General features: G+C 42.2%; 3 protein-coding genes, 1 long non-coding RNA gene and 2 pseudogenes across 6 annotated transcripts; 2 read left to right on the top strand and 4 right to left on the bottom strand.

Annotated features, from left to right (window-relative positions):
- Window positions 1-47561: 47561 nt before the first annotated feature.
- Window positions 47562-48203, top strand: LOC129151100 (protein S100-A10). Its single transcript, XM_054724907.1, has one exon. It carries the CDS (start codon window positions 47671-47673, stop codon window positions 47962-47964), a length of 294 nt encoding a protein of 97 aa, XP_054580882.1. The 5' UTR covers window positions 47562-47670; the 3' UTR covers window positions 47965-48203.
- Window positions 48204-78769: 30566 nt separating this feature from the next.
- Window positions 78770-127619, bottom strand: RAB38 (RAB38, member RAS oncogene family). Its single transcript, XM_008153620.3, has 3 exons — window positions 127354-127619; window positions 108322-108602; window positions 78770-79672 (listed from the first exon to the last, which is right to left on the bottom strand). The coding sequence occupies exons 1-3, from the start codon at window positions 127553-127555 to the stop codon at window positions 79520-79522; spliced, it is 636 nt and encodes a 211-aa protein (XP_008151842.1). The 5' UTR covers window positions 127556-127619; the 3' UTR covers window positions 78770-79519.
- A 4277-nt stretch (window positions 127620-131896) lies between these two features.
- LOC114227110 (uncharacterized) lies at window positions 131897-199001 on the bottom strand. Its single transcript, XR_003613190.2, has 6 exons — window positions 198900-199001; window positions 196350-196479; window positions 183539-183721; window positions 180205-180302; window positions 177982-178083; window positions 131897-132006 (listed from the first exon to the last, which is right to left on the bottom strand). It is a non-coding gene; the product is annotated as an uncharacterized LOC114227110 (long non-coding RNA).
- A 7536-nt stretch (window positions 199002-206537) lies between these two features.
- CTSC (cathepsin C) lies at window positions 206538-249684 on the bottom strand. Of its 3 annotated transcripts, XM_008153618.3 has the most exons (7): window positions 249419-249654; window positions 247486-247631; window positions 226728-226894; window positions 219890-220045; window positions 214303-214418; window positions 208544-208675; window positions 206538-207398 (listed from the first exon to the last, which is right to left on the bottom strand). In XM_008153618.3, the coding sequence occupies exons 1-7, from the start codon at window positions 249588-249590 to the stop codon at window positions 206896-206898; spliced, it is 1392 nt and encodes a 463-aa protein (XP_008151840.2). In that variant the 5' UTR covers window positions 249591-249654; the 3' UTR covers window positions 206538-206895. The 3 variants fall into 3 exon arrangements, with proteins under 3 accessions (XP_008151840.2, XP_027984259.2, XP_054580615.1); XM_028128458.2 differs by lacking the exons at window positions 206538-207398; window positions 208544-208675; window positions 214303-214418; window positions 219890-220045; window positions 226728-226894 and adding exons at window positions 236094-239718; window positions 241324-241408 and having other exon boundaries at window positions 249419-249682; XM_054724640.1 differs by lacking the exons at window positions 206538-207398; window positions 208544-208675; window positions 214303-214418; window positions 219890-220045; window positions 226728-226894 and adding exons at window positions 240542-240600; window positions 241324-241408 and having other exon boundaries at window positions 249419-249684.
- A 22181-nt stretch (window positions 249685-271865) lies between these two features.
- Window positions 271866-276756, bottom strand: LOC103296995 (dnaJ homolog subfamily C member 7-like; annotated as a pseudogene).
- Window positions 276757-283839: 7083 nt separating this feature from the next.
- Window positions 283840-285074, top strand: LOC103296994 (dnaJ homolog subfamily A member 2-like; annotated as a pseudogene).
- Window positions 285075-288358: the final 3284 nt, after the last annotated feature.

Below are 288358 nucleotides of genomic sequence, written 5' to 3'. Positions count from 1 at the left end.
TAGCCAGTTTGGCTCAGTGGATAGAGCGAACTGAAAGGTCCCAGTTCAATTCTGGTCAAGGGCACATGCCCGGGCTGTGGGCTCGATCCCCAGTGGGGGACTTGCAGGAGGCAGCTGATCCATGATTCTCTTTCATCATGGATGTTTCTATCTCTCTCTCCCTCTTCCTTCCTCTCTTAAATAAATTAAAATATATATATATATATATTTATATATATATATTTTTTTTTTTTTAATAAATATATAAAATAAATAAATAAATAAAAGTAGCACTGTTTTAAAGTGTTCTAGGGACTGGAGATATAGCGGACAAGACCGATAAAGTCTCTCTCCTTGTGGAACTAACATTGTCTGGGGATGACAATGGTAAACAAGCAAAGGTGTGTATGTGTGTGTGTGTGTGTGTGTGTGTGTGTGTGTGTTGAACAGTTTTATTAACCACCTGTATTTCCTTGCTTTTGAATTACCTATTCACATTCTCATATAAATCTGTAGCATTTCGACAGGTAAATACAGAGGAAAGATATTTTGGTAAGAGGACATGATATCAGCAGTAATGGGACCTCATTAGTGTATTGGGGAATGCTGACCGAATTGGAACATGTGGGAGTGGTTAGACTGGTGTGTAGGGTCAGGCAAGCTGAGAGGCAGAGGAACACGGGTGATTCTGATCTGAAATGTGGTGCCTTGTGTGTAGTGGTAGACCGGCAGCACTGCTGACTGTTAAATAGTCTGGATCCCCTTCCTTTAACTCCCACCCGGTGAGAGGACTATACAGGCTCTTCTTTCAGCCTGTGTCTCTGGATGAAGGTGGCTAACTGGTCTTTAAGGCATTTATGTGCTGTGCAGTCACAGAATGCTAGAAAACAATCTCAAACCTATTCAAGTCTCAAGACGTTATGTGTTGGAGAAAAGACAGTATAAGTGCATTCTTAAGAAGCAGCATCCTTGGGAGAAGTTTCTGTGCCTTTAACTGAAACCCTCCCTGAGTTTACCCTGAGCACTCAGAGTCATCGCTAGGTTTCAGAGAGTGGCCACTGGCCATAAAAAAGAGTGGCCGCTGGAGAAGGCTGGGCCATATGAGGAACAGAGACATTTCGGGAAGTAGAGACTTCACCCATTGTAGCAGGAAGAAATGAATTCGGGGTATTGCAGTGGCCGAGGAAATGTGTAGCTAACATGTACTGAGGAGCTACAGTGCAACATACATTAAATCGTTGAAGCCTCACAAGTCTCATCTGAGGTGGAAAGCATTATCGTATGTTTGCAGAAGAGAAAATCAAAGTGTGTATCAGCTATATCTCACCCACCTAAAGTCAATTAATAGGCAGCAAACAAGGCTACATTTCTGCTCCACCGGAATAAATGGCATATGCAAATCCTGTTTGCTGTCCCCTTTTTAGAAAACCTGCTTGTTTGCTTTTATATTTTTATTTCTGTAAATTGATTAGACAAGAAGTTGTTTGTTTATAAGACAATAGAGAATTGTAATTATATTTCACCACCGGCCCATGATTTCTGCCTTGGAGTTTATAATAAAAAGATGGAAACACCCCCCTCCTCCTTTGGCACTGAGAGCTGTGCTTTAGAATGTTGGCAAGATGCCCCACCAACCATCAACTGGGCCTTAGAATTAAGATTCTTTTGCTCAGGCTGAGGGCCAAAAGCTGTACAATAATTACAGCATGTTGCATGAAGTTGTGTTTGATGAGGAATTAATGACATGTGAAATATTCTAACTAATTTTGAATCTCTCCTGTCTCATTGTGATTAAAAGAATCAAAAGGCATTCTGACCTAGGATTGGAAGTAGCCTAAAAACACGACTGAGGTACGGTTATATAATTCCTATTTTAGAAAATCTGGAAATTGAATCTCAAAGCAAAAATAATCTTCCTAAGGTCACACACTATGTCGGTAGCAGAACTTGCATCCATGCTCATGTATGACTCATCAACACCATGCTATCTCATTTAACAGGAGTCTTTGTGAAGGGCTCATTATGTGGTGGGTGTTCTGCTACACATTTCCAGGAGCATATAGTTAGAATCAGAACACCCACTGCTTCTGAATTGTCCAGGTACCTTGTCACCCAGTTCATAGACACATTCCCAAGCTTTCCTCTGGTGTGGCCAAATGTCCAGGTTCTCATCAAGGGAATATGAGCAGTAATAATATATACAACTTTTACATCATTTCTTTGGAAGAAAACTGCTGATCCTCTACTTTCATCCTCTCCCATCAGGCAAGAAGCCGGACACACTGTCACTGAGCCCGTCAACCACACAGACAAAACAACATTGCAGGAGGGGGCAGAAAATTAAGACAGAAGGATTCCGAGTCCTTAGATGACCTGGTTGAAAGGAGGCACCAACTCACTCTGGACCAGTCTCCAATTTCTGGGCTATTATGCAGGGAGAAATACATGGATCTATTATACAAACCACTATAGCTTTGGGGCCTCTTCAGTGATGTAGTTTATAATCTATAACCTGAATAATAAAACTCCAAGGAACTCTGTATACATTATCAAAGAAAACTTTCCAAAGTTCATATAGCTAGTAAGTGGCAGACCCAAGATTTAAACCCAAACCTTATCTCCATTTTCAGGGCTTTTTCATCAAACTGTATAATTGACTTAGAAAAGTGCTCCTCAACGTTTAGCAGGAATTAGAACCTCCTGAATAGCTTATTACAATGCAGATTCCTTTCCCAGGCATTTGAATCAAGGAGGTCTTAGCCCAGACTAAGAATTTTTAATTTTACCTAGCTCACATATGATGCTGTAATTGCTAGTCTAGGGCCCATGGTTTGAGTAGCACTGACAGCCCACTTCTTAAACAGAGATGGTAATCAGAAAAAGTTAACTCTATTTAGGATACTAGGGTATTTAAATTCAAAAGGCAGAAGCCCTGGGCATGACTGAAAGAAAGGGATAAAGAGCTGGATAATGATGTTGGTGATGCTGGTGATGACCACAGTGATGATGGTGATGACCATGGTGATGCTGGTGATGCTGGTGATGACCACAGTGATGATGGTGATGACCATGGTGATGTTGGTAAGATGGTGATGATAGTGATAACATGGTGATGACCATGGTGATGACCATGATGATGATGGTGATGACTATGGTAATGATGATGGTGATGACACGGTGATGATGGTGATGACCATGGTGATGATGGTGATGACCATGGTGATGATGGTGATGACCATGGTGATGATGGTGATGACCATGGTGATGATGGTGATGACCATGGTGATGATGGTGATGACCATGGTGATGCTGGTAAGATGGTGATGATAGTGGTAACATGGTGGTGACCATGGTGATGCTGGTGATGACCATGGTGATGCTGGTAATGATGGTGATGACTATGGTGATAACCATGATGATAAAAGCCAGAACTTATTGTATGCCAGGCACTGTTTTAAGTGTTATATGCATATCAGATTTGTTTTCTATATGTCCTCTATGAGGTAATTTAAAAATTGCCATATATATATATTTCTCCCTTTGCTTTCAGTCATGCCCAGGGCTTCTGCCATATATATATATATATGGAAACTGAGGCTTAAAGATATTAGTTCCTGTGATCATTTGTTTAGTATGTGTTTGAATTGAGAGCATGAACTTATATCTGCCTGACTTCCAAACTGTGGTTCTTTCTGCTTAATCTCTGTATATTACTATATCTGTATTTGTCATGGTGCCTAATTTCAGAATCACAGCTAGTTTTATAGTTGTTTAGTTTACTTTTGCCTGTTTTAACTAGGGCAGGTGCCATTTAGGCCTTAGGCAATTGTAAGCAGGATTGTGTGCATTATGAGATACCACACTTTAAGGCAGCTTTGGCCTGAGGCAAGTGGCTTATTTTTTTAATTCAGGCTAATGAATATGCTATGCCTTAAGGAAGTGTTGGCCTGCTTATTTCAAGCAAAGCCAAGTGCTCAGCAAAGGCACAAGTTGTGGACCTCAGGAAAGAGGTCAAACTTCTTAGGAAATATATGTTCCTCAGGCCCAGGAAAGGTACACAGTTACACAAAAATGGTTTCAGGTCGCAGGTTCGATAAAGACACAGGGTGAGGCACTGAGGTTTCCAGACATTACAATTAGCAAAGATATAGGCTACAGGGATTTGAACCAGATGATGGGGTCTCAGAAAATAGGAATCAAGATTGGTTCATTTTCTTTGAAACAAAACCCCTCTCCTCTCTAGGAGAAGCGTTTTTAGGCCTAAGCAATTTTATACCATGAGGCCACAGTGGACCACGTCAAAAAATAGCTGCATATAAGAATGTGTTGACTCTGCATCACTAGATATAATCCACACTCATTTCAGTACCACAGAGACAGAAACACGAGGCTCAAAAGGGAAAATGCAATGGAATTTTTTCCAATGCATCAGATGGAAGGAAGGCACCTCCTATATAACAGGGGTGGCAAAATATATATTTTTCTAAATTTGTAAGAGAGCAGCAATGCTTCAAGTGACACATATAAGAGAGAGATGGTTTGACTCATCACTTTTCACCCCCTCATGTAGTAAATCCTCTCTAATAAAAGAGTAATATGCAAATTAACCATCACTCTGCTACATAAGCCATGCCCACCAGTCAAGCCACGCCCACCAGCCAATCAGGGCGAGTATGCAAATTAATCCCAACCAAGATGGCTAGCAGAAGGGAGGCTTGGGTTTCCCCGGCAACAGAGGAAGCCAAGCTTTCCAAACACACTGGTGGACCCAGGCCTCCACTCAAGGATACAAAGTTTCAATTATAGAAGGTAAACAAATCCAAACAGAAATGGCGGCAGCCACAGATCGAGCAGAAGGCTTGGCTCAGCTCCAGGCTACAAAGTTTCAATTGTAGAAGGTAAATAAATTCCAGATACCAGGGCCTCTGCTTGGGTCGCAAGGGGCGTGGCTGGCCTATAAACCACCACAGGCCCCTCTCCCAGGCCTCTCCACACCCCAAGGGAACCCCACCCTGATCCAGGACACCCTTCAGGGCAAACCAGCTGGTCCCCACCCATGCACCAGGCCTCTATCCTATCTAATAAAAGAGTAATATGCAGATTGACCATCACTCCAACACACAAGATGGCTGCCCCCATGTGGTCAAAGATCCTGCCCCCATGTGGACACAGGATGGCCACCACAAGATGGCCAGCAGGGGAGGGCAGTGGGAGGCACCAGGCCTGCAAGGGAGGGCAGTTGAGAGGGACCAGGCCTGCAAGGGAGGGCAGTTGGAGGTGATCAACCTGCAGGGGAGGGCAGTTAGGGGTGACCAGGCTGGCAGAGGAAGGAAGTTGGGGGCAAACAGGCTGGCAGGGGAGCAGTTAGGCATCAATCAGGCTGGCAGTGGAGTGGTTAGGAGGTGATCAGGCTGGCAGGCAGAAGCAGTTAGGGGCAATCAGGAAGGCAGGCAGGCGAGCAGTTGGGAGCCAGCAGTCCTGCATTCTCAGAGGGATGTCTGGTGGGATCTGGCCTAAACGGGCAGTTGGACATCCCTCAAGGGGTCCCAGATTGGAGAGGGTGCAAACTGGGCTGAGGGACACACACACCCCCCGCCCCCGTGCACAAATTTTGTGCACCGGGCCTCTAGTTAATAATATCCGGATTAACCTCCCATGTAAGTTTATAAGACACAGGTCATAAGGCATTAACCTCCCATGTAAGTTTATAAGACACAGGTCATCCTATATAATAAAAGCCTAATATGCAAATCGACCAAACAGCGGAATGAACAGTTGCTATGATGTACACTGACCACCAGGGGGCAGACACTCAACGCAGGAGCTGACCCCAGACTGCAGGCCCCAGGCCGGCCAAGGCAGGTGCCAGTGGGGCCCCCACCCCCCGATCGCCCCCCTGGTCATCCCACAAAGGGAGGCGACTGGCGGTGGTGGTGGGGGATGGGGCAGGCAAGTGGGCAGCACCAGGCCGGCCAAGGTGGGTGCAAGCGGGGGTGGGGGGTGTCCCAATCACCCCGCCGGTCACCCCACTGATCTGCCCTGATTGCCAGCCAGGCCTAGGGACCCTACCTGTGCATGAATTTCATGCACCGGGCCTCTAGTAAGTTTATAAGACACAGATCATTGTCTCTAGAGCAAAACAAAACAAAACAAAAAAATGCTTTTCTCTATCTTCCTTCCTTCATTTAGATCCTACCTAGTCCCTGCTGTAAATCTTGGCAACATTAGGTACATAATTATGTGTGGGATAATTTCTCTAGGGGCTAGAACTGGATCATTTTCAAATTTTCTTGGGTGTGGGCCAGTGCTGTGATCACCATATGTGTCCTATTATCTCTTTGAATTTCTCAAAAGGGAGGTACATAAAAGATATGGTATTGAACAAAGTCAGCATCTAAGGTCCTGAAGGACCCATAGTGATTCCAGTAAAAGACCATCTGGGCTCAAGCTACTGAAGGAATCCTAGCTCCAGGCAGGCATGGGACATTCCTCTGGCTGAATAAGCCAAATAAGAACTTGGAGAAGAAATGATGAAGGCCAGATAATTTGATTTCCAAATTCAATTCCTTTGAACTTTAAAGCCATTAGAATTTATCCTGCAAATATATTTAGGCTGTAGAGTTCACCTTCTCCTCAGTATTGAGAAACACACACATACAAATTTGTGGTACTTCTATCTTGTTGTTAGAGTATTATAATGTGGTTATTCAATATCTTTGAAGAACCTATGGTTGACTACACTGGACAAAATGGCTAGGTAACTTAAAGTGGGAAATAATGGCCTTGAAATGAAACTAATGTGTTGTTTGCATCAATTTCACAACTTTATGGGTCAAAAGCTGCACTGTTCATGTTGGGTTTCAGGATTATATCCAAAGAAGTAATGGTTATTAATTTGAAATTATCCTCATGATAATGAAAATAAGACTATGCCAGACAGATGGCAGATCTGCATGCATGAGGAAGATAGACCACAGGTTGGTTATCAGCTTAACTGCTAAATCCAATGTAAAAAAGAAACAAAAGTTTGGGAACATGAGAAGGGAGGAATGCACCTTTTCCACTTCCGATTTCTCCTCCCAGGTGGAGGGAGCTCTGTTAGTGCAATGCTACCAACCTCCTCTGTGTCTGTCAGACCACCTTCTCCAGAGAAGAGGAGGCAATTCATCTATAAATATAAAAGCCTAATATGCAAAGTGTTCCCTCGGGAGTTCAACCAACCAGGAACTCCCTTTGCTTGCTATGATATGCACTGACCACCAAGGGTGGCACAGAATGAAGGAAGGCCCCAGCCAACAGCCGGCAGCCAGGGAAGGGAGGCCCAAGCTGGCATCCAGCAGCTGCTAGGGACCCTACCCTTGCATGAATTTCGTGCACTGGGCCTCTAGTTTCATTATAAAATTTGGGAAGAATAAAACAGGTGAGCTCAGCTAGCTTCTTTCTTTCCTTTTTTGGAATGATCTTACCCAGAGAGATCATGTGTTATTGATTGCTCTCAGTCTTTCAATGAGCATAACAGGAGAAGCCCTGCCAATGTGGGTGGGAGGAGTATGGATACCACCTTTACTAGTCCAGTCTTCCTGGATGATAACTCTTTTAATTCCATTTCTTTACTGGAAACACATTTCCTGTAAATGTAAACCACATTCTCTAGTAATAAAGTTGATATTTTGGTCTTTCATTTGATTAATCTGCATTATTTTTCAAATGGTTAAGAACTCAGTAGAGGGAAAACCAAGATGGCGGCATAGGTAAATACCTAAATTGCTGCCTCGCACAACAATTTCAAAACTACAACTAAAAGACAAAACAAACATCATCCAGAACCACAGGAAAGCTGGCTGAGTGGAAATTCTACAACTAGAAGGAAAGAGGAAAGCACACGGAGAATCAGAGGAGCTGCAAAAGGCTGAGGTACAGAGACACACGTGTGGGCGTCTGAGTGCCTGGCTGGCTTTCTCTAGCGGGAAGGAGACAAAAGCTCCCAACTGCGCTGAACCCCAGTTCTGACTGCACTGAACCCCAGTTCCGGGCGAGACCCTGGGGACCCAGGTTTATATGGGGGGAATCTGGACTGTCAGGCAGAAACTCAGGGGAGCCGCGAAAGGCAGAGGTCTGGAGGCTCGCACACGAGTGCACAAAGACAGGACTGACTGCTGAGTGCGCTGCTGGCTTTCTCTAGTGGGTGGGAAACGGAAGCTCCCCACTACGCTGAACTCCAGTTCCGGGTGAGAATCTGGGGACCCAGACTCATTCGGGGAGAAACTGGACTGTCTGGCAGCGGGTGAAACTCAAGGGCGGCTTACTCTTAGAGGTGCTTGCAGCGATTACCGAGAGACACTGAGACCCAGGGGCCTCATAGGGCAGGGCTGACGGGAAGCCAAGGCTGTCTGCTCAGCCCTGAGATTCCACCCCATCCAAGCTGAGCACAGAGGCTCTTGTAATTTTGCAAGTCTTGTCTCATAAGGCTGTCTCCAGCACAGAAGTTCTCCCGGTGTAGACACAGCTGATCCTCACAGCCAATTGGCCTGGAGGTCAATTCTTCCCAGAGATACCAACAACAATCAAGGCTTAACTACAACAAGGCTGTACACACAGTCCACAAAGGGGTGCACCAAAAGTGTCCACCTCAGGTAACTGGGGAGGCCGACCCACTGGCCCATATAGGACACCTGGCACACAAAGCTACCCTACCAACTCAGGGAAGCAGCGAAAATGCAGAGACAAAGAAACAGATCACAAATGAAAGAAATGGAGGAAAACAAATGACTGGATATAGAGTTCAAAACCACAGTTATAAGGTTTTTCAAGAATTTCCTAGAAAAGGCCGATAAATTTAGCAAGACCCTCGAGGATATGAAAAAGGACCAACTAGAAATTAAACATACACTGACTGAAATAAAAAAATATTATACAAAGACCCAACAGCAGACTAGAGGAACGCAAGAATCAAGTCAAATATTTGAAATACAAAGAAGCAAAAAAAACACTCAACCAGAAAAGAAAAAAGAAAAAAGAATCCAAAAATTTGAAGATAGTGTAAGAAGCCTCTGGGACAACTTCAAGCGTACCAACATCAGAATAATGGGGGTACCAGAAGAAGAGAGAGAGCAAGACACTGAAAACCTATTTGAAGAAATAATGACCGAAAACTTCCCCCACCTGGTGAAAGAAATAGACTTACAAGTCCAGGAAGTGCACAGAACCCCAAACAAAAGGAATCCAAAGAGGACCACACCAAGACACATCATAATTAAAATGCCAAGACCAAAAGACAAAGAGAGAATATTAAAAGCAGCAAGAGAAAAACAGTTAATTACCTACAAGGGAGCACCCATATGATTGTCAGCTGATTTCTCAACAGAAACTATGCAGGCCAGATGGGAATGGCAAGAAATATTCAAAGTGATCAATAGCAAGAACCTACAACCAAGATTACTCTACCCAGCAAAGTTATCATTCAGAATTGAAGGGCAGATAAAGAGCTTCACAGATAAGAAAAAGCTAAAGGAGTTCATCAACACCAAACCAGTATTATATGAAATGTTGAAAGGTATTCTTTAAGAAGAGGGAGAAGAAGAAAAAGGTAAAGATAAAAATTATGAATAACAAATACATATCTATCAACAAGTGAATCTAAAAATCAAGTGAATTAAAAATTGGATGAACAGAATAAACTGGTGAATATAATAGAATAAGGGGCATAGAAAGGGAGTGGACTAAAAATTCTCAGGGGGAAAGGGGTGTGGGGGGTGCAGGAAGAGACTGGACAAAAATCATATACCTGTGGATGAGGTCAGTGGTGGGGGGAGGCAAGGGCAGAGGGTGTGGTGGTAACCTGGTGGAGGGGAGCTATGGCAGGAAAAAAGAGGAACAATTATAATAATCTGAACAATAAAGATTTATTAAATTTTAAAAAATACCACAAAAATACTAAAAATAAGAAAACCTCAGTAGAATACAGTCAGGTGCTGTTTATTGTACCTCCTCAATTTCCCCAAAACTGATAGTGTTTTTGTCTTTGCCTTATAGTTTTTCTTTTTATGTTATAAATTTGGTTCCCAAATCCTTACTAGTTTTAGCCATTCCATGCCCCAACAGTAAGGGTGTAAAATGTGATATGGCAGACTGATAATTGGCCCCAATATCCATTTTCCTTTCTTCCTTTTAGTACTAGAATTTAAGGTTTGGCTGGGCAGATAGTTCCCAGCTAGGACTGTAGTTTCCAGTTTCCCTTTCTTCTAGATGTTGCTTTGTGACTAAGATATAGCCATAGAGATTTCTGTGTCAGAGACGAGGACACGGAAATAGTGGTCACGAGCCAGACAACGCATGAGGAGGACACAGACAACAATGGATTCCATCAGTGTGACTCAAAGTTGCAGTGCACAAAGAAATAAGAAACATACACCATAATGTAACTAAAATGCTGCTTTCTTTTTAAAAAATAAGTTTTTATTAATTTCAGAGAGGAAGGGAGGTGGAGAGAGAGAGAGAAATATCAATGATGAGAGAAAATCATTGATCGGCTGCCTCCTGCACACCACACACTGGGGATCAAGCCTGAAACCAGGACATTTGCCCTGACTGGGAATCGAACTGTGACCTCCTGGTTCATAGGTCGATGCTCAACCACTGAGCCAGGCCAGCTGGGCAATGCTGCTTCCTTTACTGAGAAAGTTTGGCTAAGAAAAAAAGTAGCTGAACCAAGTAGTGTGCTTAGTTATTTAGTTGTTTTGTACACTGGTACAATCTCCTTATCTCATTGCAAACCAGTAACAGAGTTGGATGGACCACATTTTTGAGTAGAACTGCCTAAGAAGATGGCATAGCAATGTGACTGAAGAAACCCTGGAAGAACATGTGAAACAGCCACCCTATCCCTGGAAAATATAGGCAGCTGGGTGCTTTTATGTGAGAGCAAAAGCAACCTTCTCTCTTATTTAAGCCTCTGTTTTTAGTCTCCATTAAAGTAGCTGCAGTAATATCCTAACCAATATCTTCTCTCAACTACTCCTCTCCCATTAGTCTTGTACTTTGTACTTTGTCCCTAGACAGGGCGCAACCTGGCCCTGTTTCATCTGTATCTTGAGGAAATCTGTAGAGTAGATTGATTGTTTGAATCCCTCTTTGACTTTTTCTTATGGACTTTGACAGAAGTCCTTGAGTAGAAAGGAGAAGAATAAAAGTTGATTCAGATCACATTAACAGTGCAAAGGCCTTTTCCTACTTGCCATTACTCATTTGCAATTGAAGATCCTCATTTCATGTGACCATCATCAGCCTTTGGCGTAGTTGGTCACTCTAAACACACACACACACACACACACACACACACACACGGGGATGGACACACACACACACACATACACATATGCTGCACAATGTGTGAAGGATGACTATCATACACAAGAATTCATAAGATTTGTTAAAATAGTAATAATCAAAATGAAGTCGGGCATAGGTTAACTATTTTAAAAACTGAGTCTTCAAATGCTCCACGGAACACAGGTAAATGATCCAAAGTTACACCAGGCATGAGGAAAAAGATCTAGGGCCTTGAGCAAAATGATTTCATAAGGTCCTTAATTTATAAGTTAACTATTATTATCCCATCATCAAAATTTTGGAGTACCCAAAAGGCAAGTCAAAATAATGCAACCTGCAGAGCAAAAAGATCAGAGATAGACCTCAGAGCTACAACTTACCACATCTGTGCTGGAAATCTGTTTTTATCCCAAGTAGACTAGAATGTTAGTGTATAGCAGATGCATCTCTAGCACACATTTTATTTTCCAAGTTTAGTTTTCTGTTCCTTTACCCTACCCCATTAGTTAACATAGTCCAGTAGAAAGCTGGCTGCTTTTAGTATTGGCAACTTTATTTTTACTTTTGTGGTGACACTACCATGGAGTCTGGAGATTCCAAGCTCATATGCAGCCATGAGCCCATGAGCAGAGAATCAGAAAGGGTCCAAGATCTGAGGAGGGCTGAGATTCAAGGAGGCAGTGTCAGTCCACATAGAAACCTGCACAAGCAAAGTCCAAACAGCAAGTAGTTCCGGGTTCAGTGGAAATAATGAAAGTTGCTGGACGAAGCAAGGCAGAATCAAGAGATTTAAAGGAGTGATGTCAGCAAGATGGTCAAATACGATGTCTATCACTGTATCTCCCCCGGCCCCCACCCATGCACACAACAAGAATTTGGCATCCATCCACAGACAAAAGTACCTCTGTGGGAGCTTTGGGATTTAGCACCATATGCCAAGGGACCTGAGGGGAGTCTTGCCCACCCATGTCAGGTAATAAGCAGACATTCCTTGGTCCTGGCTGTGGATCCCTAACTGCCTGTGGCCATTGTCGGCCATGGTCTGGGAGGCCCTGGAAAGCCTTGACTCAGACAATCACCCACCAATGAGAGGGTCTTTGTGGAAGTTCAAGAGTCTAGCAAAGACGGTCCAGCACCATTGTAGTAAAGATTTCTGATGCCGGATACACTGAATATGATAAGAGAAACAATTTAACTTTACCTGTATCACTCCTTACCCCAGGCAGCACAACACTTCCAGAAAGCCCTTCTTAGCCCGTAATTTCTCCCGCAGAGGAAAGTGAGAGTTTGTGAGTGAGCCCCTGGCATCCCCAGCTACGTGGGATGCTACCAAAGAGGCCCATTTCCGTCTTGCCCCACCCAGAGTCGTGAGCTGTGTGACAGGGAGGCAGTGAGTCACTAAGAGAACACAGCCAGGGCTAGGAATGTATAAAAGGGATGTGGATCCTACTATCCCCATCACGGACCACTATGCCACTGGGATGCCTTTCCCATGGATCCCCCAACTGGCTCCAGTGAGCCCCAGTGCTCTGAATGCTTCATCCATATAGCCCCCATCTCCATCCCATGGCTGGTCCCTATGCACACTCCCATTGGCGCCAGAATCTGTGGGCCTGGGAGAGACCACGGTGAGTATTTGACAACATCCTTGGGAAAGCAAAGCAGAGGCTGTCAGCACCCCGCGCAGTGTGCTGCAGGATCAAGAGAAGGCATTCAGGTTCATGAAAGACGCTGAACATCACTAATTATCAGGAAAATGCAAATTCAAAACCACAATGAGATATAACCTCACACCTGTCAGAATGGCGATTATCAAAAGGACAAGAGACAAGTTTTTGCAAGGATATGGAAAAAGGAAAATGATGGGATGTCAATTGGTGCAGCCACTCTGAAAAACAGTAGGGCAGTTCCTTGAAAAATTAAAAATAGAATGAGGTACCCTGAATTCCTAAGATTTGTTAAAATAGGAATATAATGCAGTAATCCTGTTTCTGGGTATATATCAAAGGAAGTGAAGTAAAATCAGGATCTCAAAGACATAACTGTACTCCCATGTTCATTGCAGCATTATTCACAAAAGCCAAGATATAGAAGCAACCTAAGTGTCTGTTAACAGATGAATGGGTAAAGAAGATGTGGGATATCTAAAATAATAAAAGTGTAATATGCTCATTAGACCAGATGTCCTTCTGGATGTCCTTCCGGACAACCTTCCAGACGAAGCTGGGCTGCAAGGGAAGCCTGGATCCCAGGTGCCAGAGGGAAGCTGGTGCTGGCAGCCGGGGAAAGGAAGGCCTACTCTTGCATGAATTTCATGCACCGGGCCTCTAGTATATAAATAAGACAGGGTCCAGCCCTATACTTGTACAGCCTTGCCTCACATTAGTCCTGACCCTGTCAGAACCCATCTTTATTTAAAATGCTGGTATTTTCCTCATCATGACATTGTTCACATTCATTTTGATTCTTAAAAATATTGCACTAAGACATTAGTTATCTTGATAATGAATTTATTGGTGCCCTCTGACATTTTCACACACTCACCTCACCCAAGTCCCAGCTCTGGACCAGGGGTCCAAATTCCTCCCTTAGCCAGAGCATACACTTGCTCTGTTATTCTACAAAAGTCATTTCTTACTTACTTAATCCTGTAAAATGGAAGACTCAGACTTGATGATTTTCAACATCTCTTCCGGCTCTGACGTTTTCCAGGTGGTCTGGGGTGGGACCTAGGAGAAGGAGCCTTAGGTAGCTGGGGCATTACACGTACACATATGGGCCATGGTCGGCAAACTGCAGCTCGCAAGCCACATGCGGCTCTTTGGCCCCTTGAGTGTGGCTCTTCCACAAAATACCACGGCCTGGGCGAGTCTATTTTGAAGAAGTGGCGTTAGAAGAAGTTTAAAAAATGTGGCTCTCAAAAGAAATTTCAATCGTTGTACTGTTGATATTTGGCTCTGTTGTCTAATGAGTTTGCTGACCACTGGTATAATCAGGCTGAGACTTGCAGGGGAAGCTGAACTGATGGGTGAGGAGGTAGGAAGCCAAAAGCTGGGAGCTGACTCCAGGTGTCACTGCTGAGTTCCCTACATGTATGGCTTTGATTTTCCTTTGCTTCGTGGATACTGTGACAAACATTTAAACAAGGCTGGCATGAGATAGCAAGGGACAGAATGAGCCCCCGAGCAGCAGCTAAATGTCACCCTGGAGCTCTGGCATTTGAAACAGAAACAACACCCAAGTGGAAAAGTCACAACTGTTCTCCAGTGGGTGCTGCAAAGGCTCATTTCACATCTAGGGCCACTTCCACCGGGGCAGTCTCCAGCGTTGCACGAAGTTCTTCAATCATGTTTCACTCCGGTGATGACTCCTGCCTGGTTTTCAGTTTGTTTTTTTCAGCTGACTAGATTTTGAGCTACTGAAAAGCAATAAGGGAGCGAGGACCAGGTTTCCCAGCTGAGCTGCAGGGAACTTAATTGGCAGTGAGATGCTCTGGCTGAGAAGGGGGACTGGCAGGGCAGCTGTGGACGCGGATGTATGGATGTGGCTGTAATGAGGCAGGAAGAACATTGCTTCAAGGGTGTTCCCTAATGGGTTTATTTGGTGGAAATGAAGTCAGCAAAGGCAGGCGAGAGCCCTGCAAGCAAATTGCGCTTTCGTGTTTGGCTAACCCTAATATGGCTGAGAATCAGAGGGAGCCCGGACGGACATGCAACTCACAATGTGCAACAACAACAACAAAAATACCCTCAGTTCCAAACAAACAACAACAAAAGGCAAAGATACAATAAATTCAGACAGCAGATTGGCGGTTGCCAAAGGGGTAGGGGGTCGGAGTGTGGCCAAATGAATGAAAGGGGTCAAATATATGGTAATGGAAGGAAACAAGACTTGTGCTGGTGAGCACACTGTAGTGTATGCAGATACCAAATTATGAAATGTCCAAAATGTTACTATCCAATATTAGTTCATTAAATAATAAATATCACATTGTACACCTTAAACTTACACAATGTTATATGTCAATTATAGCTCAATATTCAAGTTGAAACAAAAAAAGAATCTTAACCATAAAAAAAATGACCTCATTTCTTATCACTGCTGTTCCGTTTTTCTCTCTTGCTGCTTCCACTCTTGCCGGCATGACTATGGAACACAGACATGACGTGTCTGTCTGTTTGGAATCTAGTGGCTTCTTCCTGCTTCAGTTGTAGAGAGCTAGAATGAAAGGCAAGAGACACTGGAGCGAGATAGAGGGATATCCAGGTTCTAATGTGTGAACTGCACCTTTGCTACTGGGTGAGTGAGCTTAAACAAAAGTCTTAAAGGGCCAGTCTTTCATTATAACCTATTTGTCTATCCTTCACAGTCTTTTCAACTCAACTAAAAAACAACAATATTCTTGTTGAAGATAATAGTTTGAACATACGTGTTCATTGCCACTCCATCTTGAAATCCCATTAAAATGTCTATAAAGGGTTTTAAAAATATATTTTAGAAGGATGCAATAGCCCACTTGAATTGATCACACAATTTTGGAAAGATGGAAAGGAGATGCATGAAGCGTTATAACATCACAGTAGACAGAAGACTGAAAGTTTTCTCTATAGAAAGAACAGTCAGAAAGATATGTCTGAGCACTAGAGAGTGTATTATCCCAGATGACTGGGGAATGGAGTGAGCTGAAAGTAAAGGAATTGACTGAAAATACTGATAAGGTAACCCCTTCGCCAGTGCTCCTTCCTTAGCCCACAGAGACAGGTGACTGTACCTCCTCCACATGTGCTTCCATATGATAGAAGTTCGTGTTTCTTTTCACATTAACAGATTCAAGAAAATTCTCTCTGAGGTAACTAGCCAGCTTATAAAAGTAGACCCACATCCACTGACATCTGGAGGTCCCACAATAGCAGCCAGTTCCTCCCATCAGTCACTTTCTGATGTGTCACATCATTCAACAACTTTCACTCTTGCAAAGCAGTTCCCAAACAGTGTTTTGAATGGTTCTTTTTTTTATTGATTTTTTTACAGAGAGGAAGGGAGAGGGATAGAGAATTAGAAACATCGATGAGAGAGAAACATCGATCAGCTGCCTCCTGCACACTCCCCACTGGGGATGTGCCCGCAACCAAGGTACATACCCTTGATCGGAATCGAACCTGGGACCCTTCAGTCCGCAGGCCGACGCACTATCCACTGAGCCAAACCGGTCAGGGCTTGATTGGTTCTTACCTACACATTTGAAGTAACCTCTAATATGAGTCAGAGTCAAAATAAATATGAAAAAAGAAAAGAAAGAAAAAAGAGATACCAAAGAAAGAAAGAAAACATAGGGTGCTAAATAAATAAGCAAAAAATAAATAAAATAAATCACTAATACCAGAAGATACTTCATCCATTAAATAACAGGATACTACAATCATTATCAGAGAAAAAGAAAGAATGTTAGTTCTCTGGCTTCTGGCCATAGGAGAGTCACTGTATAAGATTTGCTCTCCTGTTGGAGACAGCTAGACTACTAGAAAAATTCATGAAGCTGCTGCATCCAGGAATGGGACCCCTAGCAATTCAGTGATGTGATCCATGAAATAAGAGAAACAGGGGAGGCCAGGTTTGCACAGGCTCTCAGTCTGGATCACATTCCTGTCCATGTGCCGGAAGGTGGAGACCAAGCCGGGTGTGGCAGTCTTGCTGGGCTGAGGAATCGGAGACTGGAGAAGAGACTTTCTGAAATGGTTGGAAATTGTGGGTAGGCTACCAAGGGGAGGCAGCTGCAGAGTGTAGGGTATGCAGAAGTCTGTGAGGTTCTTCCAACACAGACCTTATCGAAGACGGCTGCACGGGTGAACAGTGAGGCCCCGTGGGTCCAGAAGGAAGGAACTGGTGCAGGGCTGAGACCTAAGTGAAAACTCCAGAGGTCATGCAATGCTGGAATATACTGGAGTTCCAACCCAGGCTGCACAGAAGAAGCCCCGGTGAGAACCTTGCTCATTCATCTGAGACCTCAGAAATGCTCTGCCTTCGGAGTGAGGACCACGTCGTATGTTAAGGGGAGTGTCCTGGAACTAATAGGAAAATTAAAACAGATGCCCCCAAATGAAGACTATACCCAAGTCTAATATGATCACTAAAACCCAGCATTACTTAATGTGCCAAAGAAAAAAACAAGCAACACTCCTTTTAGGCAGACAATATAATTCAGTATTCCTACAGTGTATCATCAATATCCTACATGAAATAAGAATTCACCAGATAGTCAAAGAGGCAGTAAAATCAATCCATAATCAAGCAAAAATAAAAAAGGTAAACAGAAATAGATTTTAAGATGCCAAGTTATTAGAATTATCAGAAAAAAAAAACTTTAAAATATGCTGTTGTAAATATGTTCAAGAACGTAAAGGTTTATATAATGAGAACATATGCAGACACTCAGCAGAAAAAAATAAACACTTAAAAAATGGAATCAAATAGAAATTGTAGAGCTGAAAAACCATAGCTCTACAAGGAAATCTCATAGGTTGGGCTTGAGAGCATATTTGATACTGCAAAATAAAGGGGCGGGAACTTAAAACAGATTGGTAGAAATTATCCAATCTTAAAAACAGGAGGAAAATAGACAAAAATAAATGAGCCTAACCTCAGTGGAGAGAGCAGAATTCCATTTTCAGGGATAACTCCTTATTACGGGTCACTTTTATGCCCACTGTCTCATTTAATCCTCACAAGAACCCTCAGAGGTACCTGCATTCCTGTTTTATAAATGGGGAACCTGAGACTAAAAAGACCTGACTTGCCCAAGCTCCCAGGCAGGATTTAAGGCCGGGTATTCAGAACCTCCTCCTTCTTTCCTTCCTCACGGTTACTTCTTAGGTGTCAGGTCCCCATCCTTAGGCATCCCTTCCATGACCTGTTTACCTGCCTACACTCCCAAACATCAGGACCTACTGGTCCTATCTGGAGGTTTCTACAAACTCCACGATCAGCTACTAACCTTTTCCACCTCCATCTTCCCTGAAATTTACCTCCCTGGCATGTATTTATTAAGAATAAAGTTGTCAGAGCCACTTAAGGTGACATCTTGGTAACCTGATAGACTACTTCAGACTGATTTCTATTGCGAGACAGTATTACATGGCCTTGCGGTTCTGTTTCACCTTCATATATTTTAACTGGTGTTAAGACAGATGTAGCTCCCACTTAATATGTATAAGACTCTGTATTAAGAGCTTATATTGCATACATTATTAATTTTTCATTTGAGCACTAATTACATGGCAGGCACACTGCCAGGTGCAAGGAATACTACATTGTACAAGATAGGGCCGCTGCTTTCATTAAAATGTATAGTTTCATTCAATCCTCACTGTAGGCCCATCGTTATCAGATGTGTATATATTATTCCCATTTTACAGGTTCAAAAACTGAGCTTTGCAGAGGTGGATTGACCTGCTAAAAGTAATATAAGTAATAAATAAATGTTGTAGCCCGTATTCAAAGCCAGTTGTATCTAATACAAAATCATGTGCTTTTAAGAACTAAATCATTGTTGATTATTTCAAAAAGATGACTGAAATGGCAGAATTGCCAGGAAATTAAACAGGGTAAATAAGAGTAAGAATCCTGCAAGGCTCTTCTTGATATTAATAATTACCACCTTGGCTTGTGCGTAGTAGGTACTTTTCTAGGTCTCCTATATGCATTATGTCATCTAATTCTTCAAAATAACCTTGTAGGCATTATAGTCTCATCTATAAGTCAGAAAACCAAGGCTCAGAGGGGTTCAGCAATTTTTCTCAAAGTCAGACAGCAGGTAACTGACACAGCGGGCACTAAAGCACAGGCCTGTCCAACTCCAGATCTTTTGTTCTTAACTACTAAGAGGCACTGTCTCTTGAACAACAGCTTTTGCTTTGAAATTTTTGCCCCACTCATGCTCAGTCCTGCTTATCCAAGTCAGAAGGGCCACAGGGCACACTCTCTTCCTCCACCCCCTTTCCACACGCCCCTTTCTTATGGTGTCTCAAACGGTGTGGAATTCACCTGTGAGGTGGGATGGCACCAGCTCTGGAATCAGATTCCCACCCTAACCTAGCCCTGCCACAACTAAGTCAAGTAATGTTGCCTCTCTGTGCCTCATCACTTTCCAGTCTGGAAATCCAGTCCACCCAGAGGAATGGGGCAGATGAGGAGAAGTCTTTAGACTGAGGCCTACTGATCTATAAAGCTGGTTAGCATCCAGGAGCCTCTCACCCCTCACCTGGGGCACAAACAGAGTCCCGTATTGTTCGAATCTGTGAAAGGACACTCAGCATCTGTCACCAACCCCTGCACCTGAAGGGAAGAGCCTGGGACCAGGACTGTTGGTAACTAACAGGAAGGAAAACAGTGGCTTGTTTTTCCTGCGAAGGTTTCTGTTAAAAAAAAAAAAAATTTAAGCCTGAAGAGTTAACATATCTGGCAGCTTATTTCTCAGGGTTCCAGGTGGGAACTTGAGGCAAGAAGAATGAACAGGTCCCTCAAAGTAATCTGGGCCTTTTGTCATGTGGACCCAGGCCCGACACAGGAATCACACACACACACACACACACACACACACACACACACACACACACACGGCAAACCCCAACCAGCCAGCCAGGGAGGAAGCAGTAAGGCCCTGAAAGCTCCTTTATGACAAGGAAAGAGGTCTATTCCTCGTTTATATTTAGTAGAACTCCTCCACACTACTTCCTGCCCTTCCTCTGTGCCCCAGGGGGTGTTGGAAGAAGCAAGCTGAATTTGATCAAAGTCAGTGTTTCTCTACTATGTTACAGAAAGAATCTGATATTTTAAAAACTCAAAAGGGAACCTCTTCTTCAATATGCACAATTTAGAAATAATTTCAAAGGACCAAATGCACAGAGAGGCCAATAGTACGTTACAAGGAAGACCCCCTCTGGACTCCCAAAGCCCACACATCCTGAGGTTCTCAGGGCCTTGGTTTCCTCAGTTGTAAAGCGAGTTGGTTGCCCTAGAAAAATCTAATGCCTAACATTCTCTCTAGTTCTGACATTTTGTAAGTCTATTAATACGTTGGAGTTCATTTACCTCAGAACCCCTGTAGGTAATAAACTTTCACTAAGCACCAAAAAATAATCCAGAGGGGAATCTTAAATAGTTGTCTGATCTCAGGTAGCTTTGAGAATATCAATTATTCTCAAGGATAGAAAATTGGAACAAAGAAACAATACCCTTAATATTAATTGCCCTTTCTTATCTGTCTAAAGCAGGGCTGAGCAAAACTTAACTTTATTTGCTTTAGTCCCTCAATTTCTTTTGTTTAGAGTACGCACATGTTCAACAAAATAAAAATGGATACTGTTTATCTTCAACTAATAACATCCAAGGATGTGGCTTCCTGGTTGCTTTTATGTTTCTGTTCTTTTCCGGCGTTTGGAATGACTGGAACAAAAGAAAAGGAACAGCTTAAGAATAACTAACATCATGAAAAGCAATGCTGAGATTTTGTTCTGCCTGACTCAAATCCTGAAGATTTGGAGATTTATGCTTGCCTGCAAAATGCTGCAGTGAAACACTAAGAGCCCGGAACAGTTAGGATGGCGAGCTGTGAAATCTGTCAAAATAGGTGCTGGGGCCGAGACGGATGAGAAGATGCATGGCCAAGTCCTATTCTCCAAGAGCCTCCGGACCTTATGGTTTCCTAATGGCGGCCTCATGCGTTCACCCTGCCCTGCAAACTCCCTGGGCTGGAATGGAATAGCTAATTTCCAAGGTCATGCAATAAAAACTTGATAGAAAGCAGACATGTTGAGATTCAAATCAATGATGCAGGTAAAGTGCATAGCACAGTGGCCTTTACGGAAGCTGCAAAGTCAGTGCTCAATAAATTATACCAGAATAGCAGCAGCAGTAGCACTCGTAATACAAGTCGTCGTATCAGAAGTGGGGATTGTAGCAGTAGTTGCTATTGTCATGCTATCATTAAGTGGGAGGTGGAAGACAAGTGCACATCTGGGGGCAATCTCCTCCCACCTCGTGCTCTTTGGTACCCAGTCGTCAAAGATAATGGGAGTGCTAGCAGGAGAAATGAAGGAGTTTGAAATATGTATGCCAAGTCTTATGGCAGCTGCTTCTATACAATGTGTTATTTCCATATTCCATGTGGGGGATAGTTTCTACTCTGCATTACGGATGAGGAAATTGAGAAACACGAAGCTAAAATTTTTTTTCCTACAATTTAACACATTTGCTAAATTAGTTACATGTTAGTCGCAAATTAGGACACAAACCCAGATTGCCTGGGCCCATCCATTTGCCTCATAGTGCCCACTTCCCCATTCTGTACGTCCTAAAATGACAAGAACAGGCATGATCCAGTCTGTTACTCATTTTACCATTCATAACATTGCTACTAGGTAGATGTTATTATGTATTCCTATTTAGGAGACCAGAAATTGAAGTTCTGACTTCAAAGATCTCCTCCATTATCTTCACAGCATCCACACTCTTAATAGAACAGCAAACCTTCTGTGTTTTTGTGTGCATGTGAGTGTGCATGTGCATGTGCGTGTGTGTGTGTATGTGGTATGGGGGGGGGGCAAGTAGTCACCCAAAACCCACCCCCTTTAACCATCCTGTGACAACACCTGCTTTTTACCCTGACAACCCTGAGGTTTAGGGAGGATCTTTCCCAAACATTTTGCTTCCTACTGGACTTTATTACATGCAGAGCTCCTGGGGTGAGGGTGGAAGGGGACAATTCAGAGCCTCTGCTGCTCAGCGATGGAGCCAGGTGATATTAACCAGAACAACAAGAGGCACAACCTTCAAGGCCAACACTGGAAATGGTTATTGGAGCGAGCACGGGGTAGTACAGGACTACAGGACTTAGATGGGCACAGAGCCAGAAGGATATAGCAGCCTCTAGAAAGTTGTAAAGAACAACCTCCAGGATTCCTGAAAGTAAAATTGACAATCAAAGCAAATAGGTCAACCTTAACATCAAAGTACCAGGTTGTACCCAGTTGCCTAGATTTCTTCACAAATTCTCTCAGTTATAAATTCCCCGAGATGTTAAATAGCTGTTGGTGAGAATTTTAATTGACATTGTTTTCCTTAAGAAACACAGGGCTGGCTATGCTACCATTGTATTTAGCTAGCTAATATTAATTGTTAGCTAGAAAGAGAGCAAAGGGAAGACCAGACATTATAAGCATGGTCCTCTGGGCAGCTTCACCAGGAAGCTGCAACTTCACACTCCCCAGGGAACACCCTGTCCATTCCCTGCAAATCACTGGTGGGTGAGGTCCAACAAAGGGGAAGGTGGGCACATGCACAGTGAAGCCTGGGTGACGAAGGGAAGGTGCCTGCCTGTCAGTCTAGCCTGGGGAACAAAGGTCATTGGCTGGGAGAGCAGAGCCAATGCAAGCGTGCAAAATCCTGAACTGTTAATTGGTTAAGCTCCTAGTTATAGCCCCGAGACAAAGAGTTCTTGCTCTCCGGTTTCCCTTGCTTGCTTGCCCTTGTACTCTCTTGCTCCATGACCCACACTCGCCTGCCATGTGGCTTACGCAGCTGCATGGCCCATAGCTATGTGGACCCCAGAGGCAATGGACTGCAGCTGGGAACATAAGCTAAGCTAGCCAGTTGCTGGACGGGACTGTGCTTTGATGTGGAATGACGACTCTGGACAGTGGCTTTAATTCTAGCTCTGCTAAAGGCAAAATGGGACTTCTTCCATAACCTACCAGAGGTAGTTGGGACCTTGGAGGGGAACTCCCTTAATGTTACATCATCAATAAAGCTTTCCCCGATATGTCATCCTCCCATGGGGGCCTCAGAAGATTTTTATTCCTGTGGTATCCCAAGAGCTCCACTTCCACCAGTAACAGGTGGGGATACAGAGGGCACCCCACCAATAACAGCTGGACCATGGGCTATTTCTCAGCTATTTGACCAGCTGTACAGAGTAGGAAAGGGGAAGCTGTTCTCTTTCCTCTGGGGTCTCCGATGTGCTGAGTAAACTAAGGAAGCAACCCTGCAGGTGGGGACTCAGTCCCTCAGATACTGAGGATCAGGTATTTATATTTAGTCCTTCCGGCAGTGTAGTGTAAGGTCTAACTGTTCTCTTTCCATCCCAGCTCTGCCAACTACTCACTGTGACCTTAAAGCCAATTAAACAACAGAGCTTCTCTTCGCCAATGCAATATAATTGGCTGTGAGGATTAAATGAGATGATCATGCTGGTAAAGCACTGGGCACGTAATGAATGACCAACAGGTGTTAGCTATTATTTTGATCATTGCCTTCAGGATATGGAAATGTGTTCATCATGCCATGGTGGTGATTTGGATGTCGGAGGAAGGGAGGAGAGTAGGCTATGAAAACATCCATCAAATCAAAACTAATATTGCTTCTTTCCGTCAGTAAAAATTGGTGCCTGGTCCTTCTAAAAGGTTCCTATGGGCTGCTGCACACCCCCAAGCTGTTGGCTGGTTAAAGAATGCCTTGAGAAGAAGAAGATAAATGTTTCCAGCTGGAATTTGGAGCCTTTGTCTGAGGCCGTGGTCGGCAAACTGCGGCTCGAGAGCCACATGTGGCTCTTTGGCCCCTTGAGTGTGGCTCTTCCACAAAATAACCACAGCCTGGGCGAGTCTATTTTGAAGAAGTGGCGTTAGAAGAAGTTTAAGTTTAAAAAATCTGGCTCTCAAAAGAAATTTCAATCATTGTACTGTTGATATTTGGCTCTGTTGACTAATGAGTTTGCCGACCACTGGTCTGAGGCAGCCTGAAGATCTGTTCCCCTCTTCTCTGACCTTTGTTCAGTGTGGATAACGGCTGGATAACTGTGAGCTTGTGGATCAGAGAAAGAAATCCATGTACTTGTCAGCCATATTCCCTCCACCCGCCATGGTAGCCCATTTTTTTTCACATAATAAGTTGATCACTTGGAGTCCTAGGATAGAAGTCAACAGCAGGAAAATGGATCTTTGATTTCTGCACCTAAACTGTCAGCCAAGAATCAGCTTCTTTTGCCTATTTTGTAGCTAACATAATTTTGGCCACAGGGATGGCTAACTAGTTTTGTAGCACCCAAATTTTTATTGCCCAAATGGGCAGTGGGGTGGAAAGTGCATTACACAGAGGAGTTCAAAGACCAGGGTTCCAGGCTGTGCACCCTTAAGATAACTGTTTTAACTTCTGAATCTTGGTTTTTCTCATTGCAGAATTAGAATAAGAAAACTTGCTTCAATAGAGTTGTAGTGAGGACTTACATTAGATAATAGGAGATGAGAGTATCTGCCTAAAGCACCTACCCAAATGCCCATGAAATCTAATAAAAATGGTTGAGATAATTGATATGAAGATATTTTTTGCTCATGGTGAAAGAAAATGTCTTCTCATTAACTTCCTCCTGAGGGAACAGAGGTTGTGGGGTACAAGTTTGCACTCCCAGCTAATGCTCAATCTTGCTTCCTAAGAGGACCTCATGAATCCATGGCCACTTTCACCTCCAGAGATGCCACAAGGGGGAGCACTTATCCTTGTGGATGTGCACTGCAGCTCCATTTCCACCCTCCCACCATGGTCTCTTTTCTAAAAACAGACAGATCCTGGATAAGGAAGAATAAAGAGAGGCCTAAACTGAGGGGGGAAAAAAACTCCACCATGGTCTGCCTTGTACTAACTGCCACTAATTTCCTACCGTCTTCTAGATCTCATTTTTTCCTCATGTGTAAAATTCATTCATAACTTGCCAGGCACTAATCTAGGCAGTGATATGGATCAGAAATAAAAAGATTTTAGTCTCTGCCTTCGAAGAATCAACAGTATCATGGGTTAAATGAACTTGCAAACCAACAATTACAAAGCGAAGTGATTAATGCTACTATGGAATAATCGGGAGCTTAGAGGAAGGAGCCCTAGGGTTTGTTAAGAATCAGAAAACACTTCACACACAAGGTAAAGCTAAATTTTTAATATGAAGGAAAAGCAGCAATTCAGTAGGCAAAAAAAAAAAAAAAAAAGATGGGTACTGCAGGGAGAGAGGATAAAAATACACAAACACAGACACGGGAGAGGGAAAGTCAGATAGCTTAGGAGACATGAGGGGCAGCATCAGAATTCTTATCCTTTGGTCCATGAATACTTCTTCATGTATGATATTGTAATTATGTGCTTATTTCCATTTCTCTGTAGAGGAGATCCATTCCTTGATCTCATTATATTCTCAAATTGGTTGGTAATAAGGCATATAATACGTATATATTAGTGTGTGTGTGTGTGTGTGTGTGTGTGTGTGTGTGTGTGTGTGTGTGTATGGAGATTATATAATCTCTAAATTCATGTAATCAGGTCTGTCATTTTATGGTATGTATTTACAATAAAGAAAATGTGCATATAAAACCATACCGTGTCTGAAAGCCATTTATATCCAATTCTTTTCTTATTATACAAGGATTCTTAATCTACTGATTAACTATTAAACACCCTGGTCTCACACTGGCTCCTTTGAAATCTCCTCTAAAACCTGCATTTGTACAGGACCCCTGCTTTCAACAGCATTCAGTTCTTTTCTCTACATGCTACCCAGATGTGTGTTGTTGTTTTTCTTTAATTTTTTTTTCTATTTTAAAACTCAATTGAAGGATTAAGAAAAAGAAAACAGAAAAAATATATATGTATATACATGGATGCAGACAATGGTAAGGTGAGAGCCAGAGGGAAAGGGATGATAAATAGGGACAAAAAGAGACTTTATTTTGGGTGATGGGCACATGATACAGTGTGCAGATGATGGTCTATTGAGTTGTACACTTGAAACCTGTATAGTTTTGTTAACCAATATTACCTAATAAACTCAATAAAAATAAAATTTAAACTAAAAAATAATACACTTTTAAAAAAATTCAAAAATACTAAATTAGCCAGTAATTTAAAAAATATATTTAAACAGTGGAGAGGAAGGTGATTACAATTCCACATGATTTCCACTTTCTCAAATCTTCACCATCCTGTAAGATCTCATCCTTCTTAGCCAATAACCTTGTTACTTATTTCACTGAGAACATGGAAGCACTGAGAAGAGAACTTTCCTATCTTCCCTCCATACCATCCTCCAGTTCACCTTTGTATATACTCATTTACTCTATTAGCCCTCCTGTGACTATGTAAAGTCAACCCTCCACTTTAGCATCAAATCCCCTCCTTCTCACTTAAGGATATTTCTCTAGCATTGTCCATTCTTCTTCCTGCATGACCATTTTTTCTTTCTCTCGTGGATTTTTTTCCACTACCATTCAAACATAATGAAATATCTCCACGACCCAAGCCATTATGTTCAATTAACATTTGACAAAGGAGGCAAGAGCATACAATGGGGTCAAGACAGTCTCTTCAATAAATGGTGTTGGGAAAATTGGACAGATACATGCAAAAAAAAAAAGTGAAACTAGAACACCAACTTACACCATACACAAAAATAAACTCAAAATTCATAAAGGATTTAAACATAACACAGACAACCATATAAAACTTAGAAAAATTCATAGGCAGCAAAATATCAGACTTGTGTTGTATCAATATCTTTACCGATACAGCTCCGAGGGCAATGGAAACTAAGGAGAAAATAAACAAATGGGACTACATCAAAATAAAAAGCTTCTGCACAGCAGAAGAAACCATCAACAAAACAAGAAAGGTGCAGCCACTGTGGAAGATAGTATGGCGTTTCCTCAAAAAATTAAAAATGGAACTCCTATTTGACCCAGTTATCCCACTTCTAGGAATATATCCCAAGAAATCAGAAACACCAATCAGAAAGGATATTTGCACCCCTATGCTCATAACAGCACAATTCACCATAGCTAAGATTTGGAAACAGCCTAAGTGCCCATCAGCAGAGGAGTGGATTAGAAAACTGTGGTACATCTACACAATGGAATTGTTCCGCTATAAAAAAAGAAGAAATTCTTACCATTTGCAGCAGCATGGATGGAACTGGAGAGCATTATGCTAAGTGAAATAAGCCAGGTGGAGAAAGATAAATATCACATGATCTCACTCATATGTGGAATATAATGAACAACATAAACTGATGAAAAAAAAAATAGAGACAGAGAACATCGTACAGACCTTCCAAGGCAGGGGGAGAAGGGTGGGGAGAGATCAACCAAAGGACTTGTATGCATTCATATAAGCATAACCAATGGACACAGACAGTAGGGGGGGTGAGGGCATGTGCTGGGGGGTGGGAACGGCCAGGGAGAGGTCAATGAGAAGAAAAGGAGACATACGTGATACTTTAAACAATAAAGAATTTTTTTTTAAATGAAGTGTAAAATATATATATAGAGGCCCAGTGCATGATTGGATCATGCACGTGTAGATTCCCCTACACGCTTTCGCTTTTCGCGGTGGAGCTGGGTGCCTGTCCGCTGGTGCACCAGGCCTTTCAGAAGCCTCCAGCTTGGTGGAGGCTTCTGAAAGGCCTGGTGCCGGAGCAGTCAGGCACCCAGCTCCCCCACTTTTGATGGTCCGTGGCCGCTGAGGGGGGCTACCCTGTTGTTGAGAGGCACAGGGGGTGGGAGTCCCGCCCCCTGCGCCTCTCAACAGCAGGGTAGCCCCCCTCAGTGGCAGGGGATCCGTGCCTCTCAATGGCCGGATAGGCCACCCTGAGTCCCGCCCCCCAGCCTCCCGCCACCCAATCGTGGGCATAGCAGAGTGATGGTAATTTACATGTTACTCTATTATTAGATAGAATATATATATATATATATCTTAAAAGAAAGTTCTCCCTTTAACTTCACATCCCTCTTCCACAATCACCCAATTTCTGTTTCCCTTTAGAGCAAACATGTCAAACTCACAGCCAGTGGGCTGCATAAACGAGGCATGCGGCCCGCCAGCTGCAAGTTTGACATGCTTGCTTTAGAGCAAAACTCTTCAAAAGAGTTGTTGGTATTGTCTCCACTTCCTCATCTCTGTTTCTACTTGAACCTACTCCAGCCATGTCTCTGTCCCTCACAGACACCAACTATGTTCACAAATTCTCAGCCTTCATATTAATTCACTCAACAGCAACATTGTCATAATCATTCCCACTTCTTCCAACACTTCCTTCATTTTGGAGGGGACACTACATTTTGCCAGCTTTCCTCCTGCCTCATTGCCCATTCCTTTTCTATGTGTGTCACCTGACTGGTTTCATGCTCCCCACTTCTAACACATGGAGTGCCTCACATTTCATGCCTTGTTCCTCTTCTCTAATTACATTACACTCACTCCTGTGTGATTTCCGTATCATTGGAACACTTTCTATTCAGTAATGTTTCCAAATTTATATCAGTAGCTTAGACTTTTGCCTTTCAGAATCATGTGTCCAATTGCTTCTTGACACCTTGTATTGGATGACTAATAGTTATTTTGTTTGTTTTGTTTTTGTTTTTTGTTAATCCTCACCTGAGGATATTTTTTCATTGATTTTTAGAGAGAGTGGAAGGGAGGGGGAGAGAGAGAAACAGCAATGTGAGAGAGACACATCACTTGGTTGCCTTCCACACCTGCTCTGACCAGGGCCAGGGATCAAGCCTGCAACTGAGACACATGCCCTTGACTAGAATTGAACCCAAGACCCTTCAATCCACAGGCTGATGCTCTATCCACTGAATCCAACTGGCTAGGGAGACTAAGGGTTATTTTTAATTTTCCACCTACACCACCATTCACAAAACTGCTCCATGCCCAGTTTTCCTCATCCTTGTAAATGGTACCACCATTCCCCAAACATCTTAGTGTCATCAATTATTTTCATTTTCTTTCCCAGAAATCCACATCCAATCCATCATCACATCTTCTCAGCTTTTCCTTTGAAATATACCTAGAATCCAGTCTTTCATCTCCATCTCTACTAACACCACCCTGCTCTAAGACATAATGTCTCTCACCTGGACCCTAGCAATAGAGACGTCTAACTATTCCCTGTTTTCACTCTTTTCTCCCTAAGCTCAATCACCTAATGTAATGCTTAAAAAATGTAAGTCATACAAATAAATGAAAGCATATACCATATTCATGGATAGGAAATATTAACATTGTTAAGCTGTCCATACTACCCAAAGCAACCTATACATTTTATGCGATTTCTATTAAAATGCCAATACTATATTTCACAGAACTAGGCCAAATAATCCAAAAAAATATACAGAACCACAAAACACCCAAATAGCCACAGTAATCTTGAGAAAGAAGAGTAAAGTTGGAGGAATCATGCCATCATAATCAAAACAGTATAGTACTGTTATAAAAACAGACATACAGATCAGTGGAACAGAATAGAGAGCCCAGAAATAAACCTACACCTATATGGCCAATTAATATTTGATAAAGTAGGCAAGAAAATACAATGGGGTAACGTTATTCAGTAAATAGTGTTGGAAAAATTGGACAGATACATGCAAAAAAAAAAAGAAAGAAAGAAAAAGATACCCAACCACATTCTTACACCATATATAAGAATAAACTCAAAATGGATTAAATACTTAAATATAAGACTTTAAATCATAAAACTCATAGAAGAAAACATAGACAGTAAAATCTCAGACATTTCTTAGTAATATATTTTCTGATATATCTCTTCAGGCAAGGGAAACAAAAGAAAAAATAAATAAATGGAACTATATCAAACTAAAAAGTTTTTTTCACAGCAAAGGAAACCAACAAAATGAAAAGACAACTCACTGAATGGGAATACATAGTCACCAATGATACATCTGATAGGGTGTCAATATCCAAAATTTATAAGGAACTAATACAACTCAACATAAAAAAAATACATAACAAACCAATTAAAAAATGGGTAAAGGACCCGAAGAGACACTCCTCCATAGAGGACATACATATGGCCAATAGACATATGAGAAATCCTCAACGTCACTCATCATCAGAGAAATACAAATTAATTCTGCAGTGAGATATTACCTCACACCTGTCAAAATGGTTATCATCAAATAACAAACAAATGTTGGCGAGGGTGTGGAGAAAAGGGAACCCTCATGCACTGTTGGTGGGAATGCAGATTGGTGCAGCCACTGTGGAAACCAGTATGAAGGTTCCTCTAAAAATTAAAAATGAAACTGCCTTATGACCCAGTGATTCGCTTCTGGGTATATATCTGAAGAAACCCAAAATACTAATTTGCAAGAATATATGCAGCCCTGAGTTCATTGCAGCGTTACTTACAACAGCCAAGCTATGGAAGCAACTCAAGTGCCCATCAATAGACCAGTGAATAAAAAAGCTATGGTACATATATAAGGGTGGGGCAAAAGTAGGTTTACAATTGTTTGTATGGAAGATAATACAATAATTAATAAATAATAATACAAAAATAAACTCTGTGTTTTGCACACTAACAACTGTAAACCTTGTTGTACATTTGACTATTACTTGGCCATAAAAAAGAACAGAATCTTACCATTTGTGACAGTATGGATGGACCTAGAGGGTATTATACTAAGTAAAATAAGCCAGTCAGAGAAAGACAAATGCCATATGATTTCACTTATAAGGGGAATCTACAGAACAATATAAATGAACAAACAAAACAGTTAGATAATCATAGATACAGAGAACAGACTGATGGTTGCCAGAGGAGAGGTGGGTTGGGGGACTAGGTGAAAAAGGTGAATGAATTGACAGGTATAGATTGATAGTTACAAAACAGTCATGGGGATGTAAAGTATAGCATAGGGGATATAGTCAATAATATGATAACTACAAATGGTACCATTTAGGAAATATCAGGGGGAACACTTTGTAAAGTATATAATTGTCTACTCACAATGCTGTACACCTGAAAATAATACAAAATAATATTAAATATAAACTGTAATTGAAAATAATTTTTAAAGTAAAATAAAAAGTAAATCATATCATGCCATTCCCTGCTAATAATATTCAAAAGGCTTTCCATGTAAAGTCCTTGTAATGGTCTACAGAGAAACATTTAGTCCCTACATACTTCTCTGTACTCATATTCTACCACCCTCCCTAGCACTCATCCTATCCCTTAAATACTCCTGAATGCATTCCTGCCTCACTTTATTTTTTTGAGCATAACTGACATAATTTTTTTAATTTCTTTATTGATTAAGGTATCACATATTTGTCCTCATTCCCCCATTCCCATCCCAAACCCCTCCCCACGCATGCCCCCACCCCCCTGTTGTCCATGACCACTGGCTAGGCTCATATGCATGCACATAAGTCCTTTGGTTGATCTCTCCCCCTTATCCCCACCCTCCCCTACCTTCCCTCTGAGATCCGACAGTCTGATCTATGTTTCCTTGTCTCCGGGTCTGTTCTTGTTCATCAGTCTATGTTGTTCATCATTTCCCCTAGATGAGTGAGATCATGTGCTACTAGAAATACACTTATAAGAACCGAAAATGAGACAAGCAATAATGGTTATGCTGAGAGGCAAATGAATCAGTCTGTAGTGAGTTTCTTTCTGGGACAACAGTTCTTTTGAGTCCAATTTCAATGTCACACAGTTCCTTACGTGTACATGTCAGCAATGACATTTCAGTTCTGGATGGTGGACAAAATGGTGGTAATGCAGGTCCGACTCTCTCTGGTTTGGTCCTGGGTAACCTGCAGTGATGCACAGCTGCTGACTGCTAGTATGGCAAGGCGTCATCAGCGTCTTCCATCTTTGGACTGTTTCTCTTCTGTCTTCATGGCTGGAGTAGTCCTGTCAATTCCTCTCTGTTGCAGGAATCCACATGGTCTCGGAGTTGTTACCTCACTTTCTTTATGTTACAGCATTCTCTGCTAAGAATATTTTTCATCAAATATTTATGATACCCTTCTTCACTTCATTTGGTCTCTCCCCACTGTCACCTTCTCTGAGAGTTTCCTGTGACCTATCCAAAATGGCAGCCCAATATTTTTCTTTTTCCATCCTGGAATTATCCACACCTGATACCACAACATTTAATAGAAATGTATCTGTATGTCTGCCATCTGTCTCTTTCACACACACACAGCTCTTGGAGAGCAGAGACTGCCTTCTGATTCACCCGTGTATACTCACTCTTAGGACAGTGCCTGGTGCATGCTAGCACTTAGTAAGTATATAAGCAATAAAAAAGAGAAAGCAGATGTAAATGAGTCTTTGCAACAACTAGCACATAGCTCTTGTTCAAAAATGGTCTCCGATGGAAGCTACTGATAAGGACCACCTAACTTTTTTGGCCATTTGTTTCTAGGGTATGTAAAAATTTACACAGAGTATGCAGAATTTACATTGATGAATTGGGCAGAAAGTCAGTCTTTAAGCTTGGTGAAAGCAATTAATTCAATAAAAGTGGAACTTTGGTAAGGGTTTCTAACAACAGTATTTATAATGGTAATAGCTAATATTTACTGAATGATTATGTGTAAAGTGCATTTTAAGTGATTTACATATATGAATTTAGGTAATCCTCAAAATGCCACTATGAGGGAGATACATTTAATTTCCCCATTTTACAGGTGAAGAATTAGAGAGCAAGATATATTTTCACAGAACTAAGTTGCAAAAATAGGTTTGGACTCTAGGGATCTGTTTCTTAATTACTCCGATTCTTTTTCTTCTTCATGATGAAAACACAAAAATATTAGGATAATAAATATTCATTATTTAAGCTGCTTTATTGCTCATTATGAATCTGTCATCATTCACCTGCTACTACTTTTTTAAAAGGTTATAACTCAGAAACAGCCAGATTGAAGAGATGCATAGAGAAAGGTGTAAGGGAAGGGTAAGGAGCTCCCAAGCCCCACTCTCCTGAGTCTCCAAATGCTCACCAACCCAGAAGCTCACCTAACCTTGTCCTTTTGAGTTTTTGGAGGCTTTATTACATAAGCAAGATTAATTAAATCATTGGCCATTGGTAATTGAACATAATTTCGAGCTCCTCTCCCCACTAATTGTATTCTTCTATTAATAGATATTTCCATAATTTATATATATACTAGAAGCCCAGTGCACGAAATTCGTGCATGGCGGGGGGTTGTCCCTCAGCCCAGCCTGTACCCTCTCCAATCTGGGACTCCTGGAGGGATGTCCGACTGCCCGTTTAGGCCAGATCCCACCAGGATCAGGCCTAAACGGGCAGTCAGACATCCCTCTCACAATCCAGGACTGCTGGCTCCCAACTGCTTGCCTGCCTGCCTTCCTGATTGCCCCTAACCGCTTCTGCCTGCCAGCCTGATCACCCCCTAACCACTCCGCTGCCAGCCTGGTTGATGCTTAACTGCTCCCCTGCCAGCCTGTTTGCCCCCAACTTCCCTCCTCTGCCAGCCTGGTCACCCCTAACTGCCCTCTCCTGCAGGGTTGATCACCTCCAACTGCCCTCCCTTGCAGGCCTGGTCCCTCACAACTGCCCTCCCTTGCAGGCCGGGTGCCTCCCAACTGCCCTTTCCTGCTGGCCATCTTGTGTCCACATGGGGGCAGGATCTTTGACCACATGGGGGCAGCTATACTGTGTGTTGCAGTGATGATCAATCTGTATATTACTCTTTTATTAGATAGGATAGAGGCCTGGTACAGGGGTGGGGGCCAGCTGGTTTGCCCTGAAGGATGTCCCAGATCAGGGTGGGGTTCCCTTGGGGTGTGGGGCAGCCTGAGCGAGGGGCCTGTGGTGGTTTGCAGGCCAGCCACACACCCTGGCGACCCAAGCGGAGGCCCTGGTATCTGGAATTTATTTTCCTTCTACAATTGAAACTTTGTAGCCTGGAGTGGAGCCAAGCCTGCTGTTCCCTCCAGGGCGGCAGCCATTTCTGTGGCAGTTAATTCACCTTCTACAATTGAAACTTTGTAGCCTTAAGCAGGTGAGCCCGGCCAGGGTGTGCGGAAAGCTTTGCTTCCCCTGTTGCCACCGGCAACCTTGGCCTACTATCTCAAGCTCCATTCTGCCGCCATTTGTTTGAATTTGTTTACCTTCTATAATTGAAACTTTGTAGCTTGAGTGGAGGCTTAGGCCTGGCAAGGGCAGGCGGAAAGCTTGGCTTCCTCTGTTACCTAGGAAACCTTGCTCTCTGTGGCTGTAGCCATCTTGGATTGGGGTTAATTTGCATACTTGCCCTGATTGGCTGGTGGGTGTGGCTTGGCTGGTGGGCGTGGCTTATGTAGCGGAGTGATGGTTAATTTGCATATTACCATTTTATTAGAGAGGATATATATATTCATATAAAAGATAGATAGTTATATAGATAGATAAAATATATAGATAAATAGATAGATAATTGATAGAATGAAACAGAGGTAAAGAACAGAAGAGAGGAATGGAGTTGCATATACAATTAAGTATGTACCTATTATATAAGCCAGCAATTGTGCCCTTGGCTATATATCCTACAGAATTAAAACTTATGTTCCCACAAAAACCTACACATACTAGTAAATATTCCTAACAGCTATGTACAATAGCCAAAAAACTGAAAACAACTGATAATTGTCAATGGGCAAATGGCCAAATATACCATAGAATATTACTCAGGAATAAGAAAGAATAGATTATTGATACACTCAACTCATATGAATCTCAAGGACAATATGCTGAGTGAAAAAAAGCCAATTCCAAAAGGTTACATACTGTATTATTCCACTTCTATAACATTACAGAAAAGAAAATTATAGATATGAAGGACAGATTATTGGTTGCCCAGAATTAGAGGATGAGGAAGATAGATATGGTTATAAAAAGGTGACACTGTGCTTCAACCTGGATATTTCCCACTGACCTATTTTCTCATTTAATAATCCTCTCTTCTTTTACTTCTAACATGTTGCTAACTCTATTTCTTGCATTCTTTATATCAAACATTATAATTATCAGTTTTAGAATTTTCATTTGATTATTTTTCATAGGTTTGAGTAATCTCAGGAGCATATTAATTGCAATTTTTCAAGTGTTTTCTGGTAGCTCTGATATTTCACTCCTTCTGGACTGGTTTCTATAATCTATGTGATTTTCCTGGGCTTTGATGTTTTGGTTCTGTTCTCTTGCATGCCTGGTAGCTGCTGACAGAATGCCATACATGGTTTAAGAAAAAACTGAAGAGATTCTGGATGATATTATTTTTCTCCAGAGAAAATTTAAATTCCTTATGGTGAACAGAGTATGGTCATATGACCTTGATAAAATCAGAGATTAAAACATTATGTTTTAGGCATTGCTTTTACTGTTCTGCTTCTGTTTTGTGCTTACACCTGAAACTTGTCCTTTAGGGATCTCAAATGGAAGTTGGGTATTTTTCAGGGCTCCTCCTCCTTGGTGTGCCCTGAACTTCAATTTCTGTCTTCAAACCTGTGAGATTGTAGTTAAGATTAAAAGGAAGAGCTCCTGGCATTACTTTTGTAAGTATGATAGACAAACTTAAGAAAATAAATAAAGAATCAAAGAAATAGGAATCAATTTATTTGGGAGCACATGCCCGGGTTGCGCGCTCGGTCAAGGCACATGCCCATGTTGCGGGCTCGATCCCCAGTTTGGTGGGGAGGGGGCATGCAGGAGGCAGCCGATCAATGATTCTCTCTTATCATTGATGTTTCTCTCTCTATCTCCCTCTCCCTTCCTCTCTGAAATCAATGGGGAAAATTTTTTTCTTAATAAATCAGATCTATTCATTCTACAGAGACTTACTCAAGAGGTCCCTTAGGCAAATATTAATCAAATTGGCACCTATCACCCTAAATAAGCAGAATTGTGGTATGGGGGAAATGCAAAAAGATGTGCCCAGGGACTCAGGAACCTCTTGAGAGGAAAGGCTTAAGATCCAGGCCTTTTTTTTTTTTTTTTTTTTTTTTTGAAATATATTTTATTGATTTTTCACAGAGAGGAAGGGAGAGGAATAGAGAGCTAGAAACATCAATGAGAGAGAAACATCAATCAGCTGCCTCCTGCACACTCCCTACTGGGGATGTGCCCGCAACCAATGTACATGCCTTTGACCGGAATCGAACCTGGGACCTTCCAGTCCGCAGACCGACGCTCTATCCACTGAGCCAAACCGGTTTCGGCGGATCCAGGCCTTTTAAAAAATATATATATTTTTGAGGTGCAGTGCAATCTCATCCTACTCCTGAACTGATTAGGTCCCACAGAAGATCCACTGACAGAGGAAAGGGCCAGGAGGGAAGGTTCCAAGAGGGAAGGAGAACCTTGCCCCACCTAGGCTCACAGTCAGGCCTAAATGGAGGTGAAAATTGCAGTGTGGTTGATCATGGAAACCCTTCGTTATCCAAGAAGAAAACTTTAAACACAATGACAGAGTCTTCCATGTAAGCTGAAGAACTCTGACCTTGTATGTCCAACCTTGAGCAACTCTGGATGAAGAGGACACTCAGGGGAGTAGGATCCAGACCAGCAAAGATGTCTTGGTTTCTGTTGATCAGGAAACACTCCACAGTACAGCACCGGTCTCAGTTGTACTGCTTGGCAGCAAAAGAAACCAGGCAGTTAAAACACGAGCATCTGCCGAAACCGGTTTGGCTCCGTGGATAGAGCGTCGGTCTGTGGACTGAAAGGTCCCAGGTTCGATTCCGGACAAGGGCATGTACATTGGTTGCGGGCACATCCCCGGTAGGGGGTGTGCAGGAGGCAGCTGGTCGATGTTTCTCTCATCGATGTTTCTAGCTCTCTATCCCTCTCCCTTCCTCTCTTTAAAAAATCAATAAAATATATTTAAAAAAAAAAAAAAAAAAGCGAGCATCTGCCTGTGGCCACGCATGATTCTTCAGTTCTCTTTTAGCCAGGAAGAAGGACTGGCCGCTCTGGGCTGAGGAACTCCCCAGGATCCCTAGGCAACTACTGGATAATGAGAAAACCTTAGGAGACATATCCCAAAATCCTTGCTATATTGGTTTACTTGGACTGGCGAACAGAGTCCCGTAGACTGGATGACATCAATAGCATAGATTTAACTTCTCATAGGTCTGAGGCTAGAAGTCCGATAACAGTTGGTTTCCTCTGAGGCCTCTCTCCTTAGCTTGCAGATGCCACTTCTCTGTGTCTTCACGTGGTCTTCCCTCTGTGTGTATCTGTGTCCTATCTCCTCTTCTTAAAAGGATGCCAGTCATATTGGATTAGGGCCCATCCCAACGACCTCATTTTAACCTACTAACCTATTTAAGGAATCTATTACCACATATGGTCATGTTCTGAGATACTCAGGATTAGGACTTCAACATGTAAATTTTGGGGGTTAGGAGACACAATTTAGTATAATACTTGCCAAGCTGTACAACTGGAAATTTCAGTACATTTGAATGTTGAAAAGATATAACCCTTAGTCTATTTAAAAAATATTTTATTGTAAAATGATTACCCATCACCAATATTATCCTATATAACACAAGGATAATATGCAAATTGACCCTAACAGCAGAATGACTGGGAACGACTGGTCGTTATGACGTGCACTGACCACCAGGGGGAAGACGCTCAATGCAGGAGCTGCCCCCTGGTGGTCAATGCGCTTCCACAGTGGGAGAGCCGCTCAGCCAGAAGCCAGCTCATGGCTGGCCAGTGCAATAGTGGTGGCAGGATCCTCTTCTGCCTCCACAGCAGCACTTAGGATGTCCGACTAACGGCTTAGGCCCAGGTGGACATCCCCTGAGGGCTCCCAGCTGCCAGAGGGATGTCTGACTGCCAGCTTAGGCCTGATCCCCAGGGGCAGCAGGTGGACATCCCCTGAGAGCTACCGGACTGTGGAAAGGAAACCAGGACACAGGCTGGGCTGAGGACAATTTTCATGCACCAGGCCTCTAGTCATATATAGTGCTGAGCTAACTTGCTTCAGAACTTCTGTTAAAACAGTAAGTAAATATAGAAGACATGATAGGGGCTCCCTGAGAGTCTTTCTCCATCCTCCTTCATATCAGTCCCTCCATAGAATTGATCAATATTTACCCTAAATATATCTCTATGGATGCTTTTGTTCTTCCATTATAGCCTTATCTATAGTCTAAGCTGGTAAAGTAGATCATACCAGTTACATCTGCTTTTAATATTCTTATGTACATACCAACTTCAGAATACAATCCACACTTCCTAGCATGGTGTAGTCCTTAAAGATTTGTCCTTACTTGCCTTTCCTGTCCCACTCCCTGCCCTGCCCTACACCTCAGTGAGATGAACAAGTCATCTGCACTCATGGAGTCCTCTGCTCCTTTGCACGAGTTCTTCTCTTTGCCCGGAATGACCTGACCTCCTTCCATCTGGTTTCTTGTGCCTCATTTATACTCTGATTCACTGAATAATGCCTCTGTCAATACACATTATATTGGATTAAAAAGGTAAGTTTTCTTGCATGTTATACCCAAAGGATTCAGAGTGCCATTAACGAAAGGAATGAGCCTTTCCTAATTCAATGTCTAGAGCTTGGCACATAGAATATTATTAGGATTTCTCAAGTAAGATTTTTTTTTTAAAAAAAATAAATGATTAATTGAATGAATTGGTTGTTGATCATATGAGTGATAATGCTACCTGTTGGCACATGCTTGTACCAAGACATTGAGAAAAATTTTAGTTATTGAAGAAATCTGAAAATGATGTGTTTTGGAGTTCCTATTCCAACAGAAACAGCACTTAGATAAAAAAAAAAAAAAAGCTAAATGTATTTTCAAATGTATTTTCTAAAAATTGTTTCTCCTACCGAGACTTTCACAACGCGGATGCTTTCCTTCTGCGGTGTGTGTGTGTGTGTGTGTGTGTGTGTGTGTGTGTGTGTGTGTGTCTGAGAGGCTCCAGGGAGCTGAGCAGCCTCCACTTGACACCTGACAATGAGTCCCTCCTGATCCTGCTGGGAGCTGCCACAATCCATCCCGTGGCAGGAGCTCTTCTTCCTGCCTCATTAAAATGGAGAGCCAGATCCTGGAAACGGAAATCCACCAAAACCCGTAACTCCGAGAAGGGAGTGGGGTTTAGGGACACATGTAATAGCCCCATGCAAACACATTGGAAAGCTGGTCCGCATAAAATTTTAAAGGCCTTTTTATCCCATCTGTGTTCAATCCGTGTATTGAATCCGAGGTCATAGGCTTCCCAGCAGAAGGCAGCTTCTCCCCAGGCATCACGTTCTCCCATGCAGCCAGCCCGTATGGGAGCCAGCCCGACCCGCCCCTGCTAAACCGAGCAGCCATGCCTGCGCACAGCCCTGCTCCTCCACCGATGCCCAGTGTTAATTGCTTCCCTGGGCCATGCTGAGAAGCCAGGGTGGCAGTATCCTCAGGTGATTCCTGAGGGCTGTCTTCCTTCCTGGGCTCATTATCCACCCCTGACACGATCAGCCTTCAGGTTCCCTCAGAGCACCCAAGTCAGTCATGCCAGAGGATGGCATCATGGGACACACTCCCTCCTGAATGACATAACAGGAGGTTAATTCCCAGGCGCAGTGCCTGGGGAAGCCAGGGAGAGTACCGGGGAGACTGGGGATTCCCAGGGAGATCTGTGTCAGCTCTCTCACCCTAATTACTGGGAGCAGACGGAAGCTGTTAGGTTAGCAGACCTGCGGATATGCTGGCTGCCTACAGCGCCATCTCGACAAGAGAAGAGAGTCGAGACCTCCTGGGACTCTGCTGGGAATGAAGCAAGAGCTCAGTAAAACAGGGCAATCAGGTAGTCTTCTCTTGTGGCCCTGAGAATGCCTGACCCAGATCTCAGGACTTACTAAACAATGAGCTGTCTCCAGACTTGGCTCAGAGGCTATGAACAGAAATGTCTCCAAGAGGAAAACATAAGAAAATGCAACTTGATAAAGTAACAGCTACGTTTGGGGTAGCAACAACCTTTGAAACACAAGTAGCACATGCATTTTCAATAAAAGATCTCCCACCACACACCTCGCACCCTTAGCAATAAGTGAATTTCTGTCTTTGTTGTTGTTGTTAGAGAGGAAGAAGCCTGTGCAAAACTAAGTCTGGGAGCCACTGACTAAGTCTAAGGAGATCAGAAATGATCTAGAAGGACCATTTCTCTGAGTCATTGCCACACTGGAATGTGTATTGTTCCAGAATTGTTTCAACTCGTTCATGTGTCCATTCCTGTTTTTTGTTTTGTTTTGTTTTTTAATAGATGACAATGCTCCTAGCTAGATCAGTTTTATGTCATCCACTTTTGTATAGTCTACAATGTCTAAGAAAGTGACAGGCATAAAGAAGGTGCCAAGTCAGTGTTTCTGGAAAAGAAGAAAAAATGGGGAGAAAGGAGCAATGGCAGGATGGAGGCAGGAAAGGAGAGAGGGGGAAATAGATGAGGGAGGGACGTTTTGGGGTTTTCCAGAACTATACAGAAATCCACCCTCTGGGCCAAGATGTAGGTTAAAAAAATTTTTTTTTCATTGCAATGAGTATAAAATGTCCGGAGGCCATGAAGTTAAGCAGCAGTGGACAGATTTTGTATACAGTTCTTATTCTCCAAATTCGGTGATCAAGCACTACTGAAATACACCCTGCACTGCTTTTTCCAATCTTCTGCCTGAAGCTGGTCGTAATCAATAAACAAAACAGTCCTGGGCCAGGAGCAAACAAGCAGAAATCCTAAACAAAAGACTTCACACAGGGCATTTGAATATGGTTTTCTTTCTCCTTCAAGATAGACATGCACATAGCTAAAGGAAGGGCAGCACTGAGCTTGGCCCATCTTGCTTAAAACCAATGTCCACCCTTTCTGTGAAGTATTGTTTTTTCTTATAAATATGACAAATTACAACAAGGTCACAACTAGCAGATACTAGTACTGTACCCAGGGGAGAGGTGTGTCCTCTGGTAATTTCCCAGAACAGGAAGAAAGGAGGCAATCAAAACAGGGACTCAGAAATTATTAATCTTGCCCAGCCGGCGTAGCTCAGTGGTTGAACGTCAACCTCTGAACCAGGAGGTCACGGTTTGATTCCCGGTCAGGGTTGTGGACTCCATCTGGGGCGTGCAGGAGGCAGCCAATCAATGATTCTTTCTCATCATGGATGTTTCTGTCTCTCTCCCTCTCCCTACCTCTCTGAAATCAATAAAAAAATTATAAGTTCTTACTCTTAACATTTTCTCTTTCACTAATTTTGAGGGGAACATAGGGGAACCTCTATCTAAATATACAGCACCCTTGTCTAAGTCCTCCTCCTCCCCCGCCACCCATCTCTCTCTGTCTCTCTCTCTGAGGCATGAGGACAAAAAGTGAGTCCCAGGGAACTAGAAACTACCAAAGAGATCAGGACAGAAAGGATCTCAGGAAAATAATCCCACTGAAAATTGTTTATAAACTCTTAAGCTAACCCCAAAGCTGTGCACGCATACATCTGATTCTAAGCAGCAAAATGTTGGAGAGCTGAACCAAGATGCATCACCACTCAGGACACAGACTGGCCACTAGGTGGAGCACACACAAGACAGACAGAAGCAAAGGCTTTAAAACCCAGCAGACATTAGAATCCAGAAGGCAGGATTGACTTGCAGACTGAAGCTACATAAAACAAAATATAAAAATTTTCTATAATATTTAAATAGGATGCAGTTCTACAATTCAAAATTAGGCAGCATATGAAGAACAAAGAAAACCTCAACTCACATTGACAAAATCGACAAATGCCAAGGCTGAGGTGACAGAGATGTTGGAATTATCTGACAAAGTCTTTAAAATAAAGTCTTTGAAACAAAATGAAAATATAGAAAGTTTCAGCAAAGAATTGAAAGATGTATGGAAGGACCAAATGGACATCTTAGTGCTAAAAAAATACAATGACAGAAATAAAGACTTCACTAATTGGGCTCCATAGTGAAATGGAAATGAATAGAGAAGAAAAGAGAAAAAAAGTCAGAAAACTTTAAGATGAATACATAAAATTATACACTTTGAACAGTGAGAAAGGAGATTGAAAAAAAATAAGTCTCAGAGACCTTTAGGACAATAGAAAAGTTCTAATATTTGTGTTGTCAGAGTCCCAGAAAGTGATGAGAAAAAGTTTGATGCTGAAGAAAACAGTTGAAGAAAGAATGGATGAAAACTTCCTCTAAATTTTAATGAATGTTCTAAATTACATAACCGCTAAACCAAACAGGTAACCGTAGAACTGGATTTCAAACCAATGTCTCTTTTACTCAAAAGCTAATTTAGATCCTGTTCGCATGGTTCCACAGATCTGCATTTGAATTCTATCAAACAGATATTCTCTTTTTTTAAAGGTGAAGAGAAGGGTGCTGTTTGGCTCTCTAATTTCCTCTTTCCTCCAAGATTCCTGACACTGAACTCTCAATGCTGCATTGACAACCATGCTGTGGGCAGTTTTCCTCAAAGCTGTTTGTTTGTTTTTTATAGATGAAACTCACAGTGGCCTAAAAGAAATGAGGTCACCTTCGAAATCAGCATGGAGTGCTTTCAGTGCACGGGGCTCTTCCAGGCTTGGCCTTTGGAGGGCAAAAAAAGGGGTGGGGGTTAACGTGAATTTTATACACCTCCCACCACCGCCTATGGGAAAACCACAAACAAAGTGAAAGTCACCAGAAAGCTGTGTCCAGTGAGAAAGGCGCATTTATCAAAACCAGCAGGAACTTCACCCACACTGCTACAGAAAAGCAAGGTTAAAACCAAATGAGATCAGGAGGTTGGGGCCATGAGACCAGGCCAGAGAATTTAAATGAGTTTTATTAAAAGCCTTCATTACCCCAAGGTTTGCCAAAGACAAATAGCCACTTTAGTTCTCAGCCAGGTGCCCTGTTAGAGAAAAGGGTTTAAGCATGTTCTTCCCACAACAAAGCCACAGAGGAAAAATAATCTGAATAAATGACTGCGATGAGAAAGGCATTCTTAGTTATGTCATTGCTGCACATACAGCAAGAAAAGGCCATTGGGATAGTGGAAAGCAGACCCACTTTGAAATCAGAACTCCTTGTAAATTTCATATCTCCCATTGCACATGAACTTGGGCGAGTCATTTTAACTCTCTCTTGACCTCACTTTCATAAACTATGGAGACTGAAGATGTCACGCTGCCTCCCAAGATTGTTGTAAGAATTAGTGCATGTGCAGTGTCTGGCCCATAGCAGGCCACACCTCTAAACGGCTGGGTATGCTGAAGGAGGCACTTTTTCTTGTACATGGAATAGCAGTCACTCACATTAGAAAGGCCTTCCATTTCCACCTGGTTCTATGAGGGCCTGAAGAACCAAGGCTAGGATGATAAAAGGTCTCCTTGCGTTGCTACATCTCTGGGTAGTTTTCTGCATTCCATCAGCCCCAATTTTTACATATTATATAAATAAAACACATAATACGTCAACTTCCTGGCTTTAGCTGAAGCAGGTAGGTCACCTGAAATGTCAGTATAAATTTTAGAAAAAAAGCAAGACGGAAATAAATATCACCCAGGAATTCCTCAAATATGGTTTTAATGCTAAGAAACCTACTAATAGTTCAGCTCAACTAGGATTCACTGAGCAACTACTGGCTGTGACATGCTCTTTTCTGCCTAGCTGCCTCAAGCACACTCGGGGAGACAGAAATTTCACTAGACATTCCAGGTGATAAATCCGGTAATGGAGAGATATGCAAGGAGCTGAAGGACCATTAAGGAGGCACTAACTTCATCCAGGAGGACAGGTATGCTTCGCGGAGAGTGGTGTCTGAACACAAAGACAGGCAGGTTTCTCAGGGTGGAGGTGGGAGCAGGGTTTTCAGGCAGGAGGGACGATGTGTGCAAAGGCACAGAAATAAATGATGGCAGGAAATCATCAGGAGATCCCTTCAGACTACCATGCTCCAGAACAACACGGAGTGTTGTGGGGGAGTGGAAGGAGGGGAGGAAGAATCCTTTTTCCCAAAGTCAGGACTGTCTGGTTCTAAATGTCCCCCAAGTGGTACAATGGAAGAAATAATATGTAGACAAAGGACCTAGGCTGACCATTGCATTTGAACAAACCACTCTGAGCATTAGTTTCCTCGTCTATAAAATGGGTTAAAGATCATCACTACTTCCTAAGTCTGTTGTGAGGATTTGCTGATATGATAGTCTTTACATTGTAAATCTAAATGAATGGTAAATACTGTGTATATTTCTTAGCTTTGGTCATTTATAAATAACCCATATTAGGTTAATCTTCAATAGCTGTATTTATAAGCAACAAATACTCAGTTCTGTGAATAATATTAACATACTGGAGGCCCAGTGCATGATTAAATCATGCACGTGTAGGGTCCCCTAGGCCTAACCTGCCATCCAGGCCATATCCACTGCCCTGCAAAGCCTAGCACGCTCCGCGGACACTGCTAGCAGCCTGCTCCCCGCTTTTGATGGCAGGAGGTCCGCTGGTGCCAGAGCGGACACAAGCTCCCCGCTTTCAATCGCGGGGGAGCTGGGTGCCTGTCGGCTGGTGCACAACGGAGGCTTCTGAAAGGCCTGGTGCCGGAGCGGACAGGCACCCAGCTCCCCCGCTTTTGATGGTCCACAGTGGGACGTGGGCTCTCTACCCCAGAGGCCCCTTCTGTGTCGCAGTGCAGCCATGGCACAGACGCTGAGCTCGCGCCACCACTGGCGATGCGAGCTCAGCATCCCGCCAGCCCAATCGGCCACCCCGGCCACCCCGAGTCCCGCCCCCCCCGCGCCTCCTGGCTAATCATGGGCATAGCAAAGGTACGGTCAATTTGCATATTTGTCTATTATTAGGTAGGATAATACATAGCAACCACTAAAATGTCCTAGGAATTGAGATAGGTATAAAGAGATCTAGATATTTTCAAATCACTTTCAAAATGTTTAGTGACTAGGAAGAGAAACATCAATCATTTATATGATGACTTCCCGTAGGTTTTATGATAGAAAAAGTAAAATAGTGTAAAAAAGTAAGAAAACACTCACATAGATGGTTTATCTTTAAAAACGTGATAATTAGGATGAAAATATAAAGCAGTTTGCAAGTTGGGAAAACCTAGCCAAAGGATTATGAGGAATAAGAGATAAAAGCCATGTAGTTTCCTGGGGAGAATGAAGGAAAGTAGAGGATGAACAAAGCAGAAACCGGCCCCTCCCCACCCCCGCCCCGAGTGAGAAGTCTGACCCTTAGAGGGCAGCAGCTCAGAAGAGAAGGCACCAGAAATACTGAAAGAAGGAACTAGGGCAATGGGGGGAAAGGAGGAGGCTCCCAGGTGAGCTAATCCTGAATACTAACCTATTTGTGTTAGTTTTGCTTTGCTTTGCTTTTGAAAGCCCTCATTCTGCTTCTAAAGTGCCATCTTGGAACTTTTGTGATTCGTTTTCATCTCTGTGTGCGTGGAGGGGGAGGTTAGCTTGTGTGTATAAATTTCTTTAAGAGCAACCCAAAGTATTTTTTTAGCTTTTGTCTGGACTGTTAATTTTCTATAAAAAGCTTGTAAATCACCTGATATGATAATCAAAGAAAACTAATTCTTAGTTAATCAAACAATCCTACTTTATGCCAGGCACTTGGCTGGCACCATGAATACAAGGGTGACTGAGGGAGCCATAGCCTCTGCCTTTAGGATGCTTCCAGAGGAACTGGGAAGATGGTCAGGACAGCCCATCACTGCTCTGATAGAAGATATACAGAACTATAGTAATTGCCTGGTAGAAATTTTGTGTTTATTTTGGGATGGGCAAGAATTGGAGTTAGGTTTGTCAAGAAATCTTCCTAGATTAAATGGGATTTTTCTTCATTCAAAATATTTAATGAACCCAGCTGGTGTGACTCAGTAGTTGCGTATTGACCGATGAGCCAGGAGATCATGGTGCGATTCCAGGTTAGGGCACATGCCCAGGTTGCGGGCTCGATCTCCAGTGTGGGGTGTGCAGAAGGCAGCCTATCCATGATTCTCTCTCATCATTGATGTGTCTATCTCTTTCTCCTTCTCCCTCTCAGAAATCAATAAAAATATATTTTAAGAATATTTAATGACTACCTAAAATGTTGATGCTGATTTGGTGGACAGGGGGCCAGTAAGTCTAATACATTTATTTAATGATTCATGTGTTCACCCAGTGAATAGTTAATGAATATTGCTGCCTTTTATAGGCCAGGCACTGTGTGTGCAGGAAGAACAAGAGTGACCTGATTCTTTCCCTCACTGAGCTTCAGTGTAGCTGATCTAAACTCTTCAGTGTGCAGCTGGGAGGCAGTCACACCAACAGGAACATTGATCACCGTGCTCTGGGATGAGCATGCCCAGAGAATAAGCTGGGAAACACCCTGAAAACCATTCAGCCCATTCCTTTGCCCGCACAAAGGACACAAACATTCACCTGCATTCCTGGGTGGTACCTGCTGCCCTACTTCCCCAAACCAAACATAGAGACACATTCTCAATTCGAAGGCCTCATCAGGCCTGGGTAGCCCTAATGCATGAGGGAGAGATCATGGGGAAGACGCATCTAGGTGAAACCTCAGCCTCAGACATTGCACCTGTGTGGCCCTAAGTAAATGCCTGATTCCCTGGGCCTCACTTTCATCATCTACCTAAAAAGTGGGGAAAGGCAAAGCTGTCTTTTAAAGTTGTGGCGAGGATTCAATAAACTAACCTACCTAAAGAAGTGTATACAGTGTTCAATACATTTTGTGTCCTTTGGCTTTAAGATCCTGTCCAGTTGTCAGGTCCTGTAGTAAAATTCTTCATTTTCCGTGGCAGAATATGGGGTGCTCCTTCACGTTCCCAACGGAACTTGAATGCAACTTTTAAAAATTAAAGCTGCATGTTTTCCCACAAAGCCATGGACTCCTTGAGGGCGGGGAAATGTGTCCGCTGTGTCTGTGTAGCCCTGCCCTAGCCTAGTGCTTAAAACCTCTTACCCCACCTTCACCTCCACCCCCTGCTCTATTGCCAGGACTTTCCCCATGAACAGGATGTAGAAACAGCAGGAGGCCAGGGATTTCTTGGAGCATCCTCTCCGGCGGAAAACACTGCTTGGCAAATCTCTGCCTCGGTGGACACCTGCAGTGTAAGGTCCTATACATTTCCAGGTGAGTGGCCATACATTTTTGGCAGCCAAAACAAAGGAGGAAATGTGAGTATTTACATGATTTGATGTGAAAAGAGGAAGGCCAACCAAAGGCGTTAGGAAAAGCACAATTATCTCTGGTATTAAAAATCAAAGAATCAGGAGGGTGTGAGCGCGGCGCCCGGGGCGGTGGGGGGGCAGGAAGAGGCGGGAGGAGAGGGGCGGTGTGAGCCGATCCGACACCCGCCCCGGCTCCTCCTGCTCCCCCACCCCCACCTACTAAGGCTCCCTGCGCGCCGCGCTCCGCTCACTGGCCGCGCGTCCCAGCCGCCTCCCAGCAGCCGACGATCCTGCCGCGCCTCCCGCCAAGACCTCACCAAAATGCCGTCTCAAATGGAACACGCCATGGAAACCATGATGTTCACGTTTCACAAGTTTGCTGGGGATAAAGGCTACTTAACAAAGGAGGACCTAAGAGTACTCATGGAAAAGGAGTTCCCTGGGTTTTTGGAAAATCAAAAAGACCCTCTGGCTGTAGACAAAATAATGAAGGACCTGGACCAGTGCCGAGACGGCAGAGTGGGCTTCCAGAGCTTCTTTTCGCTAATTGCTGGGCTCACCATCGCATGCAATGACTATTTCGTAGTACACATGAAGCAGAAGGGAAGGAAGTGAGCAGTCCCTTTGTCCTGATAAGAGTTCTCCCAAGGGGTCCCTTAAGGAATATGTGCCCCACAGCTTCCCCCTGTATAAGAATTTCATGAGCAGATTCGGGACCCTTAAAAAAAAATGTACAAATAAAATCCCACCCCCACTGAACAAGAGAAAGAAAAGCCAATAAAGCCAGATAAGCTTTTGATTTTTATATTGCTTGTATCCTCTTGCCCCCCAATAAACAAGTTTCTTTTTTAGTTCCTAAAAAAAAAAAAAAAAAAATCAAAGAATCATTTCTCTGGGGCCTCACAGAGAGGACATTGTTTAATTTAATTAACAATGCCCACAAGAGCATCTTTGCTGTAAATACAGCGCACAGCAGAAAGGCCCTCACCACGAAACCTAGGGACATTCCTACTGGTCATTTGCAATCTAGAGACAGGTTTTATAGAATCTAGAGGAACAAACAGAGAGCATAATCTTCAGACAGCTCTGCATAACACACTGGTTTCTCGGAGCCAAATTGATATGCATGGAGCACCTGTGACCTTGAGAACCTGTGCCCTGAACAGTAGATCAGCAGCATTGCACAGTGGTTACGAATCCAGACTGGACTCATGCTGACTTAACGACTTACTCTTAATTCTGTGACCTTGGGAAAATCACTAAACCTCTCTGGGCCTCGATTTTCTCACCTATAGAATGGGAATAACAACAGGTCCTATATCATAAGGGTTGTTGTGAGGTTAAAATACAATGTGTGAGAAGTGCTTAGCTCGGTATATAGGACATGGTAAGCATTTTTAAAATGTCTGTTATTAACACATGCTTTGAAGGGGGAATTCATTAACTCTCCTAACTAGTTGTTTCCTTCCATTGAGTTTGGCTATTTTTCACTCTGACGTGTCATTTCTACTCCTCCCTAGTTGGGGTTCCCTTCGGTACTTGCGCTAACGTGAGGCATGGAATTCACTTGATTTTGCAGTTTTCCCTTTTATGGGAAGCCTAAGCCTCACTTCTTGGAGGATGTGTTATCCTTCAGGAATGTCCCTAACATGGTCCTGAGATTATGCAGCTCCAAAGCCTCCACACACCACCTGCCCCGCTTTGGAGGCGATTGCCTTGGTCTCTGCCCAGAGTGTTCCCCTCAGGGTTCCTGTCAAATGCTACCAAGCCCTCTCAGGAACATTCTGTTCCGGCGTTTCTGTGAGGTCTTTCAGGAATCAGCTATTAAGCAACTACCCTGTGCTAGGGACTGTGTTTGCTCCTGAGACTGTTCCAGTGAACAAGAAGGATCCGTGCTCACAGGGCCCAGGACGGCTCCTCAGCTCCTAAACTCCAAAAGCTCCAGCCCCCTGTGAACAGCCCATGGATTCCAAGAGCCCCGCCTAGCTCACTGCCAGCGTGGGCCCGGGGCCTTGAAGCGGGACCAGTGGGCTGCAGTGTGCACACGCGTGTGCCCCCTCACTGGGCCGTGCCCTGATTCTCTGGATGCTCACCATCTCCTTTGGAGATGCTAGCCTCACTATAACCATCTTGGTAAAAGTAAGCCTCTGTGATTCTATGAAATCAATTACACAAATAGTCAATTTTGTGGATGCTTACTGAGCTCAGGAAATGAGTGGAATCGACCTCTTTCTCTGTCCGTGCTCGGCAAGCTTCAGCTTCTCTTAAAGTGGTCTCTGTTTGGGAGGCAAAGGCCAAAGCAGGCTAGAGGAGAAACCTTAACATTTGTTTTCCTTCTCTCTCCACGAGCACACTTTTGATTAGGACTGTCCCTCTTTTGTTTCCAGAGACCAGACAGATCCCTGAGTCTTATTAAGACCCAAAGATTCCCTGGGTCTTATTAAGACAAGAATACCTGCTTTCATCGTTCTCTCTAGATCTAGTTTTATAATATTTTATGCCAGACAGAACTTTGGGAGTACAAGGAAAGTTCATGTTTGAGTACCTTCTATGGATCAAGCATTGAAATAAATGTTTTACAATTATTAGTTAATTTAGTTTCCAGAATAAAAGTAAATAATGCCGTCATCTTATGCATGCAGAAGCTAGGTGCATAGAAGTCAACCAACTTCTCCAAGATCACAAAGTATGTGAACAACTAAGTCAGGACTGGAAGCTGGATCTAACTCCAAGGCCATGTTTTCCACTAGAACAGGGAACATTCTGGACCAGATAACTCTTTGTTGTGTGTATGTCCTACATATTTTAGCAGCATCCTGGACCTATACCAACTAGCTGCCAATAGCACTCTCTATTTGTAACAGCAAACATTTCTCCAGAGTTAGCCAAATGCCTCTCCATTAAAAAAGACTGCCTTATAATAGACTAAGGGAAACCATTTATCCAACCTAAGTAAGCTGTCCTCCTGAAAAAGTATTGAAATATCAAATTACATAAGGCAATATGTTAAGGACTGAGGTAACGCAAGGGTGAATGAAATATCTTTAAGGAGCTTAATAAACAGGCTTTGGAATCAAGGAAAGAAAGTGGGGTTTGTGTGTGGGGACAATAACTTACTGTACTGTTCACTAACCTGACCAGCATTATCAATGCCCTATAATGATATGATGATAATGTGGACAGGAATAATCACAGCAGTGACAGTGAATTTGTGATATTGAGAGTTTCACTGATTTTCTAAGTGAGGAAACTGAGGCTGAGAGAAATTCAGTAGCCTGCCTCAGATCGTGCACTTGTGAAGCGGAAAGGCCAGGATGGGCATCCATTTCTATGTGGTTTCGACCAGCATTGAAGAGGATCACCAACAGTGAACAGTCACGGATGCTGTGACAAAAGACCCAAGTGCGAGTGGCTGGGAGAAGCCTCGGAAGTGAAGTGCGAACAGCAAATCTGGCATGAGTTGCAGAGGATGAGAACCAAATGAGAATATTTGTCATGCATATTTGGAAAAGACATTCCAAGTGTCTAGAGACATAAGCCTGTTTATATACCATAAATGAAGACATCCCTTCACTTAATGATCACTTAAGAATCAAACCACAATATGTATTTGCCTCAAAAAGAGGGTTGATTCTAACTAGTAACGTATTACACTAGAGCAAATTAGGAAGCAATGGGAAGAAACTTTTTTTTTGTTTGTTTTTACATAACCGTAATTGCCTACAGGAAAAGAAACTCAAATGAGAATATTTTATCTCAGCTTGTCCATAGATAGAACCCATTCTGGAGACTTTTCTGCTCTGTGTGCATATGGGAAATTGCCCGAGGCTCTAGAGACCTGCTCTGTATGAGTCAGCACAGGTGTGAGGTCGGACCTCCGCTCATGTGAGACGAAGCTCATGAGGAAGACCTGCCAATCCACTCTTCTGGGAGCCCACCTGGCACCATGCAGAGGTGGCACAGCGCGAGTAAACCTGCCAGGCGCACTTTGCTGTCCTCTTCATACGGCAGCAAGTCTTCAACTCAGGAAGCCTGGATCCAGTCCACTCGGAAACCGGGTCATTTTTATAATTTTGGTGAGGGAAAGGACTTTCTTATCCTTTAAACAGATGCCATACAAAGTGTTTGATGTACTAAGGGAAATGCCATGAAATGTATATAAAACAAATTTGAGAAATATTTCTAACACATGACAGAAAAGGACACAAGGTTTATCTATATATATAAAAGGCTAAGCAACCATCCTGCCAGTAGGTGTGACATGCACTGATCAACAGTGGGAAGACGCTCAATGCAGGAGCTGCCGAGCTGCAGTGACTTGTCAGCAGCAGTTCTCGGGAGATGGACCCTGGAACCAGAGAGGAGAAAGCCCGATTCCAGGGTGTGTCACCAGAGAACCGCCCTCTCACAATCCAGGATCCCTCGGGGGATGTCAGAGAGCTGGTTTCAGCCCAATCCCCACAGGCCAGGAGGAGGGACCCCACCTGCCAGAGGGACCCCACTCACTCGGGCTCACTCTGCAGATGCCCTTCAAGCCGCTAAGCCGCCCCAGGTGCAGCCGGTGGGAAGGAACCATGGGAGGTTGGCTCCAGGGCATGTGTCCACCCATCTTGCCCAGTCCCGCCCCACCGGCCACCTTCTAATTAATTTCTTTTCAAATGTGCATGAATCCATGCACTGGGACACTAGTAATACATAAAAAGCTTTCATAAACCTGGAAGACAAAAATGAATGAATAATTCAACAGAAACAAAACAGATTATACAAGAAAGAATTTCACATAAATTGGGGGGGAAAAAAGAAATGAAATTAGCCAAACAATATAAGAAAAACCTGTTCACCATCATAAATTTTACAAATTAAAGTGAGGTACATTTTCTACTCATTAGCTTGGTATAAATTTTATATGTAAAACTTTTTTCTCTTTAATATTCTCTTAAATTTTGCTATTCTAGAATAATGTTTTCATTTCAAGCTCCCACTTCCTTGGAATTGTCTGATAGACATATCCTCATATTTTTCCATTACTAAATATAATAGAAAAAAGGAGGAACATTCAATAAATAAAGAAAATTAAAGTAAAAATAAAGAAAGAAATAGATTTGGCAGTTAAATACTAACTTTACAGTGCTGTGATTTTGTCTGTTTACTTATTTAGTTAATTATTAAGTTACTAGAGGTCTGGTGCATGAAATTCGTGCATGTGGGGGGGTGTCCCTTAGCCCAGCCTGCACCCTCTCCAATCTGGGAGCCCTCAGGGGATGTCCTACTGATGGCTTAGGCCTGCTCCCCATGGTTCTCTGCTCTCTGCAGACCTGCCTGCTTGACGCCACCACAGGCCCTGGTGTCTGCTCTCTGTGGGGGCCTGCTTGCCCTTAGCCACTGGGGCCAGGGGCAAGCAGGGCCCTACTGTCTGCTCTCTGTGGGGGCCCTCCAGGGGACTGCTTGCCCCTCACGGCCATAGCCTGGGGCAAGCAGGGTCCTGCTGTCTGCTTGCTCACTGCAGGGGACTGCTTGCCCCTTGCTGCCACAGCGAGGGGCAAGCAGTCCCCTGCAGTCTGCTGTCTGCTCGCTCGCTGCGGAGGACATTCCCACCCCACCCTGGCCACTTGCACACACGCCAGTTCGGAGCACCTGGGTCCCAGGAATGTTCCCACCCTGCCCCCAGCTGCTCTGCGCCTGTGCACGTAGGTCCAGAGTGGCCGGGGGGTTGTTCTGGGACCCCAGCTGCTCCAAGCCTATGTGCGGGCCTACAGGCTGAGCAGCCTTGGTCCTGAGGACACTGGTCCCCAGGACACAGGCCACTTGGTGCCGGTGTGCGTGAAAGCTGCCACCCGCCCCAGCTGCTCCGCACCTGCTTATGCAAATTAACCAGCCATCTTTGTTGGTTTAATTTGCATACTCACTCCTGATTGGCTGTGGGCATTGTAGAGGTGCAGTCAATTTGCATATTTCTCTTTTATTAGTGTAGATTATCTCTATTTTATTTGTTTTGTTTTGTAAATCTCTTCTCTCCAGAAGTACCTCTACACTTCTTATGAAAGGTAGCACTTGTTTTCCCTAAAAAGTGATAAACATACAGTTGCTGCTTAATGGAATTGCCCTACTTAACCTTAGCAAGGAAAAAGACGAACTAGACTAAGACTCCAGAGACTCATAGAGTTGCCATAAGAGATTACACAAGGCATACTTATTGGCGATCACCCAAGGGTTTGCCTATGTCATATTCCTTCCAAAAAAAAAGTGAACTGGAATCTAACCAAACTTCTACATCTAATTACCAATTTTCAGACATACAGTTAGCAAGGGAACAATTAAACATCACGGTAAAGTTGTGAACAAGAAAACCCAAACTATAAAAAACTGTGCACCCACCTCGCCTGCACCCTCCCAGAGCCAGCAGTTGGTTCTCCACGTACCAACCCATCCAGTGAGATGGGTTGTGCATGGAAGGAGCGGATATGTTCAGAGTGATGATAGCCAGTCCCACTGGGGCTGCCTCTTCTTGCCCTGCTGCTACCAGCACAGATTTATTCAAATCAAACAACCTGCTAGTAACCCCTCACACAACACCTTGACCCCCCAAGTCCAGTGAAAGCCACCACCAAGGCAGTGGTGGTGTTCTGCAGTCAACAGCCAGTGCCCTCGTTCTCTCGTTCTCGTTTATACATCTCCCATGTTAAAAGACTTGGGCCAAGAAATGTCTACACAGAGATGTTAAGTAGCTTCCTAATATTACAAACTAATTAATAGGTGACAGGCCTGGGATTCAAGCCTCTGTCCAACTCTAGAGCTACACTCATTTTAATAGATCATGATGATCCCTATATTAAAAGACATATAAGGAGAAAGAAAAATAATATTAAGTCTTAAAATGGCAACATATTAAGATTAGTGCTTTTCATACAATAGCTCACCTAATCTTCAGAGAGGTTAGTTTTCTCCCCACTTTTCTTTTGAAGAATCATACTTAAAATCTAACTTCAAATAATATCTTTCCACTGTCTATCAAAAGCAGAAATACTTGGATTAAATATTTGGGCCCCAAATATCCCAAAACACTCCACAAAAGGGCCAACTGATATTTCGATATTTAGATTTGAGGTTTAAAATGTGGTCAAAGACTAAAGTTGGAAACATGGTATGACGTTAGATCTAGGAAGATATACCGTTATTTATTACAGATACATTTTAAACATGGGTGGGTTTACATAGGTGTTGTTAATTGAGTTCTATTTACTTTGGATTTATACTCTAAATTTTTGGAGCTATTTTTAAAATTCTGTTTGTTCTTTTATATATGAAGGTGTTGTCTGATCTTGAGATCTAGAAATATAGCAACGACTTATATAACTTTAAAAAAACTCATTTTAAAACAATAAATTTTAAGACTAGGATGCAAACTGGGATTGAAATAAAGGATTTAGAATTTCCACACCCTATCATTTTGTTTCAGGTATAATTTTTTTCCTTTTCATTTGACTAATATTTGACCAAAACCAAGTAAAGAGACACTTTATTTAAAAGTCAATATTTTTTGTAAAGCTATTACATAAAGATATGTACCCAAATCAGCATTTTATATTATTACTAGGGGCCTGGTGCACAAAATTCATGCACTCAGGGGAGAGGGGGTCCCCCAGCCTGGCCTGTGCCCTCTCACAGTGTGGAAGCCCCGCAATCAATCTCTCCAAAGAGGTAGGCCCTGCCCACCCATCCGGAGCTCCTCGATGGATTGCCCCAAAGAGGTAGGCCGGAGCTGCGGGACCAGCCTCCGTGCCACACACACAGCGTCAAGTCCCCACCCACGCAGCCCCTCCCACCCTTGCGCACCCGCTGCACACGCAGTCTCCTGGTGATGGATTGTTAAGGCGTGAGGGCATCACGGTGTGAGGGCATCACAGCGTGAGGGCATGACGACCACATAGGCTTTTATTAGTATAGACAAGCTTATATTTTCCCTAAAATGAAAAGTCAAACTTTTCAATCAGGCTGTGCTAAACAATGTATTGATATCTAAGCAAGAAATAAAAAAAATCAAGAAATTTGGGGGACCAACTGAAGTCAAAGGACCTTTAAACTCAGCTCCAATCCATTTTAATTTAATGAAAATAAATATAGTGAAGCAATTTTCTCAGTTCACGCAGAGCTATCTTGAGTAGGGCACTAGAAAGTAACATGGGCCTGACCTATTTTAAGAGCTTTCCCAGAAATCAGATATATGAATATCCTCTATATGACAGGTAATGTTTTCCTGAATATATATATATATATATATATATATATATATATATATATATAGAGAGAGAGAGAGAGAGAGAGAGAGAGAGAGAGAGAGCCTGAAGACTGAGGTCACTCTCTGGTTACCAGACATCAGAATATCAAAATGGAAGAAAATTCCACTTTTTACTCTAGATGGTGAAAGCTGAAAGATAATGTTGTTCCCATCAAAACAGCAAGAAAAGGAAAACAAGCAATCTATAAAATTATAACTTTTCTCATAGCCCATCAGATAGCTGAAATTGCAAGGCAGTAAGACCTGGATTGAATTTCAATGAGTGATAAGTTCCTCCAAGGAGAGGCAGAACACTTGAACTATGCCACTGTTTATAGAACAGGGAAGGAAAAGTGTCGGCCATAAAGTTAAGAAAACATCAGGTAAAACTGTAATGGATTTTTAAAGGACAAATGTGTGCTAGCATAAAAGTTTAACATAACTGGGAGCTGAAAAGACTCAGGAGGAGTTCACAAATACACACTCAAAAGCTCTTCTTCATGGGCCTTGACTAGATGCTCATAAGGAAGACTGTCGGTAGGGCAGGAGAGGGGAAACAGCCCTGCTAGGTGGTGCAAGCACACAGGTCATGATTGCTGCGGCTGGAGGATAAGCATAAAATGTCCCTGCACCTAAATAGACACTTTTCGAAAGAGGACATACAGAAGGCCAAGAGACAAATAAAAATATGCTCTAAGTCACTAGTCATCCAGTGATGCAAATCAAAATGACAATGAGGTTCCATCTCACACCTGTCAGAATGGCTATTATCAACAAATCAACAAATGACAAGTGCTGGCAAGGATGTGGAGAAAAAAGAACCCTCCTACACTGCTGGTGGGAATGCAGACTGGTGCAGCCATTGAGGAAGACAGTATGGAGTTTCCTCAAAAATTAAAAATGGAATTTCTATTTGACCCAGTAAACCCACTTCTAGGAATATATCCCAAGAAATCAGAAACACCAATCAGAAAGGACATATGCACCCCTATGTTCATAGCAGCACAATTTACGATAGCTAAAATTTGGAAACAGCCTAAGTGCCCATCAGCAGATGAGTGGATTAGAAAACTGTGGTATATCTACACAATGGAATACTATGTTGCTGTAAAAAAAGAATGAGTTCTTACCATTTGCAGCAGCATGGATGGAACTGGAGAGCATTATGCTAAGCGAAATAAGCCAGTCAGAGAAAGATAAATATCACATGATCTCACTCATTTGTGGAATATAATGAACAACATAAACTGATGAACAAAAACAGAACCAGAGTCATAGAAGCATCAAATGAACTGTCCAACCTATGAGGGAGGATGGGAGGGAGAGGGGCTAAGAGATCAACCAAAGGACTTGTATGCATGCATATGAGCATAACCAATGGACACAGAGAGTAGGGGGAGGTGAGGGCATGTGCTGGGGTTTGGGGGTGGCCATGGAGAGGTCAATGGGGGAAAAAGAAGACTTATGTAATACTTTAAACAATAAAGAATTAAAAAAAAAATCTCCCTGCCCTCCAAGATACTTCTCTCATAGAAGTCAAAGCTTTAATCCACTGGGAGAGGGGCAGGAAACTTTTCACACAGACACAAACATCTGTCTGGGCTTAGGCATAGATATACCACTTTAGAAGGTGAGACAGAAAGAAAACCCATCTCCTGTGGTGGATGGATTAAAAAACAAAACAAAAACTCTCACATGCACAAGGGCAAGCAAGATCTCTTGTTTCTCGGAGAGTGGCAGGAGCTAAAGCCATCTGACCTTGGTAAAGGAGCAGGGAATTCTCTAGGGTTTAGGATCCTGCACCAATTCAAAGCAGAGCTCTCCTACCACTGCAGGGGCAGCAGGAAAATCTTTGCCACCTGAGACACACTACAATTAAAGACAGTGCTTGCCATTTTGAAAGAGTGAGAAGATTGAGAAAGATCCATATCCTCACCTTGAGGTCCACAGGGTTACCTAAAACTGAGGTTGGACAAGGAGATTTGAAACTCTCCCCTCGATCCTGCCACAAGGAACAAGCAATGGCAGTCTATTGCTGAGAGGAACCAGAGCAAGGAGAAATAACCCTGAGGCACCGTGCAAATTCAGGGACTCCTGAAAGCTGGAGATAGATTGGGAATGCCAGGAATAAGCCCTCTGATACACCAGACCCTGCACTAAACACACAAGTGGGTGGATTGGAAGGCTTTGGTGCCCTGAGACTAATGTCAGCAACAACAAAACCCAAGCCAGCTCAATATCTGATTAGAATCACTCAACCTCTCATTTACAATCTCAGTGGGGAGACATGTCCAATGCAGGGCATAGATATAATTTGCCTATACTTCCCCTTTCATATATACACACTGTCCAAACTTCAATTAAAAAAATGACAGAACACACACAAACACAAGGAGAAAATATCCCATTGTCTAAGAGATAGTCTATATTATGAGAATCAGAGATCATTTATATGTTGGAACTACAAGACAGAAACTTTAACATAGTTTTAATAATGTTAAAGAAGCAATGGGGGAATTGTAGAAGAAATATGAAATGTATAGAAAGGAGTGAAATGGCATTGCTAGAAGTAATATACACAAAATCAGAGGTGAAGAATTCCTCACCATGTTCATCAGTACACAGGACACAGCGGATGAAACAATAATCATACTTGAAGATAGCTTAATAGTTACAGTGGGAAATAAACATAAACAAATAAAAAGAGGACAAGGCCTAACAGAGCTGTAAGACAATATCAATTGTCTTACATACATGTAATTGAAGTGCCAGAATAAGAAGAGAGAGAAACTGTGTCATAAAAATAAATATCCTGGATTTAATGGCTAAGAACTTCCAAAATTCATTACAAGCCAAATTCTAGGAACCTCTGAGAACCCTAAGCAGAATGACTAAATTTTAAATAAGAACAATCTATCAAGTAAACACACCTAGGTCCATCATATTCAAACTTGTGACAAAGATAAAAATAAATCTTTTTTATTAAAAAAAAAATAACCACAGGAAAAAAAGAAACATATTTCCTTTTCTATAACTGCAGTTCAGCAAGGTCTACCCACTTGTTTTCATGGCTAGAGAAGCAGTGGGATTTGGTACAAAGGCAACATCTTTCAATTTACATATACCCAGAACTGACTGTTGAATCTAACACTCAATAGCTCTGAGATCTGGACAAATTGCCTAATTTATTCGAGACTCTAGTTACTCTCATATGAAATGGGGCCATTTCATAGACTTTCATAGGATTAAATGCTTATCTCTTTCCCCATTGTCCTGTCTCTTCTTATTCGGAGGACTAAGTCTTCTCTCTTTCATAACCTTGCTTAAGTTACCCATCAGAAAATCCTTTCTTGGATCCTAGTTGTATCTTATGCTTAAGTCTATCTAGCCTAGAAGTTTAGCAATATGGTGTTCATAGGTTACAAATTCAGGTCTGAATAAAAATAACTATTCTTCTATACTTACTTACACTCTCTACCAAATTCCTATCCATCTTCTAACATAATCCTAATCTCTCAGTCTTTTCAGTAAAATCAGCATTTCTCATCCATCATCACCCCAAGTTTGTCTAACGTGACCATCGTGTGTGCATGTATGTGTGTATGTGTGTACGGGTAGAGGGTAGAGGGTTGTTTGGGACCCTGGTATGAGCATCTATCCATAAGTTAATTCAAAATATGTCTATTCCCACATCTGACGGTCATTCTGAACAAGACACACCAGCTCTGGACCAGGGGTAAAGCATTTGGCTCCGTTCAGTCTGAAAGGCTGTCTATGGCCCCTCGGCCCTGATTGTTCCACAGCTGTTTCTGCTCTACTTGCAGCTCCCGCACCACAACAAGAGTATAGTGAGCCTGAGGATTCCCTCACTGTACTCTGTTATAGAAACACAGGGCCCTGTGAACTAGAACCTTCCACCAGGCAGCAATGTTCAGAGCCCATCTTCCTGGAATGGCTAATCTCTGATGGACGCATTCCAGAAAAATGTGATCAACAACCTCTCCTCAGAGGCTTGCGTGTTAAGGTTTGAGTTTCAAAACAGAGCTTTTAGCCAATGTGACCAATCAACCACAAATGCCCCGAGGGCTATAACTTCAAGAGTGATTTTATATTACAGCACATGAATGAGTCCTAGGAAGTTTACTCCGTCATTGGGAGAGCAAGTGTGACACACACAACAGGCAGTTCATTGTAAAAGTGGTTCACGCGTGAGGTAGTTTGGCTTAGTGATTGAGAGAACATTCAGTCTCAAGCCTCTGCTTTCCTTCTCACTAGCTGTGTGACCTTTCTGTGTCTCAATAACCTCTTTGAAAAATGGGAATAATTGGCCCGCATCATAGTATTGATGAGAGGATTAAAAGAGATTGCGTATATAAAGTTCCTGAAACACTGCCAGGTATATAATAAATGTCAACAAAATGATAAATATTATTGTTAATATATATAAAAACAAAATATTGATTTATGGAAAAATGGGAAGTCACTAGACTTATCTTTTAAATCCTAAATCTCAGGCTCAGTTTTCTGCAAGTTTATTAATTGTAGACATTTTTCTTGTTGAACTTTTTACTTCACTGGATTAGAACTACGTTTCAGGGTGCAATGGATAGCTAATGGAGGGGCAATGTTCCTAGCAAGAGAAAACAGAAAAACACACACACTCACACACAATAAAATATATAAAATATCTGTTAGAAAGTAGCAGAAAGTTTCTGATGCCACTGGAAGTTAAGGGACTGACATTCTGGAAAGGAGAGCCTCAATCTCGTGGACTGACTCTTTTACTTCCTTTACCCTGCAGGATGTTTATTGATTTGGGGCATAGACAGGAGGCTGACAATTCAGGCTTTGAATCTGTGGGTGGGGGACAAAAGAGCTAGCAGGGTACTTGGAGGCGACTTGAGGGGCTTCAAACACACTACCAGCTTTCCCCTCAGGACCTGTGCAGAATACTGGGCCACATGGGCAGAAGGCTAAAGGGCAGGTGAAAAGCCTCTAAGGAGCTGGGCAGGGGCCCTGGCCAGTGCTACTCAGTGGTTAGAGCTTTGGCCCACACTGCAAGGTTGAGGGTTAGAGTTAGGGCATGTAACTGAGTTGCAAGTTCGCTCCCCTCCCCCATGGGGGTGCATGTGGGAGGCAACCAGTTGATCTCTCTCTCTCTCTCTCTCTCTCTCTCTCTCTCCTTCCTCCTTCCCTTCTACTTTCTCTGAAAATCAATGGAAAGAAATCTCCTCAGGTGAAGATTAACAACAAAAAAGGCAAAGAGCAGAGCAGGGGATTTTTGGTAGTCTCAAAAACAAAGATGACATTTCTGCACTTCTGAGGATAAGACAGTATATTAGACTCCCAGTTGAACAGTCTCAGAGGAGAGGGAGAACCAGGGATAAATGGAACCTCTTAGGGCTGCAACTCAGCCTTTACTCACAAGTGTCCATGACTGGAGTAAAGCTTCCACTCTAACGGCCTAGAAAGAGTCAAGATGGCATCATCTAGAGTCTCTATATTTTATTTTATTTTTTTAAATATATTTTATTGATTTTTTACAGAGAGGAAGGGAGAGGGATAGAGAGTTAGAAACATCGATGAGAGAGAAACATCGATCAGCTGCCTCCTGCACACCCCTGACTGGGGATGTGCCCGCAACCAAGGTACATGCCCTTGACCGGAATCGAACCTGGGACCCTTGAGTCCGCAGGCCGACGCTCTATCCACTGAGCCAAACCGGTTAGGGCTGGAGTCTCTATATTTTAAAGAGACAATAAAAAATTTTACAAAATTAATTATACCCGTAACATACAGACCACCTGACCACAAAACAACAGAAAATTAGAACAGACAGCAGAAACAGATCCACCAGTTATCTGTTGGAGTTAGGTAATGGGGACTTTAACTATGATTAACATGACAAGGTGAGGGACAGAGATAAGAAATGACAAAAAGATTTTTTAAATTAGCTAAAATTGGTTTATAAGACAAGTGAAAATTCTGGAACTGAAATACATAATATCTGAAATTAAATTAATTGAAGTTTTAAAAATAGAACTGATAAGACTCCTTTCTTTTCATTAAATTGTGCCACCAGTGAACCACATGCATCATGAATGATGATTCACTGTTCTTTTCCCCGATGAGTGTTCTTTCTCCCAGCTCTGTCTCTCAGGCTCCAATATTAATTCAACCACATACACAGCACTGAGTGCCATATACAAAGGGCCCAGGACGAGTGACTGCAGGTGGAAAGAGTAGCTGAGGGTTCAAGAGAAATGAATGGTAAGGCATGGTCAGTCCCCTCATAAAAATGAAGAAGCTCAGAGTACACATCAAAATGCAGGGGAGTGCCTTCTAGCCCCAGCTTCTCATGAACTAGCTGTGAGACCTGGGAACAGACGTTTTCCTCTGAACCAGGGGTCCTCAAACTTTTTAAACAGGGGCCAGTTCACTGTCCCTCAGACCGTTGGAGGGCCGGACTATAGGTTAAAAAAAACTATGAACAAATTCCTATGTACACTGCACATATCTTATTTTGAAGTAAAAAATCAAAACGGCAAAAACACCCGCATGTGGCCCGCGGGCCATAGTTTGAGGACGCCTGCTCTAAACCTCTTTTCATTCTGTGTAAAACAAGAGGGTGACCCCGATATCTATGCCTAAGATTTCTTCCAATTTTAAGATTTAAAGCAAACTGAGCTTTAATAAGACATAGTTCAGAAACCCCCCATAAACTTGTAAAAGCATCTACTCATGGTCCTCCAAAACATGTTTTAAAACTGGCTTTGTTGAAGTATAATTGACATCAAATACACTTCACCCATTTTAAGTATACTTTTCAGTACTCTTTGGCAAATATACGTATAGTTATGTAAGCACTACCACAATCAAGACAGAACACCTCCAACAATCCCCAAAGTCCTGTGTCTCTACAGTGAATCCCAGCCTCTGGTGATCACTGATCTGATTCATGTCAATGTAGTTTTGTATTTTCTAAAATGTCATACAAATAGAATCATTACAGCATGTAGTCTGGCTTTTCCCGTTTAACATAATGATTTTTAAATCTATCATGTTAATGCATTTATCAATAGTTGATTCATTTTGTGTGTTGCTGAGTAGTATGCCATCCTATAAATAAAACATGCTATGCTTATCAATTCATCAGTAGATGCATAATTGGGTTGTTTCCTGTTTGGGGCTATTATGCATAAAGTGGCTGTGAACATTCATGTACAGTTTATTATCTAGACCTGTTTTCATTAATTTGGAGGAAATACTTATAGGTAAGATATCTGATTCATATGACAGCTGTATGTTTAACTTTATAAAAAGTATATACAAACTGTTTTCCAAAGTAGCTGTACCATTTTGCAATTCAACCTGCAATGTCTGAGAGATCTGTTGCTTCACATTCTCTCCAACACACTTGTGTGGTTTTAATTAGGATTCTTCTAATAACTAACGATGCTAGCTAGCATGTACTTACTAGCTACATATCTTCTCATGTACTTACATATCATGTCTATATCTTTTGCGAAATAAATGTCTATTCAAATCCTTGGCTCAACTGTCTCATTTTTTAATTGAAATTTTTACTGAGATAATTATAGATTCACATGCAGGTTTAAGAAATAACATACATGGTACGGGAGGGGGGTAGAGAGCAACCAAAGGACTTATATGCATGCATATTAGCATAACCAATGGACACAGATACTGGGGCGGTGGGGGCTTGCCCGGGCTGGAAAGGGATGGGGGAGGGGGTCAATTGGGGAAAAAGGAGACATATGTAAAACTTTAGACAATAGCCGAAACCGGTTTGGCTCAGTGGATAGAGCGTCGGCCTGCGGACTCAGGGGTCCCAGGTTCGATTCCGGTCGGGGGCATGTACCTTGGTTGCGGGCGCATCCCCAGTGGGGGGTGTGCAGGGGGCAGCTGATTGATGTTTCTCTCTCATCGATGTTTCTAGCTCTCTGTCCCTCTCTCTTCCTCTCTGTAAAAAATCAATAAAATATATTTTAAAAAAAAAACTTTAGACAATAAAAAAAATAAATAATAATAATAATAATAATAATAAAAGCAATCCCTTGTAAAATTTTCTTAGTTTCTGACAGCTTGCAAAACTGTAGTATATCACAACTGGCATATTGACATTGGTATAGTCCAGTGGTCAGCAAACTCATTAGTCAGCAGAGCCAAATATCAACAGGACAACGACTGAAATTTCTTTTGAGAGCCAAATCTTTTAAACTTAAACTTCTTCTAACGCCACTTCTTCAAAATGGACTCGCCCAGGCCATGGTATTTTGTGGAAGAGCCACACTCAAGGGGCCAAAGAGCCGCATGTGGCTCGCAAGCCGCAGTTTGCCAACCACGGGTATCGTCCACCAATCTTATTCAGATTTTCCCAGTTTTATTTGTGTATGTGTGCTAAATTCTCTACAATTTTATCACCTTTGTAGGCTTGTGTTTCCACAGTCTCAGGATACTAAACAACTCTAGTATAACAAGGGTCCACCTGTGGCCCTTTTATAATCACTCCTACCTCTCCCACATTCACCTCCCTCATGTCCATCCCTAACCCCTGACAACCACTAATCTGTCCTCCATTTATAAAATTTTGTCAAAAAAAATTATGTAATTGAAATCATACAGTATGTATCCTTTTTATGATTGTATTTTTCACTCAGCATATTTCTTAAAGATTCATCCAAGGTCTGTGTTTCAATAGGATGTTCCTTTTTGTTGAATAGAATTCCATGGTATGGCTATAGTACACAGGTTGGTTAAAGACTTGCCTAAGAGACATTCAGGTTGATTCCAGTTTTTGGCAATTACAAATAAGGCTGCTGTGAACATCTGTGTACTTAGAGACACTGGTAGAAGGATTCCACTTTGCTCCTTTCCCACCAAGGCGTAGCAGGAGGCCCAGTCTGGTGAAATGCCTTCCACCTCCTCAGGCAGTCTCAGCAGGGTTTCTGTCATCTACAGCAACACATGTTAGTATTTTATTTTAATTGTTTGCTGCATCAAAGACTTTTTGTCACATGTTTGCTTTGCTTCCTCTGCACATTTGCCTCATACCCTTTGCAAAAATTATTTTGAATTAGATCCTAGGTCTAAAAACAGAAGCTAAAACTCTAAGTAAACATGGAAGAAAATCTCTACAAACTTGGATTATGCAAACATTTCTTAGGACACAAACACATGAGACATAAAAGAAAAAACAATATTTGGTCCTCAACTAAAATTAACAATTTTGGTCTTTCAAAAACACTAAAAATAATGTGAAAATGCAAGCCACATATGAGGAGAACATACTTGCAATTCATAAAAGTGATAAAGGTCCTGGTGGTCAGAATAGTTTAAGAATTTTACAACTCCAAAGTCAGAATGCAAACAAGACAAGTAAAAATTGGGCCAAACCAGGGCAGGCCAATGGAACAGTAAAAAGGGACTCAGTTAAATAAGGATCCAATCCAGGAAATTTCCAAGACTGTCCTCTCCTACTTAGAGAAATCTCCATCTTGGAAGGGATGGGTGATCACTGCGGCTTGGGTTTTGGTCCATTAGCTCCACTGATGTGTCCAGGTGGCATATGGTCATCTCAATGTTCATTTTCTCTCATATCCATCTATCTCCTGGGCTAACATATTCTGCACCACCTCCAACCAGGTGAAGGTAGGAAGCATGGAGAGTGTTTCTCAGGAACATGCCCCCTTTTCTATTTCTATTCAAATCTCCATTTCTATTCTTCCAACATTCCCCTGCAGCAGTAACAACATCCCCAGAGGCCATAAGAAGGGAGTTACTTCTGAGGGCAATGAGGCTGGCTACACAATGGGTCACAGCTCTAGAGGTCAGGGGTCAATGAGGGCTTAGTCTCTCAGTCAAAATCAGGTGCTAGTCTGAACTAGATACCCACAAGCAAAAAAAATGAAGTTGGACCCCTTTCTCAGGTAATAATCAAAAACTAACTCAAAAGGGATCATAAACATAAGAGCTAAAAGTTTTAAAACTCTTAGGGGAAAAAATAGGAATAAATTTTCAGGACCCCAGGTTAGGCAATACCTTCTTAGATATAACATCAACCACACAAGTCACCACAGAAACAATAGATAAATCAGGTATCATAAAAATAAAGTTTTTGTGCTCCAAAAGATGCCAACAAGAAAATGAACAAACAACTCATATATTGGGAGAAAAGATTTACAAAACATTATCTGACAAGGGATATTTCTATATAGATTATATAAATAATTTACAACTCGATAATAAAAAGACAAGGTGCAAAACTTACAATGGCAAATGATCTGATTAGATATTTTTTCAAGGAAGATATACAAATGGCCAATAAACACATTAAAGCATACTCAACACCCTTAGAAATCAGTTAAATGCAAATCAAAACCATAATGAGTTAATACTTCACATCCACTAGGATAGCTATTGTCAAAAAGAGACAATAACAAGTGTTGGTGAGCATGTGGAGAAATTGGCAGCCTCGTACATTGTTGGTGGGATACAGTCATTTTGAAAAAGAACTTGGCAGAACCTCAAATAGTCACTGCATAGAGTTACTGTATGAGCCAGAAATTGCACTCCTAGGTATATATCTAAGAGAACTGAAAACATTTGTCCGCAAGAATGCTAAGTGAAAGAAGCCAGTCACAAAAGACCACATATTGTACAATTCAATTTATATAAAATGTCCAGAATAGGCAAATCCATAGTAGAAAGAGGAAATTAGTGATTGGCCAGGGGATGGGGGTGGGTGGCAATTGAGAGTGACTGCTAATGGTTATGGGATTTCTTTCAGGAGTAAAACAATGTTCTAAAACGGACTGTCTTCATTCATCAGATAAGTTTGTAAACATAGTGAAAACATTTCATTATATTTAAAAAGTACCTGCTGCAACTTTATGCTCTCGAAGCTATTCCTCTTGTTGATTAAGGCGCTTACCAATTCTTACTTGGGTTATTATAACAGCATCCTAACTTGCTCCAACTCCAGTGCCTTCAGTCCACCTTTCGTACTACAGCCAGAGAAGCTTTCTAAAACCTAGAGCTCATGGTCTCTCCCCTGTTTAAAACCAATGGCGACTCCAGCTGCTTACAATATAAGCCATCCTTGCCATGGTTTCAACCTGAGCTTGACAGCTCCTATACTCCAGTACTCTCCCCATTATTCACTGGGGGTGCATTCCAAGGCCCCCAGTACATGCTCAAAAATGCAGATACTACCAAACCTTATATATACTATGCTGTTGTTTTTTTTCTATACATATAAAACTATGATAAAGTTTAATGTATAAATTGGGCACAGTAAGAGAGTAACTACTAATAAAATAGAACAATGATAACAATATACTGTAATGAAAGTTATGTGAACGTGGTCTCTCTCTCAAAATGTCCTATTGTAATGCACTCACCCTTCTTGGGAGAAGATGCCTCCGTGATGAGATGCAATGAGGCGCATGATCTAGGCAGGGGGACCTGGGGTTGGTTGGGCGACTCCTGGCCTCCTGACGATTTGTAGGGTCGTGAGCCGTGACAATGTCCTGTCTGTGACCCACAAATTCAGTGCCTTTTCCATAAGCTTTATCAGGACTGTGCCCGTAACTTCTGTAGTTTGAGGTACAACAGTAAAACCAGCGCGAACTTCTTTTTTCCTTCTTCACAATTTCACAGGCAGATCAGTTCTCGCCGTAGATCTCGCCATAGGATGTTTTTCATCGCCTGAGGGCCCTTTACTGATCCCCTTGGCATATCCGCATTGCCAGCACCGAGAGTCTTGCGTGAAGGTTCCTTGGAGCAAGTCGCTCTGCTAACCCAGCCGGCTGCCAAGCGGCTACAGGTGGGAGCATTCCGTGCGGATGCAGGTGCAGCGAGGAGACGGGAAAGAGGAGGAGTCCCGCAGGGACGAAGCAGGACATCGCGAGATTTCATCTCCGTACTCAGAGTGACAAACAACATATGAATTGTTTATTTGTGGAGCTTTTCACTTGATATTTTTGGACCACAGCTGGCGGAGAGTAACTGAAACTCTGGAAGGGGAGACTGCGATGAGGGGGACTACGGACTTACACAGGAAGCGCCTGAGCACCTGCCAATGAACTCCTCCCTCACCTTTCATTCATTTCCACGCATTCTCTGTCTCTGCCAGACGCCGTCCCCTCCTCGTCTCTATTGAAAGATATGCTTAGCTTTCCAAGGGCTCCTTGCTGCCATCCCCCGGGAAGGTTTCTCCAACTGCCAAATCCAACCAGCTGCTCCTGTACTGTGTTTCCATGGCCAGCTGATCACTTAAGATATAGCTTTGATGGTCTGTTTTATGTCTTTTTCCACTAGCCAGAAGCCCTGCGGAAGTAGGACCTGAGTTTTATACGTGTTGACATCTCCACTCCCCACACGTCTCTGAGTGAATGAGGGAAGAAATGAAGCCAGGTTTACCAATATAGCACCATGCTCTCCCATTCCAGGATAGACACAGAACTGGAATATTACCCAGCCCTAATCACAAGGAAATCCTATCATTTACAACAACATAGATAGAGGATATTATGCCAAGTGAAATAAGTCAGACCAAGAAAGAGAAATATCATATGACTTCACTTATATGTGGAATCAAAAATAATAATCCTATATAATAAAAGCCTAATATGCAAATCTACCAAACAGCGGAACAAGCAGTCGCTATGAAATGCACTGACCACCAGGGGGCAGACACTCAATGCAGGAGCTGCCGCCAGCCTCCAGGCCCCAGACCACCAGCCAAGGCAGGTTCCAGCGGGGACCCCCCAACCTCCCCGCTGATCGCCCCACAGATCGAACCTGATAGCTGTCCAGGGTTAGGGACCCTACCCATGCATGAATTTAATGCACCGGCCTGTAGTAAATAAATAAACCACCAAACTCAGAGAAAAGGACAGATTTGTGGTTACCAGATGTGGGTGGGGGGATTAAAGAAATGTGTTCAAAAGGCACAAACTTCCAGTTATAGATAAATAAGTCCTTTGGATGTGATGTACAACTTGATGGGAGCATTTGTTAAGGTTTGCCAGATGAGCTGCCCCCAATACTTGTAGTGCTTGACATTGTCTTAGGACAGAAGTTGGGATCTAATCTCTCTAAATTCTAAATCTAAACATATGGTCACTGCAGAACAGACCCTTGGCACATAGAGAACTTTTGCCTGTGATAAATTTTCATTCATATCAGAATAATGAAAGTTAACATTTCCTCAGTTCAAGATTCCAGGGACTCCTCTAAATGCTTCAAATTATTTATCTCATTTAGTTCAGTCAGCAATTTCATAATAATGAATTACGTTCTTACAGTTTTATCAAAGTGTTTAATCATGGGTGACTTCTGATGGCTTCCCTTAACAATAAATAAAACAACATACATACACACTGTAAAGTAAAAAGTAAAAAACCCACCTCATCCTCTTACCCAATCCCCAAGAATGAGGGTAGTACAATTTATGACAGATGTCATAAACTATGATTCAAGGTCAGTTAAGATAAATTGTAAAATATTTATGAAATGTCCATTTATAGGGGCCTAACGTTCTTCTAAAGGAACAAGAAAGAAAGAAAGAAAGAAAGAAAGAAAGAAAGAAAGAAAGAAAGAAGAAAGAAAGAAAGAAAGAAAGAAAGAAAGAAAGAAAGAAAGAAAGAAAGAGAAAGGAAGGAAGGAAGGAAGGAAGGAAGGAAGGAAGGAAGGGAGGAAGGAGGGAGGAAGGAGGGAAGGAAGGAAGGAAGGAAGGAAGGAAGGAAGGAAGGAAGGAAGAAAGGAAGAAAGAAAGAGAGAAGGAGGGGTGAGATGGTGTGTAACCTTAAAACAACAATAAATAGTAGTATAAGAAATTACTTTGTAACAGCATATTAAATTATAATCAATTGTCCAATTGTCCTTGATATTTTATATTCCACCAATCAAACATATTAAAGAACCCAGTTCCATTTTGAATTAAAAATAGAAAGCAATATTTCTGGAAGGAAATACCATGTCTGTATTTATCCTGTTATTAGAATTCTAGTTTATACAAAGTTACGGTGTAAACAACCTCAGTATTCATATTATTGCCATGAATTAAAACTACTAAGATAATTCTATCAGTAGTCATATTGTAGTAACACTGTTGGTGAAATAGATGTACTATAACACTAACTTTAAAACACAAAGACTTGAATTATTCATGTTAGGATTATTATGCACAACCAGGTTTTGCAAAGGCATCCAGGTTTCATCTTTCAAGTAGACAAATAATTCTTAAGAAACCCTATTTTCTCTTAAACTTATCTTTTATTTACTGCTATAGCACTTCTTTTCAACATAGAGAGCAAACTAATCTTTCCCAAGGGTACTACAAAGGAGAAAGAAAAAGAGACTGAACTCTGAATTTAGCCTGATCTCCGATTAAAAGTGACATTGCTGTAATCTAGCATCATGCTTTCAGTGTTTACAAAGCTTTCTATTCTCATACATTTACTACTGATTTACCCCCAAACACATACATTGGAAGACCTCTGTAGGAGATCTGCAATTTTTATGAATATTTGTAGGGGAGATGATCATAAATTGCCATGCTCTTTGGATATTATCAGACATCACTGATGACAGTATAAGTTGGTACAATCTTTCTGAAAGTAATTTTTGGATTGTTTTTAAATTTTGCATAATGTCTGATTCGATAACTTCACTACTGGGAATTTATTCTGAAGAATCAATCATAGATGTGCAAAAAAATTTTATCTTTGTAGCATTAGTTAAAGGAACACTATTGGCAACAATTTAAATGTCCAGCATTAGTTGTTTACTTGAAGACAACACATGATATATAGCAATACAACACAATTTTCATTCATCCTTAAAATGTATGCTCCATTTCCTAGTAGTAGAATATTTGAAGTCTCCAGTGCTATAAAAATCTCCCAATGAAGTGGGAGCTATTATCCTATATAATAAAAGGGCAAATCGACCAAACAGTGGAACGACCGGTCACTATGACACGCAATGACCACTAGGGGGCAGATACTCAACACAGGAGCTGCCCCCTGGTGGTCAGTACACTCCCACAGGGGGAGCACTGCTCAGCCACAAGCCGGGCTGATGGCTGGTGAGCGCAGCGGCTGCCTCCACGGCAGCACTAAGGATGTCCGACTGATGGCTTAGGCCCACGGGGAGCGGGCCTAAGCCATTAGTTGGACATCCCCCGAGGGCTCCCAGACTGCAAAAGGTTGCAGGCCGGGCTGAGGGGAACCCCCCTCCAGTGCACGAATGTCGTGCACCAGGCCTCTAGTTGTAAATAAACATAATGGCCAAGAACATGGACCTTGAGGACCATGTATACGGACAGACTGGGGGCAAGTCTAACCACACTGTTAATGACTGTGTGGACATGTTAATCAGGAGAATCTTAGTTACAAGTGGCAGAATATCAACTCAATATACCCTGAACAGATGAACAAAGAGCCCAAAGAGGAATTTATTGCCTCGTGTAACTGGAAAGTTAAAGGTTAAATCAAAACTCATACACAGCCGCATATAGGGACTCAGATGGGGTTTTTATTTCTCCTTGCTCTCTTTTCTCTCACTATTTGACTCATCATCTCTGTGTATTGGGATATGCTCACCTGTCACAGGTCACCTGGGATGAGAAAATGATGGCCATTTCCTATGATCCCCCTTCTTAAAGCTTGGATGGGGGCAGGGAAAGGCAAACTTAAAACTCTGAATGGTCCAATTGGCTCACAAGAACAACCCCAGATCTGTCACTTTATTTTATTTTTTTAATTGAAAATATTTTATTGATTTCAGAGAGGAAGGAAGATAGATAGAAACATCAACGATGAGAGAGAATCATTGATTGGCTGCCTCCTGCACCCCCCACATTGGGGGCCAAGCCCATACCCTGACTGGGAATTGAACCATGACCTCCTGGCCCATAGATCACTCCTCAACCACTGAGTCATGCTGGCCAGGCTAGATCTATCACTTTAGAAGGAATGGGATCCTCTGATGACAACAATAATATGTTGTGACCACCCACTGTGGTCAGAAGAGCAGAATCACTGTTTATTTTAGAAGCCCTGCCAGAATCACACGATGCATTTGGATACCCATTTTCTATCATCCTGTTTTCTTATCCCCTGAACCAAGTGATAACGATGATGAAATCACATGATGTTTGGAAAAGATGTGATAAAGGACCTAAGCAAAAAAAATAACTATTAACATTAATTACAATAATAAAAATGAAGAATGTTATGTAGTAGAAACAGAAACAACCGGCTTTTTTTGATCCATAAATGTTTTGCCTGTCTTGTTAACCCACTCCGTTTCCCCAAGGAGATAGCAAACTTAAAGAGCAGGCACCCATGACTGGTAGTCTTCATGTTTCCATGACAACAGCTATCACAGAGAAAGGAAAGAAACTAACGTATATTAAGCACTAGGCACTTTAGGAGAAACCTTGACATGTGATCTATTTCATGCACCAAACACAGCAACCTGCTCAGAGCAGTCACTTGATAACTGTTTGATTAAAAAGTTCAATGAATACAAATTGATGTTACACATTTGGCATAAGGTAACTTCAAGACAAAATAGAAAACATTATATTGTATTACACGTAATAGCAACTCACATTTGGAACAAAAACACTTTTATAAAGTCTCCTTAAACTCTTCTGAAAGAAAATTTTGTTCTAATAGAAAGTACAATCTGGTTCAGTTGGGATTTTGATTTTTGGAGTCTGATGTTTACCGCTATAGTTTAAGTGGGTACAATGAATGCACTTAGGGATATACTAAGGCCTCTGCCTAGGTATTAGTATCAATAATATTAATATTAATATCAATAATATTAATACTGATTCTGAAAGTCAAACAAATTGAACAAAATAAGTTGGTTTGTTGAAATAGGAAATGCCAGGCTCCTCACTGGCATAGGAAAGTCTCAGGCGTGCACACTTCCTAGGGGCCTTTGCCCTCATCTTTGAGAGTTACAGGCTTAGCCCATCAGTACTTCTGCCCTTTTTATCCAGATTTCTCAGGCTCCTTTCTCTTCCAATATTGGGGAGTTTTCTGGTGCTTGGGGAGCACATAAATCCAAGGACATTTTCATACAGAAACAGCACAGATGAAGTTGAATTTAAACACATGCGTTATTCTAGTTCCACTATCTGAGAGTCGTGAATTCGGAAATGATGACTAACCACGCAGATGACAGCAGTGGTAAAAAGTACCTCCTAAGACTCCTTCCTATGGAATAGCAGCAGGACCATATTCCATGGCAGGGCTAAATGATGCATTGGGGAAACAGGAAAAACCCATACTGATTTCTCCTGTGGCTCCATTTTTCTCTTGTCACAGCTTTATTATTATGTATTTACATACCATACATTTCACCCGTTTAAAATATGCCATTCAGTGGGTTTTAGTACACTCACAGTGTTGTGTGAGCGCCACTGCAATCAATTTTAGAACATTTTCATCACCCCTCAAAAGAAACTCATACCCTTTAGCAGTCATCCCAACCCCCGCAAGCCTAGGCAACCAGTCATCTTCCTGTCTCTAGCCTCGGACAGGTGGCTCAGTCGGTTGGAGCAGCATCCTGTACACCAAAAAGACTGCGTGCTCAATTCCCTGTCAGGGTACATTCCTAGGTTGTGGGTTTGATCCCCAGTCGGGGCACATATGAGAGGCAATCAATGTTTCTCTCATTTTTATCTTTTTCTTCTCTCTCTCTCTCTCTCTCTCTCTCTCTCTGTCTCTCTCTCATTTCCTCTCTCTCTAAAAATAAATAAACATATCCTTGGGTGAGGATTAAAAAGAAGAAAGAAAGAAAAAGAAAAACAAGCAAAAAATCATAGACACAGACAACAGTGTGGTGGTTACCAGAGGGAAAGGGGTGGGGGTTAATAAAGAATAAAGGGGGTCAAATATATGGTGACAGAAGATGATTTGACTTTGGGTGGTGGGCACACAATGCAATGTACAGAACATGTATCATAGAAATAGACACTTGAAAACTATATGATCTTATTAACCTATGTCACCCACACATTTAATTTAACCCTTTGCACTTGCTTGCTTTTTCTCGATTCCTGCTACCGATGCTAACCGTGTCGAGTCACACTTGACATCCGAGTGCAAAAGGTTAAAATTTTTAATTTTGTGTGTGTGTGTGTGTGTGTGTGTGTGTGTGTGTGTGTGTGAAATGAGCTGTGCGAGTGTGGGAAGTAATTTGAATTATTTACAGAGATGTAAAGACTGCAAGGCTGTGCCATTGTGCTGATCCTTGAAGAACGAATAGAATTTTCAGGCCAAAAAAAAGGGGGGAGGGTTATTGCAAACAGCAGGAAGAGGTAGCTGAACAAAAAGCCTAGTGTGGCCAGATCACAGTGTTGGGATGTCAGAAAGAAAATGGCAGGAACATATTCCATTTCCTTAAACATGATTGGAGCTGCAGTCTCTGCATCTAGAAACAAATTCTGTTTTCAGAAGAGAGCTATCTCTTGGTTTGAACATTTGACTTCTCTCTTGGTACTTGGTGAATTGTTTACATGTTTGAGTCTCCTTCCTGATCATAACACCTTAAGGCCTGAGAACATGACTTAGTCTCCATGACAATGCCTAGCCAAGTGTTGGGAATACAGTAACTATTCAACAAATACTTAGTGAGGGAGTAAAGGGATCTGTGAATCAATGAATATTCACTTTGAAGACCGAACAAATCGCTCTTTTCTGTAGTGGATGAGGGTTAGAAGACACTAGTAGTTCTAACATACATATCTCACAATACATATCTCAGAACTACATTTCAGTGGATATTTAGGGGAAAACACAGTAGATTAGAGATTCCATTGGAATGAAAGTTATTGTTCAGATGCACTGTTTCAAGTACTACTGTGTAGGAATCCCTTTCCACGTCCCGCGTGGTCCAGGGTTCCGTTTCAGGGTTCGAGTTCTGGAGAAGGGCCGCACACAAATGAAAGGAGACTTGAAGAAATTCAATTTGGCGAAATGGGGGGCCAGGCGGTAGTCCACCTCTAGTGGGAGAACTACTGACTGCTCTGGCCCTGCCATCCCTTTTATTGAGGCTTTGGGGAAAAACATCTTAGTCAAGATAAACAGAAATATACATGTAGCCCTTAGGCAGGAAATAACAAAAACTTAATGGGACAAACCAAGGTGGAAGCTGCTTCAGCTAACAATGTCTCAACTAAAGGGTGAGTGGTTAGAGCAATTAAGGTTGTTGACCAGCCTTCCTGGCTTCCTGTCAACATCTCTTTTAGTGAAACTGATTTGTTTCCGGCACTACTGGCAGTTGAAGCTCACTCAAGAATGAAAAGCTCTTCACTGGGAGGTGATCCTTGGAAGCAAGGATAGAGGAGTAGTGAGACAGGGAAGGAAAGGAAACCAGTAAGGTTGTGCAGTGAGCAGGTTAGCACTGTGTGAAACTTTGCCTCAGTCCCTCTGGGGACATCTGAAAGAGTGTACAGAGCAAGCCTCGAATTATCCTACCGGAGGGGCGAGGAAGCTGGACTTTACCAATTTATGTCAGTTTTAGATGCGACTGCTCTTGGAGGTGTTAACTTGATAGCACTCTGACCTGTCCAGCATGCAAGACTAATACACTCCATGCATTCAGAGAAAGCTTTTAGCCGTATGCTGAGAGGATACAGACATTTCTTCTGCTAATGTCTAGTGCACACCTTGGACTTTTCTGTGCTTTCACCAATATTTTTAAGGAAGTCACTAGGGGGATGGATGGGGGAGGGGGAGAGAGAGAGATTGAGATTACAAAGGGTACTTTGGTGAGCCAAGCTACAGTCTCCACTGTTGTACTTAATCTTGAGACCATAATTGATATTTATCATTTCCATCCTTTACCACTTCTATTCCTTGGCCAACCTGCTTCTAGTCTAGGTTCAGCGCTGGTGCAATAATGCAGTCTTCAATACCTGAGGGTTTGAGTCTCAAGTTAACTGTCCTCCTTGTAACCGAGTTACTTATCCTCATAGATGTTGTTGTTGCAATTACCCTTTAGGTTCTGACCAGGCCTGGAAGCATCAAGAGGCGCCCCACTGAGTCCCATGATTTCCAGACATACTTCTCCCAGCTCCGTTATTTAGCAGCCACCGTAGGTCCTCTTGGCAATCAGGATGCACTGCCTTTGCCTGCAGAGTAACTGTCTTCTCTAACTCCTGGCCTGTGGGCATGGGCAGCCAACAATGACCAGGTGGCAGCTGAAGCTGTAGATTTAGTGGAACCCTTACTGTGTCCCCTGGTAGAACTTTCTAAGGCTCTAACTCTGTAGATCCTGGAGTTGTAAAAAGGGGGAGCTCACTTTCTTAAGTGAATTAGTAAACGTGATAGTAGGGGGCAGGGAGATGGGCATCACGCCTACTTTCACTTCATGAAGCTAGCTTATCCAGGACACAAAACTAAAAACACACACACAAAAAAAACACACAGCATTTAATAGCACCACATCTTCAGCCTTAACCATGCGGGGTGTCATTCCAAGTGAAAAACAGCAACATAGTTACAATGGCAGACCTGGTCTACCGAGAACAGTCACCACTGAGCTCTCACTGAGGCTGGTGTCCCTCTTTTCGGGGCGCTCCTTATTGCTTCAGTGAAGGGGGTGTCTTTTGGTCTCTCCTGGGGAACATGATTAGCTGGTAATTTCTCTGGCATCACAACATAAACACACTGTAACATGTCCACCCCTCAGGAGACCTCGGAGCTCTTCTCTAATACTTTGAAGTAGTTCTGGCATCTGCACACCATTTATTTTAAGCCAACATTGTTTCCAAGCTTTAAATAGCTATTCCAGTAGCACATTGGGATCAGCTCCAAGTGTACTTGTCAGACTGTTAAAAATTAACTCATGAAAGAGTATTTTTATAGAAAAAGATTATTTATTATTTGGTCTTACATTCTGTCCTCCCTTATCCAGCATCTCAAGATCGGTTTCTTAGAAATGTTCTCAGAGTCTTACTAGTTCTTACCAGACAGGTTCTATAGTTCACTTGATTAATGAATAATCCATTTCATCCTGCAACATAGGTCATGCCTTTCTGCTCAGGTCATGCTGAGAATTGACTCCAGTTATTTGTCCAGCAGCACTGAGGGAGATGGGAGTAGAACTTAAGAAGGTAAAGCATCCCCACTTATCAAACTTCCTACTGAGGAGGGGCTCTTATGCGTCTATTGGCTGTCTTCGTAAGAGCACATACCCAAATACCTCCTCTACTTCAGTGTCCAACTCCTTCCTGAAAAGGATCCTGATTTTAATGGATAAGACTTACTAGCTTTGTGAACGCAACCTCCTATACAACTCTGCTTCTCTGAAAGGGAAATCTCAGGCGGGGTTTTCAGCATGGTCTATCCTGCAGCTACAGAAAAGGAGGGTTATTTTTTTTTTAAATATATTTTATTGATTTTTTCAGAGAGGAAGAGAGAGGGATAGAGAGTTAGAAACATCAGAGAGAAACATTGGCTGCCTCCTGCACACCCCCCACTGGGGATGTGCCCGCAACCAAGGCACATGCCCTTGAATCGAACCTGGGACCCCTGAGTCCGCAGGCCGACGCTCTATCCACTGAGCCAAACCGGTTTCGGCAAGGAGGGTTATTTTGATTATTGGTTGGAGGTCTTCAAGCTTTCCCCTCAAATCCTGAATTGAATGTTGGCTGACCCAGTCTGTAATTTTTTTTTTCCTAAAAAAATTTCTATGGAGGTTAACTAACTCCACAGTACCATATCTTTTAAACACAAAAGCAATAGAATTCCTCCATCTATGCTCTATCCCTGATAGGAGGAGGCTTAGTAATTAAGGGGCTACATTTTGCCAGGGATCAGCCCCATGCCATTATGCACCAGCAAGGGGGTCCTTGCTACCGCCTGGGTGGTGCCTGGTTCATTTCAAGAAGCTGGTATTGAGGAGTTCCTTCCTAGGCCAACTCTGCTCCAACTAACTTAGGCTGGGCTTGGGTTCCCCCATAAGACCCTGAACAAGGATTTAAGAGAAAGTAGTTTATTTTGGAAGTGAACTCAGAAAACGACAGTAGAGGAGTGGGGGAGTGATGATAGAAAGGAAGCTAATAAAGGATGAGTAGGATGGAAGGTTTCCCCTGTGGGAACCAGGGACTTATTACCATTGGCAAGTTCTGCGACACTGCATTGCGCATGCTTCAGGATGGTCTTTCCTGAGGGACAAAGACCTAGGGCAGAGGTCGGCAAACTCATTAGTCAACAGAGCCAAATATCAACAGTACAACGATTGAAATTTCTTTTGAGAGCCAAATTTTTTAAACTTAAACTTCTTCTAACGCCGCTTCTTCAAAATAGACTCGCCCAGGCCGTGGTATTTTGTGGAAGAGCCACACTCAAGGGGCCAAAGAGCCGCATGTGGCTCGCGAGCCGCGGTTTGCCGACCACTGACCTACGGTGTTTATTCCAGAATTCCTGCTGTCATAAGTTGAGGGCGGCTCCTGGAAATATGAACTCTCTGGAACTTCGGGGCAGCCTGCCTTAGGGATCAGGTGCTCCAGAGATCAGAGAATGCCCTCAGGAAAAGGGTCACACACACAATAAGAAGCTGTGTGGCCGGTGCTTATGGAAACAGTGAATGCCACAATAATACGGGTAGGAAACACCAAAACATCTGTTTCAAAAGATAAAACTCCTATGAGTGTATGATGAACATCCATGGAAAATAATGCTATTAAATGTGGTAGCTACCTGTAGCATATCAGCACCACAGCCATTGAGTAAAGCAAGATATCACCAAGCATATTTTAGCTGTGTGTGTGTGTGTGTGTGTGTGTGCGTGTGTGTGTGTGTGTGTGTGTGTGTTAACTGGTCTGGCATCTGTCTTGATCAGATTATCTGAGGCTATATTTCTCTGCTTAACCAAAGAAATCTGTATATACTACTTACTTCCTTGGCCTAAATGTCGATATGAACAGTAGGTATAGATGGAATGACTCATCTCAGTTTTAATAGTGCCCAGCAGTTCCTTTAAATGCACATGTCCCATCTCCTGTTTGAAACAGAATTTTAGAAATGAGTCTTGAGAACCAATGTTCACAACACTAAGAAACTCGGAGCACTCCAATAAGAAATAAGGAAACGGAGTCCGTTCATGTTTTATTTTTCACTTGTGAAAATATATACAATATATATTACATGTACAGAGTCCCACAGCATGAGTCAGAGAAAGCTAACAAAAGGGCACAAACAGGGGGCAGATCTTTTTCATACATTTTCCAGTTAAACCCACGTTCGGGGCAAGGCAAGCGACAATAAAAGCAACAGCACAGGAAGCCTGTGTGCATGACGCCGAAGAGCTAAATCAAAGGAAACTCCTGGGTCTGTTGGGAATGGAGGTCATGTCTGGAGAAAAGACCATTTCAACTTAGGAGGCCGGTCAGAGCAGCAGAGAATATATTCAAGTCTGGGCAAAGGTACCAGCGGCAAAACGAAAGCCACTGCTCGACTTGCCAGCGAGTCTGCCCTTCTCCCCTTTCTCTTGAAAACCTGAGGCCTTGGCTGATGCAAAGAAGCAAATAGCACGGCCCAATCTCGTCCTGCAGAATGGTGGTCAGCTACCAGACACAATTTTTTAACACACTAAATATTCTAAATGCTTGTAAACACAGTTGCTGATGCTGGGTGGCAGGGGGCGGGGAGGGAGGTGGGGGGGCGGGGACAGACATTAAAAACACATTTGCTATTTCTCTCATATAGGAAAGACAGAGGCAGAGATCTTTGGCATGTCACGTGTGTATCCCTATCATGACATTTTCCCAAAGTGGTAAAAGCTGAGGCACCATGTCTGAGAGGATGGGGTGATGTGCAGCATGTGCCAGCACAGAGCCCACTAGGACCTGGCACAGCTGGAGCAGCTGACGGCCCTGGGCGGCGTGAGGTGCGGCTTCACGATGTCCGGCTCGATGGACTCCATCAGCTCACACTCGTTGGCGAGGATGTGCTTCACCAGGCACCTGGAGGCTTCGTCGATGTTTATGTTTTCCTAAAGGGAAAAAAACAAAACAAAGCAGCTTTGCTTACTCGGTGTTCTAGATGATGCCGGAGCAGAGACCTTTATGTGACAGAAGGGCAATATTTTGGGCAACTCGTTTAAACATCCCTTCCTATAGGCTGCCCATGCGTCCCCTTTCTCTTCCCTTCAAAGCGCTTTGCTTTTTAGACCTTCACAAAGGTAAACGTGTTTATTTTGGTCTGTCAGGAAGGAGAAATAGTGTTTCGTAGGCTCACTTAGTAGGTTGAATGTAAGTTAGAGGGCAGTTTTCTTATTTTTCACATACTCTTACACTATAACATAATATTACAAAATACTTATTTCTAGTGTATCAAACACAAAATCGTCATCTTCAGTGAAGTCAAATCTGGCTGTTTTTATCACAATTTGTAGAACTTCTCTGATGTGTTTCCTCATATTCAATGTAAGCAGATAAGGACTTCCTTGTCAAATTGTTTTACTATAAAACCTTGTCCAATCTGAAGTATAACTACTTATCCCTAATTTGTGTATGTATGTCAAAGTTGTTGATATACAGGGTGTCCCCCCCCCAAAAAAAATGTATACACACTTTGACAGCTGATAGCTCAATTTTAAAAATGATATGTATTTTAATCAACACTGCCTTTACAATTATTCCAAGTGTGATTATACATTTTGGGGGGACACCCGCCCGATATTTTTAGATCACTGTCTGAAGTCATATACATGGAAAATGTAAGCGGCAGTGATTGCTTCCAAATGCTATTTATGACTAACACCTAATGGTCATAAATTTAAAACAAGGTTAAGTTCTGGTTGCTTTTGTGCATTTTTGGGGATGTGTTCTTGTCTTTTTACAAGACCAGTGTGTTCATATCTCTGAGCCTCCCTTTCCTCATCTATACAATCGTCTCGATAATACTTATCTATCTAATAAAAAGTTGCTTCCCTTCACTGGGTGTAGTGATCATGGGTGCTTTCACTGTGTGAACGTGCTAGGTACTTTGCATACATAATCTCTTACAATCCCAGCGTCTGTTTTCTGTTATTAGTGATTTTGTTGTTGTTGGGATGGGGCGGGGTGGGATGGGGCGGGGTGGGGAGGAGGCCTGTCTGCCTTCAGCTCAAGTACCTGCCTCATGCTGGGGAAGTTGGTCCATAGAGAATAGCTGCCTTCTGCCCTCTTCTCTGCTGTGCAGGTTCCCATGCCTTCAAGTCAGGCCCATGCTTGGCATGCTTTCTGGCACTCTTCCTCTTCCTGGTGTCATGCCCACAGGTCACACTTGAATGATGTGCTCCCAGACAGTAATCTCTCCGAGGTAGGGGCACACCCGGCTCAATGCTTTGCTCTTGAGTCCAGTCACTTGTTTATGTGACCAATTGGAAGCCAGGACCAGGTCCTCTAATGTCTCAGATGCAAGGACAGTGGGGAGTGCATGTAGTCTGACTTAGCCTTCCAGGCCTTGGCTTCCTGGGCCAACACATCTCCCTAAATAAGACTCATGTTCGGGAGGTTATGGGGTGCTTGCCCAGCCATTACAAAACCAATACTTTATAGTGTCCAGTTGAATATTGCTTGTGTGTTGGGGAAGGAGACAACAAAATCCCTCCCCAAACACCAACCATGAGTTATCATCACATCAGTTTATACAAAATAAAACTGAAGGTTATAGAGATTAAGAAACTTCCCCAAGATCACACAGTGTATGGGTTGGAGGGCCAGAACTCAGACGCAGGCTTTTTTGACATCAAAGCCTGGGTCTTACTAAGCCATATTCCTTTTCAAGATTGTTTCAAATATCAAGTACAATCCTATCTAATAAAACAGTAATATACAAATTGACCATACCTCCACTACACCCACAAGCCACGTCCACCAGCCAATCAGGAGCAAGTATGCAAATTAACTCAACCAAGATGGCTGCGGCCACGAAGAGAGCAGGAGGCTTGGGTTTCCCTGGTAATGGAGGAAGCCAAGCTTTCTGCACACCCTGGCAGGCCCAGGCCTCCACTCAAGGCTACAAAGTTTCAATTATAGAAGATAAATAAATCCCAGATACCAGGGCCTCCACTTGGGTCGCTGGGGGGTGTGGCTGGCCTGCAAACCACCACAGGCCCCTTGCCCAGGCCGCCCATGACCCAAGGGAACCCCCACCCTGATCTGGGACACCCTTCAGGGAAAACCAGCTGGCCCCTACCCGTGCACCAGGCCTCTATCCTATCTAATAAAAGAGTAATATGCAAATTGACTGTCACTCCAACACACAAGATTGCTGCCCCCATGTGGTCAAAGATGGATGCCCCCATGTGGACACAAGATGGCCACCACAAGATGGCCAGCGGGGGAGGGCAGTTGGGAGGGACCAGGCCTGCAAGGGAGGGCAGTTAGGGGTGACCAGGCCGGCAGAGGAGGGAAGTTGGGGGGGAAAAGGCCTGCAGGGAAGGGCAGTTAGGGGTGACCAGGCCTGCAGGGGAGGGCAGTTAGGGGCAAACAGGCTGGCAGGGGAGTGATTAGGGGGTGATCAGGCTGGCAGGCAGAAGCGTTTAGGGGAAATCAGGAAGGCAAGCAGGCGAGCAGCTGGGAGACAGCAGTCCTGGATTGTGAGAGGGATGTCTGACTGCCCGTTTAGGCCCGATCCCGTAGGGTCCTCCCCTGCTGGCCATCTTGTGGCGGCCATCTTGTGTCCACATGCGGGCATCCATCTTTGACCACAAACGGGCAGTCGGACATCCCCCGAGGGGTTCCAGATTGGAGAGGGTGCAGGCTGGGCTAAGGTACACACACCCCGTGCACAAATTTTGTGCACCGGGCCTCTAGTAACAAATAACAACTTTTTACCCCAGCATTAGGCCCAAAAGATGCTAAATGAACCTTAGTTCCTTTCTCCTCCATATGTTAGGAAAAAACAAACAAATACATGTTTCTATGACAGGAAAATCTAGTTTTAACATTTTGCACTCGGATGTCGAGTGTGACTCAACACGGTTAGCATTAGAATAAAGGAATCGAGAAAAAAGCAAGTGAGTGCAAAGGGTTAAGCATTAAAAAGGGCCCTCCTTCATGTACAATATAAGTTAGTTTTGGCAGTCATATTTTTTTAACCCCCACTCACATCTAACATGCCAATTAAATGGGGTTTTCTTTCTATTAATATGCAAAGTGGCAAAATCTAATAACCCGGAGAGTAAAATGATAGTGTAGACAAATCAATACAAATCTATCATCATTATGAGAAAAGTAACTAAAACCTAAGCCAAATTAATGGCAGCCTAGACATTCACTCCGGTAAAAGATAAGATGAAACTGATGGGTTAACACACAGAATAAAGGCTAGTTGGTGTCAGGACTAGGACATGGGGCCATGTCTAGTTCCATCAGAGCTTGCTTTCAGACTGTATATAGGAGCAAAGTGGCAGTTCATGGTGACTGAGCCACATTCATTCATTCAATTAATATTCTTTAGATTCCCACTAAGTACTAGACATACAAAAAACAACACAATAAAAGAATTCCTGTCCTTGACTGAGCTTCTACACTATCAAGGTTTAGGTAAACAGAAGAGTAAGGTTGGAAATGCATCTTGAGCCAGAGCACTGTAGAGGACTGGATCCTAAGTTGGTCAGGTAGTCACTGAGAGGTTGTTCTGCAGGTGACGTGTCAATAAACACAATACACTACAAATCCATTACCAGACAAAACTATATGATGCTTAGCACTCTGTTTTATCCCTTCATCTATCAGTAAATATTTAGTAAATACCTCTCCTGTGTACCATGGTGCTGATTGCTATGATATATTCCTATGCCAGATTATAGAGATTTCAAGAGGAAGCCACAAAGAAAAGCAAACCCATTATATACCACTACACTTACCACATACAAACTACACAAAGGCATGGTGTACAGTGTTTAGAGCACAGGTCTGAAGTCAAACTCTTCTCTTAGCTCCCCCACTTTATGGTTGTATAACCTTGGACATATTCCTTTACCATTCCCTGCCTCAGTTTCCTCATCTGTAAAAAGGGAACTAGGAGATCTACTTTCAAGGTGATTGTAAGTTAATAATGTTAATATTTAGCACATATGAAATGCTTAGACAAATACTTAGACAAGGGCATAGAGGATGCATTCAGTAAATGTTATCTATATATTCTTCTCATTTAATTATCAGAAGAACACCATTATGTGTATGTTCTATTCCTTCATTTTGCAGCTGAGGACAGAGATTGGGAAGGGGTAAGTGGCTGGCACCAAGACACACAATAGGAAGTGGGATTGCCAGCTATGAGCCCAGCGAGGAGAGTAAGCACTAACATTCACCATAAGCTTACTACAAAAACCAGGTGTATAGTATTTAGAGCAGAGGCTCTGAGCCAGACTCTGTTTCAGCTCCCCCAAGATATGCACTGGGAAGGAGCCACATTGTCACTGATTTCAACACAGGACAATCACGTGGTCAGCATGGAGATATGGAGAAAGAAGAAGTTCCCCAAATAAAGGAACAGCATGGGCAGGAGATGCGTCCAGTATAAACAGGGTAGGAGCATGCAGTCAGGGCCTCGGGCAAGGCTGGTTCCTACTGCTAGTCCTTCTGTTCACCATGGAAGTCAGAGCCAAGTGCCTAGACTACGAGAGGGATAGCAATACAGAACCAACTCCCACACCCTCTGTCCAAGGCCAGCATGATTCCTCCAACCTGGCCTGATAGAACTACAGGTTCAGACCTATTAGGTGGGCAATTATATTGCAACTAGAGGCCCAGCGCATGAAATCGTGCGGGTAGGGTCCCTAGGGCCTAGCCTCCTGTGATCAGGGCCATCTTCTGCCCGTTCGTCAGTCCCCAGGCCGAATGCCGCCTCCGCCGCCGGGCTGTAAGGCCATTGGAATCACCAGCTCATCCCCAGATGCTCGAGGGCTCAGGCCTGCGGGAAAGCAGGTGCTGGCAACTTCACCTCCATGTGCATGTGCCGGGCTGGCCGCTGATGGAATGCACCGCCCACTTAGGGCCACTCACATGGACACCACCACCACCACTGCCACCACCGCCGCTGCTGCTGGGGCTTGAGGCGCTGATAGAAGCTGCAGGGCGCACCTGCGACCTACCTGCCTCGACGTGAGTGGCCCTGAGTGGGCAGTGTATTCCATCAGCGGCCGGCCCGGCGCATACACATGGAGGTGAAGTCGCCAGCACCTGCTTTCCCGCAGGCCTGAGCCCCCAAGCAGCCGGGGATGAGCTGGTGATCCCAATGGCCTGACAGCCTGCCCGTCCTCCTGCCCCTGACCTGGATTCCTCCGTTCACCATCGCTGATCCATCAGAGCCTGTGGGCAGGGACCAAGGGGTCAGCTGTTCAGCCCACTCGCCAGTCCTCAGTCCTGCCCCACCTCGCCCCGCTTGCAGGCCGGGGGAGGAGGGAGGGACCGAGAGGTGCTCAATGCACCTCATGGTGACCGGTCATTTGGTCATCATGGTCGTCACAGACATTGGCTTTTTATACATATAGATATAACTGATTGAGCAGCTTGGCACCCAAGTAGACACAGACAAGCACACAATTTGTAGGTGATTGTGAAGACACAGAGCTGCTGACTTTAGTGGGAAATACTACCTGGGGATTTGGGGATTTTTTATTTGCATTTATTCTAGAAAGTAGTAATACCATCTCTGGGAACATCTTTTGTTAAAAAGGAAATTCATACTTTCTATGACTTCCAAGAGAGGTGCACTTAGACTGAACCTGTGATTTATTTACATATTTACATCATGACAAGATGCTCTATTGTGCGGACTGCTTTAGGTTGATGTATGCTCATCTCTGTGTCTCTGCTCAGAATCTTTTCTTTTATATCAGTGAGCATGCCTGGGAAACAGGCTTTGAAATGTCTAATAAAGCACTTTAGTAAAAACAAATGGTGGTAACCACCAGTTATTATTGAGTGTCCACACTGGGAATATAGTAGGTGCTTGACTTATGAAATTACGTTCACATCCTACCCTCACAAAAATCTGTTAGAGAGTGAATAGCCATATGTTAAAGGAAAGGAGACTTTAACCTTTAACAAAATTATGCCCAGAGCAGAACAAGGTCTTGGTCAATCTGTCATTCCAACCAAGCCTGGCCTAACTCCACTTCCTATCCAGTTCCCATACATTACCTTACAGTATCTCCCAGGATTAACAGAGCTATGAAAATAAATTTCATTTATAAATCAGTAGGTCTCAATCCTGGCTGCATATTCAACTCACTGGGGAGAGTTAAAAATAATTGGTACCAGGGCTCTCCTCCCAGACATTGTTATAATTTATCTGGAAAGGGGCCCAACATGGGTATTTTTTTAAAAGTTTCTCCACTTCTTGAAATGGGCATCCAGGTTTGAGACACACTTGTATAATTAGGAATATCTTTAAAGGCACTCCTTTTTAGTTCAATCGTGAACTTTCTGGAAATATCATTTAAGGCAGTGATTTTAAGCTGCACTGATTCTGATCTTCCTATAGATAAAGGCATATAAATCTAACTATCTGAGGTCTTGGGTGATTGTCAGTTTTTTAATTAGCTCTTCAGAAGATCTGTCTTGATGGCAAATTATTTAATCTCTGACCGCTGGTGCCAGAGAGCAAAAATATCCTAGCAGAAAACCTTCACATCTACCTACTTAGAAACCAGCAAATAATTCATCCTCTGCTAATCTTCCCAAATACATCAACCTCAAACAAAACACTATGTACCAGAGGCTACAAGATTAGGGCACTAAATTCCTCAGCCCTGTGAAGTTTTAATTAGAGCAGATGGCCCACTGGATAGTAACACCATTCTAAGAAGTTTTGCACAGAACAGGGGTCTTAAAGTCCTTACTCTAAGATTCAGCGTTTGTTTACTGAGCACATAAGTGCTGAACATTTTGCTGGTTTTCATTTACTTTAGTTCCTGTCTAACATGGGGTGAGCATAGTGGACACCTATATTTTTGTCTGCTTAGCACTTCCCCTCATCTCTACTATCACGCCCCGTCTCCTTTGGGTAACTGCCTCCTCCCACTGTGATTATGAGCTTCTACTGGGACTCCTCCAAACTGAGCCCCATGTCTCAGAAATTATTCTCAGAAAGTGGCATTTCATCTAATCTTTGTGACAAAGCTGAGGTGGGAGGTGCTGCCCTCATTTTACAGATGAGAAAAGTGAGGTTCAGCGAGGTTAAATGACATACACGTGGTCTCAGTAAGGGGTGGCATCTGACTTCCAACTTCAATCCCCAAAGCTTCTATATTTTCCCTTTTTCTTCTCCTGCTGACATCTTAGGGTCTATGGTCAACAATTTGTTAGTGCCCATGTGAAGGTCTGCCTGAACCCAAAGCCCATGCTACACTTTCTCCATGAAGGAAAGAAGAGAAGAGTATGAGTCATTCAAACCAGGTCCTAATGATGCCCTACTCTGTGCAAGTTCCCAGATTTTAGTTTGTGTGATATGCACTGGGAAGGAGCCATGAGGTCACTGATTTCAACACAGGACAGAGTCACATGGTCATCATGGAGATATAGGGAAAGAAGATAAAAGTTCACAAATAAACTCAGCTCCGAAGACTGTGCCCCTCTGACAATACCTCCCCCATCGCCACCAGAGTCCTACTTCAGCCACTGTCCTTTAAGCACTAATGTCAAAGGCCATTCAAACCCTCTTTCTCCCCTTTTCTATAGTCTCAGGGCCTCATACCTGCAACCTTGGTATGTGCCCTGACTGGGAACTGAACCCACCATCTTTTGTTGTACGAAACAATGCTCCAACTAACCGAGCCACATAGGCTAGGGCTCCTCTTAAAAACTTTTATGAAACTGAATGGTCAACTCTAGCTTAACAGTTTCTTTTCAGAACTAGAGTTTATCTTCTTTATATAAAACTCTTTTGTTCATAATTTAACTAACTCTTCGTTACAGAGTTTGAAACCCTTGTTTTTCAAGACAGCATAAATTAAACTCTGCCAACATTATTAGAAAAACATTGCTTGAGTGAAAGCATATAGGAACACAAACTATGTGTAAAAATGGATGTGTTGCTAAGACTAAACAGAACAATTTTATAATCACCTTTTTGTATTTGGAATTTCATGATACTAGCTAACTACAAGAACTTTGGCATCAACCCTTGAACCTAAGTCTGCCTTTCCCTACCAGATCCCTGATGTCTAACTCCTAAATTCTTCAGTCAGATAACAAGCCATTCTTAGCCTGAGCAACCTCACTTAGCACATGCTATATAATTTACTTCTTCCAGACATGGATTAACAGCATCCTTTTTTTCATTCTACAAACTTTTAATAGCAAAGAAAGAGGCGATACATCAATTTGAAGTTCTCATCATGTAATATTGAAATACATACCATGTAACTAAATGAAATCATTTATAATTCAGCTAATAATCACTGAGCATTTTCCATGGACCAGGCACTATTCATCAGTCTTTACACTCCTTGCTTTAATATGCTATGGAGTCAGCCCTTAGGTGATGATCTTATTAGTTCAGGCCTTTTCTGGTCTCTGCTTGGAGATCACGATGGTGCTGTGCTCCCTTCTCACAACCACTGTGGCATTTCATCCTAGGTCAGGTCTTGTGCGGTCTCTTCTCCAGTCACATGCCTCCATTTCCCTCTATGACAATCATCTTATATATTCCTTCTAGACTGTTTCCTGCCTACTCTAATTTAAGTGTAGCTACAATCTTATGTCATCCCCATTTCCCAGTTCAAAAAGACTCTGTTGGCCCAGTCGACACGACTCAGTGGTTGAAAATCAACCTCTGAGCCAGAAGGTCAGGGCACATACCCAGGTTGCAGGCTTGATCCCCAGTGCGAGGCATGCAGGAGGCAGCCAATCAGTGATTCTTTCTCATCATTGACATTTGTGTGTGTGTGTGTGTGTGTGTGTGTGTGTGTCCCCCTTCCTCTCTGAAATCAATAAAAATATTTTTTAAAGACTGTTGGCTCACATTGCCTGCTCAGAATCAGTCCAGACCAGCAAACTTGAGAGCCAATCAATCTGGCCACAACTCCACTGTCCTGGCTCATCTCCACTGGCCCCCCTTACTCAGCTGGATTCCAACTGAACTAAATAAACCACAGGCCATTCCCTCGAGGTGCTTTGCTTAGGTTAGTCTGACTTCATCTCTACCTGTAGATCCTCTGCCCATCCAGAGTGAACATATCTCATCTGGTTTTCTTTTTATTTAAAAAAATAAATAGTTGACATTCAGTATCATTTTACATTAGTTTCAGCATAGTGGTTAGACAATTAAATAATTTATGAAGTGATTCCCCTGATAATTCAAGTACCTGCTTCATTTGGAAGTATTTAGCTACTGACATCTAACTGATTCATAAGGATTTCATTTTATTCTGCTTTGAACTTTTATTTTACTTTTGAAATGATTTTGTTTATCTGAGAGATAGAAAAAGGGAGAGGGAGAGATAGAAACATCAATGATGAAAGAGAATCATTGATCGCTGCCTCCTGCACACCCACTATTGGAGATCAAGCCAGCTACTGGCCATGTGCCCCGACTAGGAATCCAACAGGCAACCTTTCCATGCATGGGACAAAGCTCAACCAACTGAGCCACACCAATCAGGCTCTGCTTTGAACTTTTTGACGTAATTCAGGTATATTTCCCAGTTTCAGAATCTTCTGGTCATTTTGAAATTTTATTATTTGTTCATTTGTTTATTTAAGAGGAAAGGTAAAGAAGGACTCAGAACTAGGCTAGCTCTGCCAATTGCTAGCTGTGTAACCTCAGAGAAGTCACCATAACCTCCCTCCCAACCTCAGTTTCTTTACCTATAATCTGTGATAAAAATAATGCCAACTTCATAAAGTTGTTGAGGATGTGTATAAAATGAGATGAGATATGTGAAAGAACTCAGCAACAATGTCGACATAAAATAGGCCCTGAAAAGAAAATATAACACCGGGGAAATAATGCAACATTACATTAATATTATTAAGTTATATATAAGAATGTTTGGCCCTGACCAGGTGGCTCAGTTGGTTGGAGCCTGGTCCTGTGCACCAAAAAAGTTGTGGATTCAATTCCCCGTCAGGGCACATACCTAGGTTTTGCAGGTTTGATCCCTGGTCAAGGTGTGTACGGGAGGCAACTGATTGATGTTTCTCTCCCACATCGATATTTCTCTCTCTCCCTCTCTTTCTCTCTCTCTTCTCTCTCTCCCTTCCTCTCTCTAAAATCAATAAGCATATCCTCAGGTGAGGATTAAAAGAAAAAAAGACTGTTTGGAGGGACAAACATACTTCTTTGTTAGAGTAACATATCTCAAAGTGGGCTCTGAAGTTTCATAACAGTACTAGAGGCCCAGTGCATGAATTCATGCACGGGTGGGATCCCTAGGCCTGGCCAGCAATTGAGGCCTATCAGGGGGGAGAGACCACGGGAAGTTGGCCGCTGCCCCCCCTCCCCCCAATCAGGCCCAGTGGGGAGGGGCCGTGGGAGGTTGGCTGTGGGAGCAAACTGACCACCAGAGGGCAGCTCCTGTGTTGAGCATCTGTTCCCTAGTGGTCAGTGTGCATCATAGCAACTGGTCAACCGGTTGTTCTGGTCACTTAGGCTTTTATATATATATAGATAGGATAAAAAGGCATCTTATGGTTAAATAATTTTATGAAATGTTAAGTTAAAAATAATTCTTTATCACAAGATCCCTCAGAGTCCTAAATGCTCGCAGAATGTGGCATGCGACGGAAATTCTTGCATTAATTGGAGAAGAGGTTTAGCATTCTGGTGGGAGCACACATGGGGAACCAAAGCAACATGGAAGAACTTGGATCAGAAGGTAAAGATCCACCACAATAATGTGAATTAAAGAAAGGCAGATTCAGGTTGGAGAAAAGCAAGCAGTTCCCCTTTCCCCACCTCTCATCTCCAAGCACGGAATGAGTTTCATAAACTCTGATAACAGAACTCTTATCGCATGCTCTGTCTCCCTGGGCTGGTGCTCCTCTTTGCAAAATTTGGCAACTACTGATCAGGGGGAGTGGTGGTACATATGGGAGTGTCTGTGGGTGGGGGGTGAGGTGGGGAATAAGAGACAGTTATGAAGTGACTTTGTATTATACTTATGGTTTTTTACCCTTACCTAGGTGCTGCTAGCCCCAATTTTACCTTTCTCCATTTTTCTGAGCCTAGCCCAAAACAAAGTTCATGTGTTTCTTTTCCTATGATTTCAGCAAAGTAGAGTGAGATCATGCTAATAACAAAGTTGGGAACATGGGCCTGACTGGTGATGACATTATCCACTCTGATGCGCCTTCTCTGACCGGTGCCCTACCTCCCACATGAGCCGGTCTGGGTTGCGTAACTCACAGGTGCTTCCATAGCAATCCCTACCCTAGCTGTTGTTATGCATGATTGCAAAGACTTTTAGAAATGTTCCTTCTCACTACACAGTAAACTTCTTGAGAGCAGCAGTGGCACTTTTATGTACTTGGGGTGTTGCCAGCATCTTGCACAGGGCCTGTTGGCATGTACGTATTCAAGAAATTTATGAATAGCCTTAGTTGGTTTGGCTCAGTGGATAGAGTGTCAGCCTGAGGACTGAAGGATCCCATGTTCGATTCTGGGCACATGCCCAGGTTGCAGGCTCAATCCCCAGTGTAGGGTGTGCAAGAGGCAGCCAATCGATGATTCTCTCTCATCATTGATGTCTCTATCTCTCTCTCCCTCTCCCTTCCTCTCTGAAGTCAATAAAAAAAATATTTTTAAAAAAGAAATTTATGAATAAACTGGCCTGTGAAAGGGAAAGAAAAGTAGACCAATACCAATTAAAAATCACACAAAAAAATACTGAGTTGTTCTATGTTAAAGTCTATAATACTCAAGTTTTTAAAATTCTAGACAACTTTAGAGAGAGAATTAATAGATGTGTGTCCTAGCTCCCATGTAGCTACAAACCAGCTTAGTCACTATAAACAGATCAGGTCTTCTCTCTGGCATCATTTTCATCAGCTCTGAGAGGAGAGAATTTATACTCTGCCTTTTTCCAAACAAGATTAAAGGTAACTCGAGAGTATCTCCAGTCGTTGACTAATGCAGTTAAACTTGTGGGAGTCCTAAGAATAATGCTCCCTTAATGGGAAAGATTTCTCACATTGAGAGTTTAAGTATAAGACATTTATTTAGGCAATCATTTACTACTGCAAGTGCACTCTATCAACATGATTAGCCATAATCTGTTGGCTGCAAAAATCAGAAACCCACTGAACTGCCTAGGTCATCTGGAGGGTAGCACCCAGGAGTGATGGAATGGCTGAATGATTCAGGCCACTCCAAGGAACTTAGGAAATAAAATTAGGCTCTGAAACACCATTAGTTCAGCGTCCGTTTTGCTACCTGCCCAGCAGCTTTTTGCATATAAAGAGGGAGACAGCTGCAGCAGCCTTGAATTACATTCTTCGCCACCCAAGTGAAAAGCCCTCCGACCCCCATACTGGGTTGAAGAAATCCTGGGGAAAGACTCTGATGAGTCTGGCTTCAGTCACAGGTTCACGCTGGAGACTAAAGCAACCCTGAGTCCAGAGGACAATGGTACCAGGAGGGGCCCCACTTAGGTTATGTGGGCACTATTGGCCATTCACTATGACTTGAGAGACAGAGTATGGGCAACCTGTGGGGGGAGGTAAAAGGGAATGGCTGGTATAGGAGCACAAAACTGGCCGTGGAGGGTCATTGGAAAATCAAAAATCCCTCAGTTATATTTACTATACTGCTTTATGGACATTTGCAATCATCTACACTAGAAGATGTATGTATTTACATTTCAGACAGACATAAACAATTTATGATTTTAAAAGAAATGGAAAATATTTTTCATAAAGTGTGGCTTATAAAAGATACATATCTAGTGGCATCTGATAGCTTTTACACATGCAGAATAAGTGGGCAGTGGAGGCTCCCATATCCAACATGCAAAAAGGGGAAAGCAGAGTTGAAACACAAATGATCTGATAAAAAGTGCCTCTTCCGAAAGGCATAAAGTAGTTGCTGAATAATTTTTTTTTCAGGAAAAAAAAAAGAAAGAGATAAAAGAGGCTTCTTGGAACTTCAGACTTCACCTTAGTTATGATTTTCTGGTTGTTTTTACAGAAGTCCACCTAATTAAATAGGTTGAGAAAGACAATAACTTGGCCAGATACCAGTAAAGGATATTCCTGCTTCAAATGTAAACTTTAAAAATCTCAACACTGTTCCTGAAAACCACTTTCTTGCATTATAAAATATTATTTAGATAACAACTCAGCTATTCTTGTTTACCATGGGTACCCTTTACTTTTTCTTTCTGTCTCCTTCTGCTGGTATCATGTATATGTAGCTATAGGTGTACAGCTAATAAGTCATTTTGATTGGTTGGCACTTTAATTATAAAAATGACTTAAAAGGGAAGGATGAAGTTCTTTTTAATATACACATATTCCTAATTAAAAGGAAACAGACTAAAATGTCAATGAATCAATTGGTAATTTGATTACAGATAATTTTAATCTTCTATTTATAATTCTGGTTGTTTTCTAAGTTATTCATAAGGCATATGTACTATATTAACATTTACATTCAAAGGTGGGAAACAAAGAATATAAGAGTGTTAATTTTGAACCATGAATAGTTTACAAAGTCCTAAAACTTTTTCTTATCCCTCAAGCCCAGACAACAGGAAGGAAACAGCATGTCTATAAATATTTCATGAACTGCAAAATAGAAATATATAAGAATGAATGGAAAATGATGTAGGTTTTTCTCACAAACAGAAAAAAATCTATAAGATTGAGTCTGAAGAAAAATAAGGACAGGAAGCTCAAATACAGAAATTCTAACTCTACCAGCATGAGTAACCCAACAAAGAAGAAAGAGGGGTAAGATCTAGGAGAATGCAGTTTGACTGCAGGAATATCTCAAGTAAGATCAGGTTTAAAAGTAACACACCCAAAAGACAGAAGGAGAAGGGAGGTGATTGAAGAGTGGCCTGAACTCATCCGAACCAAGTAAGAACACATGCACAGAGAAAATGCTACAGGCAGAAAACGATAGTATTGGGGTTTATTCAGAGCAAAAGTATCAACACAGAGGCACAAACTAGTGCTTGAGAAATATGGCACAAGCTTAACAGATGACCCAGAGAAGGCAGAGCTCACACACAAAAGCACTTCAGTTGCTCTTGTAACAAACATTCAGGTTGAGCAATCAGGACACTAACTTTCACATCTTATCTTTACAATAAAGTCCCTCATACTGTCCTGTGGACAGGGTGGCTATAGGTTGTCTCCAAAGTAAAATGGGTAAATTTAATTGGTTCAAATGGTGGCTGAGGGCTACTAATTATTTAATTACACTAAACAACAAGATTTGTTTCTAAGGAGTTCAAACCTCTGATGGGAACTAACCTAATTTTCATCAGAAGTTTGGATAAAGTCAAAATACCTGTGCCCTCTACTGCCTCCCCTCTCCGTGGACTCATTTTCTCATTTAAATGTGGGAGTGTCCAGGGCTTAGTCCTTGATCCTCTTACCTGCAGCTGACTTTTCTCCTAAACTCCAGAAGCACAACCAACCATCTGCTTGACATCTGATCATAGTTGTTTTCTAGATTTTAATGTAACAGTCATCCCCTGCTTATCTGTGGTTTCACTTTGCACGGTTTTCACAACCTACGGTCAATTACAGTCCAAAAACATCAAATGGAAAATTCTAGAAATAAACAATTCATAAGTTTTCATTTGCAAGCTGTTCTGAGCATTGCGATGAAATCTCGTGCTGTCCCACTCCATAGCCCAGGACATGACTCATCTCCTTGTTCAGCGTATCCACGGTAGATGCCCTGCCCACCCATTAGTCACTTAGTAGCTGTCTTGATTATCAGATGACTGTCATGGTATTACAGTGCTTGTGTTTTAGCAACACTTATGGTAGCCTAACACTCATCACAATACCTTCGTCACTCCCCTCCCTTCAGCGCCTCCGGTAGGCATTGCATCATCTCACATCAGCACAAGAAGAGTCAGCACAGTATAAGATGATTGAGAGAGATGGACCACATTCACATAACTTTTACTAAAGTATATTGTTACAGTTGTTCTATTTTATTATTGGTTATTGTTGTTAATATCTTACTATGCCTGATGTATAAATTAAACTATCATAGGTATGTAGTGTAGGAAAAAAGATCGTATCTGTAGGGTTCAGTATACTAGTTTCAGGTATCCAATAGGGATCTTGAAACACATCCTCTGCAGATAGGGGAAGATCGCTGTATACAAAACTGAGTGTTGGCTGTCTCTCCATTGACTCCTTCACATCTCAGGACCCCTGTTTCAGAAAACGTCAACTCTACTGTTCCAGTTACTCAGGCCAGAAACTGTGGAGCCATCCCCAAATCCGATCTTTCTCTCATTATGCTCATTCAAACTGTCAGGAAATCCTCTCTGCTGTTGTTCAAAAGTACATGTAGAGTTTGACTATGTCCCACAATTTCTCTTTCTTATATAGTGCAATAGAGTCTTAGCTGATCTGTTTCCAAACTTCCTCAATATAATCCAGGCTCGACACAACTGCCAGCATGATTATTTAAATCCAACTGTTTCACATCTCTGATCAGACTCAATGTCTTCCCATCTCACTCAGGGCAAAACCTAAAGTTGTTACAATGCTCTAAAGACTCAACATGACCCCATCACTTCCCTGACCTCATCTTTATCATTCTATTAAAGCCCAGCTGTCAGTTCCTGCCATAGTGCCTCTGCATATGCTACATTCTCTCCCTGGACCATTCCCTTCCCAGGAATCCATATGGCTCAGTGTTGTCCCTCCTTCAAAGCTTTAATTTAAAAAATAAAACACCTTCACCCTGGAACCTTCCCTGGTCACTTGTCTAAAATTGCTTTCCTCTTTTTGAACTATCCCCTGCATCCCATCCATATATGCCACTCAAGTTCTAGACTTCTTCCCTTATTTAATATTTCTCCCTAGCACTTGGCTCATCTGACAAACGATATATTGCATGGATTTATCTTTCTATTACCTGTCTCATCCACTGTGATACAAGCTCCAAGAAGCGGGGTAGGGGGGTGGGGTTGGAGGGGGTTGTATCTGTTTTGTCAACTGGGATAGTCCCACTGCCTGTCACATAGAGGCAAGGCGCTCAGTGATTACTGAAGAATGATGAATGAAACTATAAAATATGTAGTTTGATCATAAAATGATTTTGAAGTGCTATCCATATATACTTGTCGTGTGTTTCCATGCAATGGTGAAAGAAGACATTATAGCATGATAATTCGGGGGTTAAGTATGGGTTTCTATTATATGGCAAAACTAGACCTCTTTAGACTTTGATAATTTGACTTTTCTCCTCATGCCTGCCCTTCTTTACAAAAATCTGAAACACGAAAACTTATAACCAGATGAATGAGAGAATGGTAATTCTCCTTCCAAAAGAACTCTTCTTTTTCAAAGGGACTCATCTGGGGACAGCTGCCATAATAAGCCCTGTGAGGTAGCATAAACATTTGGGCAACACAAGGTTTCAGAAACATATTACATGGATAATGGTAGGCACCCACTGCTGACACTCTCTCTTTATTTTGGGAACCCTGAAAAACATGGAAGCTAAAACACTTGCCCTGTGGATCTCAAATGATTGTGCCTGGACTAGAAAATTCAGTGACCAAAAGTTACACAAATTATCATCAGAGAACTTCTTTCCTCTGGAGCTATTTTTGATAGGCAAAATTATTCTCAAAAGAGGACTTTGCTTCATTTAGTTTAAGGAAATGGATATACAGCTCTTGATTTTTCTGTCATTGGCTTTTTCTAAGGTATTCCTAGGACAATCTAATCACTTCAGAATATCCCTGGACACATCAGGCTAACCTCATTTTTAACCAGTGCACCTTGCCCTGGCCAGTGTGGCTCAGTTTGTTGGGCATCATCCCTGTGCACTGAGAGGTCCTTGACTCAATTCCCGGTCAGGGTACATGCTCAGGTTGTGGACTTGATCCCAAAAGGGGGCATGCAGGAGGCAGCCAAATGATGTATCTCTTTTATTGATATCCCTCCCTCCCTGTCTTGTTCTAAAATAAAATAAAAATTATAAACAATAATTTTTTATTAGGTCAGGGAAGAAGGTGCTCAAGAGCTGTTGCTGCTGCTTCTCACTCATATCTAATGAGATATTGATTCCCCCCAATCCCTGAGGGCTCCCCCAAGGAATCAATACCTCACTAGTCAGCAGAGTAGATGGAGATGGAACAGAAGGCCTTGGGAGAGCAGGGCTGTCACCCACAAATCTAAGGGTGCTTCAAAGATAGCAAACAAGACACATTAAAGTAGGTAACAGACCACAAAGTCGGGGACAAACAAAATCAATAGTGAAAAATATGAAGTAACACGGGGAGGAAGAAGTCAAACATGTCTTAGTAACAAACCCCCTCCTGAAACAAGGAAGCAACCCTTCCCAGAAGGTTCTGACAGTGGTCCTAACAGATGAACCTTGCCTATTTGTTTTTCTTTTAAAAGTAGAAGCTGAGCTCTGGCCAAGTGGCTCAGTTGGTTAGAGCATTGTTCTGTACACAAAAAGGGTGCCAGTTCATTCCCTGTCAGGGCATATACCTAGGTTGTGGGTTCAATCCCCAGTCAAGGCGCATACAGGAGACAACAGATCAACGTTTCTCTCTCTCTCTCTTTTCAATAAAAGGAAACACATGTCCTCGGGAGAGGATTTAAAAAAATAATAATGAAATAAAATACAAATAGAAGCTGACATAGAAAGCACCAGGTAGATCCACAATCAATCAGACCTGACTTTAAAATCCTAGTTCTGACACTTACTAGTTGTGACTTTGAGTAAGTTACTTATATCCCACTATTCTTTGGATTCCACATTATAAAATGAGAATAAAATAACTCTACTTTTAAAAGAAGCCATAATAAACTATATAATAACTAAGATTGGGTCAGAAACTAAATATTTCAAATAGAATCTCAAGAATGAAAATAATGAAAAAATGTGCATCAGAATTCAAGAGATTTCAACACATTTTTTTGAAATCTGAAAACAATGGAGAATAGTAGTGGATTTACTAGCATGTAACACAGCATGTTCTAAAGGTGTGTAAAGGGTGATATGGACAATAAGAGAGCTCGGTAATTCCCACAGAATCCAAGACTAATGTACTGAGAGTGGCTGAAGTCCAGAATGGGGAATGTCAGCCGCACACTTTCCCCCCTTCTTCTTGTAGAATACCAGCACTAGGCATCTAGACCCCTAGACAAACACTAGTTTATCCTCTGAGTAAACCAAAGAAAAGAAACTTGAAACTCAAGATCTTGACACCAAAAATTTTTCCTATGTAGGTGCTGTGGGACTAAAAAATGTGTCAACTAAAAGCCTGCCAATATGGCAGCTGGACTACCACTTCCCCCTCACAGAACCCTGGCATCTTCACCCCTACCAGGACAGAAGGCTTATTTAGAAAAAAAAAAAAAAAAGACTTCCAATAGCTGACATTTGGGAGTCCTCAGTGACTACCCACCTAAAGTGAAATCCACTAATCAACAACCAACACAGCCCCTAACCAAAAAGTCTACTATACACACAGAGCTTAGTACCTGCTTCTGATGGTCTAGTTCCTAAAAATGAACGTCAGATGTATAAGAGGAACAGTCTACATAAAATAATTATGTTCTTAACTAAGAACAGATGGTATGAAAAAGAATAATGTGAACAGGAAAGCTCTTCAAAATTAAAACTATGATTGCCGAAATTAAAAATTATAACAAAAGATTAGAAAGTAACTCAAAAATTGTAGAAAATGAACTAAAAATTATGAAGTGCTGAACATATGAGGGGGGAAAAAGCATAGTAGGTGCACAGACTTAATTCAGGAGGTTACACCAAACTAGGAGTTCCATAAAGAAAAAAACAAAAATAAATAAATAAATAAAGGGGAGAAGAGGAATAATATTTCTTAGAACATAAGCTGAAAGAACTCACAGAGGGCCAAGCACAGTTAATGAACAAAGATTCACAATAGCAGAGAATTGTGGAACTTCAGGTTATCAGGGGTCAAGAGATGATCAAACATTACAAAGCTGCCATACTCTCAGGTAGAGGTAACAGCTTCTCCTTAGAGTGCTCTTGCATTTCTCAAAGAGGCCAGCAGTTTTTAATGGAACTTCATACTATAACTAGAGGCCCAGTGCATGAAATTTGTGCATGGGTAGGGTCCCTAGGCCTGTCTGGTGATCAGAGGATCAGAGTCCATCTGTGGGGTGACTGGTGGGGCGATGGGGAGGGAGTGGGCCCCCGGAAGGCACCCGCCTTGGCTGGCCTGGGGCCTGCAGGCTGGGGGAAGCTCCTGCATTGAGTGTCTGCCCCCTGGTGGTGAGTGTGCATCATAGCGACCAATAGTTCCACAGGTCATCCGCTGTTTGGTCGATTTGCATATTAGGCTTTTATTATATAGGATTACTCAGTTATGTCAGTTTTCTTCCTGGAGATTGGGGCTTAGTAAAGTGGCTAATTGAATAACAGTAGTTATTCAAAGAATAGTTATTCAATGAATGAATGAATGAATGAACAAATTAACAAAGTGTAGCACAATGCATCTTAACCAATGTGCTTATGAAAATCACTAAAAAACTGTTTTCCAAAAACATACATTCTCTGCCCATCTAGACGTCTCTAAGAATGGGGCTGAGGCGTCTAAAATACTAACAAGCTCCCCAGGTGCTGCTGATACACAGCTCTGTTCAAGAATCAGTCACTGGAGAGAGCTCTGGTCTAGCTCTGAAGTCTAGGCCTGGTTTCTCCAATACGGGTCAGTAAAAGGCCTCTTTGGAACTCCAGTTCATTATTAGTAAAAAAGGTAAATACTAGTATGCTAGCCATTGTGTGTGGCTCAAATAACAGTAGCTGAAACAAATAAGAGATACATGTAAAACAAGATTATGAGAATTTCAATGAGAAGAAAACTGCTAAATTCTGGTTCTGGGGTCTGAGGAGGAATAAGTGAGATGATAAGATCCACAGGCTAAAGGTAGAGCCTTGCAGGATGCTATACACCATGACTAAGAAAAGAATTCAGAGTTCCCAGTCTGGGGCCCAAGGAATTAAGGGGGGGCTGTTCCCTCATCTTCATTTTTCTTCTCTACTTCCCCCTGCGTGCTGTGCGGCACTAAAATCTCCCTGCTGTGCAAAGTGTCTAGAGAGATTTCTGGATGAGAGGAGTGACATAATGTGGAGTCCTCTTGGGAAACACAGCAGTGAATTAATTTTCCTGCTTCTACACAGTTCTCTAAGGGTGGAAATGCTCCCTCAAAGGGTAGGGAAAAGAATGATACAGTAAAAGAATCTCCTGAAAGAATCCATGAGAAGCAATGAAACACAATTCAGTTCCTTCCAATAAACATTGACTACGATCACCCTCCCTGTGCAAGCCACCTTACTCATAGAAGACAAGGAGGATGCTGTGCACAGTGCAGGGATCAGGTTACAAAAGAAAGACGTTTAATGTAACGTGGTAAGATACAGGAGAGAATGCCCGCCTGACAGTCAGTGACACGTGATGCTTCAGCCCAGTCATAAAGGAAGAGTTAGAGGCAGGTGAGTAACTAACTGAAGGAGGCATGTTCCAGGCAGGGAGAAGGCCAAATGTGAACAGGGTAGAGTCCCTGGAGGATAAATGGAAGGACAAAGTAGCCAGAGACAGGCCTGGAAGGCAGAGGACAGCCTCATTATGGGAATTTCTACCGTTAGGAACAAGGAGCTTGTGAAGGATGAGTAACTCTGGATAACGGTGCACGGCGTGGATGTCTGGGTGGATGTGACATCTCCAAACCAGATGATCTGATGTGCAGCAAAGCCGATGGGAGGTCAGTTTCAGACATGTTGGGTTTGAAGAGTTGTCTGGGTGATATCCAGGTAGAGTTCCAGGAAATACGGAAGTCTGAAGTTTGAGAAAGTAGTCATGGCTAGAGACAGACATCCAGGAGGAAGGCTGGCTCCAGAAGCAGAACCTGGTTGTAATCATTCTTCACTAGTACACCATGTCTGAGACCAGGATCCATGGTTTATTAGTCAAGACCAGGGACCATTTGAGTCACGGTCGGCACCCAGCTGCACCCAGGCAATGTTTTCGTTCCCAAAGGATACAGCACTCTACCTGCTTTTCTCTTCTTCCACCACCTACACTTTCCACAGAGCTCACCTCTGCCTCAGATGAAGCTCAAGGGAGAACAGAGCCTCAGGAGCATCCTCCCTCCTTGAAATTTGTAGAGACAGGCACATAGGTATTTTTCCTTAAAAGATTTTTACAGAAATAAATATAATGGGGAGCTAGAAGAGAGTGACATGCAACACCTTTCCTCCTGCATACCTAGCTATGGTTACATTCTCTGAGGGTCCATTTCTATTGCCCTACAATGCCTTAGTTGTAGCTGGATTTCAGATTATCCAGTACATTATACACATAGATCTAGATAACCTCTGGAGAACTAGTTTACTAAAGATAAAAATTTAAATGTTGTTATTAATTTTTCCTGATTCCTAGGCAAATGGGTAGCTTGAGTTTGAGCCTCTTGTACTTAAGCTACTCTCAACTTCAAGAAACTATTGCATTTTTCATGTAGGGCATTAAGGATCTGCCAGAGCAATGATTCAAATGGTTGTACTACAGCCTAGTACATGATCATGACTATTAAACATTTCCTTTAAACGCTGCCTCCTAACTTTGCTGGGCTCTTTGTTTTATGACCCTAAGTTCAACCAGCTCTCATCAGATCAGCTAAAAATGCAGGCTTAAATGTGCCGTGACCAATTAAATCAGTGGAAGCACAGCATACAACCTCGTCTAAATTCTTCGAAGATGGGTACCTAAAACCTGGAATGCCTACTTCCCATTGGGAGTTTTAACAATAAGACATTTTAAGAATAAGAGGTGGTACCGAATAGCATGCTCTGAACTCAGCAAGGGCTCAATATACATGGTTCAGAGCACACACCTAGACAGTCAGTCATTCGGTACAAATTGTGTCGAATCAATGAATCCATCAGCGACTGTCAAGAATTTTTCATGGTTTGGCATTTGAAAAATGGGAATAATCAGAGATCATCTACTACCCAACTTAAAGATAATGAAGATTTTTAAAAAATAATGTTCTATCCTCAACCCATTAAAAATTAATTAGAATAACTATCTACCCATACCCAAGTGTAATTATCTATGCATTTCCAGTTGGTATAAATACATTATGTTTCTAAGTGCACATTTTCTGGAAGCCTATAAAAAGAAATGATGTGTGATACTTCTCTTCAAGCAGCTTTCAGAAAACTAGCCACTTCTTAACTGCGGCATTTTTCAGCTTGCAGAGCAATTTAAAAATAATCATAATAATAATAAAAGCTCACTAAACGCAATAAAACACAGAAAATTTTCCCTCCACATGAAAATCCCAGGCCAGCATGCCCTAAATGTGTTCCACTGTTTTGCTAAGTGTTCTCCGTGGCCAAAAACATTTAGGAACTGCTGCATGGTGCAGTCCTCTTTTGGAAGAGACAGTAAAAAAGCCGTTATGTGCATGACACACCATCATTTTCAAAATCCACACTGACATAGGACACTGATTTTAAAAATGTTAACATATGAAGGAGCAAAAAGTATATGTTAGAATCAAAGAAATAGCCCGGCCGGTGTGGCTCAGCGGTTGAGCATTGACCCAGGAAACAAGGGGTCACCAGTTCAATTCCAGGTCAGGGCACATGCCCGAATTGCAGGCTCGATCCCCAGTAGGGGGCGTGCAGGAGGCAGCCATTCGATGATGTTTCTGTCTCTCTATCCCTCTCCCTTCCTCTCTTTCTAAAAATCAATAAAAACATATTTTTTTAAAAAAGAATCAAAGAAATAGTTAGTAACATAATATAGCTTTAGGGAAGTCACCTAAATCTCAACTTTTTTTTTTCCCTGTAAAATAGTAATGATAATAATGCCTACTTTATAGGATCCTGCTAAGGATTGAATGAGCTCATGCACATAAAAAGCTTTGCACAAAGCTAACACATAGCAAGCAGGAAGAAACAGAGGCACTGTTATCACTGAAGATTTTGGAATGATTTAGAATATCAAAGTCCTAAGAAGTCCTGCAGCAAGGGAAGCTCTAAGTTGGTTTTCTCAAATGTATTTGACCATGTATACGAATCCAGTTTCTCAGTTGTAACATACAAGAGCTGAGGATGAAAATTTATTCAAGGATGTTGGGGAGCTTGTAGAATTATTCGGTCGTGTAGAGAAACAGGCTCAACCTGAAGCTTCCAGAAACTCAAACCCCACATGGAACGGGCCTGATGAGGACACGGCTGCAGCCACCACTGAGCATGACTAGGTCCTGTTATCTGCGAATCTCCCAGAAACTCACCTGAATACGACTGTCCTGGGGCCAGCGGTGATCCTGTATCTGTGTCAAGCACAAGACTCTGAAAACTCTGCTTGTCTATCCAGGACGGGGGCCTGATCGGCCACCACCCTGCCCAGAAAACATGGATTCTGCATTGCCCTTGTTTCTCTAGTTGCTCACTTCTGAATCAGTACGACTGGTAGAATCTAGGCCCATGCCCTAGCAGCAAAGAAAGCCCAGGAAGAAAGTTTTATGGGTTCTTTCTGGGGAGGTGAGCCTCCCATGGCTAGATGTTCCCCCAAAGACAGCAAATGTGTTCCATAGTTTCTGGAAAGCCTAATGCATGCAAGATTTCCACTACACTGTGAAAAGCCTACGCTTCCCCCTGGAAAACTAACTTCCTATAGAGAACAGTATTGGGTGTACGTATTCCTTCTCTCTGCAGGATGCACATCGACACTCTTCTTTTTAGCATCAGGGAAGACTCAAATTGGGTGGTTTAATGTAAGAAAGCTTCTTCCGAGCCACCCATAGATCATAGCACATTCTGAGGAGAGGGTGGGCCTAACTGGTCAGTCCAAGTAGGACAGAAATAGCCTAGAAAATCTTCCAGGAGGAGGGCCAATGAGGAGGGTCCAGGAGAAAGGACACCAAAGTTCTTTTTGTGAATTTGGTTCCTGTCCCCACTAGTGAACAGATAGAATTTGTTATCCCATCTATACTGGTGTTTTCCTGGTGTCCTGTTTCTGAACACACCATATACAAATCGCTACACCCTAAGAGCAGGATGGAGCAAGTTGGAAAAGGCTAAGATATAGAAATAGACCTTGCGCCAAGTGCAACTGCTGTGAGCCACACATAGATGCTGACACCCAGACCACTGGATGGGCTGTGGGAACAGACAGATCATAGGGAAGTTGAGTATGTGTGTGTGTTGGGGGGAGGGGGGGAGCGGGGAAGCGTGATCAGACATAACACATCCATGTGGTGTGTGTGATCAGACATAACACATCCAGGGACCCCATATGTCATTTCTTCTTTACAGCAACTCTAGAAGGCAGGTGCCTATGATCAAAGAGTGAATCTAAAAGGAGCAATGGGCACCAAGAATGCAGCGGGTAAATGGGTCAGCAGAGGGCAGAGCCCCGTCACCACTGAGATGGGCCCAGAAGACAGGAATCACAGCTTTGGGGCTGCACTAACAAAGGCAGGCCAGGGCTCTCATTCTAAAGAGACAACCTACCAAAGCATATTGTAAGGACTGGGCTTGGGCACAGGAATGCATAACATAGCCATTAGTGGAGCTCAGGTGTGATGTGGATAGTGTAATGTATTGGAGCTCCTGATCTATAGGGTGACCATGTAAATTTTTTAAAAATCCTCACTTGAGGATGTTTTTATTGACAAAAAGAGAGAGAGAGAGAGAGAGAGAGAGAGAGAGAGAGAGAGAGAGAGAGAGAGAGAGAGAGAGAGAAGAAGAAGAAGAAGAAGAAGAAGAAGAAGAAGAAGAAAGAAGAAGAGACAGAAACTTCAGTTGGTTGCCTCCTGCATGCACCAACTGGGAATTGAATCTGCAACCCAGGTATGAGCCCTGACCCAGAATCAAACCCACAACCTTTTGGTGTATAGGACAATGCTCCAACCAACTGAGCTGCCCAGCCATAGCTGATCATGTAAATTTTAATTACAAACCAGGAATGGAAATCTTATTAATAATTATGCTAGGACAACAGGCATAAACTAAGAATGTTCCAGGAAAATGGGACATAGGATTCCCCCAATTAAACATCACTTAGCCCTAGTGAATCCACAGGCAGAATTCAAGTAAACATGACTGATAAAGGGGAAGAAAGTGGTTGAAAACTTGACTTAGGAGAGACTGTATTTCTACTCTTTCCTTTGGTTTTAATATTCTAAGAGATGACATTAAAAAAAAATCAGAGATGCTAGCATATATTTAATTTTCATTTCTTCTCTCTTAACTCCCAGCCAGAAGCTAAGGATGATTGTTCCAGCAACAGCACGGGGCATGCAAACTCATAAAAAGTTACTCCTCCCCAAGACGAAGGACCAAGAGGGTCAATTTGCCTGGTCAGTGGCAAGATGGAGGCTGGTCTCAATGACAAACTCCGCTAACTCCCTGCTAGTTCCAGCTCAGAGACAGCCACACTGATGGTGATACCCACAGGATTTCTGCCTTCGGTGCATTAGAAGTTTCAGAGACAGAAAAAAAGGAAATCAGATGTTTATCATCAGACTGATTATGACGTCACTCCAGAGGATGCTCATTGTTAGCAGATTCACTTTCTAAGAGAAAGGCCTGTAAGGGGAATGTTCCTGATCCCCAGTGTAATCAAAGAATGAATCGGTAGCTGTCTCCAAAGGCTGCCATCTTCGCTTCCGGCTGCCAGTGTGATCTGGGCCTCAGTAATACTATCCTCAGAAAGCAGGCAGGGCTTTCTCAGACGCTTTAAAAGAGACTTTTTGAACAGTCTGACACGCCAGCAGGCCAACGCTGCAGCATTTATTATTCCTGAGCTCCCAGGGGTTGACTTTGAAGACCAACCTGGCACCACGAAGCCATTTTCACTAGTAAGATGTTCAGAAGGGCGATTTTAATAGCCGTATGTTTGGGGAGAACAGAAATGGTGAATGCTGGTTCTACCTTTTACAGTGAGGCCTTGTACCCTCTTGGTTGTATTAACAGTTGAGTGCACTTTAGGCTTGTGAAACTCCCTCCACCCTCTCTCTGTTCAAAGCTTCTCATCAAAGTTTACATTTGCAGGGATTTAGAGGATTATATGAATCAGTGTGGAAGGTCAGCCGGGCCTTAGGTTAATGAACATCATGCCCCTAAGCAGAGTCCAGGACAGCCATGGTGGAGCAGGCACGTCAGGGTGGGCGAAAAGACGTCCAGAAGGGCCTTTGTCCCACAAGCAGTTTCAACCCTCCCCACAAATTCACAGGCTTCTTCCGTTCTCTTTTTTTTCTGCTAGCACTTATTTACTACCCAACACTCCATACATTTTACTTATATTTTGTTATTACTACTGTGCTACATGAAGTCAGGGTTCTGTTTTGTAAATGCCTCTGTTCCTAGTGCCTGCTGCATAACAAGTGCTCAATAATACTTGTTGAATGAATAAATGGTGGAAAATAAATCCGCCCCCCAATAGAAATGTAAGTCATTCATTGAGTTTTTCCTTCAGATATGAAGTAACCAATTGAGAAGAAGAGTCCCCCAAATCCTACTTCCGGGCTGAAAGGGACTCTATTGAAAGGAAGGAGTTTGGAGGCAGGGGAGTAAAACTGAGGGTGGGGCTAACAGACAGGAGAATTTTTCAAAAAGCCAGACTATCATCCGAGAATCAGACTATAAAAATGTAATATTTCTTAAATTTATGAAATTCATCACACCTGTGAGTTTTGTTCTATGCGTCTCTCTTTACAACAATAAATTCTTAAAACAAGCAAACCGAAAAGGTCCAGTGACAACCCATAAGTAGAAAATGATAGATGCTGTGACTTAAATAAAAGGAAGCATCTTAAGAAATCGATGGAACAAGGAGTTTTAACAGGAAAGAAAGGGGGGAAGGGAAGAGTGCACTGAGACTCCAAGAAGGAACCGAGAAGTAGCCACTTGTAAACGTAAGGCCAGCTCAGAGACGGCACAGAGAGAAGGCAGGGATTGAGACTCCCCATGAAATGGTGGAAACAAAACTAATCCCAACCAGGACAGACAGTGTCCCCAACACCCTCTTCTCCATCATCTCCCAATCCAAGCAGCTGCTTAATCCTGCTGGTGTTTCCACTTCGGTGATATTTCCAAAGCAGGTTTTCCTTTCAATCCCTAAAGCCATTTGCTTGGTTCAAACGCTTGTCATCTTCCCGTAGGAATGCAATGACCAAGTCACTGTCTCCAGGATGACCTCCCTGGAATCTATCTTTCCCTAGTGCCCAGCGTAAAGTCTGCCAGACCCTGCCCCTGAGCCTATTAGAATGATGCCCGTCAAGTTGTCTTTTCAGACCATTCTCCAGTGATGTGCACAAATGTTCACCAGGAGGCCTAAGTGTGAATTCCATAGTTAGAAACTGTACAGAGACTATGCCTGTCTTATTGACAACTGAACCTCTAACAGTTAGCTCAGTGCCAATGCTCCACAAGCATGTAATACCTGTTCCACAAATGAATAAAAGTGGAAAATCATGATGTAAAACTGTGGAATGCAATCCTAATAATGTAACACACACACACACAGTTATATGCATACAAAAAAAATCCAAAAAATACAGCAAAACATTTATTTATATCATTTATGCACTTTTTAACTTTCAAAATTACTGTTAAAATTTCTCTCTCTCTCTCCCTGTCCCTCTCCCTCTCTCTCTCTCTCTCTCTCTTCCCTCCCTCTCTCTCTCTCTCTCTCTCTCTCTCTCTCTCTCTCTCTCTGATGGTAAGATACAAAAATACACACAAAAACAAAAGGGAGTAGAGAAAGAATCAAGTACCTGACAAATCAGATCGCAGTCTGTGGTATAATGGGAGGTACAGCACCCTTATCACCTACACCCAATTCTTCACCTTCCATCCCTGCCCCTGCCCCACTTCTGCTCCCTCTCGGCCACCCGGGACAGTGAGCCGTGCCAAGCCACACTATGGCCTTCACATATATACTTGCTGTCTACTCGCACTCCACTATCCTAGTATGCCCAATGCCACAGTCTGTGTCCCTGCCATCTTTTCATTTCAAGGGCAAAGCACAATTCCTGATACAAAAGAACATTGTATGTTGATGGAGTAAATTAATTAATACATGAATAAGGCAGAAACACTGACTGTGTGGCCCACTTCTTTCATTTATTCTAAAAACCTACCTACCTAATAGGGTTGCTGTGAGGACTAATGAGAAAATGCTTGTAAGACATGCCTGACACATAAGCACTCAAAAAAACGAAAACATTTATTAACTATTATTGACAGGATGATGCACAAGATGCTTTGCTCCCTTAGCCACAGTCATCTTAAATTGCAGATAATAGTTCCTGCTCTGCCCTTCTCACCACTTGAGGTGAGAAAGTGCTTAAAGCAGTTTGGGAACTATAAATCATGAGGCAAACACGTTATTATGATGATGATGATGATGATGATGATGATGATGATTAATGCCATTTTCTTTGTGAATCTTACCTACAATAAGTTTATCATTTAAGGTCACGTTACCTTTGCTGAGGTTTCAAACCATCCTACGAAACCATGCTCCTTGCAGAACTGGTCCATCTTGAGGCCATTGTTCAGGAGCATATCCTTGCCCTGGTCACATTTGTTGGCCAATAAAACCACTGAAACTGGTTTGCCATTAGGGAGACTTAACTTGGAGTCCAAATCATTTTTCCATTTGGTCACTGCTTCAAACGTAGCTGGCCTGGTGACATCGAAGACAATGAATGCACCCATGGCTTCTCGGTAATAGACCCTTGTCATGTTTCCAAATCTTTCTTGACCTATCACCAAAAAGAAATAGAAATCAAAAACTTATTGCAATTATAAACAATATATATATATATGAACCTTATGAGGCCTCTTGTATGAGCCGATCACTCAGTAAAGTGCTTCATTGTTTATCTTTAAGGAATGAGCTAAATATGCAATCATGCCACTTAGTTTTTTATATTTGAGTCTAGAGAGGATTCATTCATTTAACAAGTATTTATTGAAACTTCTGTGTAACCATGTAATATTCTAGAACTGTGCTAATACAGTATCCCACTACCACATATGGCTACTTAAGATTAAAGTAATTAGAACTAATTATAATTTAAAACCCAGTTCCTCAGTCACACTATCTAGGAAATTTTAAGTGTTCAACAACCACAGTGGCTAGTGGCTACAGTATTACACAACTCCAATGCAGAACATTTCTATTATCATGGAATGTTCTATTGGACAACACTGTCCTCAATACATGGGATACAATGATTCAAACATGAATATCCCTGCCATCAAGGAGATTACATTTTAGCAGGATGATACATTATAATGATAAATATAATAAATAATGTAGTGCGTTTAAAAAGTACCCACAGTGAACTCTAATTAAGGATAATAGTAATAACTAGCATTTATTGTATGGTTACTAACCATCAGAAATGTAATTTACATAAATGATCATGAAGGTACAATTATTATCCCCATTTGAAAGTGAGAAAAATGAGACTTGGTGAGGATAAGTAATTTGTTGAAATTGAACAAATTAATTAACTTTGAAGGTTGGGATTCATATCTAAGCTTTTTTAATCCAGAGCCCATAGTTATTTAGGAACACTAAATATTCTCAACTAATAGTCTGTACTAGCTCTCCTCCAGGTTTACATACCAGGAGTTGTCCCATCCAACTCAAGGGAACAGATAACAGATATGTATGTGTCTATGCCAGTCTCTGGACAACATGCTAGGAATGCAACACGAACTAGATGATCTCTACTCTAAGTAGACTACAATCTATCGGATAATAAAAGCCCTCTAAAACAAAAAGAGAAAAAGGAAGGAAGGAAGGAAGGAAGGAAGGAAGGAAGGAAGGAAGGAAGGAAGGAAGGAAGGAAGGAAGGAGGGAAGGAAGGAAACGATTATTGGTCTTTTTTAGACCAATCAGCTAGAATCAGTTTTGCTCTGATTCTTAATTTTCTAATGAATATTTGCAAGATTATTAAACACTCAAAAGGTTGTCATAAGGATGAAATGAATTAACATGTGTAAAGCATCCAGCACAGTATCTTAGAACTACCTGGCACTTCAGTTTTCCCTCCCTTTCTCCAGCATTTTAAAAATTATGAAAGACAATATGATATGGGTAGTAAAATCATTGTTGCAGACCAGAGCTTATATCAAAAAGTTACAGGTATTTCAGCTGATTAACAAAAGAGAACAAAATCCTACTGGTTGTCACTCTCTCCACTAGTAGTTGCTAAAGACAGCTAATGAAAATTGGGTTTATATTTTCTGAACCAAAAAATCCCAGAAGTATATGACCAGACAAAGGTCTTTTATTCTGTCTGAAGAATTTATTTTCAGAGTCTTACAAAGTTAAATAAATTAAAACAAAGGTAGGTGTGTATTCAATAAGCCAACTCCTCTTAGAAGAAAATGCTGAAACTGGCATGTGTCTAAACGCATACAGGTCAGCACACCTCTGAGAACACTTTTCACTGAACTTGGAGCTCCAGGTTTTGTGATGATGAGTTTGAACTCAAATTATCACACTCTCTTGTAGGTTTGCTATGTTCGTATTGGCACTTGCACTGCGGATTGTAAGGGAAAAATGATCCATAAACCACAAGCACTTAGTGGAAATGGATGAAGGTCAATGGTTCCCATCCTGGTGTGGAAGCCTGTGTGCTCGGAGCATTTGTCAGACCCTAAAACATTTCTGATGGGGGTTATACCACAGAAGCAGTTTTAATGGTATAATACTCTTCATACGACACACAACTCACAGGTAAACGTTCCGTTTCCCCAAATGAGTTTTACGTTTCTTTTTTCTTTTTTTGGTTTCTGATGCCAAGGAGTGATTTCCTTTGATACCATTCAGGGTGGCCGTGACCTTTCAGGGATCCGGGGGGAAGAAAACCCTCTGTGATCACTCAGGGCTCGGAAGGCCTCTAGGCTTCGGAAGGATGTCTTATGATCCCTTTCAGGGAACTATTCAGATGAAGGGCAAAGTCATGGGTTATTCAATAACCTACTTGTCCAGAAGTTTTCATAGCAGAAGACGGCCACCCTCCAAAAGGAAGAGTTTACATTTCAAACATGTGGCAAAAGGTAATTTTCAAGGCTGTGCATAAAAGCAATACACATAGGTTTAACACATTCATAGGAATTCCAAAAAGAAAATGTGTTTATGTTTGAGTTTGTGATTGTGTGTGTGTGTGTGTGTGTGTGTGATGAGAAACAAGGAATAAAAAAGTGTGTTTCTAGAAAGAAAAGACCTTTGTTTATCAAGGTCACTGGGCCAACAGACTTGGAACATTTGTATTTTTGACATTCCAGCAAGAGGTCACATTCAGACCAGGGCATTTCGGGCACACATTTTATCCTGCCTATCCTGTCAGCTGACAGCCCTCTCTGCTGTTTCTTATTAAAAGAATGAGAACCATGTGATTTCTAGTGAGTGCCTACATATGGGCAAAGTAGAGACCTGATGAATTTATCATAGGTAATTTACTGCTAAAAAAAATAAAAAAGACCACAGTTCAAAAATCACCCTTGTCCGGCAAATGTGGCCCAGTAGTTGAGCATCAACCCATGCATCAAGAGGTGACAGGTTCAATTCCTGGTCAGGGCCCGGGCCCGGGTTGCAGGCTTGATCCCCAGTGTGGGGCATGCAGGAGGCAGCCAATCGATGATTCTCTCTCATCACTGATGTTTCTATCTCTCTCTCCCTCTCCCTTCCTCTCTGAAATCAATAAAAATATTTTAATAAATAAATAAATAAAAGACAAAAACAGGTTTCACACAGTTTCCATGCAGCAGAAGAAATCACCTGATGGGTGTATAGCCAAAGGAAATGAAACCACTACCTTGAAGAGATATCTGCACACCCATGAAAAGATGAATGGATAAAGAAGGTGGAGGGTGTACACACACACACACACACACACACACACACACACACACACACACACCAGAATAGAGACCATTATGCTAGGAAAAGAAGTCAGACAGAGAAAGAAAAATGCTGTATGATCTCTTATATGGGGAACCTAAAAAAACCAAACTCATAGAAACAGACTAAAAAGGTGTTTTTCTGGTGCTGAGGGTGGGGAAATAAGGAGATATTGGTCAAATGGTATAAACTTCCAGTTATAAGATGAATAAGTTTTGGGGATCTAAGATACAGCATGATGACTACAGTTAACAATACTGAATTATAAACTTGAAAATTGGCAAAAGGGTAAATCTTAAATGCTCTCACCACACATACCAAAATAAATGGTAAATATGTGAGGTAATGGAGGTAATCATTTCACAACATATAAGTATATCAAACCATCACAGTGTAGACCCTAAATTTAGACAATTTTATATGTCAATTATATCTCAATACAGCTGGAAAAAAAGGGAAATCATCACCTAGCTGGTATGGTTCAGTGGTTGAGCATCCACCTAGGTACCAAGAGGTCCCAGTTGGAGTCCCAGTTGGGGCACAGGCATGGGTTGCAGGCTCGCTGGGAGCATGCAGGAGGCAGTCGATAGATGATGTTTCTCTCAATGTTACTAGCTCTCACTTCCTCTCACTTTCTCTCTCTCAAAACAATAAAAACATATTTTTCAAAAAGGAAATCATCTGAGGTATTTATAGAATACCCATTCCTGAGCCACCCTCTTACTATGTTGACTTTGTGTGGGGTCCAGAAATATCTGTGTGTTTTTTTAAGTACCCCCTGGGGGAAGTCTTAAAACTCTATTTCTACCAGAATCTACTTTCAAAATACAAATATCATCATTGTGTTCTGCTATTACAGATCTTCAATGGCTCTCTCATGCTTCAAAAACAGACACCTTTTTTGACACTAAACGTGAGGAGTCTTTGGCTCCAACCGCCTTTCCAAACTCTTCTCCTGCCACTTCCTTCAAAGTGTTCCCAGGCCAAACCACACTGGACTATTGCTTCCGAAAACACATCCTGCAGCACTCCCTGGATGTCTTGTGTTTGTTCTGCATCTCTGTTCCCAAAGCCTAAATCCTGTCCCCATCTCACCTCTCACTCTGTTCAATGGTGCCCTGAAATGCCACACATTTCTGCAACCTTCCCTGTCCTGCCTGCTGGAACCAGTGTCCCCCTTTCTCAGACCTCCACAGCATTTTCTTTACCTGATACCGTTCACATTTATCATGCTCTGTATTCATGCTACTGTCTCCAACATCGTTAAAACCTGGAGAGCAGGTTGATCAGTTTTAATGTTGTAAATCCAAGGCTAGTTCTTCACTATCAAGATACTAAGATAGAAATTAACAGAAATTAAGATTCCTTCTTCTTCTCGCATACATTTATCATGTATTCATCAATTAGTGCTGCATATGAATGCACTTACTCTACATTCCACATGAATTTCCGGTAAGTAATCAATAGATGGAGAAAATGAACATTGTTCTTACAGGGTTGGTGCATATCTGTTGCAACAAGTTTCAGACCAGAATGTCATGTTTTCATAATCATTACCATCTTAAGAAATAATTCCTTGGAATCAATTAACTCTATTATAAAGAATATATATTTTGGGGGTCATGACACAATCAATAAAACTGAAAGTGCCACAGAGATGGTCTTTATTTCCAGGGAGCAATAGTATGAAAAGCAGGAACATAAAAACAAAAGTAAATATGGACTTTGCACAAGGATCTGGGAGGGGAAACAAACTACCCAATTGATAGAATTGTCAAATGGTGACAATGTATAATGGCTTCAACTGGTTTTGAAGGCTCAGGGAACCCCACAGACAAGAATCAGAGTCACCCGACATCCTGGTGAGCAAGGTTGTCTCATTTTTAAGAGCCTGTCCGACTCTCTGGCAATGGTTCTGAAACTCTTTCATCTTCTTTCTTCACTTCTTGGCTCCACCAATCCATTGACAGAAAAATGTCAATCAATCGCAATTTATCCAAGAACCTTAGGTTATATCCTGAAATGAACCTGGTGTGATCTTTGCCTACAACATTGCTCGTCACTCCCTAGCCAGAACCAAGTTTCTGCAGCCCCCATGACAAACACTGCCTCTGTATAGAGGAAGAGTCCAATTCAGCCTCCCTGCTAAGTGAAGAAATAACCTGCAATTCTTGACCCCTCCCCGTGGATACTGGCAGGTTTAACAAGTTTCTAAGAGTCATTCTCTGTCACGTCTCTTGCATTCATCACTTTCTTTCCACTCCCACTAAAATCACTTCAGTTAGGATTGTCTCATCTCATTCCTGCACTTAACAACAAATTGTGAATGCTTATTATTTTCCAAGTACTGTTCTAGCAACTAGAAAAAAAAATTGAAAATCTTTGCCCTTATGAAGCTTACATCCTAGTGAAAAGATAACAGTAAACAAAAAACGAAGTAAGATACATTTATACTCCATTCGCCGGAGAGGAATTAAGCAGGAAAGGAGAAAGGTGGGAGGGCAATGTTAAGCTGCATGGATAATAATGACTCACTGAGAAGTATCATCTGAGTAAAAACCAAAAAGAGGTAAAGGAGCCAGCCATAAGGATATTTAGGAGAAGAGGGTTTTAGTCAGAGGGAACAGCAAGACAAAGATGCAGAGGCACAGATGTTCTGGCAAGTGTTTGGAGAACAGGAAGGAAGACTGTCGGCTGGTGTGCCATGAGGCAGATTACAGGGACCAGATTGCAGACAGTGAGGGACCTTGTACAGATGCAGCCTTTTATTCTGGATGAGAGAGGAAGGCACTGAAGGATTGTGAGCAGATGAGAAACATGAACTAATAGAAGAACATGGTTAAGGATGCTACTGCACTGAGGCAGAGGTAGCCAACCTTTCGGACCTCACAGACCACCAATGGTTCCCGGACCACCGGTTGGCGAGCGCTGCACTGAGGAATGATTTACTGGGGTCAAGGCTGGAAGTGGGGAGATGATAATCCACTTCCATTGTGATTATCCATTCCAACCGCTTGGAGGGGAGGGCAGTTAGGGGTGACCAGGCTTGAAAGGGAGGGCAGTTGAGGGTGATCAGGCCTGCAGGGGAGGGCAGTTAGGGGTCAACGGAAGGTGGTAGTGGTGAAGGTGGTAAAGATGGGTTGTTTCTAGATATATTTGGAAATAGAGATGACAAATGGGATGCAGATTGTAATAGGATTCAAGCATGATTCCCAGACTGTTGGCCTGAATCATTGAAAGTATGGAGTTGTCATTCACTGACTTGTGGAGGTGAAGGTTCTGCAGAAGTCCTTTGGGATTCTGACATGTTGATATGAGATGTCAGTTGGCAGGTATGTTGAATAGGCAGTTGTATATTCCAGGCTGAAGTTCCAGGAGTGGTCAGGGCTGAAGTTTAACTTGTACTTTAATTTCTGTACACCTCTGCCTCTTTCACCTTTCAAAGCCCTGTTTTCACCCTATCATTTCCCTAATTAAACACTGTCAGGGAAGCACTCCTGCCTCCAGCCGATGCCAAAAATCAAAGGCTGGGCTGCTAACACATATGACCCACACAAGATTTAAAGCAATTCGGACTATTTCCCAAGAGTTATAAATTGGGAGACCTCTAATAAAACAGATACTGCAACATCTTGAAAACTCAGAACATTCAGAAATGCAGGGTCTACATCATATGACTAATCTTTGGGTATTCGTTCATTTGATCTGGTCAGTAAGAAAAAAAAAAGGTGCTGAGATGCTATTCCTTTTACCTTGTTATGTACCATAAAAACACTGCCTTAAATTTGTGTATGTATATCAACTTTAGAAAAGTAAGTCTAACAAAAAGTATTTCGAATTCAATGAAATGTATATTATGTATGTGGATTAATTTTTCTTATTGTAAGGCTATTATAAAGGGTTGCCTAGAATCCCATGTTTGTTTCTGTGCATCAAAACACTCCTTAACACACTTGGCCTTGTTCCAGTATATCCATCCAGCTGTACGGAGAACTTTGTGGAGGAACAAAATGGGAGCCAGGATTTGGGGGAAGCTTTGCTCCCATTTCCTAGGAAAATAGAGAGCAGTAGCTTGGGTGGGTCCAGTATTGAGAACAGAAGCTTTTGAAAAGAAAACAAGTAAGCATTTGCCAAGTAGAGAAATGGTTCCTTTATTTTACCCTCTGGACTCCTATGGAATTTTCAAGGTTACACACTTTGATCTACAAGGTCAAAGATACTCAGACTAAGATCAGGATACTGCCCAAAACTATGCTTTGCTAGGCTCTGTTAAGTTCTGCTTCCTGATTTCATGCCCACGCATTCCATGGCATGCCTATGCCCATCAGAACATACCCTCTCCCTATTCTCTACCTAAATTCTACCTCTTCTTCAAGGTTGTACCAAACCCTACATTCTGGCAGCCTGTCCTGACTTCTTGGCCCCACACTCAACTCTTTCCTCATCTGTACACACACGGCTCTGCCATAGATCACCTGCTCGCCCTGCCCTGCACTGCTTCTGATGTGCTGTAAGCCTCTGCAGCCTGCGTCTCCAGTCCCACTGCAGACTCCTTGAGCCCACAATGCATTACTCAATCACCGTCTCCTTAAGTCTCCACAGCACACACACTCTGAGAGGCTCTTAGTCTACGCTCATGAAGGACTTGTGCAATAGAATGGAACTGGTAATACAAGTACTCTTTACAGAATGAAGCAATAATTTTTAATATTGATTTTTTTTTGGGGGGGGGGGAGAAGGAACCCCAGCAGGGAGAGAAGTGAATTGAATAAAGCAAGATCTCTGATCCAACTCATTTACTTTCTATGCCTTACTTGCTCCCTCTTAAGATCCACTCTGAAAAAAAATCTGTCCCCAATTCAGAACCACCCAAGCTCTTTATGCAATTTTTTTTAGTTCCCCCATGAACAATGGTTCTCATTTCATCTTACTATTGGCTACCATCCCTCACAGGCACATCGTACCTCTATTCAACATTGATTTTTAGAGTGGAAGGGAGGGAGATGTGAGAGAGACACATCGATTGATTGCCTCCTGCACGTTCCCCAGCCAAGGCCAGGGATCAAGCCTGAAACCTAGTACGTGACCTTGACCTTCAGTCCGTAGGCCAAGGCTCTATACACTGAGCCAAACTGGCTAGGGAGCAAATGGGATTCATAAATAGACAAGTCTCAGTTTATATCCCAGCACTGTCACTTACTGTGACTTTTAAAATTTTTATGCATTTTTTTGCTTGTTTATGTGTTTTCTAATCTAGTCTGTCTAAGCCCAGTTCTCTTGTCTCTATGACAAGTTCCTTGTGCATAATAAATGAAATAATACATAAAAATGCATAGCACCATGCCTGACACTCAATTCATGGTGTGGCTATTACTGCCATTACCGTATAAGAACAATCCTCCCAACAAGTAATTTAAATTAATTTGTTCTAAATTTCACCTTACACATTAGATCGAAATTTGTTTGTATACCTGACACTGTAGATAACTCCTTTGCCACCATTAAACTGGGGAGCTAATGTAAACATTTTCAGAAAGTGAAGCTGAGCTTCTACATGACACAAGAAGCTAAGTCTTCCACCCCTCATCATGAGAGAGCAGATTTAGACAAGACTGAGGGAGAAGAAAGGTTAAATAATGTATCAGGATAACACAGACTGCACAAAGAAGAGACAGAGCAGAAAGTAATCATTCTGATTTCCCTCAGACATTTAAAACGATTGACTACCCTCTTCTTTTTTTTTTTTAAGCCTCACTGGATATGTTTTTATTGATTTTTAGAGAGAGAGGAAGGGGGAGACAAAACATTGAACAACCAGGGATTGAACCCAAAACCCAGGTATGGACCCTGACTGAGAATCAAACCCGCAGCCTTTTGGTGTATGGGACAATGTTCCAACTAAGCCACCCAGCCAGGACTATTCTCTTCTTCAACTGTTTTCCTTTTGCTTTCAAAATCTGCCCTTGCTTGGTCTCCTCCTACATGGTGTTTTCTCTTTTTCTTCTTTGCTGACTCCACAGTCATTCATTAAATTATATAATGAGGTCTGCTAAAAGGGAAAGATATTTAGAGAAGTACAAAATAATGTCATATGTTGATTGCTAAAGGGAGAAGGGCTAGAAGGGAATTTAAAAAGTTGCATGTGTCTCAAGGGAGGAAGAAGTTACCACTGGAATGAGAAAATTAGGGAAGTGTCTGAAAGTGCCCTTTCAGAATTGTCTTAAACATCCGGTAGGATTTAGATATATGGAAATAAAGGGAGGGGCTTATCTGTGAACCAGCAAGAAGAGCAGGAGCAAAGGCACAGAGACAATACCATGGGGTGTGAATAAGGAATAGCGAGGAGTTCAAATGGCCAGATGTTAAGCCTCCTGATGGAGGGTGGGAGGAAATGATATTAGGAATGTCCGGTGTAGCCAGACTGTGGATGCCCTCAATGCCATACCATCATCCTCTCTTCTTCACTGCATGAACTCTTCCTTCTTCACTGCATGAACTCCTACAGGGCGGGGTGCCTACCAAATTCAATTATTTGTGTGCCCTAGTACTTAAAACACCAAAATGTCTGGCGTTAAAAAATAGTTTTTAATTATTCAAATCTCATCATTAATAAATCACAGGAGCCTACATACTGGTTCCCATCCTACCATTAACTCTCTCTCTATGAGCCTGAGAAACTAATGTGACTCCTGCCCTTTCAAATCATAGCTTCCTCAGCTGTAAAATAAAGGATTTGGTTTGATGGACCCTCAAGATTTTAACTCTGTGAAAATGATCTTTCATGAATCAAGTTTTATCATTTTACCTCCAAATGAATCACATTTCACTTCAAATCATGAAGACTTTGTCAAATGAGGAAGCACAGTTTTTAAGAATGGGTCTTTAGCCCAGCTAGTGTGGCTCAGTGGTTGAGCATCCACCTATGAACCAGGAGGTCGTGGTTCAATTCCTGGTCAGAACACATGCCTGGGTTGTGAGCTTGATCCCCAGTAGGGGGCATGCAGGAAGGACCATCAATGATTCTCTCTCATCATTGATGTTTCTCTCTCTCCTCTCTTCCTCTGTGAATTACAGACTGATGGGTGGGGAAGCTTGAGAAAGGGATGGCTATTAGGAAGCTGCTACAGTAGTAGTTCAGGTGGGTTGTGAAGAAGACATGACTACTGAAAGGAGGAACAAGAATTATTTTTCAAGGTAGAAAAGACAGAACTTGACAGTTGGAAATGAAAGGGAGTGAGGAAAGGGGGAAGTTAAAACCTGAGTTATTTTCAAAGAGCAATTTATTTTTTTAATGTATCTTTATTGTTGAAAGTATTACAGATGTCCCATTTGTGTGTTTTTTTTACCATTGACCGCCCCCCTCTACTCCGCACCCACCCCTCCCATACCTTCACCACACTATTGTCTGTGTTAAAGAGTAATGTATGATCATATAATCGTTTAACCAAATTCTTAAACAGCTGAAAAAAATTAGTGGAACTTAATAATTTGGAACCCCAGGTTAGCGTCATGACATGACCCTATCAAGTTGAGGAAGACTACTTTAGTACACTCACGTAGAAGATGAGAATCCTCTCTTGACACAATAAACCTGATTTCCAACCCAGGAGCACTGGGGCCACCATATTCCTCTGAGAATGTCCATCTCAGAGTCAAACAGAGTGAAAGAAATAAAAAGCATTCTCCATTGTTAGAAAGCTTTGCAGGATTCTCCAAAGCTAATCATCAGAAAAGGGGGGAAGGGCTCTAAGCCTACCATAGGACAACTAGCCTCAAAAAATGCTTTCAGGCTAGTGATGACTCTAATATCAACCCAAGTAATTGCTTAATACCAAACCGTGTTTATTGAGCAACTACTATGGACCAGGCATCATGTTCTACTTACACTTGGCCCAGTTTCCTCACCAATAAAACTGGAAATAGTAAGACCTAGTTTCCAGTATAATTGTGGCGTTAAAACTGCAAAGATTGCTATGGCAAATTGATAAATGCAAGGAGTTATCTCTCTTAACCTTTAGTTTAGCATACACCTTCTTTCCTAATTTGCTGTTTCCATCTCACCACCTCCCTCTTCACACATTGTAATCTGTAGCGATGCCAGATTACCCACAGTCCTCACTGTGTCTCCTCACTTCCACACCATGCCTCGGGTAAGCCCCATTTTTTTTGCTTTCTTTTTAACACCTGATACTTCCCGTTCAGAGCACTCATCAAAAACAGTGATTAAGTAATCGTCTCCGTGATTATCTTATAATATCTTTATGCCTCATCAGACACAGATTCCATAAAAGCAAAGACTTATCCATTTCACCCCCCGCCCCCAGTAAATTCCTCTGCTTTTCAAGTAAAATGAAAACGTTTTCTCAGGCAAGACCTTATACCTCTCAAATCCTCAAGTTTTAAAACTACTATTTTAGTAAAATGCAGTAAAACAAAACAAAAAATATTTCAGTGCCACTTTGCCTGTCCTGAGGTTAACTGTGTTTCTGACAGCACGGCCACAGTGAGACAGATCCTGGGTTTCCACTGATCGTGGCCTGGCCTCAAGGACTCCGGTCACCTCTTACTTGCTAGCACCCCACACACTCCTCCCTCAATAGCTCCATGACTTAGAATCTGTGCTCCTTCTAGTCACCAGCCCTCCAAGCACCTCATCCCCACCACTCTAATTCTTCTCATCATGATGTATATAATCTATAGGCAATGCATAGCCACCACAGTGATGTCCTGGGAAGATACACTTAACCTTGGTACATATAAGAACGGGAGGAAAAGGATGCTAGCAGGAGCCAGGTGGTATGACAGCAGAACAGTTAAGTAATTGCTAGTGCTGTCCCCGGGCCAGGGCAGTGAGTGACAGAAGAGGCATAATCACTATCTGATTTGGAGACTGATGGTGTGTGCAGGTCAAAGAAGAAGGAGAAAAGATGGCAGAGGTTTCAAGTCTAGTTGAGTGGGAGGAAAAAAGTATAGTTAGCACAAACTAGAAAGTCCAGAGTGTGTGAAAAAATGACTAGTTTAGACTTACAAATAGCACCCTTTACTATTTATCCTTAAGAGGGGGTGACTGTGGATATTGTCTATTTGTATCCCTTTGTTGTTGCATCCTTTTGTACTTTCCAATTTTGCTACATTGAGCATATATTACTTTATTAATCGAACTCAAATCCTGTTTTTTTAATGCAACCTTGCTATTGACATATTGATCTTGCAAGATAAACGAGATGTCATAAAAAAGAGATGCCCGACAGCAAGACAGAACTGTATGTCTGGAGCTCATGGGAAGGCCAGGTCAGACGCACCGTTCTGGAGCTGTCAGCACAGTGTTTAAAGCCATGAGGATGCATGAGAGCCCCAAGAGCAGGAGACAGAATTAAAGAGGGCCAGAGAATAAACTTCTGTCTCAAGCTGTCCAGCCTGAAGCCAGGCACAGGGAGAAACCGGTGCTGGGTACAAGCACAGGAAACATCAGACTAGCTAGAGCTCCGTCCTGCCTGCTCAGGTTTCATCTCAGAGACTTGGCTGGGTGTGGTGTGGCCAGAACCCTCTCTGTGCCTCCAGAGTATTTTGGAGTTGCCTATACCGATACCTTTCACTCACAATTACAGTGCCTTGCTTTGTGCCATCATGGCCACTAAAACTGTGAACTTTTTGAAGCCAGGAATCAAGTCTTGTTCAATTCTTTATCCTACTTTGTTTTCCCCTCACCCAGCACAGTGCTTAACACATAGCCAGGCATTTAATACACAAATCTGCTGAAGAAAACAACCACACACATGAGAGTTGCTCCTCTCCATCCCCTCCTTCCCTCAAAGGACTTCGCTTTCCTTGGTCAGCCTGCTATGCGCTCTCCTGCCTGAACTAGTTCTCTAAGTTCTAGCTGAGGCGACAAGTCCCACGTACCCAATGCTCACGTGTTCTAATGACTGTCCTGCAAGAAGCCCTGCAGTGTTTTCACACACATCCCTCCCCCTACTTCGAAAGTTCACCCTTTTGTTCAGTGTACATATTATCTACCTGTAAGCACAGAGCATGTTAGTCTACACGATAATTAGAAAATCTACAGATAGCCAAGCAGTAAACTGCCCAGCAGAGAGCAGCCCCAATTAGATATGCTAGTGTGTGTGTGTGTGTGTGTGTGTGTGTGTGTGTGTGTGTGTGTGTTTGACATAGTGGTTCCAACTGTAGCTCTTTCTACATTCCTAGGTTATATTGATATTTCAAATCCTTCTTCTAAAACTCCTTGGAGAATCACAGTATTTTGAAATAGTTACTGAAAAGATGGTCAAGCCCAAACCCACATGGAAGCACATTACAACATCTAAAACAACACACCACTCTGACCCACAGAATCCCAGAGCCTCCAGTGTGGGGAGTCCGTGTCCCGAGGCTCCCAGCTCTAGGTCCAGGCTGCCTCCCTCATTCACTCTGCCTGGTGGACAGGTAATGTCCTCCAAAGCTTCTCATCACTCGGCCTGGGCTGGGAAAGTTAGTACAGAGGTGCCCCGCAGAAAAAGATTTTTCTTATAAGTTGGATCTTGTTTTAAATATGTAAAGGCCTTGATTATTGAGCCTTGGTGAAATGTTTACATAGTGAAGAATTGTGCTCTAAATAATCTACCCACTTAATTCATTTTCCACAACACTGGTTAAATCTACAATTGGGTTTTCTGCTGTTCCTGTTCTTCTCAGACACTTGCTAGCTCTTGTGACCTTGGGTAAGTCCTTTGCCTTTCTGACTCTTAATCTTCTCTAATACAAAACAGATTTAACACCACCTGTTCTGCCTACACTCTCAGGGATGCTGGGAAGAACAAGCTGGAAAATGTATGTGAAAGCAGTTTGTAATAATAATTATAATAAGAGTAATAGCTAATATTTATTCAGCATTTATTTTGTGTCAGGCACAGCTTCACATGAATTAATTCATTTCATTCCTTTAACAAATCTAAGATGCAGATTTTGCTATTGTCCCCAGTTAACAGACAGGAAACCAAGACATAGAAGCCAAGTAACTTGCACGAGTTACTTGGAATAAGGAGTTGGAATAAGTGACCACACACTACCTGAACATAGTGGAATATATTAAAACCGAAACAGATGGCCAGAGATAGTACAAATATGATATCACAGAAAAATCAAACAATTGCCATTTTATAGATGTGGCAACTCAGGTCCTGCCATATTCCGTGACTTGCCTAATGTCAAGTATTATATATTTAGAATATCTATAATTTAGAACATGTATAAGTATTCCTTTTTTAAGTTGTGGGAAGTAGAGCAAAGCAGTTCGGAACCTGGGTGCTGGATTCAATGCCAAGTTTTTAATTCCAGCATGACCATTTAAAGAGCTATTTTACTGGGAAGTTAAAAATTAAACATGTGTGGACAACTGTAAGAACAAATGCTTAAGAAATGTTAGCTGTTCCTCTGCCCCAATCCCTACAGCTAGGCCCCAAAGCATGCCAAGAGCTCTAGAGAAAATTGTACAGTTCTCTTTGAAAGTGCTAATAGCATTAAGATTTGGAGAAGAGGAGGAAAGAAAGAGTTCAAGTGTGAACTTTTTGTTTACTGTTTTTCTGCTAAATCTCTAAAAAGAATAAAACCTGAAATTAAGAATCAAATCTTCATAAATACATTTTCATTCCATTTCCTCCCACTGTCTGCACAGGGGTACTGAATAATATCCAGAAGCCCATTAGAAATAGGAGGCAAAAGGAAAGCTAACCCATCTACCGAAGAAGCAAGGCCTTAAGAGGGGAAGAGAGCATAACCCCTGTGGCCCACCTGTACACCCGGCACTCACAGGCCTATGGCCATAAACAGCGGGGCTTGATTCCAAGACAGACAGAACTGGGTCAACTCCAGCTCTCCACTTATTAGCTGTGTAGCCTTGGGCACAGTGACTCAATTTTTCTCTCCAGCAAGAGCTTCTGAACCCACAGCTGGCCCAGCCACTCCTCTAAGGTGGAATCACTGGGAGTCTCCTGTGGGGTTTGTGGGATTTATCCCATTGGTTTCAAGGCCAAGTTCACACGCCCTGAAAGGTAGTTCCTGGAGCCTTTCAGGATCAGACTGGCCAGTCTAAGTGGAGGCCACAAGGGAGATACTGTGGGAATGTGTTGGACAAATAGGACCCCACTTGGCATTGAACCAAATGAATATCAAGTGTGTAACTGAGCCAAGATTCCCTCTATAGCAGGTTGACTTGACACCCCATCAGGACAGGACAGGTCTCTCTCTCATCCACACCCACAACCCTCTCTAAGCAAGGCCTACTACCTGTTCTTTCCAGGTGCACACCAGAGTTGAGGCCAAAGGAGAAAGAGAAGCATTGCTATGTTTGAAGAGTGAGGCTGTGATTTGAAGGTACTGTAAAGTATATTTAGCTAACTGGATTCTGGGTGGGCAGCTGAGGCTGGATTTCATGAATTCATTCCTCACAGGGCTACCTATGCAGCCTAAAACATGTTAGTACTATGCTCCAGACATCCTTTCCCACAATGCCCCAATTTCCCCCAACCAGCTTTGCCTGCCGCCCAACTTCTGACTCAGCCTACGGGGCCTTAGGGGTGGAGGCTGCTAAGAACAGGTTCCTGCAGAACCTCAGCTTTGGGACAAGAAGCTTGCCTACTGAGATGCTGCATGCACACCACCGTATCTGTAGCAGTGACTTTCCAAGGCTTCTCAGAGTTCTTATCTACCCCAGCTTCTGTGACTATAGTCTCTACACAACCTTAGTCCAGAACCAAGGCTTGGGGAGGCATTTCTAAGCTTAGGAGTTGAACTGCTCATGATAATATGTTGTAATATGGGCAAAGCTGAACATGGTGCTGGGTATTTTGAAACAGATTATATGGACTATAATACAGGAACATAATTTATTATAATTTAGTCAGCACATTTATATCATGTGTTTCTTGCCTAGCATTTATATACATGTTTAAAAAAATGCCCAGCCAGTATGGCTCAGTGATTGAGCATCGACCTATGAACCAGGAGGTCATGGTTCCATTCCTGGTCATGTCCAGGGTTGTGGGCTCAATCCCCAGTAGGGAGCGTGCAGGAGGCAGCTGATCAATGATTCTCATCATTGATGTTCCTATCTCTCCTTCTCCCTTTCTCTTTGAAACCAATAAAAATAAAAAGGCAGCTACTGTAACAATAATCCTTGTAGTTCTCCTAGATCAGTGATGGGCAACCTTTTGAGCTTGGTGTGTCAAACTTCGCCAAAAAAACTGAGCATAACTCGGGTAGTGTGTCACTTTGAGGAAAAAACTAACTCCAAGACTCTAGTCGCAAATGTTTCATCCTCAGGAGCAGCAAATGTTTCATCCTCGGCGTGCAGCCACGTGTCATCAGAAATGGCTACGCGTGTCAGTGCTAACACGCGTGTCATAGGTTCGCCATCACTGTCCTAGATAGAAGGTACTATCTATCATCTTTAGCTAGCATTCGTTAGTTGCTCACCTCCCATTTGTTGGGAGAAAGTATTTCACCTATTTAAGATAAGGAAACAGACCAGTAGGTTAGAGAACTCGCCTAAAATCATATGGGATAAAACAGGGATTCAGACAGAGGCAGCTTGACTCTGGAATTTAGGCTCTTAATCACCATGACCTTCTTTCTTCCCTGTCAGGGGAGGACACTGAGACCCATGGGCATTCTATAACATGCTGGGGTCACATCCTTACTTACACTAAGTAATTCCGGGTACAGTTTCTTTCAAACAGGAAGCTAATTCTAAATCTGAACCCTGGAGACTTCCAACTCAACCAAAACAGTTTCAGACACTAAAATGCAACAACAAAGTGCTCAGACGCATAGTGGATTTTCTGGATGAAAAGCCCGATCAGATAGCGGCTGATGACATCTTCCGGTCTCTGATAACCCCTGTGCCACAAAAGCTGCTGAAGATGACTCTAAATGCACGCATCTGTCTCCATGCCAAGAGTGTTTCATAAGAATTTATCATAAGACCTGGCAGCTGATGATTAAAGAGGCGCTGGAGTCCCCAGAATCAGAAATGCCCTTTCAAAAATGTTCCACATTTGTTCTTGCTCCAAGCCATGATAAAGTGTTTCCAGTCGAATGCACCAGCTAAAATGAACCTATTTTCTGAAAGAGAAGCAGCTAGTTCGGTCCAGCACTTCCAGAGGTTCTTGGTGCCACAGACCATAAAACAGTCAGAGGTGAAGTGGGATTGAAGAGATGCACCCCAGAATCCCAGAGGACCGTAAAACTTTCTGAGCACCATATGTGGGATCTAAGTAACAAAATAAACTGATGAACGGAGTGGATCCAGAGACATGGAAGCATGGAACAGAGTGCAGATCTCAGAGGGAAGTTGGGGGAGGGTGGGTGGGAGGGAGGTAATCAACCAGGGACCTTGTATGCATATATGCATGGCCTATGGACACAGATGAGGCCATGCATATTTGGGGTGGTAAGGGCCTGGGGCGGGGGATGGGCTGGAGGAGGTCAATGGAGGAGAAAAGGGGACATCTGTAATACTTTCAACAATAAAGAATTAAATTAAATTAAAAAAAAAAACCAAAAAACTTCTGAGCAGGAAGATTCCTGAGCTGTCTGTCATTGTCCAACCCCTTTCCACTGAGCAGGGATGCACTGAGCTGCAGGGACTTGTCTGAAGTTACTGAGTGGCAGAGCCAGGACGGGTAATGAGGGGCTGGCTGTACAGGGCCAGGCTGCAAACAGCCTCAGTCCGGGCACTCACTCTTGGAGTACACACTTTGCATCTTCACACTCCCCTGTGCCTAACTCCTGGTACAAACGCTTGGAATCAAATTCTGATTTCAAACACTATAAAGAAACTTCTCCTTTTCTAGGTTTCTCAATGAAAATTTTAGGACCAAATCAAGAAATCGTATGGTTAATGTCATAAACCCTTGGACAAAAGTGCCCCTAAAATATATACACAATCTCCTTTGGATAGATGACAGAGAGAGAGATGGCATGTAGGTGCAGGGGAGAGAAATAATACTTGAACTCTGTAAGTCTTCGGCTTACTCAAAGCAGAAAACCTCAGGCTCGCTTGACTGAGGGGAGAAGAAAGTTGGAATACAGTGAGCGGCTGAAGACAGGAATTGGTAAGCCCCTCTATCCGGGAACTCCCTGGGTTCCCGCTGTGAACCCGTCTAGGGGCTGCCCCTCGGTTGGCCTGCGCAAGGAAGGCGGGCAGGACACTCAGGGTCGCGTCCCCAGCACGCCTGCGGGAGCCCAGAGCCCGGAAAATGAGCTGGAGGCCAAGAACTGAGTGCAACTCCAGAGAGTCTCCCTCTGCGTCCCGGAGAGGCCCGCGCAGGGCTGAAGGCTCCCGGGAAAGGGCGTGGGGGGTGGTTACAGCAGCCGCTCCACGCGCCGGAGAACGCGCTGCAAAGTTTCAGCGAGAGCGAGAAACTTTTTTTGTTTTCTTTGCAACCAAGTTTCCAACCCACCAGGAAAAGTCTCTTTCGGCGCAGCGCCCCCCGGAGTCTCCACCTGGCTCTCCCCCTTGGCCGCCACCCTTCTGCTGGGGGCTGGGAACAGGCTGCGGGGCGCCGCCGCCCGGGACCTCCTTCCCGGGTCCTCACCTGCGATGTCCCAGAGCTGCAGGCGCACCACTGTGTCCGGGTCCCAGTGAAGCACCTTGAGCGCGAAGTCCACGCCGATGGTGGCCCGGTAGTGCGAGGAGAAGTTCTGGTGCACGTAGCGCTTAATGATGCTGGTCTTGCCCACGCCCAGGTCGCCGATTACCAGCAGCTTGTACAGGTGCTCCTTGTTCGCCGCCTGCATCCTGGCTGCCCGCCCGTGTAGTGCCGAGCCTGCCTGGCCGGGAGCGCAGCGGGGCCGGGGCGGGAGAGAGACTCGGGGAGCGTCAGTGCGAGCGCAGGGAGGGGAGGCGGCGGGGAGGGGGCGGGGGCGGGGGGCGGAACTCCTCCCCGGCCTCCTGGAGAAACGCCCAGACCAACTCAGGGGTTAATCCTCCTTTTCTACTCCGCGCTGTGCCGCCTTAGGAGTGCATGCAGGAGCGGCTCTGGGACTGGAAAGTTGGGGGTTCCGTGTTAATGCCTCTTGCAGGGGTAATGCATACAGCGCTGCACGGTTTCCAAAGAGTTTCTCGCGCCCGTGCTCCTGGCCATAAAGCGGTGAGGGGTGGGTTTTACTTTCCATGTATGCGAGCCAGAAAACTGGGTGTCAAAAAAGTTATGTGACTGGCAGGAGATGATAGTGACAAGCCTGGCTGAGGACTGGTGCCCCCCTCCCACATTGTAGAGAGAACCTGGAAGAAGGGACAGTGGATTAGACACTTTCAAGAGGCGGGATTTGTGCAGGTCCTGCATGCCCTGGCTTTTGAGGCAGTGACCTTGGGCCGCCCCAGCCTCCTTCTGTAGGAAGATGGTAATGGTGAAGCAAACCTAACAGCCGCCTTGGATTGTGAACACGGAGCGATTTCACAGCTATTCGACTGTTTATAGTCCAACCCGGAGTACAACTGGGCTGAAACACTGAGGCTGGACACATCAGATTTGAGTTTCATTGATAGACTGTTTCACTGAGTTTCATTAAACAACTGGTCAGATTATTTTGAGTGATAATAGCAGGCATTTATTCAGCACTTGCTAGGTGCCAGTTTTTATACATACGTCACTTAATCATCCCAGCAGCCTTCAAAATAGAAACCATTATTTTACAAATGAGGAAACCAAGGCTTTTTAAGTCATGTTCCCGGGGAAAAGAGGTAGTGAAGAAAAACCCAAACTCAAAAAGCCAAATTCTTTTGGTGTCAAACAGTTTTGGGGTTTTTGTTTAGTTTTACTTTCATTCATTCTTTCAAACCAATCTATATTTGTGCTTGGGATGATACAGAAAAAAATACAGATTCCAAGAATCAAAAACTCCACCTTCTGTGGGTGGAGACAGACAAGACAGACAAAAAATAAATAAGTGCAATTTTTAATATATTAGTTGGTGATAAAGTAGGGAAGGGGATAAGGAGAGTTGGGGTGGGGTTGGCCTTTTCAACAGGGAGGCCAGGGAAGGTCTCACTGAGAAGGTGACGGTTCGGTAAAAACCTGAAGTCGGTGAGGAAGTGGCACGGGGATCGAGGGGATGAGCATGCTCTACCAAAATGAGTCACTTGGTGCCCGAACGTTCTGGGGAAATGAGCAATGCCCACATTATCTCATTTCACCTTTCCAGTTGTCTTAGGAAGTGGAGTCCTTTGTTCGGTCTATAGATGAAGAAGCCAAGGCAGGGAGCAGCTTTCCCAAGGCCCCAAAGTGCTGGAACTGGGATTTCAATCCAGGCCTGTGTGAAACCAAGAACGGGAGGTTTGCAACACCCTTGCCTTCCGTCTTCCTCTGACATTTAGCCTCCGAAAGCTGAGGGCTGCCCTAGGTGCCTGGCCTGCACCAATCACATCAGCTCTTTGAGCCTCAGTTTCCCTATCAACAAAATGAGGCTGATATCTGCCTTAGCGAGTCGTTGAGAAGACTAGAGAAAGTGTAATGCAGCGTGGAGCCTATGGTAGGTGCTGAATAATTGGTAGCTATTCATATCAAACGAGGGACAAGCTTTTTTTTTTTTTTTTAAATATATTTTATTGATTTTTTACAGAGAGGAAGAGAGAGGGATAGAGAGTTAGAAACATCGATGAGAGAGAAACATCCATCAGCTGCCTCTTGCACACCTCCTGCTGGGGATGTGCCCGCAACCAAGGTACATGCCCTTGACCGGAATCGAACCTGGGACGCTTGAGTCCGCAGGCCGACGCTCTACCCACTGAGCCAAACCGGTTTCGGCGGGACAAGCTTTTTACGCCATGTTCTCTGGCATACGCACTGTGGACAGGCACTATATCGCATCATCTATCTTCTCAGTGGGTAGCTCGGAAGCTTGGTTCATAATGGACACTCAGAGAAGGTGTACAGAGTTGCAGTGGTTTGTGTTTGTTGATACTGAGATAGGTAGTCATCACGCCTCGGTTTCCACCCACACAGGGACACACCAGGCAGATGATATCTAACAAGTGAGCCAAGTATTCTTCCTACCGGCTGACGTATTGGCCAACACGGTAGCTTTGCTTTGCAGGGGAGGGGGATTCACAAACCTGAGGTGCTTTAGCCATTCTCAGAGCCTACAAAATTAGGGATGATGACGAAATAAGACTCTTGCCAGATCCAGAATCCCAGTTCTGTAGATCTGAAAGGCAAGTCTGGTCGGGGCAAGGAGGGAATGGTGATAGAAACAAGGAGGGGGTGAAAGTTTGAGACATAACGTGAGCCAGCCCTCAAATGTTATGCCTGACGCAACTTTTTCACAGGCCGCAGCCTGTTCTCCCAGCGGCCTCGGCTGAGTCATCCTCAGGCTCACCTGATCTCTTCTGTTCAGGAGAAGGTTGGAGCATCAGGTGTTTAGATTTATTATGTGGGACAGGCAGGCCAAGATTCTGGTATTCTGGGACCTGAAGTTTATAAAATTAGGGGGAAGGAGACTCTTTCAGCAAAAGAATACAAGATTGCACTGGCCAGGTAGCTCAGTTGGTTAGAGCACTGTTCCCATATGCCAAGTTTTTGGGTTCGATCCCCGGTCAGGGCACATACAAGATTATCAGCCAATGAATACATAAATAAGTGAGACAACTAATCTCTCTCTCTCTCTCTCTCTCTCTCTCTCTCTCTCTCTCTCTCTCTCTCTCTCATCAATACATTTTTTAAAAGAATACAAAAATGAAGAAATGGTCCCTAAAGTTTCAGCTCGCTGCTTCCCTGGGGACAGGAGATCCCGTCAGGGGCAGCAGGGTCGCCCCTGGTGAGCAAGCTCCCTGGCCAGCAGGAAGTCTGTGCAGTTTGTTTCCAGAGTCATGCATTTAGGTCTCATGACAATTCTCCACAGTGGGAAGAAATGACTCTCCGTTTGTACTTTTAAAATCTTTTAGACTTCCGTGGCTTGGTGAGCACCCAGGTTAGCCGTTCAGTGAAATCTTGGTAAAGGTCACTCAAGATCTCTGAACCTGAAAGTCCTCAGGTAAAATGAGGGAACTGGGTCACAAGATCTCTGGGGAGTATTTTCAACTAGGATGTCAGAATTCTGGCTCTCCTAGACACCCTCTGGAAGGAGAGACACCCCACTCATTCTAATCACCCCCCCTCCATGGCACCATTACCCACGAGGTGAAACTTTCTGTCCTGAGCTCCACCCGCCCCCTGGGGAGACTTGGGAGAAAGGCTGCGAAAGGACCATTTTGAAGCCAACATCGCACCATCGTTCTCTTCTGGTCCCATGGATCGGTTCTCTCCTCAGCTGGTGCGCCTTTCCCCCAGGAGAAGGGCTCTCCAAGCACATTTCCCCCCCAGAGGGCAAACCTCTCTGTGCTCGATTGCCTTGCTTTGACCTTCTTTCCTTCTCTCAGAATTGGGCTGCAGATAGGAAGCCGCGCAGCTGGGGACAGAATAGAAACTAGATGCAGGCCGGAGCTGTTGAGACGAAAGGACATTAGCAAACAGGTAGATCATCTTTCCTCCTTCCTCCTCAACCCCCACAGGACAAGGCGTCCCAAGAAGCCACCTGTCCCAGCCTGTGAAGCCGTCTGCTTCAGACTCTTCAGGCGGATGCCTGGCTCTACCCTGACCAGCCGCCCTCCCTCCTCCCTTAGTGAGTGGCTGGGGTCCTGCCATGTGGCTCCTCCTCCCAGCAGCCACACTGCTGTTACCACAGGAACTCTCAGTGCATCTCTGATGATGTTGTGACAATCTTTCTGCCCCCAAATTGATACACCACAGCACACCGTCTCCTGAAGAAGAGGCATGCAGAAGACAGGAGTCTGCAAAAGGTGTGTAACACCACGAAGTGCTCAGACTTCAAGCGTGGAATGGCATTCCAGAAGGAACAGTCAGATCTCTCTACGTCTTCATTCCTCACTGTCCAATGTGGGTACATATTCTTGCACGTACTGATGACTGGGAATTGCTTTGTAAACATGAACATGAAACCCTCATGTTTCCATCCCAGGGCTGCTGTATCAGATGAGCCCCTATGACTTTACCTCACTTGCTTTCACCAATAAGAGCGCCATAGGGAGAACGTCATTAGCTTATGTGGCTCCTAATTATTGCTCTGAAGACTTACTTCAATGGCTGTAAGACAGGGCGCCAAAGAGTCTGTTGTAGGAAACTAAGGTCATTTTTCTTAGATCAACGCAGAGATTATATCTTCAAAGAGATGGGCTTTGCTCTGAAAAGGGCCTGTAAGGAATGACCACAACATTTATCAGACAAACAGGGACTCTTGAGAGTGAAAGGGGGCTCTATTAATAATTACACCAAACCACAGGAACAAGCCAGCGCTTCTACAGGATGTTTATTCCTGAGGCAGACAGACCTCTCCAATGAGATCTACAACTAAGTGTGGCATGTGAAAAATCTCCTAAATCACCTATTTAATAAATAGGTCTGCCAAGTTCAGGCTGCGGCTCACTTCTCTGTTGCCTTCAAAGAGTTCTCCTTTTATCTTGCAGGCTTGTCTGAAGCCTGTGCTAACTTGCAATGGGAGTTATGTGCAGTATTAATTCAGAACTGCAGCAGGCGTCTGGAGGTACGCAACACTTTTTATATTATTTGGAGTGAGGCCAAGGTAGCTTCTGTAAGGGAAGTGCTTGAAATGAACACATTTCAGGCCACAAAAAATTGTGACGTTGGATTTTTTTCCCCCCAGAAAGAAAAAATATAATAGGATATTTACTGATTATCATGCTGGTGAGTTTCTAAACCCACTGTTAGTCTGGACCAAGAGAATTAGATTATGTCCTAAACCTTTTGCGGCAGATTTATTACCAATTAAAATTATGTGCCATAGCTGCACACATTAGACTTGCATTAAATCGACATGGCTGAGTTAGGACTCATTTTCCTCCTAACCCACCCGCAGGGATGAGTACAAATGAGCTAGCTACCAAACGGTCAAAAGACAAGCATTTGAGAAGAGCATTGAAGCAAAATGATTCTATATGAACTCAGAGTTTCATCTTCCTTATATTGGGTGCCTACAATGGGCCACGCCCTTTATCTTGGTTAATTTATTTAACCCTCATAACCACCCTGTTAGTAGGTAACCCTTATTTTTGTAAGGAGGAAAATGAGGCTCAAAGAATTTAAATAATTTGCCCAAAGTGACAGGACAAACACTATCATTCTAATTCCTAGCTGCATGCTTTGCCCTCTATACCACACTCCTTTAGCATGTAAAATCCAAGCCCAGAGTGATTTCTGTGATACTATTGCATATTCAGGCTATAAAGAAAAAGGGTTGATTCTGATTCCATTTTACAAAGTCCTAAGTATGTAGGGAAACATCCAATAAAAGAGGAAAACAAAAAATCTATGATTCAAAGGTAAAAGGGGTATGTGCCCCACTCACTCAACGACTCAGGCAAAAAGGCAACAAAGGAAAAGCAGCATGCACTTCTTCTGTGGGAGTGACCTCGCTCGCATACGCAGAGAGCATAAACCAAGGGGCCCACCTCTGCTGCTCTCCGAGAAGGCAACAGCTGAATAATACTGAGGCGCTCCTGTGAATGAGCCCCTCGTCCATGACAGGTGGGGACACAGGGACTGGTCTAGCTTAGAGGATAACTTAAGAAAATTACTGACAGACCATTCAGGGCACCAATCAAGATACATTTATGTGCAAAGCACTCTGACAGAATTTTTTTTCAGGAGTAGGGTCAGGATTAGGGTCTCAGATTTAAGTATAAGAATGTGTAAGAGATGAGCCCCTACCATCAAAATGTTTGCATTCTGGTTAGAGAGTCAGTCAGCATGTACATGCATGGCCCTCCCCCACCCCCTGTACTTCCTAAGAGATCCCTTCACTGCTCCCTTCCCTTCTCTGCCCACTGCTAACTGTGCCAGTCTCCGTCCTGGGGACTCTGGCTTTCCCTGCTTGAGCTCATCCACTCCTGTGGCAACAGAGCAAGCCGGGCCAGAGAGGAAACCCTGGAAATCAGGCCGACTTATTTGATTTCACATTGGAGTTTCACCGCTAAACTGTTATAAGGCCTTAGTAAAGTAATTTAACTTCTGTAAGCCTGTCTACTCATGTGTAAAATGAGGATAATAATTTCTAGCTCTTAAAGTTGTCAGGTAGCCTAAATGACGTAATGTAGTGAAGTGCTTATTAGCATCGTGTTGGGCCCAGGATGTGCACTGAAAAGAAAATGTTAAACTACTAAATGTCTGCTGAATATTTTTATATCTGAATTAAAACCCCAACCTTACTCCTGAGTTCCATACCCTTGTTCCAACTGCCTTTTGGGCATGTCTGCCAGGCTTTCTGGCAGACATTTCAAGTGCAAAGTGTGCAAAACCGAACTCATTATCTACCCTAACAGACTTGTTCCTTTTCCTGCATTCCTGGTTTTAGTCAGTGGTTGCACCCTCACTAAAGTCTACCAGGCTATCAGGCGTAAGAACAAGGTCACACGTGACTCCTCCCTCTTTAGCACCCACACATCCCATCAGCCCAAGTCCTCCGGTCCCATCTCAGATACATTCCTGAGTGTGTTTCCTCTACTCCATGAAAGTACTACTAGACCACAGAGGTATTATAATCAAAAGTATTATAGGCAAAGGACTTGTAAGCATTATAAGAAAGGCAGAAATCATAAAAGAAAAAAACATTTTAAAATGTATGTATATAGCCCTGACTGGTTTGGCTCAGTAGATAGAGCGTAGGCCTGCAGACTGAAGGGTCCCGGGTTCGATTCCAGTCAAGGGCATGTACCTTGGTTTCAGGCACATCCCCAGTAGGGGGTGTGCAGGAGGCAGCTGATCGATGTTTCTCTCTCATAGATGTTTCTAGCGCTCTATCCATCTCCCTTCCTCTCTGTAAAAAAAAATCAATAAAATATATTTTTAAAAAAATGTATGTATATAAACATCAGAAGCCAAACAAATGGTAAATGTAAACTGGGGGAAAATTTGCCACATTTAAGACAGGCATAAAGGAAATATACTTTACATAAAGAAAGGTTTTATAAATTATTTTAAAACATCCAAATAGATAGAGGCATAGGCATATGAGTAAACAACTGACCACACAGAAAAATAAAAATGCTAATAATAGCCCTGGCCGGTTTGGTTCAATGGATAGAGCATCAGCCTGTGAACTGAAAGGTCCCAGGTTCGATTCTGGTCAAGGGCACATGCCCGGGTTGTGAGCTCAATCCCTAGTGGGGGACTTGCAGGAGGCAGCCGATCCATGATTCTCTCATCATGGATGTTTCTATTCTCTCTCTCCCTCTTCCTTCCTCTCTGAAATCAATAAAAATTAATTTAAAATTTTAAAAATGCTAATAATAATGTGAAAAAAATATTTTTCACTAGTAATAGAAGTAGGAAAATTGTTTTAATACTAAAAATACCCAATATTGACAAAGATTCGAATAAATAGACAAACATAGGACCCTGGTAAGATTATAATTTAAGAAAAAGCTGTGGGAGGGAAAAAGCTGCATGAAAAACTCTTAAAAATGCATGTGGCTTTGACCTAACAATTCCACTTGTAGAAACTTATGATAATAAAACCATTAGAGAGAGGTTTGTACACATTTAACTTCAGGAACATATATAACAGTGTTGCTTATCATTGTAAAAAAGGGGAACTTCTTAAATATGTTAAATATAATAATGCTATAAATATGTAATGGCACATTATACAACCTTTGTAACTAATGTTAAAGAAAAATATTGAATGACCTGGAAAGATGTTCAACATTCTTTTTTACAATATTTAAAAACTGAAAAAAATTACAAATATTGTAACACCCAGTTTGGCATAGTTATCCTATATAGTAAAAGCCTAATATGCTAAGTGTCCAGTCGTCCAGTCCGGTCGTCTGGCCGTTCAACCAATCAAAGCATAATATGCTAATGATATGCTAAGGCCACTCAACTGCTCGCTATGATGTGCACTGACCACCAGGGGGCAGACAGTCGACTGGTTAGCCAGTCACTATGATGTGCACTGACCACCAGGGGACAGACAGTCGACCAGTTGCTATGACATGTACTGACCATCAGGGAGCAGATGCTCCGACTAGTAGGTTAGCTTGCTGCTGGGGTCCGGCCAATCGGGACTGAGCGAGACAGGCAGGACACACCCTGGAGCCCTCCCATGGTCCCTCTCCTGCTGGCCAACCTCCCAAGTTTCTCCCTGGCTCTGATCGTGCATTGGTGGGGTCCCAAGGCTTGGCCTGCACCCCCTCGCAATCTGCGACCCCTAGGGGGATGTCGGAGAGCCAGCTTCAACCCGATGGTGGAACAGCCAGTCACTATGATGTGCACTGACCACTAGGGGTAGACACGCAACACAGGAGCTGCCCCCTGGTGGTCAGTGCACTCCCACGGGGGGAGTGCTGCTCAGCCAGAATCCGGGCTCATGGCTGGCAAGCGCAGCAGTGTAGGCAGGCTGCGGTAGCCTCTCCCGCCTCTGTGGCAGTGCTAAGGATGTCTGAGTGCACAAATTTCGTGCACCAGGCCTCCAGTCCTCCAGTGTGTGTGTGTGTGTGTGTGTGTGTGTGTGTGTGTATAATTATATAATGTTATATATAATTTTCACTTTATATATGTACAGTATATGTATCTATTTGTATATAGATATGTATACCCACACAAAGGTATAGAAAATTATATACCAACTAGAGGCCAGGTGCACGAAATTCGTGCATGGAGGGGGGTTGTCCCTCAGCCCAGCCTGTACCCTCTCCAATCTGGCACCCCTCAAGGGATGTCCGACTGCCCGTTTAGGCCCGGTGGGATTGGGCCTAAACGGGCAGTTGGACATCCCTCTCACAATCTAGGACTGCTGGCTCCCAACTGCCTGCCTGCCTGCCTTCCTGATTGCCCCTAACCACTTCTTCCTGCCAGCCTGATCACCCCCTAACCACTCCGCTGCCAGCCTGTTTGCCCCCAACTTTTCTCTTCTGCCGGCCTGGTCACCCCTAACTGCCCTCTTCTGCAGGGTTGATCACCTCCAACTGCCCTCTTCTGCAGGGTTGATCACCTCCAACTGCCCTCCCTTGCAGGCCTGGTCCCTCTCAACTGCCCTCCCTTGCAGGCCGGGTGCCTCCCAACTGCCCTCTCCTGCTGGCCATCTTGTGGTGGCCATCTTGTGTCCACATGGGGGCAGGATCTTTGACCACATGGGGGCAGCTATATTGTGTGTTGCAGTGATGATCAATCTGCATATTACTCTTTTATTAGATAGGATAGAGGCCTGGTACAGGGGTGGGGGCCAGCTGGTTTGCCCTGAAGGGTGTCCCTGATCAGGGTGGGGTACCCTTGGGGCGTGGGGAGGCCTGAGCGAGGGGCCTGTGGTGGTTTGCAGGCCGGCCACGCCCCCTGGCAACCCAAGTGGAGGCCCTGGTATCTGGAATTTATTTTCCTTCTACAATTGAAACTTTGTAGCCTGGAGCGGAGCCAAGCCTTGGGCTCCCTCCGAGGCCGGCAGCCATTTGTGTTGGGGTTATAATTGAAACTTTGTTGTCTTAAGCGGGTGGGCCCAGCCAGGGTGTGCTGAAAGCTTTGCTTCCCCTGTTGCCAGGAGCAACCCTGGCCTGCTCTCTCAAGCTCCATTCTGCCGCCATTTCTGTTTGAATTTGTTTACCTTCTATAATTGAAACTTTGTAGCTTGAGTGGAGGCTTAGGCCTGGCAAGGGCAGGTGGAAAGCTTAGCTTCCTCTGTTACCTAGGAAACCTTGCTCTCTGTGGCTGTAGCCATCTTGCTTAGGTTAATTTGCATACTCACTCTGATTGGATGGTGGGCATGGCTTGTGGGTGTGTCGGAGGTATGGTCAATTTGCATATTTGTCTATTATTAGGTAGGACTAGAGGCCTGTGCCCTCTCGCAGTCCGGGAGCCCTTGGGGGATGTCCAACTGCCGCAGAGGTGGGAGAGGCTCCCACCACTGACACTGCACTCACCAACCTAGCCCAGTTTCTGGCTGAGCAGCACTCCCCCTGTGGGAGCACACTGACCACCAGGGGGCAGCTTCTGAGTTGAGTGTCTGCCCCCTGGTGGTCAGTACACGTCATAGCAATTGTTCGTGCCACCGTTCAGTCAATTTGCATATTAGCCTTCTATTATATAGGACTAGAGGCCCGGTGCACAAAATTCATGCATGGGGGGGGGGTGCCTCAGCCCAGCCTGCAACCACCCCAAGCTGGGACCCCACATCCCTCTCACAATCCAGGACTGCTGGCTCACAACTGCTCACCTGCCTGCCTTCTTGATTGCCCCTAACTGCTTCTGCCTGCCAGCCTGATCACCCACTAACCACTCCCCTGCCAGCCTGATTGATGCCTAACTGCTCCCTTGCCAGTCTGTTTGCCCCTAACTGCCCTCCCCTGTAGGCCTGGTCACCCCTAACTGCCTTCCCCTGCAGGCCTGGTCACCCCTAACTGCCCTCCCCTGCAGGCCTGGTCCCTCCCAACTGGCCTCCCCTGCTGGCCTGATCACCTACAACTGCCCTCCCTTGCAGGCCTGATCCCTCCCAACTGCCCTCCCCTGCTGGCCATCTTGTGGTAGCCATCTTGTGTCCACAAGGGGGCAGCCATCTTGTGTGTTGGAGTGATGGTCAATTTGCATATTACTCTTTTATTAGATAGACTAGAGGCCTGGTTCATGGGTGGGAGCCAGCTGGTTTGTCCTGAAGGGTGTCCCGAATCAGGGTGGGGGTTCCCTTCGGGCAATGGGCAGCCTGGGCAAGGGGCCTGTGGTGGTTTGCAGGCCAGCCACGCCCCCCCGGTGACCCAAGCAGAGGCCCTGGTATCTAGGATTTATTTATCTTCTATAATTGAAACTTTGTAACCTTGAGTGGAGGCCTGGTCCTGCAGGGTGTGCGGAAAGCTTGGCTTCTTCCATTGCTGGGGAAACCCAAGCCTCCTGCTCACTCAGTGGCTGCAGCCATCTTGGTTGGGTTAATTTGCATACTTGCTCCTGATTGGCTGGTGTGTGTGGCTTGTGGGTGTAGCGGAGTGATGGTTAATTTGCATTTTACTCTTTTATTAGATAGGATATGTTACCAGAGATTCTTATGGTGAAGTTACTGCTTTATTGTATTACATTTCTTTCTACTTTTATATTTTTTCCTTTCTTATTTTTACAGGGAACATTATTGATTTACACAGAATAAAACAATTTCCTTTTAAAAAATGGATGGGCACCTAATGGGTCTTGGATGAGGATTCCCAGCAGTTTGGGCTCCAGTTTTCAGGGATCAGCACCAACATGGCCTTTCTAGGCCTCTCCACTACTTGTGCAGTATCACAGTTTCAGCTTTCAGTATATTTCGCCCAAACTTTTAGGTCCTGATTCCACTGATCTTATCAGTGCTGGGATGTTTGTCCTCCCAAGGGAACCAACACCGTTTCATTGGTGGCAGAGTCAGGCTGACACTTCAGAACACCATACAAGTCCCCACACTGTCCTGGAGCAGCTGTCACAGCAGCCCAGGCCTAGTTCACGAGGTGCTGGCAGGAGCCTTCCCACCAGTGCTGTGTGCCTTGAAAGGACACTTACTCTTTCCTCCAAAGATGTGGTGTTCCCAAACCGTGATACCATCTTTGTCTCCTTCCTGCCCTACTTTTCCTCTGTGACACAAATCTGCTCATTCATTCGTCCAATATCCCCAGCACCTAGCCTGTCCTTTCACTCAGTCCCTCGTGCCATCTCACCCAGAATCTCCCGGACTCCATTCCCCTGCTTAGACCGTGTTCCCACTCCTGAATCAATATTCTTCCAAAATAAATTACTTCAGTAGGGCACTGCTCTGCTCACAACCTCTGAACTTATTTTATGTGCAGGGGGAATAAATGCTATCTTATTTAATCCTTCATTGAGTTGTATTTTCTGTTATATGTGGCCAAACTGAATCCTAAATAACAAGCTTCCTTGAGTCAGATGGGAAGAGGTGCTCTCCCTCCCTATCACGCCTATATAACAGCAGTTTATGTGTCTATATCCTATAGCATTCTTTTTTTTTTTTTGTAGATTTCCTCCCAATCTACATCCTACCAATGGTATACCCAACTAGCACCTGGCACAGTACTTGCTGTGTCACACCTGTGTGCTCAACACATGCTCTGTCCTCATTCACGCAAGGCTACATTTAAGTTTCATGATTTACACAATCACTCAGTAAACGTTTTAATCACAATGGAAAATATGAACCATGTGAAACCATGTCTTCTGTTACTGCCAACCACTTTGAGCTCTGGATACAATAAGCTGGGTTTTTTTTGTTGTTGTTTGTTTTTTGTTTTTCCTGCAAGGAATGTGAGCATTGCTGCAGGCTTCCACAGAAAGCAAAGGGAAGGGGGGATTATAGACTGCTGGACTGGAAGTTCTAAGTAAGGGCTGTGTTCCATTTCTGACTATGCCACTAACTCTCAAGTCAGCCTGGTCACCTCACCTCTCACCCTCCCACCCCCTTTGAATAGCTTCTCTAAATGGATAGGACATTCTCAAAGATAATCTGACCATGTGCATTGAGTCTTACCTACAGGCATAATTTCCAACAACTAGTAAATTCTCTTTAACTAGATATTACTGTTTTAATAATTCATCCCAAAGAATTAATCAGTCTTTCAAAGATGTATGCACAAGATATTAATGTAGCACAATTTTTAGTAGCAAACTGAGTACCTTGGGGAAGAGATTCTTACCTAGACAGCTGGGATCATCTTCCCCAGGTAAAGCTTGGTATTGTACAAATTGGCCTATGTTACAGGGACTAGAGACACAAAGAGGACCAGAGATACTGCAGACATGTCTACTAGGCTTCCTGATGCTAATAATCTTGTAAGAAGTTCCCCAAAAGGAACCAGGCCCTCTAGGTTGTTGGATATCATAAGGCTCAGGAAGATCAGTGCTATAGGTATCCAAACCCCCCGGACCCCTGCAACAAGTGTTTACCACAGTTCAGGTAAGAGGGCCTCCTCTCCACTGAAACAGTCTTGTTTAATGCTCCTAGTGACAACCATTGCTGAGTTTTTGTGGATGATTCCTCCATTTGATGAAGCAATTCTTCAACCAAACCTTTTCTATTGACTCATCCAAGATGAGGCCCTCCTGTAATCAAACCTGGGTCTGTGGTGTGGATGCACACTTCTCTCAGCTGTTCTGGAATAAAGTTTGTGCATCTCCAATGAGCACACTTGCTGACATGAGCTCCTTTGAGAGTGAACGAGTTTAATCAGCTGAATCACTCCTGAGTCATCCGTGGTATCTCAGTTTGCTTTATGTTATGTATTTTTGTAATACAAGGTTTTACAGTTTGTTGATTCTTCGCCATGTAGGAAAATTTTACACTTCTAGGAGCTTTTTTTGAACCATTTTTAAAGCAGCTCTCGTGGAGAATAACCATCAGACAAGCAAGTTCCTGAAGCTTCCTCATCTCCACCTCCTTCGGGGTTGGGGCCTCTCAAATCCATGGCCCAGTCTTCCAGCTCCTGGTATGCGAGGTTGGCATTCTTTCCTGCTGGTACAGACTGCTGAGGCTCAGCCTGGGGGATTATACAGCCCCTTGCCCTCCAGAGAAATGGGCCAAATAAATAATAATTGAAGATGAAAGGGATTTTCACGGTTTCAACTATGGCTAAGAAGATTACCGTATTCTAACCCTAATCACAGTGGTAGCTTTACTGCCACCCGGGTTCACAGTAAGGTTACAAGTCACTGGAAGTAAATAGAGGTTTTGGAGGAGTAAGGATTGTGTATCAACATGCATTGTCTACTGTTTGTTAATTAGCTAGTGCTGCCTGCCATTTATTATTCAAAGAAGTTAGCAAAACTAGGAAAAACAAGATTGGGAACAGTGGCCTGACAAACATTCCTGAAAAGACTGTAATTATGGGTCCCAGAGAAAAGGGAAGCTGTGGTTGTCCTGGCTGAGAGAAGAAAACATATGTATCAGATCTCTGGGATTCACTAAGCTGGGAATCCGATGATAACGATGAACTTTGCATTCATGGCTCTTCAAATTCCACAGAAAAAGCCAAACTAGCTTCCAGTCAAGATGGTTTTGCTGATGCTTCCTCCATTTGATGAAACAATTCTTCAACCAAACCTTTTCCATTGACTCTAATAAAAATCTAATTTGGCTTTTTATGTGGTGTAGGTAAAGGTGGTACTCAGAACCTCTCACAACCACATCAAAATTATCACTAAACTACAGAAAAACCACCATTCAGAACTGCCTGAAGTCTAACTGAACATAAGGCCTATAACTACGGATATAAAGCAGAAGACGCATGGGGGCTGGTAGGAGGAACAGAAATGCAGAATGGGCTGGTCTCACACCCATGTGTGGTGGTTAAAAATTAGGAGGGGTATTTCATCTGCAGAAGTCCTCCCTGAGGAATAAGGGGTCCTAGGCCATTACCAGAATGCCCAGTCTGAGGCAACACTGCCAGGAAAAGAGATTCCCCATAACTTCTGGCTGTGAAAATCAACAGGGATTGTGACTGAGTGAGACAAAGGGTTCCTGGAGTCCCACACATTCCCTTTAACCCTTTGCACTCGCTTGCTTTTTTCTCGATTCCTTTATTCTAATGCTAACCATGTCGAGTCACACTCGACATCCGAGTGCAAAAGGTTAAAGGGTTCTCAAGGAATTACTCAGACTCACTTGCTTTGAGCTCCAGTGCTGGGGCAGCAGCTCAAAAGGCACCCCAGACATACGAGGAAGAACTTAATTGTCTAGATTCAAAACGAGGGCTGAGGGGCAGCTTTCTACCAGAAGGAAGTGCTGGCAGATATTAATGTTCCTTTGCTGAGCCTTCCCCAAAGAGCTGGCATATGGCACCATATCTGAAACTCCACCAACCTGGCTAATACTGTTCACCCCACCCAGGTGATTCCTTGAGACCCTGTCCCAAACGACTTTCCAGCCCACCCAAGCAGTTTCCAGTGGCTTTTCTATACAAACAGCTTCTCCTAGCTCATGGTTTACACTTTCCTAAGATCTCTTCAAAAAGCTGCATTTGGCCTCTGCATACCCCGAACCTCTTATTAAGTGACCTCAGGCCTGGCACTAGTGGCAGCTGGGCCTTGGTTTGCAGCTTGGCCTCTTCCAGGTACCTCCAGGCACAGCACAAGTAGCAGCCATCTGCAGATCACTTTGTATGTAATATTGTATGTCAACTGTAATTTAAAAAATTTAAAAATATATATTTAAAAAATGGACAAAGGACTTGGATAGACATTTTTTCCAAAAATATATTTAAATGGCAATAAGCATATGAAATATGTTCAACATCACTAATCGTAACTATAATGAGATAGCACGGTACAACTATTAGGATGGCTACTATTTAAAAAAAATAGAAAACAATTGTTGGTGAAGATGTGGAAAAATTGTACACTTTTGGTAGGAATGTAAAATGGTATAGCCACTGTGGAAAACAATTGAAAAATTAAAAATAGAATTAATATAGTATCCAGAAATTCCACTTCTGGGTATATGATCAAAAGAATTGAAAGTTGGATCTCAAAGAAATATTTGTACACCCAAGTTCATAGCAGCATTGTTCACAATAACTAAAACATGGAAGCACCCATGTGTCCATTGACAGATGAATGGATAAACAAAATGTAGTATATACTACTTATAGCAGAATATTATTCAGCCTGGAAAGGGAAGGAAATTCTGCATAATGCAACATGGTTGAACCATGAGGACATTATGCTGAGTGAAATAAGCCAATCATAAAAAGACATACTCCATGATTCCACTTATATGAGGTACTTACAGTAGTCAAAATCATAAAGACAGAATAATGGTGGTTGTCAGACCCTGGGTGGAGGGGAAAATGGAGAATTATTGTTTAATAGTATAGAGTTTTAATTTTACAAGATAAAAGAATTTTAGGCACAGGTAGCAGTGATGGTGGAACAATAATGTGAATATATTTAATAACACATAACTATACACTTAAAATGGTTAAGAAAGCAAATTTTATGTGTATTTTATCACAATAAAAAGAAATGAATAAATTTTAAAAGCCAAATTATTGGGTTTAGTCTAAGCTCTACAACTTAATTGCAGTGAGACTTAAACAGTCATTGGATCTCTCTTAGCCTCAGACTCTTTATCAGTAAAATGTAATAAATAGTTTCTACCCTCCCTACTCACAAAAATCAAATCAGATAAATGACTGAGCAATTGTTTATTGCAACAGAAGAGATCATTGTGTAAAAGTAAGTTATAATTTCTCACTACTCCTATTGTCTCCCATTGTAATACTAAAAGAACTCTGTTGTAAGATGTAAAACTAATATTCTACTACAACACTAAACATAAGACTTACACTGCAGGGCTAAATTGCCCATACTATAAATCTAAGACTAAAAGAATTCAACCTTCTCTAAGAAAGCACCACTGAACATGGATGAACCTAGAGAGTATTATGAGAGTAGGAATGGTGTCCTAGCCCCTTAGAAAGTCTTTTTTTTATTATTGATTTTTTACAGAGAGGAAGGAAGAGGGATAGAGAGTTAGAAACATCAATGAGAGAGAAACATCGATCAGCTTCCTTCTGCACACCCCCTACGGAGATATGCCCACAACCAAGGTACATGCCCCTGACTGGAATCGAACCCGGGACCCTTCAGTCCACAGGCTGACGCTCTATCCACTGAGCCAAACCGGTCAGGACTAGAAAGTCTTTCACTACAAACATTTCATTGCATCTTATTATATTATTTATTTCTATGTTTATTTCTTTGGAATGTGTATAAGTAGATATGTATAATTATAACAATACTACATATGTGCCTTGGTTTCTTAATTCTAGTTGTTTCCACAGTGTGGATTTCCTTTGTTTCAAACATGATAAAATGTATGTTTTCTAGTCATAGTCCATTGTCTCTTAAATGTGTATTTAAGATAAAGCTCAGCAAATTACCACCTTTGAAACCAGATAGTGATTTTTATGTATGATATTGCTAGAGTCTTATGAGTCATTTTTCCTTATTTATAACACATTATGAAGTGTTAGATTATTGGAAATGCCATGTTAAGAAAATATCATGTCCTTTTTCAAAAGAATAAAACATATGTCTTTTTCCCCAAAATGAAATAGGAAGTAATAAAAATATTTTTCTGGAGTTATATAAATTATCTTTCATGTATTTTGGGAGATCATCCAAAATGCAAATATCATAAAATATCAATGTGGTATTTGAACATAATTTTTAGCACATGTGAATTTTCTATATCTAATTATACTTACCACTAGCACTTCTTATCTTGAGTACATCAAAATATTTCACACATCCTAATAAAGTTTTTTTTAATTAAAGATTTAATTTGGGGTGATATTCAACAAAGAAATTCTGCAAAAATAATCTTTATAAAATGCTATCCTATATAATAAAAGCCTAAGATGCAAATTGACCGAATGGCAGAATGACCAGTCGTATGATGTACACTGACCACCAGGGGCAGACGCTCAACACAGGGGCTGCCCCCTGATGGTCAGTATGCTCCCACAGGGGGAGCACCGCTCAACCAGAAGCTGGGCTCACAGCTGGCAAGCTCAGCAGTGGTGGCAGGAGCCTTTCCAGCCTCCGAGGCAGACTAAAGAGCAGCGAACCCGGCAAGCGCAACGGCAGTGGCAGGGTGGCGGGAGCCTCTCCTGCCTCCACTGCAGGCGGGCGGTAAGGAGTGAGGGGTACTGGACTGTGAGAGCCCCGGACTGAGAGAGGGATGTCTGACTGCCCTAGGGGGATCGGGCCTAAGCTGGCAAGCGGATATCCCTCGAGGAGTCCCAGACTGCGAGAGGGTGCAGGCCGGGCTGAGGAACCCCCTACCCCCGCCACCCCACAGTGCACGAATCTCATGCACCCGGCCTCTAGTATATAATATATGGCTACAAACTCAATTTCTAGAGCACTAAAATGAGTGCTCTATTTCAAGATAAATATACAGTAAATGGAATCAAACAAACCCATTTATTTTCATTTTTACCTATGATAATTATTTGTTAAAATGAAATGAATACAAATAGCAATTTTTAACAAGTATGGTCATCTAAATAAATAGCTTTAAAAACGTTACTAAGTTTTTCTATCTTTCATTTAAAATATCTTCCCCTGCCATTATTTTAGTTTTGGGTCCTCTGCAATTATTATTTTGGATGTCTAATTGCTCTTTATCAGTAACACCTGTAAAATATGTCTAGGAAGTGGCAATGGACATCATCCCAATTGGACAGGGATGTGTTACTTTTAGAGTCAGAAGAAGAAACTGTCCATATCAGTCTAGGAAAGAAAACAAGTAAAGATCTCATAAAGAATATTTTTATGTATATTCTTCATTAGATACCTCAAAGGGCATATAATCTAGAGTGTTGGTGTAAGGATGACACATTTCAATGTAATCTTGGATGGAAATTTAGCCATTAACATGTTTACCTAAAAAAAATGAAATTAGGAAATTAGAAAATTGGGAAAGAAGGAAGGAAAACAGAAATAAGAGAGGGAAGAAGAGAAGGTAAAATACATAAAGAGATGAGAAAGAAGAAACGAAACAGGAAAAGAGGGAGTACTTGTATTCCTACTCTGGGCCAAGAATTTTCACTAGTATTGTATTATTTAGCTATTAGTCTAACCTTGAAATAATGGTATTATCTACATTTTTGCAATGAAATAATTGAAGCTCAGAGAAGAACAGCTTAATTTCAAAATTAACACAACCTGTAAGAATACAGTGAGTTGATCTTTTTGCTGTTGGAGGGTCTTGCCTTCAATTTGTAAAACACGTAACATCTGTGAAGCAGAATAAAACAAGGTATACCTGCAGCATCTAACTTCAAAGCCTATATATTTTTTACGCATATCACACTAATATTCTAGAACTTGCCTGAATGTTCTATGAGCTTTGCTCCTGCCTGACTTATGGAAACTGCTCAATCTGGCTATTTTCTAGTACATGGCAGCATGTCTGATACCCAATAGACACTCAATGAATGATTCCCAAAAGCAGAAGAAATGGGAAAATTGAGTATTTGTTCTTATAGAGGACACAAAGGGAGGGAAACACCAAAAGATGAGAATGAGGCTCAGCTCTATTTCGCTTAGAAAGTAAGCTTGCTTGAATTGAGTTTAAGACATAAATTCAGATTAGCTATCACCAAGAAGTGTGATTTGGGCTCAGGTGATCTCTAAGCTGGAAAACACACACACACACACACACACACACACACACACACACACACACCCAAAAAAAACAACAAAAAAAACCCACAAACAAACAAAAACAGAAGTTGTTTTAAATCAGTGCCCCAAGAACAATCTAAACTTTATAAAGATGGTTTAGTTATTTAGTTATAGATAAAACATGCTGAAAAGCTGGTGATCCATATTGTACAATAGAAAAATATTATAAAACAAATGCTTCAGTAATTTGAAAGGTAATTATGAGGCTATAGCACAGGGGAAGTGGTTGAAAAGATCCAGAATCTTAGTTATATTTTGCAACTATATTAACAACTTACTGCAAGAAAGAGATCAGCTTAGGCAATCATTTTCAATCAGAAATAAAAGGTAACATATAGATTCCAGGATTCAGGGCCTCAAAGCATTGAAAAAGTTGACTTATTCGGGACTTCAAACAGTAAAAGGTAAGAGTGAAAAAAGCTTTAGACCACAGCAGCCTAATAACATGTGGCATTCCCACAGATGCCTTCCGATGGTTTCTAGGTAGCCATTGTTGAGAATGAGAGGTATGTGATGAGAAAGCAAACATAAAATGAACCAGATTTCAGACTTATGTCCAGAAAACAATGTTGGTGTATTAACCGTCAGATGAAACTGCCTAGAAGCAAATAGTTCTACTAATTTTCAAGGAAAATGAATTGCTAACAAAGCCTGAACCAATACTAAAAATGCCTTGACCATTCATGCCTCAAACACATATGAGTCCCAAAATTTCATGAATAGAAAAGAAGTATGAAATTTCAGTGACCCTTGAGGAAGGACTGCTCCCCAAACTAATTTCAGCTATCACCATGAAAGGTAATGGAGGATAATTAATAGGAAGTATCTCCTGGGAGAGGAATTAGGAGCTGCAAAAAAAAAAAAAAAAAGGAGAAAGAAAAAGTTCTTTACGAAAGTAGAATAAAATCTAATCAAGGAATATCCTGCATTTGTCAGGGGCAAGGGACCTCACAATGCCTGCCTGACAACATGTTCATCATTGTTATGGACCACAGGGTGCAGCAGAATCCACTCTTTTCTTCTTGTTGTTGTTTTTTTTTTTTTTTTTTAGAGAAAGAGGATGGGAGAGGGAGAGAGAAAGAGAAACGTTGATGTGTTTCCTCCATGCCCCTTACCGGGGACTGAGCCCACAACCCAGGCATGTGCCCTGACTGGGAATCGAACCCAAAACGTTCATTGCACGGGAGGACACCCAACCAACTGAGCCGCACCAGCCAGGGCAGAATCCCACTCTTTTCTTTGTCTAAATGGAAGTTTTCATTACAGTGATCTCATTCTTATTCCAATACTTTTCATTGGTCGGCAGGGGAGCGCAAATAATTTTCTCTCCTTTGTCATGGAATCAGTGTCTTCTATTATGTGGAAGAGTAAAAGTGGTATTTGGTGCCCATAAAGGTACCATATCACAGAAACTTGCCAACCATTCACCAAAAACTACTTCCAATTTTTTCCTGGGATTACAGTTTGACTATTATTTCCCACTGGCCTTTTGGTCAGATGTGGCCATGTGACTGATGTCTAGTCAGGGCAATGTCACAGACGTGAGCAAACACTTTCAGACTTGACTCATAAAAGTTACCTACATGTGATCATGCTTTTTCTCTTTCCATGGCTTGATGGAAAGGAGATCTTGCAAGCTGTGCGTTAAGAATGGAGTAGCTGCAAGATGTAGAGTTTGGACACTTGTTTCTAAAGGGGGTGGAGTACAGGAACTAGATTTATTCTCCTTCCTGAAACAACCAATAAAATGGAAACATTTTTTTTGTTTTGTTAATCCTCACACGATATTTTCAGAGAGAGTGGAGGGGAGGAAGAGAGAGAAACAGAGAGAGAGAGAGAGAGAGAGAGAGAGAGAGAGAGAGAGAGAGAGATCAATGTGAGAGAGACACATTGATTGGTTGCCTCCCACACTCACTTGCACCAGGGTGGGGATGGTACATGCATGCCCTTGACCAGGAATGGAACCTGTGACCCTCCCGTGCATTGGGCTGCCACTCTAACCATTGAACACACGGGCCAGGGCACATAATTTTAAACAATGATTTTCAGGGCCATAGCCATCAGGTAATGAAGAACAATGATCACTGAGAGACAGCAAACAAGGTAAGCCCCTACAACTGCCTTGAGAGAGTTTGTAGGACTTGGCTGAGGGAGAGAGAACTCAGGCAGAGCCCAGTGTACTGTCTGAATTAAGAAGTCATAGATGGAAGTCTGGGGCACCAAGACAGCTAGAATTCAGTAATATTTTCCATCCACAGTTGGGGAGCCACCTTTGTTATGTGTGGATGTGGATTTTCTTTAAGATACATGTGGATTTTCCACTGTAGGGCAATTCAGCACCCCAACCCCTGCATCAGTCAAGGGTCAACTGTACTCTAAAGGAAAGAGCTGCCCAGGAAGAGAAATTGGAAGACATGCTGAGGGTACACCTTACGTGTTTTGCAAAGTACTGATTAGCAAATGTGCATGAAGAAACTATTCAATTTGTCTCAAGTATGGGTCAAAATTAGAATAGACTAAATGCTTCTCTACGCTTGCCTAACAAATAATGAAAACAAGTCCTAAAAGGATAAAAATGTTTGTAACTAACATAACAGCATTCAAGAACAAAGCTCAAGGATGTTTTCAGGAATATAAAAACTAGGTGGCAAATGCTACAATGCCACCTATCCTTTTCTCAAGACAAGAAATAAAGTGGCTTCTTAAGCACAGGTGTGCTATATCCAACAATGACAAAGAGTAAGAAAATGTCTGAGTGGATGCAGGTTTCCTAGTCACTTCCAAGACTCAGCAATGAAGTCCCATTAAATCTGGGAGAGCAAACACAAGAATAAGTGGACCATTTAGAGAACTGTTTTATGTGCCCTGGCATGCTTGTGGGTTTATCATCACCTTAGTGTTAGGTGATGGCTGAAAATTATAGCATCATGTTGAACTCAAACTAAACTGGTATGAGAACAGTCAGTTCAGGTTGTAAGCAAATCTATTGGGTAGGGCATTTGTTTGTACCCACCACCTTGTACAAATTCACTGGCAGTGTGTACCGTTATAAATATAAAATGAAGGGATATTTATTAAATGGTCCTTTAAATTTTTCAGTATTGTATTTTATAATGACTAATGTATTGACCCACTAAAATAGTGTTTTAGTAGTTACAAGAATATTTCTAATAAAAATTAAATTAAAATGATAGTGACAGTGAAAAATATCCAAAGAATAGGCCATGGCAATTCAAAAGAACAAAATCAGTACACAAAAATTAAAACATAAACCAAGCAAATGCATATTTGTATGATTAAATTCAACACTGGAATTTAAATTTCAAAAAAATGACATCACATATATCACATTTAATTAATATTTTAATTTTAATTAAATAAGTCCTAGATTTATATATCTAATCTATGGATGTGTTCTGATTTTTAGTTTTGAAGAGCTAGGGAGTTTATAACCAGTCTTATTTTTATACATATTTTGGTAACATTGTAATTAAAATCAGTAAACACCAGGAATCCATGACAATTTTTTCATTTTATGGAAGGCCTATACTATACTCAAGTTTGAGAAATAATTTTTTATAGAACATTTTCTTAAATGTGTAGTTAGAGGGCTACTTCTACATTTCTGAAATTCTCAAGTTGATGGGAAAAGTACCAGGAGAAATGGGATCTGGGAGAATTAGGTAGAGAAGGATTATAGGATGAAAATGGACCACCCAGAAATTCTCACACTTCAGACAATTAATAAAAACCCTTCATGAAAGGGAATACTTCAGAGGTGGCATTGTTCCTTTCGTTCTAACCTAGACTTAAAGTGCCTTAAGGAAGTTTTCATATCTTATTCACCACTTTCTTGCACTCCATCTTATTTAACAATATGCATTTAAGTAAATACAATCCAAAATTGGTCAAAATTAAGGAAGTAGAAAGTTAGTCCATAAGCCACATATTGAATAAAATTGAATAAAATTTATTGACTATATATTGAGAACAGGTACTATACTAGATGCTTTGGATGTACAAATGAAGATAATATAATATTTCCCCATGAATAATCACTGAGAAATATAGAAATAAAGTATAAAGCAGTATGGTAAATATATATGGTAAATATATACATATATATATTTCAGGAGTTATTCCAAGGATGGAATAATTAATTTCAGAATGGTAGTGGTAGAGGGAGAAGGGTCAAGGAAACTTTTAAAGAGAAGATGGTTAGAATCCATTTTTACTGCTGAGAGGACTTTTCTAAGAGGTATAGCGTGTGGAGATCATTCTAGGCCAAGGGATAGTAGATTCTCTAGGAAAACAATGGCCAGAATTTTAAAAAATCTAACTAAATGAAGTGGTGAATTTTATGACAAAGTAAACTATCTAAAAAAGTAATATGTTATATTCATTCAAATTGAGTAATATATTGGACTTCACCTAATTAAATCATCTTCCTGAAACCAAAAAAAGAAAATTTTATATTACAAAATATTCTCATATGGATGATGGACATTAAGATTTTACACTTTATCTGGTGTGCAAGTCAGAGAAACAGAACAGAATTAGTAGAGAGAGAGAGAGAGAGAGAGAGAGAGAGAGAGATTGCAATATATATATATATAATATATATATATATATATGGATAGAGAGAGTGAGTGAGATTGCAGGAACTGGCTCATGTGATTATGGAGACTGAGAAGTCTTATAATCTACTATCTGTAAGCTGGAGACCCAGGAAACCAGCAATTCAGTCTGAGGCTAATGGCTAAAAACTAGGGGAGCTGATGGTGCAAATCCCAGTCCAAGGACTGGAGAAGATGAGAGATGTGTAAGCTCAATCAGTGAGAGGGGGGAAAAAAGGCGGGGGGGGGGGCAAATTCTTCCTTCCTTCACCTTTTGCTCTACTCAGTCCCTCAATGTACTGGGTGATAGCCACCCACATTGGGAAAGTCAATCTTCTTTGCTGAGTCCACTGATTCAAATCTTATTTCATGTGTAAACACCCTCACAGAGACACCCAGGAATCATGTTTAATCTGGACACTCTGTGGACAGTGCAGTTAACATGTACATATACCACATCTGATTACCTCTGTGATGGGTACTTTGATCATATTTATTCTTTTTGATGTTGTAAATCCTCAGCCAAGGAAATTTTTCCATTGATTTTTAGAGAGAGTGGAAGAGAGGGGGAGAAACACAGAGAGAGAAACATCTATGTGAGAGATACACATCGATTGGTTGCCTCCCACAGGAGCTCCAAGCAGGGCCAGGGATCGAGCCTGCAACCTAGGTATGCTCCCTTGATTGGAACTGAACGCAGGACCCTTCAGTCTGCAGGCCAATGCTCTATCCCACTGAGCCAAACTGGCTAAGGCCATATTTATTTCTATATCTTTGTTAGGAGAAGGGTGTTTGAACTATACTTTTCTGTTACCAGGAAAGTTAGTGTAATAAAATAGGTTCACCACAAATGCAAAGATATGGATCTTAAAACATACTATTAGTGAATAGAGTTAAACTAATATCCCAATAATTGATTCCTTGGCTTTGAGCTCTTGAAATTACTCAGCAAAGCCTTAAAGTGTCTGGATTGAAACTGAGATGAATGCAGTTTAGTAGACATCGCCAAAGAAAAATAAGGCCTTAATAGAAAGTACAAATCATGTGACAGTCCTTTAGCTGTAATAACGGGAACTATGAAACTGAAACCTTGCAACCTTTTGCCAAATTTAAGGACTTGTGAGTGATAATCAAAAGAGATCTTGGCTGAAGAATTGGGCATTGCTCATCCAGCTTCTTTGATGAGAGAGCATGAGTTCCTTGCCCTCTCACTGGGGCTGTCTTCCCACCATTCCGTGGTCTGTGTACCACCAAACACTTATGGCTTCCCTACAGGGGGACACACTCTGTTTTTCTTAGTTCTTGTTCTCACCTACTACCCACTCCTCCCTCTGCCAACTTTCACAGATCCACCTGCACCATCTGCCCTGAGGCCCTTCAGAACTAATCACATGGTGCCTTTATTCCTGTTCTTATGTCATTTCACTAGGCTCAGAACTCCCAGATCATTCTCTGAAATGCTCACCCTTATGACCCCTAATGTGACCACACTTTTGAAATCCTTCCACTATGCCCTCAGGAACTCTTATGCATTCTGTTACCAGCAAAATCGTCCTTTTCCATACCATTGTCTCTGAACAGTCTCTATCCCTTCTGGAAACCAACTTTTGCTAAGGATCCTGCTTTCCCCATGGCTGTCTAACATGCCCTGTGTAATCATTAATATGTGGTTAGCAGTTGAGACAAAAGATCACAGGGGGACTTCCAGAATGGCTTCTTTCAACCTCCAGGCAAATGAGCTTCAGTGGCCATACAATTATAGGAGAAACTAGCTTCCTTGTGTATTATTTTATGCTCCAACTGGAACAGACTACAGAGAATCTTTGAGTTCTAATCTCATTTCTTTTCCCAGTAGAACTATGATTAAGAAAAAAAGGGGGGTAGGGAGTCTTTGGTATTGCCCAAAGAACCGAGGTTTGTACTTACTTTCAGAGGTTTGAATGCTGGCCCTTCAGCCTCCTACTTGTGTGACTCTACGTAAGATTCATAACCATTTGCAGTGTGAACTTGTCTTATTTTTAGAATGTAAAAGGTAATATCTTTGAGACTGAAAATACAGAGATAATTTAAATAAAATATGTATACTAAAAAACGGCATGTGTTCCTCTCTTTTGGACTTAAATATATGTTTGTGAAGCCTTTGTTTAGGAGAAGGGTGTTTGAACTGTACTTTGAATACCATACCTCTATAGCTCTTACAAAAATAAACAATATAACAGGAAACCATCCTACTTTTCAGATTGTTCCTTTACCTCTACATTGCAATAAAATGCCACTCCCATTTTATATATTCTTTTTCATTATCTAAGCCCTTCCATATATATTACATTATTTTCACAACTCAGCAAATTTTAATTAATATTTACAGATAAAAAGACTGAATTTCAAAGAAATCCTTTTAATTTCACGCTGTTCCTCAATGAAAATAATCTACTTAGATAAATTATGGATCAATGATGGTGAAAGGAGTTTTAGGGATAAAATAGGCAGGTTTAGGGAGTTCTAGGAATGAGAAGGGTCCATAGGAGAGGAATGCATAGATGGAGACTTGAAGAGGCCAGGGTACTTATCTTATACAGAGGATAGAGAAATGCCACAAAAAGAGGGGGTCCAGGCAGATGGAAACATTTTGACCTGAGAATTTAAAACAGCCATAAACCAAGGATGGACAGGCTTATCTCTGGCCTGAGCAACTGGGAGATCAAAGGCAACTCCAACCAGCAAGATAAAGGGCGGGGGGCAGGTTCTGGGGGGCACCATGTGGGCTTTGAGCTTTGAAACTAATACCATGTAGCAGAATGACCAATGAGGAAAACATAGGGGTCCTAAATTAAGGAAAGGGACCAATAAGAAAGGGTCAGGTTCAGACCAAGAACTGCAACAAAGGGACATGAGACACATTTTTTAGATTGATTTTCCCATTAGAGAGAGAGAGAAAGTAGGCTTTTCCCATGGGGCTGGGGACTTCCCAGGGGACACCCCTGCCCAGATGGAGTTTGTATCTGCTTCCAATAAACTTCTACATTCTTTATTAAAGAATCCTTTTTGTCCATGAGTTTATTCTTCAAACTTCATGAGGACAAGAACACATGGGAAGAAAATTCTGCACCCCGAACCCCACGTTTCAATGGTATCACTAAATATAATAAGTTCCTAAACTCAAGAGATGATTCATAAAATTAAAAAGATTTAATATAATAAAATGTAGTTTAACTGTTAGAAATTAATAGAGCAATGGATTTCCACTTTCAAATGTAGTAAGCTAGATATTACCTATACTCCCACTGGGCATAAATAAGTAAGCCTAGAAAAAGTCAGATAAATTTTACAAATCCTAATTATTTTTAAAGGCATTATAAAGGTGGTATGGGAAAAAAAAATTAGATTGAAATTTCAGAGAAGGAAGTACCCTGAGTAAGTGAGCTCTTGACCTCAAATCCTTTTCCCCTCTAAGGGTATTTGCCCATTCTAACTCCAGGCTCAGGATTGGGGTTAGCCCAGGCCTAGGATCTCTGCTGGGGAAAGAAAAATCAGAAAGCCTTTAGCAATCATGCAGGACTGGTATAAAACAAACTGGAGACTTGAAGGAGCTCAAAGACTACAGATTAGTTCCCAATTTCCAATGTGTGGGAGGGGGTTTTCCACACCACCAATAATTCTCTGATACCAGCGAGGTATACTGACAAGTCAACTCAATCCTACCAATGCTACCCTAAGATAGCATCAGATTCCACAAGTTAAGAGCTCAGTCCCACAGGACTGCCTCCACACACTTCAGATACAAGTCACAAGCCCAGGTTATCAGCTGTGCTCCTGACAACCAGCTATAGATTGGAGATCCCAATGATCCCCAATTTGGGTTTGATTACTTTACGAGACTAGTTCACCAAATTCAGAGGAAAACATTTCACATGCTAGATCAACAATTTATTATAAAATTATATAACTCAGAAACTGCTAAATGGAAGGGATGCACAGGGCGAGGTATGAAGAAAGGGTCGGGAGCATCCATGTCCCCTCCAAACATACCACTCTCCCAGTACCTTCACATGTTCACCAACCGAGAAGCCCTCAACCCCAACCTTTCAGGTTTTCATAGAGGCTTCACTACTTTAGACACGATTGACTAAATCACTGGCCATTGATGACTGAACTCAATCTCCAGTCCCTATCCTCTCCCCTCTTGTGTAATCAGGAGTGGAACTGATCCAACCCTCAAAGCACACGGTTGGCTTCACTGGCAACCAGCCCCCCCCCCCCCCCGCCCCTCCCCCCCCCCCAGCCCCATGCTTAGGTGCTTTCCAAGCCACCCTATTAACACAACAAAAGACACCTTAATTATTCTCAGCACTTAGCAAATTCCAAGGGTTTGGGGAGCTCCTTGCCAGAAAAGGGGAGGAAGACCAAATATATTCTTTCTTATTATAAATCACAATGTCATAAAGGCCCTCATAAAATAGTTCCTAAATTTGGGGACAGAAGAGAGGCCGGGAGTGATACAAAAGATTCTATAAGAAAAAGTTGAAACTTCGTTGGTCTCAGGGTGATTAGAATATAAAGAAAGACCAGTGAGAGGAGGTTGGTCTCAAATATACAACCAACCTCTCCCTCAAGACATTGGCCAGATTTTGCAGTTGTATGAGGTAGGTGGCAGAAGAGCTGTGTGAAAACCTCTGAAGGACATAGTTGTATCTGCCATGGGTTTTCAGTACTAAAGAAACAAAAATCTGCCAATCTCTCAAATCTAAATCCCAAGATTAGGATTGTTATGTGCTTCTAGTGATGTGTCCTCTTTATTGTCATGGAATGACCCTCCTTGCCCATGGTTATATTCCACATTCTAAAGTTGACCTTGCATTACTGTGGTAACACCAGCTCTTTAGATTAGTTTTAGGTTAAATAAATATGTACACATCTCTCTCTCCCATAGCAGTTTCTCTCATATTTTGATAGTGTAGGAGGATACCTTCATTTGCTAAATGACCAAAAAGGTTTCAAATCACATTCATGGATATGTGTGATGGCCATATTGTGAAAAGCATAAAGTAGGGTGTAATTTATATGTCCCTTCAACATGTACTCTCAACAGCAATTTTGCAAAGATACATATGACCAATGCGATTCTTACAATCAAAACAATCTCTTCAGCACATTCAAGATGATGCTCAACAATTCTCAGGGCACTATATTCTCACTCTTCCTCTTTATTTCCCAGTCAGAATGCAAATGATTGAGAGATGACATTTAGTCATTTAGTCAATCCATTCTAACTTATTTTTTAAATATAAACCATTCCTTGAAAATATTACTTATTATGCTAACAATATTTTAAATTGGTAATTTTCTCCGTATTGATTGAGGGCAGACCCATAGCTGAAACAAAACAATATATGCCAATACCTACTCCCCCCAAATTCCAAAGGGATAGTAGACTATTTGTGTAGATTTTTTTTTCCCAAAAAAATGTGACTAAAAAGCCACCTCTTGAGTTGAGATTGAAGGATGAGAAGTTTTTTGAAGGAAAGTAGTTAAGAATGTTGTAATATACTTTCCTTACCATTTGCTCCCAAGTAAAGTAAAGGATATGCTTCTCTTTCCATCAGGCCTATTGAGAAAGGCTTCAAGACTACCACTTAGACAACTTGATATACATCCCCTGGAGCGTGGAAATCAATGCCTGAGAAATCTAAGATGAATGGGCTGTGGCTATTGTCCTAGTTCCAGAATGAAAAGTCATATCTACACTGGGAAGCAGCTTAGTTTCCACTGATGACAGGAGGAAGAAGCAAATGTGTCAAGGATCCAACAAGGATTGTGTAGTAGGAAGCCAGCCAGTTGTTTAAAAATAGACTTTGTCGACCTGGCCAGTGTGGCTCAGTTGGTTGGGTGTTGTACCATGCACCTAAAGGTCACCAGTTTGATTCCAGGTCAGGGCCCATGCCTGGGTTTGGGCTCCACCTGCTGTGTGTGGCATTCAGGAGGCAGCTGATTATGTTTCTCTCTCACTCTCTCTTCCTCTCTCTCTAAAAAAAAATCAATAAAAAAGTTTTAAATAGTCTTTGTCCAAGAGTCAGCCTCATTATAAATGTGTTTATTAGATTCATAAAGAAAGGGGTGGGGTTTGTGAGTGAACCGCCAAGAGGAAGACCTTGCGGACATCAAAGACGTAGAAATCAAGTGATCCCAATTGGGAAGTCCCCAAGGAACTGACAAATGTGCCTCCTAAGGGAAAAAATGAAAATCATTTAACATCCACCATGCCCCCAAAACACTAGCTCCAAATCACAACCATACAATTGAAGACTGGCATTTCCTGAATCTGACCTCTTTGTTCTCTTCCTACCCTGATCCTAGAGAATTCAAGAGTTAGAGGTCATGAGAAGAAGCCCATCATGTTTCCTACCCCATTAACTGGCTTCCCAACATGATGTCCGTGCATGTTGGAGAACAAACCTTCAGTTTCCAGTGGATTTCATAGTCTGTTTGTTTTTCAGAGTGGACATTTCAATTACTAGACTGAATGTGTTCTTAGAACTAAATAATGTTTTATTATCTGGGAGTGACTTGAATAGTCTTAACACATGAGCTAGTTTTCAGATGGAGCAGGGAGAAACTGCATCACAGCAGTTGTAAGAAATGATATTGGTGGGGGGAGACAGTTGTTTCTGTTGGTATCCTGTCACAGACAGCTAGATGCTGATCAATTCCAGGGAACACAGGTAAAGTGATTTCCCAGCTTCTGTTGCGTTTGGGTTGGTGTCATGTGACTGGGATCTGCCCAATAAACTGTCAATGGAGGTGTGCTATTATGTAGACCTGGCTATACTAATAAACCACCCCAATGATGCCCTAATTTTCTCCTGACATTATGCCCAGAAGTGAGGGCCTCTGAGATTATGTATGATGGGAATCTTACTACATGGTAGTAAATCAAGATCTCTGAGTCACTGCTTGGAAGCCAGCACCATCCCCAAACTCTCAGCACATCACCTGACCATATGCAAACTGTAACAGGAGCAAAAATAAACTTTTATTTTTTTAATCCACTGTGATTTGAGTTTATTTTCCTCAACACAGCCCTAACTCTCTTTGCATAAAATTCTGACAATATTAGCAATTATATGCATAGTTCTCACAACTGATTCTGATTAATCAGTGGGTGTTAACATTAAGTAGAGAATAATTTCCTTGGAGAACCAAGTATACAGGAATCTCTCCTTAAAGCCAGATGAGAATCACAAAATCACCCAAAATCTGTTTTTTAGTGAACTATGTCATAACACTGTTGTGTGGATGGAAGAGAAGGGCATGTCTATTGGAAGTCCACAGGAATGGGTAAGACGAGCTGAAAATGTAAACCTTACCCAATTCTAAAACAAGGCCAATTCTTGGTTTCTCAGTGGGAAGAAAAAGTGTATAACTTCTAATTAGATTAATGAGAGATTTTGGTGACGCACAAATTTGAGCTTGGCCTGGAGAGGTTGGCAGGATCTGATTAAAGAGAAGACAGAGAAAATATTCCTGGAGGGAAGTACAGCCCAAACAAGGGGTGCAGACACAGGGATGAGTGTGTTGCAAGCATAGGACATGGACCAGTCACTCACCATGATGGATTCCAACATTTAGACCATGGACATTAAGACTGAAAAGATAGAAAGGAGTTTAGGGAAGAATTTTGAATAAAGGATTGATAAGATAGCATAATTTGACTATTAGATGATATTTATATTGAAGATATGCATACAAATCACCAAAAATCAAGCCTTAATATTCAGGTCATGAAAAAAAATAATACTGCTTATCCTAAGAATGCAGAGCTAAGCAGTGAAAATATATAGGATCAGAACAGGTAGAAATGAGAAGTGACCAAGAGGAAACATTGCTGGGTAATTATAAAGTTTTAAATTTGAAGATTTTATTGTTCTTGTTTAAACAAAGCTATTGTATGATTTCACTGTGTTGCATTAACAAATATCAAATAACTTACATCTTTCCTCTTCCTTTTGATTTTTTATTGAGCCGTATTGGACACTGTAGCTTATGTAAAATTCTTAAGACAAGTCGCAACTTTCCATAATCATCCTGTTTGCAATGTACCTATTCAGATATAATTCTAAAGTTCACATAAGTATGAAAAGGAAATAGTCTTTGATCTGCACAATCTGTCACCTACTCAGGAGTCAGGAAAAGATCCCTTTATGGCAAATCTATTGACCACATGAATGTAAGCCAATCGAGATGAAAGAACTAATTCAGCTGCTAGTAGTTTATTTATGGTGCTGTCAGGATTATGACCTAGTAAATAAATTAAGGTCTTATCAGATGACTAATACACTACAAGGATAAACCAGTCCTCAAAGTTTTGGAGCAAAACTTCCTTCTCTTTGAAGTGTCACAGATTTTGCAAGGGTTTATCACTAAGGGAATACAGCGGAGAAAAAATAGCCCACTGTACAGAATGTGCTCATCAATTTGAGTGTCAACTTACTAGCATAACTGTCGCTTCTTGAGACTAAAGCTTACATAAATCTGTATCTACCATGTTTTCTATTCTCAATCCTATACTTTTTCATAAGATGGGCTGCCAAGAAGGAGCAATCATTTATTGAATAAGAGATTAAGGTTCTACTTCATTAAAAAAAAAAAAAGAGGGACTTCCCATAAGACTTAGTCATATTTTAGTAATAATAACAATAAACTTATTGAATACTAATGATGCATCAGATACTGAGCTGAACAGTTTATCACATACCTCAAGTTTGTAGGCATCATGGTATAATGAAAACAGCTCATGTCTTAGAGTCAGGTAGGCTTGTGCTCAAAACTGACTCTTTACTCTTAACTATCTGGGTACCTTAAACAAGTTGCAGATCCTCTTTGAGTCTCATTCTTTTATTTTTAAGAACAGGATAACAATATGTTACACATTAAATATGTAAAACCTCTTCTATAGCAATTAGTACAGTAGTGCTCAATAAATTCACAAGTCTAACAGTAGGCACAGAAAATTTACCCATGCTTTAAATAACATTGCCCTGATATTTCTTACTATATGGCCTTAGTTTCACTGATAAATTCAGTTAGGTAGAACACAGACTGAAAAATGACTTTTGGTATACAAAAAGCCATATTCGGGTACACATTAATGTTGAATCACAAGACAGAAATTATTGTTAATACAGATCCTTATTTATAGCTGTAAAACCAAGTCAGGTGGAACCTCATGGCAGCTTTATGTGTATGAATTAATTTATTTTCCTAGCACTCTCCATTTTCCTCACCCTCCGTCATCTGTAGTTTGAAGATCACTATTAACATCATCTTCTTTAGATCCTCTGATGTTCCAGACACTCATAAGACATACCATAACCTTTCTTGCTGGGGCATGATCAAAGTTTTGAAGCCATTGAAGTTTTCATGGCAGTTTTTTGAAAACTATCCTATGATGAACAGCTAAGAGGTTGTGTCCTTCTTATTGGGGCTTAAGTGCAATTAGTGCTAACGTTTTATGGGCATCTTTGAATGTTTTGCTTTTGATCTGGATTCCATCCCAATATGTTTAAAATCTCTCAATGTTTAAACCGTGTTCTGTATAGACGAAGACCTTATACATTATTCATTATGCAGTTTTAATTTTTTTCTAATCACTTTTTGCTGGCATATAAAATGCAAGTTGATATATGTATGCTCAATTTACTAAATTCTCCTGCTAATTGTTATAGTTCACCTGGAGATTCTTTCTATAACCATGTTTTCCATAAACAATGACAGTCCATTTTTTCCTCTGCAGTACTCTGCCATTTGTTCTAACCAGCATCTCCAGCATAATTTTACCTAGAAGAGGTGATAGTGGGCATCTTCATCTCCTCCCTGATCTCATGGTGCAGACTTCAAAAATTTTACCATTAATCATGAGGGCTTGGTAGATGTTCTTTAACAGATTAAATTAGTTTATTTCTATTTCTAGTGTGCTAAGAGTTTATAGTGTGGATGGATGTTGAGAAATATCAATGATTTTTATTCAACTATTGAGACGATTCTATAATTTTCTCCTTTACTTTCTTTCCATAGTGGATTATATAGATTTTTGAATATTAAAAAAGTCTCAAACTCACCTTGATCTCACTTGATTCAGTTTTCAGCTAATATAATTCGGGATTTCTGCATCTGTGTTTATGAGAGATTATAACTTGTAATTTTTTCTTATAATGTCTTTATTAGGTTTCATTATCAAGGTTATACTGGCTTAGTAAAATTGTAAGTGTTCCCTCTTTTCCTATTCTTTGACAAAGTTTAGATGAGCTTGGTGTTATTTTTCCCTTAAATGTTTGTAATTTTCACCACTAAACTTATCTGTAACTGAAGTTTCCTTTGTGGGAAGGTTTTAATTTTCAGACACATATCTTTATTAAATATAGGCATTATCAATTTTTATAATACATCTTGTACATGTTTTTAATAAATTGCTTTTAAATGTAACTTGGTCATTTTATCAAAATTTTATAATAGCAATGTCCTCATTTTCATTCTAGATATTATTTGTGCTCACATCTAATCTTCTTAATGACTCTTTGTTGTAGGTATTATTATTTTCTCACTTTTATAAATGAGGAAATGAGCCCTGGCTGTTGTGGCTCAGTTGGTTGGGTGTAGTCCCGTGCAATGACATGCACCAGAAGGTTGCCAGTTTGATTCCCAGTCAGGGCACATGCCTGGGTTGTGGACTAGATCCGCAGAAGTGAGCATGCAGGAGGCAGCCAATTGATGCTTTGCTCTAGCATTGATGTTTCTCTCCCTCTCCCTTTCTCTCTCTCTAAAAATAAATAAAAATATTTTTTAAATAAATAAATATATAAATGAGGAAGTGAACCTCAAAGAGCAAGGCAGTTGCCCAGGTTTACTTCATATTTGACCGTACTACTATTTTGAATCATTTTCCACTTACCATGAACTTTTATGTGCTATTCAGTATCTACAAAGAGCTCCTCCCCATCCTATTAGAAAAGTTAGAATTATCCCGTAAGTACCAGCTTCTATTCAGTGAAGGATTCCTTCTATTCTTCTTCTCTTCTGTGTCTTCCATCCCGTGAACGATTCCTTAACTCACTCAACAAAATAGATCTCTCTGTTATATTGCCGCTGTAGTCATCTTAAAAAACCCTCTGTGGTAGCTCATCTATTTACATATAACATTGTAAATATGTTTATAAACATCGTCCTCTCCTACAGAATTATCAGACTGTTGAAAGTAGTCAGAACCATGTCTCCTGCATTTCTATCCCCGGCATTTAACATAATCACAAAGGAGGTGCAAAGGGAAACCATGATGATCATGCTATAGGACTAATTAGTTTTACATGCCTTTCCCTGGAGAAATTTACCACAGCAAAACTTTGCTTGGCATACACTGTTTTCTCTACATATAAAATCCGCCCCCCCCCCCCTAAAAAAATGGTCTAAAGTAAACTACTTCCATCATTTAAGGCTTCGGTTCTATTTTAAGTAAAGAAATGCTGACACATGACTTCAAAAACTGAGGTATATTTTAAGTTTTCACACTTAACCACTTCATGCTTAAATGCATACATTCACAGACTCAATCGCTGTCTGTGAATACCTCAATTAGGGATAACATGGAACTCTAATTTTGATCTAAATTTGAGGCTTCCCTAAACGTGAGGCTCCCGTAGTTGTCTTGCCTCCCTGCTCCTCGCCGCCCTTCTCCATTCTCCGCGGTTCTGCTGATTATGAATGGACTGTATGATGTACCAACCAAAAACTTCTGTGAGGGGCATCTAACCACAGGCCTGAGAATACCCTGTGGAACTTAGAGCTGCAATAAGGGACACAGCCACTAGGTGGAACCCCATAAAACCTATGGTTGCCTCCAGCCCATTATTAATCACTTCAGCCCTTACGATGCCTGTGGATGCTGGAAAGGACCAAAGAAAGCAAGAAACCAATCCCTTCATTTTCACAGAGGAGGAATCTGAAGGCCAGTCAAGGAACGGAGTAGTTAGGTCACACACTGAATTAGTGGTTAATACAAAATCAGCACCCAGAGTCGGTGTTGCCCTACGTCTCTACATTTGTCACAGTAATTGTTTTACCCCGGGGTTATGAATGGAAAGGGTGTAAAGCTTAAATAACAGGAGACAGGCCTGATCAGTCTCCTCTACGGAGACAAAGTAGTATTGGCTTAACATTAATTAGCTCGTGTTCTGGGGTCACATGCTTACAGCCCAAGGAAGCGGGCATCCAGGACGATGCCTACAACAGTGACAGTGAGGATGGAGGTTTCCAGGCTTCTTAGATCATCAAAGAGGCCCACGTCACCGGTCTGAATCAACTATAGGAAGGGGTGTGAGCACACTGAGTGGGAAGGACTGTCTGCAGCTTTTCTGTGGACAAATTATGGGATCTTGGAGGCAAGTTTCCAGCCCACTGTTTCCATGGTAAAACGGGACAGTCTGCTTTGTTCAAATGGGCACAATCAGAACAAGGAGTTACGGGGATTTGGTTTCAGCCGATTGTGGGACAAAACTGATCGCGACAGGCTGTCATTGGTAGCCTCCCTGCCCCTTCAGTCCCATCAGGTCCCTTTTCCCACAGTTGTCCTCATTCAACCAGGCCTGTGTCCTAGAAGTGAATGTGGCAAATAAACCACAGTGATGTACAGTGACCCGAGAAATGGAATAATGCATCAGGCAGGGATGGTTGTAATAGTAGGAATGATATGTGCAATTATTACACGATCTCTGGCATATATATAGTGGTGTTTAAAAATGCTTGCTATGTCTATGCTATTTCACTCCTCTCAGATATATTTACATTAAAAAAATGACTACAGTGAAAACATCTCTTTATCTCTAGAGACAAAGTGATCTGGTCTTCTGATAGAGTCTCCGTTTTCCCCTTTGCACTGGCTGATAGAAAGCTCAGGGAAAATAGGTGGCTGATCTCCAGCAAAAGTCTAGAATACTTTTGGTACCCATTTGAGATACAAATACACTGAGTGGTCAGATTAGTATGTGTTCAGAGATTATAATAATCTGGCCACTCATTGTGTTGTGTGTGTGTGTGTGTGTGTGTGTGCGCGTGCGCGCGCGGGGGCGCGCGTATTAGAGTCCCGGTGCATGAATTCGTGCATGGGTGGGGTCCGGCCAGCCTGGCCAGGGGAAGGGGACATGGGCAGTTGGTCGAACTCCTGGTCGAGGGGACAATTTGCATATTAGCCTTTTATTATATAGGATATTCACTGAGTGGCCAGATTATTATGCATTCAGAGATCATAATAACCTGGCCACTCAGTGTAATGTGTAGCAGCCACAATAAATAGAGGTGCTCCACATATTAGTATTAATTAGGCTTCTGCTATCTTCATTTATTAAATTTGTAAATTGAAAGTAAAAGGAAGTCCATTTTTTAAAAAAGAAATTGACTATAACATTTACAGAAAGAATAACATCCAAAGTAGGTTGACGCCCTGGCTGGTTTGGCTCAGTGGATAGAGTGTTGGCCTGCGGACTGAGGGGTCCCAGGTTCGATTCCAGTCAGTCAAGGGAACATGCCTGGGTTGCGGGCTTGATCCCCAGTGGGGGGCATGCAGGAAGCAGCCGATCAATGATTCTCTCTAATCATAGATGTTTCTATCTCTCTCTCCCTCTCCCTTCCTCTCTGAAATCAATAAAAATATATTTAGAAAAAAAGATTAAAAAAAATAAAAACAAAGTAGGTTGGCTCACTCAGACTTCACTTAGTGTCACTTTATATTGTTAAAAACATTTGAGAAACACTTCCATAACCTAGTAAAATTAAAGTGTAGACAACAACAAAGCATTTACTTATTCTAGGCACTGTTCAAATTGCTATATATAATGATTATTCTACTTACTTATTACAACCAACTCTGTGAGTTAGGTAACATTACACCTATGGTTCAGAAGAAAATGTCAAGATCAACAACAAAAATAAAGTGTGTCATAGGTAAATGTCAGAGAGGGAATTTGAACACTGCTGTTTATATGACAGAGGTTGTGTAATAATTGCACATATCATTTTATGTTTGGTTTTGACTCCAAAACCTGTACTCTTAACCACTACATATTTAGGTTCATTATTTGTTTCCTCGGACTCAAAGCTAAGAAAATAACCTATGGCTAAAACTAGAGGTTTATTTATAATAGTGAAAAATTGGAAGCCATATAAAGGTCATAGAGTAGTAGAGTAAATTATGAAACAATATATAGTCATCTGAAAGAATATATATATATATAAATAGAGAAATATGCTAATTAACTGGGATGCCATAATGGGTCAACTGGACAGGAGGAGGTTGTGTGCACAGGGGGCGGGGTGGCAGGGGCCTCCACGCACCTGCGCTGGGGCAGGGCCTGATCAGCAGCAGCCGGGGCTGCTTCAAGGGCCAGAGAGGGAGGCAGGGCCAGATTGGCATCGGCCGCATCTGCTGTGGGGCCTGGAGAGCGAGGCAGGGCCGGACCAGCGACTTGAGTGTGGGCGGTGTCACGCGATTTCGAATTGCGCGCTGGGCTCCTAGCATAAATATGAATGTGTACATATAATAGGTAAAAACAAATCCATATATTTTTTGTGGATGCTTCCCTTTTGGGAGATAAAGAAAACAGAATGAATGTCAAGTTTTTATGCATTAAATACATCAGAATAAGAAAGCAAACCTCATTTATTCATTCTGGTCAGTACGTTCTGAATGTAAGAATGTTTTAGCTCCTTGTGTTACTAAGGTTTGTCTCACCAAGCAAGATCAAGCAGTTGAGACAATAATCACCATGTTCTTGTTTTTGTTTTTTTGTTTTTATAAGAAGGTTTTAGAAGTAATGAAACCAGTAAGAATAAAGCCTGGGCTTCTGATGTCCCTATGTGAGGACCTAAGCTGGAGAAGAGTCTCCCCCACCCCCCACAAACTTTGATGGCAAGATGGAAGGTGAGCCCAAAGAGGCAATTCCGCTGCTGGGCACACCCTGCTTTTTTCAATGATGCACTAAAATCTGACTCTGTAGCTTCTCCTTTAAGAACACCACAAGTGAAGAAGAAAGTTCCTTATTGTGAAATTATTGACTAAATAATAATGTGGATATCACACCCATCATGAGTCCCATCCCTCTCATGGGGTAATCCCAGGACCCTGAGAAGACGTGTCCTGAGCCAGAGAGGGTGCAGTCAATGCCGCCGATTTCTTCTAGGTCCTCTGTACCTTGCCCTTTTCTCTCTTTCATTTTTTTTTTTAAGAACCAAGTGATTAACTGCTTCCATAGAAGTAGATTATGGAGGACTCTTTTCCCTTACCTTTAAATTTCCATCAACAAATATAAAAACAAGACAGAAAAAATACACAAACTTGTTACCAGGATAGTAAACATTATAGAAGAACAGGATCATAGGTGATATGTGTGTATATGCCTCTTTCTCTTGTTTTGTTTTCCGTAAGTAGCTACATTACTTGAAATTTTTCTTTAAAGGAAGAACATTAAGGCCCTGGCCTGTGTGGCTCAGTTGGTTGAGCACTGTCCCATGCACCAAAAGGTCCTATTCGATTCCCAGTCAGGGCACATGCCCGGGATTGTGGGCTCAATCCCCAGGAGGGGGAGTGCAGGAGGCAGCTGATAGATGTTACTCTCTCTTATAGATGTTTCTCTCTCTAAAAGAAATTTAAAAAAATATTTTAAGAAAGAAGAAGAACATTAAGGAGCCAGGAGAGCAGCTGATGTACAAGAACCTGAGAATATTGAAAGAGCTAGCAATTTATCTCTCTACTTACTGAGGTCTGAGATCCTTTCTTTCTCTATCTCCATTCTCAGAATCTAGAGCACTGACATCAGGTGAGCACACACACACACACACACATACATACACACACACACATACACACACACAAATATTGCTGCATGTTCTACTTTCTATTTAATAATGCATGTTCTAACTGAATCAACCCTCCTCCTGGATTCCCTCTTGCTGTGAAATCTCTTCTGACCCTGGGCTATCTCTGCCCCTGACTTCTACACATCTTTTCTCATACTTTATCCTCCAGTAATTTGGAAGCACATGCATTTTTCCAAACATACAGAATGTTTAGTAACTCTGTCCCTTAGTACAAGCCTCACTTCCGGAAAGACCTTTGGATTCTCACTCCAAACTACTTATTATTCTTCAGGTGACTCCTGCTCCATGGAAACTTCTCTACATCACACTCTCCCTCCCAATTAGTGGCTTGTTTCATGCATAAGGCTCAGTAACCTCTTTCTACCACTGTGAAATTATTGACTAAATAATAATAACAATATCACACTGTCCACTGTATAACATAAATATTTGACTTTATAACTTCATAAATAGCCCAGAACCCCCACAAGCTTTCCAACAGTAATAGTGATAGTAATGATGATGATGAAGAGGAATAATAATAATAATAGTAATAGTAATAATAAATAGATCAATAAATAAAAGGGCACACACCTATAATAGGTAAGATGTTGAAATTCTGCCAACGTAAAATCTGCCCCCCTATGGGGGCCGGTGTAGCCTGTGTGCAACCCCCCTATGCTGTCTCCCTGGTTGTAGAGTCGACTGCTCCTACAGGGTCTGCAGTCCAGCCTTCTACTGAAGTACAAGCTGCTTGGAGGTTGCTCAGTGCATAGGAAGGACACACTGTGTCAGAAACCAGGAATCTTGGATTCTGCTTCTTAGAAGAATCCTGCTTTAAACTCTTAAAGAGAATCCTGCCTTAAATTAGCCTGTGACTGTGGGAAAGTCTCTGTAATTTTCCTGAGAAAATTCTACATGGAGAATATTAACCCTGGTCTGTATTTCCACATCATGTGGTTATGTTAAAAAGATGTTGTATGGCCCTGGCACATGTGGCTTAATTGGTTGGGCATCGACTCATGCATCAAAAGGTTGCAGGTTTGATTTCCAATCAAGGGCACATGCCCAGGGTGGCTGGCTGGGTCCCCAGTAGGTGGCATGCAGGAGGCAGCCAACTGATGTTGTGCTCTTGCTCCCACATCAATGTTTCGCTCTCTTTCTAAAAATCAATAAACTGTGCTTTTTAAAAAAGATGCTGTATGTGACATGGCTCTTAAACAATGAAGTATGATACAAATTTAAAAGTCTTATTAAATGTTGTTTTTATTCTTACATTATGTATCCAGTCCTGGTTATTTCCTCAGGTCAATTTTTTTCCCCATTTCAGCTATAGCATTTCCATCTCCAAATCCTGGGAAATCCACAGGATTAGTTGTTGGGATGCAGGGTGTGTTGTGCAAAGAACTTGGGCTTTTGATTCAGATTTGTGTAGAAATCTTTAGCTTCATTATTTACTAGCTGCATGACCTAGGAAAGTTTATCCAACATTCTTGTTCCTCAACTTTCTCATCTTCAAAACAGGAATACCAATGCCTTTCTTACAGGTTCAGTGTGAAAATCTAATGATGTAGCCTATAAGCTCCTTGACCATCCATAGTAGATACTTAGTAGGTGCACACTGAGAAGGAAAGATACTTTTAAGCGTTGCACAGACTCAAATCCTATTGATGAAAACTTTCCAATTGCCGAAAATGAACCTTTTGCACTCGGATGTTGAGTGTGACTGGACACGGTTAGCATTAGAATAAAGGAATGGGGGGGGGGGGGGGGGGGGAAGCAAGCGAGTGCAAAGGGTTAAAAAAAAAAAACGACACACAAATTACGTTGACTCTTTGTAAAAAGTTAATTGGAATTAACTAAGAAATACGGGGAAGGGTCAGATCCACTTCCTGCATTTGAGAACAGTGACTGTTTCCTAACATTCATGCATCACATCCATATCCTTTGCTGTATGCGAGTACTACCTGTACTGCTATTTTCTTACTCAACTAAGTTGGTTGCTACTTAGCCATATCAGCCATGAAGTTAAAAAATATGAAATAATATCCTGCCCAAAACACACATACAGATTTACAAGTCAGAACCATCAAAACAAAACTACAAAAAGGTGTGTGTGACCTAAGTGGTTTAGAGCGGACTCATCCGGCAAATGCTGTGCCCATGGACTTGCTCACAATTCTCCCACCAACTGGATTTAAAATAAACACAGGGAGTGACATGATCCTATGGCTTGGAATGTTTAGGATTAGTTTTAAGATTTGTATTGCACAAGAGTAAGCTTTTGCTTGCTTAGAATTTCCAAGTCCCACTTTGTAGGAGTGTTTCCATTTCAAGCACGGCCCTGGCAGGTAATTCATATATATATAGGAATGTAATAGAGTAGAAGTGTAGAGGATAGACATTTTATCTTATGTGCACGTGCTAAAGCCACCAGCACTCTCCCCATGTTAATTTAATTGCTAATTCAACTAATCGTTAATTAAACCAAAGTTTACAGTCAGTCTGAGAAGTGAGATAACAGTGTAGCTTGAGGCACTAAGCCAAGATATTCTACCCATCTGGCAAAAGGGGAACATTTGGTGAGAGAGGGGAAACAATTATTTATTTATTTAGTGAGTTAGTTAATTCTCACCCGAGGATATTTTCCCATTGATTTCTAGAGAGAGTGTAAGGGATGGGAGAGACACAGAGAGAGAAACATCAGTTGGTTGCCTCCCCCACGAGCCTGCAACCGAGGCAAATGCCCTTGACTGAAATTGAACCCAGGATCCTACAGTCTGCAGGCCAACGCTCTATTCACTGAGCCAAACTGGCTAGGGCAAGAGGAAACATTTAACTTCTCCATAATTCATTCTTTTATCTTTGTCATCTCCATTTCCAGAACGTTAGTTCCAACACTTAGTAATTTAGGAAACGAGCATTTCCTCACTGGCTTCCCTGCCTCTAGTTCATGTCATTGTCCCCCAATCTCCACATGACCATCATTTATTCATTCGATACATATATACTGAGCTCCTGCAATGTGCCAGGTACTGTCCCAGAGCTCGGATCATGTTATTGCCCCCTCCCCGTGGCCTTTCTGTTGGAATCTACATTCCTTAGCTTAGCATTCAGGGCTCACATTTATCTGGGCCCTGCTCACCTCCTGACCACTCCTTTCTCAGTATTTCATACCCGCACTGCTTGCTTTTCTCTTGGTCCCCTGAGTTCATATTCCTCACAACCTTGCCATGAATATTTGTCTTTCTTCAACCTGGCTGTTTCCTTCTGACCTGTCTAAACTCACCTTTTCTGGGAAAAGGAGACTGAAATAGACAGAATCCCCCAAAGGGCCAAAGAGTGTCTACCCTCATAATGTTTAAAAGAAAGAAACAAACAAAAAACAGTTTACGTTACATGTATGTGCGCTCGTGCGCGCGTGTGCGCGCGCACACACACACACACACACACACACACAAAGAAAAGCAACATCATAAGGTTAACTTTAGTCATTTCTAAACAGTAAAAATGTATATATTTTTATCTTTCCACATTTCTGTATTCTCAAAATTTTCTTTGATGATCATCATTTAACTTCATAATTGGAAGAACAAACATTTTTTAAATTAGGAAGGGTGAGTGAGAAAAAGATAGAAAGGAAGAAGAAAAAGAAAGATACAGAAGCTTGTTAGTTCAGTTAGAGACAGACTCATAGATAGAGAGTAGGCTGACAGCTGTCCAGAGATGGGGTTGGGGGGCTGGAGGGATTGAGCAAAAAAGAAAAAAAAAAGAAAAAAGGTAAGTCTGATGAAGGCCTGGGGTGGGGTGGGGGTTAAGAGAGGCAAGGGGAGGAAATGGGAAACATCTGTAACACTGTCAACAATAAAAAAAATTTAGCCTGGCCGATGTGGCTACGGTTAAGTGTCGACCATGCACCAGGAGGTCATCAGTTCGATTCCTGGTCAGGGCACATGCTCAGTTTGTGAGCTTGATCCCCAGTAGGTGTGTGCAGGAGACAGCCTATCGATGTTTCACTCTCATCATTGTTTCTCTCTCTCTTTATCCCTCTCCTTTCCTCTCTCTGTGAAATCAATTTAAAATTATTTTTTTAATTTTTAAAAAGAGAAAGAACTCATTGACAGGGACAACAGATTAGGGGAGGAGGTGGAAAAAGGTATAAGGAGGATAAATGGTGATGGGAAAAAATAAAATAAAGGGAAAAAGAAACAGAAGCATTGAACAAATTTCAGGATGAATAAGTTACCCATCAGCTTACTGAGCTGGCCTTTCTTCTTGTATAATAAAAATCACCCACGTGTTTCCCATTTATAGCAAAACTCAGTTAATTACAGCATTATCTGTTGTTGCTTCTGGGCAGGGTCAATAAAGGTAATTAGATCTTTTACAATCCTTAGAAAGTTACTCTCATTCCTTGTGAAACATCTATGCCAGATGCAACGCGCATTAGTAAAGAGACTTGGTGAGTAACAGGAATGAATAACATGATCCTAAGGTCAGTGAAGTAAAAAAGTGAGGCAATTATAAAGATAACTCAGACATAACTTCTTGTCCCTGAATAACCAAGAGCAATAATTTTTGTCAGAATTATTTAGGAAAAAAGGTCTTCATTCTGAGGGTTAACAAAGCCAGGTACATTAAAAAAAAAAAAAAGTCATACACTTTTAGAGTTAGATGGACCCTTAGAATTTCTCAAAATTTGTTCTAGTAGTAAAAGCCTTTATTAATATCAATATTGTATACAGAAACTTGAGACCATTAACAACTTTTCAGTAGCAAGACAAAGAAAGACGAGGAGTTATATATAACCTTAGACAAACCCAGGCTTGAACTCCAGTTCCATCCTTGGACAATAACTAGGCCTACCCGAATCTCTGTTTCCCTGCGAGTAAAATAAAAATAACAACATCCACTTCAAAGACTGGTCGTGAGAACAAATGAAATGCACCCTGGATATAAACACTGAGTGGCCAGATTATTATGACCACCTGATGTTTGTAGGCAAATTAGCCATACACTGCATCATATGGGATATGGAAGCCGAAGGTCTGTTCGAACACCTTTGCTGTCTGCAGTTACCAAGATAAAAACGTCTCCAATTCGCACAGGAACACAAGGATTGGATAGTCGAGCATTGGAAAAAAGTCATGTGGTCCGATGAATCACATTTCCAGTTGCATCATGCAGATGGCAGAGTGAGAATTTGGCGGAAACAACATGAAAGCATGCACCCCACATGCATGAGTACAACCCTTCAAGCTGGTGGGGGCAGTGTTATGGTTTGGGGCATGTTTTCCTGGCATGATTTGGGCCCTTTAATTCATGTGGAACAACGTCTGAATAGTACAACATACCTAAGTATCGTTGCTGATCAAGTTCATCCTATCATGTTGATGGCGTATCCCAATGGAGATGGCTTCTTCCAACAAGACAATGCACCATGCCAAGGTGCTCGTATTGTGCAGGAGTGGTTTCAAGAACATGAGGGAGACTTTACCTTGCTTAGGTGGCCCCCACAATCACCAGATCTCAATCCAGTTGAGCATTTGTGGGATGAAGTTAAAAGAGCCATCAGGCAGCTGGTTCCACAACCATCAAATCTCACAGAACTGGACAGTGCTATTCATCAGGCAGGGTGTCAGATTCCTCGCATCACCTTTCAACATCTTGTGGAGTCAATGCCAAGAAGAATCACCACAGTACTGAAGGTAAAAGGTGGCCCAACGAAGTACTGATGGGTGGTCATAATAATCTGGCCACTCAGTGTAGATGGTATTCATAGGTGGGTGCCATAGTTTGTTAACCCTTCCAAAATGAAAAACTAGGGAAATTAGCTTGCCCCTTGGAAATTTTGCAACATATGCAAAATCAATGCATAAGTCTGAATAGTTGACAGTTCAGCAAAGCTGATGGAATTTATTAACATTTAAAGGAAGAATGTGAGGCTCAGAAGGAGGGATTGGGAATCTCAGAGGCATTCCACATGGAAGCATTTGCAAAGCCCATAATCTCCAAATCCTATGCCTGAAGGATCCCCAAGGTGGAAGGTTGGAGGGATTTTCTGTGAAGGAGTGTTAGCTTTCTATTTTCATAGGCACTATTGCCCTTACTTGCAGATGTGGGTATCAGAGTGTTTAAAACTAATGCCTTGGGTACCCCTGGCTTCCCTTGTAGCAATTACATGCTACCCATGCCACCTCTGCTGTTTATTTAGAATTCCATGTAGGTCAGCCTCTAGCAACAGTATACAGTGGTCACTTAGAGGTCGAGTATTCCAGTCCCTGTGGTCATTACTTCTTATGGTAAATTCATAAACTGGTATTTGTGTTTTGGATCTCAGTTCTATGAGCTTTGTAGATATGACCCTGCTCAAGGGATACACCTGCTCCTTGTGTTGACAAGATCAGCAAGACCTCAGAGTGGGGAAAATTCATCAAGACAATACATATCCCCTGGCGAGGGTTTTTAGGAGGGTAGCTGGCAGCCTCCTTTGGTGGGACAACCAATATCACCTTATGGCTACATTAAATCTTTTAAATTTCCATCCTAGTCAACCCATTAATTATTCATCACATCTCTTTGCTATTCCAAGGTATCTTTGTTTGGATATTCCCCGAAGATGCCACTAAGACAAATAGTTGTATGCAAATAAGATATTTGGGAGGTGATTTGGGAATCACCAATAGAAAAGTGGAGCCAGGAAACAAGAAGTGGGGAAAAGCCAGTAAAGTACATCGTATCACGCAATATTGAAGGCAACTCGGCCTAATCCCAAAGACACAATGTAGAACATGACTCAGAATTATTCACCTCCCATCCTCACGGATAAGGAAGGTGTATGTTTACCTCCTTATTCCCATTTCTTTTTGGCTTAGGGCTGCTTCCTGGTGCACCAACTCCTGGCACTTCTAGCCTGCTGGGGCCTAGAGAATGTCCCCAGGTGAGAATCTCAGGGCCTTTTGGTAGACCTGCATAGGCATGTCCTAGAAAGGGGAGTGTCAGAAAGAGGCAAGGATGAAGAATGGGGCAATCAACAGCCTCTGCTCTGGGAAGTAGTTCATGGAAGAATAAAGCACAGTTGATATTCACAAATGCTTATAATGACTGAACATAACTCTAAATGAAAATCCAGTTCACTCCAGTGGTAAAAGCAATGGAAGATTTCAGATTTGGCTCCCACAAGGGCAGCAGAGGAAAGGAAGTGAAAGCAAATCTGAGCCCCATTCTTACTTCCTACATTCTCTGGAATTGGAGAAAAGATGACTGTAGCTATTGACGCCCCCAAGCAATGCTAAGTCAGAATGGAACAGTCTAGCCTTATATTTGCACAGTAAGTACTCGCTTCAAGTCATGGATAGGTTCTGAGACATGAAGGGAAATGATGGATCATGAAAACAATTTTACCATAGGCTAATTGATATAAACAATACTTAAGTTCCTAGGCATCTGATCAATGTTATAACAAAATGACATTGAATGAAAAGACGTTATTCTAGAACCTGCTATATTCTGTTCCAGTTTCCGGCAGAAATCAAAGCCTGGGAGTCTGCCAGCTTAGGCGAGTGTGATGAGATTAGAACACAAGCTCAAACTTCTCCTCAATATTCCCAATGCAAGTGATATCACATGTACATTTCTCAATTTTATTTAAGACTAGAGGCTCGGTGCACAAATTTATGCACCAGTGGGGTTCCTCGGCCTGGCCTGTGGGATCAGGCCAAAACCAGCTCTCTGACATCCCACAAGGGGTCCCAGATTGTGAGAGGGCACAGGCCAGGCCAAGGGACCCCACCAGTGCACGATCAGGGCCAGGGAGAGACCTGGCAAGTTGGCCAGCCAGGGAGGGATCATGGGAGGGTTCCAGGGCGTGTCTGGCCCTTCTCGCTCAGTCCCGATTGGCCAGACTCAAGCAACAAGCTAACCTACCAGTTGGATCATCTGCCCCCTGATGGTCAGTGCACATCATAGTGAGCAGTTGATCGGCCTTAGCATAAGCAGTTGAGCGGCCTTAGCATAAATCATTAGCCTATCACACTTTATTGGTTGAATGGCCGACCAGTTTACTGGACATTTAGCATATTAGGCTTTTATTATATAGGATTCACTCAAGACTCCCCGGCCCACTCATTATCAGTTATTTGGAGGAGTTCCTTTCTCTCTTCCCTCTTATGTTGCAAGTACTCCTGGCAGGGCAGGAGGGAGGTGGGACTTATACAGACCTGAAATGGGTCTACTGAGCATCACAATCTTGAGCAGGAGGAAGCAAGATCACTGGGTGTGTGTCTCTGCTGCCCTTGCTCCTTGAGGCTGTGTGATGCCTGGAAGGAGCAGTGGCCCCCCTACCTCTTCAGCTCTAAGCTGTAGTGGAGTGTCCTTGTCCAGCTCTCTGACCAGAAGGGTGGCTCTTAGGGGACTTCAGGCCCTCACAGTTAACCCGAGTCCCAGTACTTCTTCACACAATGGTCTTAGGCCATAGGGCCCAGCTCTGACCTGCACTCCCCCTGCCCTTTACTTCGAGATCCTAGTGGGTATGGGTTCCTTCTCCCCTCCCCCAAGTCACAAAACTGAAAGTCAAAAGTGCTCTTTACTTTCCTGTTTTTGAATGAGAAAGCCTAATTGCTTCACTGGAAATGGAGTCAGCTTCTTCTCTCTTGGTTATTTTCAACTTTCCTTTTTATTTTATTGTTAATCCTTACTTGAGGATATTTTTCCATTGATTTTTACAGAGAGTGGAAGGGAGGGGGAGAGACAGAGAAAAAGAAACATGGATGTGAAAGAGACACATCAGCTGGTTGCCTCCCACACGAGCCCCAACCAGGACTGGAACTCGAGCCTGCAACAGATGTATGCACCCTTGTCTAGAATCGAACCCAGGACCCTTCAGTCCACGGTCTGATGCTCTATCCACTGAGGCAAACAGGCTAAGGAAACTTTCCTTTTTGGGCCTACAAGTTCATAGGCATACGTAAACACAAATTCAGGAAGAGAGAAGTAGAAAAAGCTGACTTGGTGACAAGGGGGTTGAGAGGGGACACAAAGCCCCAAGGTTACTCTTCATTCCTAAAAAGCGTCAGCAGGCATCATCAAAGGCTTCTCTGTTGCTAAACACAGCAAAAATAAAAAGTTCTGGCCTAGCATCCCACCAGAACATTTCAGGAGTTGTAACTGTTTACTCCTTGGAGTTTCTAATCGATGTATCCTTGCCTTATCTGGCCATCACCCCCATTTCACAGGCCTCTGATTTCAGCTGGTCTTCAAGTCCCAGATACCTATCCTCCACCCCAATTCTCAACAGCTAAGATCACCATAGTCAAACTGTACTGTTCATGTGATACTTAGAGGTGCAAAGATTTCACAGAGGTTTTCCTTTTAGATGTTAATGCTTTGGAGTGTGCATTGCATTCCCCATATCCTCTGTTGAGCTCATTCTGACGCATCTACTGTACAGTGGGTGATGCTTCCATTGATAGTTCTAAGATCATTTCAAGAATCTCACTGAAGGCTTTCTGGATGCCTGAACCATATATATATGACAGAAATACTTAACATTTGTTTAGTACAGTCACTTTCAAATCTCAGTGAAGAATGGTTAAAGGAGTTTGTTAAATCACATCCTGAGATTCAAATCAGCAGGTCTAGTATGGGTCTCAGAAATCTGTATTTTTTAATGACTTTCAGATCCAGAGGGTTAGAGGACCACTTTCTACAAAACACTTATTTGGTATCATCTCTGTGTTAGGCAATTTGCTAAAAGCTTTGCAGGCCTTATTTTATCAAACCATCACATCAATGCTATAGCACAGTTATTACTCTCTTTATTTTACAGATGAGTAAATGGGGGCTGAGAAAGAAATTAAAACCTAAGGTCATTAAACAAGTATGTTAAATCACAGATTCAAATTCATTTATATCTACATGGTTGTAAAACCAAACTCCTTTCAATTATGTTGCATTATAAAATAAATTCTAGTGTTAAGGATATTTTAGTTCTAGCAAAAAATCGCAATTCTCTATTAATATATCTTAGTTAAAAAAACAACCTGATGTCTGGGTTGAAGGCTTGAACCCCAGTAGGGGCGTGCAGGAGGCAGCCAATCAATGTTTCACTCTCACATTGATGTTTCTCCCTCTCCTTTCCTCTCTCTCTCAAATCAATTTTAAAGAAGTTTAAAAATGGAGTCTTTAAAAAAATAATAACAGGGGGGTGAGGGCATGAGTGGGGGGATGGGGGATTAATGGGAGAATAAGGACACATATGTAACACCTTAATCAATAAATAAATTAAAAATAATAATAATAATAATAATAAAAGAAAAAAACCCTACTCTTTAGTCATAATTTATTTATCAATCATGTTAGAGTATGAGGTGATAACAAACAAACCCTGAAGAACAATAACTTGAAACAATTCAGCTTCATTTTCACTTACCCTCATGCCTGTCTTGGGTTGTGCTAGGGGTTCTGTTCCATGTTGTCTTCATTTAGGGACACAAGCTGGCAAAGCCACTACAATCTGGCACATCACTGCTCCCTGTGGCAGGGGAGGGAAGTGAAGCGAAAAGTTACCAGCTTTTCTCCCATTTCATTAACCAAAGCCAGTCCATGCTTAGCATTAGTGGGGAGGGAGGTGCACTTCTGCTGTGTGCTCAGAAGACAGAGAGTTGGAAATATTTGTGAACAGCACAAACATTCGCAACTACCAAAATTAGTGAAAGAGGACCCGGGTTCAAGTTCTGTTTCCACAGTGTGCTAACATTATTACTTTAACCAAGTGAATAAATCTCAGTTTCTTTATTTCCTAACCATGTATGATGTTTATACCACATGGTTGTTGTGAGAAGCAAATAAGATTAAATATGTAAATTCAAGCAGCTATGTGCCTGAAGCATAATAGATGCTCTCACTGAAACTAATTGAATTAGAAACAGCACTTTGCTGGCTACAGATACCGATGCATGTACCAATGATGTCTCAGATTCACGTAGTTGTTACTTGATTTTCACATTTAAATTCAGATATGGTTCTAATGAAACTTGGGAAAACACTGTGAAGGCAGAAATGAAGGCATTAACTTGGTAGTGTGAGAAGCTGTCAGAGGCTGGGTTCCCCAATAAACAGCTCTTAGGGAAAACAGTTTGTTGGTGTGTGTGTGTGTTGTGTGTGTGTGTGTGTGTTGTGTGTGTTTTTGTTTTGTTTTGTTTGTTGTTTGTTTTTTTTTTTGCAGGTACAGCATCTGCAAAGGCATGTGGAAAGCTGGATTGCATAAGAAGAGAATTTGACTTGTGATGCAATAATAACAGAACCAATTTGTCTGGGAGCTCTGGAGCTGGGACAGCCTTCAGGGATGTTTTGGATGGTGGCAAGGGAGGCAAGCCTAATCTGGGAGCTGTAATCAGGCAATACTCAGTGCACCTGGGGAAACTGGGAGCCTGCCAGCTTCAGGATCTCTGAGCAACGTACCACAGGATCCACATTAAAAGTAACCCTGAAGCCCTGGCTGGTTTGGCTCAGTGGAGAGAGCATCGGCCTGCGGACTGAAGGGTTCCGGGTTCAATTCCAGTCAAGGGCACATGCCCGGGTTGCGGGCTCGATCCCCAGTGGGGGTCGGGGAGCGTGCAGGAGGCAGCTGATCGGTGGTTCTCTCTCATCATTGATGTTTCTATCTCTTTCCCTCTCCCTTCCTCTCTGAAACCAATGGAAATATATTTTTTAAAAAGACAGATTATCATTTAAAAAACAAAACAAAACAAAATAAATAAAAGTAACCCTGAAAATGGAATAGGCTACAAAACTGGGAGACCCCAGGCTACTTTGTGTCGTGATGTCTCATTAAATCTTGCTTTTATTTGAATAGTAACTTAACTGAGGTTTTTTTTAATATTTAATATTCTAACATATAGACAGTGACATTTATAGGAAAATGCATAGTTGGCGTAGAACCTAAATTATTTTTCTCTTGCCTCTCTGTTGTCCTCATTTAGAAATAATTGCCCTCCTAAGGACCACTATCAGAATGGCAGGTCTAAAGCCAAAAAGGAATTTATTTTCATGACAATCACTTCAGAAATAATTTTCAGACAGCAAAAATCATGATTCACCTCACTTCTATCTTTGTTAAAGTACTTTCCAGAGATATAATTCTTAGGCTGGAATGCCAGAATTCCCCAGGAGTTCTTAGGGATGTCACAGGGAGGCATGAGGGACCCCAAAATAAACAACACCTTCTGGAGCATAGGTGGGATTGAATGACTTCAAAGGTCAGGGGGAGGGGAGTAGACTTAATTTAATGACTTTCAATTAAGAAAATATATATACTAAGGATTACAAAATTGACTATTTTAAAGCTAAAACTATATCCTTTATAGATGTAAAGGAGCATTTCAATTTATGTTGGAGCATTCAAACCACAGAGAGACACAAGTTCATTCTGCTATGCCTTTAAGGAGGGGGTGGGAGGCTTCACTGGAACATTTCAAACACGCTATTCTAAACTGTTACAGCTTTCCCATTATTGTCTGGTCACTGTTTCTTTCACATTTTACAATTTTTATACTGAAGACACACCCCAAGCAATTGTTTCCTTGGGAAGGAGAACAAATAAAGGAGCTTATATTTCTGTAGAGCACTAAGGGTGTATGACAGTACATCTTACCCTGGCAAGGGCCTCTGTGTTAGCAAGCCCAAGGACTCTCCAAAGAGACCTGAAGAACTCTCCATCGCAAAGTGTCTTCCAAATAAGGTCACGGTGGACTATACGTAAAAACAAGATGTGAAATAGCATTTATCAAGTGTTTTCCAAAAGCCAAAATCTTTTCACAAAGTTTATCTCCCATGATCCAGTTTTCAAGAAGTATTTATCCTCCTACTCTGAAGCATGAAGAAACTGAGGCTTAGAGAAGCTAAGAAAATGAGAAGGGCTTAATCTCAAGTGTGTCAGTTTTCAAGGCTCCAGCTCATTTATCCACATTAACAAGTCATTGGCCACAATATTAAATTCTTATAACGAATACAGGAGAAGCCCGATAGTGTACAGAAAGGGAACAGACAGAAGTTTAGATGCTGATTCTACCAGGGACTGACTCTATGTATGACATTTGGAAAGGGCTTCATATTTTTCAGCCTCAGGTATTTTATCAGGAAGATGCAAAAGACACAAAAGGACAGCAAAAAAAATTGAAGAAGTAATAGCACTTTTGTTAAATATTGTATCTGAGATACTTACTAGTAAAATAACCTTCTAGGGCCTTTCAGATCTAGCGTTATATAATTCCTTAAATGATTAATTCAAGGCACATGCCTAGATGAACGTGCCTTTCCTCCTCCCCAGTCTGCTTAGAATGAAACCTAGGGGAGCCCTGGTGGTCCCCCAGGAGCTCTGCCTGGACAGAGGAGGGAAACATTCTGCCTCAGTGGTTTCCCTGTCTGTACAGTCAGCCTGGCCCCGAGATGTATGTGCTTCTCTCAGGTGATTACAGGCAATCAAATCATCAATATCCTCCTTTCATTTTCCCAGAGAAGCCTTGGTAATAGTTCCAAGAGACGACTCCTCCTCCTCCTCCTCCTCCTCCTATAGTTCCAGGAGACTCCTCCTCCTCCTCTTCCTCCTCCCCCTCCCCCTCCCCCTCCCCCTCCTCCTCCTCCTCCTCCTCCTCCTCCTCCTCCAATCTTCCTCTTTTTCCTGACCCATTTTTGCATGGGATGTCTTCTCTAGCAATTGAGCACGTTTTAATTAAGGCTGATAATTCTGGGGTGCCTTGCACATGCTCCCTGATGAGTAGGATATAAATGGACACAATAAACAGACCATCTAATATTGAGAGAGTCTACAGCTGCATCTGCTAATTAGGGCCAATAAAGGCTTTTGGGGCAAGGGTTCCCATGTGACGTTTGTTTAATTAAAGCCTTTGTCTGCCCTACTCAGAAGGGTGAAAAATATTCCACTTAAAATGTACTGAAAACAAACATAGCCTTTAGAATGCAGAACATTCCACAATAATCCCTCCTGGGCTCCCAGAAGGAAACTTTTAGGCCAAAATAATATATATATATTTCTGATAATACATGCAATGCTTTTGTTGTCATGTTAATTAAATCAGTTAATCTATTCTATTTCCCAGTCCACACATATACTTAGGAGTAGGTCTGGCCAGTAAGCTCTAAGTGTTGAATAGGTTCAGAGATAAGCCAGGGACTGGGACAGGGACCCTGGGCCCTACTGGCAGAATGGACCACTCATCTATTACCCTGTGGATGATAAGCTCATTTTGACCAACTATATAATTGTTTGCTCAATAACAGGCTGAGTTTTTTACTGTAGAAGTTTATTTATCTGTTACAGGTCAAGGAATAAGATGCATTGTAATAGGATGGTAAAGTGGAGAGGGCCTTAGGCAGAAGACAGGAAGTGTGGCTTGCAGTCCTGACGTTGCCATGAATTTAGAAAATTATTCTTTAAGTCATAGTTGCTGTATCAATAGAAACGAAAGCATGATATTTAGGGAGGACTTCAACTTGCTTGATTTCAAGAGTTTGCTGGTTCAATTTATTTGATTACACGCTCTTTAACTAAGGGAATTTTTTCAAATATGGTTCATATAAATTGCCAATTTTTAAGTAATTAACATAGAAAAGAAAATATTTATGAATTGGTAAATAGTTCTTTCATGACACATCTTGTAGGGTTCTTATTCTTTGATGATATATATATAACATTTAATTTACTATGAATAATTTAAATGATCAATAAATTATAGATACTGGGAATGCATAGGAAGTATTGGCAATTAGAACCCTAGATAAAAGGTAGACTTCAATCTATATGGCCATCCCTAGTTCATGGTTTAGCCCTACATTCTGCTAAAAACAATAAACATTACAGTGTCTTGATTCAAGATGCACTTTATTTCCTCTCTATATTTTAATATTTCTGAAATCAAGATGCTCCTTCAAATCAAAGCCCAAAGGGGCGAGTCTAGTACATTGTGTGAGAATAAACAAGTCATCTTTTCTGTCAAAGAACAGTTTAGACAGCCGCCATTTTGGACCACGTTACTTGGCAGCCGCCATGTTGGCCGCATGGCTTGCAGCTCCCCTGGGGGCCGCCCTTTGAATTAGCCAATCACGAAAGACTGTGCGCCTGAGCTCCAATCAAGAGCAAAGGACAGGTCACGTGCATCAGGGATTATAAAGCCAAGCAGACAGTCTGCTCGGTGTGCACGCGCTTCCAGACCATGTGTATGCACCCTTCTACGTAGAAGTAAATATGTTTGCCTTGCTGCCTGGCTCCCGAGTGTTTTGTATTCTACCAGAACCCCTGACTTGGGGGGCTCGCCTTATTTCTAACAATTGTAACAGAGCTGTCATTGTCTACAGGTATGCAAATTTAGTTCTGTGTGTGTGTGTGTGTGGGGGGGGGGAAGATAACTTTTTATCTGACACTCATCTTTTAATATGCCAAGGGTTAAATTTCCACTTTTAATTTTGGAACCTTAATTGTTCTAAATGTGTCTTCCATAATCTTACAGTAGGAAGCAGTATTGAAAAAACAAAATTATTCTAAATTTTGACACTTTCTTGTCACACATAAGTCAATAAATAAAAAATAGCAAATTTCTCAAGTGTCTCAGGGCAGATAATGAAATAGTCAAAGCTATGACAGATTGATCTGATCAGGTCACTTGTGTGAAGAACTGTGACTTCTGACCCAGAATTCTATCTTTATAAACTTCCTTTTCTTTCCTTCTTTTCTATTCCTTCCTTTCTTCCTTGCCTCCCTCTCTCCTTTCTTCCTTCTTCCTTTTTTAAATAAGTGACTATTTTTAATATCTTTACACTATTAAAAATCCTGTGCAAATATAAAAATTACAAAGAAGAAAGTAAAATAAGTGTCGCATCACCCAAAAATGATTAGTAATATTAGAAAATATCAATCCAGAATTACTTATATTCATATGTTCAGATAAAGGGATAGACAAATACCAGCATACCTTAGAGTTGTTATGGGTTTGGTTCCAGACCGCAGCAATGAAGTGAGTCTTAATAATTTTGCAGGTGAGTCTTAATAATTTTGTGAGTCTTAATAATTTTGCAGGTGAGTCTTAATAATTTTGTGAGTCTTAATAATTTTGCAGGTGGACGGTCTTGCATTCAATTTGTCAGAAAGGCAACACCTGTGAAGCACAATAAACTAAGGTATGACTGCAGATAGATAGATAGAAATTGTTAAGATATGGGGGTTGACTTATGCATATTTTCTTAATGTAATGTATTCTATTTACAGAGAATCCTCGGGTTACGTCAGACTCGACATATGTCATTTCGTGGTTATGTCGCCATCTCCCATTTATTTATAAAATAAAAAAAGTTCCCTCATTTCGACATATGTACATATGTGCTTTATTTTTTTTATTATTTACCATATTTACCACAAGTAAAGGTCAGGAATTGTTATCTTTCTTTTAATTTTTGTGTTTTTTTTTTTTACTGTTTCACTTCATTACTGCTGTGTTGTGCTCCATGTGAGTGACGGAGGTGCTTATGTAGGTGGGTTCCGACTTGCGATGAAAATCACATTACGTCACGCTGTAGGAACAGATCTCCAATGTAACCCAAGGACCTACTGTACTTTTACTTTAACACATAAAAATTAAATATAGCAAATGGCTTAGTATACATACAACAAACCAATTCTTTGTTCAAATACCATCCATCATACCATCTGAGACCTTTTAAAAATATGTTTTTATTGATTTTAGAGAGGAAGGGAGAGGGAGAGAGAGACAGAAACATCAACAATACTTCCTGCACGCCCCCCACTGGAAATCAAGCCCACAGCCCAGGCATGTGCCCCAACTGGGAACTGAATAGAGACCTTCCGGTTCATAGGTTAGTGCTAAACCATTGAGCAATACTGGCTGGGCCCATCTGAGACTTTAATTCTCTGTATTCTCTCATATAGTAGCAATTAGGATTTTTTTAGCTTACAAGGAAAAAGTAGCTTGAGCCAAAAAAAGGTATCCTAGCCTGGCTGGTGTTGTTCAGTGGTTGCGCATCAACCCTTGAACCAAGAGGTTGCTGGTTCAATTCCCAGTCAGGGTACATGCCTGGGTTTTGGGGGTCATGCAGGAGGCAGCCAATCGATAATATTTCTCTCTCTCTCTCATTGATGTTTATATCTCTCTATCTCTCTCCCTTCTTCTATCTCTAAAAATCAATTTAAAAAACATATTTTTTAAAAAAAGTTATCCTATATAATAAAAGCGTGATATGCAAATCGATTGAATGGCCAAACGACTAGTGGCTATGATGTGCACTGACCACCAGGGGGCAAATGCTCAATGCAGGAGCTGCCCCCTGGTGGTCAGTGTGCTCCCACAGGGCGAGTGCCACTCAGCCAGAAGCCAACACTAAGGAGCAGCCAGCCAGGTGGTAAGGAGCAGGTAGCAGGTGGGCGGTAAGGAGTGAGGGATCCCGAACTGCAAGAGGGTGCAGGCTGGGCTAAGGGACCTCCCCCACAGGGCACGATTTTTGTGCACCGGGCCTCTAGTTGCATTATAATGAAAGAGGGCAAATTCAGAAAAATTCCAGTGCTACTGTGTCTCAAGAAGATATTGCAGCTATAAGTAGAAAACTGAATGGCTTGTTTCTTTCATTTAAAAAATATATATTTATTAAATTAATTGGGGTGACAGGAGAAGATTTGACTTTGGGTGGTGGGCACTTGGTGCAATATACAGATCTTGTAACATAGAAACCCACACCTGAAACTTAAATGGCCTGTTTCTTATCTCTGCTCCTATTAACAAGTCTCTCTCTCTTCCCAGGTTGATGTCCGCCATTTAAGTTATTCATCTATATCAGAGGTGGGGAAGGTCAGGCCCTGGGGCCTTATAAGGCCTGGGAAATGTTTGACCAAATATAGCAGGTCAATTTTCCAGTTGATAATTTTGTATAGCCTGGGAATGATATTATAAATATCCAAATTACCCTTGGCAGAATAAGGTTCCCCACCCCTGGTCTATATGCAGGGATTACTTTCTCTATAAACTAGAATGACACAATACATAATGAAGATAAATGTGATTATGATAATACTGATGATGGTGACGATGATGAAGTAACTACTTGATATGCCTGAAAACACGGGTAATACCTAGCCAATAGGGTTGATGTTAAATATTGGACAAAATCATGTATGGAAAAATCTAGCCAAGTTCCCAACACAAGGCAAATGAAAGGTGGAGTAAATTTGCATCACAAAGGGCCTTGATTCTGGCTTAATGGAAATATCAGTTAGCAGTAATCAAACACTTGCTGTGTGCTAGGCAACTTCTGAATTTAAGGCTTATGGTAAATTATCATCTTTTGTTGTTGTTGTTAATTCTCACCCAAAGATATTTCTCCATTGAAGGGAAGGGGCCTGCAACCCAGATATGTGCCCTTAACCAGAATCAAACCAGGACCCTTCAGTCTGTGGGCTGACGCTCTATCCACTGAGCCAAACCAGCTAAAGTGGTAAATTATCACTTTTCATATTCTTGACAACTGTATGAGGAGGAGGATCTCATTATCCCCCTTTGCCAGCTGAGGAAACTAAAATAGCAGATGAGAAAGTATTAGAACCTGGAATTGAAGCTTGCAAGTCTGACTCGAGGGCTTGTGACCTTAACCTCTGTGTTACAGTAACTCTCAGTTTGAATTTTAACCCAAAGACAGAGGCAATCAAAGGGTTTAACCAATGCAGTTTTAGAAATAATTTGACACAGATTTGGTTTGTTTAAAGATCACTCAGATGATAAAATAGAGAATACTTTCATGATATAAATATTAGTTCACAGTATTGCTAGTAACATTAAAAATAAAAATAATTGTGTGCAAAGAAATTGAAAATATATGCAACTCAAAATAACCTGGATAAACATTTCACAGCCCTGAATCCATTTGGTGATTTTAAAGGGTACACACCAAGATTACTGGTTTTTCAGAAAATATAGTTTTCCCTCTTTTCTCCTGTGAGGCAAAAATCTAGCTCACGGTAGGACTTAAGGTTCTTGAGTTACTGACAGCGAGTCTCGCCTTGGGATAAAACAGACTCAGGTTCCTGAAGAGATGAGTCAGGTGTTTGGCAAACCCAGGATCAGACTGAGAGGGACCTCCAGAGGGACACATGAGGCCTGAGCTGAAATATCTCTGAGGCACAGGCACCCAGAGCAAGCACCTCCGTGCTGCAAATTCCCACCCTAACAATTGCACTGGAGGAAAGCCTAATCCAGTCAAAATGTTTCATCTTCATTCCAGGCACAGCTCCAGTTTCCATTTACAAGTTCATGAGAAAAACTTCAGATTTCTCTGAGCAATTGGTTTTCATACTCAATTTCTCTCTCTCTCTCTCTCTCTCTCTCTCAAACGTACGTATATACATATATGTGTATGTACAAATGTATATATGAAGACATATACACATATGGCTGCATATATTAGTGATTAATTTTCCTTTGATAGATTTAAACAAATTCAGTTCCTGACAGCATGGATATTCTTTTGTTCCCTTTCATTATAACTCAGAATTCCCTTTAGTTCCTTGTATTTTTTAATAGTTTATTTTTATGTCCTAGGTTCCTTCAAATTCTGCTCAGGGCCCACCTCTATAAATAAGTAATAGATTCAGGGCAACAAGAAATAGCTTTTTTTATTTCTAGTATCCGGGTCTGTTTCATGATATTTTAGTCTGTCTTTGCTTTTGCAGGACACGAAGGTCTTGCTGTTCTGGTCACAAGAAGAAAGAAGTCCATCTTCTCCCTCCCTGGCAACCAGCCTGCTTTTCAGAGGGGAGGCTGTTGGCCTGGATACACTGCAGAGTGATGTGGTCACTTCCCCTGACTACACTTCCAGATGTTATTGTACGGGATACTAACCCATTATATAACCGCTGGATGACCTCTCCTTCACACTTAGGAATGTCTGTGCAGTTATCAAAGATCTATATGAGGTTTACATAGCAGTCATCCCCCACAAATTTCTACCAAGACCCAGAAATAAAGCAGGACTAAGAAAGGGTCTTTGTGTTTATGCATAGGTAGGGATCTCTCTGGAAAAGGCAGAGAGATTTATTACCCATGACAAAGGAACTGTGGAGATACTAGGATTTTTGCTAGTTATTAGATTTCATAGTCATATATAGATTAACTGATGCCAGAGTGTCTTTTATTACCACAAAGACCTGCCTTGCAGAAGGTTCACTCCTTCTTTGCCCTCATGTACTAGTACTAACTAGAGGCCTAGTGCATGAATTCCTGCTAGGGTGGGGTCCGGCCACCCACCCAATGGGGGCTGAAGGGGGCTGAGCCAGTGGGGAGGAGGGAACATGGGAGGTCGGCTGCCAGTCCTGTCCCCAATCAGGGAGGGGGGCCAATCGGGGACTGGGCGAGAGGCCACGGGAGGTTGAAGGGACCCATCGGGGCCCCAATCGGGCTGGTTGGCCACCACAGTGCGTGTCATAGCAACTGGTTGTTCCGGTCGTTCCATCGTTCCAGTCGCTTGGCTTTTATATATATAGATATTCAGAAGAGCAGAAGAATTCCCTTTTCCCTCTTCCTCTACATATCTAAATACATGACATGATGGAGTGTTATTTATTGATTTGACAGAGAGAGAGAGAAAGAGAGAGAGAGAGAGAGAGAGAGAGAGAGAGAGAGAGAGAGAGAGAGAGAGATCACTTTGTTGTTCTACTTATTTATGCATTCATTGGTTGTTTCTTGTATGTGCTCTGACTGGGGATCAAACCCACAATCTTGGTGTATCAGAACAACACTAACTGAGCTAGCTGGCCACGGTTAATGAAGTGATTTTTAGAATTTATTATACTGTTTAGAGTTTACATATTTATCTTTTAGTGTGTGTTTTTTTTTTCCAAAACAACATCTAAGTTTGAGCACAGGTGAAATTAAACAACTTACAATTATTAGATGAGACTATTTCTATTATTCAACTAACAAATATCTTATTTAGCACCAATGATGTGCCAATTGTTATGTTAAGTATGGAAAATGTGTCATCTGAGTTGTACATTTTCTTAGGATGCAGAAAGTGAAAGGAGAATGTCACTTCCCCTCTAATAATGAGAAGAAGCTGGATAATATACAAAACCATAAAATGTTTTTAGTCTATGAAATATCTAAGAGCACAGGTGACCTAATGAACTGAGATGCAAAAGGTGACAGCCTCTGATGAGAGGGCTTACCTTTGGCAGAGCAGAGGAGGAAGCTGTATGTGGGTAAGAAGAAAATAGATGAAATTTTCATTAATTTTTTTTTTCTGCCTGGATCTGGAATGGAATCATGACCTCCTATTTCATGGGCCAATTATCAACCACTGAGCCACACTGGCAAGGCTTTATTAACTGTTAAACACTGAGGCACAAAGATCACATTACCCACCCAATTCTTTTCCTGGCCTTCACTGAGAGCTCACAAAGGAGACTGGGGACAGAAAAGAGGAAATAAAAGAGACTCTACGGTGCAAGTGTTCATAGCCTTAGTCTGATGGTGAAGAAAGGTAATGAAGCCTTCCGCATCCCAGGCACTGAGAGCTAGGAGCTGGCACTCATCGGAGGAGGGCAGAAGCGCTGCAGGAGATCACTCTTCTCAAGAAATAGGTGCGCAGGGCCTACCTATAGGGCCTACCTACCTAATAGCCTGCAGGAGGACAGCGAGATACCCTCCAGTGCTCCAGGCCTCATACTAATTATAAGGAAGCATCACTCTGCCTCTGGGGAGTTGAAGACTGAGTGCATAGGATATAACTAAAGCAAAAATAATCTCAGAGCAACTAAATCAGGCAAGAAAAAAGGAACAGGGGAGACAGAGTGAATGAGACAAATAGGAATTAAGCACTGACATGGTAGACAGAAATCCACCCATCTCAATAACTATTTTAAGTGCAAATGGATTCAACACACTAACAGATCAGGATGGATTCTAAAAATGACCCAACTATATATTCTGTTTATAAATAACACATGAAACACAATCAAGTTGAATAATCCTACATTATAATAGAGAAACATGCAAATTGACCGCACCTCCGCTATGCCCATGATTGGGCCTGCCAGAGGCTGGGGGCGGGACTCCGGGTGGCCTAACTGGCCATTGAGAAAACCAAGATGGCGGCGCCAAATCCTCTTAGTTCCGGGAGTCCTGGTGAGTGATGGCAACCCTAGAGGGGCATGGTATACACAGCCAGCAGCCTCCGCAGTGTCCTGGGACCCATCGCGACCCGGGGGGGGCGTGGCCGGGCACGGCCAGCAGCCTCCCGGGGGTCCCGGGACCCATCCCGACGCGGGTGGGCGTGGCCGGGCACGGCCAGCAGCCTCCGTAGTGTCCTGGGACCCATCGCGACCCGGGGGGGCGTGGCCGGGCACGGCCAGCAGCCTCCCAGGGGTCCCAGGTTCAATGGCGACCCGGGGGGGCGTGGCCGGGCACGGCCAGCAGCCTCCCCGGGGTCCCTCCCGGGACCCATCGCGACCCGGGGGGTGTGGCCGGGCACGGCCAGCAGCCTCCCGGTGGTCCCGGGACCCATCGCGACCCGGGGGGGCGTGGCCGGCTCGGCCAGCAGCCTCCCGGGGGTCCCAGGTTCAATGGCGACCCGGGGGGCGTGGCCGGGCACGGCCAGCAGCCTCCCTGGGGTCCCGGGACCCATCGCGACCCGGGGGGGCGTGGCCGGGCACGGCCAGCAGCCTCCGCAGTGTTCTGGGACCCATCGCGACCCGGGGGGGCGTGGCCGGGCACGGCCAGCAGCCTCCCGGGGGTCCCAGGTTCAATGGCAACCGGGGGGGTGTGGCCGGGCACGGCCAGCAGCCTCCCCGGGGTCCCTCCCGGGACCCATCGCGACCCGGGGGGGCGTGGCCGGGCACGGCCAGCAGCCTCCCCGGGGTCCCTCCCGGGACCCATCGCGACCCGGGGGGGCGTGGCCGGGCACGGCCAGCAGCCTCCCCGGGGTCCCTCCCGGGACCCATCGCGACCTGGGGGGGCGTGGCCGGGCACGTCCAGCAGCCTCCCTGGGGTACCGGGACCCATCCAGACCCGGGGGGGCGTGGCCGGGCCCAGCCAGCCGCTCCAGGGGTGATGTCCCTGGGCAATCGCCACCCTCGCCTAAATGGCTGGTGCTGAGAGGGATCAATGGGGCCAGTGGAAGGAGCAGGTGGTAGTTGACCACCGAGGCCATCTGCAGCAGCCGGATGCAGAGCTGGGGTCCACGTTCTCCAGGTTGGCCTCCGTGGGGCCCGAGTCGCACCCATAGTAGCCGAGTGGGCATGCTGGCATAGTAGCCCCAGCATGAGGCCAGCTTCCCAAGCCAGGCTGCGGAGGGAGGGAGGGCCTCTGGGCTGGGAGCACTCCCCCACCCCAGTGGACAGGGCACAGAGAGCAAGCAGCAGAGAGCTACTAGAGGTGGTGGGTGTGGTGGCCTGGCTTCCAAGAGGCTGGCTTCAGCTGCTGTAGCCTGCGCTGAGGTGGCTGGTGGTGGGGGCAACTGCATGGGCGCATCCGAGGCTGGGGCACTGGGAGACCTGGGACTGCAGCCCAGAAAGCGAGGCTCCGGAGGACCTGGTCACCGACCCCGGGCATTAAAGCCGCCTCCTACAAGATGTATCCTAGCCTAGGTGTATGGGAAGCAGGTTCAGGAACCTCTCCCTTTGCGGCGCCAGAGCCCAGGCCTGCCAGCACCCCAGAGGAGACCCCCACCAGGATCGGGGGCGTGACCAGTCTCTAAACCAGGGTGGCCATTAGCCTAGGCCTGCCAGCACCCCAGAGAAGACCCCCACCAGGATCGGGGGCGTGACCGGCCTCCAAACCGCCAGTGACCCTAACCCAGGCCTGCCAGCCCCCCAGAGGAGATCCCCACCAGGATCGGGGGCGTGACCAGCCTCTAAACCTCCCGCAGCCCTAGCCCAGGCCTGCCAGCACCCCAGAGGAGACCCCTGCCAGGATTGGGGTCATGGCCAGCCTTCAAACTGTGGCGGCCCCTAGCCCAAGGAGGCCTCCTGGCCGAGGACGCCTGAGTCTGTTCTTGACCTAGGGCCGGACTCTCCCCACAAGGGACTCAGAAGCCACCAGAGTCTAACTGCCAGTCTCTGGGAGTGCATCCACTGTCCACCAAAAAGTAGGGCCATCAAAGCATTCAGTCTCAGTGCAGGCACAGGTCTGTGGCTGATGGGGTGGAGGCCAGACCAAAACAAAACAGCAGAAACACCCTGCCCACCTGGGCGGGTACTGCTGTAGTCCACGTGGCCTGGGCAGTGTAGAAAGCGCTACCTTCTCCCAGGTCCTGTGCTGGCACCGCTGCCTCGCTCACCCTCAAGCCCCCCTGAGTCCTGACAGCAAAGTGTGTGGGGCATTCTGCAGGAGTTGTGCCGTTCTGGGTGCTTTTGCCCAAAGACACACTTTGGGATGAATTCAGAGCCACATCTCATTTCCCATGACACTGGAAGAACCATGTAAAAGGATTTTGACAAAAGCTTTCCACATCTCTGTTTATTCTTTTGAATCCATAAAACGACCTTAAAAAAAGCATCCGGGCCACCTAAGAAAGAATGCACTTTCTGGCCAGAGCACGCAGGATTCTTTTGCCCAACAGGTTAAAGGGAGCAGAGCTGGCACAGTGGGAATGGCCCTGGTGCCCTATGAGGAGACCGGGGGAATGGGGTTGCCGAAATTCCATAAGCCTCTTGCCACCTTCTCCTTTGCAAACCACACCATCCAGATCCACCAGGACTGGAGGCAACTGGGAATCACAGCCGTGATTTGGGACATGGTGAGCAAATCTTGAGGGGCCTCTGTAAACATCTGCAATTGATTATAAGACTGGTCTTTATTTAAAAAGAAATAAAAGAACAGCTTTGTTGAGAAATATCCATATACTGTACATGTCACCTAAAGTGTACAATGAACTGGTTTTTTAAAGTAAATTCAGAGTGGTACAACCATCACCATGCTCAATTTTTAAATATCTTCATGACCCATCCCCTCCAAAAAAAACTTCTACCCATTGGAATCACTTTCCTGATCATCTTCCCCAAAATAGATTGCACTTTAAAGGTGGGTAAAGGAAAGTTGAGGGAAGTTAAAACACTGCACAAAGGATATTGTAAGATGACAAAGCCCAAAGTGAAGCTCATGTGTTTTCTTTAAAAAATATATATTTTTAAAATGTCAGAAAGGGAGAGGGAGAGAGAGATAGAAACATCAATGATAAGAATCACTGATCAGCCGAAACCGGTTTGGCTCAGTGGATAGAGCGTCGGTCTGCGGACTGGAAGGTCCCAGGTTCGATTCCGGTTAAGGGCATGTACATTGGTTGCTGGCACATATCCTGGTGAGGGGTGTGCAGGAAGCAGCTGGTCGATGTTTCTCTCTCATCGATGTTTCTAGCTCTCTATCCCTCTCCCTTCCTCTCTGTGAAAAATCAATAAAATATATTAAAAAAAAAAAAGAATCACTGATCAGCTGCCGCCCACAGGCCCCCTACTGGGGATTGAGCCCAAAACCCAGGCATGTGTGCCCCTGATCAGAATCAAACCTGGACTCTTCAGTCCACAGGCCGATGCTCTCTCCATTAAGCCAAACTGACCAGGGCCATGTGTTTTCTTCAAGTTCTGCGTGGTTTTAATGGTCCCCAAATCTATACTAATAAAAGGATAATATGCTAATTAGAGTGGTTGTCTTCCGGACATCTTTCCAGACAAAGCCGCAGTGGCTACAAAGGCCAAGGCTCAGGCAGCCATAACCAGCTGCAGTGGCAGCAGCATTGGGGTTATGGGGGTGGTGCCTCCAGAGGGAGGCCAGACTGGGGGCCAAGGCACAGGCAGTTTGGGGTGATCAGGCTGATAGGGGAGGACAAGGTAGGGGCAATCAGGCTGGCAGGAGATCAAGGTAGGGGCGAGCAGGCAGGCAGGCAGTGGGGTTAGGGACAATCACGCAGGCAGGCAGGTGAGTGGTTAGGAGCCAGCGGTTCCGGATTGTGAGAGGGATGTCCGACTGCTGGAAGTTGGACATCCCCTGAGGGGTCCCAGATTGAAGAGGGTGCAGATTGGGCTGAGGGGCACACCCCCCCAACCCCCACCCCCAGTGCACGAATTTCGTGCACCGGGCCTCTAGTGAAGTTATAAAATAATATACAGAGTGGGGGGAAAGTAGGTTTACAGTTGTGAGCCCATGAAACACAGAGTTTATTTTTATATTATTATTTATTACTGTGGTATTTTCCATACAAAGAACTTTAAACCTACTTTTGCCCCACCCCCTAGTTTTCCAACACTACACGTAAATTGGTGTCACTTGTGATTCCAAAAGGTGCCCACCTGATAATACCCGGTTATAGAAATCCATCCACCTTTCGATGTTGATGCATCTATACCCTGTAAAACACCCTATACCTCCATTTCTATGCTCACACTATGCTTTATTTGCCACGCTTTCTATTTTTCACTGAATAGCACCCAGGTATTTTTCTGATTGTTTATTGTGAACCTAATACTATGAAACAATTGAACTCACCAAAGTCATCAAAGTTTACAATCTCATTAGAGAAGCATGACACAGAAAGATAGCGAGTGTTGAAAGATTTGGTAAGGGTAGTCAGTCCATCTACAGATATTTGGAAAAATAAGTCTCACAAGGATAAAGGTGAGACAGACAATGCTTTGAAGTTATCAGCAGCCTTCTAATCTCACTGTGTGCAGTCTTCCCTTCCTCTCAAACTTTTTTTAAAAACAGATAAAAATATAATCAAAGTAAAGATCTGATTGGATTATTTCCCTTTGTAAAATCTTCCTCCCCACTGACCCCACTCTCACTGGCAGGTGGGTCTACTCAGTACTGTTAAAATCCAATGTATCCCCAGCCCGACACTACAGCCTTCCTTCCTCCCCAGAACCTTGAATACTCTCCTGGATTGTACTCCAGGCCCCCGCCCCCCCTACGCGCGCGCGCGCACACACACACACACACACACACACACACACACACACACACACCAAAGCCCTGCCCACTTTCCTATATCCAAATGCCATGCTTCCCTATTATATTGTTGGGTCCTGACACTATACCTACCTACTTCATCCAGGCACCACCTACCTGGGGGTCTCTTTCCAAGCTTCACACCCATGTTATGCCACCATTTGAACCCAGTGGGCTCCTGCTGCCACGTTCCACCAACTGTAGAACATGTCCCCTTAAATATCAATACTGCCTCGATCACATCACCACGTGTCATTGGAATCCATGTACTGGACTGCTGTTTCCCTTTATTCCATACCAACCCACCTGTGGGGTCCTACACTGCTTCACAAATAGAGTGTTCTCACACTATTCCTATTCCACTTGACTCTCTTCTCGGCAAGTTCTAATCTCCTTTCTCCACAAAGAAAGAACAGCCCTGACTGGTTTGGCTCAGTGGATAGAGTGTCAGCCTGTGGACTCAAGGGTCCCAGGTTTGATTCTGGTCAAGGGCATGTGCCTTGGTTGCGGGCACATCCCCAGTAGGGAGTGTGCAGGAGGCAGCTGATTGATGTTTCTCTCTCATTGATGTTTCTGACTCTCTCTCCCTCTCCCTTCCTCTCTGTAAAAAATCAATAAAGTAATTTTTTTTTAAAAAAAGAAAGAACAAAGGATCGGGAGTAATATGACAGGATTGAAATAAGCAAGAATTATCATCAAATTGAAAGATAGGGAGGGAAAGGTACTGGTTTTTAATACAGAGGAGACAGGCTAGGTCCTGGTCTCATAACAAAGGCTTTGGAGTTCTCAAAGCATTAAATGATATGAGGGCATGAAGTAGAGGATGGTGAGTTTATAGAGGCAGGAGTCCTAGGTAAAATAAATGTTCTAGAGACAAAGAACATGGGTGATCCTAATTTATGGCACTGGGATACATTCACTTATGGGCATGTTGGTAGACAACCAAGCCCACACCTGTTTTATAATAATAGATCAGCACAGCTAGGATGATTACCTTCAAAATTAGTGTTAAAGTACTAATGCTAAGGAAGGCATAAATAATTCTCCAAGTCATTATTGGCCAACAGTAGTGTATAATTTTCTGTCAGGTACAGTTAAAGAGAGAATTATTAACACAACATTACATTACATACAATAAACTTTGAAAAGGATGTGGCAAAATGGAAAAAGAACCGGCTTACGTTTAAGCTGTGGGATCAAGTAATGTTTTTTTCCAAATACCCTGAGCCAGGCTTTTGAGCTCACTGAACCTCAGTTTTTTTACCTGTAAAATGGGCTATTAAAATTTGTCCTACCTACCTCAGGTTATTATGAAGAACAATATAAACAATACATTACCATTCATAGGTAGTTATTTTGTCTATTATTATGGCCATTTACACAGGCATAGTGTCTCATAATCCGGCTAATATAATGTCTTATTTTTGACATATAAATAGTCATTACAAGTTTTAAATCCTTTTTTTAACACAGGGTATTTGAAGATACGCTTTTGAGGCCAGAGTTTTCGGCAGAGACCAGGATAATTCAGCCGCCAGCTATAAAGTATAACAGCAAGCTCCAAAAACACTACTCAGTTCTGAATGGAAAAATACTTCTGCCAAACCAAGTCTTAGGGGATTTATAGTTGTTTCTTATGTGTCCCTTTGAAAACAGCATTTTTCAAATCTCATTTTTTATGGGGCTGTTGGGATAACAAGTATCATCTGTTTTCCAGGCCTGGGAAATGGATCCAGTTAAACTGAATTTAAGGATGAGATGTATTTTAGGGAATCCAGTAACTTACATCTTGAAGGCAGGGACAGCACCGATTGAAAGAAGCACAGGTGTGTAGCCTCCAGCTTATCGTTGGCACATTCAGGTCTGTTTCTGCTCAGACAGCTCCCAGACAAACATTTCAGAACTGGCATCAACACCTTCGGGGGACAACAGCCAGAGAAATATTTGACAACCAATCATGTTACAACTGTCTAGGAAATGCCATTTTCACTCTTCATCATCCCCACCCTCCGGGCAGATAAGAAAAAGGAGGAGGTCTGTTACAAGCAGACCACATGTCTAAATTCTAAGCATCTAGAACCATGGTCTTGGAAGGAAATAGAGCCCTGTTCTGATAGGTGTGGGCCCTGCACAGGAGCAGTTTCCTGTTCTTACATTGTCATCCTGTGGGCTGACTGAGACGCTGAGATTAAAATGTCAGAATCAATAGGTCTGAGTTTCTTAGAACCGGTATGAAACTGTTAATAAATGAAAATGCCTGGAAAGTTATATGCTAGAACTGAAATATCTTCAAGGGATTCATGCTTTCAAAAAGATAACATTATAAAGAACAATTGACACCCAGTGTAATTCAGGAATTGAGCATCCAACTATGAACTGGGACAGCACAGTCCGATTCCCAGTTAGGGCACATGCCCAGGTTGTGGGCTCCATCCCCAGTGGGAAGCATGCAGGAGGCAGCCAAACAATTCTCTTATCATTGATGTTTCTATCTCTCTCTCCCTCTCTGATATCAATAAAAAATTATTTTTTTAAAAAAGAACAATTCACAGCCATTACTACAAACGAATACAACTGCTTTAACTTTATATGCCCTATGTTTGAGACACCAGACTAAATCACTTACCTCCTATCAATGAGTTTGGTTATTATTCAAATAGAAAGATATCCCCCTCATAATGTCTGCCATTCAACTTCCATGTATCCCTCCCAATCAAGAAGATTATGCAGAGTTAAAATTTTTGTAGCCTGCATTATGAAAATCGCAGGTTTATGGAATGTGAATTTCCATATTACTAGCCTGTCCATCTTGAAATATTCCTGAACTATGGGGAGTCATTACAGACTTTAAGCAGGGGTGTGACATATGTCACTACTGCTCTGGTGAGGATTGGGAGAGGGCAAGGCTGGAAGTGGAAAGGTATGTTGGGAGGCTATAGCAGTCACACAAGTTACAGATCACGATAGCTTAAGACAGGCATGTGCAGAATGACAGATTTCATAGATATCTGGAAATCAGATTGGCAGGAGGTCATGACTAATTGAATGTTGTGGCTGAGAAGGAAAAATAAATCAATGATAACATCTACATTTCTGATTTCAGAAACTGGGTGTATGTTGATGCCATTAACTAAAAGTATGAAAATGAGCATGCTTTGGGGATGGGAAAAAGATGATGTATTCAAATTAGTGCATTTTGCACTTGCTAATGGGTTGTACATCTATGTATAAGTTGGAGGTGAGATAGCTGTTTAGAGTTATCATAGGCATCTTTTTAAAAAAATACATTTTTATTGGTTTCAGAGAAGGAAAGAGAGAGAGAGAGAGAGAGAGAGAGAGAGAGAGAAGGATGATGATGATGAGAGAGAATAATTGATTGGCTGCCTCCTGCACAGCCCACACTGGGGATCGAACATGCAACCCAGGTATGTACCCTGACTGGGAATCGAACTATTACCTCCTGGTTCATAGTTGACACTCAATCACTGAGCCACACTGGCTGAGGTGATAGGCATCTTTAGGATGGCTCCAATGATCCCATCTTCTGATAGTCTTTCTGTAATACTCTCTCCTTGACTAATTTGCTTCTGACCAATAGAATATGGGATCATTGAGGATATATCTCTTCCAGGATTAGGTTATAAAGACTGTGAATTCTATCTTACTAGTACACTCTGTCTATTGCGTTCACAGCTTGCACACTTAGATGAAGCGAGCTGTCACATTGGAGGGGCCCATATGCTAAGGCACTGAGGGTGGCCTCTGGCCAACAGTGAGCAGGAAACTTCAGTCCAAGAACCTGCAAGGAACTGAATACTGCCTGTAATCTGTGAGTGACCTTCCCCAGTTGAGCCTTCAGATGAGACTGCAGATCATGGGTGGCTACCTTGATGCATTCATACTTTGAGAGGTCACGCAGCAAACAATCCAGTGAAATTGTGCTCAGATTCCTGGCCTACAGTAATTGAAAGATAATAAGTGTGTGTGGTTTAAACCATTAAGTTTTGGAGTAATTTGTTATGCCACAATAGATAACTTATTCATGAGCTCTGGAGATGAAGGCTAGATTTGGGATTCACCAGAACATAGACAATATATACTGACTGTGAAAAGGTTCAACAGAAACAGTGTATAGAAATGGAGAAAGGGGAATTGGTAATGAAGCTGGAAGAACAGAAAAATTAAGACGTGGGTGGAGTACCAGGAACCTGAAAAGAAGTGGAAAGAAATAGAGATCTGAAAAGCTGGGAATTGCAAGGTTCAGGAAGGCATGACCAAATATCAAATGGTGAGATGACTGAAAACTGCTTTTAGCAACAAGGTGAACTTTGCTTACCTTGATGTGAACATTTTCAAAGAAGTGATTTGGCGCAGGCAGATTTCAACAGATAGGGGAAAAAACACAAAGCTGGAAGGTAAAGGAAACTTCTTTGAAGAAGCTTGCTGTTGAAAGAAGGAAAAAAAGTAACCTGATATTTGCAGTAAAACAAAAAGTTGGTGGCTTTTTATGATGGGAGAGAGACTGGAGCATATGTATGTGATGAGGGCTTCTTGGTTATGCAAATTTTGATTACATTTTCTGTTATTTATAAAAGAACTGTTATAACAAAAACAACAGAGGAAATAACTTGCCTGGCTATTCATAATCCTCCTGCCCTTTTGAAGGTGCTCTCATGTCCATTTGCTTATTACATAACAAAACATGGAATCCATTTTCTACATAACATAAACATTTCTTAATGTGGTTATATTGGCAGCATAGTTATTTTTAATATTGTATAATATATTGTCAAGTTTGTATACTATAAATAATCTGTTTCTTATTTGTTGGACTTCTAGGTTGTTTCCAACTTATTATAACTGTAAATAATGCTTTGATTAATTGCAGATTTGTTCCAAAACAAAAACAGAAGGCTCCCCCTAAGAGATGTTTTCTGGATGCTTGCCCAAGACAGCATTCTTCATGCTAAAGGGCTCTGAGCTGAAGTCCCTGAAAATGCATGCAAAAACTACAGGGCCTCTTTCTTTTTTATTCTTTTATTATTCCAAATTTCAAAAGCCCAACAGGTGGGCCACTCAAATATACAGAAAAAGATCGCTGAGTGCCCAGGTTGACCTTAAACTTTCTGTGAACCTGAATGTATGTGTTCTGTGAACCTACCCTGCGTGGATGGCTTTCTACCAGCATGCTGAGGTCCATGAAATACAACAGAGCAGGCCTCAATCATCTTTGTTTTTATATTGGAAGGAAGGTAGCTTTCTTTAATACCTTCCTTGCCATTGCACTCCAAGTAAAATAATCCACTCTCCCTGGGAGGGCCCAGTGCCTTGCCAGAAACTATCTTCCATTTGAGCTTATAGCAATTGTTGCAAATCTGCTAAACATTACATTTGCCAAATCCTTCCTAAGAATCCTATCACATTTCTGGTGAGACGCTTGTTGAAAGTAGCTTTTACTGTGTTTGCAGGGGTCAGCTGAAATGCAACGTTTAAAATAGAGTATGCCATCATCCCTTTCTCACTGTTCTCCTCCTGACTCAACCCCTCTCTCTCTGAGACCACCCTTCTTTTATTCACCCTGATTTAAATGATGAGGCATCTTCTTATTCCCCAGCGACTGTGCAAAGTATGACAGTTACCTACAAAAACACAAGGACAACAAAAGGGACCAGGTCCTGAAAAATCAACCACTGGGGAAGACACAGGAAGGACATCTCGAGGCAGGGAATACAGTGAAGAGCTGTGGTTCTAGAACAAAAGGACCTACCTGGGTTCAAACCTCAAGTAAATGGATGAGCTCTGTGATTTGGGGCAAGTTACTTAAGTGCTCTGACTCCTTAGCTGTAAGACAGGATCTTTACAAGGAACTGAAGGAGGCTCACCACACCACCTGGGTTAAAGTAAGACCTTGACAAATCTGCAACTATTATTATTACCAATAAAAACAGAACTGGGTGCAAAAATAAGTAATTTGGCAGTTAGAGAGGCCCTCTGGGTGAAACTGCTGCAGTGGGCAGTCCAGGTCAGGAGGCAGCAGGAGGTTCAAGCAGGGAGAAGTAATGATGTTGCTCCTGTGGATGGCAGGAGCCCAGGGGCTGCACAAAATGAACAGTCCTGTGGGCAGGCAGTGGGCATCAGAGTTCGCTCTGTTGGCGGAAGGACTCTAGTTACCAGGCAGAATTTTACTGGTCAGAATCCTACTCGAGTGATGGTGACAGCAGGAGTGAGATTAGATCCCAACCCAGAGAAACCAAGACAAGGGGCTAGGCACTGAGAGCCAATAAGACTCAGAGAACAAATGGGGACCTGTTTCCAAACAGGGTCTGACCAAGCCTGGGATTATGCCTGGATGCTGAGTTATCTGCCTGGAAGAGGCTGAGTTATCCCACCTGCTAAGACTTCCCAATGGTTCCTCCCAGCCTGTAGCTGAAGGAACACAGGGAAAATATCTGCACTTTGGAATAGCTAATTGGCTGGGAGAAAAGGCGCTATGCACACAAGAGTATACTTTACTGTGCTGGGGCTTGTCAGTCTCCAAAACCATGCTGAGATTTTATGCAAAATTTAAGATGAGCATATGCATTTTTCCTGGGAAAGAAGCCATAGTTTTTATCCATCTCAAAAGGGTCCATGGTCCATGACCTCACAAGAGCGGATTAATGTTTTACACAAGTGTTCTTTTTAAGCAAAAATCCTGCAACCTACCTCATTTCTTTCATCCTTATCTTGACCAAATGTTTGGTGAGTTGTGTTCATCTTCTATGACAGGATTTTCTCACACACATGGGCTTCCAATTATCATTCTATCTTCCAATTTGCTTCTCTCCTCCTTTGTTAAATTCAACCAATATCTGGCCCTAGCCAGTTTGGCTCAGTGGATAGAGCACCGGCCTGGGGACCCGAAGGATCCCAGGTTTGATTTTGGTCAAGGGCATATACCTCAGTTGCAGGCTCCTCCCCAGTCCTGGCCCTGGTCAGAGCTCATGCAGAAGACAACCAATTGATGTGTTTTTGTCTTTCCCTCTCTCTAAAAATCAATGGGAAAAATATCCTCAGGTGAGAATAAAAAAATCAACCAATATCTGATCCACTAATGAGCCCAATTCTTACGAGGATTTATGACTATGTAGTTTTAGATCTTTTAAAAAGCCTATCTGTGGGTTCCTATTGGTCGGGGGCCACTCAGAAAGGGCTCAGTCTGTCCTCTTGAAATGAGGGGCATTGCCTTCTCTTCTGTCGTGACTTCAGTCTTTACCTGATCCCTCACCCTCCATGTCTTTTACTTCTCCTCTTGATTCTTCACAGCTCAGCTCAAGTTCTGTCTACTCTCTGGAAGCTTCTGGGATAGCTTTAGTCCTCAGAATTACCTCCCTCTTCCAACGTCTGTAACAGTCACTTAGTGCCGGGAATGTAAGTGTAAGAGCATTATTAGCATGTTGTCTGGCAGACTTTCCCATCCTGACACTGGGCTAGGTAATTCTCCATTATGGAGTGTGTCTTCTCCCCCAGTGTGACAACCCAAATGTCTACACACATTGTCAAATGTCTGAGGAACAAAATCACCTCTGGTTATATAGCATTGTTCAAACATAATTCCACCATATATCAGCTAGTATGATGCCCGCTTTCTGTACAAACTGTGTTCAGTCATAGCCTACTCTTCTACCTTTATATTCCTTACTTCAGTTCATTTTTTAAAGTTATTTTTTTACTGCATCTTTACCTTTGTAAAACACTTTAAACTTAAAAAAAAAAAAGACATAAGAGGGGTAATACATAAACACTCATTGCTTCTTTTAAACCTTGTCACAACCCTTGATAGTATTAACATCAACTTTTAACTGGCAAAGACACTGAAGACTAGACATCTCGGTTCAGTAATTGGACTCAGGTCCAAATAACAAACATGGGAGAAGCAGTCTCAGCATCGGGACTGATTCCAAAGTCCAGTACATTTTGACGGCTCAATGCTATTCTGTTTACTTTCTCCCATTGACTGTTACGCAATTGAATCTTAGGCTGCTGAACACATCCTGATACACAATTGAATCTTAGACTGCTGTCTACTATCTCTTGGGAATACTGTGCATCTTATGATGGCACAGGAAGTTATTGGAAGGAAAAATTGGTTTTTCTCTTAGCTCTCCAGAAATCCCACAAAAGAGAGAATGTGGGTACAAAAATCTGATACTAACAGCATTCACTTTCTATCATTTATCTTACACTACACTGAAACTATTCAATGCTTTTGAAGGTTAAGAAAATATAGTACAGGGAAAAAATAAATTATCTCAATGATTCCTTTAATGCACCACCTTACCTTCATGGCATTTCCCTTATTTCCTCAGGGAAAGGCTATTTCTCCAACTCATTTCTGTTCAATTGATTGCTAGGATTTCTCTCTCTTTAGACCTTTTGTATTAGACAGACGTACAAGTCGGCTTTTTCTATAGAACTGAATTTCAAGAAACAAATTGCCTTTTAGGACAGAAAGTTGAAAATCGAAATATTGCATCAGCATCATAGTCTCAAGATCAGAAAAGGAGAGGTTAAATTTTTCACTGCTGCTAACTCTTAAAAGCACTTGAAGAAAATGGATCTCAATAAATGGACTTCTGAGAGGAAAAAGGAAGAAACAACAAAGGCATGTGTTGCATTTTCTGTCCAAAGGCTAGTTCATCTCCTGCAACTTTCGTGTCGCATGGCCAGGTCTGCTGAGGTTCCAATTATCTTACAGCCCAGGCAATTTCAGGCAAATTTACAGTTTCACTCGGAACTACAGTTCAATGAGGTCAATATTTTACAGCTAATGAAACTAAGGTCCAATGGCTAATGTCAAGTCCATGCACTTCCCTCGGAGCAGAAGAATTTGATTTATCCAAAGCTCTCCTGTCTTGGTCAGGAAGCTTCTATTTAAACCAAAAGTAAATATTTACTACAATTAAGAAATATAAATATTAGCATCACTATATTTAGAAGAAAACTGTTAAAGCTTCCAAACCACATGGATTGGAGCTTACAGCATTTTCCCCCAAGAGACCAGAAAAGGATTTGAGAGTTAGGAAAGATCTTAGAAATGATTTTAACAGAGCAAGATGGAGTCATTAGTCTCACATTTAGAGTTTCTCCATTTTTCTTAATTAGGAGGCAGTGGGTACAGTAGAAAGTTCTAGACACACTAGGGTCCAGATTTATCTTTATTAGCTAGCTGGGAGCCCAGACATGTCATCTCACCTGTAAAACTCATTTTTATTTCAAGGACAGAGGTGGACTAGATGACCTTTGGCACTGTCGTGTGAATCTGTTATGCTTACCTTATCCTAATAGTAAAATTCCAAATAGGAAAATCCAGCTGTTACAACCTTAGATTAGCCTCACTCCTGTTTGCTTCAGTTAGTGACTTGCCTCTCAACTGGGGTCTGATTTTCAGCTGTGCTGTAGCATCTGACCTTGATCAACTCACACTTGTTCTCTCCACAGGGGCAGCAGCAACGGTGTGGTGGGGAAGTGAAACCTCTACACCAGAAAATCAGAATTGTCTAAGCTGTACTTTTTGAAAGTTTTTTTTCTGTGGGATTCTTTGTCTTCAACAGAGTTCCTCTGTTGGTTTTTCGATCTCCTCCTAGTAGACTTTGTTCATTAGCAGAATTATGTCTTAGCTGCTTCCTATAGCAAAAGGTTATTTGAGTTCAGAAAAAAGACTTATGTTCCAAGCACTGTTCTGCATCCTTTGCATATCTGAAGGCATTTAATCCTCAGAAAACTCTGTGAAGTAGATGTGTATCCCTTCCTATCCGAACCTTTCCCTTCCTGAATTCAGGGGTGAAAGGTCAGAGTTCCTCGAGTTTAGAAGGCCAGGGAGATTTCATTATCTGAATTTAGTTTAGTTCGCACACTTGGGATGGTGAAAAGCATGATCTTAAATAAGGCAAATTATATCACCTAAAGATTCAAATCCATTTGATTCTTTTGTTGCAATAGCAAGGGTTTAAGTAGGAAGAGTTAAATGAGAGATCTATCCCATTATCTCCATTAACAAATGAGGAAAATGAAGCACAGGTGGTTTAAGGAAACTGCCCAAGGTTTCATGGTGGTAAGTGGCACAGTCAGTGTCACAGCTCAGCTAGACGCCCATTAAACTTAGTTTCTCTTTGTGGTCTCAGTGGTGTCATCCATGCATACTTTCACTGTAGTTTTTCTGGGAATGTCTTTGGGGAAGTTAGGCAGAATTGCCGTCCCATTTTTTCCATAGTTTAATTTGTCAGCAGACTTTGATTATATGTGCTATTAAGACCAACATAAACACGTTTTAGAATGAAACTTGCTGCTATTTGTACAGCTTAACAGTTTAGTCACAAGGCTTGAGGAACCACAATGTTTCATTTAGTCACTGTCTTTAATTCTTCCACTGCTGATGAAATAAGTGATCTTTCTGTCTTATCGACACAGGAGAAGCAGACTCCATGCAGATAAATGCAGATGGAAGTGCAGTGTAACTTAAGCTCTCGTTGTGGGCAATCCTGCTTGCCAGCTCTGAAGACTTAGGCCTCTTCAATCCATTGCTTGTCTTCAACTAATCATGCTGTGAGAGCTGCTTCCCACTGCCAGTTAGGTTCATACCTATGCTTAGTTTTCCAGTGTTTTTTCCTAAAGCACTTAATACATGATACCAGCAATGATTTTCCTGTGGGCCTCAGTCAGGGCCCTCAGAAAATTGTGCAAAACCATGGGCACTCTGCATCTTCATGACTTGCTCTCTTATGCATCCGCTAACTGCTGTCGAAACCCAGAGGATAAGCTCATGTGTACATGTTAACAAAGTCATACCCGTTAAGCTGACAGGTCGTATCTATATAAATTTCAGTGAAAAATAAATGCATCCTTGATTTCAAATTCTTCTTACACTTGCACATAGTGACAAGGCTAGGCATAAAGTAGGACCAAAATTACATTGAATCAGTAACAGGAACAGAGAAAATACTGGTCGTTAGAGTCCTTCTGGAAGTTCAGTGTCACTATGTGGTGAAAAGGTCAAAGGTATGTCTCAGTGTCCCAAGAAGCCCAAGAAACCCCACCTTAAACGCTCGGTAAATTCCTGAAAGGCCACTTCAGTTCAAGGAGAATAAAAGTGTCATTGTAGTGGATCGATTGTCATGCAAAGAGTACATGAGGTTTAAGACAAAACTCTGAGACTTAACATGTCAAGGTGAAACTTCCAAGTATGCACCTCGTATCCCTGAGGATTTTGGATTCTCTGGTGGGAAGTGCTGAGGTTCAGTGTCTCAGTTGCTCAAGGAGAACAGGCCTTAGAAGATCTAGGTGCTATTCATGACTCCCTTACTTACCACCTGTGTGACTTAGCTGAGTTACTTGAACTTCTCTAAGCCTTAGTCTCTTTTTCTGTGCAGAGGTTTGATTGCATGATCTCTATTTACCGTCTCTTCCAAAAGAATTGTGGTTCTTATGTATGTTTTAGAGCTTTGGCTGCCTAATTTTGCCTAATCTATTATTTGTAATAGATGCCATCTGTTTACTCAGCATAGTGGTTTCATATCATTGTGAAATATACTTTCGAGATCCAAAGATTTGTCCAAATCTAAACTGCTAATGTTCTACTAATTAAGCTATTACTGCTCACCCAATGAAGGCTAACCAATACTTCTAAATTCAAGATAGACCATAAGAAAATTTAACCAATATCAACATTTTGACCAAAAGTCCTATTTTCTTTTTGCTATGACTTTTGGCTCATCAACTATACAGGGGATGATTTTAGCATTCACTAGCCATTATTTGAACATAACCCCTATCATTAAGTTTCATAAATTTTTGTTTTTAATTAAAATACCCTCAAATGCTTTTCCTTCTTAAAGTACTTATATAGGTGACACAATAAATCTGAATGTAACTGAAGGAGCCAATGGTAGAAGTTCTCTTATGCACACACATAAATTCCACAATATATATCACTTGATCGTTTACAAAAAATATTTTTTAATTTAATAGTCCTTGCCATAATTCCTTGAGATTTTCAAATAGACTGTTCAAAATATAGCATGTTTGAACTAGAAATGATTAGCAAAATCCATTAGTGCACAGTTCACCACCATCATAAAAAAAACTCATTTAATTGAGTACTTATAAAAAATTAGGTTAGTGGCTAATGGGAAGGTATATTAAATCAAGGGCAGTTTTAATTTTGAAGGCAAAAATCTTCATAGGAATCTATTTGTAATCTTCTGAAACTGCTGCAATAAAAATCTCTAATCTGTGAATAAATCATCCCCTGTCATGACTGATGGTGGTCACTATAAAATGCTGGGTGGCTCATGCTACAATTTTGGAATTGGTGTGGCTGCCACTGCTATGCTTTCAATTGCACACTCATCAGTCCCTCTACGGATCCGGAAGTAACCTTGCTCACCCCAGCTGGTGCCCCAGCTGTTTTTAACAATCCAGTAATCCAGCCCAGTTTTTGGATCAGTGCCATAGCCCACCAGCAGGACAGCGTGATTGGTCAGCTCAAATGGATTGAAAGGGTCCTTCAGACCAGTGTGGTGGTAGATCCCCTGGTGGTAGTGGAGGAAGTCGTCATAGACTTCAAAAGCAACTGCCATGGGCCCATGATGAACCAGCTCAAGCTTCATCAGGGCTTCGTTGCAGCCCCCGTAGAAACCTCCCACATAGTGGTACTCAGATGTGTAGTAGCGAAAGCAGTCCTCCTTCACTTTGCATGGTGCGTCAGTGCCCGTGTAGGGGAAGCACGCCTCTTCCACCAGCCCGAAATCTTGGGCGTACTTTCCTGCAATGAGGTATGGGAAGCCGCCATCACAGCCTGAGGAGGAATGACACAGAGTTATTACTGCTTTATTACAAAGGGACACAAGGAGAAATTGTCCCACTTCCTAGTCTCTCTTTTCTACTCCATTAAATTTTTTATGCTACCTGGAAGTTGTGCCTAGCTTAAATGGCATTTCATTCATCCATCCATTAGCTACCTAGCTCACTATCCTATCATCCCTATCTATTTAACAGACATTTATTCAGCACTTGAAGGTACCTCTAGCTTAGTGGTTAGGTGGGAGGCTCTGCCGCCTCACTATGTACGTTCAAATCCAAAACTGTGTGAAGAATATCTCTGTACCTCTGTTTACTTATCTGTAAAATATAGACAGCAATAACACCTTTCTTGTAGGATTAAATTAGTCACTTCATGTAAAAGAAATAAAAGTTCACTATTATTGTTGTTATTAAATATCCAGACACCACACCGTGGATCTTCATAAGGGGAGGACTGTCTTGATACATCACAATCCCCAGAGCCTAGAAGTCACAATATCCGTGTTTGATAAGTATTTCAGAAATAATGCAAGGCCCACTGGCAAATAATCATTCTCTGCTGAGAAACTTTCTCTTGGCCAAATCTGGGGTTGACAGAAAACTTAAACATGGGACTCTTTCTCTCTGAATGAATGGCAATTAGGCTTTCTACATACATTACATATACCCTCTTCTCAAAAACATACATAGAGAATTTTTAAATTACCCTAAAGAGAAACCTAATTCTTGTTAAAACCATTTGGTTTTAACAAGAATTAGGTTTTGGAGGGAGACCTTAGTGGAAACTGAAACTCTAAGGGTTAGAAGCTGTGTGGCCTTTCTTTAAAAGATTATAGAACAACTTCGTGTCTGTTCCCTGTCTATAAATTAGGGATTATATCTACTCTTTCAGGATTTGGGGCATCATTGGGTAATGTATATAAGAGACTCCTAAGAGGCAGTGCTCATACAATCTATAGTAACTATTGGGGGTGCAATAAATTCTATGAGAAACCACTCATTAATAACTGATAGGGACATACTTGCATCAGGATTTTCTGACTACAGACATTGTGCTCTCCCTACTTCACCATCCTTTGGTCTTTGCCAACAATGGCCAACCACACACACAGGAAACAGTGCCTGAAATACAACACTTACCTTGAGCATACTGGCTGCAAGACACAACCTCCTGAGGACTCAAGATTGGCGACTGGGTATTGTTGGTTAGGATACGTATTCTTGCTTCCAGCATACCCATAGAAGCAAATGAGTAGCAGCTCCCACAAGATGCTGGTGATGGAGAAAAAAAAAAAGATATATAACCCAAGAGACCTTTGAAGTACTCACAAAAACAGAAAAAGCTCAGTGGTTAAGATATTTTAATATATTTATACTGAGTGTTGCTCGAGCACAGTAAAAAAAAAAAAAAAAAAGTCAATCAACAGACACGACTGAACTTAAAAGGCCAACATTAAGATTTCAGCTTTTTCATCAAAAGGCAAATGTTACTATATGGGGCTTTCCTTGAGAATATTTTAAGAGAGAGAGAGAAAAAAAGAACAAAAACCTCCTAACTTCTGCAAAGCTTTTGATAGTATTCTTGATCATGAAGAAATGACTTATGTCTGCAGAGCCACCAGACTGAGAGAAACAAACTGAGGGATACAAGTAAGCTGAGCTTTTAAAAATCTCTAGAGCAGCATTTTCTAACGCAACTTGCTGGGTGGAACTAACCCTAAGACAGGCTCAAGGATGGGTATATTGTAGAGAGTTTGATTTAACCAGGGTCAAGGAGGCAAAAGACAACCAAGCCCAAGAAAGGAAGAGAATAATTATAATGATGAATATGGTACTTAAGATGTCCAATGAGGAAATAAAGATATTAAGACATGGAGGTAGTGAAATTAAAAGAAGACTGATTCCAAGGGGAAAAGGGTAACAGCAGTATAGGTATGGTCCCCGAAAAGTATCACCGAGAGAAGAGAGAAACATGAAAATAGCTGGATTGAGGTAGGGAGAAGGGAAAAGAAAACAGCTTCATCCAACACCTGAATGCTCTGGCAAAGACAAAAATCAATTTACTTAAGAAGAATATGCTAGGAACATAGTTGCTATTTCAAAAGAAGAAAAAATATAAGGAAAAATATGTGAACAATATTACTTTTCTATGTTTCTTCAATATGTGTGGTTACGAAATAAGAAAATATGGCACATATACTAGTATAATAAAACTGGAACTTCTACTTGTTATAATTCTAGAAAGAAATGAGCATAATATTAATATTTTTATTATTACATCGTCTCTTTGTCACTGATACAAATTTAGTGCCAAGACATAGGTACTAAATGCAAATATACACAATTAGCATGTTGTTCACTTTACTAATATTAGTTACCAAATTATCTGAATAGTGAGCACTCCTTTATGCACATAAAACAAGATTAGTGAATACACATACTACAATCCAAAAAATGTATTCTACATAAAGAGAATGCTGCATTTGTTCTATTTAATAAAGCTAAATTTCATAATTTAGTAACGGTCTTCCTTAGAGAGAAAAATACTCAAAAGAACATTATGCATTCAAAATATGTTACCTGAAGAAGGTAACTGTTAATTCTCATTCCTCCCTGAGTGCAAAGTAAATCCAGGATACTCTATGCTCAGACTCCAATATCCTAAACCCTATTTGAATTACTTATATTGTTTTCCACAAACTATACTGTAAAGTTCCTTCTGTGTTCACAGGAAATTTGTTCTCTTCATCTTGGTGCCTGATGCAATGAGGGAACGCAATGAATATTTGTAGAAGAAAGAATCAAGTTATGAACAAGATACATATTTACATCCGGGGGAAAGGGGGATGACTTCAATGGAAATAGTGAACCTTGACTTGTTTCTAAGCTGTAAGGGAGACAGAACCCTTATGATGTTTCTATCTCTCTCTCCCTCCCTCTCTCTATAAAATCGTTAAAAACATATTTTTTTAAAAAGACAAACATTTGGGAGAGGGCCTTGGAATTCATCTAGTAGTATAACCCACTCACTTGATGACGCCTTCACTGAGACTTGGAAAGAAGCAATAATGACCTGTCCAAAGTCACAAAGCCAACAGAGGGCAGGGGCTAGTGCCTAGTGTCTGCTAACGCAGGCCTAGTGTCCTTTTCAGTTCACAGGTCTTTATCTACTTTAATGAATCCTCAAATTCCCTTTCCCTGTCATCTAGTTACTAAATAGACCAAAACTTTTACATTTTGCTTAAACCATCCAAATAACACTATCCTTAGGACCCTCCCCAACTATCAAGTGACAGAATGTCAAAGAACTACATGAGTGACAATAAACAGTCAAAAACAAAAACAGTTGTTCCTACAATGAAAAACAAGACTCTTGTGAAAAAATAACATCCACCCTGGCTGGTTTGGCTCAGTGGGTAGAGAGTCGGCCTGCGGACTGAAGGTCCTGGGTTTGATTCCGGTCAAGGGCATATACCTTGGTTGCGGGCACATCCCCAGTAGGAGGTGTGCAGAAGGCGGCTGATCGATGTTTCTCTCTCATCAATGTTTCTAACTCTCTATCCCTCTCCCTTCCTCTCTGTAAAAAATCAATAAAATATATTAAAAAAAAAAAAAAAAATAAGATTCTGGGAACAGCCCCATTTTGGCCACCCAGCATTCTTGGCCCATGGCAGCCAAGGAAATAACCTCTCTTGGTTATTTCTGACCATCCATCATTGTGGGGGTAGGGGTGGGGGAGACAAGTCACATGCACATTCAAGAGATCAGAATGTGCTCTGTTAACAGAAAAAAAAACATGGAGATGAGAAAAGGAGATAACTTCCCTCAAGCCCCTGTAGTTCCCAGAAGAATGTGTCAGCTGCCAAGGTAATTAATGACTTTCAAACGTCAAAGCCAGAGCCTAGATTCTAAAAGAACCATTATCCTTTCAGAAGACTAAGGGAGATCTGGCCCAGACAGAACTCTCCAACAATCACATTTTTACAGTCTCAAGTAAATAATGTGACTTTTGCAAGATTTATCAATGTCCAGCTGCACCTTAGAATAGCAGGAAACATACAGAACTAGGAGTAAGGAGTCAGGATTCCTACCCCTTCCCGCCTCCCACTTGCTTCATCACTCAGCTATGTGGCTGTGAGCAAGTCACTTGTACTCTGGCATTTCTCTCTATCTCAGGGGTCCTCAAACTGCGGCCCGCAGGCCTCATGCGGCCCGCCGAGGACATTTATCCGGCCCGCCGGGTGTTTTTGCCGCCGCTGCCTATCCTGCTTAGCAGCCGACTTAGCAGTGTGCATAGGAATTTGTTCATAGTTGTTTTTTTTTAAACTATAGTCTGGCCCTCCAATGGTCTGAGGGACAGTGAACTGGCCCCCTGTTTAAAAAGTTTGAGGACCCCTGCTCTATCTTGTAGGTAAAATGAATAGGGTGAAGCACAGTTTATGGTTCCTGCCTTCCAGCATAAACAGCATTTAAAACAAGTCTGAAATGAACTACATTTTAAACAGTAGCAAAGCACTCTTCACTTCCTAAGTAACATGACCCAAGAGACAGCCTCTTCTCTCATAAAGATGGAATAAATAAAGGCAGCATAGCTGGAAGAAAAACTAAGGAAGCTCATGTCTTCCAATTTCCGAGCTCTCTTCCCTCTCACACTTCAAAGTCAACCCAGCCATTAAGGCTGGGGCTTAAACCTCATTGGTCCTCCCAATGTCTCTTCTTTCATTCATCTTGATATGCTCTCTACATAAAGTTGTGAATTCCCTTAACTGCGGCTCATTTTGAATTCTGGGTTATACAGAACACTGGTGTTCTCAAAGTTAGTAGAAATTTCCAAGTTGCCCAATTAGCAGGAAGGGAAAATATTTTTTTTTTCCAACTGAAAGTACAGAAAACCAAAAGAAAGTCCAAAAGAGGAACCTCTAAGTACATTATTTTCTCTAGTACTGAACAAGATACTACAAAGGAGGAATCAATTGAAAAGCAATTAATCTATTGAATCCCTCTGCTTTTAAATTACCTGTGTCTCTGTACAACTCACAGTTATAACTCTCACGAAATATGGGATATAGGAGGGACAGTATTAGTTTTTTCAAGCTATAAGAAAACCAACATCAAAGAACTTGGCTTTAGAAAGTTTAATTTTCTTCCACTGAATAATTGTCCCATCACTAGTTGATCATATCGTTTTGGGAGTGAGTGGAACTAAACTCCCCCCCCCCCCCCACCTTCTCTTATGCTTCCATTGAGTTTTAAAAACACTTTTTCATATTGTATTTTAATGTTTCACTTGCAGGTCTTGTTAAACTGTAGGATAGGTCTTGTTAAACTCTAGGATAAGGACCACGTCATATTAGTTTTTATATCCTCAGCCACTAGAAAAAAAATCCTAACACAACATCCTATATAATAAAGAGCTAATATGCTAATTAGACTGGACTGTGGAACAACCAGTGGGCGGGGCTGCGAGGGCCGAGCCCCTTGCACAAATTTCGTGCATTGGGCCTCTAGTATTCTATAAACATGCAACACAACAGAAGCAAGCCTGTGCCAGGCCTTCATAATCAATACTGACATGCAGTAGTTACTTAACCATTTCAAATAAGTATAGGAAATCTGTTTGATGATAGAGAAAATTTTAATCCTCTCTTTTAACATCAGTCCTTTCATTTCTCAATTAGCTTCAAATTTCTCTCATTTCCATTTCCTCTTTTCCAAATAAGCCCTCCCCAGCAAAAGAGAAGGTAGGGAATGATTTCTACACTTTCTCTAGAGCTGAAGAGTCCTAGAATAACTGGTACAAAAGGAAGACCTCTGGTGTCAGTTGGACAGGAACCTTGCTGACTGGCTGCTATAAGACCTGCTCAGAGCTCTGGGCATTTAGAACATTTTGTAAGAATTCAGTGAGGACGGAATTGAAGGGTCAGTGGTGAATGCTGATTAAGTGGATCAGGCTTATTATCACTGAATTTTTAGGAAAGGGGAAGAACAATTTATCTTTGGATATTATTACCTTATAATGTTCTCAGGAGATACCAATCAGATTGTTACTAGACAGCAAATACTACACATATTTTATGGTAACAAATCAGGCATATGTACTCTAATTATCTTGAAATTGAGCTTAGAAGTAATAAACCTGAGTATTACATAAATGATTCTCCAAGTCATTGTTGGCTAAAATTTAGGATAACAAGATAATTTGATATCAAGTGCTATTAGAGGAAGAGTTACTAAATGTATTCATTCTGTATCCAATTTCTGGAAATAACTTGCAAAATGGAATTACAGTCATACTTTTGGTAAACCTAGGCTCTGCTCCCAGGCCACCATTTTGGAAGCAGGGTTAATATTTACCATAATAGGTAATATCCTGACATAAAATAAATGGAAATGTCACAGATCAAAAAATCTACCAGAAAAAAATCATGGATCCATTTTCTGGCCTTTTATAGTACTTAAAGACTAAATGATGGGGTCAGGGCAGGGAGGAGGAAGACAGGTAGCAAAGTAGGATTCCAGCAAATCACTTGTAGACAGAATATCAATTCTATTTGTATGCAATTCTTTGTTTCTACATGAGTCTCTCCTACTAGGAGAGCAAATGAGTTTGGCTTACATATCACTCTGATTAATCCAATTAGCTACATGGAACCGACATTGAGAAGAATAATTAAGAAATTCTAAGTTCAGTTGGAGAGATTATCTAGTGCCAAAATCTGCTGTGGATACAAAAGAAGAAGTGAATATTCATTGACCATATCATTTCCATTTCTTTACTAAAATGAATCATGCCCATTTAAACTCTGTATCTCCAGAATCTACTGCAGAGCTTGGCACATAGTAAATGTTCAATAAATGTTTCAGAATAAATTAATGAAAAATTAGACTTTTTTTTTTACCTTGGTTTCGAACAGGGGTAACAAAGTTGGTACCATGAACATTTCTCCAATCCCAAGATGGTGGCAAACGTAAAAGCTTTTCATGAATTTCAGCAGTTAGTGGTGCAGGTTTGGGCCTAGGATGGAAATATACATTTGACATCAATATACAGTCTTTCCTCTAAGGATGATTTCCTAACTTCAAATTCCATAATTTCAACCTCCTGGCTGGCTAAGATATACATTCAGACCCAAGGGGCACTTGTCCCATCAATGTTTCAATGTGTGTATTGCACAATAATGTACATAATATCTCTACATAATATCTCAATCCACATAATGTCTCTATTGCAGAACTACAGTATGTGACTTTCATTAACCATTTCTTTTTCATGATCTAGTAATTTTCCCCTATGAAATGACACTGGTTTTGTATATCACTGAAATGCTATTTTTAGCATGTGTCAGTAGCTGTATTCTCTTACTTTTCACAGATTTTGACCAAGAAAGTAGACATGAGAAATTAAAGATGGCCTACAAAGGATATAGAAAAATTACTGATATCTAACTCAGGAGATGGGTAGTAGTGATAGTGAGGAGGTAAAAGAAGTGAAGCAGGCACAGAAACAAAAGATCTAAGTGTAAAGTAGGCAGACTAGCTCCATAAACAAAGGACAAAAAAATTGCTTCATCATTATAGAACTAGAGCTTATAGGATATGCTTGGAAAATAAGGCACAAAAGGAGAGTTGCCTGGGATGATGAAATGATGGATAGACAGTTTTGCCTATCCATCATTGCCTGGAAATTATTCTACAAGCTCTCTGTATTACAGATTTAAAACACACATACAGACAGACAGACACACACACACACACACACACACACACACACACACACACACACAGCATTCTAGCTGTAGCTACATCTGAATTCTTAGTTTGCCCAAGTCTGCCGAATGCTCTGTGTTCCATTGTCTCTGTACTGCTGTTCCTTTCATCTAAAATGCTTGCTGCTCACTGATTAGAAAAAAATCCCCTTAGAGTTTTTTCCCTGACTTTTAATTTTAAAGACTGCTCATACAACAGCCTCCACCCACAACCCCCAACAAAAACCCACTTCTCTCTATGCTCCATCATCTCTTGTGTTAGGGCACTACTGTTACATTGTGGTAACATTTATTTTTCTGTTATTGTAAACTACTTGAATTTCTTACTCAACTTGGAATTATCATACCACAGTGTTCTAACTTTCCAGTGGTTACCAAGTTGGTTTTTACCAGGTTCCAATTTAGTCATTGGCAAAGATTATTTCTGGACTTCTTCATGTCTTCTGCAACTAATCCCAAGTCCTTCTCTCACACACTTATCTAAGAGATGATAAAAGTTAATGCTAGATCAAAACGGAAGTGAGATGAAAGACAGGGGGAAAATCATTTCTGACTAGCAATCATAACCTTGAGAACTATAAAGAATAGATAGCACTGCACAGCCAGGCTGGCTCAGTGGTTGAACATCGACCATGAGGTCCTAGATCAACGTTCAACTTGGTGAGGGCACATACCGAGGTTGCAAGCTCGATTCCCAGTATGGGGTGTGAAGGAGGCAGTAGATCAATGATTCTCATCATTGATGTTTCTATCTCTCTCTCCCTCTCCCTTTCTCTCTGAAGTCAATAAAGATGTATTTTTAAAAAAGAATAGATGGAATATTCCATACAGAAATGTCAATTTTTTGCTAAAATATTAACTAAGCCAGGGACATTGCTAGAATATGAACATGAGGTGGTCTTTGACCGTATAAAAGACAGCATTAAGAGACATGAAACCTAAATAAACTACCATAACAAATACAAGGAAATTATAGTAATGCTATAAAACATTTAACCTAGGTAATGCCCATGGAATTACCAAGGTACATAAAAAGCTATGCATCATGAAAATTTTGTATGTTGGAAAAGAAGAACAAGATATAAACCTTGGATATTTATTCTGAAATTTATGAATAAAAACTAGGGTACAAACAAATTTTGGAAAGAAATGAACAATTTCTGTGATTTTTACATTGAGAGGCCAAAAGATTCAACTACTCAATAAATATTAACTAATTGTCCCATAAATACCTAAAAACACACTAAAAATATGGAAGATAAAAAAGGAATTGAAGCATGGCAGCATAACATAATTTCAGGGTGGGTATCTCAGAGCTATACCAACCTTCTACAAATGGCTTCACCACTCATTAGCTGTATGACATTAGTCAAAGATCTTATTTTTGTAAAATATGCTTTTATTGATTTTCAGAGAAAGGAAGGGAGAGGGAGAGATAGAAACATCAATGATGAGAATCACTGATCGGATGCCTCCTGAACGCCCCCTACTGGGGATCAAGTCTGAAACCCAGGCGTGTGCCTGGCCTGGGAATCAAACTGTGATCTCCTGGTTCAAAGGTCAACCCTCAACCACTGAACCACACTGGCTGGACTTTTTAAAAAATTTTTGATTCAATAATTTTTTTTTTTTTTTGAGGAAGGGAGAGAAAGAAACATCAATGTGAGAGAAACATTGATAGGTTGCCTCCTACACATACCCCATCCGGAGATCGAACCCAAAACCTGGGTATGTACACTGACTGGGAATCGAACCCACCACCTATTGGTGTACGGGATGATGTTCTAACCAACTGAGCCACAATGGCCAGGGCATTAGTCAAAGATCTTAACACCACAAATCTATGAAATGAATAAGCATATCTAACTCAAAGAATTTTTAGGAAAATAGTGCTTAGAACAATGCCTATCTCTGGTAAGACCTTAATAAATTACTAAGCTATTATGATAACTGTCATAATCATCATTCATGTCATTGAAAGGAATAAAGAGAATACTGATAGATTTAAGTGACTCTCTGGCCCACAAGAGTCATTCAAATGTTAACTTCCTCCTTCCTACCACTCTATAAGGCAGAATGTTTGCCCATCAATGCACCACGGAGAAAGCAAAAAGAGTGTGACAACTGAAGCTGAATGGTGTAAAAATGAAGAGAGTGAAAGAGGAATTTGGAAGATGGAGACGTGGGAATTACAACATTATAGTTACACTTTACATTACCGCCTCTTAATCAATTATGTCCAAATTCTTTAAGAATCTGTTGTAAGTTCTAGACTTAGGAAGATGCCCCAAAATAATAAACTTTTCTATAATTTCAGCAGTTGCACAAATTCCCTACACCTAAAGTTAAGAATCTCGCCCTAACTAATCAGTGGCTAGAGCGTCAGCCTGCGGACTGAAGGGTCCCACGTTCAATTCAGGTCAAGGGCATATACCTTGGTTGCAGGCATATCCTCAGTAGGGGGTGTGCAGGAGGCAGCTGATCAATGTTTCTAACTCTCTATCCCTCTCCCTTCCTCTCTGTGAAAAATCAATAAAATATATTAAAAAAAAAAAAAAGAATCTCCAAGAGTTTTTATTGTATATAAAATGAAATTGAAATGGGGGCAGCTAGACCACAATGTCTACTTCAGCCTTCCCAACTTCACTCAATTCCATCTCTATATCCCAAGCCTCCTATGGAGCCTTTGCCTCAAAAGCAGCCCTTCATAAAGCTAGCCCTTCCCCAGAACAAAGGTGGCTGGTTGGAGAGAGAGAGAGGAGCCTAGCACGGGAGTTCCTCAGCTATACGGCACATGACATGTGGCAAAGCCGTTGTGTCTGAGGCTCCTATCTTTCAGGCAAGAGCCCCACTTCTTCACTTTATGAATCTAAGAAGGGACTCGACATACTCCACTCCACAATTTCGATTATCAAGAGCATCTCATGGACAAGCAGTTCCTTAGAATAACCTTGAGAAATACCATGTAAGATTCTTTTTGAAAAAGGGACAGAACTATGAGAGACAGGAAAAGTCTCCAAACAGCCTCATAGTTGAAGAATGCCCGAGCATTGGGATTATTAGTCCGCAGATAAAAAGTTAGAATGCATTTTAATTACCTAACAGTTAACCTATGAGTGGCCTGTTCAAACAATAAAATCTGGACCAAGGACTCTGTTTATATTAAGGAAATAATATCATCTCAGAAATTTGGAAAACGTTACGATGACTAAGGGAAAATATCAACCTACACAATTTACTGACTCCCACTAGCTCCCTATTGGTTATCCAGTTCCCTGCCCTTCAGTTCTATCTATTTCTCCTGAAGCAAGGTATGGCATCACAGAAACATCCTTGGCTACTTAACAAATGTTAAGGTGCTATATACTCTGAAAGATGCAGCGACGGTTTTGAAAGAATTGTTTACTAGTAAAAATCTACCAAATTCATGACTATATAAATTAAAAGTATTACGACCTAATTTCCCAAAGTAACAATACACTCTGGGGTGTGTAAGCTAAAGATAGAAAATGTCACTTCTGGATGAGAGTAGTAAAAGTATATTGTTAAACAAGACACATTTTTGGTTGGAACTTAAAACAGAAAGATGATTTTGAGATGGTTACAGGTGGCAAATTTGACAGTTATTACAGGCAAGTTCAGGGGTATTTGAGACAAAGGGAATATCATGCACAGAGATTATATGAAAGGAAAGTTTCCAGTCATTGTGTGTCATATATTTGAAAGAGGGTCACAGTACTAAATATAGTTACTGTCAGGTTTAGATGGTTTTGCTTACCAAGTTAAATATAATCATTAGACAATAGGTAGTCACACAATAATAGCTGAATAAAGAAAGATGAAATTGGCAATATTTTAAAGACTGGCTTAGAATGGGGATAGAGCAGGAAAGATACCAAAGAAACAGGACCAAAGAGACAGGGAGCAGGAGGCTGATCCACAAGGCAGGAAAGAGACAACAAAGCCCTAACTAAGCCAGAGTTTAGAAAATGGGAAGGGAGCCCAGCCAGTGTCTCAGTGGTTGAGCACTGACCTATGAACCAGGAGGTCAGAGTTTGATTCCCCGTCAGGGCACATGCCCAGGTTGCCGGCTTGATCCCCACTAGGGGGTGTGCAGGAGGCAGCTAATCAATGATTCTTTCTCATCATTGATGTTTCTATCTATCTCTCTCCCTTCATCTCTGAAATCAATAAAAAATATATTACAGATATCTCTCATCCCCTAACTCATTTACCGCCCCCTAGCAAAAAATATATTTTTTTTAAAAAAAGAAAAGAAAATGGAAAATTTCTTCATGGAAATGGAAGATGCTGTGAAAGCAAAACCCATAAACAGGGCTTGAAGAGCATGAGAGTGTGTGTGAATACGAGAGGAAAATAATCAGGAAAAAAAAGACAACAGGCCCTAGCCAGTGTGGCTCAGTTGGTTGGAGCATCGTCCTGTACATCAAAAGGTAGCAGGTTTAATTCCCAGTCAGGGCACATACCTAGGTTTCAAGTTCAATCCCTGGTCAGGGTGGGGGCTGGAGGCAACCAATAGATTGTTCTCTTTCACACTGATGTTTCTCTCACTCTTTTCTCTCTCTCCCTTCCTTAGATAACAGAAAAAAACTTAAGTTGGGATGACCAGTAAAATGGTGGGCAACCCAGGGAGAGATGCTGGTTAGAAGGGATGATGGCATCAATATCTTTATTGGTGTCAAGAGATGTGCTTTATTACCTGGGGATTCTCTGTCTGTGGCCACCACTTCTCCTAATCATCTCTCTCAGAGTAAGAGTCTCATATTCCAGGTATGTGGTTGCAGTCCAAGACTTCTGAACGGCATTGATCGCTTTCACAAAGTCGTGATTATATTTGTAGAGCCTATTGGAATACCTGCCAACAAAAACAAGATAGCTTTAGGCACACTCTTTACTGATGTAACTAGAATCCATTGAAATAAGCATTCATATACTCTGGGCCTAAATGGGAAATGGTATAATCTTTCAGGAAGGCAATGTTTTTGGTAATGTAACATCAGCACTTTATTCAAATCTTCAAAACAGTCTTTATTCTAAAATAAAAATGTTTAAAAAATCCACAGGTTAAGTACACTGTAGTATAGAGAGAAACATACAATGTCCAATTTCCCAGCAGTCGATGGGAAAAGCAATATCACATACACAGAACACAAAATTGAGGTCAACTGAAAATTATCAGGTAAAATAAAACCCAACTTCAGGAGACAAAAATCAAAGTAGTAAGGATCCCTGAACTATCCTCAACCCTAATGAGTATTCACTGTACTCAAGTCATTTTGTATTGAATATGACCCCATCGACCCTGCTAAGGAACACTTGGGAGCCTCAAGTGATGGCATCAGACACTTCAACAATAAATGGTAAGCAATTTTTTATCAGAAAAATTCCCTTACTTTGGCTCTAAAGACATCAGGCTATAGTACAGTTTGTGTTCAATCCTTTGTCCAAACAAAGCCATTTTCCTGACACCAAAGCAAATTTGGTTTGGTTCATATATAAAGAGACAGCTTATGAGTCCAAAAGGCACCGCCCACTTTTGCCTGAGGAGATGCATATATGTATCAGTAGCCTGGAACTGGAATGTCTCTGATGGAAGTAAAGGTTCAAGCTAACTAAGATGTATGTACAAAGATGTTCAATGAAACACTTACACTAGTGATAGATTATAAACAACCTAAATAAATCTTTTAAGATAAGGAACTGATCCTATCTAATAATAGACAAATATGCAAATTTACCATACCTCTGACACACCCACAAGCCATGCCCACCATCCAATCAGAGCGAGTATGCAAATTAACCCAAACCAAGATGGCTACAGCCACAGAGAGCAAGGTTTCCTTGGTAACAGAGGAAGCCAAGCTTTCCACCTGCCCTGGCCAGGCCTAAGCCTCCACTCAAGCTACAAAGTTTCAATTATAGAAGGTAAACAAATTCAAACAAATGGCGGCAGAATGGAGCTTGAGAGAGCAGGCCAGGGTTGCCTGCCGGCAACAGGGGAAGCAAAGCTTTCCGCACACCCTGGCCGGGCCCACCTGCTTAAGGCAACAAAGTTTCAATTATAACCCAACACAAATGGCTGCCGGCCTTGGAGGGAGCCCCAGGCTTGGCTCCACTCCAGGCTACAAAGTTTCAATTGTAGAAGGAAAATAAATTCCAGATACCAGGGCCTCCGCTTGGGTTGCCAGGGAGAGTGGCCAGCCTGAAAACCACCACAGGCCTCTCGCTCAGGCTGCCCCACACCCCAAGGGAACCCCCACCTGATCCGGGACGCCCTTCAGGGCAAACCAGCTGGCTCCCACCCCTGTACCAGGCCTCTATCCTATCTAATAAAAGAGTAATATGCAGATTGATCATCACTGCAACACACAATATAGCTGCCCCCATGTGGTCAAAGATCCTGCCCCATGTGGACACAAGATGGCCACCACAAGATGGCCGGCAGGAGAGGGCAGTTGGGATGCACCAGGCCTGCACGGGAGGGCAGTTGGAGGTGATCAACCCTGTAGGAGAGGGCAGTTAGGGGTGACCAGGCTGACAGAGGAGGGCAGTTGGGGGCAAACAGGCTGGCAGCAGAGTGGTTAGGGGCAATCAGGAAGGCAGGCAGGCAGGCAAGCAGTTGGGAGCCAGCAGTCCTGGGTTGTGACAGGGATGTCCGACTGCCCATTTAGGCCCGATCCCACCGGGCCTAAACGGGCAGTCAGACATCCCTCGAGGGGTCCCAGATTGGAGAGGGTACTGGCTGGGCTGAGGGACAACCCCCCTCTGTGCACGAATTTCGTGCACCAGGCCTCTAGTTATATAAATAATACACTGTATAGTGTAATCAGTAAAAATGCCTAGAAGGTTATTTAGTGATTTGGAAGGGTGCTAACTCTATATTAAATTAAAAAGCAGGATACAAAGAAGTTTGTAGAAAATTAACCAATTATGTGAAAGTATAATATATATTTATAATATAAGTACCTTTTAAAAATGCCAACCATGGTTATCTGAGTGGTGACACAGGATCACCATCTTTCCCCTACCTCCTACAGTTTCTACAATGCACTTTTATAACTTTGTAATCATAAAAAAAGAGAACAGAACAAACTGTATAATGTACACAGAGTATGGCATACATTATAACTACATGATTTAAAAAAGTATTCCATATGAACATTTGGTTTATATCCTTGTTACTAAAATTGGGTTCTTGAATGGGGAAACTTGGTAGAAATGCAGACTTTAAGCAGCCAACCCACACTATCTGAATATGCATTTTAATGAGATCCCTCCTTCCCCAGAGCAGTGACTCACAATAACATTAAAATTTGAGAAGCACTGGTGTACTTGATGTTAAATGCTTGGAGTCAGATGTAAATAAATATAACATACAAAGAACATGTTTACAAAGAAAAAAATGGGGGAGTTAATTATTCATTTAATTCAAACATGTACCAGGTGCCAGGTGCTAAGAATTATAGAATTTATCATATTATTACCACTGAATACAATTCAGTGGCTGAAGTATGACTCACTATCCAAGACTTCCATAAACTTTATTTTATGCAAAGCAAGATAAACCTAACCCAAGTACCATTTTAGGCATACTGTGAGCTTTTCTTTTTCTTAATTTAGACTATTGGAATACCTGCCAACGAAAGTATACAAGGTGTACTTAACCTGTGGATTTTTTTTTAACATTTTTATTTTAGAATAAAGACTGTTTTGAATATTTGAATAAAGTGCTGATGTTACATTACCAAAAAACAAAACAAAAAACTGCCTTCCTGAAAGATTATACCATTTTCCATTTAGGCCCAGAGTATATGAATGCTTATTTCATAGAGATCATTTTGATATAGTCAAAGAACCTGGCAGCACTGAGATTAATAAGAAAAACATGCAACTACCTTGATAACATTTTAACGTTTTTACCAAAGTTCTTCCCCACTTGTTGAAAAGTGTGAAACCAGAGATGTATCTTTCTTAAATAGGTTATAAAACTGGCTGTTTTGTACTTCTCACCACACTATCACCATGAAAACAAATGACAGTTATTGATTTCTTTAGACGAGAGTAAATGTTAAATTGTAAATGTATACCTTGAAATATTTTCCACTGATAAGAGTCATGGACTTCAAGTATTTGAAAAGCAGTAACCAGACCTGTATTGTAACATCTAGCAAAACAGCGTGGCTCAGTGGTTGAATGTCAACCTGTGAACCAGGAGGTCAGGATTTGATTCCTGGTCAGGACACATGCCCAGGTTGCGGTATCGAACCCCAGTGTAGGGCATGCAGGAGGCAGCCAATCAATGATTCTCTCTCATCATTGATGTTTCTTTCTCCCTCTCCCTTCCTCTCTGTAATCAACGAAAATATATTAAGAAAATAAAAATATCCTATGCTACGTGTATTACAGTAATGACAAAGTAGGTCTTAAACACCATTGTTTTTCGTGTCTGAGATCCAATGAGATTAAGGAGGCGTGGCAGAGAGTGACAGTCACTGGCGCCTCAGGCCTCAGGTGACGGAAGGGAAATGAAATGGTCTTGAGCATCACAGTGATTGCGAAGACAAGGAGGACAGCAGCTACACTGGGGTGGTTTGAGGCCAGCCAATGCTACTGGAGCCAAAAAGAAGACAAAGAAACAGAAAAAGAACAAAGAAAAAGGCAGCGAGACAGAGTCAGTCCAGAATTGGCCTGTGAAGATGAAGTCTTTGCCAGCAGAGGATCAGGAAATACAGAAGGCCACTGGACTGTTTTCATTGCCAAAACAATGGAAGAGGCTAGCAAGTAAAGCTGCAGGTCCTCAAACTGGGAGACGTGGTCAACAGCCTGGGTCCCGAGTGCAGAGCCTGACAAAGACAACCTCCGCCAGGGGCCCTATGCCCTGCCCCAGGGCTTCACCTGGGACGCCGTGGACCTGGGGATCGTGGTGTGGAACAAGAATTACACGCCCTCCTGAATGAGCATTATGTGCAAGGGGATGGCAACATGTTTCGACTTGATTATTCCCCACAATTTCTTTTATGGGCTCTCCGGCACCTGGCTGGCTCCCTCAATGGCACTGTGGGTTCGAGTGGTCTCAAGTCGGAAACTGGTTGGGTTCGTCAGCACCATCCGAGCAAACATCCAGGTCTGTGACCCAGAGAAGATGGTGGGGATCAATGTCCCGTGTGTCCACAAGAAGCTGTGCTCCAAGAGGGTAGCTCCAGTCCTGATCCGTGAGATAACCAGGCAGGTTCACCTGGAGGGCACTTTCCCAGCTGTTTACACAGCGTGGGTGGAATCACCAAAGCCTATCAGCACCTGCAGGTACTGGCATTGGTCCCTGAACCCACAGAAGCTGGTTGACTGCCAGAGTCTCCCAAGACAGCTGGAATGTGGCCAATGGACACAAAGGATATTCCAATAGTGCACCAGCTCCCCACCAGGTGCCGGGTACCGGAAGCAGTTTCACCTCATGTCAGACATGAGCCAGGCGGAGGCGGGGCCCTGGTTCTACCCCCACGAGAACGGCCTTGACCCTTTCGTGGCGGAGAATGCAAACAGTGAGACTTCCTGAGCTTTGACACGCCTCCCTCCACCATCGTGAACCATCCAACCCACAAGAGTCTAAAGGCTGCTTATTCTTTCTACAATGTTCACACCCAGACCCTCTTCTAGACCTCATGAGCGACGCCCTTGTTCTCGCCAAAATGAAAGGGTGTGGCGTGTTCAATACACTGGAGCCCGTGGAGAACAAAACCTCCTGGAGAAGCTCACGCTGGCACAGGGGACGGCGACCTGCAGTATTATCGTTACCCTGGGAAGTGCCCCAGCACAGGGGCAGAGAAGGCTGGGCTGGTGTTCCAGGAACCAGTTGCCAGTAAGATTCTAGATAAAGCCACTGAGAATTCGAAGCAGGAAATGGTCTGACTTTCAAAAATGTGAGAATCCCTGACAAAGGGAACAGAAGCCAACCGGCTTTACCAAACTGGCACTGAACTTGACAATTGCACTGCAAAGGCGTAGGCTGGGTGAGGTCACCTTTGGCCATGTCTCTCATCTCCGTTTTCCACTTAATCACATCCTTATGCCGCCGTGAGCAAGGATGTGACTGCTGAAAACTAGCTCATAACTGGCATATTATGGAGTTAATGGGTGATATATGTATATATTATATGATATATATATATATATATATATTAAACTCCGTGAGATTAAAAAGTAATGTAGCTCAGTATGGGTTAGCAGATTATTAAGAGCTGAAAGAGATCTTGAGAGTAATTTCCTCCTCATTTTACAGGTGATGCAACACAGGTTCTGAGCACTCCAGTTAGCAATTTAGCTTCTACGCTAAATGAGGCAATGTTTGAAACATCAAAAAAGTACAACAGCACGTAGTATATCCTGAACAGCAGGGTAAAAAGTGAACAGCTTATTTGGAAATGTGTTGCTCAACGATCAAGCCAAGCAAAGCAATTTAAAAGCTAAATGGGGGGCATGGGTCAGTGTGGACCTAGGTCAGTACTTTCCCAGACACGCACATCCCGTCCTCTAAGCGCACGGCCCCCGCCTCTCCGCTGCAGGAGGCATTCCTGTCAGTGTGACCTGCTTTAGATGATGTGTTCACGTGCACTTTCAGGGGATTTTACAGCTAAATAAAACATAAAAATCTGCTACCAATCATATTTATTTCTCTTTTCCTTCCAAACTAATAAAGTCTGAAATCTCTTGCTTGTGTGGTTCTAGTTACCTAACGTAAGTGCACTTAACAAGAGCATTAACTGCATATTACAGGCTGAACTATGTCCTGTCCAAATTCAGATGCTGAAGTCCTAACCCCCAGGATCTCAGCATGTGATTGTATTTGGAGACTGGGCCTTTGAAGAAGTAATTAAAGTAAAAAGAGGTCATACGAGGGAGCCCTAGTCCAATCTGTATGGTGTACTTATAAGAAGTGGAAATGAGGACACAGACAGTGGATAACCACATGAGGACACAGAGAGCAGGTGGCCATGAGAAGCCCAGGGAGAGGCCTCAGAGGAAACCAAACCAAACCAAACCTGCCCACATCGTCATCTTGGCTCCCAGCTCCCAGGACTGTGAGAAAACATGTTTCTGTGGTTTAAGCCATGTAGTCTGTGTTCCTTTGCTGCGGCAGCCCTAGCAAATGGCATCCACTCCATAAACACTAAGAATTTTAATTCCAGTTACTACTGCCTTGTTTAAATTAGTTCTTGTTCAATTAGTATCGCCTACACTTGTTGCAACATAAATATATGTATCTACAAACATCGTGCAACATGCTTCTATATGGCAATAATAAAATGATTTTTCATTAGTCACTGTGGTTCTGTAGTCCTCTTACACTTCACATTTGGAGGGCTTTGAAAAACCATGCTTTCTTCTCTCATTTACATCAGTCGACGTATTTTCCAGTAAAGTTTTGTTTCCAAGCCAAATACATCTTATATAATAAAATTTTCCAAGAATTTAACACACACACCTAATGTCATATATGATAAAAACGGAACAAAATATATTGTTCATTTGTGACAACTCACTTTTCCTGGAGACCCTCAAGGTGGGCAGCATTCACTCTCACATTCTCCGCCACAGTCCCCACCTTCTTTCCGGTGAAGCAAGCCCAGTTCCGGCCCAGCACGTCGTGCACCCAGCCGGCCATGGTCTCATCGCAGTAGCTGGTCACCTTGCCGCCCTCTTTTTTATACTGCAATTAAATACGGGAAGGAGAGGCCTCGTGAATCTGCAGTACACTTGCAGGTCTACTTCCCTGCCTCCCCATCACAGTAAAGAACCCCCGACCCCCCCGCCCCGCTTTTGGTTCACCTTCCAGATCAGCCTCTGACAATCAAAAGGAAAACCTCACCCCGAGAGCTTACAAGGAGAAAGTATTCTGGAAAAGGAAGATAAATAAATGTCTATATGATAAGCATGGTTAGTCACCAAATAAAATTTACATAACAAAACACTTCTGGGTATGAAAGGCAGGGAAAGAAACTAACATTTTTATAGCAACTGCCACATTTCAGGCATTTTACAAATTACCGCATTTCATCCTCACAATAAGCCTATGAGGAAACAGACACCCAGAACCCCTTTTCCCCAGCGAGAAAACGGAGGCTCAGCTCAGAGAGAATAGCTAGCTTATACCTAAGGGAACAGAGCTTTAATGTAACAGAAACAAAATCCTGCTGTTTGTAGACTATAGTTTTCCACTCAAAGGGTCCACTCCAACAAAACACAAGAACAAGAGATAAAATTTTTCCATAGGACTAAACAAAATTCTTTCTTCTCTCATTCTCCAAATTTATTAGACTACTAGAAGCCCGGTGCATGAAATTCGTACAGGGGAAGGGGGGGCGCAGAGGGAGGAAGGTTGGGTGTCCCTCAGTCCAGCCTGTGCCCCCTCGCAGTCCTGGAGCTCTCAGAGGATGTCCGACTGCCGGCTTAGGCCTGCTCCCAGGAGCGGGCCTAAGCCAGCAGTTGGACATCCTTAGCGCTGTCAGACATCCTTAGCACTGCTGCAGAGGCAAGAGAGACTCCTGCCACCACCACTGCACTCATAAGCAGTGAGCCTAACTCAGGTCTTCTGGCTGAGCAGCGCTCCCCCTGTGGGAGTGCACTGACCACCAGGGGACAGCTCCTGCATTGAACGTCTGCTCCCTGGTGGTCAGTGCACGTCATAGCGACCGGTCGTTCTGCCCTTCGGTTGATTTGCATATTAGCCTTTTATTATATAGAATTCTGATCATGAGAGAGCTAAAGTAACCTTATTACTAAGTATTCTGTCTACTTTATTTCACTAATATGGCCCTTTGTCTTATTCCAATGGTAACTATAAAGTGATAGATTCAGGATTTGAATTCAGAGGCTTTGGCTTCAGAACCTGAAACCCTCATGTTATAACATCTCCTCGTGGAAGAGGGAGACATATTCCACAATGAGAGCATAGAGAGAGAGATGCAGGGGGAGGGAAATTCATGCTAAGTTTCTATGAGGCAAGTTGGACACAATTTCAGGCATTGACTTAATTTAATTGAACAAAAGCAGTCAAATTGACACCACAGTCAGCTGTGCTTCAATACTTTTCTTGACCAAAGGATATAGTAGGTTAGTTTTGGTCCATGGGCTAGAGTTTGCAGTGTCCTATTCTAAGATAACAAATACAGTACTACTTTACCTGCATGCAGGGGTTGGCATACTTCTTTTTAAGGGCCATATTTTAAATTTTTAAGGCTTGCAGGTTTAAGGCCTCTGTCATAACCACTCAACTCCACCATGCAATATAAAAGATGCATAGAGAATACATAAATGAATGAATTAGACTGTCTTCCAATAAAACTTTATTTACAAAACAGGATATAGTTTGAAAACCCCAAGTTTAGAGGAATGAGTTGGGTTAAACTATACTTAAAGATAAAATTACCTAATTGTGTCTGACTAGCTCTGAAATCAAGTTATATTGAGTGGTAGAGTTAAAAATCTATGACCTTAGAATCCAAAAGAGCTGGATTTGAATCCTGGATTCACCACCCACTAAAGCCACATAGCACAGGATAAATTACTAAGGGCTACTAAATAGGCACATTTTGCTTCAATCTTAGTGGTTGATGATATTGTGAAGCCCATCTGTCTCCCTCTGGCTAAAAATATCTTCACAAGCATGAGTTCAGCTCAACACTCCTAGCGTCCCTGCTCAAGCCCCAACTGAGGACAAGGAACACTGAAATAAAGGCCTAGGATGTACTCAGGCTGCAATGTTAGAGGGTTTGCTGTGTGTAAGGTTGACAAAGTTTATGCTAATTGTGCTGAACTACATGAAACAGCAATTTTTATAGGTCTAAGGCAGTCTAATATTGGTAACATATGATGCAACCCCCACCCCTGAGAGTTTCTCTTTGGCACAGGCTCTTGGTCATGTTCCCTTCTCCCTGTCACATGCCAGTCACACAGGCCAGGTGTGGCTAAGCCAACTCTGCCTGCTCCTCTGCTGTTTTAGAAAACAGTCTTGACAAGGCTGTAAAAGTGCTTGAGATCTATGTTACAGAAATCAGCAAAAATAAATACATGGGGAAAAACCACACTAAACACAGAAGATGCTCACTGCAGTATAATGGCAAAGGTAAAAACAAAAACAAGAACAAAAGCATACCCCACTCCACTTGGTGTGGCTCAGTGATTGAGTGTTGACCTATGCACCAAGAGGTCACAGTTCGATTCTTGGTCAGGGCATATGCAGGCTCAATCCCAGGTAGGGGGCGTGCAGGAGGCAGCTGACCAATGATCTCTTTCATCATTGATGTTTTTATCTCTCCCTCTCCCTTCCTCTCTGAAATCAATAAAAAATACATTTTTAAAAAATAGCCCAAATTTTCAAGTATAAAAGTAACTAAGTAAATTAATAAATCAAAGGGATATTACCTAACATCTTAAATGATCCATATGAGTTCTGTAGAAGAGAGGTGAGCAAACTAAGGGGAGGGAAGGCTGCCAGCTTTCATAAATACAGTTTGATTGGCACATGGCCGGGCCGCTTGTTTATGTGTCTTTGGCTGCGTTAGTGCGACAGCAGCAGAAGTGAGCAGCTGCCTTAGGAACCATGAGCCTATGAAGCCTAAACAGTTAGCGTCCCAGATAAAGTTTGCTGACCACTCTATAGAACAATAAACAGAGAGCACCTATGGCACATTAGGAAGGGGAAAATACAAGGTAATACTTAAGTTGAATGCAAATATATAAATCATGAAATATGCTTTTGAAAAATGGACATGGAAGGTGAAATGAGTCTCTGGGTGGAATTTTCTTGGTTATTTACCAAATGGAGATGGTTATATAGATTTTGTGAAATTAATCACTTTTAAAAAATGCTCTGATTGCCTAAGAAAGAGAGTCGTAGCCTCCAAAGTCCTAGAAGAAGACATCTGTGAGGGGCGGTCCAGGTGTTACTAGAGGCTGCTGACTGGGATCCATCTGGTATTACGGTTACACTTCCTGAAAACAATCATTATTTACATAACTTTTGGTTTAGTTTGCTAAGTTCTTTCATTTATTTAACAAATACATAATGGTCACATACTATTTCCCTGGCATTGTGCCAAGTGCTAGTACAATGGCGGCAACTCATTAGTCAACAGAGCCAAATATCAACGGTACAACAATTGAAATTTCTTTTGAGAGCTGAATTTTTTAAATTTAAACTTCTTCTAACGCCACTTCTTCAAAATAGACTCGCCCCGGCCGTGGTATTTTGTGGAAGAGCCACGCTCAAGGGGCCAAAGAGCCACATGTGGCTCGTGAGCCGCAGTTTGCCGACCATGGTGCTAGTACATATGTATTAGCAAGTACATATGTATTGATGAGGCCCCAGCCCTCAAGAAGTTTAGAATTCTATGAAGTAAACAAACATGTACATAGTTCAATACAACATCATGTGGTTCAGCAAGCTAGCCATGTTTGGAGAAGCCCGAGAAACTTCCCCGTCTCAGCAAAAAAACATTAAAAAAAAAAATCACAGATGAAATGACTTGCCCAACATACCAAAAGAGTTAGGGGCATTCAAAGTAGAAGAAATAGGCCCTGTGTTTCTCATCAGTGTGGTTTTGCTCACCTACTTGGCACAACTGAGTCATAGTTATCAGTATGATGGTTATCAGCAAATAAACTTCCCCTGTAAGAGGAAGTCCGACTTGCTATTTTGAGAGGGAAAATCACTAGACTGAATCACCATGACTGATTTTGCTCCAGTCCCTTGATCATTCATATTTGTTCAAGGACTCTCTGCTCCTCCCCCAACACTTACCTATCACTTCATACTTTATAAACATTTCCTAGATTACTCATAAATCTTAGAGGTTCAAGAGAACATAGAGATAATATAGTCTCAGGGAACAAAAAAAAAGAGACTTACTAAAGAAAGTGGTCAAACTAGAATTTATGATCAAAGACTCATAGAAGCAAGCATTCTTCCCAATACCTTGTACCACTCATGGGAAAAAAAAAGTAGCTTTGCAAAGTGAAAAGGAAAAGAAAAATTTCAAATATGAATTGACAGGATACAAGGATCACTGTTTTATCCACTTTCCTGAAAAAACAAACAAATTAAAAAAAACTGAGGTCCAAATTGTGCCCAAGTCCCTTCAAGGGTCGCCTAAATACTCTAGAAGCATTAATGGCCACTTTCTACGTTTCCTTGGCTAGTTAGTCTTTTCACCATTTTTGCCAAGGGTTTTTGATGCCGAGCAGAGGTGAGGGACATGGTCTTCAGGTGTGACTCCCCAGACAGGATCTAGCTCTGCCACTCAATGGCTGTGTGATCCTGATTAAGTTACTCATCCTCTCTGTACTTTTGGTTTCCTCATCTATAAAAGCAGGATGACAATAATAGCCTCTCCTTGATTGGTCCTATTTTATATATACTGACCCAGTTCATTTTCACAGCAGCCTATGAGGTTACTCTTTACACAAACACACACACACACATACACACACACACACACACACACACACACACACACACAATCACACACACACAAGCACCATGAGAACAGGATTTTTGTTTATTCATTAAGTAGGATACTGTCTGGCACTAAGAGGCAGTTAAAACAATTGCCAAGTCTTATTTCAACAATAACACGGGACCTTAGAAAAAATACAAAGTTTAAAATGAACAGAAGTGTGGTCCTGCCATGATCAGAGACCTAATTCTGACTCACAGTGTTACTCCAGAAGTCACTTTCCTCTCCAAACCTGTTTCCCTATAAGCAATTTTAGCTTGGAAGTTCCAACATATCTCTTCAAGCTTCCTACTTACACTCCTTACATCTGTGAGTTTCTATTTAATATTTATAAAGACAGGCAAGTAATGCTTAGTTTAGACACACTCCTTATTTATGTACTTAGAGTATTTATATATCTAAGGAATCCTAAATAATCCTAAAAAAAAACTATTAACTGTTTTTTTTGTTTGTTTTAGCTCAAACAAATGTATAAAATAATCTATCCATTTGTGTACAATTTTTGATACATTAAATGGATGGAGTTATTTTCCATTTTAAAATGTTATTTTATATTACTAGAGACCCGGTGCATGCAATTCGTGCACTGGGAGGGGGGGCGTGGGAAGTGTCCCTCAGCCCAGCCTGCACCCTCTCCAATCTGGGACCCCTTGAGGGATGTCCGACTGCCCTCTCACAATCCAGGACTGCTGGCTACCAACTGCTCGCCTGCCTGCCTGCCTTCCTGATTGCCCCTAACCGCTTCTGCCTGCCAGCCTGATTGATGCCTAACTGCTCCCCTGCCAGCCTGATTGCCCTTAACTTCCCATCTCTGCTGGCTTGGTCACCCCTAACTTTCCTCCCCTGCAAGCCTGGTCACCCCTAACTGCCCTCCCCTCCAGGCCTGGTTGCCCCCAACTGCCCTCCCCTGCAGCCTGGGTTCCCCCCAACTCCCCTCCTCTATCATCCCCAACTGTCATCCCCAACTGTCATCCCGGTCATCCCCAACTGACTCCCGGTCATCCCCAACTGTCCTCCTCTGCTGGCCCAGTCACCCCTGCAGGCCATCTTGTGGTGGCCATCTTGTGAGTTGCAGTGATGGTCAATTTGCATATTACTCTTTTATTAGATAGGATTCTGCAGTTTTCCCCCATTTAAAATAATTTGTTGGGACTTTTTGGTATTTTTTTAAGAATCTGAAATTACCTTATAAAAGGTAGGACAGGGCTGGAACACTGCTATGCAAGAGAGCTTCAACTTAGGAGGAATGAGGCACTTATCCCTCCAGAAGCCAAGTACTCAGTACCTTAATTTGAGAGGACCACACACAGTGCCCCTGTTATCTTCTTGGTTTGAATGTTCCCAGGGTATCTGTCACTTTTCCTGCTATTGTGAAATACTTCTTATGTGGTTTCTGACATTATTACCAATTAAGAAGCTGAAATCTTGAATGAAATGTAGCCAAAATTTTTCTTCTAAGGGTTTTATTTCTTTTGTATAAACATTAGTCTCTGAATACTGCTTTGCACAGATGGGATAATTTAAGTTTCTATTCACTTATGCCAATTTCTATTGCAGCAAAGTAGATAATCTCATAAAATTTGAAGAACCTCCAAACCCTTATACTTAAGTTTAGAAAACTACTAGGATTCAATAACTATCCATTTGCTTCTTCAAAATTACTACTGGGTTGCCAAGTGTTCATCAAAAATATCCTTCTACTTCCCACTTATCCCATCCACTATTCAATTAGCTCTACTAAGAAATATTAACCAATTAAAAAAAACAAAACATATTGCCCTATTTTATAACTTATTTACGAGGGATCTCTTTCTCAACTGCTTTTTGACACACAGAGGGGAGAAAAGCCACTTACACCTTGTTCCACTGTTTCTCTCATAAATAATATACTTAGCAAATATTTTAATATGTAATGTACTGGCTATGAGACAAATGCAGTTTAGTGAAAAGGACTTTGACCTATAATTCTCTGTTCTGCACTTACTCATGAGCAAATCATAACTAGGGAGCCTCGATTTCTTCATGTGAAAATGGGAATAACTATTTCATTGGATTCCTATAAAGGATAAAGATGACAATGAAATTTGAAGAGTTTAAAAAGTACTAAACAAGTAACAATATAAACACTACCATCTGTAACAATGGGGATACAAAGCTGTTTAAGACTTTATCCACGTCATCAAAGAACTTGCACTTCAACACAAATTGTCAATACAGGGCCTATCCTGTCAACTAGGGAATTCCAAAATGAGATGAAAAGATAATCCATAGAAATTTTAGAAAAAAAGATGATTTCTATTTATATTTGTAACATAGAAGTAAAATTGAAAACCTATCTCCACTATTCTTTAATATACAAAGCAACACTGATACCTCCATGCAGTTCCAGTGTATATGTTCACTTGTCATGTACAGTGTGCTACCTATGAGATGGTTAGGACATAGCATATTCCCTTTTATATGTGCCTGCTTAAATTTATTTGTATACTTACTAATTTAATTAAGCTCTCACAAAATGAACAAGTAGCTTAAAATAATATATGCAAGGAAATCATATTTGCAAATTCTAAAGATGTGAATAGGAGCACACATAAGAAAATGATGAAGCCTACATCTACCCTATTCCCTGTATGAATTCTGTCAGCCAAGTTAAAAGATAAGGTTTTAAAAACAGTGCCTTGAAATGGTTCCATCACTGTAGTATTCACCTTTTAATCTTATCCTATCTAATAAAAAGGATAATATGCAAATTAACCATCACTCCATCACAAAGATGGTGGCACCCATAGCCACAAGATGGTGGTGCCCAGTCCTCTCAGCCCTGCTGGAGTCCCCCAGTCCCTGGGGGACTCCAGCAGGGCTGCAGCGACAAAGCAAGCGTCCCGCACCCAGCCACAGGTAGGTCTCTGGCCAGGCCAGGCCAGGCCAGGGCGCAGAACATGGATGAGCCTTTGGGCAGTGGACACAGAGTGGCCAGGCCCCGCAGAGAGCTACTGGTGCATGGATTCGTGCGCAGGGCTACTAGTTTATCAATAAAGCAAATTATTCCATTCAAATTTGTCTATTAAATTGTCACTATCCCTAACACCGAACAGTAATTCTTCTAAACTCCAATGAACCTGCAAAACTCTTATTAAACTTTAGCCAAATTGGTCAATTAACATTTTTTATTTCAAAGATTTTAATTAGAAAATTCTGTTTCCAAATGTTGAAAATTTGCAGTAATGGAAACTATTGGTAACAGATTCTCACATCGCTTTTGGCAACAAGGTCATGATAATGAAGCATATCTGTGTATTGCTTTCAAAGGTTATCATCATGAAATGTATTTTGGCAGGACACTTTTCTAATAAATCAATCCAATATTATTTATTTATATTTATTATTTCATGTTTGATAGAAAACATATTAGTATAGTAGTGCATGTATATAATTCTTTTTTACTAATTTTTTTATTTTTTATTTTTTTATTTTAATATATTTTATTGATTTTTTACAGAGAGGAAGAGAGAGGGACAGAGAGTTAGAAACATCGATGAGAGAGAAACATCGATCAGCTGCCTCCTGCACACCCCCCACTGGGGATGTGCCCGCAACCAAGGTACATGCCCCCAACCGGAATCGAACCTGGGACCCTTGAGTCCACAGGCCGACACTCTATCCACTGAGCCAAACCGGTTTCGGCAGTAAAATTTTTAAATGTACCTACACATACTGTGGAATCCATAATGAAAAATTTGGACATCCAGGTATATTCCATCCAGATCATTCACCATTTCAGAAAAGAGGAATCATTTAATGGTAAACCACATATGGAGAGATATTACATTCTGGCAATACTTCAAGATAAAGAATGTTTATTCAATTTTTGCCCTTGTTTTAATGTATACATAATGGGTTGGGCAAAAGTAGGTTTACAGTTTTGAGTTTATTCTTATGTATTAATTACTGTATTATTTCCATACTAACCACTTGGTCTGGGGGGTGAGTAAAGCTGTTAGATGGCCACGAGAGCAAGGCACATTTTACTAAATTGGTATTTTACCAAACCCACCCAAGAGTATGGCATCTCTTTTTTTCTTTTAATCTTCACTGAAGAACATGAAAAGAGAGGAAGGAAGGGGCAGGGAAGAAGATAGAAAGAGCAATGGGTTGTTTTCCTTATGCTCCTTGACTGGGGATCAAACTAATCAAAGATTTTAATTAGAAAATTCTGGCACAACCCAGGTATGTGCCCTAACCAGGAATCGAACCTACAACCTTTCAGTGCATGGGACGACACTCAACCAAATGAACCCCTCTGGCCAGGCAAAAGTGTTTCTTTCTTCTAAAGAAACAAACTTCCCTATGTTAGTTTCAAGGATTTGCTCTAGTTTTCTGCTTATTAAATAGACTTAACCATTGTTTTTGTTGAATTTTAATGAATTATGAAACTGTTCACATTACTTGCAACCAAATAACTTCCAGCATTAAACTGAAAGCATTCGAAGCTAGATTTACAATGGAAAAATGGAGGGTCATAAATTTATTTCCAGTACTGAAAAGACGGTCAGTTAGAGCCAAAATATATAATCTAGAACTAGTTAAAAAGAAGACAGAGCAATTTACCACTCAGCAAAGTAGCCAAAATCACTGGCTCGTTCATCACTTACTTGCTCATAAACTCTTTATTTTTCAATTAAAGTTGACATACAGTAGTATATTAATTTCCAGTCACCTCAAAAGTCTAGTACTCATCTGACATCATCCATAGTTATTACATTATTACTGACTATATTCCTTATGTTGTACTTTACATCTCTCACTCATAAACTCTTAAAACTATGAGGTTGAAAGAAATGTTAGTTTTAATCTAACTGTTAGCTGGTGTTTCTCGCTGTACATAACAGGAATGCAGCATAACCTACAGCATCCCAGGCTAATTGATTATCCAGGGTTTGGAGAACCACTGCAGTCACAGAGCTATTTCCCCTGATAGCTAATTTAGTTTTTAGTCATTTTTGAAAGTTTACTCTTTTTAACTTTGAGTCCTACCTTGACCTCTGTAGTCTCACACAAAAGTTAAAACATAAATAAATAAACAGAATAAAATGTCAAAACCTCATCTGTTTTCTAAAGTCATTCTACAAATAAGACCACAGGGTCCACCACAGGCTCAGAGGACTCAAAGGCAACAATATGTCCAGAAACATCCATAAAACAACAGGACAACACAATGACGTATCATCCAATTCTCTTGATTTTACAAATATATATTTATTGAAGCCCTATTATTTCCACATATTGTGCTTTACAGACGGAATAAAATGGTCAGTAATACAGGGTTGATCTCTGCCATCATGGAGTTTAAAGACCAGAGGAGATGACAAGCAGGCAATTACAACAGAGAATGCTAAGCAGTACTATACCATGTGGCCTCTTTTTTTTTTTTTAAATATATTTTTATTGATTGCAGAGAGGCATGGAGAGGGAGCAAGAGATGGAAACATCAATGATAAGAAAGAATCATTGATTGGCTGCCTCCTGCATGCCCCATACTGGGAATCGAGCCAGCAACCCAGGTATGTGCCCTGACCAGGAACTGAACCATAACCTCCTGGTTCATAGGTCAACGCTCAACCACTGAGCCATGTTAGCCGGGCTCATGTGGCCTTTTAACACATATATATGCAGTTTCATACCCACCAAATTTTCTCTTCTTCCATAATCAAAACAAACGTTTAGGTTAGCAATAAAGAACCTTTTCTTCTGCCAAGGCCATTTGGATATTTACAACATCATTTGCAGGCCATTCAAAATTATCAACTTAAAAATTAGCCTGCTACATCTGGGCAAACATCTAATGAACTCATCCCTAAGGCCTTGGCAGGGCCAGACCAAAGGATTTTGCTGGCCTAATAAGGCCACAGGCCAGGCGTTCTCCTCCCCTGGTTTAGATGCAGTTACTCTCAGAGAAACAAACAAATTACTTTAGAGGTCATTTTAAATTCCATAATACATTTTTACACATATTGGTTGCTTTGTCACAATTTACATCCTGAAAAGTCAGTTTGAAAATATACAACTCTCTCAGGACTCTGGAGACAGGTATCCTGATATATCTTAGAGCAGAAAACCAAAAATATAAACATAGTACCATCCCTGATTTGTACTCTACAGAATTAATTATTTTGTAAGCTGGTATCACTTGTGAGAAATCTTTGAAAGGACAAGAGAAGCGTGGTTAATCCCCCAAGCCCCTGTTTCTATGGGCACGGAGTGCTTAAGATATCCAGGGAAATAAGAGATGTTCAGTCTGGAAAAAAGATGAAGACATGCGATCACATCATTCCAACACAGCAGGGTTAGTACTACCTGAGCGGAGGTACCTGCGTAGCACAATGAGAACCAAAATAATGGCATTTCTCACACCAGCAGAAAGAGCTGGGGAGGGTCTCAGAGGTGGCATGAAGGCCCTGAGTGAAGACGGATGATCAGGTCCAGAGGTAGGATGGAAGAAAGTATCCAGGTAGTAGTCGGTTGTGCTGTCACTTCCTCTTTATAAGGTATCACCTTCCCAGAGCTGCTGAACAGGACTTCTCAGTGGTATAAGGAGTTATCTGAGCTCACAATGGAATGATGGCAACCTGCTACCTAGGGAAAGACTCCTCCATTCAAGCTGGGATGCAGGAGGGAAGTCCTCCCAGACAAGATGAATTAGGTGGAGCCCCACAGGCTCGGTTCACCAAGGCTGATATTAATCAGCTCTGAACAACTGAGGAGGAAACTAGTCCATTGTTTAGCAGGAAAGAGCGGAATGATAGCAATCGGTGTGAACAATAGTGGTATTAAGAGAAGTGAACTTGGCAAAGGTACTCGAGTTGTACTTAATTTGAAGATTACAAAACTCTTCTTCCACTTTGAGGGACCACAAAGGGAAGGAGAAGGTAATTTTTTGTCTTGGATGACAGGACCCTGGCTTGGGAAAGAAAGTGAGTCGCCTCGTTTGGAAAGGAAACTGGAGCTTCAAGCCAATTCTCCTCCTAAAATCTCAACAGGAGCCAATGCTATTCCATTAAACTAACGTTTGTGATGTTTACAGACTGGGACTCATCAGAAAGTCTACCCAAATGTGACTCCACGTACTTGTGAAGGGTTTTTCTTTCACATATATTTGCCGTTTCATACCCACCCAATCTCCTCCTCTTCCATAATCAAAACAAATGTTCAAAGTACAGAACAAAGAAATGCTTCTTAGGTTTGCAAGACTAGCCCTTATCATTTAACACTTAAGCCGTGTGAGCTTAGGAACTACATGAGACTATCCCAAACTATGGAAGGAAGCTAGTGATGTGTACGTTATAGGGTTTCTGAGAGGAAAAGTACCTCAACTTCTTAGCACAAGGCTGGCACCCAATGAAAACATAAAATAAACATAAAATGTTTTCATCCTATCATCTTTCTGGCCAGGGCTAATGCAGGCCTATGATCTACAAAAAGATACCCTTCAGCAGTTTGGCTTCTCTCAGAAAAGCCTCTTCCATGGGACCATCTTCCCACCAATAACATATCTGCGCATCCAAGATATCCGGAGGCCTTATTTTCTCCTTCCGACGGGTGCTGGGTCCCTCAAGAGAAGAGTGTTCACAAGAGAATAAAACTTAGGTTGCGTATTGTTCCTTTTACTCAAAGGCTGCACGGTGAAGCCACCTAAGACTTCCAGAATAGTTTTTCTTTCTCCTGCGTAGTCTCAGCTCTAGTTTTCATTTTGATCTCTGGCGGTTCACGTTCCAAAGTGGTGGTGGCTGCTTTCCACGGAAATGTTCAGGAGGGCAGCTGCCTTGGAGGTAGGTCCCCAGGCCTCCTCTGCATTCTACATGCACATACGGACTCCAGAGGGCTCCGTGGCTGCCAGGGGCCTCCGCTAGCGGTTAGAGGTAGGTGGTCCAGTGCGGCATGCTGCTCTGCCTCTCAGCCCCAAAGCCTGCTTGGGGCTGTGGTTTTAAAAGAGCCCCTCAACAGATGCTCTACGTAATAACTACAAGACAATGAAAACTGGAGTTAATACTGTCTCTTCACAATGCTTAACCATATTAATTTCTTTAAGTAAAAAAAATACCCGATGCTGGGTTTTTTTTTTGTGTGTGCTTTTTTAATGCTGCTTAAGACATTCACCAAAAGCTGCCATTCTCAAAAGCTGAAAGCTGAAGCAACAGGTATTGCCCATGCAGTCAACAGGCTTAAGAAGCACATGCAGATGCATTTGAAACGAACGGCCACTGTACAAGCCTAATACACTTCGGAAATGTACTTAAGAAACAGGCTAATCTGGCAACCTAGGTACACTAGAATGTATACCTTACAAATGCTAAATGCAGGCTTAGTGCTGCTTAGATCCATATTTCCAGGTACAGGGCTATTTATCATTTAAGAGCAAATACCAGGGACTGTCCTTTTCACTGTTGTCTCCATCATGAGGAGGAAGAGTGAGAGTTTTAAGCCGGAAGTGCAAAAACTGCATTCTGAGAGTACTTTACTTTTTTGGTAAGGTAAAAACAAACCGGGGATTTCCTATTATATCTTCCTATTTCCTATTACATCTTTCTCCTAAACTATCACCATATATCACAGTAAAGATTCTGAGGAGTTCTGAAATAAAGAAAATTATTCAATGACCAAAAAGAACTCAGGAGAACCAGCCTCCTGGTTTCAGCTCTCGTTTTCACTTTGATCTGCTATTAGTGGCTGCCTGGAATGACCCCTAAAGCGCAACCAGATGAAATGTTATAGCTAACGAGCAATCCTAACTGGCAGATGTGTGGGCCACTGCAGGGCCATTAAACAGTTTTTGGCAAATGCTGTCCTAGGGTAAGGCTTTAGCCAGCTCCATTTCTCATACCTCGCTTCTGGTACCTCAGAGCTAAGTAAAGGAGGAAGGGAAAGGGGGGAAATGTTGTTAAAATGCAAGGAAGGTTAAGTCCCTATCAACTTGACTCTCTAACCACCCATTTTTTTTTCCATCAAAATTCTGGACCTTTAAATGAATGGACCCAGCATGAGCAATGATTTAAACATCCATTCTGCAAGTGTGAGAATGTAGAGAGTGAAAAATATCCTCTTATTCCAGCGCACAGTTTATGTCCCAAGAAGGAGCCATTTTTTAAAAGATGGGTGACATCTCACAGGAATAAGGGACCTTCTCTAATGGAAGACAGCCTTCAGGTGCCTTGGCCTTGCACGGTTCCCTTGTGAGTCTTTTTAAGATGAAAAAAAATGAACAACTCCAGGGAGCACAGCTACTTCAAGGATTTGAACTGAACTTAAAGTCAATCTTTTCTTAACTGGGTCTTTACCTTTTTGGGTTCATGTCTATTTCTATTGTAAGCATCATTCCTGGAAGAGCTCATCTGATGTGTGCACACAGAACATGTTAAAGTAAAAACTCACTCACACAAAATAGTGCAGGCATGTAAAAGGCAGCAAAGAAGCAGGCTCAAGCAAGAAATCTGCAAGAAAACCATCCTCTTTCCAGTCTCCTCTCCATCTCCCGGATGAACAGAGACAGATCAATGTGCATAAGCCACCAGGAGAAGGGAAGCTTGCTTTTAAAAAGAAAAAAGAAAAATAGTTCAATGGCGCTCACCCAGTTTGTTCCTCTGATATGGTAAATCATATATTCCCACAGTTCCCAGCTGCATGAACAACTGACTGATAAAATCAGTGACATCCTACGAAGAGTTTACAATAGGAAACTGAGTCATTATGTTGAGATTAAACATCATCATGAAAGAAAACAAAAATACATACTTAGGCATGCATTAAGTGTTAAACTTCTGATTCCTTCCCTGAACTGAAATATACTTAAAAGTAAAATCCATGCCCTAGCCAGTTTGGCTCATTGGATAGAGCGTTGGCCTGCAGACTGAAGGGTCCTGGGTTTGATTCTGGTCAAGGGCACATGCCCAGGGTGTGGGCTCGAGCCCAGTAGGGGGAATGCAGGAGGGCAGCTAATCAATGATTTTCTCTCATCATTGATGTTTCTATCTCTCTCTCCCTCTTCCTTCTTCTCTGAAATCAAAAATAAAATAAATTTTTAAAAAAGTAAACTCCAAGATGCTTTTAAAAAATATCCTAATTTTGTGTATTGACTCTACATTGAAACAAGTAAACCTATCCTAATAAGTATTCTAAAAGCTAAATTGTTACATCTTTAAAATGAACCCAGAAGGCACGGTGAGAAAATGGTATACGATTCTCAAATCCTTTACGTGGAAACACACTGTTGACGTTTCTGGCTGTTGTGACAAAACTTACAAGTCACTGGCACACAAAATGGACAAATAAATCCTCTGGTGTGGATTTCACCAAACATTTCCAAAACACCCCAAGATTTTCAAATTTTCCTGTTCTAAGTAGCAACCTGCTTAAGAAACACTATGGTAGTCTTTTTTAGCTTACAGTTCTATGAAAACTGGTGAGCCCAAAGCGAAAACTAAATTAGAAATCAATGAAGTTTACTTGACTATCACCAAATAAAAATTTTCAGCCACAATGAGTCTAGTTTCCTTTCTAGACACCTTCTTCAGCCCTTGAATAGCTTAATCTTCAAAATAAAATCTGAGCTCTTTTTTCCAGCCTCAGAGAAAGTGAAATGAGTAATAGTAAGTTTAGAAACCTAATCAACTTGAGGATATTCTTTGGAGTTTGGTTTGTTTCATTCGGCTTCCTTCCATTGGGCAATTTGGTGGATGGGATAGTGCATAGAGAAGCTTTATACTAGCTAATTGTAAAAAATGAACAAAGTATATAAAAGCATAAAGAAGAAAACATTTTTAACTTATCCATCCATCTATCACATAAAGCCAACCATAATTAAATGTCCTTTACATTGTTTTGTTTTGCTAGGTTGTAATTTTATAAGAAGTTGGCTGCTTTTAATCTGCAGGTACTTTTAAGGGTTCAACTTTATTGGAGTGTGCCCACTATATCCCAATGGCAGATGCTATTCAACTCTGATAGTCTTAGCAACTGGCCTGCAGACAGTATTGTATTTTCAAAGAACATGAAACTGGGCAGCGTATTCTTTGAAAAGAAGATTGAAATGAAGCCCTCTAAGAAAGTTTCTATTTTGCCATAGGTCTAATTACTTCTGATTGTTTTACATAAGATTGCTTCAAATGTTTAGGTACCTGCCTGGGTGGGCCCTAGATGCATTTGAAGTTGTAACCCCCCATAAAGTGTTCAGATAACTGCAAGTCTACAGGAACTTGAGAAGGGAAAAGTATCTTTGGAGAACATTTTTTACCTTGTGCTTTCTGCCTGACTCAAACTATGCACAAACGGACAGTGTCAAGGTTCACTCCCTGCTAAGCTTTAATCTAGCTTGAAGTCACATGGAAAAAAAAAAAATAGATTACCAAGCGGATAAAAACCAAGATCAAAAAGGCACAGGAACCTCAAAAGTCATGAAAAACGTTCATCTTCCAAGTGAGGCCGGAAGAAGGAGACCTTATTGAAGGGAGTTCCTAGCAATAGAAGTGGTATTGCAATTGCTTCAAAGTTGGAAATCTGAGCTGCAGGATGTCCTGGGGGAGCAGAAGGGTGGAGCAGGAGCCTCACAGAATGCCCTGCGTGCATCAGGAGCTCAGCAAACTCTAGCAGGAACAGTAAGAAACAATCTGATGAAAGCATAGCTGAAGAGGGCAAAAGGAAACAAGTGGTAGGGTCTGGTACGAGTCAGTGGAGAGATCTGGAAATCCAACTGTTTTGTAGAGTAACGATGCAGAGAATAACGATAGCAGTTATACTTGGCTAGCTTTTGCCAGATACTTCTGTGGCCGTGTGCTGTATTTTTCCATGAGACGCTTAAACTTGAACAAAATTCTGGTTACATGTTGATCACTTGTTCATTTAAAAAAATAAATCAATCTTTATTTGGGAGACACTCTCTAAGTCCGTAGGGAAAAGCCTCATGTGCTTCACTCATTAAATAGTTTGTGCTGTTCTTGAGTTACCCACCCCGCCTGGTTTCCCCAGCACCACAGCAGGAAAAACCCTGGTGCTTATGGTGAAACCCAGCAAGCTTTCTGTGTTAACCAGTGTCACCAAAAGTGCGTGACTTTCCTACTATCTAAAATCAATTCCACTCTATCATTTTTCTTAAAAGGTTTAAAACTCTGCTCCCCATCTTTCAAGGTAGATTTGCAAAAAGGATAAGCTTTTACCACGCTGCAAAGTATATTTATCTGGAACTACTTATGTTAGAAATTTTAAAAACTAGTATCAATGTATATTCTACTCTGCTTACTGGTATTACCATCTTTAAGACCAGTCCTAACTACTGACCAGTCAAAGGGGTTGATTTTTCAGCAGGAACAGAAAACATGTCCCTGATAATGGTCAAATGCGCATTTAAAGAAAAGTATACACTGAAATCAGTAGCAGAACAGTCTTCCTATTTTTATTCCTAATAAGAGAATACCATCTAGAAGCAGATAATTAGTTAGAGTTCTGTCCTACAACAGGGCAAAAGTAGGTTTACAGCTGAGAGTTACAGTTGTTCATATGGAAAATAATACAATAATTAATACGTAATACAAGAATAAACTTTCGCCCTGACTGGCTTGGCTCAGTGGATAGAGCATCGGCCTGCGGACTCAAGGGTGCCAGGTTCGATTCCGGTCAAGGGCATGTACTTGATTGCAGGCACATCTCCAGTAGAGGGTGTGCAGGAGGCACTGATTGATGTTTCTCTCTCATCAATGTTTCTAACTCTCTCTCCCTCTCCCTTCCTCTCTGTAAAAAAATCAATAAAATATATTTTTTTAAAAAAAAGAATAAACTTTTGCATATTCACAACTGTAAACCTACTTTTGCGCCACCCTGTATTGGCTCTTCCCACTTATGGCTGAGAACACTTATAACCTTACTAGAGGCCCAGTGCACAACATTCACGCACAGGGGGTGTGGGGGAGAGGGTCACCTCAGCCCAGCCTTCACCCTCTCCAATACGGGACCCCTCTGGGGATGTCTGACTGCTGGTTTAGGCCCGATCCCAGGGATCGGGCCTAAACCAGCAGTCGGACATCCCTCTCACAATCCTGGATCGCTGGCTCCTAACCACTCACCTGCCTGCCTGCCTGATCGCTCCTAGCTGCCCCCACTGCCAGCCTGATCACCCCTAATCACCTCTGCCTGCTGGCCTGATTGCCCCTCACACCCCCACCCCCTGCTGGCCTGGTCGCCCCTAACTGCACCCCTGCCGACCTGATCACCCCTAACTGCCTCTGCCTCCCGGCCTGATTGCCCCCAACTGCCCCCCACCACTGGCCTTGTTACCCCTAAATGCCCCTGCCCCCCCGCCAGCCTGGTCGCCCCTCACAGCCTGTTCGGTCATCTCTTCAGTTGTTTCGGTTGCGATGGTCGCTTAGGCTTTTATATAGATAAATTTGATGTTAACCAGTGGTTTTTCTCTTGACCTGCTACTAATGTCTGAGGCTATGGGAAAAGACCAAATCTGCTTACACGGTGACTTAAAAAAGAAATGCAAAGATGTGTTCTGAGTTCTCCTTCAGTCCCCAGCTGTTCCCTCTGCCCCTACCAGCCCCTGGCTATTGAAGCTGAGAGCAAACTGATGGAGAAATATTAATGGAGGGAAACTGCCCTTGTCTATTTCAGAATAGGAGTCAAGCAATGAAATGCTGACTTTAGAAGTTTCCCCACCAGTTTCTCCAATTCTACAGAAAGAATGAAAACTTTTCTAAGCCAAAGGGGTAAAAGTACTTACTCATCTATTTATATACTGCTCTCCATCTTGCACTTACATAATTTATTCAACCTTTATCTCAACTGAATTCCACTTCAGTTCATTTTTTTAATAAATATGAACTAAGTGTCTATTATGTGTCAAGCAAGAAAAAAAGGAGGGGGGAGGGGAAGGGGAAGGAGAGGGGAGGGGAAGGGAAGAAGGGGAGAATGATACACAGTAACAACTGTCCTGACTATCTCTTTCCTTGGGCATCAATTCCATAGGAATTTTCAACCTGGAAGCAAAAAATATTGAAGGGCTGAGGTAGAATACTTATAAGAAGTCTGCAGAGCTCCAGGCTCAGGAATATAAAAACCAAGAATTATAATCAGATTGAATTATATTTACCACATATGCACTAGTTTTAAAAATTCTTATAAGCCCTAGCTGGTTTGGCTCAGTAGACAGAGCGTCGTCCTGTGGACTGGAGCGTCCCAGGTTCAAGTCCGGTCAAGGGCATATGCCAGAGTTGCAGGCTTGATCCCCAGTAGGGGGCGTGCAAGAGGCAGCCGATCAATGATTCTCTCTCATCATTGTTATTTCTCTCTCTCTCTCCTCCTCCCTTCCTCTCTGAAATAAATAAAAATATATTTTTAATTTTTCATATAAATACTGTTATGATTTTTAAAAATACATAGTATCCACAGGTAATATTGAATAACTGGTTGACCATGGACTTCAACTAATAAAATGGACTTTTGACCCTCAATAGCAAACATGGATAGATGGTTCCTGCCAGCTGAGTAGCACACCACTCAATCCAGGTGAGGAGAGACAATTTTTTCCTATTTTCTTTTTTACTATTAAATATATATATATCTATATATATATATATATATAGATAGATATAGATATAGATATATATATAGATATATATATATATATATATATGGAGTTATTATTCAAAGAGTTGGCTCAAATGTTAACAACATATCCTAGGGATTAAATCACAACCTGAGAGAAATCACAATAAATTTAAAACTTAGTCTTTTGTTGGTACTTTGTCTTTGATCATCATTAACAGAGTCATTCTCCCACTTTCCCACATATTCCTAAAATTGGCTAACTCTTACCAGATGTTCCAAAGGTTATAAACCCTATCCCATGAGAAAGTCTGTCTTTATTTATACTCAATTTAAAATGAGAAACAGCTAGCCTCAGGCTTGTGGTTTCAATTTACTTAAACCATTTCATAATCTGCCAATAGGAAAATTTCCAAGTGCAATGCAGCAGGACAGCGGGGATGGACTACAATCCATGCTAAACTACTTTACCCTGGAGTATGCCTGCAACGGGAAGCAATGTGTTAGCACATAGCCCCGGCTGGGGTGCTCAGTTGACTGGAAAATCGTCCCATACAACGAAAGGTTGCGGGTTTAATTCCTGGTCAGGGCACCCCAGTCAGGGAGCTTACAAGAGGCAACCAATCGATGTCCCCCTCCCCTTCCTCTCTCTCTCTAAAAATAATAAATAAATAAACATCTTTGGGTGCAGATTAAAAAAAGTTCTTCCTACGGAGAGAACTTTTTTAGTGGACAACTTTTTACTTTAATTAGCCAAAGGGGTAATTTGATATTCTCTATCTCTGTCTTAGTTTAGTCAAATAAATTATTCACATTAATATACTTAGTATATCATATTACTTCAATGAGTTACTTAGGTCAATTTCTCAGAACCAACAAACAATGATAAAATAGCATAATTACTTGAAATTTTTTTATAATATCCATATCTTTCCTGGCGATTCAATACAAAGCCAAATGATTAAAGCAACATTTACATTTAAATATAGATAGATTGTACGTATTCAAATATAGATCAGGTTTTTTAATCTACTGAAATCATAATTTTAAATAAGCTGGCAAAATTACACCGCCTAATTTCTCTTGGGAAAAGTGGCGTCAATTCTGGTTATCTTCTTAACCTTAAATTAAAATTCTGAAGGTCTACTGATATTAAATAATTGAAACTATGAATGCATTTTCCAACAAAACTAACCTTAAAAAAGGCAAACCACTTGTAGTCATTCAACACAATCTCAAAGCCTTGATTGTAAATGATGGTGAAATGGCCAGAATTGCCCAAGTCATCATAGGCTGTATCCATCTTCTTAAGGTGCACCACGACTTTCTTTTCTGGTGGTCCTAAAGAAAAGAAAATGCACAAGAATGGAAAATTATCTGTACTTCCAGGGCAGGAGAAATCTCCCCTGTAACTCCCATAATTTTTAAACTGCTTTCCTTTCAAATCAGGCCACCCGATTTGAGCCAATCTGGCTTGTGAAGATACCAAGACTTCCCACCTTGTTTGCCTCCCTCTGTATAGTTCCAGAGGGGGTTTCAGTCACGTCTGTGAAGTGAGGGCTCAAAAGATAGAAACAGGCCAGCAGGCAGAGACCCCCTAAAGTACAGCCCTGAACTTGCCAGAGCACCCAGAGACTTAAGAAAACCTTCCACTGAAGAAAAGAAAAAATGGGGGGGTGTTGAAAATGACAGGTGGAAATGAAGGGAAGACAAAATAGTACTGTAATCAAAAACTGGAAACATAAACATATAAAAAAGACCTGCCACCAAGTCAACAGAAGGACAAAGGAAATGATCTCTTCAACGAAGAAATGTGGCTTCTTTCTCCACGATGGCTCCACAGTTCAGAACTACAGAATCTGCATCCTTCCAAAGGACGCAGCAAACTCGAGGGCTCTATCCCATGAAGCCCATGTGTGCTGATAGGAACCAAACTTTTAAACTTCAGGAGATGGGGCTCAGACACGTGGGTGCCTTCAATTATTCTAGTAAAGTTGAAGCCATAGTTTATAGACAGAGGCTGCCTGGACAGGGCTCTGCGGTACCCCCACCCCCGCCAGGTTTCCACACTTTAGACAGTTTTTCCGTGGTTGGTTTTAATGCTCTGACATGGGAGATGGCATGTGCCCAAATGGTGCAAATCCTCACCTCTCTTCTGCTTCCGCCCTCCAAGGGCAACTTTTTAAAAGAGCAGATGGTTAAAATGCCCAGGATTATGCAATGCCACAGCCACCGGAAGTTGAACAGTTGGATCTGTCTGTTTTAGTGACAAATCACCTGGCGCTCCTTGTTCTGCTGACAAGGAAAGTGCAGCTGACAGCTTCACGCATTGCAGGCTGGTAAGGGCTCGGGCAGAACCAAAGTGCCACTTCTGACCAAGGCAGTGTTTTCTCCCTTCACTAAATTCCTCGTCATTGGTGTAACCACGTTATCGGAGGGCATACGGACTATCCCAGTGTGTTCACACACTACATATTTATTGAGTGCCTTCCCTGAGCCAGGCATTGCGCTTGGCCCCAGGCATTTCCAAATATAATTAATTGCTAAAGAGTTATTAAAATAACAAAAGACAATTATATACACCCCTAAGATACATAAGACAGTGCAGAAGTTTTCTCAGACCAGTAGCATCAACACACATCTAAGAAAAAAATCACTGGATATAAGGCTCTTTCCCACAACCTAAGAAAAGGAGAAAACTTTTCTTGCTATACAGTATTCTTGAGTGTTTGAGCTCGGTTTTCTCTGGCGCGCGCGCGCACACACACACACACACACACACACACACACACACAGAATCCTACAGGTTGGATGGGAGATAAGAAGATTGCAAGGTCTGAACTCTCTTCCAAACCGAAAAACAAACAAACAAAAACCAGAAAACAGTAATTAAGGGGAGTAAAAAGAAAGTCTCTTGGAAGGTATAGAAGCCCCAGGAATAATCAAGAAAAGGTGAAGTTAGAAGTTCTCAGCAGCTCAACTTGGCCCTGGCGGCCCTGGCGCAGGAGCAGGCATCCCAAGGACCCAGGTCCGGCCAGGATGTCCCGGCCTCCGGCAGGTGTGCTCCTCCGTGGGGCGCTGTGTGGAGAGGGGCTCAGGGGCAGGAGTCCGGGCACGCGGCCGCTTACCCATCACCGAGCAGTTGACCTCGCGCTGGGAATCCCCGGGGCCCACCTGGAAGACCCAGGTGCCCAGCAGGTCGGGGTAGGTGCAGTTGGCAGGTGTGTCGCCGTGCACGGTGCCCAGGCCGCAGAGGAGCAGCAGGAGGGCGGCGAGCGGGGAGCGGGGCCGGGGACCCATGCTGCAGGGCAGCCGCGTGGTCTGGGAGCGGGAGGAGGGAAGCAGCGAGGAATCAGGCGACCCGGACCGCCCGCCTTAAAATAACCAGAGGGCGGAAACCTCCGCGGGGCGGGGCGGGGTCTGGGTCTTGGTCTTGGTCTCAGGAGGAGGGGGAGGGGCGGCTGGGCACCTAGACCCGGAGCTGGGAGCCAGCACCGCCGCTCGCGTGCACCCTGAGCTCGGGGTGAGCCGGGGCAAGCCCGGGGCAAGGTTAATTGCCAAGGGACGACTCAGAATAGGAGTTAAGAGCCACAGTGGGTCCGCACGCGACCCAGACTTCCTCCTTGAGAAGCCGGACGCACAAGAGAGAGGGAGGGAGGGAGGGAGAGAAGGAGGGGGGGGGGGCGGTACGCACGTCTGCGGAGAGGAGGGGGGACGGGAGGAGGGAAGGGAGATGGAGAGAGGGAGAAAGACAGACACACCAGAGAAACTGGGGTGGCAGGGACAAAGGTCAGACAGAGACAGAGGGAAGGGAGGTGAGGGAGACAGAGGTGAGAAAGTCCCAGAGAAGGAAAGATCTAGTAAGTGGAGTGTTATTTGTTTCCTTCACTTTGTCCTCGCCAACTCAAGGTTGTGGGTTTTGTGGGGGTTTTTTTTTGTTTTGTTGGGTTTTTTTCTCAGAATATTTCACTTGCTACCCCCAGCTGCCTCAGCTGTTTGAGAACTGCTCTTCCTTCCGTTTTCCAAAACTTTCGCTACCTTCTTTTGGCTTGGTTTTGTTTGGTTTCCTGTTAATGTTATTTGCTTATGGCCCATAGGAGAATTCAGTTGCAGTGCAAGCTTGCAGTTTTCGTGTCCTAGTTGTCTTTGTTCTCCCTGCAAACTTTATAGGATTTAGTGCACACTGGGGTGCGCACACACGCACAAAAGCTCGGAGGTTATATTGCTCAACCCCTTCTCCTTTTACTGCTGAGAAGCATGAGGCCCAGACAGAGGAAGTAACTTGTCCAGGGTGAGGAAGGGAGCTGGTAGAAAGCTGGTCTTATGAGCAGCATCCCAATGTGCCAGTCTGAATTCTAGTAATTATTAGGGAGCACCTGTGGGGTTTCAGAAAGATCCACCCCTCCATTAACTACCTAAAAGACTTGAATTGGGGGGCCTGCCATAAAAAGAGATCAGACATAACCTCTTTTGCCCTATCTAGAGGGCAGGGAAAACTTTTATTTACTAAACATCTATTCTTATCCTCTTGTGATGACCCTTTGAAGCTCTGTAGCCACCTTAACTCGTCCCTAGCTCAGAATGTCATACTGTCATACATACCCATTTTACCTTTCTGTCTTTGAACCTTTCGTGCATGTGGGGTCTCTGACTCTCTTGTGTTATGGGGTTCATATATATAATTAAATTATTTTATTTTGTTACTCTATCCAATGTCTATTTGATTATTACTTTAGGAAAGAATCTTTGAAATAGCATTTTTTTAGGGGTGAAATAGGCAGGTTTAGGGAATTTTTAGAATTGGGGGGTCCATGGAAAAAAACACAGAGTTGCAAAAGGGTACATTTCCGTAAGACAAGGGAGTTGGAAGAGGCAGCAGTTACATTTCCATAAGATAAGGGAACTGGGAGTAGCAAAAGATACACATTTACAAAATAAAGGGAAGGCAGCCCCTCATTCAAAGAGGGAAGAAGAGAGGGAATGGGAGAACAATGAGGGAGGAGGGCCTCACCTGTCCCAGGTGAGCTTTTACCTTTAAGCTCAGGAGTTGCTATAGTGACCAAATCAAAGGGGAATAGTGGCCAATCAGAGGGGATATCGAGGCACAAAAAAACTGCAGCCTTTATAAAGGGGGCGGGGTAAGGAACTCGTGAGACTCGCCCCCTCCCCATGTGGGAGTCTGTACTTGTTCTTCAATAAATTTCCACCTTTACTATACCATCTTCCGACCCTGGTTTCATTCTTCAACTCCAAGGGATCAAGAATCCGGGGAAGCCATCCTGCCCAGGGGAACACCACGTGTTCCGTCCAAAATTCCCGGATCACCTTGAGGGTAGAGGAAACTGTCCTCTTCCCCTACACGTCATTTCCAGGGGCCTCCTTGCTCCGTTTAAATATCACCCTTTTCTGTTGGGAGCTCCTCTGACTTTACTGGCTGCTGTTGGAAGTTGGGGCTCCTCTCCTGCACAGAGCTTATCAGGTGTCAGGCCCTGAGCCAGCATCCAGGGCAAGTGATGAGCCAGACAGACTCTCCTGTGTCCCTGACTCTAGGGCACATGCATTTTGCCCTCATTACACTGGTTAAAATAAGTATTTGCATGTCCACCTTTTCCACCAGATGACAAGCATTCAAAGAGAGCAAGTTTACATTATTCACCATTGTCTCCTGAGACGCTGGCTTGAAAGCACTCAGGAAGTACCCTCGGGTGTTAAGTGCACTAAACATTATCTTGTTTTTAGGCCTGAAAGCCAAATTCGATTTGGCAAGAGGAGTTGCCCTTGAAAGCTCAGAAATGAACATGCTCTCTAATGTAGGCACAAGGCAAGGGGAGAGAGACACAACACCCTTTTAGGTTTTATTGCCTTTTACTCAGGGTAAAAAGTTGGCATCATAAAATTAAATTAACATACAGTACTTATAGTTTAGAGATACATTGACAGTGTAGCATTGCTTTCCTGAGTCCCTGGGAAAGTGTGTCATTGGTTGTTCAAACATTAAAATTTTTACTAGATCATCAGTATTGAAGAGCTGGCCCTCACCGGTTTGGATCAGTGGCTAGAGTGTGGGCCTGTGGACTGAAAGGTCCTGGGTTCGATTCCAGTCAAGGGCACATGCCCAGTTTGCAAGGCTCCATCCTCACCATGCAGGAGCCAGCCAATCAATGATTCCCCCTCAACATTGATGTTTCTGTCTCTCTCTTCCTCTCCCTTCCTCTCTGAAATCAATAAAAATATGTTTAAAATATATATGTTGAAGAGCTGAACAGTGAAGTTGGAAATTAATGAGTGTAATCAAAGTAGCATAATTAACTTCGAGGGAAGTTTAAAACAGTCTTTATTCAATGAATGGTAAGTAAAAAGTGATTTGGAGACCTCTTAGTCTAATGGATTCATTTAACACCAGAAAAATGGAGATCGAGGTGTTATCAGCGAGACCACGAGACCTCAGTTCTTGTTTTCTTGGAGGAAAGATTTCAGTCAAGAGACAAAGTGCAGCACAGCAAGCAAGAATTTATCAGCCTCAGCAAAAACACTCAGGGAAGTGAAATAAGGAAGGGATTAGCATAGAAGAAGCAACTGGAGGGCCTAGGCTAATCTGCTTTGGCTCACTGGGAAATCAGAGAAAAGGCTCCATTGGAGACAGGTTCAGGGGGTTAGTTAGCCTGGAATGAGCTGCCCTTGCCACTGCTCCCTGGTTGCAAGTCTCATGAGGTCCCTTAGAGTTTAGGGGATGCATGCCTGTGGGGAAAGGAGAGGGGGGAGGGAATGATGGGCATGCTCCCCAGAGGGAGAGCACACCACTGGGTCCTCTGTCCTGAGGGTTTTTATTTCTCTCTTGCAGGTGGGGAATCACAGGGGAGGTCTCAGGGAAGGGTTGCAATAGAATATTCATCAGCTTTCCAGGTGTGCTCTCTCAGGTTGGTGGTCTCGGAAGGGCAGGGGGGCATTCGTTAATGCAGCCATGTCATCACTTGTCTGGTTTTGCTGCTTTTCTGGTGCAAAACCAGACAAGTGAGGCAGCTATAGTGTCACTTGTCTGGTATTGGTTGCTAAAAGACAACTGGGGCCTAGATGTTATCTTTAGGGGGGAAAAGTCGGGATCTAAATTGCATGACCAGTGATATAAAAGGTCAGAGGGTCCAAACTGCGTGACCAGCGAAACCCTAAGGGCAAAGTCCTTGTTTTTCTAGTTTTGCCCTTTGCTAAGCACCAGGGGCTCTCCATCCTGGTGACTTTCTGTAACTGGACCCACTGTCCAGTGTAACTGGACAACCAATAGTTCTGGGCTGCCTGTCACTACTTGAGCCAGTGAAGCAGAGACAGGGTTGTGTGTTTACTCCAATAATGCCTGCAGTATGGGAGAGCATCAGGTCATCCACAAAATTCTGTTCCGCTCCTCCTCCTAAGCCAGCAGCTTGTGTTGGGTAGAAGGATACAGAATACGTGGGAAAGTAAGAACTACAGGCATGGGAACGCAGGCGAGGTATAATGGTTACAGGTCCAGGCGATGTGGGCAGGGGGCAGGTGCCTCTAGTCATCTCCCGGACCAGATGACAGGCAACAGGGGCTAGGGCTGCAAAGGGCGGGAGCCTCAGGACTACATTGTTTCAGCCACAAGGTTGTACATCTTTCCATAATGGGAGGCAGTTCTCAGGGAGAAGAGGATGGACTGCATTCCGAAGTCAGTGTGCCAGGGCATACAACTCTCAGCCAGGTTAGCATGTGCTTTCTTTAATCAGGAAAGAACAATGACAGTTTACAGAGCGTGATTAATATTTCTTATAGTTGTAGCTAGCCCCCATATTCTATTTCTGCCCCTAACATTTGCTCTGCTCACGTTTGTCTAACTGCCTATTGCAGAGAGATAACAATAATTTGATGAATGTCACACAGCCAGTTACTGAGATTCAAGAATAAACCTCACGTACCTTGATTTTCAAATAAGTTTATTTCTAGTTATCTATTAATTAATTAGCAAAGTAGTCTCTCTAAGAATAAAATACTAGCCCTTTTTACATCAAGGGGGGGATAAATTAGTGATTCTCATACTGCTCATATCCGAAGTTTTATTTTTTATAACGAATATTTTATAGAGGCTGCAATATTGTGTGTGTGTGTGTGTATGTATATATATTATATATATACTAGAGGCCCAGTGCATGAAATTCGTGCACAGAGGGGGGTTGTCCCTTAGCCCAGCCTGTACCCTCTCCAATCTGGGACCCCTCAAAGGATGTCCGACTGCCTGGGATCCCTGGGATCGGGCCTAAACGGGCAGTCGGACATCCCTCTCTCAATCCAGGACTGCTGGCTCCCAACTGCTTGCCTGCCTGCCTTCCTGATTGCCCCTAACCGCTTCTGCCTGCCAGCCTGATCACCCCCTAACCACTCCACTGCCAGCCTGTTTGCCCCCAACTTCCCTCCTCTGCCGGCGTGGTTACCCCTAACTGCCCTCTCCTACAGGGTTGATCACCTCCAACTGCCCTCCCTTGCAGGCCTGGTCCTTCTCAACTGCCCTCCCTTGCAGGCCGGGTGCCTCCCAACTTCCCTCTCCTGCTGGCCATCTTGTGGTGGCCATCTTGTGTCCACATGGGGGCAGGATCTTTGACCACATGGGGACAGCTATATTGTGTGTTGCAGTGATGATCAATCTGCATAGTACTCTTTTATTAGATAGGATAGAGGCCTGGTACAGGGGTGGGGGCCAGCTGGTTTGCCCTGAAGGATGTCCCTGATCAGGGTGGGGTTCCCTTGGGGCATGGGGCGGCCTGAGCGAGGGGCCTGTGGTGGTTTGCAGGCCGGCCACGCCCCCTGGCAACCCAAGCGGAGGCCCTGGTATCTGGAATTTATTTTCCTTCTACAATTGAAACTTTGTAGCCTGGAGCAGAGCCAAGCCTGGGGCTCCCTCCGAGGCCCGGCAGCCATTTGTGTTGGGGTTATAATTGAAACTTTGTAGCTTAAGCGGGTGTGCGGAAAGCTTTGCTTCCCCTGTTGCCGGTGGCAACCCTGGCCTGCTCTCTCAAGCTCCATTCTGCCGCCATTTGTTTGAATTTGTTTACCTTCTATAATTGAAACTTTGTAGCTTGAGTGGAGGCTTAGGCCTGCAATGGCTGGCGGAAAGCTTGGCTTCCTCTGTTACCTAGGAAACCTTGCTCTCTGTGGCTGTAGCCATCTTGGTTTGGGTTAATTTGCATACTCGCTCTGATTGGATGGTGGGCATGGCTTGTGGGTGTGTCGGAGGTATGGTCAATTTGCATATTTGTCTATTATTAGATAGTGTGTGTGTGTGTGTGTGTGTGTGTGTGTGTGTGTGTGTGTATATAATTCAGATGACCAAATTATATTTCTCAGATATATTTGGTTTTTATTCAATATTCTTGTCTCATAGTTCCCCAAACCATTGAAATTTCCTGAGCAATGACAGCAATAGAAGCACCTTTTGTTAGAATATTTGATCTCTTCTCAGTTCCTGAAAAAACTTCAGAGCCCTAAAGGTGAAATGGGTTCCTTGTTATTAATCATAAGTCCTTCCACCACAACTGGGTTTATGTTAATGAGAGTGACATTTGCAAAGCACTTTAGGATGGGGAATGGGGGGGAAGGGAGGGAGATGTATGGGGGGGGACTGGTATCCCAGGGGAACCAACCAGGGATAGAGGATAAGAAACTTTTATCCCACTCCCTGGTTTCCAGGGAGGAGGGAGGATAGAAATCAAATCAATCACCAATAGGAGGAGGTTGGGAGAGCTCCCCTGATGGGAACCAGAACTTGTACACGTGCCACATGCCAGGCCCTAAGCTCCATGAGGACGGAAGCCCCTCCGTTTAGATCTGGCCCTATATGTATCTGTTCATCTGGCTGGTGCTTGGTATCCTTTAATATCCTTTGGAATAAACCGAAAATCTAGTGAGTAAACTGGTTTCCTTGAGTTCTGTGAGTCATTCTAGCAAATTAATCAATCCCAGGGAGGGGGTCCTGGAAACCTATGAGTTATTTAGCCAGTTGGTCAGAAGTCAGGTAACAACCTGGGCTTGAAACTGGCTACTACTAAATTGGCAGGTGTTCTTATGGGACTGAGCCCTTTACCTATGGAATCAGACTCTGTATCCTGTTAGCTGGTGTCAAAATTGAGTTGAATTCTCAGACACTCTGCTGGTGTCCAAGAAACTACTAGTTGGTATGGAAGAACACCCGCTTATGTTGGAAATTGGGTCTCAGAACACTTTTAAGAAACTGTTTACTATTCTGAAATGAAATTCACATACAATAAGCTACTTACACATTTAATTTTAAAATTACTAAAGGTAGTCTGGCCGGTGTGGCTCAGTGGTTGAGCATTGACCTATGAACCAGGAGGTCATGGTTCAATTCCCAGTCAGGGCACATGCCTGGGTTGGAGGCTCAATCCCCAGTGTGGGGCTGTGCAGGACACAGCTGATCAATGACTCTCTCATCATTGATGTTTCCATCTCTCTCTCCCTTTCCCTTCCTCTCTGAAATCAATAAAAATGTATTTAAAAATAAATAAATAAAATTTTAAAAAGTAAAATAAAATATAACAGTGGCAGGTACCTTCCTTTGATAACAGAAATGATTTTGTTAGAATTATAATTAGCTAGTTATTAATATTAATAATAAAAAAAAGAAGAAGGAAGGGCCAAACATTATAAACCTAGTCATCTGGGCAGCTTCACCAGTAAGCTGCAATTTCACACTCCCCAGGGAACCAGCAGTCCATTCCCTGCAAGTATGTAAAATTTTAGAAGTTTAAAATCTGCAAGCAAAGGAATTCTCTCTCTCTTGTTCCTCTGGCTTTGCTCCTGCTTTCTTGCATTCACCTGTATTCCCTTTCTAGCAATGGTTCTCAACCTTCCTAATGCCGCGACCCTTTAATACAGTTCCTCATGTTGTGGTGACCCCAACCATAAAATTATTTTCGTTGCTACTTCATAACTGTAATTTTGCTACTGTTAATGTATGGTTGGGGGTCACCACAACATGAGGAACTATATTAAAGGGTCATGGCATTAGGAAGGTTGAGAACCACTGCTCTATAGCCATGTGGGCCTAGAAGCAGCATCACCGTGACCATGCAGCTCCCACATGCAATGGACTACAGCTGGGAACACAAGCTAAGCTAGCCTGATACTAGATTGGACTGTGCAAATATAGAGTGGTGACTCCCGGCAATAGCTTTAGTTCTAGTCTGCTGAAGACACAGCTGGACTTTTTCCTTGGAGGGATGGAGGGAAATGGGACCTGGGAGACTCAGGGGTTGAATTCCACAGAAATGAAGCTTTCTACAATACCTCATTGTCCTGGAGGGGCCTCGGGAAATTATTTTCTCTGTGGCACCCCAAAAGCCCTGTCACTCATTTTCCCATGTGACTCTCAGAAAATTCCTTTTCTTGTGGCATCCCAAGAAGCCCACGTCTACTAGTAACAGGTGGGGACAGGGAGAGCACCCCACCAATAACAATTTCAATGAGTTATATCTCAAATACTGCATCAGATGGTCATTTAATCACCATACCATGGTTGCTGATGCCAGGCTCTTGGTCAAAACTCTTGGTTAAAACTTATGATCCAAATAGTTGCAGTTGGCTTAATCCCTGGTCAAAAATTACACAGAATGACTTAAAATTTTCTTGGCCTTTGAAATTTTCAAATTAGCTTATCTATCTCAGCTCCAATGCTGAGGTTTTAGAACCCACCAAACACAATGAGAGGCTTTCTTTAATTGATGTTTCAAGGCCTGAAAATGAAACCAGGAGTCAATTATTGCTGCTCTCCAAGAAAATAATTTTAAACTTAATAAATGTCTCTAGAAAGAAGAAAAGACTTGTGCAAAAGATCCTCCTCCTTTACTTTCAGAATCCTCTAAAATTTCACAGTCCCTCAGTTCCTTTTTAGGCTTCCCCAACCTATCCCTCTCTCCTGAACTCCCTTCCTATTCTTCAGAAAATCATTTTAAAGTTTTAGATAACTTCCAAGGAGTTGAAACTGTCTCTTTGACTCTTGGGACTATAGCAGAACTTTTAGCCATTGTTAAGGATTGCCCAAACCCCAAAACTAATCCCTTTAAGTTCAAACACCCATTTAGTCTCATCATTAGTGCTAGAGAATGGATGAGTGCCATAGGGTGGAGCCACCCCATGCAAGAATTTAAACTCCTGGGTGCCACAGGCTTAAGTGCCTTACAGAAACAGGCACAAAATTTATTAAAAGCCATTCCCCAAATTTCCCCCAGGCAAATAAATTGGAAAGCTGTTCATCAAGGCATACTAGGGAAGGGTGAATCCATCTTAGGTTATTTCAATTATTTTGAGCAAACTTTCCAGCAAGATTCTGGAACCAAAGAACCTTAATGACTAAAGTACAAACTTATTCAATCCCAACTTTATTGTGGGTCTTTATGAGGCCCTTGGTACTTTTTTAAAACAACATGACCGCATTTTGGAAGGCAAAAAGACCCCATGAAATTATTTTGAGCAAACTTTCCAGTAAGATTCTGGAACCAAAGAACCTTAATGACTAAAGTACAAACTTATTCAATCCCAACTTTATTGTGGGTCTTTATGAGGCCCTTGGTACTTTTTTAAAACAACATGACCGCATTTTGGAAGGCAAAAAGACCCCATGAAATTGCCTCACTAGCCAACCCCTAGCAAAGATTACAGAAAAAGACTAAGAAACTCAAAGTACCAGAACCTTAGACTTGCAGGAAAAAATGGCTAAACTAATGGCCTTGTAACTTCAACAATTAAATAATTCCCCTACCCCCACTTCTCCCCAGACACCAGATCAAAACCCTGCCACCTGTTTCTTTTGCAAAAACCTGGACATTTTAAAAGGGATTGCCTCAAATATAAGTGATGGCTCCAATTGAATCTGGATAAGGCAGTCTGATCCAAAGTTACTAAACAAGATTAGGGATGAGATGTTCCAGGGATTCAATGGGGACTTTTCCCCTTTTAGGAGCTAATCACCTAGGCTAGTAGACTTTAAAATTAGGGACTTATTTAGTCAAAGTTCTCACTGACACTGGGGTCACCCTTTCAGTCCTTAATCCCCAACAGCCTTCCTATATCCCTTCCCCAGAGTTCTGAAACTATTCAAATGCTTAGGGTCAAGAACCAACCAACCTGTAACAGTTTTCAAAATATCAACCTGTTACCTTTCAACTAGACCCCTTACAGACACTCACCATTTCCTACTCATTCCATCTGCTCCCATATAACCATTAGGCAGAGATTTCTTAGAATCTTAGCATGCACGTATTGATTTCTCCCCAAAGGAGGAAATACTCCGCAATCTCAACCTATGCCCTAATGAAGATAACCTCTCTCTCACCAGGTCCAGTCAGCTGTCCTCTCCCACCACATCTCTGCTCCCAGCCCTTCACAATCTACCTGCCCCCCTCAACCCTCTAGGCAAAACTGCCATACCGGAATCGAACCCAGGACCCTTCAGTCTGCAGGCCAATGCTCCATCCACTGAGCCAAACTGGCCAGGGCAGTCACCTTTTTTTTTTTTTTCTTTCTTTCTTTTCTTTTTTTTTTTTTTTTGTGTGGTAAAATTTATGGTTCAGTTTGATAAAATAAACATTTAAAATTACATTTTCTCTGCTCAAGAGAACTTTGATATACACTCAGTGTGATTGAAGTAAGTCTGTCTATGCTTAGTTTTTTGTCTATTACATCTTTTATTCTGAAAAAGTGATTGAAATATCTCAATGTAACGTCATTCTAATCAACTTCTTAGTTATTTAATCATTTGTTCTTAGCAATTTAATTGCTGTATTATTTGGTGTATTTCCATGTAAGTATATTGCATCTCCTTTGAAACATATATTTCCCACAATAGCCCTTTCCTCTGAAAATTCTATCTAAGCCTGCAGCCTCAGGCAAATATTTTGAATAAATGGTCATCCATAGATAATAAAGGAAGTATAATGCTTCTTTAACCACAAAACTGTATTTATTCAATAAATATTTATTCAACAGACTAGAAGCCTGATGCATGGAATCCGTGCAAGAGTAGGTGTCCCTTCCCTGGGCTGCCAGCACCAGCTTCCCTCTGGCACCCGGACCCGCTGGCAGGCACCTGGGAACGAGGCTTCCCTCAAAGACCCGGCTTCGTCTGGAAGGTCATCCGGAAAGATGTCTGGTCTAATTAGCATATTACTAGCATATTACGCTTTTATTATTCTAGAACACTAGTGTTGCAGCCACTAAGCAAGAGGAAATGATAGTAGAGTAGGTGTTTGGGAAGAAAATAAAAACAAATGGAGACATGTATATGAAATACCTAGGGGATATTAAAGTGGAGATGTCTAGTAATAAGCTGGAAATATTGGTGTAAGATTCGGGGGAGGGTTCACTCAGTAATTCAACAGATGTTTATTGGGCATCTACTTGTTCAAGACATAGGCAGGCAATGAGAATAGCTGTAAGGTGCCCAGACTGCCATAGGTATTGGCTGAATACATTTATTTTTATTTTTATTTTTTTAGTCATCACCAAATAAATGAGAGTGACATAATAGGAGTAGAGAAAATCACCCCAAGCAAGCTCATAGAATTCAGGGGAGAAAGATGGCGACAAAGGTTGAGGGCACCTTACAATCACCACAATTTAATAGATAAGTTAAGAAAAGATGTTCATGATGGAAAAATTAAGAGAATTCAGAATGAGAACCAAGAAATACAATGATATGATGAAAACCAGGAAGAAGGAATTTTGAGTCTAAAATTTAATGACTGAATTTTTGCTTCAACTATCACTAAGTCTTGACCAACTTTGGCTTCCTCTTCCAGAACATATGCCAAATTAGTGTCCTATTTATTTGGTTTAGGACAAAGACTCCCAGTTCTTTGGGAAACTGATCAGAAACATGGAGGAGACAGTTTTGAAATCCTCTAGAGAACTGAGGGCTATCTGAACTGCAGCCTTGACCACATTTGATGGACATTACTATTAGCATTGGTTCATATTATATGATTCTATGATATAGATTGAGTAGCATTTTGAACCAACTTAGTTGCATTATACCTTTATACCACAGTGTGGCACCTACTGAGAGTTGCTTTCAAAAACAAATTTCTCATATTCACTTATTTATCACTGGCCTTTCTTTATAAAAGGATACAGATACATTACCACAGTTTAAACTTTCTAGTCGCTTAGAACCTAAATAAATAGGAATTATTGTGCTATGTTTGAATTTCCTTATTGACTTTTCTTTGAAAACTTATGTTGTAAGCAATAGAACTGTTGCATAATTGTGAGAGCTAATGAAAAAAAAAAGTCATCTGCACATGATTCACATGACATATCTGAAAGTCAAAACAAAAGTATAATCTCATTTCCTGCACCTTATTAAGTTTACATGGCTCCATAGAGGACCAAGAAAAAAAATTTATTATAATCCTTGATTTGGTTCAACTAAATACATTAACAGGAAATAACTGATTCAGAAGTATTATGATACATCCCTCTACAGAGAAAATAATACATTTAGAGAATATGATTATCCCCAGTTTAGATTCCAATTTGCATGAAGGTATGCTACTTTTAATGATAAAAATATTTTAAAATTTACTGAAGCATTGTCCACCTGGCATGGTTCAGTGGTTGAGCATTGACATATGAACCAGGAGGTCACTATTTGATTCTTGGTCAGGGCACTTGCCCAGGCAGGTTGCAGGCTCAATCCCCAGTGGGGAGGTATGCAGGTGGCAGCTGATTGATGATTTTCTCTCATCATGGATGTTTCTCCTCTCTCTCTCTCTCTCTCTCTCTCTCTCTCTCTCTCTCTCTTTCTCTCTGGAATCAATAGAAATATATATATATAATTTGCTGAATCATTGAATGTACTAGGAAAAGTATCTGTTAGGAACCAGGAAAGCTGGGTTATAATTATATCTTTGTCACAGATTCAGTTGGTGACCTTGAGGAGATAACTGAAACTATCTCTGTGATTCCTACCTTGTCATTATTAGAAATAATTGCCCTATCAACCTCACTAGATTGTTGTAATTTTGAAAAGATACAATTCACTCAAGAAATAAAGTGTTTACTGTTTGTCAAGCTCTGTTCTAGCACCAGGTAGTCATTGAAGAGCATGCCAAATGAGATCTCTGTTTTCGTGGAGCTTAAATTTAAGCCAGAAATAAAAATATTAAACACGTATACATGGGTGAGTATCACAAAGGTGATGGTAATGTATGGTAGTTTGGCAAGTCAGGGAAGAACGTTCTGAGGAAGTGACATTTAAGCTGAGATCTGCAGGATAGGAGTCCTGTATATCAAGAACATTCTAAGGAAGAACTTATATAAAGGCTGGAGGAATTTGAGGAACTGTAAAGAGCTCAAAAAAGCCAATGTAATGAGTGATGGGGAAGAAATGAAAGATAGTAGTTATGAAGACACATTGTGACATGGCTAGTGAGAACATAAATTGGTACATATTTTTTGGAAAGCATTTTGGTAATATGAAATAAGAACCTCAAAAATATTTCTAGCCTTTCACTCAAATATTGAGCCTTTGATTGAATATCTATCCTACTGAAAAGCATATGAGATACCAAAAAAACCTTTAAGAAAAAAATATATTAAAGTATATTTGTAATAGAGAAAATTCAGAAAATAACCATACAGAATGAGAAAAAAAATGGTGTATGCAAATTATGACATATCCACAGCTAATAAAAGTTTGTTTCTGAAGAGTTCATGGTAGTATGAGAAAACATTTGTGTTATAATTTATTTTGTAACACTAAAAGAAGCCGGAGGCAATGCAGGCCCAGGTAAATACTGCTCAAACTGAGGGCCTGGATCACAACTGAGGAACTCTCCGGTCAGGATACCCTGATCTGACTCTCAGATAAGATATCCTGGTCTTATACAGAAGTTACTGACAAATCAGCCTCACCCTGGCCCTGGCCTTACCCTTTGGAGAAAGATATTATCTTTACTGCCTTGGAATATCTCCAGGAAGAAGAGGGAAACCTCATCTTTACTATCTTGATCAGTAATCTATCCTTTGACCTGTAGGAAGATACTAATTCTAGCTTTCAAGGCTTTTAGCAATAGGAACAATCTTGAAAAGGTAGTCTATCTAACACAAGATGTGTAGGAATGCCATAGAGAATTGTCCCTGCTCCACCCCTTACCCCCACCTCTACTTTTATTTTTGTTTTGTATTATTCTTACTGCTAAAGCTAATAATTCTTAAAATTGGCTTACAGAGATTATTATAATGGGCATATGATATGCACTATTTTGTGGTAATGGAAAGTTGGCTACCTCCTCTTAAGTGTTAGCCAATCTAGGGAAGTTTCTGCCACTAATTAGCTACAACAACTTATCTGGGCTCTGGTTTCTATTATTCTTTTTTCCTAGTTTCTATTAAGTGTCATTCCAAGACTAGTTGGTTGTCTAAACCAGCAGTTGCCAACCTTTTGGACCTCACGGACCAGTGGTCCATGGACCACCGTTTGGTGACTGCTGGTTAGGTCTACTTTAAATTCTAAGACTTTATTATTCTACATGTAAGAGGAAATACACCCCACAAATTAGTGAACAAAACCAAATTCAAATCACTGTATTTGAAAGAACCTGTCCAGTTATAATCTCAATAGTACATAGTTAAGTTAATCAAGTCAAGTAATCTAGTAAATAGCTGTATTCGGAAAGACCTCTATAAATAGATTTAAAAATGAAATTCAATTAGCCTTTTACTATGTACATGCTAATTCCATAGACAAATTCTAAAACATAAACATAGCTGAGGTTTTGGAGACAGATGCATAAACATGTAAACAAAGGCTAGGAAATTAGTTTAAAAATATATATGCAGCTTATTACTTTCACATGGAGATCCAAAATGATTTTCTCATGTGTTAAGATATTATACAAAGAACATGCTCTCATTGTTCTATTGTGGAAAGAGCACTAGTGTTAAAGACCAAACATTAACATCTACTTACTTGGGGAATTTTATGAGTTTAAGATATTCTCATTGTAAAACAAAGACAATGTTTACCTTAAAGAATTGCTGTTAAGGTCACATGTCATCATATCTATGTGAAAGTTCTTTGTAAACTATGAGATCTACCATAAAAATGTGAAGGTTTATTACTATTAAAGTAGGTGGAATGCACTAATATACAGAATTATCTGATAAGCAATGTGTGAGGAGATCCTACAGGGAGGATCCATTAATTATCCTAAAGGTAAGGAAGGGACTTGAATCAGTAGAGGTGAAGTTCTAGCTGGTGGCAGGTTACATATATGAGAGAGAGAGGAAGAGAGAGGGAGAGAGGGAGAGCGGGAGAGAGGGAGAGAGGGAGAGAGGGAGAGAGAGAGGAAAAGAGGAGGGGGAGAGACTTAGACGGTGTACTTAGAGGGAAAAGTTAAATGAAGAGGCATGAAAGTTTCTATTTTGTTTGCAAAAAGTTTCAATGTGACAAAAAATACAAAAAACAGTTTAGCTTTTTGGTAACAATTTTCATACTCATTTATCACTGATGTCTGAAATGTTACTTTTATTTCACTTGTATTCTAAGGCCTCCCAATTATACCAACTACTAGAGGCCTGGTGCATGGATTCATGCACCCGTGGGGTCCTTTGGCCTGGCCTGCTCCCTCTCACAATCTGGAACCCCCTCAGGGGATGTCGGAGAGTCAGTTTCGGCCCGACCCCTACAGGTCAGGCTGAGGACCCCACTGGCGCACAAATCTGTGCACCTGGCCTCTAGTATGCATATAAGATCTTTGGTTAATCTCTTCCTGCCCTCCCCCCACTCCCCTTCCCTCTGAGATTCATCAGTCTGTTCCATGTTTCCATGCCTGTGATTTCCACTCATGCATTGAGCATCTGCCCCCTGGTGGTCAGTGCACGTCATAGCTACCACTGGTCAGCCAGTTGGCCGGTTGCTTAGGCTTTTATATATATAGATACTTAATAATTTATTCCTTCTTCTGTATATTTGCTTTATAATATACCTGCTTCCACCACCATACTAGTCACTGGGTTCATTTAATTTGTTTATTTGTCTGTTTCCCTGTCCCATAGCATTTTCCTAGGGTGGGCAAGGGGTAATAGATGTTCTATTGAGGAGACAGAAGGAAGCTAGGTAGACAGAAGCAAGACCATGGGAGGAGATAGTAGAACAGGGGAACCCAGCTAGGTAGAGTTACTAGGACAACCCAGCTGGGCATGGAAAGAAGGGCATGTGCAAGAGACAGACTTTAAAATGTATGGATTGTTGCTCAGAAGGGCAGCTTGCAGATAACCAATCACAAGGTGGCAAGGTGTATAAACCAATCCCAAGGATGTTGGTATGGCAGAATTCTTTGAAAGGACCAATCAGGAGCTAGCAAGGTTGTAGCTACCCCCTAGATTAAAAAATCTGTGCTGTCTCTCTTCTTTTTCTCCCCATCCAGCTAGGTCCCTGGTCCCTGTGCTGGGTGATGTGCCCTGCACCCATGTGGCCATGTGGACTCTACACATGGCCTAATGGACTTTAATTAGCTTGATGCTGAACTACACACAGCTACAACATGGAACAGAAGCTCTGGACACTGGCCTGAACCCCAGCTGCATCTTTTCCAGGACTGGCTTCTCTCAGTAAACTTTAGTTTCACTAACCACATTTGTTCACGACTTTGTTCTTCGATTTCACAAGACAACAAACTCAGATTCAAACCCCACATTTTAGTTTCACTATGACTAGAACTCCACAGATCTGAAATAGGTTTCCATAAATGGTTATTGAATTGAATTGCCCCTGGTTAAAATGCAAACACCTCTGAGAACTATAAAAAAAATATGCCTAAATCATGACCTCCCCATCAATAAAGTTTAAAAATCACTTCTTGCTTCATAATTGGTTAAGATTATTTTTTCCCTACACAACCTGTTAATGATGCTAGAAAAGGGTGTGAAAGAGGGATTCAGATTTGGAGAAAGCCCAGAGGGACCATCATAGCATGAGGGCCCTTAAGTGTGGGAGGTTTCCTGAGTTAGGAAAGAGAAAAGGGGAACTGAAACAATGTAAACATCAACCTTTGGCCAAGAACCCGCCCTCCCCGAGTTCAAGAAGCTAACAGTTTTTTTGAGAAGAAAAGAAAAGAAAAACGGAATAACTGTATATCCAGGATTTCTAAATATAGAACACAAGAAGTTGTTTTATGGGGGATATAGGGAGCAAAATGCATCAAAACAGGTATAAATAGGTAATTGTCTCAATCATATGCATGGCTCTTTTCCATATATATTATTAGAGCCTGTTGTGATTAATATAACAAATTTGTGTTAAGAAATGTATAGAAATATTAAGTCATGCATGTTCCTTGGCAACTAACTCTAAAGGCAATGCTAAGAAGAGGTGAAATGGAGGTTGTGAGTGACATTTAGAAATTATTTAAAGTGGTTATTTTATACTAGTAGCCCTGCGCATGAATCCGTGCACCAGTAGCTCTCTGCGGGGCCTGGCCACTCCACGCCTGCTGCCCAGGCCCCACGCCTGCTACCCAGAGGCTCTCCGCGACCCAGAGGCCCATCCGTGGTTGGATGTGGAACGTTTGCTTCGTCGCTGGGGCGACAATGCAAGTGTTCTGCACACCAGCCTGGACAGAGTCCCACCTGCAGCTGGGGGCTCACACTTGCCTCATCACCATGGTGATGAAGCAAGCATTTCGCCAGGCTGCTCATGCTGCCTGCTCTCAGCAGCTGTCTCCCACTCTCCGGGACTGGGGAACTCCAGCGAGGCTGAGAGGACTGGGTGCCGCCATCTTGTGGCTATGAGCACTACCACCTTTGTGACAGAGTAACGGTTAATTTGCATATTACCCTTTTATTAGATAGGATTAGAACTTAACTACTATGTAGCTGTGACAAGTCACACTGCTGCATTGGGTCTGCCTTGACTTAATTCTTCAGGGTTAATCAAATGTGGCTTAGAACAAACACGCAAGAAAGAGTATTTTACAAACATGAAAGTCTCTGAATTAGATTTAGGAATGATAATTCTATTGAATAAAGTGTTACCCAAATCCCAGCCATCTGAAATTTGGTTATTTGAATTTCAACACAAAGAGGAAAGCACTCATTACTATTGCAGGTATTTTGCATTACTTCTGCGAATACTTTAATTTTTAAAATCTTCAAAAAACCTAAGATAGATATAATAACATGCAGTTTATCATCTTGCAGATAGCCCATAGCTTCTAAGTAATGATGTCAGTGTTCAATCTAGGTCAGTGTTCAGTCCCCACGCTCTCTTGCACGATGCTACATGCCTCATGCACCCAACTTTTCATTGTATAAAAATAAAGGGAAAGCTTGCTGTTCACCATGACCTGAAAAATCGAACATTATTATGAGCCTCTACTTCCCTCTACAAATTATCCCTTGGAAAACTACCAGTCCAGGCAGCATTTATATTATTAAACAACTATAACTCTTTCACTAGAGAAAGCTTGGAAGTCAGGAAGCCAAATAGTTTGGCAGAGCTCACAAAACCACAAGTAAAGATTTCCTTTGTTTCAAAATAAGAGCAACTACCACCCAAATAGATCCCATGGCTCTCGAGGGGGGAGGGGGAGGTATACTGGGGATGTGAGAGGGGCTGATCAGGTCTGGAAGGTGGAGTAATAAATGATTCAGGGGAATAGTGAACTGACATGCCATGGCCCTAAGAAAAGAGGAAATGGTTCTGTAGCTGTTAACTCTCACTTGCACAGTCAGAATACATATGCCACCCAACCCAGTACTAATTTCCCTTTTACTTATCTTTCTCTCTAGCTTCATCTTTTCTTACACAAATAAAGAGTTTTGAATGAAAGGAGTAGAATGTATAGGGGAAAGGATTTTAAGTCATTTGAATCTTGATTAGTTTTCTCCTAAAGTGAGGAATTGTATTGTTTGTTCTTTTAGTTGTGATATGCTGAAACCACAGTTTTAAATTTTAAATTTAGAAATATTTTTTAGGTTGGGATTTATAAAACATTTCACATTTTTAGGGATAGGTAGAAATAGGCTATTGTTTCAAACATGGAACACACCAAGGATCTACTGGCATTTCTGACAAGTTAATAAAGCTAAACAGACTAATGTTGTTATAAGAATTGTCTATTCCTTGAATAAAACCATCAGCATCTCTGGAATGGGATGAGGCGATCAAGGGAGGTTCACTCCAAGAACCTCAGGAACTGTTTTTTGTTAACTTTGCTAAATAATCTATATAGATAAAAGGCTAAGTGTCCGTCCGTCTGACCGGTATCTATGATGCGCATTGACCACCAGGGGGCAGATGCTCAACACAGGAGCTGCCATGCTGTGTACTGGCCATTTAAAAATAAATGGCACCACGGACCTGGTGCTGACAAACCAACACTCGGCTTCCCCCAAGTGGGACACAGGCCCCGCCACCACCCTGGAGCAACACCCCACCAAATTGCAGCCAATGTTGCCAAGACCCTATGGTGCAAACTGCGGCCCACAGCCCAGCCCAGCCTGGAAACAGTCACTGTGGGCACTCGGTATTGACATCACATAGCAACACCTGGCTTCTTCTCCCTAGCAACTAGCCTCCCTAGAGTTTCTTCAGCCCAGGAACCCAGCTTGCTTTATAGCCAGGGGCAAACATTTTACAGTTTAACCAAATGTTTGTTAAGCATTTTCTTGTGCCTCATCTCATTTGATCCTCAGAGAAGTCCTGGAGTAGGTAGATAGGAAACTTGATAGAATCCTATTTTCTTTTCATTAGCAAGATGTGAATAGCAATATTAAAATATTTCTTCTAATTAGTTTCCTTTCAATGTGCACAAATCCATGCACTGGGACACTAGTTAATTATAAAGAATTAATAGGTCAAAGAATAATAAGTTGTTAGGCTTCATAAAAAATGTTTGCTAGCCCTGGCTGGTTGGCTCAGTTGGTTGGAGTGTTTCATGGGCTCGATTACTGGTCAGGGCACATATCTGGGTTGCCTGTTCAATCCTGGTCAGGGTGAGTACAGGAGGGAAACAATCAATGTTTCTCACATCAATGTTTCTCTCTTTCTCTCCCTTCCTCTCTCTCTAAAATTATATACATACTAGAGATACGAATTTGTGCATGGGTGGGGTCCAGCTGGTCCACCCTGATGGGGGCTGATCAGGCCAGGACATTGGTAGGGAGGGAATGTGGAAGGTTGGCTAGCCGGCCCCAACCCTGATCGGGGCCAGACTGGCCAAGGAAGGGGGCCGTGGGAGGTCGGCCAGCCCCACCCCTGATGGGGGGGACTGACTGGGGATGGGGCCAGCCGCAGGGGGGCCCATGGGTGGTTGGCCAGCCGGCCCTGCCCCCAATCAGGTGGAGAGTCTGATCAGGGGGGAGGGGACACGGGAGGTTGGGAGGGCCAATCAGGGAGATCAGCCGGTTGGCTGCGGCAGTGTGTGTCATAGCGACTGGTCGTTCCAGTTGTTCCATCTTATGATCGCTTGGCTTTTATATATATATAGACTAGAGACCCGGTGCATGAAATTTGTGCATGGGGAGGGGAGGGTGTCCCTCAGCCCAGCCTGCACCCTCTCCAATCTGGGACCCCTCGAGGGATGTCCAAATGCAGGGATCTGGCCTAAACTGGTAGTGGGACATCCCTCCCACAATCCGGGACTGCTGGCTCCTAACCACTTGCCTGCCTGATTGCCCCTAACCACTATGCCTGCCAGCCTGATAGCCACCTAACTGTTCCCCTGCCAGCCTGATTGATGCCTAATTTCTCACCTGCCAGCATGATCGTCCCCAACTGCCCTCACCTGCCAGCCTAATCACCTCCAACTGCCCTCCGCTGCTGGACTGATCACCTCCAACTGCCCTCCGCTGCTGGACTGATCACCCCCAACTGCCTCCCCCTGCAGGCCTGAGGAGACTAGGGACTCCAGCTGGATGAGGCGGGGCTGAGGGGACAGGGTGCCTCCATCTTGTGGCTGTGGATGACGCCATATTGTGAGGGCACGGTGGTTAATTAGCATATTCCTTCTTTATTGGCTATGGGTGCCTCCATCTTGTGAAGGCAAGATAGTCAATTAGCATATTTCCTCTTTATTAGATAGGATATATCTTTGGGTGAGGATTTTTTAAAAATGTTTGAAAAATAATCACCAAACACACATTCTCTAGCCCTCCCTATCTACCCATTCTGACAACAAGAGTTTCTCAAAATTAATCAGTTGGTATGATCATTCTTGTCCATTTTTGCTCCTCATTACTCACCTGCCCTTATTCCTTAACCTCTGCTTAACACACAGAAGGAGAATTCAAACTGCCTTTCTCTCCAGCTTTACTGTAAGCTCAGTCAGGGCAACTTATTACCTGCTGAATGGATGACCTGACATCTCCTCAAGCTGAAGTATCCAAAGCATTAGCAGCAGCTTTTCCTCTGGAAATCTGAGGGCTCTGCCTCACCCTCCTTGCTGCTTTTTGGCTAAGATACCTGTTTTCAGGAGCTGAGGGTTTTCTCTGCTTATGGGGAAGGAATCGGGGCAAAGCTAGCTCTTGCTGTAATTGTCAAGTTTGATTCTCACTCTTTCCTCTCCCTTCAGGGCTTTTCTTCTCTACACAGTTGTAAATAATTTATTTCTCCCAGGGAAAATACTTAAATTTAGGGAAAAGACTCAAATTTAACAGGCTCATCACTGATTGCCTTTCAATCTTCCTTTTTTATTTTCGTTTTTTTGTTAGCTCTGTCAATCTATCTTTTGAACAAATATATATTCTTCATTAAAAGGAAAGAAAATGCAATAGAAAAATGACCCAGAGACATGAACTAGCAGCTTAAGTGAAGTAACAATATTTTAATTCTTTCCAATTAACTCAAAATGCATATTAAAATGAGACTGTTTTGCCTACAAGATTGATGAAAATTAATAGTTTGAGCATATGCACTTTGGGTGAAAATGTGGGTAAGTAGGTACAACAATGGAAACAGCCCCTTTAAAGAGCAATTTGAACATATCAATCAAATTTTAAGTACATGTGCTTTAACTCTGCAACTGTATGGGTTAATCGGTTCATTACAACATTGCTCATCAGAGTGAAATGTTTAGTAATAAGGGCTAATTAAGTAAATTTAGGAAAATCCATATGTAAGATCTTTTGGAGGTTTTTTAAAACTAGTAACATAAAACTTTAAATACAGACAATTATCTGTAATTTTGTGTTTATATATGCAAAGAAATAAATTATATGAGATAATTGGATATTTGGTGGGGTTTTTTAATTTTTATTTTTGTGGTTTTTTTTTCCCAGAAAGGTCTAAACAATTTGTTTTCTTTATTTTTTAAAATAAACAATAAAGTAAAAATTCACAAGCTGCCTTCTTGTCCAATCCTCCCTCCCCCACCTCCCTCTCCTACCTGCAGTCTTGGGCACTTGCTCCCTTTCCTTCATTCCACTCACAGACACAGGCATCCAACTGAGAAAACGAACTGCTCGAAGCACATGGAGACACGATGAAGGGAGGTGGTGAACTGTGTCCACACTCATGGTTAAACTGAGCAAGTCTGCATTTTCTGGGTTATGGATTGTTTCCTTTCATTAGCCAAATTGAAAAAAGAAATTCCTTGGACCAGATGCTTCAAAGCTGAAATCCCTGGGACCATTGAAGAATGTCTTGAAGATATTATCTGCACCAAAATTACCCATATTCATGCCTCCCTCATCCAGGTCCTTTCCATTGCCATAGCGAGTCTCTTTCCTGGGATCAGAGAGGATGGTAAAAGCATCTCCCACTTCCTTGAACTTTTTCTCCTAAACTTGAGCACTGGCTCCACGGTGCCCATCTGGGTGGTGCATCAAGGCCCATTTCCAATAAGCTTTCTTGATCTCATCCTCAGCGGCATTCTTGTCCACTCCCAGAATCTTGTAGTCATCTTTCCTCTTATTCTTCTTCAGTTCCAGCCGTGTATCTTTTGAGCTGTGTTCTTCTGTTTTCTCCATCTGGTACTTTTTCATGTTCCAGCACTGCTTCTTCCTACTGTTCTGTGTCTGTGTAACCCTGAGTTCTTCTCAGGTAGGCTTTTGAGTATGTGTCATTGAGCTTTACTACATTTGTGCAGTCTTCCATTGTATCATCCAGTTCCCTAGGCTTGGGAGTAACCCTACCCAGATTACAATAGAGTTTAGCATTAGTTTTTATATTATTGTTGGGGTCTATTCCCAGGACTTCTGTGGACAGTTCATATGATAACTTGTAATTTCCTTCTTTAAAGGCTTTATTCCCATCCTCTTTATTTTGTTTAAGTGCTTTGGCATTTCTGCAAGCAACACAGGCCTTCTCCTGTCCAGGAGTCATCCTGAGAGCCTGCACGAAAATCTGAACCACCTTCTCAAGACAATCTTCATAATGAAGGCAAAAGTCTGATACATACAGAGCATCTGCACTGGTGGACTCCACTCATATGGGAGGATCTCTCTGTTGCAAGTTTTTCTTGACTATTGTTACCACAACACTGGACATCATCCATTTTTCTTAGGTAGGATCAAGTCATCCTTCCTCCATTATATGTCCCCAAGATTCCCTTTCCATTTTGCTAGAAATCAGAGGGATGTAAAGAACACAGGACCAACTGCTGAGGTACTTGAAATAAGAGGAGTAAAGACAAACAGGTGGCAATGTAAGTTTAATGGAGAGACTGAGGATAAACTTAGGGTTTCTCTCCCAGAGGCCATAGCCTAGAAGGTGTGGTCTTTTTCCTGCTTTTCTGCAGAATCCCTGTTTTTTTCACTCTACCAAAGAGAATTCAAACCTGCTTCCTCGCGGTGTCTGCTGCTGCCACTACAGTGGAGTGGGCATGTCAGAATGAGATGGGGCTCAAATCCCTTTAAGGCCAGGGGAGCCCTCCCAGGACCCTTAATGAGCAGGCAGAGAGAAAAGTGGGAAATGGACCCCCCCAAACCAGAAGCCCAGTTGGCAATGTCCCTGCCACTGAGGGAGCTGCAGCAGCTGGTTTGCTGTGTATTGAGTTGGTGCAGGCGGGCCTAGTGGGTGGTGTTGACTATGGGCCTTGGGAAGGGGCAGGGATGGTAGGAGCAGAGCTGTCCAGGCCCAGAAGGAAACTGCTCCTCAGTGAGGAAGCAGGGGGCACTGCGTGGTCTGCTCCTCGTCTGAGGACTCCTGAGAGATGCGCTCTTCTTCCTCCTTATCCAGTTTTTTGGGTCCCTGGGTTTCCTCCCTGGCATCGTGGTCGTTTTTCAGGTCTTGGCAGTGCCCTTGTTTTTGCTCCCTTTTGTTCTGTCCTGTCTCTTGGGTGTTGGCACTTCACTGGGTTCCTTCGGAGGCTGCTTGCCAGGCTCGCCCCACCCTTGCTTCTCAGTGCTTCCTTTTCCTGCTTGGAAGCCAAGGGCTGGCTGGACTTCTAGTTCGACTCGCTCATTTTCCCTTCGCTGCGGAGCAGGTGGAGGAGCGATGGCTGGGCTGTGCGAGCACAGCCAGGGGCCTGCGGTGCGTGCTCTGGATGCTGGGGGCTAGGGGGCTGCGCTCTGAGGATCCGGCTCCTCAGTCTCCGGTAGCAAATGTGGATGCCTTTTTGGAGCCAAGCCAGCACCAGAATAGTCTGGGCTCCAAGTCCCAGTTAGAGGACTAATTGTTGTCTTTTTTATTCTGGCTCAGGCGTGATTTATGTGAAAATTCTTTGGAAATTATGAAGTGCTATATAGAAACATTGAAATTGTTGTTTCCATCTTTAGGCCAACTGTTAGTAATTCTTTGCACAACGTACTAATCATCAGAACTAAAGCATTAATCGGAGATAAAAGGGGGGCATCTCTAATACTTTCAACAATAAAGATATATTAAAAAAAAGATTTGAAGGAGGGAAAAAATAACGGGAGATTGGAGCAGTGCACTCCCATGGCTACTACAAAAGTTTAATTAAAGATGAATGTTTCAGTTTGGTCGAAGCATGAATTAGGTAGTGTTTCTTCAACCATCACAAAAATATATCACAGCTAAAAGCTACCAAGAGTTTAGGTGAAGGAGACCAACATGCATAGGCTCAAATCTTGGTGTTATTACTATTCAGTTGCATGACTTTGGATAATGTACTTCATCTCTCTGAGCTTCAGTCTTCTTCTATGTAAAATAGGGAAAACGAATAGAAATTCCCCCATGGGGTTGTTGGGAGGATTAAATGAGATGCTCATGTAAAGCACACTGTGAGCATGCAATGAATACATCCTTAGTGTTCCCATTTCCAAAAAATAAAGTGTTAAACAACTCATTCACATTTTGGTTTCTTCTATAATTTTGCATCTAAACCAGAGGTATACTTTTACTTATATTTTGCTGGAGAGGTGTACAGTAAGCCCTGGCTACAATTTCCAAGAAACATCCACTTCCTAGACCAGCTATCTGGAATGAAGACATTGACTGCCAACCCAGAGATTAAAAAGTCAGGCTGTCCACCTCCACCCTACCCCACCCCACCCCCTTCTCCTATCCCCATTCACACACACACACTCTCACACACAGGCTCCCTTGTTTTAGAGATTTTGGTTGATTTCTATAATAAATGAGTTGGGGTAATTCCTCCCCCTGCCCTTTCCCATGTTCTACGGTAAATTCCTGCTCTTATGTTTTAAATTCACCCATAGTGACATGGGAACCCCCCAGTCTCCACCCTCAACCCCCAGGCCTTCCCACTTTCTTTCTCTCTCTACCTCTCTTTCTGTATGGCCCCAGGTGTGCTATGTAATCCAGGTCCTGTAAGTAATAAACCTGAATTTTTTCAAAGTTTCCCAATTGTTATTGCTGAAGGGCATCTTGCAATCACAAGAACCACAAGAGCTGATCCAAACACAACATTGGCTATTGGTAGCTGAAACCAGCTCAAAACAAGAGGGTTTCACAACATTATCTTTAATCATGCATTCCTTTTCCAGACATTTAGGGCCTTAAGCGGTCTGTCTTTCAATTCAGTTAGGCCTCCCTGGATGTGCAAAACTGGAGATAAAGTTGGGCTTATTTCAGATGAATCAGATGTACTTGATTCTTTACCCAAAAAAACCATTTAATTAATTTTTACTCATTATCACAAATTTACTACTCAAATGTAGACAGTCTAGGATCTTTGGAAAATTATTTTGATGAGTATATATACAATTTACTATAAAACATTTTTGCAAGAAAATGTTTATTAACTGTTCAAAAACCCTTGCATGGGTCAAATAATGCCATAGTAATATTCTTTAAATTATATTTTTCTCTACTAGCTCATACATATAGTGAATCATTCAATAACTAGCTTGCATGTTAATAAGAAAAGCCAAACAATCCCATAGAAATATTGAAAGACTAGGAACAGCCCATTAACGTTAGAATAAATGTGACTGATAACACTTGAAAAATGCTTACAGTTTGAATAAAAACATAAAAAATTAAAATGAGACCTTGTTACATTTATCATATTGCCCCACATATAAAAGATCCACAGGATCCAATATTGGCTGTAGATGTGGCACTGTCCAATAGAATTTCCTGTGATGATGGAAATGTTCTATATCTGTGGTATACTATATGGTAGCCACTAACCACAAATGGTTACTGATCACTTAAAATATGACCAGTGTGACTGAGAATTAAAATTTTAATTCAATTTAATTTAAATTTAAGCAACTACATGTGACTAGTAGTTCACATGTTGGACAACATAGGTTTGAAAACACAGGCAGTCCATTAAGCCTTTACGGTAGTATAAATTCATATACTTTTTACTTTTTTGGTGAATGATTTGGGAAAATAAAAATTTAAACAACAGATAGATTTTGACTAAACAATGTTGAGAATAATAAATATAAGTACTAGAATGCATACCTGAAAGAGTGCAAAACAGTCAAATAATATTTATTGCATTAATTTTTAAGAGTTAATTGCTGTAGGCAGTTAGACAGACATGAGCAGAGCAAGAATGATGGGCCAGGTACAGAAGTCACCAGCTTGGAAAGCCCCAGGTGCCTAGTGATGGACAATCAATTGTAGGGTGGGACCTTGCCTCCAGCATGACTTTTCCTCCCCTAGCATATCCGGTCATGAGGTTTGGACTCCCTGACCTTTCCTGCCTGAGGATAACATGTAGGCCTCAGTTGTATTTCAGCTCCAGGCCCAGATAAGCAACAAAATCAGCCACTGCTGACATCAGGACCAGCTACATGGAATAATGACCCCTGTCCTGGTGCCGGCCAATCAATCAGTGGAGACCACAACCCTGAATGGATATACCTGGAAAACAACTTAATATTCTATTAAGATCTTCCCTAAAATCTCTGCCCTTAAAACCCTTAGAATGGAGGATCCAGAGCACTCTCCCTCCCAGGAGCAGGCCTTTCCCTTTCCCCTTCTCTCTCCCCCATCTCCAAGTTCCTTACCATTAGCTTCCTCACTCTCAAGCTTCAAGGACCCTTCCTTTACCTCCATAACTTGCTGCTAAACCCATTTCTTTTAGGAATTACTTTTTCTACCTCTATAATTTAACAAATAAATGTTCTCTTACAGTTTGGAGCCTAACTACTGAGGTTGCTGAACCCAGGTCTGGTCTGACCCCAATGGTCAGACATCTGGTGCCGTTCCCACGGCCTACAACATTAATTATTAGAGATGCAGTTAAGTATTCATTGGTAACAAACAAGTTAAATACATTGTAATACATTCATACAAAGCGATTGTGTATTTATAGAAGTATATGCTAGATTTGGAAATATTGACTTGAAAAGCTATCCATGATAGTCTGTTAAATTAAAAAAATAATTACATAGCTAAAATATGCAGAGTATGGCAACTTTACTTCACAAAGAAAAAATATGGGTATGTTTTTCTATGCATAATATGATAATATATTAAACCAAGGGCCATTGGTGGTTTTCAATGAAAGATGGGTTTATATACTGATGTGCTACATAAATATTTAAAAAGCATGTTTTCTTTTTAAAATTAAAAATCCTATAGGAGAGAAAATATTATTCTTATGTGGCCACTAGAATTCAAAAGTTTTATTCTACCTTTTAAGGTTTTACAACTCTGTAGGGAAGACAGACATGAAAACTAATACATTCATTAACAGTTGTGAACATTGGGATGTTGAATACACCAACAAAAAGAAGGAGAGAGGATATATGACTGTACATTTACTCTTGGTTTGTGCAGATAGTTGTGTTCTTTGTGCAGAAATATGGGTGAAAGAACAGTACTGAATCAGTTGTCTTTTTTTAATTATTTATTTTAGAGAGAGAGAGGGAAACATTAATTTGTTGTTTCTCTGATTTATGCATTCATTGGTTGATTCTTACTATGTGCCTTGCAGGGGAAAGAACCTGCAACCATGGTGTATTGGGACAACACTCTAACCAGCTGAACTGTCTGGTCAGGGCCTGAATCAGCTGTCTTTGCATCCAAAATCATGTGGTATTTATTCTGCATATAAGATCCAGGGGGTTGTGAAATAAGTCCAGCTTTTTGCTAATCGGGATCTTCTCTTTCAAGTTTTTGGTTATCACAATGTCTTGGATCAAAGGGAATAGTCTTCCTAAAATATAAATTTGATCTTAATACTTAGTCTCTCACTTAAAAAATCTTTAGAAGTTTCCACCCATGTTATAGAATATTGCCAAGCCCAAATTCCTCAGCATCTTATGGCAAGGCTTCCACAACCTGGCCCCAATTCTGTTTTTCTTCTTTTATTATCTTGTACTACTTACCCATTATCTCCCCTTTCACAAAAGACTACACATTTATTCCTCAAATATGTCAACCACTCACAAACTTTCATTTCTTTCTTCAAGCAATTTTTCCTCAGTAGTATCCTTAATTAGACCCCATTGTACTTATCTACCGCTAAACTCAAGGCCTACCTTAATGTCACTTCTTTCCTTGATGCCCATAGGCAGAACTAATCTCACCCATGCTCTTTGTTTTCCGAAACTCTCTATAATTACCTCTATGCTAAGTTAGAGATAATGTTTGCACATTTAATTAGATAATTATTTGCATTACTCATTACCATTTTTCCCTTTCAATGATGAGTTCCTCAGACTGGTATTATGTCTAATTCATCTGTGTATGAGACTATGCATGATATAACCTAGAAAACAGTAAGCCATTGACATAAGGAGCTATTATTTTGTTTATATTCATAGTGTTTCCTCAAATGTGTATTACAGATTTGGTATTTAATTGTTGTTGCTTGAATTAGCAAATTCTTCATAGCATATATTTTGAAGACTACACCCTGGTTGAAAAAAGTACTACCATATTACTCACCTTTATTTTTATGAATCCTAAAAGTTTTTATCTTCCCTAATTTTAGATATTGGTAATTGTCTTTATATCTTCATTTATTTTTTATTTGCTACAGAAAAATTTATTAAATACTGATTATGAACCCAATAGTTTAATAGGCCCTGGGAATAGATATAGAAGTAAATAAGATAAAAATTATTCCTATTCTCATGAAGCTTTAGTATCCAGCAGAAAAGATAAACATTATATAAAATATTATATAATTAAAATTTGATATCTGCTATGCAGCAAAACACAGGGTATTATGAATGCTTATAAGAAGGGATTCTAATTTCATCAGATAAGTTAAGAAATATTTCCTTGAGGAAGTGATATTTAGGCAGATATCCAAAGAGTGGGTAGCAATTAAGTAGAAAAATGTGGTTAGGAATAGTGGGGAAATGGGAGGATGAGAAGATAGGGAAGAATTTCAGACAAAGGGAACTAAATTCAGAAAAGTAGGTCCTGAATAAGAAGACAGTATGTTTTGTAGAACCAAATTATAATAAAACTAGAGGCCCGATGCACAAAAATTCATGCAAGAGTAGGCCTTCCTTCCCTGGCTTCCCTCCAGCACCCGGGACCCGGGCTTCCCTCCTCTGGCCAGCCGCAGGCACCCAGGACCCCGGGCAGCTTTGCCAGGCCCCGGCTTTGTCAGAAAAAACATCCGGAATCATGTCCAGAAGATGTCCAGTCTATCCAGTCTAATTAGCATATTACCCTTTTATTAGTATAGATGAACATAACTATAGTTTTCATTGGCAGTTAAATTCCAAGACTTGCTCAATATTCCTTGGAATATTCCTTTGTTCAATATTCCAATTTTCTTTTCAAAATTTGTCTCTTAATATTTCCCTCCAAATATATGCCTCATCCCCATGAGCCATGCCTTTCCTCATAATCTTCTCTCTGGTTGGAATGTACCATCTTCTCCATATTCAAATCTTAAACATCTTTCAAGAGGAAATTCAAATCCTGGGGTTTTCCTTATTCATCTCCATGGCAGCAATGTCTTCTTCTTTATCATTTCTATGGCACTTTATCTGTTTTCTCTCTCTCAAAATATATATTTCAAGCAGTTTATATTTTACATATTTCTATAGCTCCTTCCCTAAAGGAGGTCTAGCATTTTGTACAAGGTACATTTTTCTTGGGAAAACAAAAGATGTTTAGTTAGCAATGTATGACATTAATGAAACAATGAGAATGGGACATGAAAGGTCCACTGAGTTCAAAAGCAAAAGTATTTATTAAAACTTTTCCTGTTCAGGAGTTGGAGTATATTTATCATGTTTATCATGTTTGGTTACAGCTTCCTTAAACAAGGAATCATGAGGAAATCAATACATTTTCTAAGTCCGTTCTTGGAGATGAAGAGAACAGGCCCTTCAGTCTAGTATTTCAGTGTTTTGCTACCACTATATATACACACATCATGACAAAGACATTTATTTCCATTAGTTTTTAAGTTAAATCCTAAAATTAATTTTTAATTAATTTCCTACTCCTGTGGTATCTTCAGAAATCTGTTTTATTGAAGCTGTAACTATGCTCTTTTCTTATACAAGAACCATGTAATTCTAAGGAATAAATGAAGTATTCTCTTTTAAGCTCTAAGGCCCAGTGAGGCATGTGCAACCATTGTATAATAGATGAATTATGGGACCCACCTATTTCTCCTGAGTCTACTTAAAAAGAAGCATTAAAAGAGCTGATTCAAGCTGATTCCTCAACAGAAACACTTCAGGCCAGAAGAGATTGGCATAAAATATTCAAAGTGATGAAAAGCAAAGACCTGCAACCAAGACCATACTATCCAGCAAGGCTATCATTTAAAATTGAAGGCGATATAAAGAGCTTCCCAGACAAAAAAAGGTTAATGAATTCCATTACCAACAGAGCAGTATTACAAGAAATGTTAAAGGGCCTGCTTTAAGAATAAGAAAGAAAGAAAGAAAGAAAGATAGATAGATAGATACATAGATAGATAGATAGATAGAAGATAGATAGATATAAAGAATTAAATGGCAATAAGTAAGTACCTATCAATAATAACCTTAAATGCTCTAACCAAAAGACATAGGGTAGCTGAATGAATAAGAAAACATGACCCAGACACTCTCCCTCCTGGGGTCAGGCCCTCACCTTTCTCTTTCTCCTCCCTCTCCCCCTCCGCATCCCCCCAGGTGGGTCAATCACCTTTACCTTCCTCACTCCCAAGCTCCCAGGGCCCTTCCTAAAACAAAACAAAAACCAATAACAACAAAATCCTCATGACCCATATACAGTATATGCTGTTTATAAGAGACCCACTTCAGAACCAAAGATACACACAGACTGAAAGTGAAAGAATGGGAAAAAATTTTTCATGCAAATGGAAATGAAAAAATAAAAAGCTGGGTTTAGCAATACTTATATTGACAAAATGGATTCCAAAACAAAGGCCATAAAAGAGACAAAGAGAGTCACTACATAATATTAAAGAGATAAATCCAACAAGAGGATCTAACCCTTGTAAACATATATACACCCAATATAGGAGCACCTAAATATATAAAGAAAATCTTGGTGAACATTAAGGGAGAGATCAGCAGCAACACAGTCATAATAGGGGATTTTAACACTCCCAATGTCGTCAATGGATAGATCTTCCAGACAAAAAGAAATCAACAATGAAATAGCAACCTTAAATGACACTGTATGGGGTGGAGTTAATTGATATTAACAGAACATTTCATTCTGAACCAGCAGAAGATAAATTATTCTCAAGTGCACATGGAACACTCTCAAAAATAGACCACAGCTTAGGACACAAAATAAGTCTTAACAAATTCAAGAAGATTGACATCTTCTCTGACCACAATGGTATGAAACTATAAATCAACTACAAAAAAAAAAAAAACAAACCCGAAAAACATTCAAACATATGGAGGATAAGTAGCATATTATTAAATAACTAGAGGCCCAATGCATGAAATTTGTGCACCGGGGGGCTGGGGGGGGTCCCCTCAGCCAGCCTGCACCCTCTCCAATCTGGGACCCCTCAGACATCCCTCTCACAATCCTGGACTGCTGGCTCCTAATCGCTCACCTGCCTGCCTGGTTGCCCCTAACTGGCCCTCGCCGGCCTGATCGCCCCTCACTGCCTCTGTGTGTTGGCCTGATCACCCCTAACTGCCCCCCGCTGCCAGCCAGGTCACCTCCAACTGCCTCCTCCCTGCTGGCCTGGTCACTCCTAACTGCCCCCCACCCGCTGGCCTGGTCACCCCTTACTGCATTCCCCGCCAGCCTGGTTTCCCCCAACTGCCCCCTTCTGCCAGCCTGGTCGCCCCCAACTGCCCCCCCCTGCTGGCATGGTCGCCCCTAATGTCCCCCTCCTCCCCCCTCCCCCCGCTGGCCTGGTCGCCCCACTCAGCCTGCTCTTCAGTTGTTTGGTCGACCCTCACTAACCCCCCTGCCAGCCTGGTTGCCCCATGTAGCCTGCTGTTCAGTCGTTTGGTCATCCCTCACTAACCCCCCTGCCGGCCTGCAAGGGAGGGCAGGTGGGGGCAATCAAGCCTGCAGGGGAGGGCAGTTAGGGGTGACCAGGCCGGCAGAGTAGGGAAGTTGGGGGCAACTGGGCCTGCAGGGAAGGGCAGTTGGGGGGTACCCAGGCCTGCAAGGGAGAGCAGTTGGGGTGGGGGGGGACCTGGCCTGCAGGGGAGGGCAGGTAGGGGTGACCAGGCCTACAGGGGAGGGCAGTTAGGGGCAAACAGCCTGGCAAGGGAGCAGTTAGATATCAATCAGGCTGGCAGGGGAGTGGTTAGGGGGTGATTTAACCACGCAGCCTGCTTGTTCAGTCATTTGGTCGTCCCTCACTAACCCCCCTGCCAGCCTGGTCATAGGCAGCCATCTTATGAGGGCATGAGGGTTAATTTGCATATTATCTCTTTATTATATAGGACTAGAGGCCTGGTGCACAAAATTCATGCATGGGGGGTGTGTCCCTCAGCCCAGCCTGCACCCTCTCCAATCTGGGACCACCTTGAGGGATGTCCAACTGCCCTCTCACAATCCAGGACTACTGGCTCCCAACTGCTCGCCTGCCTGCCTTCCTGATTGCCCCTAACCGCTTCTGCCTACCAGCCTGATCACCCCCTAACCACTCTGCTGCCAGCCTGATTGATGTCTAACTGCTCCCTTGCCAGGCTGTTTGCCCCTAACTGCCCTCCCCTGCCAGCCTGGTCACCCCTAACTGCCCTCCCCTGCAGGCCTGGTCACCCCCAACTGCTCTCCCTTGCAGGGCTGGGTACTCCTCAACTGCCCTTTCCTGCAGGCCCGGTAGCCCCCAACTTCCCTACTCTGCCGGCCTGGTCACCCCTAACTGCCCTCCCCTGCAGGCTTGATTGCCCCCAACTGCCCTCCCTTGCAGGCCTGGTCCCTCCCAACTGCCCTCGCCTGCTGGCCTGATTGCCCACAACTGCCCTCCCTTGCAGGCCTGGTCCCTCCCAACTGCCTTCCCCTGCTGTACATCTTGTGGTGGCCATCTTGTGTCCACATGGGGGCAGCCATCTTTGACCACATGGGGGCAGTCATCTTGTGTGTTGGAGTGATGGTCAATCTGCATATTACTCTTTTATTAGATAGGATAGAGGCCTGGTACATGGGTGGGGGCCAGTTGGTTTTCCCTGAAGGGTATCCCGGATCAGGGTGGGGGTTCCCTTGGGGTGTGGGATGGCCTGGGTGAGGGGCCTGTGGTGGTTTGCAGGCTGGCCACGCCCCCAGCAACCCAAGTGGAGGTCATGGTATCTGGGATTTATTTATCTTCTATAATTGAAACTTTGTAGCCTTGAGTGGAGCCAAGCCTCCTGCTTGCTCTGCAGCCACAGCCATTTTTATTGGGATTTATTTATCTTCTATAATTGAAACTTTGTAGCCTTGAGTGGAGGCCTGGGCCTGCCAGGGTGTGCGGAAAGCTTGGCTTCCTCCATTGCCAGGGAAACCCAAGCCTCCTGCTCACTCGGTGGCTGCAGCCATCTTGGTTGGGTTAATTTGCATACTTGCTCCTGATTGGCTGGTGGGCATAGCTTGTGGGTGTAGCGGAGTGATGGTTAATTTGAATATTACTCTTTTATTAGATACAATGAAATCAAGGAAGAAATAAAAAATTACCTGGAGCTCCTTGGCCTGCACGGCCGCTTCACTGCTCCACCACCTTTGTGCATGAGTGCTGCCCGGCTGGCTGCCATGGTGAACATGGTCTACACGAAGCTGTGTGACATCCTGGGCATGCCACCTGGTACCAGTGAGAATGAGCTGAAGAAGGTGTATAGAAAACTAGCCAAGGAATATCACCCTAATAAGAATCCAAATGCTGGTAATAAATTCAAAGAAATAAGTTTTGTGTATGAAGTACTATCAAATCCTGGGAAACGTGAGTTATATGACCGATATGGAGAACAAGGCCTTCGGGAAGGCAGAGGCGGAGGCGGTGGCATGGATGATATCTTCTCTCACATTTTCAGTGGGGGACTGTTTAGCTTCATGGGCAATCCGAGTAGAAGTTGAAATGGCAGAAGAAGAGGAGAAGATATGATTCATCCACTCAAAGTGTCTTTACAAGATCAGTATAATGGCAAGACCACCAAACTACAGCTTAGCAAGAATGTGCTCTGCAGTGTGTACAGTGGCCAAGGTGGAAAGTCAGGGGCTGTGTTCAGAAGTGCAGTGCCTGCTGGGTTGGCAGCGTCCACATCATGATCCGACAGTCCCAGGGATGGTGTAGCAGATGCAGTCCGTGTGCTCCGACTGCAACGGAGAAGGAGAGGTCATTAATGAAAAGGACCACTGTAAAAAGTGTGAAGGGAAGAAGGTGATTAAAGAAGTCAAGATTCTCGAAGTCCACATGGACAAAGGCATGAAGCATGGCCAGAGGATCACATTCTCTGGGGAAGCAGACCAGGCCCCCGGAGTGGAGCTGGAAGACATCAATCTTTTGCTACAAGAGACAGAACATGAGCAGTTCCAGCAGGATGGGAATGATCTGCACATGACGTACAAGATAGGCCTTGTGGCGGCCTCTGCAGCTTCCAGTTCACATTCAAGCACCTCGATGCCTGCCAGATTGTGGCGAAGTACCCCTCGGCAAAGTCATCGAGCTGGGGTGCATCTGGGTGGTTCGAGGTGAAGGAAAGCCACAGTATCCTAACCCCTTCGAAAAAGGCGACCTGTGCATAAAGTTTGACGTGCAGTTTCCTGAGAACAACTGGGTCAGCCCCGACAAGCTTTCTGAACTAGAAGACCTTCTGCCATCCTGACCGGAAGTCCCAAACATCATCAGAGACACAGAGGTGGTGGAGCTTCAGGAACTCGACAGCACTCAGGGCTCGAGAGGTGGGCAGAGGCGCAAAGCCTACAACGACAGCTCTGATGAGGAGAGCAGCAGCTACCACGGCCCAGGCATGCAGAGTGCCCACCAGTGAGCCGCACGGCACAGTCAGATTTCCTCCGAATGCTCGGCTGGTCTTCAGCAGCCTGGCCAGAGGGTCTGTTGATCCGAATGAACTGATGGACATTTCCTGGTATATATGTAACTTTAAAGTCAGTATAGTACCTACAGAGTGTATAATTTAGCTAACCACAGAGCTCTGCATCTTCTTCTGACTGGTCTGTACAGAGGAGAACATTCGAGGAGGCAAGACTGACACACGAGTTCCCTGGCCCGCCCTGGTCTGTGCTGGGTTTCTATCAGTTCCGTGTAGATTTTTTGTCCCATCCTTGAAACTCGAAGCCCATGTTGTCAAGTCTGTGTCCAGTGTGTCCTGGAGCTTGTGTTTGGCTGCACCTGCATCATAAGCTGCTACAACCAGAATAAAGAATTTCCGAGCCCGAAAAATAAAATTACCTGGAAACGAATGAGAATGAACACACAACAACCCAAAAATCTGTGGGACAGAGAGAAAGCAGTCCTGAGAGAAATTTCACATCATTACAGGCCTCTGTCAAGAAGCAAGAAAAATCCTATATAATAAAAGCCTAGCCGAAACCGGTTTGGCTCAGTGGATAGAGCGTCGGTCTGCGGACTAAAAGGTCGCAGGTTCGATTCCGGTCAAAGGCATGTACATTGGTTGCGGGCACGTCCCCAGTGGGGGATGTGCAGGAGGCAGCTGGTCGATGTTTCCCTCTCATCGATGTTTCTAGCTTTCTATCCCTCTCCCTTCTTCTCTGTAAAAAATCAATAAAATATATTTAAAAAAATAAAAATAAAAGCCTAATATGCAAAGTGTCCCCTCTGGTGGTTCAACCTGGAGTTCCACCAGGAGACCAGGAGTTCGAATGCTCACTATGACATGCACTGACCACTAGGGGGTGGCATGGAACATGGCAGGAGTGGTGACACTGTGCTGGCAGCGGGCAGCAGTGGAAGTGCTGCTGGCCCCAATGGGCCCCAATGAGAATGGGACCGCAGTGGGATGGTGGAGCAGATGAGTGGGTGGCGCCAGGCCAAGGCAGGTGCGAGCAGGGGCCAATCACCTCCGCACCCTCTGCCCCCAATCGCCCCACAGATGGTGACTGGTGATGGCAGCAGGGGGCGGGGCCACCACCCGGATCCCAGGCGCTGAGGGAGAAAGGGAAAATAGCAATCGTACCTAATAATATAGAAACATGTAAATTGACCATACCTCCACTACGCCCACAGCCAATCAGAGTGAGTATGCAAATTAACCCATCAAAGATGGCAGTTAATTTGCATACATACCTGGGTCCCGGGAACCTCCTCGGCACCCAGGTCCCTCCCAGCCGGCAATCGGAGGCGCAGAGGGGGGACCCCTTCCCAAGCCTAAAGCCTGGGCGGAGGCTTTAGGCTTGGGAAGGGGCCGAGCCTGCAATCGGAGGGAAGGGGGACAAAATCAATGGAAATATATCCTCAGGTGAGGATAAAAATAAAAATAAAGAAATGTCATATCCTATGAAACACACATCTTGAAAATGCCTAAAGAAAGTTGTCATTTTTTCATGGTGAAGGGACTGGAGTCCGTGTTGATGAAAATTCCTTGGCGACTGTGGTGACTGGCAGTGGCTGCAGCAGCGGGGTGATGGGGCTGGCGCCTTCCCCTGATCAGCCTGGTTGCCTGCCACAAAGGGAGGCCAGACTGTGGCTTAGGTCCACTCCCAATGGGGAATGGGCCTAAGCCATCAGTAGGACATCCCCTGAGGGCTCCCAGTATGTGAGAGGGGGCAGGCTGGGCTGAGGGACCCCTACCCAGTGCACACACTGGGCCCCTAGTATTAAAATATTTCTTCTAATTATTTCCCTTTCAATGTGCACAAATCCACGCACAGGGCCACTAGTATCAAATAAACCATTTTACACAAGGGAATACTATGTGGTCATAAAAAAGAAGAAAATCTTATCTTTTGCAATAACATTGATGGACCTGGCAATTTTTATGCTAAGTGAAATAAGCCAGTCAGAGAAAGACAAATACCTTATGATCTCACTTATCTGTGTGGAATCTAAAATAGAAACAGAGGCATGGGTACACTGAACAGACTGACAGTTATCAGAGGGAAGGAGGGACTAGATGAAAAAAGGTGAAGGGTTTAGTCAAAAAACATGCATACATAACATACAGACACAGACAACAGTGTGGTGATAGCCAGAGGGAAAGAGGGGTGGAGGCGAGGTGGAGGTGGGCAAAGGGGGGAAGAATAGGGATGGAGAGAAACTTTGCCTGGGGCAATGGGCACACATGCAGTGTGCAGATGGTGCAGTTTGAGTTGTACATTTGAAATCTGTATGGTTTTGCAAACCAGTGTCACCCCAATAAATTCAATTAAAAAAAAAAGAGAAAGATCTGATCCACTCATAGTCTTCCCTTTAACGCATCAGTACCTTCCCTCTGACACTTCATTTTTCTTTGCGAAATTGGGAGACTCACATCTCTCCTGATTTCAAATCTGTGGAGATAAAATAACTATATAGTGCAGGGACCTGGGCTGGCTAGTAATGATCTTGGTGAGTAAATACATGATGTTTTCCATATTTGGTTTCTGTAGAAGTTCATTTGCTATGCAGTCAACAACAAATTTTAAACAGTGCAGTCCACAAATTTGGAATGAGAAGAGCGTGGCTGGGACAGGGAATTCCATTAAAGTTATTCATATTACACTGACAGCCATTGGTTAAGAAGAGTTCTTGGGACATGGTAAATGCTGAACAGAGAGTAACTGTTTTGAGGACAGACAAAAGGTCCTTGTTATTTTTCTGTAGAATTTAGCATAATGACTAATTCAATGACGATTACTTAGTAAATCCTAAAAAAAATAATTGTAGAATTTAATTCCATGATGATAACAGATAAATTATCAGAATTCTATGGAAGCTATTTCCCTGGACTGTTCTCAGTTGTATATTATTTTTCTTCACAGTTTGTACATCTCAGAAATCACTCTAGGCTGCCCTTCTTGTTTCTCACTGACATCCCCACAGCTCTTTTCCATCTGTCTTTTCTCAAAACATAAGCTCTCAAGTGAATGTCAATTAATACGTGTGGAAAGAATGATGAAATCAGAAAAACTTGTGAACACAATAGTAATAACTATTTCAGGCAAGAGTGATCCATTGGTGCTAATACTAGTAGATTAGGGTTCTCATTTCTGCCTAGGATGTAGAAAGTGGCAAAGAAATGTTACCTCTGTCTTAACAAAGAAAAAAAGTTAGATAATCTCCAAAATCCAAAATTTTTTTGAAACCAAAAGAGAG

The sequence above is a fragment of the Eptesicus fuscus genome, chromosome 13 (genome assembly GCF_027574615.1).
Source record: "Eptesicus fuscus isolate TK198812 chromosome 13, DD_ASM_mEF_20220401, whole genome shotgun sequence".
NCBI classification, from domain to species: Eukaryota; Metazoa; Chordata; class Mammalia; order Chiroptera; family Vespertilionidae; genus Eptesicus; species Eptesicus fuscus.
Note: the sequence above shows the minus strand (reverse complement) of the source record. Positions and strands in the feature narration are given on the sequence as shown.

What these genes read in the sequence shown, in the direction of transcription:
- LOC129151100 (XM_054724907.1), top strand. Translation starts at nt 47,671, where the DNA reads ATGCCGTCTCAAATGGAACACGCCATGGAAACCATGATGTTCACGTTT.
- RAB38 (XM_008153620.3), bottom strand. Translation starts at nt 127,555, where the DNA reads ATGCAGGCGGCGAACAAGGAGCACCTGTACAAGCTGCTGGTAATCGGC. An exon ending in GCAGCTCTGGGACATCGCAG is followed by an intron (nt 108,603 to 127,353) that starts GTGAGGACCCGG and finishes TTTTGGTGATAG; the next exon opens with GTCAAGAAAGATTTGGAAAC. An exon ending in GGTTTGAAACCTCAGCAAAG is followed by an intron (nt 79,673 to 108,321) that starts GTAACGTGACCT and finishes TTTTCCCTTTAG; the next exon opens with GAAAACATAAACATCGACGA.
- CTSC (XM_008153618.3), bottom strand. Translation starts at nt 249,590, where the DNA reads ATGGGTCCCCGGCCCCGCTCCCCGCTCGCCGCCCTCCTGCTGCTCCTC. An exon ending in GGTCAACTGCTCGGTGATGG is followed by an intron (nt 247,632 to 249,418) that starts GTAAGCGGCCGC and finishes TCTTTTCTTTAG; the next exon opens with GACCACCAGAAAAGAAAGTC. An exon ending in CTTGAGGGTCTCCAGGAAAA is followed by an intron (nt 220,046 to 226,727) that starts GTGAGTTGTCAC and finishes TTTTGTTGGCAG; the next exon opens with GTATTCCAATAGGCTCTACA.